General features: G+C 38.2%; 2 protein-coding genes across 6 annotated transcripts; one reads left to right on the top strand and one right to left on the bottom strand.

Moving 5' to 3' along the window:
- Positions 1-32961: 32961 nt before the first annotated feature.
- On the top strand, positions 32962-146927 carry WDR19 (WD repeat domain 19). 4 transcript variants are annotated; one of them, XM_058722816.1, is made up of 37 exons: positions 32962-33062; positions 35425-35516; positions 36047-36112; positions 38433-38558; positions 49963-50078; positions 53564-53679; positions 58707-58787; positions 60641-60753; positions 61274-61447; positions 70827-70897; positions 71357-71529; positions 71622-71736; positions 72591-72697; positions 73398-73520; positions 81148-81297; positions 86023-86170; positions 86299-86503; positions 88758-88917; positions 89118-89228; positions 91443-91552; positions 96244-96301; positions 99104-99244; positions 99325-99407; positions 99859-99942; positions 101137-101283; positions 101603-101727; positions 103711-103823; positions 105839-105907; positions 116086-116163; positions 117441-117537; positions 119167-119291; positions 122741-122822; positions 124511-124661; positions 125544-125667; positions 126252-126328; positions 126636-126760; positions 146392-146927. In XM_058722816.1, exons 1-36 carry the CDS (start codon positions 33057-33059, stop codon positions 126745-126747), a joined length of 4029 nt encoding a protein of 1342 aa, XP_058578799.1. In that variant the 5' UTR covers positions 32962-33056; the 3' UTR covers positions 126748-126760; positions 146392-146927. The 4 variants fall into 4 exon arrangements, with proteins under 4 accessions (XP_058578799.1, XP_058578798.1, XP_058578800.1 ...); XM_058722815.1 differs by lacking the exon at positions 146392-146927 and adding an exon at positions 143131-143415; XM_058722818.1 differs by lacking the exons at positions 32962-33062; positions 146392-146927 and adding exons at positions 33081-33142; positions 143131-143415.
- On the bottom strand, positions 141087-225593 carry RFC1 (replication factor C subunit 1). 2 transcript variants are annotated; one of them, XM_058722819.1, is made up of 25 exons: positions 225474-225593; positions 209936-210064; positions 196622-196697; positions 194672-194782; positions 178849-179081; positions 177697-177774; positions 173449-173526; positions 171936-172023; positions 170869-171152; positions 168344-168451; positions 166328-166507; positions 165059-165163; positions 162027-162426; positions 160350-160459; positions 158399-158513; positions 156775-156866; positions 156428-156565; positions 156192-156287; positions 155969-156067; positions 154473-154627; positions 154246-154363; positions 152242-152387; positions 148372-148585; positions 147052-147243; positions 141087-142236 (listed from the first exon to the last, which is right to left on the bottom strand). In XM_058722819.1, exons 1-25 carry the CDS (start codon positions 225474-225476, stop codon positions 142198-142200), a joined length of 3387 nt encoding a protein of 1128 aa, XP_058578802.1. In that variant the 5' UTR covers positions 225477-225593; the 3' UTR covers positions 141087-142197. The 2 variants fall into 2 exon arrangements, with proteins under 2 accessions (XP_058578802.1, XP_058578803.1); XM_058722820.1 differs by lacking the exon at positions 141087-142236 and adding an exon at positions 144135-146048.
- Positions 225594-230199: the final 4606 nt, after the last annotated feature.

Here is a 230199-nt window from a genome sequence, read left to right as displayed (position 1 = left end):
TGAACACTCACCATCCACTCTCTGATTTCCTGTGGCCCACAGTGGAGGCCAGACTCATGTTAAAGTAAAGGAACGGATTCTTCTCTCTGAGGGCTTTGCTTTCCTTTATGGGATTCATGCACAGTGCCTTTGATTTTTCCACCCTGATAGAGGGCCTCTCTAATGCAGTTTTGTATAGTTGACTCTTGAACAACACGGGGGTCAGGGGTGCCAACTCCCCACACAGTAAAAGATCTGTGTATAACTTTCGGCTCTCCCAAAACTTAACTACTGCTAGCCTACTGTTGACCAGAAGCCTTACCAGTAATGTAAACAGTTGATTTACAAATATTTTGTATTTTGTATGTGTTATATACTGTATTCTTACAATAAAGTGAGCTACAGAAAAGAAAGTGTTATTTAAAAGATCATAAGGAAGAGAAAATCCATGCACAGGGCTCTACTGTATTTATCAAAAAAAAATCCTCATATAAGTGGACCCATACTGTTCAAACCTGTATTGCTCAAGGGTCAACTGTACTCAGTAGGACCTGCTTTCTTGAATACTAATAAAGAGAACCGATTTCTTTTCTAGGGACAGAACACTTGCCAAAATATTCATTCTTCTTCTCCCAGTCTGGGGTGTTACAAACCTAGAGGAAAATATGGCTCTTTTTGTATCCATACAACATTGCTGCCTTGACTTTTACTATTAGTTTGTTCATTAGAGATATCTAGATGCTCTTTATTTTAACCTCAATTGGTGACACTTTATAAAAATAATATTTGTTAATAATTACTGAATGCTTATTATGAATTAAGAACCAAGTTTTTTGCATGCATTAATGCATTTGATCCTTACAACAACTTTATGAGGTAGGTTCTATTATTAGTCCCATTTTTACAGATGAGGAAACTGAGGCACAGAGGAGTTAACCCCAAGAGCATAAATAGCAAGATCATAAATAGCATTTATTTTATTTATTTTTAATTTTTTTAACGTTTATTTATTTTTGAGAGAAAGAGACATGGCATGAGTGGGGGAGGGGCAGAGAGAGCGAGGGAGACACAGAATCCAAAGAAGGCTCCAGGCTCCCAGCTGTCAGCACAGAGCAGGATGCAGGGCTCAAACTCACAAGCCGTGAGATCATGACCTGAGCTGAAGTCAGACGCTGAACCGACTGAGCCACCCAGGCGCCCCAGCATTTATTTTAATAAAAAGAATGTGAAGAAAGTTTATGCTTCTTAGAAGTAAAATTTATATCAGTCATACCCCTCTCAGAAAATTTTGGTTCTTTAGTCTCATGGGAAAATTTTGTTTAAATCTCTTACAGAATTTTACATACAATTTGCTTTAGGAAAGTAAATGCAAGAAAACGTGATATACACTTAACGTTTATAAATATTAGATAAATTGCATGGTATTTTGGATGACTGAAACATAAACAAATTTATCAAAAAAGGCTCTATTGCCAATAAATTAGATAACCTAGATGAAATGGACAAATTCTTAGAAACACACAAATTAACAAAACTGACTCAAGAAAGAATAAAAAAATCTGAACAGACCTATAACAAGTAAAGAGATTGAGTCAATAATCAAAAACTTCCAGCAAAGAAAGTACAGCAGCAGGTGAGTTCACTGGTGAATTCTACCAAACATTTTTTTTCTACAAAATATGTAAGGAGAAGTTAATGCTAATTCTTCTTAACTCTTCCAAAAAAAATTAAATTAAATTAAGATAAAAGGGGAGGAACACTTCCTTAATTATTCAGTAAGACCAGCTTTATCTTGATACCAAAGACAGATCGTACACCATGACAGACTAGTAATTATTGAAGGAATACAGGGATGTTTCAACATATGAAAATCAATCAATGTAATATATCACATTAATAGCATGAAGGAAGCAACAGCTAGAAGAAACTGGGACAATGACATGAAAATAATGGTCTTATTTAAAAAAAATAGAATGAAGGGGGAAGCATGATCATCTCAATTGATAAGAAAGGCATTTGACAAAATCCAACACTCTTTCCCAGTAAAAAACACTCAGCAAACTAGGAAGAGAATGGAATTTCCTCAACCTCTTAAAAGGCATTCATAAAAAACAAATAGTTAACAACATACTAAATGGTGAAAGATTGAAAACTATCTCAAGATCAAGAAAATGCCCACTCTCATCACTGCTAGTCATCATTGCACCAGAAGTTCTAACAAAAGAAATAAAAGGAATCCCAATTAGGAAGAAGTAAGCTTATCTCTATTTGCAGCTTACATGATCCTATATATTAAAAATTCCAAAGAATCCACACACACACACAAAACTATTTAGAGTTAATAAACAAATTCAGTAATGTTGCAGGATACGAGATCAACACACAAATGTCATTTGATATCTATACATTGGCAAAAAAAAAAATATCCAAAAAGGAAATTTTAAAAAATAATTCCATTTACAGTAGCATCACAAAGAATAAAATACTTGGTAATAAATTTAACCAAGGAAGTGCAAAGCTTGCACACTGAGAAGTACAAAACATTGCTGCAATAAAGATTTATTTAAGTGGAAAGACATCCCATGTTCATGGTTTGGAATACTTAATAAAGTTAAGATGGCAGTACTCTCCAAAGTAGAGTACAGATTCTATGCAATCCTTATCAAAAACCCAATGACGCTTTTTTGTAGAAATGGAAAAGCTAATCCTAAAATTCATATGGAATTGCAACCCAAAGGAGCCAAAACAATCTTTAAAAAGAATAAAGATAAAGGACTCACATATCCTGATTTCAAAATGTATTAAAAGCTACAGTGCTCAGGGGCGCCTGGGTGGTGCAGTCGGTTAAGCCTCCGACTTCAGCCAGGTCACGATCTCGCGGTCCGTGAGTTCGAGCCCCGCGTCAGGCTCTGGGCTGATGGCTCGGAGCCTGGAGCCTGTTTCCGATTCTGTGTCTCCCTCTCTCTCTGCCCCTCCCCCGTTCATGCTCTGTCTCTCTCTGTCCCAAAAATAAATAAAAAACGTTGAAAAAAAAAAAAAAGCTACAGTGCTCAAAACAGTGTGTACCGCTAGCATGAAATAGAAAGTCCAGAAATAAACTATCATCAATACACTTATGGTCAACTGATTTTCAAGGAGAGTGCCAAGACTATTCAATGAAGAAGGAATAATCTCTTCAAATGGTGCTGGAACAACAATATTCATGTGCAAAAGAATGAAGCTGGACATAAGAGTTAAAACCATAAAACTGAGAAGAAAACGTAGGCATAAATCTTCATGACCTGGGATTTGGCAATAGTTTCATATATATGTCACCAAAAGCACAAGGTAACAAAAGATAAATTGGACTTCACTAAAATTAAAAAGTTTCTATGCATCACAGGACACTATTAGGAAAGTGAAAAGACAACCCACAGAAAGTGAGAAAATATTTGCAAATCATGTCTATCAGGAAAATATAAAGAACCCCTACACTCAACAACAAAAGACAAACAACCCATTTAAAAATGGGCAAAGGATTTGAATAGACATTTCTCTGATGAAGGTATAAATTCATGGGCCAACAAGCCCAGGAATAGGTGTTCAACATCATTCATCATTAGAGAAGTGCAACCAAAACCATAATTAGATACCATTTCAAATCCACTAGGATGACTATAATTTTTAAAATAGAAAATAAGTGTTGGAGAGGATGTGGAGAAATGAGAACCTTTGTACATTGCTGGTGGGATGGTAAAATGGTACAGATATTATGGAAAACAGTGGTTTCTCAATAAATTAAACATAGAATTACCAGATGACCAATTCCACCCCTGGGTATATCCCCCCTCAAAAAAAAAACCCCTGAAAACAGGTGTTCAAACAAAAACTTGTACACAAATATTCATAGCAACATTATTCATAGTACCCAAAAGGTGGAAACATGTCCATCAGCTGATGAATAAATAGATTGTGGTACATAATATAATAGAATCTTTTTGAGCCATAAAAAGAAATGCACAGATACATACTACAACATGGATGAATCTTGAAAACGTTATGCTAAGTAAAATAAGCAAGACACAAAAGACCCCGTATTGTATGATTCCATTTATATGAAATATACAAAATAGGCAAATTCATAGAGATAGCCGGAATCTGAGAGGAAGAGGGAATAGGGGGTGGCTACTTAATGACTAAGAAATTTCCTTTCAGGGTGATGAAAATGTCCTGGAGCTAATAGTGATGGCTACAGAACATGGTAAAGAAATGTCACTTGTGAAAAATTTATGTATATATTACAACAATAAAAAAGCTTAGTATGTATGTTAGAAATTGTTATTTAAGGGGCGCCTGGGTGGCTCAGTACGTTAAGCGGCTGACTTCGGCGAAATGGCTCAAGTCATGATTTCGCGGTCCGTGAGTTCGAGCCCCGCGTCGGGCTCTGTGCTGACAGCTCAGAGCCTGGAGCCCGTTTCAGATTCTGTTTCTCCCTCTCTCTGACCCTCCCCCGTTCATGCTCTGTCTCTCTCTGTCTCAAAAATAAATAAACGTTAAAAAAAAAATTAAGGGGCGCCTGGGTGGCGCAGTCGGTTGAGCGTCCGACTTCAGCCAGGTCACGATCTCGCGGTCTGTGAGTTCGAGCCCCGCCTCAGGCTCTGGGCTGATGGCTCGGAGCCTGGAGCCTGTTTCCGATTCTGTGTCTCCCTCTCTCTCTGCCCCTCCCCCGTTCATGCTCTGTCTCTCTCTGTCCCAAAAATAAATAAAAAACGTTGAAAAAAAAAAAATTAAAAAAAAAAAAGAAATTGTTATTTAAATATCATAACACTTAGGCATTCTCTAGATATTATTGGGATTAAAATTTTGCACTGATATTCATCCCAAAGATATTTTTTCTAAATGTAATCTGCAAGTAAATGAATTTTTAAAGTCAGACAGTAACTTTAGATCATAACTCTAGTCTAAGAGTGAGAAACAATGGCAAACAGGAAATTTTGATTGGAAGCTCTTTCCCAATGCCTAGTACACAAACAGGCATTCCACAAATGTTTGCTAAAAGTCAAAGTAGGTACCTTTTCATAAATTCCATATAATGCTTAAAATAGTTGATAATATCTTAACTGTTATTGAGGAATAAACAGTAAAATGACATATCATTTTACTGTGACTGGATTATAAATTCCCATGTAATATTTTCATTCTATTTCATTCTATTTTCATTCTATTTCATTTTTTATTTGGAGTAAAAAATCAAATGAAAAAGTAAAGCCTACTTTTGGCATTTTCATCCTTCTCAATCTCAGATGTCTTCCATGATTTATAAAAATGAACCAAGGCCCCCACCAGAGATTGTGTCCTTACTCCTAAGACCTAAGAAAATACCATGTTTATTTTGTATCTTCTCCTGGGCCTGAGCAATTCTGGCATCTTGTGAATCTCTTGAAGAAATACAGTGTTGATTGATGTAGGTATTAGCATTACAACTAGTGTTTACTGCCACCCTATTTTCCTTCAACCCTGAGTAATTACTTCCTTTGGCTGAGATGTATCTAAAGAATGAAGACAAGGAAGCCTGGGAACCCTGTTCAGTGCCCTATATCTTTGCCCAAGCTGAGGTTGGTCCCATTTGGTGACATTTCTTTGTGGATAATAAACACACATGTAATCGAGATATTTTAAAACAGTTTTATATTGCTGAATGAATACTACTTGTACAATATGTGCCTAAAAAATAACTAACAGAAGTTGGGAAGGCAAACAATGACTCAATGACCATTTGGTTACACTGTGAGTGGTGGCATGCCCAAGGTATTAAAGGTATTAAATTGATCGTGACTACATTATGTTTCAAAACTAGTCAGATTATATTTTTCTGAGTGAATTCTACTCAGAAAGTCTATTCTCACTTTTGAAGATAGTTAAAAACACTCAAAACTGAGAAGTGGAATCAACTAAATTTTTAAAATAGTTTTCAGGGGCACCTGGGTGGCTCAGTCGGTTGAGCGCCGACTTCGGCTCAGGTCACGATCTCGCGGTCCGTGAGTTCGAGCCCCGCATCGGGCCCCTGTGCTGACAGCTCAGAGCCCGGAGCCTGTTTCAGATTCTGTGTCTCCCTCTCTCTGACCCTCCCCCATTCATGCTCTGTCTCTCTCTGTCTCAAAAATAAACGTTAAAAAAAAAATAGTTTTCAAAGGTGTGCATCTTTACAAATCTAAAATACATAATAAACTGAGCAATTCAAAAGAGACATAGATGGAGTAAATTTTGTGGAAGGAAAGATATCCTCACTTCGTGGTGACTGGAGCAATGAGGTTAGAGAGAAGCTGTCATTTAAAGAGCTAGCTGTATGTGTCAGTGACAAGAATAGCTGGGCTGTGTGAGAACTTCAAAGAAAGAAAATGCTAGGTAATAACCTTGGCAAAAGCTGACCTACTTACCTGTCTGATTCTGTATCACAAACTCAGCAAAGCTGCAGAGAAGGACTGGGAGTGGGGGTGGCAGGAGCTAATCCAATTGAGAATTCATTTATCTCAGAAACTTTCTAATCAATAAGGCATTGAGCAGAGCATTAGGGAGACCAAAATCTTATGCAATAATTGATCATGACACAAAGGAGGGGAGAGAATGTTAGTTCCTTAAGGGCCCATTCTGGGGTATATTTTTGTATCCCCTGCAGCCCTTAGCATTTTACTCATTGACATAATAGGCTCTTGCTCATTATTGGTTGAATATAGATATGGAATAGACTTGGTCTTTGAGGTCAGTCACTAAAGATGAGTTTATAGTAACACAGATTCTGAAACACAGAACAAAAATAATTTATGAGATTTCCGTGTTCACATATTGGAAGAGGGTTTTGAAATTAGAGAGGTGGAGAACACAAGCACAGAAATGACTAACCTGTTCAGGAAGGAAGGAGCAGCCCAGGCTGACTGCTGAATCAGATACATGCATAGGGGTGGAGGGAAATGTCGGCTCATTTACTGTATTATTCAAATTAAGAATAACAGTCATCATTTCTATCTGTACATGACTCCACAATAATATGAAGAAGCTCCAGACGGTTATAAATAACTACCAGGGATGCAGTCTACAGGTAGGCCTCCATTATATTCTGTCTACCTGCTCTTCCCTTCTGACCTTGTCCACATAGCCATATGGACCACTTACAGCTAAAATATATTAACTAAATCATCTGTTTTCTCTTCTCCCAGCAATATTACAACAATTACAATTTTCAAGTGTCATGGACATTTTACTCAATATTTGGGTGGTAGGGAAATTTTATATTTTCTCTGTTACATAAATCTTTCATAATAAGTAATAATCATTGCAAAGATTGTACTAGATGATTATTCTGGTCCCTTCTAGCTCCAGTATTCAATAATTAGGTTGAATATCAACTATCTCTTGATGTTCATATCCACCAGATATGACATCTTGGGATAATATCCCAGCCAGAACCCAGAATGCTATGGAGTTATCACCCCAGTGCCAGCATTGTCTAGTCTAGTGATTCTCAACCACAGCATCACACCAGGATTACTCGAGGAGCTTTAAAAGACCCTTAGTGCCTGAACTCTACCCCATATATGCCATCTCAGGATATCAGTTCCAGCCAGAACCTAGGTGATTCTAATGTGCAGCCACTGTAAAAAACCATTACCTAGGTCAATCTCTGTGTCACCGCTTACCAAAGTCTTCAAATCAAGGCCCTCTGAACTATAGTCTGAGTGTTTGTGTCCCTCCCAGAAGTCACGTGTTAAGAACCTGACCCCCCCCCCCCCCCGCAAAAGTTATGGTATTAGGAGGTGTAGCCCTTGGGAAGTGCTTAAGTAAAGAGGAGAGAAGCCCTCCTGGGTGGGATTAGTGTCTTCTAAAAGGGGCTCCAGAGAGATCCCTAGATCCTTCCGCCACATGAGGATATACCAAGAAGTTTGCAACCAAAAGAGGGCTTTCACTCAACCATGGGGCACCCTAATTTCAGACTTCCAGCCTCAAAACCGTAAGCAATAAATTTCTGCTGTTTATAAGGCACCCAGTCTGTGGTTGGTTGGTTTGGTTTTTTAGTAGCTAGAACAGACTATCACAGTGTTAAACCAAGAGCAAACTTTTCAAGCACCCTCAGGCTTTTAGGAGAGCCACTTATTCACATAATTATGAGATTGCAAATCATTCTTATCTGCTCAAGCTCTCCAAGGACCACTACAAGATAATATTTTGGTAGCTTTATTTAGCATGTGCAAAGTATACAATTTATTTTAGAACAATATGCCATTTAGAGGTTTTCACAATTTAGATGAGCTTTTCCCAAATTATACCAAATTAGTGAGGCTGTATAGTATTTTTGTAGAAGAAATGGAATATTTTTAACAAAGTTATTTAAGAAGATATTTGTAATGGTCTAAAATGAAAAGCATCTTTCAAAAACATGAACAACTCAGAACAGACTTCCGTTTCTGGGAATATGGTTGAGTGAATTATTTAGAAAAATCATCCTGCTTAAAACAATGAGAAATTCTGAATAAAATATATTTTCCCTTAAACCTTTGAAGAACAAATAAAGATTATGAAGACAAAAAGCTAAGTGAAAGGAGAGACCGAGAAAGGTGAGCTGAGCACTGAACCTCTTTTACTGAGGACATTCCCCAAATGGAGGAAATTTCCTTTTGGTTTTGTTGGTTTCCTAGGGTATAGGCTAAAAAAGTCAAAACCCAAGACATGCCCAAAGTGGAAAGACTCTAAGTCTATAAAGCTGGGACCTTAAAGTGCTACAGCTCAAGGAAAGTGACAAACCAAAATAACACCTACTTTGTTCCCTATTATCAGGAGAATGAGAAAAGAGAAATGAAAGAAAGAAAGAAAGAAAGAAAGAAAGAAAGAAGAAAAGGGAAAGGAAGAAAGAAAAAAGAGAGAAAGAAAGAAACTAAGTGACAGAAAGAAAAGGGAAAGGAAGAAAGAAAAGAAAGGAACAAAAGAAAGAAAAGAAAATGCCTTGGGATCTCTGAGAACAGGTGACCACAAGACACACACACACACACACACACACACACACACACACACCGCTGTAAAGTTGCAGCCAAAATTTACATTACAGGAGACATAAATAGTCCCATAGTCACTTAAAGAAGATCTTTCCACAAAGAAAACTCTAGGCCCAGATATTTTCACTGGGAATTTCTAACAGACAAGGAAGACTATCTTTCTGAAATGTATGTAAACAGAATAATATGTGCTTAGGAAATTAATGTCAGAAAAATGACATCAAAGAAATGCCCTATCTGCACATTTTCAGCAAAATATTTCTCTCATATGGCTTCAAGAATACTAAACTTTGTTAATTTCATTAAACTAATTCTGTAATTATTCAAAATATGGCAAAAGATATTTCTTCTCTAATTTTATTTAGTCTTCTATATTGTTCACAATGATTGCCATTAGAATAATCATGTTACATGATGTTTGAGCATTCACAAAAAATTGTAAAACCTACAAGTGACTAGTTAAGAGAACCAAAATTTCAACATCCATGACTGCATGATGGTGACAAGTTCTTTAACCACAATAGGACAATGACTTAATTAATATTAAACATTTTAATAGTCATTATTTTGAAATTATTCTCCATTGTTGATAATAAAAATTATTCAGCTCAATTTTTCTTTGTCTTATCCGGTAGAAATTTTAGATTATGGACTTCCTAATATTACATCAAACTATAAAAAATTATGCTGATTCATAGTTCTGGGTTGTCCACTGATACTATATAGTTAATGCTGTTTTGCACATTGCCATTTTTTTTTCAATTAATTACATTATGCTTTAAGATGAGCTAAAGGTATTTTTGTGCTTAATTATCTGCATATTTATAATAAATAAGCTGTGACTATAGAATCTCAGGGAGCCAAGTAGAACCATTCAATGAAGGCCCATGATAAAATATGGTAAGTACTACTGGAGTGAGGAGAATGTTTAAAATTAAAATTTTAGGGGCGCCTGGGTGGCGCAGTCGGTTGAGCGTCTGACTTCGGCTCAGGTCACGATCTCGCGGTCCGTGAGTTCGAGCCCCGCGTCAGGCTCTGGGCTGATGGCTCGGAGCCTGGAGCCTGTTTCCGATTCTGTGTCTCCCTCTCTCTCTGCCCCTCCCCCGTTCATGCTCTGTCTCTCTCTGTCCCAAAAAGTAAATAAAAAAAAAAAAAAAAAAAAAAAAAAAAAAAGTTAAAATTAAAATTTTACCTGTGGTAAAACTTTGCAACGTTCCACAAATGAGTACCTCTTTTGAAGACCAAAGATAGAGAAAAATGGCCAACTCAAGATTATACTTCAGCTTTCTACATCCAGACTATAAAGGCAGAGAAACTACAGATTGAAGGTCAACAAACTAGAGCCCACAGGGCAAATCTGTCTGCTGTTTGTTTGTGTAGGTGAAGTTTTATTAGAACACAGACGTACCTATTTGATTACATATTGCCTATGGCTGCTTTTGTGCTACAACAGCAAAGTTGAGTAGTTGTGACAAAAACCGTATCTTCTTCTTGACATTTGCAGAAAAAAATTTGCCAACCTGTGCGGAGGACCATTCTTCCGTCACCTAAGAGATAAGGCCTCAGAGAAGGTTTGGTATAAGGAACTACGTACTATAGCACAGGATTGGCTGATTATCACGGTCTGGGATTTGACTCTGCCCTACCTGCAAACTAGTAAATTAACCTGTTATTGTTTCACACATGCTGGCAGAAGACACTAAAGTCCTAGGGCAGAGACAAAGAACTAGATGACTCCAAGTACACAAACTAGTGTGACTCTCAGAGTTTGGGACAATTCTGCTGGCCCCCAAATCCCACAGGAGCTGGTGGGGAATCTGCTGAGTTTCAGAAATCCATTGCTTTTATTTATTTGTTTATTTTGAGAGAGAGAGAAAGGGAGAGCTCAAGCGGGGGAGGGGCAGAAGGAGAGAGAGACTATTAAGCAGGCTCCAGCCCCAACATGGAGCCTGACTCAGGGCTGGCTTTCACAAATTGTGAGATCATGACCTGAGCTGAAACCGAGAGCCGGTTGCTTAACCAACTGAGCCACCCAGACGCCCCTCCACTGCTTTTATAGCAAATGGTAGGCAACACTGCTCTTTGTCCCCAAGGTTTCATACTACACACAGCCCTGAGAAAAGGCCCAGGTTAACAGTAGTGAATAGAGACGCTCAGGCAATGCAGTAGATTGCTCTCCCCTTCCTCTTGCAATGTCTCCAGCATTTCACATTGTGCCAGCTGGAAAAGAAGAAAAAGGCCCATGTCTGTTTTCACAGAGCAGGTAATGAAGATTGGATATGAGTAGCCAAAAATTAAAAATTGGCACATAGGACTATCAGTGAAACCAGGCACATTGAATAAAGATATAGTCTGAAAATATAGAATAAGAGGAAGAGGGTGATTCAATTCATTTTAACAAATCTGTGTGTGTGTGTGTGTGTGTGTGATCCTACTGTGTGCTAAGAACTAAAACACATGGTCCCTCACACTTTAGTGACCGTAAGGAGCTCACAAGCTGGCGGGATACAGACAACTAACCAAAACTATGTCCCCGACAATCCATCACATCCACGATTCCCTTTAATACAAAAGGAGAAAAAGGAGGGAAACATTCTAGTAGAAGTGTATTGACAGATAATTCCAGTACAAGAAGATAAGTAGCAAATGGGATAAATTATGAACATTAGATGAATTCAGAGGAAGAAGTGTGATACCTAAAATAAGAAAATGAGAGTTCCTTCAATGGTTGGTGCACCTCAAATAAAATACATACATATCAAACAGATTATGGGCAAGTAAACATTTTCAGAAATTAGTTCAATTTAGTTTAGTAAACATTTGTTAAATATCTACAAGGTACAAGTTACAGAATGAAATAATTTTATGAACTGCCTGACATACCTTTATAATATTTTTTCTTACATTTTTTGGTTGCCTACTTACTGATCACCTCTTCATATGGCAACAATTTTCTCATATTTTCTATAGAAAGTATAGAAAGGTAGAAAGGTAATTCACTTTCCTCTAACACAATTGATCATAATTTGTTCTTTTATTATTTATACTTCACAAAACCTCTTTCAGCTTCACAATTCATCATCAGTCATGCCATGTAAACCTTTAGGATTGGGGAAGATTTACATCATGCTTCTTTCTTCCTTTTTCTTTTGAATGTCTATTTATTTTGAGAGGTGGGGAGGGGCAGAGAGAGAAGGAGAGAGAGAATCCCAAGCAGGCGCTGCACTGTAAGAGCAGAGCAGAGCCCAGTGCAGGGCTTGATCTCATGACCACGAGAACATGACCTGAGCCAAAATCAGGAGTCAGACGCTTCACCAACTGAGCCACCCAGGTGCCCTTCAAGTTTCTTTCTTGTATGAGCTATTTCTCCTCTACTTTCCCATACTTCTATGCTTTCCCTACTTTTGGACATATTTCTGTCATGATCCCACCACATGCCCTGCACCTTCATGTCCTGACCTAAGCCAGAACAGCTCCAAAACTTAAATATACGTGAAAGCAGGGAGCTGAAAACTGACCACTTGTTTTGGCAATGAGCAGTTTACATGAAGTAGAAGCAGCTGTGTCTTAGTAAATGTTTAACATCGAATCTCTATAGTGGGAAAAAAAAAAACAACCTCTGATTTGTAGCATTTGCCAATATCAATGGTGAAAATACTCCCACCAGGTAACGATTTCGAGCTACCAACATGACGTCACTAAATACAAAGTTGGGAAGAGATGGGCACAAGCAGGTCTCAGGCGCCAGTGTTGGGGACACCAGCACACCATTGAGGAGAGGGTCTAAGAGCCAGACTGCACCAGGTTGCATAGATAATGGAAAAGTGTGTGACTCGTTTCCCAGAGAGAAATGAGGAATCTAAGTGACATCTGATGGGACCGTAATTTCATTGATACACATCCCAAAAAGAATAACTTATTCTTATTTTTTAAAGCATCTGGAAAGAAATTTAATTTTTCCCTCTTACATCGAGCCATGGATGCTGTCAACAAAACAAACAAAAAACGATTGGTCTGCTGAAAATTGTTTCTTCTTTCCTTCAAGACATACAGCGGTGTTCTCATAGTTGCAGAAACATGCTGGGTTTGATCATTTCTCTCACAATTCCAAAGAGTGTTTTCCATCCCACCTCTCATACCAGCCAAACTGAGTTCATGCCTGCCTGCATCAGAAAGTGGTTGATCTCGGGGCACCTGGGTGGCTCGGTCGGTTAAGCATCCGACTTCGGCTCAGGTCATGATCTCGCGGTGCGTGAGTTCGAGCCCCGCGTCGGGCTCTGGGCTGACAGCTCAGAGCCTGGAGCCTGTTTCAGATTCTGTGTCTCCCTCTCTCTCTGCCCCTCCCCTGTTCATGCTCTGTCTCTCTCTCTTTCAAAAATAAATAAACGTTAAAAAAAAAAAAAAAAGAAAGTGGTTGATCTCATGCTACTGGCCCATGTTCCTAGGCACAAGAAAGCAATTCTGCATGACTTAAAGTCATGACTGCATGACTTAAAGCTGTGTAGCTAAACTAATTAAACCACAAACAAAAGATTTGAAGGCAATTTGCAAAAATATCAACATATCCAATAAATATATGCAAAGGTGCTCAACATTGTTAGTCATTAGATAAATGCAAGTTAAAATTATGGCATAGCATTCACGGTACAACACACTACAATAAATACAATTTTAATTTTTTTAATTAAAAAAATTTTTTTAATTTATTTATTTTTGAGAGATAGAGTACAAGCAGGAGAGGGGCAGAGAGAGAGGGAGACACAGAATCCAAAGCAGGCTTCAGGGTCTGAGCTGTCAGCACAGAGCCTGATGCGGGGCTTGAACCCACAAACCTCGAGATCATAACCTGAGCCGAAGTCAGACCCTTAACCGACTGAGCCACCCGGGCACTCCTAGAATAAATAAAATTTTAAAAGATTGGTCATACTGTGGGTTGGTGAGGACAGAGCAGTTAATTCTACATTGTCGGTGGAAGTCTAATACAACCACTTTGTAACAATGTTTGTCAGGACCTACTAATCCTAAATACAAAATCTACCCTACATTCCTACAATTCCACTCCAAAATATATACTAAACACATATAAGTGCTTATTTCTATCAAAATACATGAACAAGAATATTCATGGCAGTTTAATGTGCCCCACACCAGAAATGAATGTCCTAAATGTCCTAAAACAAAATGGATAAAGTGGTTTAGTGATACAATGAACTATTTACTTACCAGTAAAAAAGAACCAGCTACTAATCCACACAACATGGGCGTAGCATTCAGTGAAAGAAACAGAACACAAACATTTACATGCTGTATGCTTCTGAATGTTTCTACTTGAGTGAAATTCAAAAAGGGGTAACACTAATCCATGGCGATAGAGCTCAGAATGGTTAACTTTGAAGACGTAATGACTATAAGTGGACAAGAGGGTATCTTTTGAGGTGACGGGATGTTTGACGTCTTGATCTGGTAATGGTTAGGTGTATAAACATGAAAAAAAGGAAAATTAAAAGTGGTGCACCGGGGTGCCTTTGGCTCAGTCAGTTAAGCGTCGGATTTTGGCTCAGGTCGTGATCTCAAGGTTCATGGGTTCAGGCCCTGCATAGGGCTCTGTGCTGACAGCTCAGAGCCTGGAGCTTGCTTCAGCTTCTGTGTTCTCCCTCTCTCTATCCCTCCCCCACTTCTGCTCTCTCTCTCTCTTTCTCTCAAAAGTAGTAAACAGAAAAAATTTTTAAAGCATTTTCCTTCCCTAATAATGCAATTTAAAGCCATTAGGTGGAACATGGCAAGGATAGTATGTGCAGTAGTGTTGAGGGAAGACATGGTGGCCCAGTGTGGGGCACCCGAGCCTGAGCAGGGTGAGGGGGGTAACCACACAGCGGGGCAGCCTGGCACAAACTGTCAGAGCCTGAGGAGGGTAAGGGAAATACCCATGCCAGAGTTCAGCCTGGCATCGCAAAGTCAGAGGCTGAGCAGAGTGAAAAAGGTGTCTGTGAGGGACAACCTGGAAAGGAGGAGTTAGAGCCCACCAGGGAGGGGCTTGTGTCTGGGGACAGAGAGAGTGGGGGCAGGGTTGGAGAGTGGGTGCCTACAAAAGTGTGATACTGTGATTTATAAGAAACATCCATTCTTTTGTCTTCCTTCCAGTTTCTGGCACAGAGCTAAGTGATAAGAGCAACAAAGGTGTCTTTTGTTATGTTAATGAGGTGACTTTAGGAAAGCCCCTGAGGCGGGGGGGGGGGTGGGAGGGAGAGGGGAGGGACTGGTTGCTGGGGGAACCAACCAGGTGATTAGCTGGTTGGAGCTTTCAGTCCCACCCCCTGACCTAGATTGAATTCAGTCACCAGCGACTAATGATTTAATCAATCGTGCCTAAGCAACAAAGCTTTCCCTAAAAACCCCAAAAAGAACAGAGTTTGGAGAGTTTCTGGGTTGGTGAGTCTGTGGAAAATTGAGGAAATTGACAGCCAGGAGAGGGCATAGAAGCTCTGCACCTTTAAGGTAAGCTGCCCTACCCTGGGCATCATTTCCACCCGGCTCTTCCTGAGTTATATGTATATATATATATTTTAAGCTTATTTATTTTGAGAGAGAGAGCATGTGCGTGCACACAAGTCAGGGAGGGGCAGAAAGAGAGGAGAGAGAGAATCCTAAGCAGGCTCTCTGCTGTCAGCGTGAAGCTCAACTCTGGGCTCAATCTCAGGAGCTGCGAGATCATGACCCAAGCCAAAATCAAGAGTCGGACACTTAACCGCCTGGGCCACCCAGGCACCCCCTGAGTTATATCCTGTTAAACTGGTAAGTAAAATGTTTCTGTGAGCTGTTCTAGCAAATTAATCGAGCCCAAGGAGGGGGTGTTGGAAACTCCAATCTACAGCTAATTGGTCAGAAGCACAGATAACAACCTGGGCTAATGACTGCTGTCTGAATTAGGGAGATGGGGGCGGCAGTCTTGTGAGACTGAGCCTTTTTTTTTTTTTTTTTTTTTTTGGGACAGAGAGAGACAGAGCATGAACGGGGGAGGTGCAGAGAGAGGGAGACACAGAATCGGAAACAGGCTCCAGGCTCCGAGCCATCAGCCCAGAGCCTGACGCGGGGCTCGAACTCACAGACCGCGAGATCGTGACCTGGCTGAAGTCGGACGCTTAACCGACTGCGCCACCCAGGCGCCCCGAGACTGAGCCTTTAACCTGTGGGATCTGACACTATCTCCTTGGAATTGAGTTGAATTGTAGGATACTCAGCTGGTATTGGACAATTACTTGGTGGTGTGGGAAAAACCCACAGACATTGGGATTGGCCCCAGCATGGTTAAAGGGTATTAATCGAATTAGTAATTATATTAAGGATAATGAAACACAAGTTTCTCACTGTTGGAGAAGGGAGTTATAAATACAGAAAGGGTAAAAACTAGAATGAATCCTGATATTGAATCAGGATTGGATGCGTCAGTGTGAACTCACAGTTCAAGAAAGGAAGGAAGGAAGGAAGGAAGGAAGGAAGGAAGGAAGGAGACATATAAGACAAATATTCCCTAGCTCACTCTCTTTACAGAGACAGTCTGGAAATAGCAGTGATCACACCTTGTGCCCAGATCTTGGCTTCTAAATACCATCTTCTACTAAAAGGAATGAAAGATTCTTGGAGAATGCCTGGTTCCAGACCTAGGGCAAGAAAAATACAAGGCAAAACTAAAACACCTTATTGTGCCAGTAGACAAGGTTGTGCTCAAAGAATGTTGGGGACATGGCAAAGGGCATGGAAGGCAGCTTGGAGGGGCTTCTACTGACTAAACTGGGGGCTATGTAAAATAAATGGCAATAATGAACTATAACCCTTTGAATAAAATACAAACATGTACAGACATTTAAAAAAACACAAACTGGAAGCTTGATGAGGAACAAGACATTTAATAGTTTTAAAGTATCTCCCTCCAAAACATTGTTACAAAGGACAATGAGTAACTTTAAATTGAGAAGCCTGGCAGACACCATTTTAACCAAGAAACCAAAGCGATTATTATCAGTAATGGGACAAATGAAAATCTTATGCCACGTGAGAGGATGGAATGAAAAGAACACAGCATCACTTCTGTGATATTCCTGCCAAAGATGTATAACTTGAACCTAATCAGGGGAAAATATCAGACAAGCTAAACTGAGAGTCATTCTGCAAAATAAATAGCCTGGAATTTTCAAACGTGTTGAGGGTTGAAAGTTAAGGAAAGATTGAGCAGCTGTATCAGATTGAAGACTAAAGAAACAGGACAACTAAATGCAGTGCATGATCCTGGACTGAATTCTTTCACTATAAAAGAGACATTATAGAGACAGTTGTCAAATGTGAATGGTTCTGTGCATTAGGTGATAGTAATGTTTCCCTGTGAAGCTTCCTGATTTTTTATGTTTGTGTTGTGGTTTTGCACAGAAGTGTGTTTGTAGGAAATACAGAGTATTCTGAGATGATGGACCATCGTGCTGGCCAATGTGCTCTCAAACTGTTCCGAAAAAGTTGTTTCTGTGACTCTCCGATTGTTTCAAAAATAACAATAATTATTTAAAAAAATAATTAAAATAAATGATAAAAAATTTTTAAGTGTTTTTTAAATTTTTTTTAAAAATTATTTAAAAAAATAAAATAAATGATAAAAATTTTTAAATGATAAAAATTTTTTAATGTTTATTTATTTTTGAGAGAAAGACAGAGTGCAAGTCGGGGAGGAGCAGAGACAGAGGGAGATGAAGAATCTGAAGCAGGCTCCAGGCTCTGAGTTGTCAGCACAGAGCCCTATGCGGGGCTTGAACTCATGAACCTCAACATCATGACCTAAGCCAAAGTTGGGACGCTTAATTGACTGAGCCACACAGGCGCCCCTGAAATTCGATGAAAAAATTTTTAAAAGCCTCATTTTTCAGCTTGTTCTCTGTGTTCTAGGCCTCCTCCTTCCAGTTTTCCACAAAGTAAATTTCCTGCCTTCCTCAGATGCATAGGAAACATTAGCAGAATTGCAAATCATCTGAAAATAATTGATTGTTGAAAACTGCACATCTGATCCCAGATTTGCCAATGAAAGCTTCTCTGAAGATAATTCCATCAATATGAGATAGAGTTTATGAAAATGGCGATATTTGCGATATAGCAAATGAAGCATACAAAATTTGGTTTTCTATTCCTTTTAAGAAGTTCTTAGAAAATTGATCCCCTTTCCTGTGGAAGAGATAAGAGAAAGTGAATGAAGGCATGGAAGGAAATGCTGAAATCTCTGTAAATTAACATTTTTGTAAGTATAAGGTGATATTTACATTGAAATATCTTGCTAGTGATGAGCCAAGGGAAAAGCTTATTTAGAGGGAAAAGCTCATTTTTCAGATAGTTGTGATTTTTCAAGGCAAAGAAAGAGTAAAAAGGAGACAGGAATAAAAAGGCACAGAAAAAATTTTTAAGTTTAAACTTAAAGAAAAATCAAGAGATCCAGGAACAGGTTAATTTATGCTGAATATTTCTCTAGCCTGTCATCTACCTTGTCCCATTCCAAGTATGCCAATATCCCTGATCTAATATACTAAATACTCCATCTCCTTCCTTCTTTCTTCTTTTTTTTTTTAATGTTTATTTTTTGAGAGAGAGAGCGCGCGCGCGCATGCAAGCACGCGCGCGCCTGGGAGCGCACGTGTGGGGGGAGGGGCAGAGAGAGAAGGAGACAGAAACACAGAATTCCAAGGAGGCTCCAGGCTCTAAGCCATCAGCACAGAGCCCTACTTGGGGCTCAAACTCATGAAACATGAGATCATGACCTGAGCCCAAGCTGGATGCTTAACCGACTGAGCCACCCAAGCGCCCCTTCTCCTTCCTTATTTTTTAAGAGGGTATTGAAGCTAGCAGTGGCCATAGTTTGATTATAAGAAGATTTATAATACCGAAGTCAGTGGGCAAATAGAAACTATTGTTGTCTTCTTCAATAAATCTTTCTTTCAAAATATTGTTTTCATGGTTCCTTTAACCAAAGTACCTTACAAAAAATTATTTTTATCCCTGAGCCACTGACAACCGTCACTGCTGTTGTGTTATGTTCACGTGCTGTAAGACCACAACTCACACGGGATCAACTGCTTTCGGCAACACCTGATTCATTACAGAGGAAGTAGAAAAAAAAAAGTCCAAGTCACAAAACTTAAAATACAATTAATCCAGGGGCGCCTGGGTGGCTCAGTCGGTTGGGTGTCTGACTTCAGCTTAGGTCATGATCTCACAGTTCATGGGTTTGAGCCCTGTGTCGGGATCTGTGCTGACAGCTCAGAGCCTGGAGCCTGCTTCAGATTCCGTGTCTCCCTCTTTCTCTGCCCCTCCCCTGCTGGTGCTGTCTGTCTCTCTCTCTCAAAAATAAACAAAAAAAATTTTTTTAAATACAATTAATCCAAGAGCTATTATTTTAAGAAAGAATTTCCTTTCCTTTCTCTTCTCCCTTAAAAACTTCATTTGGGAAATTCATTATCTCTGAAAGTGAGTATTTTCCCCTCCTAAAAGGATATGCATGTTTTGGAAAATATTTGGCAGTTCCTTTCAAAACTAAAAATAGACTTACCATACTATGTAGCAGTGGTATTCTTAGGTATTTATCCCAGAGAAATGAAGAGTGATTTTCACACAGGAACTTGCATATGAATGTTCATCGAACTTTTTTCCTAATAGCCCCAAACTGGAAACCACCCAAATATCCTGCATTTGGTGAATGGTTAAACAAACTGAGAGACATCCACACCATGGAATACTACTCAGCAAAAAAACAAAACAAAACAAAAAAAGGAACAAGCTATTGATACATGCAACAACAACGTGGATGAACCTCCTAAAGGAAATTGTGCTGAGTGAAAAAAGGTAGAGCCAAAGGGTTACATGCCACATGGCTCCATTCATTTAAGATTCAAGAAGTAACACAATTATAGAGATGAGGAACAGATTAGTGGTTCCCAGTGGTTAGAGATGGTGGAGGAGGGGGTGAATGTGGCTCTAAGGGAATATTGCAAGAGAGTCTTGGGATAGTACAGTCGAATATCTTGGTTGCAGTGAGCTTTCAATCTACACACACACACACACACGCACACACATGCACACACACACGAGTGCCTGTGTAACTGGTGAAATCTGAATAAACTGTGGATCGTACCAATACCAACTTTTTGGCATTGATACTGCATCATAGTTGTGTAAGATGTGGGAGGCTGGGGGAAGAATATGTGGGAATTCCCTGCACATTTCTTTGCGCTCTCCTATAAATCTAGAATTATTTCAAAGTAAAAAGTAAAAGATGGTATGTACAAAAATTAAATCTTTACATTTAATGTGATTTTCTTGAAAATACAAAGACTAGCAGGGAAGCAGGGGAAGGAATTGCCAGTCATTAGGTAGGTATGGCAATTCACTTTCTATGAATCGCCATGGCAATGTGGCAACATTTCCTACGAATAGCATATTTTTACACATTAACCGGGAAGGGCAAAAAGTGTTCTATATTCAGGACTGAACTTAGGGTTTGAGAGGCCTAACATAACCCGAGTATGTTAAGGCCTTGACTCCGTGTTATACCTACTGTCCTCCTGAGGATAGAAAGAACCTAAGGTGGGTGTTGGGTCCCTGACCACTTCTGCCCTAAGTGTGTGATCTGTATGTTTATCACCAAATCTTGCACTTTGACGGTTAACATTACTTACCCGCCATTTTCACTCTTTCAGAAGGTTATTTCTCAAACAGTAACTTTTTCCTAGATTTCAAATATATCCCCTTGCTTGGCATTTTCAAATATCATAAGAGCATCTTTATATCTTTTCCAAGAAAAATTCACATTTCTGGTGTGTTTTCAAAAAAAAAAACACCTTAAAATCTGCAGTTACTTAAGACAATATTTATGTCTCTCAACCCTATTGCTCTGGTTTTTCCTATTCTCTCCTTATTTTCCTTAATTTCCTCCTCTCTCTTTGGCATGCTTCTTCTCTATCCTTTTAGAGAAAACAGTATCTTTAATCATTTACCCTTTGAGGATAGGGCCAAAAGTTTTGAAATCACTAATACTAATTATTAGGACAAGGAATACCCTTTGGTCCCTGCATACTCCTCATTAAAGACCTACACACTCAGGTGTAAAGAAATTCAAATATCCAGATACAGCATATTCCTAGATATACATAGAATATGGTAAGGAACAACTTCTACCTAAGGATATTTTTGAGACAAGCAAAACACCTGGATCACATGATTAATTAGATTCATTAATTGTTTTTATGACAAGCTTTAACCTAATTTTCCAAAAAGCTAGTTTTATCAGGAAACCCACATTCAATGTGAAGAGCTAATGTTTGTGCATAGCTTTTATTTAATTGAGGCAAAATTCATATAACACAAAATTAACTATTTTAAAGTGAACAACTAATTTAGTAGCATTTAGTACATTCATAATGTTGTGCAACCACCACTTCTGTCTAGTTCTAAAATATTTTCGTAAGCCCAAAAGGAAACCCCAGCCATCAAGACTTACCCCCTATTCCCTTTTCTCCCAGCTCCTGGCAACCACCAACTGAAATCTGTGTAGATTTATCTATCTGGATATTCCAAATAAAATCATATGACCTGTGACTATGTCAGGCTTCCATCACTTAACGTATTTTCAAGATTTACCCATGCTGTAGCATGAAATCTATCAAAACTTCGTTCCTTTTTTATGGCTGAATAATATTCCACTATATGGTCGTACTGCAATTTGTTTATTCATTTAGAAGCTTGGGTTATTTCCACCTTTTGGCTAACATGAATAGTGATGCTCTGAACATATGTGTACAAGCATTTGTTGGAGTTCCAGTTTTCAATTCTTTGGAGTACATACCTAGGAGTGAAATTGCTGGGTCATGTAGTAATTCTATGTTTAACTTTCTGAGGACCCATCAAACTGGTTTCCAAAGTGACAGAGTTCTTTTACATTTCTGAGCATAGGTTTGTTAAGAGAAGAAGCTATTTGCCTTCAGAAACAAAACCGGATTTCCATCTGCTTCCTTGCATTTGGCACAGTTTAGAATAAATCAGTGGTTCTCAATTCTGGCTGTATATCACAAAGAGTTTGAAAAAGAAAAAAAAAAGGAAAGCATGCAAGAAAGCTCCATCCAGGCTCCATCTCTAGAAATTCTGTTTCAATAAATCTGGGTTGAGCCTGAGCCACACCAAGTGACCCCCAGGTAATTCTAATGGCAGCCAAGATTGAGAACTACTTTTCTAAATGAATTCTGGGGAAGTAATGCAGAAATTTTCCCTTGGAGAATAGGAATCATTTGTCATGGGCTCAGAACTAACTTTGATTTTTTTTTAACTTTAATTTTTTAATTTCCTTGGCTATTTGATTCATAGCCATGTATCTGTACCTAGAATCATGCTTAGGAAAGAACTGGACAAAAATAACTGCCTTAATATGGAATATCCAATTTTATTTTAAGCTTACAATTAATCATTTTTAATAGCAGTTAATAATTTTAAATGGCATTAATATTTTTAGCTACTGATATTAGTTAGGAAACCAAAGGGAAATATGTTCAACTTAGGATCCCCAGATACTATTTTTGAATACGCTATCTTTCCCTAGTGTGCTTAACTAGACTTCCTTTCTCCATAATAGTGGCAGGAAATTATTTCTTCAAATGGCCATTTTAAAGACCAGAAGTCTAAAAGATAAGTTGGAGACAAAAATATAAGATGATCAAACAATACTGGAATTTACTGGAAATGTAATGTGTAATAAAGAACTCTATATCTTTATTTTTAAAACCTGAATTCTACCTAAATCTCCTATTCCTTTATCTGTATTTAGTATAAATGTCATTATTTCCCATTCCCAATCCCATATTCTCTCTCTCTTCATCTTGGAAACTCTCCCTTCTCTTTGTCTCTCTCTTTCTCTCTGTGGAAAAACATTTTTCTGATATTATAGCAAATTATGTTCATTTTAGTTCCGTATCCTTTTGACAAGTTTCCTGCGATCTTTCCTAGTTTTTACAGCAGATTCTGAAAATACTACTTTTTCATAATGCCATGCTTTTCCAAATAAATTAGAGGTTTCTGAAGACTGCTATAATAATAGCTATTTATTTATACTTAAATAAGCAATCAATTTAAAATTGTATAGCTGAAACAAAAATAGCTCTGTGCATTCTAGAATTACCCCTCTCACAGACTGTAAAATGGCTTGACTAACTCTTCAATGAATCTCTCCTGGATAAGTGGACATCAGATCCTTTCCCAGAGGGACAGGCTTAATCAAGTTCCCAACTCTTAAATTTTAGAGTGGGAAGCTGGATTTCCCTTCTTTCCCAAATATTCTTTTATAAGAGATTTTGCATTCAGGAAAGGACTCAAGCATTTGCAAAGGATACAAATATTTCCAGAAGACTACAACAAAAATATTTTTATTCATTTTCAAGTTCCATTGTAGATAAGAAAAATGAAGCTAATAATTATTGCTGCAATAGCCAATCATACTACATGCATAAATGTATCAAATTAACATGTACACCTTAAATCTATACAATGTTATATGTCAAATATATTTTGATAAAAAAAAGTGAAGCTAAGGAAGTTACGTGCATTATCCAAGTTACTAAGTGGTTATTCCTGGGTTCAAATTGCCTGGTCTGCATCTTCCACTGTCCTTCATTATCTCTCAACATCCCTTCTCCTCCCTACTGAAACCCTACCCATTCTGTCAGCCTAATGAGAAAAACAAGAATAACAAAAAATAGAAAACCAGGCGTTAATTAGGATCCCTGTTTCATAAAAAATAATAACCAAATGCTTCTTGCAACTTAAAAAGAATAAATTGAAATCTTTCAGAAGGCATGTACTAGGAAAAGTATTGTAGCTTTGCAAACTTAATCAGCATAAAAAAGAATACAGGCTGTTTGAGTCTAACATATGACAAAAAGTGAAGGAGAATTAGTAAATGATCTGGAGATCAGTGGCCTTGAAGAGCAGTCCACAGATGGGCATAATCAGCATCACCTGGGAAGATGTTAGAAATGCAAATTTTCTTTTAATTTTTTTAAAAAAAGAAATGCAAATTCTCCAGATGCACCCTAGACCTATTAAATCAGAGACTCTGGGGGTGGGGCCAAGCAATCTATTTCACCTCCCTCACCCTCCCACCAAGTGATTCTGAATTATCACACTGAATTTATCAGATACACACTAAAGTTACAGAAACAGTGATCTAAATGATTCAGACTCAAAAGCACCAGAAGAGAATTGAAGAATTGACATAACCTGGTATGGAGAAACTAAAACTCCACTTATTAGGATTGTATGCTTTTCTATTTTCAGTACTGAGCAGCCTAATAGGTGTGGTATATTTTTTACTTGACCTAAGTAAATGTGTTAAATACACACACCTACCATAATTATAAATACATAGTAAATAGGTATACGTAGTGGCAAAACCCAGAAGGAAATACACAAAAAAATAAATGTTGATAGTGGGATTCTATGTGTTTTTTTTCTCTTTTTAACTAATTTAATTTTATCTAAAATCAAATGAGGGTAGGTATTGTTATCCCCATTTAATTTTTTTTTAATTTTTTTTTTAACGTTTATTTATTTTTGAGACAGAGAGAGACAGAGCATGAATGGGGGAGGGTCAGAGAGAGGGAGACACAGAATCTGAAACAGGCTCCAGGCTCTGAGCTGTCAGCACAGAACCCGACACGGGGCTCGAACTCACAGACCGCGAGATCATGACCTGAGCCGAAGTCGGACCCTTAACTGACTGAGCCACCCAGGCGCCCCTGTTATCCCCATTTTAAACTTCAGAGCACACATTCAGAGGAGGTAATTTGCCCAAGGTTAAAACACTAGGGCTGCCTGGCTGGCTCAGTTGGTGGACCGTGCAACTCTTGATCTCCAGGATGTGAGTTCAAGCTCCATTTTATGTATAGAGATTACTGGAGAATAAAATCTTAAAAAAACAAAAAGACACACAAAAAAACTAGTAAATGTCATGAACTGTGTTTAAAGTGGGAATTTATGGCCATGTTCAATTTGCTATTTTACAGAATGCAGTCCTTAAAAGAGTCATATCATTTTATAATTGAAAAACATTTAAATATATAAACACATATGAGGACGCAATACACAAAAATTAAAATTTTGAAATATCCAAATGTGTTCAATATTCATATTTAAAGCTAAATATGCAATGACCATTACCAGCTTTGTTACATTACTAAGTTATTGCAATGTTAGAAAAATTATGTTCACAAGCCTGCATATGTTCTCAGCCAATTTATTGAAAACATACCAAAACTGACCACAGAGTTATGTAATTTTCACCAAACTTGAGATAAAAGTGAATATTAAAAATGAAAAACTTGGGGCGGGGGGGGGCAGCTAGGTGGCTCAACTGGTTGAGCGACTGACTTCCGCTCAGGTCATGATCTCATGGCTCCTGGATTCATGCCCCATATTGGGCTCTGTGCTGAGAGCTTGGAGCCTGGAGCCTGCTTCAGATTCTGTGTGTCTCTCTCTTTCTGCCCCTCCCCCACTTGCGCTCTCTCTCTCTCTCTCTCTCCCAAAAATAAATAAACATTAAAAAAAAACTAAAAAAACAACAAAACTGAGGCACCTGGGTGGCTCAGTTTGTTGAACATCCAATCCTTCAGCTCAGCTCAGGTCATGATCCCAAGGTCGTGGGATTGAGCCCCGTGTTGGGCTAGTTGCTGAGCGTGAGGCCTGCTTAAGATTCTCTGTCTCTCTGTCTCTCTCTCTGTCTCTCTCTCTCTCTGTCTCTCTCTCTCTCTGCCCCTCTCTCCCTGCTCATGTGCTCTCTCTCTAAAAAAGAAAAAAAAAGAAAGAAAAGCTAAGATAACATTACAGTTTTATAATACGGTGGAGAAAAGATAAATGGGTACAATATATCATGAAGTGCTAGCATTCTTAAAAGGCTTGAAGTAAGGTCCTTTGGCTGGACTAAGAATAGTTGAATGGGCAATATTAATCATCATAAAAATAGAATGAGTAAAGTCAGTGAAACTAAGAGAAGTATGCAAGTTACCAAGATCTTGTATGTGGGGGGAGAAGACCCCTCCCAAAAAAGAAAGACAAAATAAGGAGATTAATACAGAATATCTGCATTCTTGCCAACACCGGAATGGTGAGCCAAGAGCATATAGCAGCAGTTTGATCAAAATTGAATGATTTTTTTTTCCTGAAACTGAATTGAGTAACTGTAAGTTGCCCTGGCCAGAAGACTCCTTTATAATAAAAGTACATGTGGTATAGTAACCTCAACACTAAGTGGATGTCTGGAGAAGAGTTTGGGCCAGGTCTAGTGTAAAAGAAGATTCCCATTTGATACCATATGCAAAAATAAATACTATATATTAAAGACTTAAATGTAAAAAATTAGAATTAAAAAAATCATTCAAGAAAATCTATAAGCAAGGGAAAACTTCAAAACCAAGGCTAGAACAAAGTAGCTGTTTTTAAAATACTTCTTAACCATACAAGATTATGCAAAAGATCCCTTACAAATTGACAAAAAAAGACAACCCCACAAAATTAGTGAATATTGTTAAATAATGTGCAGAAGAGCACAGATGACCAACGGAAGAGTGAACTCATTAGCCCCCAGAGAAATACAAATTAAAATGACAGTGAATATCATGTAAAATGGTATCTCATTGTAGTTTTCATTTACATTTTCCTGATGACTAATGATGTTGAGCAACTTTGTATAGGTTTATTAGCCACTCATATGTCTTCTTTGGAGAAACGTCTGTTCAAATTATTTGCCCATTTTTAATGAAGTTATGTTTTTATCATTGAGTTGTAAGATTTCTTTACATATTTTAAATACAAGTCTCTTATCAAATATATGATCTGCAAATATTTTCTCCCAGTCTGTGGGTTGCCTTTTCACTTTCATGGTGGTGTCCTTTGAGGAACAAAAGTTTTGGTTTCTATGAAGTCCACAATTTTTTTTTTCTTTTGTCATTTGTGGTTTTGGTGTCATATCCAAGAAACAATTGCTTAAACCCAAGCAATGAATTCCTGTGTTTTCTTCTAAGAATATTATAGTTTTAACTATTGCATTTATGTCTTTTATTCATTTAATTTTTGTGTATTCTATGAGGTAGGGATCCAATTTTATTTTTTGCATGGATATCCAGTTGTCCCAACACCATTTGTTGAATTTAATTCTTTCCCCCGTTGAATTATCTTGACAACTTTGTTGAAAACCAGTTGGCTACAGACGCATGATTTTATTTCCAGTCTCTCGATTCTATTCCATTATCTATATAACTATCCTTATGCTAATAATACACTGTTTTGGTTTTGTAACTTTGCAGTAAGTTTTAATTTTTTTTTAATCTTTATTTACTTTTGAGAGAGAGAGACAGAGTGAGAGTAGGGGAGGATCAGAGATAGAGGGAGACACAGAATCCGAAGCAGACTCCAGGCTCCAAGCTGTCAGCACAGAGCCTGATGTGGGGCTCGAACCCACGAACCGTGAGATCATGACACCAGCCGAAGTCGGACGCTCAACCGACTGAGCCACCCAGGCTCCCCTGCAGTAAGTTTTAAAATAGAAAAATATGAGCCCTCCAAATTTGTTCTTCTTTTTCAAGATTATTTTGCATATTCTGGGGTCCTTGAATTTCCTTATGAATTTTGGGATCACCTTGTCAATTCACCTCAAAAAAGATAACTGGGATTTTAATAGAGATTTTATTGAATCTATACATTAATTTGGGGAGTATTGCCATCTTAAGAATACTAAGTCTCTGATCCATGAATGTGGTATGTATTCACATTTATTTTCTTCTTTAATTAAGCAGATTTTGTAGTTTCTAGTGTACAAATCTTGTACTTTTGTTAAATTTATGTATTTTATTTTAATGCTATTATACATAGATTTTTAAAAATGTTCACTTTTGGATTGTTCATTTCTCATATAGAAAAATGCAATTGAGGGACGCCTGGGTGGCTTGGTCGGTTAAGCATCCCACTTCGGCTCAGGTCATGATCTCGCGGTCTGTGAGTTCAAGCCCCGCGTCGGGCTCTGTGCTGACAGCTCAGAGCCTGGAGCCTGTTTCAGGTTCTGTGTCTCCCTCTTTCTCTGACCCTCCCCTGTTCATGCTCTGTCTCTCTCTGTCTCAAAGATAAATAAATGTTAAAACAAAATTTAAAAAAAAAGAAAAATGCAATTGACTTTTTGTGTGTTGATCTTGTATCCTGCAAGCTTGTTCAACTCATTTGTTTATTATAACGATTTTTGTGTATTCCTTGGAATTTTCTATGTACAAGGTAATGACATCTGCACAGTTTTACTTCTTCCTCTCCAATCTAGATGGTCTTTATTTCCTTTTCTTCAATAACTCCCCTGGCTAGAACCTTTAATACAATGGTAAGTACAAGTGGCAAGAGTGGATATCCTTTTTTCCCCCCTAAGCTTAGGGAGAAGGCATTCAGTCTTTCACCATTAAATACAATAGTAGTTATATGATTTTTTTTTATAGATGACCTTTCTCAGTTTGAGGAAATTACTTTACATTCCTACTTTATTGAGTATTTTTATCATGAATGAATGTTGAGTTTTAAGGGTTTGGGATTTTGTCAAGTATTTTTCTGTCTATTAATGTGATCATGCATTTCTGTCCTTTATTATGTTAATATTGCATGTTACATAAATTTATTTTCAGATATTGATTTATGCTTGCATTCCTTGGATAAATTTCACTTGGTTGTGATGTACATTCTTTTTTTAATATATTGCTGGATTTAATTTGCTGGTCACTTTCATTTTTGAAAAGATCTATTTTCTGAGTATAGAATTCTGTATGGACAGCTTTTTTCTTTCAGTCCTTTAGTATGTTGCTCCACTGTCTTCTGACTTGCAGGATGTCCAATAAGAAGTCTGCTCATTTTCTTATCTTTGCTTCTATGTGCATATATCTTCTTAATCTGGCTTTTTTTTTTATTAAAAAAAGTTTTTTAATGTTTATTTTTGAGACAAAGCATGAGTGGGGGAGGGGCAGACAGAGGGAGACACAGAATCTGAAACAGGCTCCAGGCTCTGAGCTGTCAGCACAGAGCCCTACGCAGGGCTCAAACTCAAGAACCGTGAGATCATGACCTGAGCTGAAGTCAGATGCTTAACCAACTGAGCCACCCAGGTGCACCCTTAATCTGGCTTCTTTTAAGAATTTCTTTCATCACATGTTTTAAATAATTTTTTAGTTTTTTTTTTTTTCATGTTTCTTATGCTTAGTGTTCATTGAGTTTTTGGATTGGTGGTTATCATTTTCATCAAATTTGGGGATTTTTTTCAACCTTTACTTTTTCAAATATTCTATTCTTACACCCCAGCTCCTTCTGGGACTCCAATTACACATAAATTAGGCTCTTGATGTTTTTTCACAATTCCATGATACTCTATATATCTCTCAGTGGTTGCCTTTGGGTTTTTTGGGGAGGTGGGGGTGCAGGAGGGCACAAGGGGATGTTTACGTTGCCATATCTTGAAGTTCACTAATCTTTGTTTCTGCTGGCATGGTTGGATCCATAAGTCACATGCCTAAACTCTTTAGCAATTCATTGTCCATACCTTTGGCCTTGTTTCCAGAAAATGCTATCTGGATAGGCTGAGAATTTTCCAAATAACCAAGTGCTGATTCTTTTGTGTTTGGCAGTTCACTCTCAACTTATCTCCATCCTCTCACGTTTTACCATAAGCAGCAAGGAAAAACTAGGCTGTGCCTTCAAACACCTTAGTTGTAAATCTCCTTAAATATGTAAGTTTATCACTTACAAGTTCTGCTTTCCACCCAACACAATAAAATTCAGCCAAATTATCTACCACTCTATAACAAGGATCAACTTTCCTCTAGCATCCAATAACATGTTCCTTACTTCCATCTGAGACCTCACCAGAAGCATCTTGACATTCCTATTTTCAGCAACATTCTGTTATGACAATCTATGTATTCTCTAAAAACCCCAGAAACTTCCTATTTGGTTCTCCTGTCTGAGCTTTCATCAGAAGTACCTTTAATGTCCACATTTCAGCCAACAATGACTTCAAAGCAATTTAGGTTTAATACCAAGTACCTCAAAATTCTACCAGCCTCTATTCATAAGCCATTTCTGCATTTTAAATATTTGTTACAGTAGCACACCACTTTCTGGTACCAATATCTGTATTAATTTCCTAGGGCTGCTGTAAAAAAATACCCCAAACTGTGTGGCTTAAAACAACAGAAATTATTGTCTCACAGTTCTGGAAGCCAGAAGTCCAACTTCCTTGGCATTCTTTGGGTGCAGCTGCATCATTCAATCTCAGCCTCTGTTGTCACATGGCATTCTCCCTGTGTGTCCTCCCTCTTCTGGTAAGTACATAAGTCATATTAAATTAGGGCCATGCTAATGGCATCTTAATTATATCTGCAAATACCCTATTTCCAAATGAGTCCATATTCACAAGTACTGGGAGTTGGGACTTCAACATATTTTTCTGAGGGACACAAACTTATCAACAAAACCAAAATTTATTTTTTGAAAAGGTCAACAAAATTGACATATTTAGCTAGGAAAAATGAGAAAACAGTCAAGTTGCTAAAACCAGGAATAAAAGAGGAGATGTCACTATTGACCTTCCAGAAATAAAGTAAAGGAATACTGTGAACAGTATGCCAACAAACTGGATAACTTAGATGAAAAGGACAAATTCCTAGAAAGACACAAATTATCAAAACTGACTCAAAAAGAAGTAGAAAATCTGATGAGACCTATGACAAGATATGGAACTTGTAACTAAAAAACAAATTCCCATAAAAAAAAAACCCAGTAAGCCTAATTACCTATCTTTAAGTTGATTTCTTTCAATTCTTCATATCCTTACTCTATCACTTTACATTAACTTCCTCTTCTGAGACAAACCCAATAGTCTAATAAATAATATCTACTTTGAATCTCTTGAAATGCTTTCCTCTGGTTTGTAGGACTCTACACTGAGTTTAATTTTTCTGCCCTAATTGTATTTCTCCTTATGTAGACTTCTCCTAAAGGGTGGCAGAATATGCTATTCGAAAATAAGCCACTTTGACATAAGGATTATTTTGAGCCAGAAGGTACCTAAAAAAAACAGCAGATGCAGGAGTATTCTAATCTTCTTCTTCTGAAAACAGGGCATTAAAAACTCCCATGTGAAAGATACCCTCCCTATACAAGAAGCAAAATAGCATCCTTATCAAGAAGCTGAAATTGAGAGTCTATACAAACAGGCCTTATTAAAATTACTTTTCTTTAGCCTCACCATATCGTTTAATTGCTTTCCCACAGTTGCCACGCTTTGTTCAACCTAATTTAAAAGTATGTATGTAGGTGTCATCATTTCTTTGGGTCTTTCCCTTAGAATGGCTCCCATGTCAGCTAACACATAAATTTGTAGTGTTAATTTATCTTAATAAATTAATTTCTGTTAATCTGTCTTAGGTCAGGTCTAGCTGAAAAAACCCTAAGAGGGTAGAGGTAAAATTTTGTCTTCCCTATGTTGCATCCACACGACTCCTGAAACAATGCTACGGGCACCAGTGACAGTCACAACAAAGTTTATTACAATAAAGAGGCAAGAGGCAAGGCCGACCGATCGGGACCAATACTCTCCCCGAACAGCCGGGGTACAGAGTTTTTATAACCGATCACATCCTTTTATCATCACTTGGGACCAGACAAAGAAACAGTTTCCAGATGAGTTAGAAACAGTTGCCTAATGAGGTGTTTACTTTAGACTTTCTGCCTCTAAGTTGCAACCAGTGGATCTCCTTGACCCTGCCTCTGATGCTCTTTTCTTTGAACTTTTGTTTCCTTAATTGGTGAAGCCTAATTTACAAGAGTATGAGGCGTAGTTTACCAGAGCAAAGCAAGGCTGTTATCTCTTAACCTTCAGTGTCCACACAAAGCTGTTATTTTTCAAGCTAAGCATTAGCCCTACACTACAATTTAACCCTTACACCTACATTTCTCAAACCTAAAAAGTCCCATTCACTCTTTTAGACGTTGCATGGCCAATTTCTGAACTTCTGCTTCTCTAACCTTTTTGTTTTTCAGTCACCTATTGACATCTTCATTTTAACGAATAGGTCTTGCACCTGAAACTAAAGGGAAACGTAAATTAAACAACACCCCCACGCCAGGGAACAGTACCCTACTTGAGAATGTAACACCCATCATTAGTTCTTTGAAATCATTTCCTTTCCTGCAGGTCAATAAGATTCCTACCTAATGATGAAAAGAAAAGGGTGGATTGTTCAGCACTTTCAGACATTTTGGCAAAAGAAGTACTTTCATATGCTAAATAATAACGCACAGATCTATGGTAGGGCATACTATTTGGAGAAAAGCTGCCAGGTCCAAAGTCTAAAGAAGCAATTAGTGCTCATTTTCTTGCCCAATTTAGTTGTCCTACTAACGCCTTGAAAAAAACCTACTTCTCACATCCTATTTCTTCTAGACCAGAAGCCTGGAAAGGAAAAAAAGATGACACACGAGCCCATCCAAGTCCTCTTTGCGCTGACTGTGTAAGAGTATTTGCCCCAAGAGCAAATTCCCGTTTTCCTTTCATCCAACATCCAGTGCCCTTTCGTTTTCTTGATTCTCGGCGCCCCGAGCCCGCCACCATGGGCATCTTACTAACCAGCAGACGAAATTTACGCAGGCGCCTTTCAGGGCTCACAGAACCCACCTCCCTCAAGCAAGTCCCCGGGATTCATCCAATCAGAGCTCAACCAGGAAATCATGTAGCCGCAAGACCTCCTGACGCGAGTCGGCCTACGTCCGCCAGAGTCACGTGATTCCAGTCCGCGCCTCCCGCCCTCCCCTGAGGAGGACCCCCACCAGGCACCGCCCTTCAGCTAGTGCTCGCTGATTGGTTACTGTTCCTGCGGTCTCCTGGGTGACGGGAACGCGTTAGCCCTCTTGGAGGAGGCCCGCTGCGCCTGCGCATTTGCCAGATCGCGCGGCCGCTCGAGCCTTGAGATGAAGGTAAATAACTTACAAACCCCCGGGGGTGGGGGCGGGAAGACGCGACCACTGGCTCTTAGCCCGCTGAGCGTCATTTTGAGGTTAGGAGCCTGTGCCCTCTCCCCCGTCCTAAATGCGTTAGAGGAGGGGGGAAGAGAGCCGGTGGCCCGGGGGGAGGAAAGCTGCAGCGAAGTTGAAGGAAGGAGGGAAAGGAAAGAAAACTGGAGAGGAGGAGAAGGCGGAGAGGGAGGCCTCATTTCTGGCACCGCGAACCGAGTTGAAGTGGTGCGGGCAGAGGGAAGGCGGGCATGGCCCGAAATGAGCAGATTGGATCAGAAGAGACTAGGAACTTCACACCGCGGAAAGAGCGGTCTGCGTTTGGGAGGTTGCGGTGAAATTGACTGGATTGGGTGTCACCAGCTGCTGCTTTTCCTGCAGCTGAGCCTCTAGCAAGCCGTACTCAGCGTCTTTAAAAGAGTGAAAAGCTTCCGAAAGAATAATGTCAAATTATATCGCCAGTGACTGATCTAATGTAGAAATCACTCAGTGGCTAATGTACATTATTCACGGAGAAAACTGCACTTGCACACGCAGGTCTCCCTCGAGAGCATCATCCTCTGCACGCACCGTTCCTAGGTTTGGGCTTCTAGTGAACCCTATTCCACGTCAGTGGCTACTGCCGATTCACCTATCCGCTTTACTACAGCGATAGTACAGCCCTGATCTGACAAGAAATGGATAGCTCAGTTTAAAAAGTAATTAAGTCGTAATGATTCCTCGTGGCTATTAGCGTGGAAATTGGAATTGACCGGTAATCATCACATTTCTAAAGCTTCACAATTCTAAAGCTTCACTTCACAATTTATGAAGTATCAGAAGGGAGAAGATATTATTTCTGGTTTACAGTTGAGAATTTTGTGCTTGAGGCAATTTGAGCTAGTTGTCTTAATTAAGCCCTGCAGCTAGTAAGTACAAAGCAAAACCTAAATTTGGTTTTCTTGTTGTGAAGCTAGCACTTTTCCTGTGTACTGTATATGGAGCATATATATATAGCTCCACTGAAGAAAAATAATCTGTAAGGTCACAACTAGAAGAGCGCGACCATGAAGCTAATGAAATTTAAGGATGCATCGCTTGAATAAAGGGGTTCTAGGTCATGTTGTCACAAAATTGCAAAAGATGCCTTTATGCTTTTTTTTTTCCTTCAAGGTGTTTTCCTGCTCCACAAAATGTGAATGCACCTTTGATTATAGAGGTTCACCTGTTTTCAATAGAGGTGGATTTCATCCACTTAACACACCAAATGCCTATTGATTGGTGTTTAATTTTGAGCATTGGATGAGTTTTGTGTAGCTACTAGCCTTACCAAGCCAGCTGTAGTATTTAAACTTCATATGCCTAGATATGGTCTATGATTTAACCTAATTATTTATAATTTAACCTAATATTAAAATCTAATTTTTTTCATTCAAGCTTATGTTCTTAATAGTTTTAGATCAATATTGTTTGATATAAATTTAATGTGAGCCAATGTAATTTAAAAATTTTAGTAGCCACATTAAAATGTTTTAAAAGAAACAGGTAAGATTAATTTAAATAATATACTTTATTTTATCTAGTATATCCAAAATATTGTTTCAATATGTAATCAATATAAAATATCAATGAGATAGTTCACATTTTTCATAGTCCTTGAAATGTGTATGTATTCTATATTTACAACATATCTAAATTCATACTACCTACATTTCAAGCCCTTAATAAAATTTCAAGTCCACCTGTGATTTGTGGCTTCCATATTGGATACCCCAGTTCTTGACTAAGTGAAAAGAAAGGCTTCTCAGCTGATACACTGTCCACCCAATAGCAAAATTAAGCACTTAATGATGAAGTAAGTATAACTAATGGGTAAAGGAAGAAAATAATTTTGAATGAAGGATAGACATTTGTATTTTTATCACGCTTTAGATTTTTTAAATGGTAGTTTTGTTAAGTTTAAAAACTCCATGCCATGCTAAACTCCACTTAGCTAATGATTATTAGCTAAATTCAAGTTTAAGTTATTTTACTCTTTAACATATAAAACATTAAAATTATAATTTTCATGAAATTAATATTCAAAACATTTAAAACCAAATTTTATAACTGCTTTCCTATGTGTACTAAGGTCCATACTTTAACAGCCAAAGTGTGGAAATTTTTTGATTGGTTGGTTGATCTGATTAGTCATTTTGTTTGTTATATTATTGACTTTTTCTGGATAAGTTCTAACAATAAGCCTTTACCATCCTGAATTCTACTGTTTCATGATCGTGTTTTGGTGTCTTTGACCAACCCTTAATTGTATGTTTTGAAAATATAAAAATTGCGTTTGCCTTTTTAGCGTGTTTTCTCACTGATAGAAAGGACTGGGCTTGGCACACCAATACAATTCACCTGGCAAAAAACATCAGGAAACTACCTTGCAGTAACAGGGTAAGAAATCAATGAATGCTTTAAGTAAATCATCCTGACTTCAGAGGCTTGTATGCCTGTATTACCACACCATTTGTTTAGTAGAAGTTCTTGTATGGTGGTTGTACAGTGGGAAAAGTAATACATTCATCTTCATTAACATCACAGTTTAGGGGCGCCTGGATGGCTCAGTTGGTTAAGCATCAGGCTTTTGGGTTTTGGCTCAGGTCATGATCTCACAGTTTGTGAGTTTGAGCCCGACTTTGGGCTCTGCACTGATGGTGGAGAGCCTGCTTGGGATTTTCTGTCTCTCCTCTCTCTCTCTCCTCCCCCTGCTCTCTCTCTCACTCTCTCTCTCAAAAATAAATAAATAAACCTAAAAAAAAATCACAGTTCATAAAATCTTTTCCCTGGTAATAACTTTGTAGGTACAAATTATGAAACTGTCATGAGAGATCACTGAAATCACTTGAATGGCAGCTTAATTTTTTTAATGTATATAAATAAAAAGAAACACTTAGATTATGTTTTTGTGTTCTAATTGCTTTTAGAGCTGATCATATTGTGAAAATCTTTGATCGCCATGGTCAGAAAAGAAGTGAAATTAACTTACCTGGGTAAGTACAGAGGTGGGTCAAAAACTTTTTCAAGCTTTGTTTCCTAAAAGATAAAAACAGTATTGCCTTAAAACTATAATCAAATAGAATTTTACCACATATATATAATCTGTATCTCCTCTTTTGCTTTTTTTATGGCAAAGAGATTTTTTTATACATAAGTTGTTAGTAAAACATGTAAACAGATAGAGTTGATATTTATAACCTCCATACATTCACAGGGAAGCCTTAAAGTATAATTATAAATGAGTCTATATGGAAGAATACTTATTTAATTATAAATAAGCCTGTGTGTGTGTGTATAGGCAGAGAAGATAAATCCACATCCCTATAGCATTTCACAAATTGTTGGAAAATAGTTACTTTCCACATACTTTTTAAATGACAAAGACATTCTGTTTTCAGGAAATCATTCTAGATTACACAAAATATAACTTAAGCATTTTTGATGATTTTTTGTAAATTACCTGTATTATTTTATTGATAGTCTCAATGGTTATTAAGGTGTGTAGAGTTCCTCATCTAAATGGTCTTATGCTGCCATGCTTTTTTTTTTTTTTTTAATTTTTTTAAATTTATTTTTGAGACAGAGAGAGACAGAGCATGAATGGGGGAGGGTCAGAGATAGAGGGAGACACAGAATCGGAAGCAGGCTCCAGGCTCTGAGCCATCAGCCCAGAGCCCGATGCGGGGCTCCAACTCACAGACCGCGAGATCGTGACCTGAGCTGAAGTCGGACACTCAACCGACTGAGCCACCCAGGCGCCCCGCTGCCATGCTTTTTATTTTTTTTTTTTTTATTTTTTTTTATTTATTTTTTTTTTTTCAACGTTTATTTTATTTTTTGGGACAGAGAGAGACAGAGCATGAACGGGGGAGGGACAGAGAGAGAGGGAGACACAGAATCGGAAACAGGCTCCAGGCTCTGAGCCATCAGCCCAGAGCCCGACGCGGGGCTCGAACTCACAGACCGTGAGATCGTGACCTGGCTGAAGTCGGACGCTTAACCGACTGCGCCACCCAGGCGCCCCGCTGCCATGCTTTTTAAATTCATGTCTGTTTTCTTTGGTTTACTGCCACCATCTTTGCAAAGGTTGTTTTACTTCCGTTGGTCTCTGACAGCCTTTCCCACCTCCTTCTCTGCCCCACTCACCTGATGCCACCATTTTGGTGTTTCCCATCGCCTCTTAACTGTTGCTTTTGTTTTCTATATTATGGAAAACAGAAGTCAAAATAGTTGTAATTATGTCTAAAAACAAAAAGGCACTTAGTAAGGACCTTCTTTGAGTAAATTGTATGGGGTTTTTGCATGATCTCTGTGACCTCTATTGGTTATATGTTAGCTATATATATTTTTTTTACCTCTGAATTATTTTGCTGTATTTATCATAGTTAAATTCAACTGACAGAGGATCTGCAGATAAATAAAATAGCTTTATGTATTGCCTTTGTTAGATGATTTTATCAAAAATTTGAAAGCTTCCCTCTTCCAAACTCCCCTAATCTCTGAAAATATTAGAGAAAATTAATTTTGAAGAATAAAGTGATTGAAATAATTGTCTTAACTATAAAACTGAGTATGGCTTAGCCGATATCCAAGAGCAGAGTCTCAAAATGAAAATCAGAGAAGAAAAAGTTAATTCTCAAGGAAGTTTTTGAATTATGATAAACACTTTGGAATAATTTTCAATTGTAACATTTTTAAAAAAGCATTTCCTATTTATAACTTTTGTCATTTTAATCAAATCACTCTAATTCTGTTATAATATAAAATGAAAATAACATTTCTTACCACTTCAAAATCCAGTTTTTCCATTATTTGCAATCCCACATCTACCCAACCTTGATCTGTTTTATACCCAATTTGTGTAGATATAACTTCATTTTTTATCAGTACCTTCTCTTTCTCTGTAAATCTGAAGTGACCTTTTGACATTTGGTCATACAAATTACCTCTTGATTCCAGATGTGATTTCTTTGTGGAGGTACTTGATGAGTTTGTCTTACCAAAAGGCCAGGTTCTTTATAGGATCTAAGAAAAATCTGCTAACTTACTATGTGTAATTATATTTAATGTAGTATATATAAATTATATTTAAAATAGAATTTAAATTCTTCCCATTCTCTCAATAACAACAAAAATTTTAACTTAGTGTAATCTAAGCAGTGAATAGTGAATTGTATTTCTCACTTTAGAAAGTTTATGACCTATTCAAAGTACATTGGTCTTGCTATAAATAAAAATCACAAATAGATTTTTAAATTTCTTTCCCTTGCTGTAAGAAAATGTATAGTGATATTTTGCTTTCTTTTTTAAAAGTAACTGTGTTGCTATGGATTGGGATAAAGATGGAGATATCCTAGCATTGATTGCAGAGAAATCTAGTTGCATTTATCTATGGGATGCCAACACAAATAAAACCAGCCAGTTAGACAGTGGCATGAGGTAAGAATAACTTTTTTATTTTAAATCTTCACTTAGAAATATGATTATTTGGAGGCACCTGGGTGTCCAACTCTTGGTTTCAGCTCAGATTATGATCTCATGGTTCATGGGTTTGAGCCCTATGTCAGGCTTTGTGCTGATGGCACAGAGCCTGCTTGAGATTCTGTCTCCCTCTCTCTGCTCTTCCCCAGCTCATGCACATGCATGCGCGTGCGCGCTCTCTCTCTCTCAAAATAAAAAAGAAAGAAATATGATTATTTGTAGGTTTGATACTAACAATACTTACTGCTATCATTATAAAAATGCATTTGTGAGTTATTATGAAAGAAAGTTCATTTATTTTTTATTGTTACATATAATTCTATTGATTTTGCCCAATTAGAGTAAAACTGTTATAATTGTAAAATATAAATAACTTCTTAAGAAGTTGCTTTCTATGGAACAGACTAAAATGTACAAAGATGAGACAAAATATCTGAAAAATCTGGAGATAGGATTGGCCGCAGGCATGGCTGGATCTAGGGGTTCTAGTGATGCAATCAAGACTCTAGCTCTTAGCTCTTCCTTTCTCTGTATTGACTTATTCTAAATCAGACTGTTTCCATGGCTACTGCCAGCTATTGACTTACATTATATCATTCACAGCAAGTTATGCCAAAGAGAAGAGCATATCCCATCACATCACCCTGTCCACTCAGTTACTCAAAAGGTCCCTGAGTAGGGTATACAGTGCCATGGGATTGAAAATCCCACCAGGTGAAGAGTGGGATGAAAGGTGGGACAGTTCCCAAATGGAAAATACATTTGGAAAACAGAATGAATTACAGGTCTCTGCTAAAATAGAAACCATTTTGACATATGGAAAAGCAAATTTTATTTACAACTGAAACTTGGTAGTTCAACCTTCAACAAGTTGCTTAACCTCTCTCTAAATCCCAAGTTCTTCTTTTATATGGAACGGGTATAGTAATAATATCTGCCTCATGGTGTCATGTGGCATGCAGGTAGGCCACACACACACTATAAGACTATAAATTTCCAATTTACCAAGGAATAATAATAACCCAGAGGAAGAAAGGTGGCCATGCAGAACAAGACCAAAGGTAACCTTAGCATAGTTTTCCTTTCCCTCAAAATTGACTCATGAGGTGTGCATTCACAGTTGATATTGTCTGCCCATTATAAAGTCTTAACATTTCTTGCTCTGTCCTTTTACACTTGGGGTATGCATCACTTTTCAAAAGATTTGAAGTACTTTCTGTTCTTCCATTCAAGAGAATATTTATAAACATCAAGTACTGGTTCTTGAACCAAATTCAGCATCAGTGAGACCACATTCTCTCCTGAAGAAAAAAGCATAATTTCCAGTGTTTCAGACTGGTGTATGTTCCTCTGCTGTCTATCTTCCCACAGATTCATTTCCTCATATCATCTCAGAGTTGTGAGGTTTAATTGTGTGTCATGCCTGGGCATGAAACCAAGAACTGAGTGAATGGTGGATGTTATTGTAATTATCATTAAGGTGGAACCAATTAAATATTAGTTATTATTTAATGTCTAAAGGTGCTATTTAGCTTGCTCACAATTCTTTCTGTTCATGTTTTCTAAAAAGCAGACTCCCAAAGAGGATTGAGTGTGTGAGATTTATTATAAGAAATAACTGTGGGGGAACCTTGAGGGGGCAGGTTAGAAGAGCCACCAGACCACAGTGCATATCTGACCCTTGTGAAGTGGAGAGGGAAGGAAGAAAGGTTAGGTAGAAATGTCTTAGACTGCAGCTCAGTTCTAAGAAAGGTCAGCTAGGCCTCTGGGGAGACTTTAAGCCAAAGTAACCCATCAGAGAAATCCTGTGTCTCCTGGGAATGGGCCTCAACAGTATCCGTGTCCACTCAGTTACTCTCTGGAAGTAGCCTGTGGGAGGGTGTGGGCCCCAGCAGATTGAGGTGATGGATTCCAGTGCCAAGCATCTGGGGACATTGGTCAGTTACACTTTCCATAGCTGGAGATCTGAGAGACATTCTCACAGCTGTCATGCCTGCTTAAACATTAAGAGAAACATGCATATTGATCTTTTAAAAATATATGCTTAATACACGAAACCCAGCAGCCTGGTATATTAGTACTTCTTACTAGAAGTAATTAAAGAAAACAATTTTAAGTTTATTTATTTTTTTAGAGAGAGAGACAGCATGAGCAGTGTAGGAATAGAGAGGGAGAGAGAGAATCCCAAGCAGGCTCCTCACTGTCAGTGCAGAGTCTGATTCAGGGCTCAAATTCACATACCCTGAGATCATGACCTGAACCAAAATCAAGAGTTGGATGCACAACCGACTGAGCCACCCAGGTGCCCCCAGAAGTAATTTTTTTAACTACACATTTACTACATCCTTCTATTGTTACAACTAACTTTTTATATACTTTAGGTGAACTTTTGTCTCCGAGGTATCAAATGTTCTTGAAACCAGTGTTATTTTCTGCAGTGAATGGCCTATCAGTGGTTTTCAAACTTTAGGTGCCTCAGAGTGCTTATTAAAACACAGATAGTTGGGCACCAGAGTTTCTCACTCAGTAGGTCTGGGGTAGGATCAGAGAAGTGGCATTTCTGAAGATCCCAGATGCTGCTGCTGGTCCTGTGATTGCATTTTCAGAACCACTTTTCTATACCCATTGTGATTTCTTTCCTCAATATATGGAAAGGAGTCTACTACTTTCCAAGGAGTCCTGATTCCATGTAGTAAAGAATTATATAAAAGTTCAACCAGTAGATCCTAGAATGTACATAAGAACTGGTGGTAGGCAAATGTGCTTTCTACCTCTTTCTAAGTGAGCTACCCTTGATAGTGACAGAGTTTGGAGAGACAGAGAATAACAGTGGAATAGGAGAACCCTAGGCTCACCTTGTTCCATGAATAGAACTAGATAACTATTAAAACATCCTATATACCCCAGAAATCGACCTGAAGACTGACAGAACAGACTCTACAACTAAAGGGAGACAAGAGGCCACATTGAAAAAGATAGGAAGTGTGGAGACATGGTTTAGTGGAGAAATGGATCCTGGCTGCTGTGAAGGGGAAGGAGCGTGGTCATGGAGAAGGGCAACTGAGAGAGGAGCATATAGGGGAATGCACAAGGAGAACATTTCCCCAAAGCCATTGGCTTGGAAAATGAGAAGGGCTGACTTTCATGAGTTCTTGCAACCAATGGGGCTTAAAGCCTGGAGTTTTGAAGGTCAACAGGCTTCACTAGGATAGAGCCTAGAGGGTACTGCCCTGCTCCTTGAGAGAAGGCAGGTAAACAACCTGGGGCATACAGCATGGCAACAGCAATCTGAAGAGAGACTGGGCCACAAAATTGGGAGATCATTTGCTCTTCTTAGAGCATGTCCCCAAGAGACAACATTCACAGAGATACATCTCCAGGAACAAAGGAGCTGGTCAGTGCCATTTCTCTCTCCACAGCATAAACACAGTCACCTGTGGAAGCAGTGCAGCATGGATACTGGCTGCCTAACTTATATTAAGCACCCCCTGTGCTCCAGTGGAACTGCTTTTCTCAGTCACACCTCAGTCCCAGTGTGGCAGGGCACTCCCCCAGAAGACCATCACAAACCTCTGCCCACACCGTGTCTCCTAAGCAGAGAGTGCTGCAGGGCCTCAGTTCTGGTGGAAGTAGTGACAGGTCTCATTTCACAAGCAGACTAAAACTTGCCACATCAGATCAGGGACCAAACATTGTGCATAGAAGTCAAGCAGAGCCCTGCAGATGACTCACTGAAGGATAGGGCAGCCAAAACACAACAGCACAGTGCATGCACACACACTGGAAGCACTCCCTGAAGCACCAGGCCCTGAGTGCTATGTGATGTCTTCTTTATAAGACCATTAGTTTCAGGAGCAGAAGACTTAACTGGCTTTAACAGCACACAAAAGAAGGCAGAGACTTAGAAAAAAATGAGACGACAAGGAATTTATCCCAAACAAAAGAACAAGATAAGGTCACGGCCAGAGATCTAAGTGAGATAGATATAAATAACATGCCTGATGGAGAATTTAAAGCAACAATCATAAGGATACTCACTGGGCTTGAGAAAAGAAGACATCAGTGAGACCCATCCCACAGAGACAAAAGAGTTAAAAAAAAAAAGAATCAGATGAAAAGTGTGATAAATGAGATTAGAAACACACTGGACAACAGTCTGGAAGACTGAGAGGGACAAATCAGTGACCTAGAAGACAAAGTAATGGAAAGTAATGAAGCTGAACAAAAGAAAGAAGAGTTATACAACATGATAATAGACTTGAGGAGCTCAGTGACTCCATCAGATATAATAACATTCCCATTATAGAAGTCCCAGAAGAAGAAAAGAGACAAAAGGGGGCAAAAAATGTATTTGAAGAAATAATGGCTGAAAATTTACCTAATCTGGGGAAGGAAACAGGCATCTAGATCCAGGGGCACAAAGAACTCCCATCAAAACCAACCAAAGCAGGCCTAATCCAAGACATACTGTAATTAAATTGCAAAATATAATGATAAAGAAAAGATATTAAAGGCAGCAAGACAAAAGTCCTTAACTTGCAAGGAAAAACCCATAAGGCTAGCAGAAGATTTTTCAACAGAAATTTGGCAAGCTAGAAGCGAGTGCATGATATCTTCAAAGTGCCGAACAGGAGGAGCACCTGGGTGGCTCTGTCGGGTAAGCATCCAACTTCAGCCCAGGTCATGATCTTGCAGTTCAGGAGTTCAAGCCCTGCATCAGGCTCTGTGCTGACAGCTGAGAGCCTGGAGCCTGCTTTGGATTCTGTGTTTTCTCTGCCCTCCCCCCACTTGCACTCTGTCTCTCTCTTTCAAAAATAAATAAACATAAAAATTAAAAAAAAAAAAAGTGCTAAGTGCTGAACAGGAAAAATCTACAGCCAAGAATACTCTGTCCAGCAAGTCTATCATTTAAAATAGAAGGAGAGATAGAAAATTTCCCAAATAAAACTAAAGGAGTTTGTGACAACTAAGCCAGCCCAGTGAGAAATATTAAAAGGACTCTTTGAATGGAAAGGAGAAACCAAAAGTGACAGTATAAAGACAGAAAACACAAAAACAGTAAAAATGAACATTTCTGTAAAAAAATCAGTCAAGGAACTCACAAAAAAAGGATATAAGATATAATACCATATACCTAAAACTTGGGGAGGAGAGGAGAAAAGAATGGGTTAAAATTTAATCAACCATCAACTTAATATAGACTGCTATTTGCAAAAGAGGTTTTATACAAACCTAATGGTAACAGTATATCAAATACCACTAATAAACATGCAAAGAATAAAGAAATCCAAATATATCACTAAAGAAAATCAGCAAAACATGAAAGAGGGAAAGACAAGAAAGAATCAGAAAAATCTCCAGAAACAATTACAAAACAAGTAATAAAATGACAATAACACAACTATCCTAAATTACTGTGAATGTAAATGGACTAAATGCTCCAATCAAAAGACATAGGATGTTATGGGGCACCTGGGTGGCTAAGTCAGGTAAGCATCCAACTCTTGATTTCAGCTCAAGTCATAATCTCACAGTTTGTGGGATCTAGCCCCACATCAGCCTCTATGTTAACAGCGTGGAGTGTACTTGGGATTCTTCTCTCCCTCTCTGCCCCTCCCCTGCTTGCATGTGTGCACTCTCTCAAAATAAACATTAAGAAAAAAAAGACATAGGATGTCAGAATGGATAAAAAAGCAAGACCCATCTATATGCTGCATATAAGAGACTCATTTTAGACCTCAACACATCTGCAGACTGCAAGTGAGGGGATGGAGAAACACTTATCATGCAAATGGGTGTCAAAAGAAAGAGTAGCAATACTTTTATCAGACAAACTAGACTTTATTTATAATTTTTTTAAATGTTTATTTTTGAGAAATAGAGCTACAGCATGAGTGGGGCTGGGGGTGGACAGAGAGAGGGAGAAACAGAATCCGAAGCAGACTCCAGGGTCTGAGCTGTCAGCAGAGAGCCCAATGCAGGGCTTGAATTCCTGAACCACGAGATCATGACCTGAGCTGAAGTCAGACACTTAACTAAGACACCCAGGCACCCCTAGGCAAACTAGACTTTAAAACAAAGAGTGTAACAAGAGACAAAGAAGGACCCTATATAATAATAAAGGGGACAATCCAATAAGATTTAACAATTATAAATATTTGTGCACCCAGCATGGGAGCACACAAATATATATAACAATTAATAGCAAATATAGAGGAACTAATCGATAATAATACAATAATAGTAGGGGACTTTAACACCCCACTTACATCAATGGATCATCAAAAAAATTTTTAATGTGAGGGAGGAAGACAGGGAATCTGAGTGGGCTCTGTGCTGCCAGTGCAAAGCCCGATGTAGGGCCCAAACCCATTAGCCCTAAGATCATAACCTGAGCCAAAGTGAGACACTCAGCCAACCTAGCCATCCAGGCACCCCAAAGGATAGATCATCTAAACAAAACATCAAAAAGGAAACAATGGCTTAGAATGACCAGATGGACTTAACAGATATATTCAGAATATTCCATCCTGAAATAGCAGAATACATATTCTTTCAAGTGCACATGGCACATTCTCCAGAATACAGAATATATTAGGTCACAAAATGGGCCTCAACATATACAAGAAGACTGAAGTCTTACCACGTACCTTTTCTGATCACAATGCTGTGAAACTAGAAGTCAGCACAAGAAAAAATTTGGAAAGACAACAAATACATGGAGATTAAATAACATGCTACTAAACAATGAATTGGTCAACCAGGAAATAAAAGAAATTAAAAAAGCACATGGAAACAAATCAAATTGGAAACAAAATGGTGTAAAACCTTTGGGATGCAGCAAAAGTGGTCCTAAGAGGAAAGTATATAATAATCCAGATGTACCTCAAGAAGCAAGAAAAACCTTAAATAACTTAACCTTACACCTAGCGGAAGCTAGAAAAAAGAACAATAAATGAAGCCTAAAGCCAGCATAAGGAAAGAAATAATAAAGATTAGAGCAGAAATAAATGATGTAGAAACTAAAAACAAAAACAACGGGGCGCCTGGGTGGCGCAGTCGGTTAGGCGTCCGACTTCAGCCAGGTCACGATCTCGCGGTCCGTGAGTTCGAGCCCCGCGTCAGGCTCTGGGCTGATGGCTCGGAGCCTGGAGCCTGTTTCCGATTCTGTGTCTCCCTCTCTCTCTGCCCCTCCCCCGTTCATGCTCTGTCTCTCTCTGTCCCAAAAATAAATAAAAAATGTTGAAAAAAAAAAAAATTTAAAAAAAAAAACAAAAACAAAAACAAAAACAGTGGAACAGAGCAATGAAAGCAAGAGCTGATTCTGTGAGAAAAATAAATAAAATTTATAAACCTTCAGCCAAAGTTACCAAAAAGAAAAGAAAAAGGGCCCAAATAAGTGAAATCACAAATGAGAGAGGGGAAATAACAACTAACACCACAGAAATACAAACAATTATAAGAGAATATTATGAAAAACTATATGCCATCAAATTGGACAAGCTAGAAGAAATGGTTAAATTGTTAGAAACATATAAATTACCAAAACTGAAACAGGAAGAAATAGAAAACTTGAACAAACTGATAACCAGCGAAGAAACTGAACCAGCAATTTAAAGATTCCCAACCAACAAAAGTCCAGGACCAGATGGCTTCACAGGCAAATTCTAGAAAGTATTTAAAGAGGACTTATGGCCTCGTCTTCTCAAACTATTTCAGAAAAATAGAAAAGGAAGGAAAACTTCTAAGTTCATTCTATGAGGCCAGCATTCTTTTGATACCAAAACCAGATAAAGATTCCACTAAAAAAGAGAACTATAGGCCAATATCCCTGATCAACACAGATGCAAAAATTCTCAATAAAATACTAGCTAACTGAATTCAACAAAACATTAAAAAAATTATTCACCATGATCAAGTGGGAACTATTCCTGGGTTGTAAGGATAGTATTTGCAAATCAATCAATATGATACATCACATCAATAAGAGAAGGGATACGAACCATATGGTTGTTTCAATAGATGCAGAAAAAGCATTTGAGAAAGAACAACATCCATTCATGATAAAAATGCTCAACAAAGTGGGCTTAGAGGAAACATACCTCATAATAAAGGCCACATATGAAAAACCCACAGCTAACATCCTCTTCCATGGGGAAAAACTGAGAGCCTTTCCCCCAAAAGTCGGGAGCAAGACAAGGATGTCCACTCCCAAACTTTTTTTTTAAATTTTTTCAATGTTTATGTTTGAGAGACAGAGACAGAACTTGAGTAGGAAAGGGGCAGAGAGGGAGGGAGACATAATCCAAAGCAGGCTCCAGGCTCTGAGCTGTCAGCACAGAGCCTGATGTGGGGCTCAAAACCACAAACTATGAGATCATGACCTGAGCTGAAGTGGACACTTAACCAACTGAGCCACCCAGGTGCCCCTACTCTCACTACTTTTATTCAACATACTACTGGAAATCCTAGTCACAAAAATCAGACAATAGAAAGAAATAAAAGGCATTTAAATCAATAAGGAAAGAGTAAATGTTCCATTATTTGCAGATGACAAGGTACTATGTGTAGAAAATCTGAAAGACTCCACCAAAAAATTGCTAGAAATGATACACAAATTCAGTAAAGTTGCCAGATATAAAATCAATGTACAGAAATCGGTCACATTTCTGTACACCAATAATGAAGCAGAAGAGAAATTAAGGAATCAATACCATTTACAATTGCACCAAAATCCTAGATACCTAGGAATAAACCTAAGGAAAGAGATGAAACACCTGTACTCTGGAAACTATAGAACACTTCAGAAAGACATTGAAAATGACACAAAGAAATGGAACATTCCATCCACATGGATTGGAAGAACAAATATTGTTAAAATGTCCATACTCCCCAAAGGAATCTACACATTTAATGCAATCTGTATCAAAATACCACCAACAATTTCACAGAGCTAGAACAAACAATCCTAAAATTCGTGTGGAACCACAAGAGACCCTGAATAGCCAACCTTGAAATAGAACAGCAAAGCTGGTGGCATCACAATTCTGGACTTCAAGCTATATTACAAAGCTGTAATCATCAAGACAGTATGGTGCTGGCACAAAAAAATACACATAGATCAATGGAACAGAATTGAAAACCCAGAAATGAACCCACGATTATATGATTAATTAATCTTCAACAAAGCAGGAAAAAATGCCCAGTGGGAAAAAGACAGTGTCTTCAACCAGTGGTGTTGGGAAAACTTGGATAGCAACATGCAAAAGAATGAAGCTTGACAACTTTCTTACACCACATGCAAAAATAAATTCAAAATGGATTAAAGACCTAAATGTGAGACCTGAAACCATAAGCATCCTAGAAGACAGCACAGGCAGTAACCTCTTTGACATCTGCTGCTGCACCTTTTTTTTTTTTAATTTGAGAGAGAGAGAGTGTGTGTGAGAGTGCATGGGGGAGGGGCAGAGGGAAAAGGAGAGAGAGAATCTTAAGCAGGCTCCACGCCCAGTACAGAGCCCAACATGGGGCTCAATCTCACAACCGTGAGATCACAACCTGAGTCCAAATCAAGAGTCAGATACTAGGGGCGCCTGGGTGGCTTGGTCAGTTAAGTGTCTGACTTCCACTCAGGTCATGATTTCATGGTCTGTGGGTTCGAGACCTGCATTGGGCTCTGTGCTGACAGCTCAGAGCCTGGAGCCTGCTTCAGATTCTGTGTCTCCCTCTCTCTCTGCCCCTCCCCAGCTGTGCTCTCTCCCTCTCAATCATAAATAAATAAACTTAAAAAAATATTTATAAAAAAAAAGAGTCGACACTTAACCAACTGACCCATCCAAGCACCCTGCAACTTCTTTCTTGATGTCTCCTGAGGGTAGGGAAACAAAACAAAAAATAAACTCTTGGGACTACATTAAAATAAAAAGCTTCTTCACAATGAAGGAAACAATCAACAAAACTAAAGGCAACTTATAGAATGGAAGAAGATATTTGCAAATGACATCCAATAAAGGGTTAATATCCAAAATATATAAAGCATTTATAAAATCCAACACCTAATAATCCAATGAAAAAATGGGCAGAAGACATACAGATGGCTGATAGACACATGAAAAGATGTTCAACGTCACTTATCAGGCAAATCAAAACTACAATGATACATCACCTCATACCTGTCAGAATGGCTAAAATAAAAAACAATAGATGTTGGTGAGGATGTGGAGAAATGGGAATTTTGGCGGGAAGGCAAACTGGTATAGCCACTGTGGAAAATAGTATGCAAGTTTCTCAAAAAGTTAAAAATAGAACTACCCTGTGATCCTTCAATCATACTACTCTAAGTATTTACCCAAAGAGTACAAAATCACTAAATCAAAAGGATATGTTCACCTTGATGTTTATAGCAACATTATCTACATTAGCCAAATTATGGAAACAGTGTTCCATTGATTGATGAATGGATGAAGAAGATGTGGTATATATGTATTTATGTATATACATAAACCCAACGGAATATTACTTAGCCATAAAAAAGAATGAAACCTTGCCATTTGCAGTGACATTGATGGAGCTAGAGAATATAATGCTAAGTGAAATAAGTCAGAGAAAGACAAATACCATATTATTTCATTCATATGTGGAATTTAAGAAACAAGCAAAACAAGAAAAGAGAGAGAGAGAGAGAGAGGCAAACCAAGAAACAAACTCTTAACTATAGAGAACAAACTGATTGTTACCAGAGGGGAGGTTCCTGGAGGGATGGGCAAAAGAGGTGATGGGGATTAAGGGGTGCAGTTGTCATGACGAGCACTGAGTCATGTATTCAAGTGTTGAATCACTATATTGCACACCTGAAACTAATATTATACTGTGGTTAACTAATTGGAATTTAAATAAAAACTTTAAAAAGTGACAGAGTTGGAAAATATATGTTTTATTTAAGGCGATGAATTGTTGATGATGTTTCCAGTTTTATATACAGTGTTATTGGACCTACTTTTTTGAAAGCATGAGGTGTTCTCATCCATTAAGATTTTTACCACATTTACAACTATCATTAGACTAATTAAACCATCTCATCATGAGTCATCTTAACAAAATTTGAGATTCCATCATGACTTATGTTTTTATTTATTACGTATTCGTAGGTCTGCACTGAATTTGTAGAGCTGACAGTAAGATCACCTTCTAGCATCTCCAAAATATCTTTAGCACTTAGTTTGTGTTCTAAAGCATTAAGTTGTAATTTTGTACTTCAGCTCCTAAGTAGATATTAAAATTATTCATGAAATACTTTTTAAAGGATCTGTTTGGAGGTTATGATTGTGAATTTTTTTTAGTAATTGATATTTTAATGTTATAGGGATCAAATGTCTTTCCTTCTTTGGTCAAAAATTGGAAGTTTCCTGGCTGTTGGAACTGTTAAAGGAAATTTGCTTATTTATAATCGTCAGACATCTCGAAAGATTCCTGTGCTGGGTAGGTTATAGCTGGAAACACTGCTAAATACTTGAGATGCTTTACATAAATGTAATATATTTTACTGCCTTAGACTTTTCTGATATTGCAAGGGAAATTGTGTAGTAGTGAGGCTCCCCTGGTCAAGCCTTATATCTTAGCTAAACTTCAAGATTCATCTACACTATCTCCTAAGAATTACCCAGGCTATATAGAATGAATGTCTCTCTAAGGTCCACATGTGCCTTTGGACACCAGGACATTAATAGGATGGCTTCCATTTGTCCCTTTCTCACCCAGATTGAGAACTGTGGACATGGAATAGCTCACGTTCATATCAACACATCAGTAGATGGACTAAAACATTTGGTGACTGTTTGGTGAGAATATAAATAGATATTAATTCTAACCTCTTACTCTCTCCAAACATCAAGTTAGCCTTTGTAGGCACTCAGAGTTACATTTGCCTCAGGGTATATGACTAGAGTGTGTCGGTCCTTGTTTGACATTCTTGGTTCAGGCTCTTTGATTCCCACAATCTCTGGTCACTTAGCATCTGCCTTCTGAATACCCAAGAAGAAACAGATCTATGCTTAACTATTGTAACATCATGCTGGTGAATGGTGAAACTAATAGGCTTAATTATACCCAGGTGGCCAGAAGAATTATAATTTACTGCTAAGGAAGAAATTATAATCTGGAGATAAGAGTGCCCACGGAATACTTGAGAAAGTACCTTTCAATTGAGGACACTTAATTATTTCATTTTTTTCACATATATGTCTATGTTTAATATTAATATTTTTAGTACTCCAGCTAAAAGGTAATGTTATTGATCCATTTGAAAAACTAAACAAACTATTTTGAGTTATAAAAAACAACTTTCACCATACAAATTGTCTATTTGACTTCAGTTAGGCATTTTTTGTATCCCAGTTCATCTGTAAGAATATCCTACCAATTAATTTACAGGCCCCAGAAATTTTGACACTTGATGTATAAGAAAATAATTCATCAAAGCATGATTATTTTGTGTCAGGCATTTGTCATATGTTCATGATTTTATATGTGATCTTCGTATTTAATATGAATACTGAGTCTGTTCTCAGTCATTTATTAACTGTGAAAAATGGGCCTAAGGAGATTCAAGTTAATTTTGTATCTTTAGCTAAATATATAATAGCTGCCTCTTTCAGAGTTGGCTATGATTTGTGACTGCCTTTTTTCCTTTTAAATAACTCACTTTCCTAAATCCAAGCTTTTCCACTCCAGGTAGCTGCCGCATGGTAGCATGATTTGTCAACATTTCACAGTAACTAAAATCTGTTACCACGTTTCATCTCACACTGATTTACTTCCTCAACTAGACTAGACACAGGCAGTTTTCTCACTGCATGGTTATATACATGAAATTCATTTACTAAAGTTTAATTATATGTTGCAAGCCTCTCAATAACATGGTTCAGACCCCAGTTACCATACTAGAGCATCTGTGAGTCAGTATTAATTACATAAGTCAGTACATGTAAAGTGCCCAGAACACTTTAAGTAGGCACATAAAACATGTTAACTGTTCTTGATGTTAAGGCCAACCTGAGTTCTGAGCACTGCAAGCAAAGAGGCCTTGAGGTGTACAGGAAGGAGGAGGGAGAGATGTTTTTCTCCCTTTCTCGGGTATAGAAAGGAGTTTTTCTTTGAGATTTCCCACCTCTCTTTGTGCACTCTTTTTTCCCTCCTAATGCCCATCCCTCTGGGACCAGTTCCAGTGTAGCACCCAAGTCCCTTAATTTCTAATCAGAAAACTCTACTACATCTCAGTGTCTTCTCTGAATGCCCCCTTCACTTTTGTGCTCTGGCCTCCTGGTTGGCAATGTCATCTGTATCCTGACGACTCCCATGTTTATCTCTTCCAATCTGTAGACTCCTATATCCAACTGCTTACTCAGCATCTCTGATGAGATATCTAATAAATTCTTCAAATTTAATATCTTTAAAACCCTTTGGACACACAGCTGTCCCTCTCACCATTGGTGACATCTCATCATTTTAGATCTTCAGGCTAACCCTTAGTCTTGACTCTTCCTCTTTCTCATACCCTCCATATCTAATTTGCCAGAAAATCTTACAGGATTATCTTCAGATATCTCCATAATCCAGCCTCTTCTCACCACCTGTCCTGTTCCGCTGTGTGTGAGCCTCAAACATCTTCCACGGAATTTCTGCAATCTCTTAACTTGTTTCCCTGCTTCAACTCTTGCCCCACTATCGAATATTCTCAACTAGGGGCCAGAGTGAGCCTTCTTCTCAGACCTTTCCAATGGTCTTCCATCTGACCCAGAGTCAAAGCCGGAGTCCTCACAATGGCCAGCCAAGGCCTGCATGACCTGGTGCTTGCAGACTCTCTGATTTCATCTCATCTTCTCACTTCCTCTGCTCCAGCCACACTGTCCTCCTTGCTGAGCCTCTAACATACCTGGCATACTCCTGCCTCAGATTGTACTCACTTAATAACTACTTACTTAGAACTTATTTCCTGCATAGGTACTGTATTAAGTTCTGTAAGGGGTGGAAAGAATGGTGTGGTCTCTGCTCTCAAAAGCAGCCAAAATAGCTAAACTTATATGGCACTTTCTTTATGCCTGGTACTCTTCTAAGTGCTTGAACTCATTTGATCCTCAGCTCTGTGAGATTGGCCCTACTGTTATCCCCAATTTATGGGTATGCGACTAAGGAATAGAAATGTTAAGTAGCTCACAGTAAGTGGTGGAGACAAGTTTCAAATCCAGGCAGTCTGGCTCCAGAGTATGTATACTTAACCATTCTATTTCTCATTGTAGAATTAATCTTTAGACTCAAGGATTTATGCTAGGACCTTCAATAAATCTCACAGTGTCAAGTATGTAATTCTCTGCCTCCCCAAATACAGTTTTTGCACTGGCTAGATTCCTCAGCAAAAAAGTTTCCTGATACATAGTGGTTCTATCTAATATCCCTTACTAGTTAAGTGACTCAGTTCTTAACACAAGTCTCACTAGGACACATTCAGATTTGCACCTCAGTATTATCACAAATCTAATGGCCCTCGAATTTTTCATGAATAGTCAAAAATGTGAATGTTGAATCTGTTTATACCAAGGGTCTACCACCCTGTAAAGCTGAGTATAGTAAAGATAACTCGAGTGCCGTGGGGTTTGCCTCTCTTAGAGACATCGTTACAGGGTTAGCTACATGGTAAGCAAACAAACTTATCAAGTAGCAGAATATCCACCTAAACAGTTAAAAAAAAAAAAAAAGCATTATTGCTCTTCTATGCTGTTATATTGATTTGTAACTTGGTAATAAACTTTTAAATAAGGTTGCTTAGACACTAACTGCTTTGATGAGCTTTAACATTCTTTGTTTAATATCCATGTCATATTACCTAAATGTTCAGATTAGACATCACAGATCTTTTAATTTTTTTTTGAGAAACCCATGTGTCTGTACAAAAATCATCTCTTTTTCAGGAAAACATACTAAGAGAATCACATGTGGATGTTGGAATGCAGAAAATCTGCTTGCTTTAGGTGGTGAAGATAAAATGATTACAGTTAGCAATCAGGAAGGTGACACGATAAGACAGGTAATACAGTAACATCCTTGGTCCAATATATTCAGAATTTCCCTGAAATGAAGTTTGTCTACCAAGCTAATCTGTACAATTTTTAAATCTCTACGTGAGATATGTATACAATAACTTCATATTCTAAACAACAAAAGCTTTTCTTTTTATGTATTAGTACACTTTTCTTCATAGGACTACTTTATCCAAATATTTTCCTTTGTACATTTTCCATTATCGAGTATTAGCATGGGTTATCGGCTCTGTGGTTATACTCCGTCTGTCCATTTGTGAGATAACCCTTACTTTATATATGTATGTTTATAATATAAATGTGAATAACTAAACTTGGATTCTGGTCTGCCTGATATGTTAATTTAACTTTAACTGATATGTTAAATTGCTTCCAAACTAACCCTAATTAAATTTTAAATTTAATTTTAGGATTAAAGTTTATCGCTGTTCAAATTTCACAATTGATTAGATCCTCAGTGGCTCCTCCTTAAGGGAATTTGTATTACCAAGAGCTACTACATAATCTCACCAGTGGGTAAATTATACTTTGGACCACTTGGCTTATGATTTAGTATTGCTGGGGCAATATTAACTAGCAAATTCTTTAAATGCCCACTAGGTATGTGGCACTGTGCTATGTACTTTAGAAGAAATATGAAATATGACCCTATGTTCTCTATTGCTACATAACAAATTGCTCTCAAAACCTAGCAGTTTAAAACAACAGTTTAAAACATTTATTGTTTTATAGTTTTTGTGGGTGAGCAATGCAGGTGCACCTAGCTGCATTAAGGTCTTAAGAGGCTGCATTTTATTGGTCAAGGTTGGAGTCTCATCTGAAGGCTTGACTGGGAAAAAAATCTGTTTCCACTCTCAGTCACATGGTTGTTGGCAAGAGTCCAGTTCCTTACAGGTAGTTAGGCTCAGAGCCTCAGTTCCTCTCTGCCCATTGATTAGAAACCTACTTAATTACCACGCCACATGGATCTCTCCATAGAGTGCCTCATAACATAGCAGGTGGTAATAGATTGTGAGCAGCCATTTGAAACTTAAGCCACAATCTCTTAATAAATAACCTGATCTCAAAATCATTTTTGCCATATTCTGTTATGTAGAAGTAAGTCCCTGGGTCCAGCCCACACTTCAAGGGGTAGGGATGGGGATTACACAAAGAAACCAGGAGGTGGGGATCATTGTGGATCATCTTAAAAGCTGCGAACCATAGGACCCTACTCTCAAGAAGACAGAACTAATTACGATAAAACACAGCCTTATGCGATTGCCAGTTTTGTGGTATAGCTTACAAGTCTTATATATGTGAGATGGAGGAGATCAAGGAAAGCTGAATTAGGAATCTTTAAAAGACAGATGATCTGAATAAATCAAGGTATAGGATGAACTTGTAACAGAGAGATCCAAAATTACAAGGGCTTCATTAAAAATAGACCTACCCTATGACCCAGCAATAGCACTGCTAGGAATTTATCCAAGGGATACAGGAGTACTGATGCATAGGGGCACTTGTACCCCAATGTTTATAGCAGCACTCTCAACAATAGCCAAACTATGGAAAGAGCCTAAATATCCATCAACTGATGAATGGATAAAGAAATTGTGGTTTATATACACAATGGAGTACTACGTGGCAATGAGAAAGAATGAAATATGGCCCTTTGTAGCAACGTGGATGGAACTAGAGAGTGTGATGCTAAGTGAAATAAGCCATACAGAGAAAGACAGATACCATATGCTTTCACTCTTATGTGCATCCTGAGAAACTCAACAGAAACCCATGGGGGAGGGGAAGGAAAAAAAAGTGGTTAGAGTGGGAGACAGCCAATGCATAAGAGACTCTTAAAAACTGAGAACAAACTGAGGGTTGATGGGGGGTGGGAGGGAGGGGAGGGTGGGTGATGGGTATTGAGGAGGGCACCTTTTGGGATGAGCACTGGGTGTTGTATGGAAACCAATTTGACAATAAATTTCATATATTGAAAAAAACCACAAAATTACAAGGGCTCTAAGAATATGGTAGTTTGGATGGTTTTTCTTCTTTCTCTTTCTCATATAACAGAGAGAGGTAGGCAGATCATCTCTGCATGTCTGCTTCACAAAGCTGTACATAGTCCCAGTTCCTTGCTTCCATCTTACTGCTCTGCTATTTGCTAGGATGTTTTGTCTTCATATGCATAGTTAATAGCACCAGATCTGTATTTCCACCCCAGGGAAGGGAAAAAGAGAAGTGGAGTGCAAGAAACATTTAAAGGACCTAGTCTGGAAGATGCATTTATTATTTCCATTCATATCACTAGAACCTAATCATATAGTCACGCCACACTGCTGCCAGGGAAGCTACAAACTTAGTCTCTGTAGATCATCGATTGTGTGCCCCACTGAAACTTGTTTTAGTGGATACCATAAGACATTTAGCAGTCTGCCATTCAACCCACGCAAAGCAGCATGAACAAAGATAAGAAGAAAAACTTGAAGCTTGTTTATGGCTTGTTCAAGATTGGCTTGACTGAAGATGTGGGCTTTGATTGAAAATTTATAGAAAATAAGGCTGAAGAAGAAAGTTGGTTCCTGTATCTGGAAAGCTCTGAAAGTTAAGCAGAAGTAACTCAACCATGTTGAGCAGAACCATAGCATGATTAAAGTGGTTCTTAAGAAAGATTAACTAGTGTAAAAGATATTTCCTAGAAACCTAAAATTTTGAGCATTCCATTTTGGTACCCTTTTGAATTAGAATGATAATACAGTTCAAATGCTTTAGCTCCACACTTTTGTATCCATATCAGACATCAACACTGAATGAAGACATGGTCTTACAATGTTTTGCTACATAGCATCCCAGGAAGTCACTATATTCAGCCATTATCTGCATACATTTCCCATTTCTGATCTTTAAGATATATGCTTCCAGAATTAGACATACTACTTAAGTTGTCCTGTGGTAAGCAAAGCATACATTAAAAGCATTGCTTTATTTGTTACTGTCTCTGAATTATTTTGACTTTACTATTCTGAAGATCACTCTAGTGTTACTTGTGTACATTTATTTTTATTTGTCCTATTAAGGGCTTGTCTTTTTCTTGAATCTGAAAATTGCTGTCTTTCATCAATTCTGGACAATTCTTAGTCATTATCTCTTGGGTATTACCTCTTGCTCTTTCTATTCTGTCCTTCTGCAGTGTCAGTTAGACATATGTAGGACCTCCTGTCTCTTTAACTCTCTTTCGTAATATCTTTTTGTCACTACAACTTCTGGATAATTTCATCAAATCTGTTCACTTACTCTTGAAATTTGGTCAAATTTGTTTTTTTATTTTAGTGATTCTTCTTTTCATTTTTAATAAATACTTTAGAGCAAAATAGGCATTAATAGGATTAAGAGGTCCAAATTTCCAGTTGCAAAAAAAATAAGTCATAGAGGTATGATATATAGCATAGGGAATATAGTCAGTAATATCATAATAATTTTGTATGGTGAGATAGTACTAGACTTATGGGGATAATTTTGTAAAGTATATAAATATTGAACTACTATGATGTGTACCTAGAAGTAATAGGATATTGTATGTCAAGTATACAGTTGATCCCTCAACAACATGGGTTTGAACGGTGCAGATTTACTTATATGTGGATTTTTTTTCAATAAATATAGTGCAGCACCATAAATGTATTTTCTCTTATGACTTTCTTTTTTTCTTTTTTTAAAGAGAGATAAAGTGAATGGGGAAGAGGGACAGAGGGAGAGAGAGAGAATCTCAAGCAGGCTCCATGCTCAGCATGAAGCCTGACGTGAGTCTCAATCCCACGACCCTGGGATCATGACCTGAGCTGAAATCAAGAGTCAGATGATCAACTGACTGAGCCACCCAGGCACCCCATGATTTTCTTAATAACGTTTTCTTTTCTCCAGTTTATTGTAAGAATACAGTATTTAATATACATAACATGCAAACCATGTATTAATTGTTTATGTTATTAGTAAGGCTTCCAGTCAGCAGTAGGCTATTAGTAGTTAAGTTTTGGGGAATCAACATTTTATGCTAGTTTTGAACTGTGCAGGGGCTCGGCTACCCTGACCTCCATGTTTTTCAAGGGTCAGCTGTATTTTTAATTAAAAAAGAAAAGTACTTTGTAGTTCTCTTAAAAATCTGACAGGATTTTTTTTTTTTTAAGTCTCTTGTCAGGGTGCCTAGGTGGCCCAGTTGGTTGAGCATCTGACTCTTAATTTCAGTTCAGGTCGTGATCCCAGAGTTGTGGGATCAAGCCTTGCATCAAGCTCTACACAGAGCATTGGAGCCTGCTTACGATGCTATCCCTCTCCCTCTGCCCCTCTCCACCACTCTCTCTCTCTCTAAAATTATAAAGAAAAAGTCTCTTGTCATACTTATGAGTCTTTTTATGTGTTTAGTCATTTTAAAGCATTACTTTATGATCTCTCTCTGAGAATTCTGTTATTTTTAGATCTGCTGACTTTTGCTCTTGATGCATTATTTCTTTGTGACTTTTCTCATTTTGAATTGTGAGCTCATCTTCAGCAGGACTTGTCTGTGGAAATTTTTTTGCAGCTTTGGAAGAGGCTTTGGATTTGCTTTTGATAAACACTCCAAGGAGTTTCTAGACCACTCAAAGTATAAATTTGAACTTCAGATCATAATGAGGATAGGAAGGAACGTTTGATTTGAAAAGAATGTTTTCAGCATTTCTTCTGACTCAAAGCTCAGCCCAAATCAAATGGGCTTCTTTATTATCTCCTTACCAACTGCTCTGGATAGTTGCACACATACTTTGGTTTATGGTTTGATCTTTGCTTATTGTCCCTGGAAATTTTCCTTACCTTCTTTCAAGCTTAATGTATCTATTTGATAAGATATGTGTTCCATTTCATCCAGAATTTCTAGAGGTTTATCACGGTGGGATTTTCAGGTATAACAGAAGTGAAAGCAAGTTACCTGTTCAATTAATATTCAGAATGAATTTAAGTGTTGCATTTGTTCATAGTGATAACATTTCTATCCCTGCAGACATCAGTGAGATCAGAGCCTAGCGACATGCAGTTTTCCATGATGAAGACTGATGATCGAATGTCTGCTGCTGAAAGCACAGTAAGAATGCTAAACCAGGGCACTGGGGGGGCTCAGTCGGTTTAGTGTCCAACTTCAGCTCAGGTCATGATCTCGCAGTTCGTGGTTTCAAGCCCCACACCAGGCTCTATACTGACAGATCAGAGCCTGGAGCCTGCTTTGGATTCTGTGTCTCCTCTCTGCCCCTCCCCCACTTGTGTGCACGCAGTCTCTCTTTCTTTCTCTCTCTCTCTCTTTTTCAAAAATAATGTTAAAAAAAATTTTTTAAGGAATTCTAAGTCAAATCCATGCCCAAGTTATTTTGATACTTTTGTAGACTATATTTTCTCCTTTTCTAGGATGGATCAGAATGTATAGTGATAAATAAATTATGGTCTGTCATTTATTAAATCAGTGTAAGCTCCAGTCTCTTAGGCATGTAAGTTGCTTTTGCTGCTGCTGGCAACATCTAGCTACCTGGTGTCACAGCAGATGAAGGCATCTTCCTGATGCAGTGGGTGTTGCTCTTCCGATTCTTGTGGTAGTAAAAACAGGGAGGGCGCCTTCCCAAATAGAAGTCTTGATTTCTATATCATTTTTTTTTCATGCTATTGGAGATGGTGAACAGAGCTCTGGAAATTGTACTTTTTATTTTGTTAATAGCTTAGATGCATTTTCCCTGCCACAATTTAATATTCTGAAATCCAGATGATTTTCACAATTAATACAAATATATTTAAATTAAATGATCCCATTTCTTAAAAAGCTATTTAATTGATAGTGACTTATAATTGGTAGAATCAAGGAAATATACCAGTGTTTCTCTTTTTATATAAATCCATCACTCTTAATGAGCCCAAATAAGTAATACACTCCTTCCCATCCCTCACACAGGTTAACCCTACACTGAAAATTACAATCAAATATTGACTGTGTGAGTAATGGAGGGACACTAGTCTAGCTACATTGACCAGTGACCTGCAGGTGATGGAAAGAATGATGATATAAAAAATTGAGCTCAATCACCCACACAATGTGGCTCAAAATCAGAATGTCCTCTTAGGATGGAAAACTCTCTATACTCTGGATATGAATTCAGTTTCAGTGGAACTTTGTCAGACTTACAGTCCTGTATTGCACAGAACTCTAATGAGAGGTGTAGAGAATTTTAAAAAGTTAGCCCACCCAAGGGCACCTGGGTGGCTCAGTTGGTTAAGCATCCAACTTTGGCTCAGGTCATGATCTCACAGCTCGTGAGTTCAAGCTCCATGTCAGGCTCTGTGCTGACATCTTGGAGCCTGGAGCCTGCTTCAGATTCTGTGTCTCCCTCTCTCTCAGCCCCTCTGCTGCTCGCTTTCTCTCTCCCCCTCAAAAATAAATAATAAAACATTAAAAAAAAATTTTTTAGGGGCGCCTGGGTGGCTCCGTCAGTTAGGCATCCAACTTCGGCTCAGGTCATGATCTCACAGTTTGTGAGTTTGAGCCCCGTGTCAGGCTCTGTGCTGACAGCTCAGAGCCTGGAACCTGCTTCAGATTCTATGTCTCCCTCTGCCCCTCCCCTGCTCACGCTCTCTCTCTCTCTCTCTCTCAATAATAAATAAAGGCTAAAAAAAAATTTTCTTTTTTAATTTTTTTAAATAAAATAAAGTAACACCCAGCTATTTTAATGTACTTTTCAAAGGGTATGTTGGATGTGTGTAAAGCCAAGGACCCTTCCCAGACTATATATTGCAACGTATTTTTTTAAATCACGTTGTTATCTTATTAGTTACAACATTTAATGTAAACCTGGCTCATTGTTTGCATAAATTAGATTTAGCTATTTGAATTTCCTTTTTGGTCTTCACGAAGTACTGAGTAATTCATTTGCACGATCTCTTAATCTTTTCTGGCAGATCAGTGTGGTGGTTGGCAAGAAAACTTTGTTTCTTTATAATCTGAATGAACCAGATAGTCCAATTGATCTGGAATTTCAGCAGCGCTATGGTAACATTGTCTGCTATAGGTGGTATGTAAAAAAAGCTTATTACCAAAAGATATCCGTGTGTTTTTCCTTACTAATATATTTCATTTTTGACCTTAGCATTTTCACTTCTATATGTAACATTTTCTGGATTGTAAACTATGATTTAATATGTGAAACTTGGGGTACCTGGGTGGTTCAGTCAATTAAGTGGCCGACTTCGGCCCAGATCACAATCTCATGGTTCATGAGTTTGAGCCCCACAACAGTCTCTGTGCTGACAGCTCAGAGCCTGGAGCCTGCTTTGGATTCTATGTCTCCTCCTCTCTCTGTCCCTCTCCCACTCATACTCACTCACTCTCTCTCTCTCTCTCTCTCTCTCTCTCTTTCTCTGTCAGAAATAAACATTAAAAAAAAATTAAATATGTGAAACTACCTAGCATATTACATGGCCCTTGATAAATTGGATTCTGTAGTTCTTTAGTTTTAAGGCACTTGCTTATTTACTTTATTGCAAATGATAGTTAATCATCCTTTTAATGTATTGTTGCCTTTGTTGCTATAGGTATGGTGATGGCTACATCATGATTGGCTTTTCACGTGGAATTTTTGTGGTCATCTCCACTCATATTAGAGAGATTGGGCAAGAGATATTTCAGGCTCGTGACCACAAAGATAGTCTAACCAGTATTGCAGTATCACAGACGCTTAATAAAGCTGCTACATGTGGTGATACCTGGTAAGTTATATTCACATTTTCCCAGGAAAGCTTATGTAAGGAATATTGAAGATATTCAACAAGACTTTGATGGCTAATATGACTCTATCCACCATACTTTCTTGCACTCCTAAAACCTGTTTGCAATTGAAAATTTCTAAGACTGCTTCTGCTGTTAACACTCAGGGCAAAACCTAAAATAAATACTAGATGTAAGCTAAATACAACACCTAAAATTGAGTATGCTTGAAAATCCATCTTAAAATAGGTAATTCCAGGTAATATGAAGTAAGCACATTCCATCTGTCTCTCTCACTGAATACAGCTATAAACCCTGGGCAGACCTTTGTAGCAACGTGGATGGAACTGGAGAGTGTTATGCTAAGTGAAATAAGCCATACAGAGAAAGACAGATACCCTATGCTTTCACTCTTGTGTGGATCCTGAGAAACTTAACAGAAACCCATGGGTGAGGGGAAGAAAAAAAAAAAGAGGTTAGAGTGGGAAAGAGCCAAAGCATAAGAGACTCTTAAAAACTGAGAACAAACTGTGGGTTGATGGGGGGTGGGAGGGAGGGGAGGGTGGGGGATGGGTATTGAGGAGGGCACCTTTTGGGATGAGCACTGGGTGTTGTATGGAAACGAATTTGACAATAAATTTCATATATTGAAGAAAAAAAAAAAAAAAAAACCTGGGCAGAATGCATGGAGCAGCTATTTAAGGACTTTAAAAAGTAAATAGTAGGCATATTGAAGAAGACCAGAATTTGAAGTACCACTGAACCAGTAATGAGTCTCCCATTCGTCTTCCAATCTCTCAGGACTGAAGGCAGCCAAAATCCGGAAATAGAAACCAGAACTTAAATGAGAGAGCTCTGAGAGAAGTCTCTGGTTCTGGCTCAAGTTGCAGGAAAGAGAACTCCTCTTACGCTCAGAGACAGTTGGGGAAATTTCCCAGTTTCCTTTCTTTGTCTTTCTTTCTTCTTTCATGCCCTGGCCACCAAGCAACCTGCAGTGGCAGCAACAGCTCCGGCAAGAAGGACCCTCAGATGCCTACATCTCTGACAGAGGGTAACCTTCCTCCAGTTACAGGGGCTGTGGTCCCAGGAAAGTGGGGTAAACCCTGCTGCTTACTTTTCTCCCTGCCCTCCCACTGCTTGGTGGCAGGTATGGGTACAGTTGTGGGAAGGACGAGACCCTGAGGGTAACTAGAGCCTGAACTTTACTGCTGGAAGACCAACAAAGGGAGCCCCAGGGAATCAGAACATACCAGGGAGATCCTAAAGAGGGAGGAGCTCTGGAAAGCAAGCATCTAAAGATATTTATGAGCTCCTAGGTTCACTCCTGAGCTATACATGTGTATCTCATCCTAAACATACCAAAGACTTTGAGAACTGAACTAAAAGGTCATAATGCAAGTCCTCTGGGCCACAGAGTGGGCCATACAGGAACATATCCGAATATGACTGCAAAGCCTTTGAAAATGGAACTGATGTTGAAACCACAACCCACAAAAGGCTGGTTGATACTCGTGGCCTGAACCCAACTGGGTTGGTTGCCTGCTTTGGGAAAAAAAAAAAAAAATTAGCCTTCTCTATGGGACTTAGACAAGGTGCAAGAGTCTCAAACGTAATATTCAGAATGTCCAAAATAGAACCCAAAGTTGCCTGACATACAAAGAATCAAGAAAGTTTCAACTGGCTTGGAAAAGGCAGTCAAAAGATGCCAGTGCCAAGAGGATGGAGGTAAAGGTAGCAGCTTTATAAAAATTGTCCAAGTAAGTCCAAAAAAACCTAGCTCAGATAACATCATAAACTGCTAAAAACTAAAGACAAAAAAACAGCTAAAGAACAGCATTTTAAATGACAGTGGATTTCTCACCATAAGTCATGGAGGCCAGAAGGAAGCATCACAGCTTCCTAAAGGGCTGAGAGAAAAGAACAGTCAGCTGAAATTCATTACCCAGTGAAAATAATCTGTCAGTAACGAAGTGAAATGGGAACATTCTCAGGTGAGGAAAAATGAAGAGAATTTATTGCTAGCAGGCCTGCTCTAGAAGAATTGCTGAAGGAAGTTCTTCAGATGGGACAGAACAGATGACAGCAGAGGATTCAGAACATCAAGAATGAAGGAAGAACGACAGAAATGGTAAATACAATAGATCATTTTTTTTGAGACCTTTAACATACGTGCTGTTGAAAGCAAAATTATCATATTGTCTGATAGTATGTTCAGCATATTAAGATGCAGTACATAAGACAACCCCAACATAAAGGGAAGAGGTTAAAGTTATATGGGATTTCTACATTATTTGAAGTGATGAAATACTGATTCTAAAGAGACTGTGAAATTAAATATGTATGTTATAATCTAGAGCAACCACTAAAAAACAGAGATATATACAAAAACACAATAGGTAAATTAAAATGGAATACTGAAAAATGTTCAAATCTAAAAGTGGCAAGAAAGGACAAACAGGAACAAAGGGACAAACAAAATAAAACAGTAGATTTACGTTCACACAGATCAATTAGCTATGTTAAACGTGTAAATGACAATGCTATTAGACATAGACTATTAGAATTCTTAAAGGACCCTATTATATGTTGTAACTCCCTTCAATATAATCATGTAATGAAATAACCAGGTAAAAGTGAAAGGATGGAAAAAGATCATCCAAGTGATAACCAAAAGAAAGCTAGGTGTCTGTCTGGGTATCAAACAAAGAGCAAAGAAAATTACAGGGATGGGGAGAGAGACTGCATATTGATTAGATATAACAATGCTCAATGAGCACGCACCTAGCAACAGAGCCTCAAAATAGATGAAGTAAAAACTGGCAGAATTAAAAGGAGAAATAGACAACAATAATAGTTGAAGTCCTCAGGGTCCCACTTTCAGTAATGCATGGAACAATTAGAAGTTCAACAAGGAATTAAAAGTATCAAATTGACACTTATTAAGTAGAGCACAGAGTGTCAGATCATGAGCTGCCGTTCAACAATACACAACAAGAAGAACTGAAATGGAGAAATTCACTATTCACAGGTCCAGGAGGAAATACCTGGCCTGTCTCACAGAGAGTTCAAGGTACAGTTCAGACAAAAAGAGACAACCAGGGGCATGTGCTGTTAATAGGGTTCATGGAAAAAATAGCATTCATGAATAAACTGCTTTAGGGTTCCCAGGCTAAGTCCAAATTGGTCAACTCTAACCAAAAGAGTGGGGTAAGCCCCAGAGATCTTATCCTAGGGGAACATAAGGCACACAGGTGGTAGGAGGCAGGGGAGACTGTTGATCACAAGGGTTTTTGGGGAAGTCACATCCAGAACTTACATTTGCTTGTGACTCTGGGCTGCTACCTAGGGCATGCACTTATAAGAAGGAGGGAGGGGTGTCATTTTAAGGCCATTTGGCCAAACAGAATGGGTGCTGAGGCAGCAGCACCATGGAGTAGCTTAGCTAAACTCTTCATAGATTTGGACAGCACAGTAAACCAACTAGACTTAACATACATCTGTTGGACATTACACCAACAATGGAATATATGTTTTTTCTATGCACCCATGGAACATGCACCAAGATAGTCCATATCCTGGACCATGAAACCTCAACAAATTTATTTTTATTTTGTTTTAGAGAGTGAGAGCAAGAGAGTGGGTGGGGGAGCGGGTGGAGGTGGAGACAATCTCTAGCACGCTCCATGCTTAGCAGAGTCTGACATAGGGCTCAATCCCATTACCCTGGGATCCTGACCTGAGCTGAAATCAAGAGTTGACCACTCAACCAACTGAGCCACCCTGGTGCCCACAAAACCTCAAGAAATTTAAATTGAAGTCCTACAAAATGTGTTCCTTGGCTATAATATAACCACACTTGAAATGAATAATAGAAAAACAACAGGAACTTCTATGAACACTTGGAAATTAACCTACTCCAAATAAATCATGAGTATATCCTAGAGAAAATTTAAAAATACATAGAACTGAAATCTCTAATCAATAATCTAAATTCCTACTTGAAGAAACTAGAAAAAGAAGATCAAACAAAAGGCAAAGCAGAAGGAATAAAATAATAAAGAGCAGAAACTGATGACATTGAAAATAGAATTGGAAAAAACAAAAAGGTGTTTTTTTTAAAAAATGATAAAAAATTGATCAGCTTCTAGCAAGAATGACAAATAAAGACACAAATCACCAATATCAAGAATGAAACGGGAATATCGCTACAGATCTGGAAGCCATTAAAAGGCTAATAAAGGAATACTACAACTTCAGAACTATAGAGGAATACTACAGACAACTCGGAAATTTGACAAATTAGAAGACTGGAAAAATCCTTCAAAAACCACTACCAAAACTCAACCCAGATGAAACAGATAATCTGAATTAGTCCTGTAACTTTTAAAGAAATTGAATAATTTAAGCCTCCTGAAAAATCTCCAGGTTCAGATGGTTTTGCTGGAGGATTCTACCAAATTCTTTTTAAAAAAGAATTAACACCAATTTTACAAAATCTCCTCAGAAAATAAAAGAGGAGGGAACACTTCTCACCTTGTTTTATAAGGCCTTACACCAAAATCAAACTATACAAAGAAAAAGAAAGAGAGGAAAAAGAAAGAAAGAAAGGAAGAAAAGAAAGAAAGAAAAAGAAAACTAGAGACCAATCTCTCATGAACTTGGACAAAAAATCTTCAACAAAATTTAACAAACTGAAGTCAGCAATATATAAAAAGAATTATACTTCATGACCAAGTGGGATGTATTCCAAGTATGCAAGCCTTATCGACATTCATAATTCAATGAAGTTACTATATCTGCAGCTGAAGAAAAACCATACGATCACATCAGTTGACACACAAAAATATTTCATAAGATCTAACACCCATTCATGATAAGAATTCTCAGTAAGTTAGGGATGGGGGGGAATTACCTCAGCTTGGTAAAGAATGTCTACTAAAAAGCCTAACATCATCTTTCATGGTGAAAGACTGAGTGCTTGCCTCCTGAGATTGGGAACAAGGCAAGGCTCTCCACTCCCACTACTCTAATGCAACCTAATATTAGAAGTTCTAGCCACTGCAGTTTAAGACAAGAAAAAGAAATAAGCTACATCCAGATTGAAAAGAGAAAAGTAAAACCATCTCTGTTTGCAGATGAAATGATTGCGTATGTAGAAAATCTCAAGGAGTACAGACAAGGAATGCCTAGAACTAATGAGTGAGCGCTGCATGGCTGCAGGATGCAAGATCAATGCACAAAAATCAGTCGCATTTCTATATACTGACAACAAACCTATGGAAACCAAATTAAAAATATGTCCTTTTTACTCCAAAGAAAATGAAGTACTTAGATCTACACTTAACAAAGCATGTACAGGGTCTATGTGCTGAAAATTCCAATATGATGCTGGAAGAAATCAAGAGACCCAAAGAAATGGAGAAACACATTGTTCATAGGTCAGAAGACTGAACATAGTGAAAGTATCAGTTCTCTCCAAATTAATCTGTAGATTTAATGAAATTCATATGAGAATCCCAAGGTGTTTTTTTTTGTAGATATAGACAAGTTTATGCTAAAACACAGTTAATCCTTGAGCAACAGATGTTTGAACTGCTTGGATCTACTTATGTGCAGATTTATTTTTCAGTTTTTTTTTTTTTTTTTTTTTTTGAGAGAGAGAAAAAATGGAAGGGGAGGGAGGGAGGGAGGGAGGGAGGGAGGGAGGGAGAGAGAGAGAGAGAGAGAGAGAGAGAGAGAGAGAGAGAATATCCCAAGCAGGTTCCTCACTGACAGTGCAGGTAGGTCTTGAACCCCCACGAACGATGAGATCGTGAGCTGAGCTGAAGTCAAGAGCTGGACACTCAACCAACTGAACCACTGAGGCACCCCTACATGCAGATTTTTAAAAATACATACAGTACTGTAAATGTATTTTATCTTTAAGATTTTCTTAATAACATTTTCTTTTCTCTAGCTTACATTATTGTAAGAATACAGTATATAATGCATATGACATACAAAATATGTGTTAATAGACTGTTTATATTATCGATAGGGCTTCCAGTCAACAGTAGGCTATTTAACTTTTGGGGGAGTCAAACGTTATATGCCAATTTTCAACTGTGCAGGGTTTGGCACCCCCAACCCCCATGTTGTTTAAGAACCAATTGTATATATGCAAAATCACAGGTCCTAAAATAGCTAAAAGCAATCTTTAAAAAAAAACAAGGGGCACCTGGATGGCTCAGTTGGTTAAGTGTCCAACTTCAGCTCAGGTCATGATCTCATGGTTCGTGAGTTCAAGCCCCACATAAGGCTCTGCACTGACAGTTTGGAGCCTGGAGCCTGGAGCCTGCTTTGGATTCTCTCCCTCTCTCTGCCCTTCCCCCACTCATGCTCTGTGTGTGTGTGTCTCTCTCTGTCTCTCAAAGATAAATCAACATTAAAAAAATTTTTTTTGAAGAGAACAATCAAATGAGAGGAATCATCTTACCTAGTATTAAAGCTCACTTTATAGCTGCAGTAATCAAGACCATGTGGTATGGTCAGAGGGAAAGACACATAGATCAATGGAACAGCATAGAGAAGCCAGAAATAAACCCACACAAATATACACAACTGATTCTTGGCAAAAGTAGAAAATTAAATAGAATTAAAATTGCCTTTCCAAGAAATGGTGCCCAAGCAACTGGATATCCATACGGAAAAAACCCGGAAAACAAACTTCACACCTTAATCAAAAGTTAATTCAGTGGGTCATGGATTTAAATTTAAAATGCAAAACTGTAGCATTTTTAGATAAAAACAGGGAATCTTCTAGGTCTAGGTCTAGGCAAAGAGTTCTTGGTTTTAAAACCAAAAACATGATCTGTGTAAGGAAATATTGGAAAATTAGACTTGCTCAAAACTAAAAAAATTTTATCCCATGAAAGATTCTGTTAAGAGAATGAAAGATAAACAGCACAATGAGAAAGAATATTCACAAACCACGTATCCAACAAAGGACTAGTATCTAGAATGCATAAGGGGCCCTCTCAAAACTCAAAAGTAAAAAACCAAACAATCCAATTAGAAAATCAGCAAAAGACATACATTTCAGCAAAGAAGATATATAGATGGTAAACACATGGAAAGATATTTGACATCATTAGCCATTCCAGAAATGCAAATTCAGACCACAATGAGATATTACTATGCATCTATTAGAATGGCTACAATTAAAAATAGTTATAACATCAAGTGCTGGGAAGGATGAGGAGAAGCTAAATCACTCAAACCTTGCTGGTAGGAGTGTAAAATGGTACAGCTACATTGGAAAACAGTTTCGCAGTTTCTTTCTTTTTTTAAAAAATTTTATTCATTTTTGAGAGAAAGAGAGCATGGGTGGGGGTGGTGCAGAGAGAGGAGGACAGAGGATCTGAAGCAGCCTCTACACGAACAGAGCCCAATGCAGGGCTTGAACCCACGAACCATGAGATCACGACCTGAGCTGATGTCAAACGCTCAACCCAGTGAGCCACCCAGCTGCCCTAGTTTGGCAGTTTCTTAAGACAACAACAACAAAAACTGAACATGCACTTACCGTGTGACCCAGGAATTTCACTCCTGGCCATTTTTCTGAGGCACATGAAAATTTATATTCACAGAAAAACCTGAATATGAATGTTTATAGCAGCTTTATTTGTAATAGTCAAAAACTAGAAACCATCCAGATGTCCTTCAGTGGGTGAGTGGTTAAACTAGTACATCCACATCATGGAATAGTACTCAGCCATAAAAAGGAACACACTATTGATACACACAACAACTGATGTGAACCTCCAGAGAAGTACGCTGAATGAAAAGTGCCATTCCCAAAATGTCACATACTGTGTGATTCCATTTATGTAATCCTGTTGAAATGATAAAGTTATAGAAATGGAGAACAGATTAGTGGTGACCAGGGCTTAGGAATGCATCTGGAGTGGAGAGGAAGGAGGTTAAGTGCATATATAAAAGGGCAACACAAGGATCCTTGTTGTGATTGAACTATTCTATATCCTGACTGTGGTCCTGGATCTCAGCAATCTCGCATGTGATAAAATCGCATGGAACGAAATACAAACACATGCATACGTACACATGCACACACAAAATGAATACAGGTAAAACCTGGGACATCTGAAAGAGGTTATATCAATGTCATTATTTGACTATACTATTATCCTGTAGATTTTCAAGATATTAACATGTAAGGAAAGGTGGAGGGTATAGACAATCTCTGTATATACAATCTCCATATTCTCTCTTACAACTGCATGTGGATCTACAATTATATCAAAATAAAAAGTTAAATGAAAACAAGGAAGTGGGGCGCCTGGGTGGCACAGTCGGTTAAGCGTCCGACTTCAGCCAGGTCACGATCTCGCGGTCCGTGAGTTTGAGCCCCGCGTCAGGCTCTGGGCTGATGGCTCGGAGCCTGGAGCCTGTTTCCGATTCTGTGTCTCCCTCTCTCTGCACCTCCCCTGTTCATGCTCTGTCTCTCTCTGTCCCAAAAATAAATAAAAAACGTTGAAAAAAAAAAAAAAAAAAAAAGAAAACAAGGAAGTAATATATATAAAGGGAAAACCCTAGAAGGGCGGAAGGGAGGAGAGAGGAAAGGAGACAAAGAGGAAAGAAATCTTACAACCATTGTGTCCTAACACTGTGCTATGCAACTTTCATTGGCATGAACTGACCTATCTTCTCTGTAACCCTATGAAGTAATATGCCTGCAGTTTTTCATTAGTATTTTTTTAATGTTTATTTATCTTTGAGAGAGAGAGAGAGTGGGGGAGGGGCAGAGAGAGAGAGAGACACACACACACACAGAATCCGAAGCAGGCTCCAAGCTCCAAGCTGTCAGCACAGAGCCCAATGCGGGGCTTGAACTCACGAACTGCAAGATCACGAGAACCACCCAGGTGCCCAATATGCCTGCAGTTTTTCAGAGCTTTCAACCTATGCCTTGTGATTCCAGATAAATGGTCTTTCTGTTATACCTCATTTGTCTTTGTATGAAAGAACTCAGGGTGGTCGGAGGAGCACACAGATAAGAGAAACCTTTTACTTCTTAAATAATTAATGCTGCTCAGAAGAAAGTTTTCCTACACAAAGTTTTCTTCAGGGCAACTTAAACCTCCTTGTTCCTAAAACTATAGATCAGAGAATGCAGCCGGGCACAACCACCACCCCACAAAGAAAAATTTTCTAAGATAAAATGTAATTATAGAAATTCTATTTTCTTACCTTGACCCAAATGATTATCCTATACAGGCCCCTTTGGAAAACACTGACCTGTTCTGTAGCCTACACTTTTTCATGAACTGAAACAATTTTGCTTAACACTTATATTTATATACATATTTTTTCATTTTTCAGCATTAAAATTCATGACTTGGCAGAATTAAAAGATATGTATGCTATAATCAACCTGGATGATGAAAATAAAGGTACTGGTTTTTCTGAAGCAGAGTGACATTTTATTGCAATGACAGAGTAGTGTGTTTACTATTATATGATTTGCATTCATTGTGGGAGGAATAAAATTAGCACCCTTCATTAGAGTTTGCTAAAATAACCCTAACTCTAACCTTCATTAGGTTTCCCTAAAAGAACCTACTCCTCTACAAAGCTGTAAATCCACGTTCATCTAAAGATTTATAGTGAGTTTAATCCCAATTTCAGTTATAAAATCTCAATTCTGACATATTTTCTCTTTGAGCCACTACTGAATGAATCAATGCTCATGCTCACATGCCTGTCCATAGTGAAGTTTTAGTCTGTATAGACCATTAAAGAAAACACTTGAAGATTTTTTTTTTGTCTCTGTAGTTTAAATGAAAATATTCGTTTGCCCGCAACAGTATTATTTGTTCTTGACTACTCCTTTATTCTGTCACTTACTTCAGGGTTGGGCACGTTATCCTGGACAGATGATGGCCAGTTGCTGGCATTGTCTACCCAGAGGGGCTCACTGCACGTCTTCCTGACCAAGCTTCCCATCCTCGGGGGTGCCTGCAGCACAAGGATTGCGTATCTCACCTCTCTCCTTGAAGTCACCGTGGCCAACCCTGTAGAAGGAGTATGAAAATAGTGTTACTTTGATTCTATTTATCAGTAAAACCAAAACGGTTGTAGCAGTTGACTTGTTACTCTTACTCTTCTGTGTTCTAGGAGCTGCCAATCACAGTGTCTGTTGATGTGGAACCCAACTTTGTAGCCGTAGGGCTCTATCACCTGGCCGTGGGAATGAATAATCGAGCTTGGTTTTATGTCCTTGGAGAAAATGGCAAGTATCAATCCAGTTGTCGTTTTCTTAACCAGCATGTAATTTGTTATTATTTGGGAAATGCTGAAAGTTTCTTTTGAGACCAGGTCTTTCACTCTTTGTCTTCAGATGCCTCTTTCTTAGCTTAAATGGTTGTATGAGTCCTCTAAAAACTTGGCATAATTTTTGGAAGGATTTTATCCTTTACCTTTGCAATGAACACAGCATTGGTATAGTGGGCAGAGTATGACCTTTAGAATTAGGCCCCGAGTTCAAATTCCCCTTCTGCTCCTTGTAGCTGGGTGACTGTAGACAAATTATCTACCCCTCTGAGCCTTGTTTTGGAAGGCTTTGTCTGGAAAATGAGGATTCTTCTACTTGTAAGGGGTCATGAGCAAAACTAAATGAAGTAACGTGTGATCCACCTTTGCACAATGACTTTCTTGGGCACTTTCTTGGGTAGACTAGTGGTTGGGTCCCTTCCCTCTCCTTTTATCCATGAAGTAATGACCATTAGCACCTGAAGGAAGCTTTGCTTTTTCTTCTCCCCTTTGGAGGTCAGATCTCCCTCAGGAGTAGAGTCAGCCTGAGAATTATCCCCCAATAGAGTACGCCATTAAGCTTATTGTCACGAAAGTGTAATTTTTCATTGTTTTATGTGTGATTTTATTTTCTCTTACTTGGTTTCACATGCACCACTATGGAATTCCTGAAGGCAAATCTATATGACAACTAAGATTGTCTTTAGAACAGCCAAAATACAAATTTTTGGTTCAGAATGCCCTTAAAAACACACATGTCAAAATTATTTGCAAATCTTTATGTAATTTTATTTATATATTAATGTGTGTGTGTGTGTGTGTTTATTGCTATAGCTGTTAAAAAATTGAAAGATGTGGAATATCTGGGGACGGTATCCAGTGTTTGCCTTCATTCTGACTATGCTGCTGCACTTTTTGAAGGCAAAGTCCAGTTGCACTTGGTAAGTATAATTTTGATGTCCCAGAGCCCTCAGGACTAGTGATGACTCAGTTTAAATGATGATGATGATCAGCCTAATGTCATATTATCAAGAACTTTCGTCAGAAAGCTAGAAAGCCAGGTGTGCATAAGGGACTAACAGAATTCTTTACCCCTTCTGCATGAGATGTTCAGTTGACTTTCCTGCTCTGTTTCCAAGAAACCCAACAAAATATCCACTGTGCTACTCACAACACTGCCGCAGCAAAATAGATCCTGTTGGTAGACTGCATCTAGTGGGAAATTAAAAACTGATGGGCACGTTACATGCCTGGTCTTCCTGGAATGAATTGACTTCTGTATTTGGGCATGTTGCTAGGGGAGATCCTTGAAACGAAGCCTATTGTTCAAAAGACATTGGGTCCCAAAATGTGGTCGCTAAACAAGGGCCTCTCTTACATCTATTTCATGCCTCTTTGCTTCTGGGAAACCAAAGAGAGTAGCTATTACCACTGCAGGGCCTGCTGCAAAAACCATTCCCCCTAAAAGGGGTTGTTTAATGCTGCCCTGCCAGGTGGTTCCTGTCTGATGTCTTTCTCAGTAGACATTCAGTAGTCTGAACGTTTAATCGAACTCAGGAAGACCCTCTCCTATCTCCCTAGATTGTTACAGGCCAGGTTTAGTCAAATACACCTATAAGCTATTATTCTTTTGTATTTTAGATAGAAAGTGAAATCCTGGATGCTCAAGAAGAACGTGAGACTCGACTCTTCCCGGCAGTGGATGATAAGTGCCGTATTTTATGCCATGCCTTAACTGGTGATTTCCTCATCTATGGTACAGATGTACGTAGTGGCTTCTTTGATACAGAACATAGGGGAATTTTTAATTGTTATTTTGTAATATGCATGTATATTGTATACGTTACATTATATTGTTATATACAGTAGATAGACACATACAGCAAATAGGTGTCATGATTTGCTATCAAGGTGCTTTTGTGATTATAAGCAATTCTGATGGCAGAGTAAAAAGAGCAGACTTTGGAGCCTGGAAAGTCTGGGCTCATATGCCAGTTCTATTACTTGCTAGGTGGTACTTAACCCCTCCAAGCCTCAGTTTCCTTATCTGGATCCTTTAAGGATTTAATGTGGTGATGAACATAAGACACCTCATTCCACTTTAGATCTTCACTGCCTACATTTAGTAGGCATTTAATAAATAGTACAATTAATTGTGTATTGAGAATCCCACTTTAACCGTCTCGTCTTTTGAACCACCAGTACCCTACTCCTCTAAATATTACATTAGTCATATGGACATAAAACATAGTAATAGCACTTTATATTTGTACAAATATAGGTTTCAAAGATTTTTCAAAACCTATCATATCTGTAATCTTGTTCAATCTCTAAAATAATTTAGTAAAGGTGGTAGGAAGGGCAGTTTTCCACATTAATTAGAAAAGCAATTCACTGTTTTAAATGTTTCATTTTCTCACATTGAACTGTTCTTTAAAAAAGAGCATGTCTTAAAACACACTATTGCCGTAAGGGAGACTTTAAGTTTGACCTAAAATGATCAGTCTTTTTAGTAATATACACCAGTAGGGTAGGCCTCATGTGTCAGATAAAGTGGCAAGGGAAATGGTAAATAATAGTAAATATAATACATTTGTATGATACATGACAGTTTATAAAGCCCCGATCTCACTTATTTTATCTCATTAGTTTTCTAAAATAAGCAGAGAAGTTTTAGAGATGAGGACACTGAACTTTAAGAGGTTAGTAAGTTTGTGATAGACGTGGAACGTGAACAGTATCTCCTGATGTAAAATCCACTCTTTCCACTATGCCACACGGCATTCAGAAGTAAGAATTCAGGGTGTGGTGGTCTGACATTAAGTCAGCATTTATCTCAATCTTTCTTGAGTGATTCTGACTACGTCATGTTTTTTAAAGTTTTATCGAGGTATGATTGATAGACAACAAGCTGCACTATTTAAAGGCTACAATTTGAGGGGAGCCTGGCTGGTCTAGTCGGTTAAGCGTCCAACTTCTGCTCAGGTCATGACCTCGCGGTTCATGAGTTTGAGCCCCGCATTGGTCTCCGTGCTGACAGCTCAGAGCCTGGAGCCTGTTTCAGATTCTGTGTCTCCCTCTCTCACTGCCCCTTCCCCACTCATACTCTCTCTCTTCTGTCTCTCTCTGTCTCAAAAATGAATTAAAACATTAAAATTTTTAAAGCACAATTTGGTAAGTTTTGACCTGTATATACCTGTGAAACACCATCAACTCAGTCAAACTAGTGAACACATCCATCACCCCCAAAAGTTTTCTCACACCCCTTTATGATTCTTCCTTCTTGTCCCACCACATTGATTGCTGTCTGTCACTATAAATGAGTTTCTGTTTTCTAGTTTTATGTAAATGGAATCATACAGTATGTACTCCTTTCTATCTGCCTTCTTTTATTTAGTACCATTATTTCGAGATTCATTTCCTACTGTGTGTGTCAATTGTTGATTCCTTTTTCTTGCTGGAGTGGTATTTCATAGTATGCATTTATTATAATTGGCTTAATCAAGAACCTAAGGATGGATATTGGGGCTGTTTCTAGTTTGGGGTTGTTTCCAGCCTGGATTGTTTCCAGTATGGGGTCTTCACAAATAAAGCTGCTATAAACATTCATGTTCAAGTCTTTGCATGGACACATGCTTTCTTTTCTCTTCCATAAATACCTAAGAAGTAGAATGGCTACATTATATGGCATGTGTGTGTTTAAGTTTTTAAGAAACTGACAGTCTGTTCTGTAAATTGATTGTACCATTTTACATTCCCATCAACAGTATGTGAGTATTCCAATTCCTCTACATCCTCACTGACATTTGACATGGTCAGTCTTTTTAATTTTAGCCACTCTTAAGTGTATCTTAAGTGAAATCTCATTGTGATTTTAATTTGCATTTCTCTAATGGATTAATGTGGAGCATCTTTTCATGTGCTTGTTTGCTTTCTGTGTATCTTTGGTGAAATGTCTGTTCAAATTTCTTTGGCTATTTCCTAATTGGGTTGTGTTCTTATTATTGATTTTTGAGAGTTGTTTTTTTTTATATATATTCTGGATTTAAGTCCTTTATCAGATATATACTTTGCAAGTGTTTTCTCTCATTGCATGAGTTGTCTTTTCTTTTCTTTCTCTTACCAGTGTCTTTCAAAGAGAAAAGTGTTTTGATTTTGATGAAGTCCAACATGAATTTTTTTTTTTTTATACATTGTGCTTTTGGTGTCCTGAGTAATCTTTGCCTAACCCAAGGTCATAAGGTTTTTCTACTATGTTTTCTTCTGTAAGTTTTATAGCTTTATGTTTTATATTTAGTTCTGCGATCCATTTTGAATTAATTTTTGTTTATACTGTAAGGTATAGTATAGATCAAAGTTCATTTTTTGTTTATAGATATTCCAATTGTTCCAGCACCATTTGTTGAAAAGACTGTCCTTCCTCCACTGAATCATCTTTGTGCTTTTGTCACAAATCAGTTGTCCCATAGGGGCGCCTGGGTGGCTCAGTCGGTTAAGTGGCCAACTTCAGCTCAGGTCATGATCTCATAGTTGGTGAGTTCAAGCCCTGCATCAGGGTCTGTGCTGACAGCTCAGAGCCTGGAGCCTGTTTCCGATTCTGTGTCTCACTTGCTTTCTGCCCCTCCCACACCTCTCTCTCAAAAATAATAAATAAACATTTTTAAAAAATCAATTATCCATAAATAAGTGGGTCTTTTTCTGGAATTGCTCATTCCATTGATCTGTGTGTCTATAAGAGTATCATGCTGTTTTAATTGCTGTAAATTTATAATAAGTCCTAAAATCAGGTAGTGTTAGCCCTCCAACTTTGTGTTTCTTTTTCAAAGTTGTTTTGGCTATTTTCAGTACTTTGCATCACCATTTGAATTTTATGATAAGCTTATTAATTTTTACAAAAAGGCTGCTGGGAATTTTAATGGTATCATGTTGAACTTACAGATCAGTTGCCATCTTAAACTCTACTCACCAATGAGCAAGGTATATATTTCCATTTATTTAGGTTTTCTTTATCTTAGTGTTTTCAAGTTTTCTGTGTACCAATACCCCTTTTATCAGATTAATACCTATGTATTTCATATTTTTGTATTTTAGCATTTTTCATTTTTTAATACATAGTATTACATTTTAATTTTTAATTTCTGAATGTTCATTGGTAGCATATAGAAGTGCAACTGATTTTTGTGTATTATTCCTGTATACTGCAGCCTGGCTAGATTCACTTAGTAGTTCTAGTAGTTTTTTGTAAATTCCACTGGATTTTCTATACAGATGATCATGTCATCTCTGAGTAAAGGTAGTTTTACTTCTTTTCCACTCTGGATGCCTTTTTTTCCAATTCATTGTCGAATAGGAATGGTAGGAGTGGTATCTTCATCTTGTTCTTGACCATGACGTATGATTTTAGCTACAGATCTTTTGTAGATGCCTGTTAACAGGTTGTATGTATACTACAAAACCTAAAAACCACTAAAATAACAAAGTTGTAGCTAAGAAGTCAACAAATTAGATAAAATCAAATAATAAAAAATACACAATTATATTGAACCCATTAAGCTATCCTAGCATTGGTGCTCTTCAAATAATTTTGTTATTTTTTCTTTTTTTCATATTGGATGGTTTCTACTGCTGTATTTCAAGGTCATTAGCCTTTTCTTCTGTAGTGTCTAATCTGTCATTAGTCTCATCCAATGTATTTTTCAATTCACATGTGGTATTTTCATCTGTAGAAGATATGTTTCTTTTTTTTAGTCTTCCATGTCTCCACTTAACTTTTTAAACATGAAATATAGTTTTAAAACATTTCATGTTTTAATGACCTTATCTGCTAATTCTAATATCTGTGTCAGGTTTTATTGATTAATTACTCTATTATGGTTCATGTGTTTCTATGTTTTTGCATACCTGGTAATTTTACCTTTTGGGGTGCTAGATATTTTTGTATTTCTAAAAATATTCTTGAACTTTGCTCTGGGATGCAGTTAATTGACTTAGAAACAGTTTGGCCCTTTTGAGTCTTGGTTTTATAATTTCTTAAGCAGATGTGAAACAGTGCTCGGTCTATAACTAATTATTTCTCACTTTTGATCTTTCTGTATTCTGTACCCAGTGCCCTGTGAGCTATGATCTTTTTTTTTCCAATCTGACTATTGGAAACAGTCACTATTCCCAGTTCTGTTCCCTCTAATCCCTTTGGATGGTTCTTTCCATGGCCTTGTAGTTTTTTCACATGCATGCAGTCATTGCTACCAGCTGAGGACTCACGGTGGACCCCCTGCAGCTCTCCAAGCTTCTTTGTGTCTTGTCCTCTGCCCTGCAAAGTCCAGCCACCTGTGCTCCCTGGACTCTCAGTTCCATCTCCTTAACTCAGGGAGCCCTGCCCTGCCTGCATCCTCCTCCCTTTGCCATGCCTTGAAAACTTGCAAAGCAAAAGCTGGAGCAATCATAGGGCTCACCTGGTTTGCTTCCAAAATCTCAGGCATCACTGTTCTTTGTTGCCTCGTTCCAATATGTTGACAATTGTTTTTTCATGATTTTGTCTGTTCTTTTTGGTTGTTTGGGTGGGAAAGTTAAATCCAGTTTGTTACTCTGTCTTGGCCTGAATAGAAGTCCAAGATGTTATGTGTTTTTATTTTAATTAAACTTTTTATTTTGAGATCATTGTAGATTCACAGGCAGTTGTAGGAAACAATACAAAGAGATCCCATCCAAGAAACAAAACAGGGAGATCCAATATACTCTTTTCCTAGTTTCCCCCAATGGTAACATATATTATAACCAGGATATTAACATTGATAGTCAAGATACAGAATAATTCTATCACCAGGAGGATCCATGTCTATTTTATAGATACATCCACTTCCCTTCTGCTTTCACCCCCATCTTAATCCCTGGTAACAAAGTTACAGTTGACCTTGAACAACAGGAGTTTGAACTGTACAGGTCTACTTATATGTGGATTTTTTTTTCAATAAATTCAGTATAGTACTGTAAATGCATTTTTTCTTAAGGTTTTTGTAATATGTTCTCTAGCTTTATTGGAAGAATTCAGTATATAAGACATTTAACATACAAAATATGTGTTAATCAACTGTTGTGTTATTGGTAAGGCTTCCAGTCAACAGTAGGCTATTAGTAATTTTGGGGGGAAGTCAAAAGTTATACGTGGATTTTTGACTATGGGGGTGGTCAGTACCCATAACCCCTGTGTTGTTCAAGGGTCAACTGTAATCTGTTCTCCATTTCTATAATTTGTCATTTGATTCATTTGAGTCATTGTGTGCATCAATAATTTTTTTCCTTTTTATTGCTGAGTAGCATTCTATGATATGGATGTACCAGTTTGTTTAAGGATTCACCAACTGAAGGACATCTGGATTAGTTCCAGTTTTTGAATATTGCAAATAAAGCTTCTGTAAGCATTCACATACAGTTTTTTATGTGAATAAGTTTTCACTTCTGAGTAAATGCGAAGTTAACACTCACATCCACTGTAATGGCTATAATCAAAAAGTCGGATAATAACAAGTGTTGGGAGAGATGGAGAGGAATTCGAACTCTTATACACTGCTGGTGGGGATGTAAAATGGTGCAGCTGCTTGGGAAAATACTCTGGCAGTTCTGTAAGAGATTAAACAGAGTTATCTTATGACCCAGGAATTGTACTCCTGTGTATATACCCAAGAGAAATGAAGATATATGTCCACATAAAACTTGTATACCAATGTTCATAGCAACATTATTTATAATAATCAAAAGATGGAAACAACCCAAATGTCCATCAACTGATAAATGAACATATGGCTTATCCCTACAATGGAATGTTATTTGGCAATAAAAAGGAATAAAATACTGATACCTACTACAAAGTAGATGAACCTAGAAAACATCCTGTTTGGGGCGCCTGGGTGGCGCAGTCGGTTAAGCGTCCGACTTCAGCCAGGTCACGATCTCGCGGTCCGTGGGTTCGAGCCCCGCGTCAGGCTCTGGGCTGATGGCTCGGAGCCCTGGAGCCTGCTTCCGGTTCTGTGTCTCCCTCTCTCTCTGCCCCTCCCCCGTTCATGCTCTGTCTCTCTCTGTCCCAAAAATAAATTAAAAACGTTGAAAAAAAAATTTTTTAAAAAAGAAAACATCCTGTTTAAGTAAAAGAAAGCAGTCACAAAAGACCACATATTGTATGATACTGTGTATATGACATGTCCAGAATAGACAAATCTAGTGATAGAAAGTAGATTAGCGGTTATCTAAGACTGTGGGGAGAGTGGGATGGGGTTGGGGAAAATGAGAAAGATTACTAAATGGAGTTTCTTTTTGAAACGATGAATTGTTTTAAAATGAATTGTGATCAAGCATTATACAACTCTGTAAATTATGCTAAAAACCATGGAGCTCTACATTTTAAGTGGGTGAATTACATGGTATATGAGTTATACCTCAATATGCTACTATTTAAAATAAAGTACACACGTTTTAAAAAAAGGAAAAGGATCAATTAGGAGTATCTGGGTGGGTCTATCTTTATTCCGTTCCAGTGACCTATGTGTCTGTCCACTCACCAATACTACACAGTCTTGGTTACTGCAGGTAAAAAAAAAAACCAAAAAAACCCAAAAAACTTGCAACTGATTAAACTGATTTTCCTACTTTATTCTTTTTTTATTCAAAATTGCTTTAGCTATTATAGTTCTTCTGCCATTTTCATATAAATTTTAGAATAATCTTGTTTATATCTACAAAACATCTTGATTTTTATTGGAATTCTGGTAAAGCTGTATATAAGTTGGGGAGAATTAACATGTTTATAATGTTCTTCCAATCCATGAACATAGTATACCTCTCCATTTATTTAGATCTTTTTTGATTCTTTCATCAGTGTTTTATAGTTTTTAGCATACAAATCCTGTGCACATTTTGTTAAATTTATACATAAATATTTCGGGTTTTTTTTTGAGAGATTGTAAATGATAATATATTTCTAAATTTTGGTATCTACAGTTCATCGCTAATATATAAAAATACAATTGATTGCATCAGGTGGTTTGTTTTTATTTTAAATTTAACTTTCTAATTTGTCTACCAACAGCAAAATATTTTAAAATAACATGGTTTGAAAGTTATTCTTAAACTGTAAGGATATTTCTTATAATTATAGTGGAAACATCTGAAAATCAGTTATGCTTTAATATCACTGAGAATGTTAGAACTAATTGTTGAATTAAATGCACATTCTCATTTACTGTCTTGGGTCTGTACCTTTACATATAGTAAACAATTGTTGTAGACTCTTCCTACATTAAAATATGGTATATTTTCTCTTAAAATTAGGAAGTATGTTTAAGTGCCAAAAGTATTTTTTTGACAACCTTTATATTTCTATGACTGGATTTTTTTTTAGACTGGTGTCATTCAGTATTTCTACATTGAAGACTGGCAATTTGTTAATGATTATCGACACCCTGTCAGTGTGAAAAAGATTTTTCCTGACCCAAATGGGACCAGATTAGTTTTCATTGATGAAAAAAGTGATGGATTTGTCTACTGTCCGGTAAGTCTGGAAGATTTTTTAAGTATATACAAAGAAAAGTGTGGGGTTTTTTTTCATTTGTATGCATTTTATTTTCAATATTTTAGGAATATCACTTTTATAAGTTACATAAGCATATAATTTTCATATGGTCATTGTTCAGTTTGAGTCAATATTATACTAATGTTTAAAATGAGTTCATTAAGACAGTTGATTAAAAGACAGAGATTACTTCTTTTTTGAGGATTTGGTGAAATCTAAAATTATCTGCAACTGATACTTTCTAGGGAGAAAATTTAGACTATTGACTTAATTCCTTCACGATTATTAGTATATTAAGATTTTCTACTTCTTCTGGAGTTAATTTTGTGATTATTTCTTTATGTTTCATACTCCTTTTCTTTAGTGGTGGAAATAGTTCACAGTATTTTTTTTTGTCTTTTTTTTTAATTTATATATAATTTAAACCCAAGTTGGTTAACATATAGAGTAATAATGATTTCAGGAATAGAATTTAGGGATTTATCACTTACATATAACACCCAGTGTTTTTAATATATATTATATATAAAATCATTTTCTCTTACGCAGTTCAAAGATGATAGTACTTTGTTACCATGTTTGTAATCTATTTCTACAACTATACATCAAGAAAACTTTTTCTGGGGCTTGTGGCTGGCTCAGTCAGTGGAGCACACAACTCTCCAGCTCAGGGTTGTAAATTCAAGCCCCACATTGGGCGTAGAGATTACTTCAAAATAAAATCTTAAAAAACAAATGAAACACTTTGTCCAATATTCTGCAGTTTTTCATAGTGTCAGTACCAGAAAGATTTTTTGTAATGGAAAAATAATTATATCCTATACCACTTTAACCTGATTTACTGCACAATATTACAATATATCTTCGTGTACATGACCTTTCTTTCCAGTTGTGCAATAAGGTTCAAAGGGCAGGGACTCCTTTCCACCCACCTTACTTGATTTTCCTCTTGCCTTAAAGATTCTGAACACAAAGAAAAGGCATTTTTTTCATAATTAAAAACAGATGGACCCTTTTTAGATCAGTTACTCTGCTTTTTACACATCCTTAACTTTTTTGGGAATAGATTAGCAAAAGAAAATGTGATTTTACATCTTTTACTTGGATTTTTCATTTCCCTTTGATATCCAGTTAACGATTTAGTATGTCCTTGGTCACAGTCCACACAGCCTACAGCTGTTCTCAGACATGTCTTAATAGCCATTCCCCTGGTGCCTTCCTCCACCTCAGTAGCCACTCGGTGAAGACCACTTTGCCCTCCCTGGATACTTCACTAGATGCTGAGACTTCCTGCCTTCTCCTTCTTTTCCTTTCCTTTCTGCCTGTCTTTCTCTTTCTTTAATTTTTTTCTTTTTTTCTCTTCTTTCTTTGATAAATAGAACAGGTTTCCACAGGAGTGCTTGCATTATTTAAGCAAAATTCCTAACGTGCCAGTTCTTACTCAACCCATTCCTCTCCCAGTCACAAAACCAATGAGGGAAAATGACATAAATAGAAAGATAACCTTGAGTTCTTTCTACTTGATAAGGAAATTCATCCTGTACAGATCTCCCTTCTGTAACAGGGCACTCGTTCGAACTGCCTTGCTTCCCCATGTGGGTTCCCCGTGGGAGGAAACTGCTGCTGAGAGCACCTAGAGGGTAGGCGGGCAAATCAGGGATCTGACAGGAGCTGGAGGCAGAATGGGGTTTGGCTGCTAGGGAAAGGCTGAAGAGTAAGAGTCAGAAAGAGCTGATGCATTTTTCTTTCTCCTTTTACAGTTTTCCTTTCCTTGATAATTTTTGTTAAAGAGGTTGCATGGCCTTTCTCGTGGAGTTGGTTTGAGGTTTCAGTGAGTTGATTTTTCCAAACCCGTGACTGGGCACTTGGTAGCCATTTAGCAGGTGTTCGTTAAAGCCCTGCCTCTTTATTGCTTTACCACCCTTCAACCCCTCAAGTTCCAGAATTATCTCACTTGTTGCTGCCCATTCCAACTCCTGTTTCCAACTCTAACTTGCAGCCCAGCTAAGCGTTAAGAAAAAAGTCCTGATAAAACAAAATCCACACAAAAGACTGACTGTATGAGAGCACAGGCTCTCCCACTCTGACCTGTGGGTGGGTATTTGCTTTTATCCAAATTAAGATCTCACTGCTAGGGTAACAGTTACGTGGTTGGGCACAATATCTGAGGGGAGTGTAGTGCCCACAGGAGCGAATTCCTCTTTTAAATAACACCAGACGATCTTCCACAAGTAAGGCCAGTGTGGCAGGGAAGGGAAAGGAAGGCTTGTGGTGTGGGCCTTCCCCTGCCACCACCTAGGGCACAGGAGGAGGCTGCGCGGAGGCCCCTGGACTCCAGACCAGGTTGCTGTGCGTTTGATTTGATTTGAGCACTCGGCCTGTCATAGTGTGCTGCTGCCATGCAGCTCACTTCTCTACTCAACTTCAGTGAATTTGAGAGAAATACTGCTCCTGCGGTGTGCATACATGAGACTAAGAAACAATTCAGACCATCGCTCTTCCTCTTTAAAGTTCTTACATTTACCTGTAGGTTCCCTTCGTATGTATATTCATTCAACCGATTTTTCCTCACTGTGTGCATGGTGAGGAAGTGACTTATGTTGTACAATAGAAGTGGGAGAGATGACATTTTTCTTACTAATGAATGCCCTAATAAAACAGCCTTGTCCCCCCATCACTCTCTGGAAGCCCGTGAAGGGTGACTTGTGATATATTACGGAAAATTCGCAAATACGTTGCCCTTGAGAGAGGTGGTAGAATGCAGTATTTAAGTGTATGGACCTTAAAGACAGACAGACAGACCTGGAGTTAAGATTAGTAATAATAACAACGAATATTTTTGTGCAGAATACTCCTTACATATATCAGTTATCTCTTAATCTTAATAGCAACCCCAGATATATTCCCATTTTTTAAGTAAACTTTATGCCCAACATGGGGCTCTAACTCATAACCCCAAGATCAAGAGTTGCATGCCCTACTGACTGAGCCAGCCAGGCTTCTTGGTAAATACTCATATTATTGGCCATTTTACAGGTGAAGAAACTAAGGCACAGAAAAGATAAGTAACGGGGCACCTGGGTGGCTCAGTCAGTTAGGCGTCCAGCTTCAATTCAGGTCACGATTTCATGGTTTGTGAGTTCAAGCCCTGCATCGGCCTCTGTGCTGTCAGTTCAGAGCCTGGAGCCTGCTTCACATTCTGTGTCTCCCTCTCTCTGCCCCTCCCCCACTCACACTCTGTCTCTCAAAAAATGAATAAATGTTAAGAAAAATGTTTTTTAAATTAAAAAAAGAAAAAGAAAAGACAAGGAACTTGCCCAAGGTCACACAGTCATAAAATGCTATATGTGATATGAGCCCAGAGTGGCTTCCTCCAGAGCTCTCACTTTAATTGGATTCCCAGTTTCACCGTTTATAAAATGGGTACAGTTCTAGTACCTACTTTGTAGGTTGCTATGTAAAAACTAAATGGGATGATGTGCATAAAGCTTGTAGTACAGTGTCTGCCGTGTAATAAGCACTCAACAAATGTTTACCCTTTAAAAAAATTTCTACCACCAGTCCAGTGGCCCTGGTGTGCACATCCGCACAAACCAAGCATCAGTGTAACATAGCGGTTAGAAGCATAGACTGGAGCCAGACTGCCTGCTGGGTCCAAATCCTGACCTTTCAACTTACTAGCCGTGTGACTTCGGACAAATTCCTTGGTGCCTGAGTTTCTCCATCGGCAAAATGGGCATAATAATGCCTATCTTGTACAGTGTGAGGTTAGAATTAAATGAGGTTACGTACATATAAGTAATTAGCACAGTACCTGGTAAGTAGCGCTATTTGATAGGAATATAATTAGAACTACAATTTTAAATTTTTGATTAGGTAATTTTTTTAAGAAGATAAAAAGAAACAGGTGAAATTCATGTTAATATGTTTAACCCAATATTATTATATCAGTATGTAATCAATATAAAGTACTGAGACGTTTTACCCTCTTGTCCATCCTAGCTCCTTGAGACCTATTGGATAGTTTACACTTACACACATCTCAATTCAGACTACACACGTTTCAATGTTCAAATAGCTGCATGTGGATGTTACACAGTGGCTACTATGTTAGACAGCCAGCTCTATAGTATTGGTTATTATCTGCAAGAATCTTCTATTTCATTCTGACTCCGAGAGGAAAATAGGGTAGAGAGGAGGTGGGTATTTCTCAGTTTCACATTCAGGATATTATATAAGCCTGTCTGCCAAGGCCAATAGCTTATATCACTAACAGTACATTTTCAATTTATTGCAATGCATTATGGAGAAGTTTTTTGAAACAAAACAGACCCAGTGGAATTTATTTAATTTTCAAATATGTATGAGTTAATTTGTTCTATATACCAGGGATTGAAAATTTTCCAAACACCAGTGTGTTCATAGTTTAAATTTCTTTTGTCTTGAGCAGCTTCAATTTTTTTTTTCTTTAAGCTGAAGCTTTGTGTCCAGACTTATAGTTTTTCCCGAGTTCAACAAGTTTTAGGCCAAGCCAGATCTAGTACAAGAATCGGGAAAGGAACTTTCCTTCCTGTTACGGTTGGAGTGTTGTTGGGTTGAATGCGTTGGGAAAACTATGCCAACCACGGCTGCAGACAGGCTCCTACCAAGGCAAGTGATAACAAAGTACATGCTTGGGGCAAATCTGTAAATCCTATTTTGTAGGTCAATGACGCTACCTATGAGATTCCAGATTTTTCACCAACCATTAAAGGTGTCCTTTGGGAAAACTGGCCAATGGATAAAGGTGTATTTATTGCTTACGATGATGATAAGGTGTACACCTACGTCTTTCACAAGGACACGATACAAGGTACTTAATCACCTTTTTGTACAATTGTTGTTAAATAAATTTCAGTGACAGTGAAATTAAAACCTTCCTTTCTGGTTTTTGTGCTGAGTATTCGCTTTTAGCATTAAGATGTCCATTTTAAAATACAGGATCCAAGGTGATTTTGGCTGGAGGCACCAAAGTTCCCTTCTCGCATAAACCTTTGCTGTTATATAATGGAGAGCTGACCTGCCAGACACAGAGTGGAAAAATAAACAACATCTACCTTAGCACCCACAAGTTCCTCGACAGTTTAAAAGATGTGGGTCCTGATGAACTGAGGCAGATGCTGACAAAGACTTTAATGCTAAAAAGGTAGGGCTCCAAACACTTCTCTGGAGCTTCTCATTTGCTTTTGTGATTTTAAAGGCCAAATCCTATTGAAAGAGATAGGCATAATAGTATTTACTTTGTTTACTTTACAGGATTGTTGTGAGGCTCAGATAAGATAATGGGTGTGAGAATATGTGTAAATTCTAAAGGAAGTCCTGTTGTACTAAGCCCTTTAGAACGGAGAGGTTTCTCATCACCCAAATAGTAGTTATTGTGAAATTCTAATAAACCTCATTATTTCAGCAGTATCTTAATGTCATCATAAGAAGTTTGGTTTTGCCTAGCTCGTAATTTTTTTTTTTTAATCTGACTTTTCCTGTTACCTCTTTGGGCTTTTTTGAGTCTTCCTTTGTGGTTCTGACCATCTCTTAAATGTTGCTGTTCCTCAGCGTCCCATGATCTCCCTCTTCTCTTCTCTAATCATTTTTCCTGAATGAACCTCCTCTACTTACATGGCTTCAACAACATTCATAAGAGGCTGACTCCAAAATGTGCATCTTTTGCTTAAACCTGTATTTCCCACTGCCTACCAGTTGTGTTTTTGGGAGTCCACGAGCTCCTCAAACTTTCTCTGTTTAAAACAACTCATCTTGCCCGTCCTCTTCTTTTCGCCCGGTCCTTATCACGTGTGCACCTGTCCCAACACACACACCTACACCTGCATACACGCATACACCAGACCCTTTTCTCCCCCACCCCCATACTCTCCCACTAACTCGCACCCTCACTTGGAATAATATATGATGTCACCACTTCCCGACTGCTCTTTCTGTGATAGCCTCATGACAGTCTCCTCTATTCTCCACACACTTTTGAAAATCTGAATCTGATGCTCTCACTCTCCTGCTGGAGATCCTTCCCATTGCCTTGAGAAAGAAATCCCTACTCCTCAGGGACCTCAGCATGACGTACCGGACACTTGATGATTTAATGCCAGCCTTAGCTGTCCGCATTCTTCCACTCTCTGTTCTGCCAGCTGCTTGAATCTGATGTTTTTCATGATTCTTTGCCTTGGCACATACAGCTTCTCTTCCTGGAACACCCTTCTCCTAAGTCTGTATGCAGGAACTCCTTATTCTCCACATTCAACAGAGCCCTCTCCTGCTCCAGGATGCATTCCCTGCAGCCCCGTAACCTCTGGCAGGCTGGTTGGGGGCCTTTCTGGTGGATTGCCGCAGGGCAGTATACGCAGTGGTTTAGAGTACTTCCCCCCTACCCCCACTGCTGTGTGACAGGCTAGTCTTGTGAGGTTTCTGAGCTTCACTTTTCCTCATCTGTAAAGAAGAAATAGTAATATTCCTTAGTGGAGAGGGCTGTTAGAGTAATCTAGTGAGAGAGTTTAGGCAAAGCATTTAGCACAGATTCACATATTACAAGCCCTCAATGACCTGTGTCATACTGTGTCAGAGTCGTCTGTTGACTTACCTGTCTCTTCCACCTTCCCCAATTATGACGGCCTAAAAAACAGTGACTGTGGGCATGATCTTTGTATCTTGGTTCCAAGCGCAGTTTCTGGCACAGAACAGGTGCTCAGTAAACGTGTGTTGGCTGGGAAAATGCATGGGTGAACAGATGGATGGATAGATATAATATATTCGTTAATGCAGGGGTCCCACAAAAAGTTCAACTGGCATTTATGGTCATGTTTTGACCAGAAGTCAGCGACCTTTCTTGTTATGGGCCAAATGGTAAACATTTCAGGCTTTAAAAGCCATGGGGTCTCTGTCACATCTACTCAAGTCAGCCGTTGTAGCACAAGAGCAGCCAAGACAATCCATAAAAAATGGACCGAGCAGCCTTGTTCCACTCAGACTTGGGTCACAGCAGCAGACAGCTGACTGTAGGCCATAGTTTGCTGAGCCTCTGTTGTAAACTTCCAAATATGTAGGAGTAGAGAGAGTACTGTTATTAGTCTCATGTGAGAAGAGAAATAATTTTCATCTCTGTGTGAAATAAACCCAAAAATAAACAAACAAAAAGAGTTAGTTGCTAATGAGGGAGGGTGGTTACACAGCATAGAGTCAGATTAGTAAAAGAAGTTCAAGAAAAAGCATTTATCTGTATAATAAAGGAAGACAAGTTTATGTAGTTTTTGATAACTTGGAAATGATGATTACAGATGAAGAAATGGTTTGCAAATTTATCTGAGATGTGACATTATATTATATATACCCTGAGCATTGCCAGTTAGGGGACGAGTAGAGCTCCCTGATTAAATCCTGTGCTCAAATGCTAGGTTTTCTGACGCTTGGGAAATATGCAAGATTCTGAATGATCACGCTGCCTGGAATGAGCTGGCCGGAGCTTGTCTCCATCACATGGAAGTGGAGTTCGCAATCCGTGTCTATCGGACAATCAGAAATGTTGGCATAGTGATGTCCTTGGAACAGATAAAGGTAAACAACATCTCATGAGAATTATTAGTTAGTATTTAAGTGGTATTTATTCAGTCATTTTAAGCTTCTGAAGTTAATCGTACCTAACTCATCAACAAGTTAGTCGATAGACCATTACCACTTCCTACTAAGCAAAGGCTTTAAAAAAAAAAAAAAAGAAATTCTTTATTTGTTCTCATTAAAACTGCTTTTATTTGTAGGGAATAGAAGACTACAATCTTCTGGCAGGACATCTGGCCATGTTTACTAATGATTTCAACCTGGCCCAGGACCTGTACCTGGCATCCAGCTGTCCCATTGCTGCCCTGGAGGTATGGTGGCAAATAAGGATGGGAAGAACACGCAAAGGGGATCCCCTTTTGTGTAGTTAAAATTTCTCAGCACCAGATACCACACACCTTCTCCTTCCTAGAATTTAGACATTTCGGCTTTAAGAACCCCTAAGTATTCATTAATTTCAAAACTACTTTCATTCTGTGTTCTATGGAGCCATAAAAGGCATGTTATTTTAACATTACCAAATAATTTAAAGTCTGTGTCCAAAGAGAACAGATTATTAAATTTATAAAAATGTACACAAATGAAAACAGTCACCATGTATCTAGAGCTCACCTGGTGCCAGGCACTTTTCTAAGCACTTGACATATTTTTACTCCTTTAACCCTCCCAACAATCCCAGCCGTTAGTTACCTTCTCTATTTCCCAAGTGGGGAAACTGAGAGATAAGATAAGATAAGATAAGATAAGATAAGATAAGATAAGATAAAAAATGGAGTTGCTGTTAGAACATGAACTCTAGGGTCAGATGTGTCTGGGTTCAAATCCCAGCTCTGTGTAATGTTCTACAAGTTATTTAATCTTTCTGTGCCCTAGGTCCCATTTTTTAAAATTAGGGGTCACAATATCTAGCCTGTAGGGTTACTGTAAAGATTTCAAAATGAGACTAGATCTCTGGAACAGTGCCTGACCAATAGTAAGGACACAAAGTGGTAGCTGTTGTCATTGTTAACGTTATCCTACCTCACGCCAGCATTTCCATAACTACTTAGAGGAGGGGTTTTGAAAACGCACTTGCTGTTTTACAACTTCACTTTTTCAAATTGTTCTACAGAAAATTTTCATAATTTTAAGTGAACTAAATTTAAAACTGTTAGATAATTTTACAATATCATTTGTGATAATGGGGGACACCCTGAGAAAATTTCAAAATTTGGACTGATAGGCACTGAAGTAGGAATATAGTTCACTCTTATGTGGATCCTAAGAAACTTAACAGAAGACCATGGGGGAGGGGAAGAAAAAAAAAAAGTGAGAGAGGGAAGGAGCCAAACCATAAGAGACTCTTACAAACTGAGAACAATCTGAGGGTTGATGGGGGTGGGAGGGAGGGAAGGGTGGGTGAGGGGTATTGAGGAGGGCACCTGTTGGGATGAGTACTGGGTGTTGTATGGAAACCAAATTGACAATAAATTTCATATTAAAGAAAAAAAGGAATATAGTTGTGATATGAGGGCAAAAATGCCACCTTAGCCCTTCTGCATTTAGTTGTGGACTCTTGTTGTGTGCTACGGGATTTGTAAAGGATTTGAAGTGATGACTGACTTCCCAGTGGAGAGGGGTGATTAACCTGTCGTTCCTTTAACCTCACTTCGAAGGCTGAGGAGTTAGCTGGGTAAGAGGTCAGAGGCACAGCCCTACTGCCTAGCAGTAGGTATATACTGGCATATACTAGTATATATACTAGTATAGTATACTGCTAGGTACTAGCAGTATAATTTGCTATACTAGCCTCTCTTTGCCTCAGTTTCTGGATTTCTAAAATAAGTACAATAAAAGTTCCTTGCAAAAGGCTTGCTAAGGAAAAGTAAATAAGTTAATGCCCTCAACTAGCACCTGGCAAAGAAGAGCACTTGAAAAATGTTAGCTATTATTCATTCCTTACAAAATGTGAATAAAGTGAGGAGTAAACTCTAAAAGATTCTTTAATAATTAGTTTATGTTTGGAATTATGTGCCAGATGCAGATAAAAGATCACAGGAGCCAGGAAGAAAGACAGGTTCACATTTTATATTTATGTTTGCTATTATTCATGTTGTGAAATAGCTTCAGATTTTCTCAGAAAGTAACATCAATTCCTATAGTAAAGTGTTTCTCATTTTTTAAATTATCTCCCCTCTAACTAGAAAATTAATCTTGATTGGGTTAATTTTTATTTAATTTTTCCCAATTGATAAAAATTAAATACTAAAGAGTAGTATTTTGTTAGGGAAGACTGAATTTTGGAGGACCACATACCATCATAATAGTAAGATGTTTTTGCTCCCCAAGACCAATTATTACCCCCTTGGGAGCTCTACCACTCCCACTGAGGCTGTATGCTATAATAATACATTATCCTTACCAAGATCAAGTTCCGCTTTTTAAACAAAAAGCTTTTCCAATCACTTCTAGTAAAACTAGCATTGTATGGTGACTGTGCATAATAATGTGTTCATTTGAAATTAAGGTCTTTCTCTTCCCAACAGATGAGAAGAGATTTACAGCATTGGGACAGTGCCCTGCAACTGGCCAAGCGGTTAGCCCCAGACCAGATACCATTTATATCAAAAGAATATGCTATTCAGCTTGAATTCACGTAAGTCCTTATCTTTACGTTTTTCAGTCAGTAGCTAGCTACTGAATATCTTCAATTCCAAACTGCCATTAATTAGAAGGCCTTCCACTGATTTAATAATTGCTAATGGGGACAGGAGGGAAGCTGTATTAATTGTACTTCCAAAAAATGTTTTTTCTAACGAAGTCTTGTCCAGGCCTTTATCCACTTTCATTTTCAGGATCAAAATTTAAGTTTGGGTCTAAGCCTTTCCTACACTTAGAGGCTAAATATTGTTTTGAATCACATTTGGCCAAAAACAGTTATACATAGCATCAAGGTGATGTGCTGCTTTTCATAGCCTATGTTCATGATCTTGACCTCTTTGAACACTTCAAGGATTTGCAGTGTAATTTCAGGTCATGTGGAAAAATACCAGAATTGGGGCACCTGGGTGGCTCAGTCAGTTGAGCATCCAACTTCGGCTCAGGTCATGATCTCACTGCTTGTGAGTTCAAGCTCCACGTCAGGCTCTCTGCTGACAGCTCAGAGCCTGGAGCCTGCTTCAGATTCTGTGTCTCCCTCTCTCTCTCTGCCCCTCCCCCGCTTCATGCTCTGTCTCCCTTTCCTTCAAAAATAAACATAAAAAAAATTTTTTTTAAATAAAGTGTTCAAAATTTCAACTTAGCATCGCCTAACTGGGCTTGCGCAAAGAAAACCTGAGGCTTCTGATGAAGAAATTGTTACCCCTGTTGTCAAGAAACATCCTAGCTGTGTTGACATTTCCACTTAGAATGAGCACTGGGTGTTATATGGGAACCAATTTGACAATAAATTATATTTTAAAAAAAGGAAAGAAAGGAAAAAAGTAAAAAATGAAATGAAATGAAATGAAATAAAATACAAAAAGAAATTTCCACTTAGAAACATTGCTGACCACACAGCCTGGGCTGTCCAGAACAACGTTCTCAATCAGCAGAACAATTTGTCTTCCAAAAAATCCCTGGTGCACTAACATGTGAGGAAACTGGGTGAACTGGGTGAGGCCTAGAGAGTTGGATGACCTGCCTAAACTGATATGGTAAAGCTCAGGCAGAACTCAAATAATGCCATTTTTAGAGCTGATTGATTTATTCTGGAGGCGATGTTTTCTCAGAGGAAGATGGATCTCCAAGTGAGTTTTAGCCAAACATCACTGATTCATTCTCTCCCAAATAATAAAAACAAGGTAATAAATAGGTCTTCTGGATATGCAGACCCATGTTAGCATCAGTTATGGGAGTATTATTATTTATATTATGTGTAATACTTTTTGTCTCAGTAAGAACCAGGGCCCCCAGTACTGTAATCCGAAGCATGTTCCTTATTTTCTACCCTGATCCTTTCAATACATATTCTACTTATAAATATTGGGCCTTTGGAAAATACATTCATTTTTACGGTCACATGATTGTCATTAATGCCCTAAAGGCGATAATCAAAAGCAGTCTATTCAGAAGACATGAACAGACATTTCTCCAAAGAAGACATACAGATGGCCAACAGACACATACATGAAAAGGTGCTCAGCGTCAGACATCATCAGGGAAATGTAAATCAAAGCCACAGTCATCTCACACTTGTCAGAATGGCTAAAACCAACAAGTGTTGGCAAGGATGTAGAGAAAAAAGAACCTTCGTGCATTGTTGATGGGAATGCAAACTGGTACAGCCACTGTGCAAAACGGTATCGAGTTTCCTCAAGAAGTTAAAAATAGGAATACCCTATGATCCAGCAATTCCACTTCTGGGTACTTACCGAAAGAATATGAAAACACTAATTCGAGAAGATATGTATCCCTATGTTTATTGCAGCATTATTTACAGTAGCTAAGATATGGAAGCAACCCAAGGTCCACCGATAGATGAATGGATAAGGAAGATGTGGCATATATATACAATAGAATATTATTCAGCCATACAAAAGAATGAAATCTTGCCATTTACAACAACATGATTGGAGTTAGTATGATGCTAAGTGAAATAAGTCAGAGGAAAATATATGATTTCATTCATATATGGAATTTAAGAAACAAGTGGGAAAAAAAAAAGACAAACAAAAAACAGACTCTTAATTATAGAGAACAAATAGATGATTACCAGAGGGGAGGTGGATGAGGGCATGGGTGAAATAGGTGAAAGGGATTAAGAATACACTTATGAGCACCGAGTTGTATATAGAATTGGTGAATCACTATCTGAAACAAATGTAACACTGTATGTTATATACTGGAATTAATTTTTTTTTTTAAAGTATCCCATAAAGAGTAATCTCTTTGACATGAGCCATAGGAACATTTTTCTAGGTATGTCTCCTTTGACAAGGAAAACAAAAGCGAAATTACACTATTAGGTCTACACCAAAAAGAAAAAGCCTTTGCAGAGTGAAGGAAACCATCAACAAAACTAAAAGACAACCTATGGAATGGGAGAGGATATTTGCAAATGACATATCTGATACAGGGTTGATATCCAAAATATACAAAGAACTTCTATAACTTAACACCGAAAAAACACAAATAATCCAGTTAAAAAATGGGCAGGAGACATGAATAGATATTTTTTCAAAGAAGACATACAGATGGCCAACAGACACATGAAAAGATACTCAACATTACTCATCATCAGAGAAATGCAAATCAAAACCACAATCAGATATCATCTCACACCTGTCAGAATGGCTAAAATCAAAAGCACAAGAAACAAGTGTTGGTGAGGATGTGGAGAAAAAGGAATCCTCTTATACCGTTGGTAGGAATGCAAACTGGTGCAGCCACTCTGGAAAACAGCGTGGAGGGTCCTCAAAAAATTAAAAATAGAACTACCCTATGACCCAGCAATTTCACTACTAGGTATTTATCCAAAGGATACAAAAATACTGATTTGAAGGGGCACATGCACCCCAGTGTTTATAGCAGCACTATTAACAGTAGCCAAATTATGGAAAGAGCCCAGATGTCTGTCCATCGACCGATGAACAGATAAAGAAGATGTGGTATACATATACATATGTATATGTTTACATATACAATCAGCCATCAAAAAGAATGAGATCTTGCCATTTGCAATGTAGATAGATGGAACTAAAATGTATTATGCTACGTGAAATAAGTCAGAGAAAGACAAACACCATAAGATTTCACTCATGTGGAATTTAAGAAACAAAACAGATGAACATAGAGGAAGGGAAGGAAAAATAAAATAAGATAAAAACAAAAAGGGAGGCAAACCATAAGAGACCTTTCACTAGGGAGAACAAACTGAGGGTTGCTGGAGGAAAGATGGGCGGGAGATGGGCTAGATGGGTGTTAAAGAGGGCACTTGTGATGAGCACTGGGTGTTGTATGTTATGAATCACTAAATTCTACTCTTGAAACCAATTCTATACTATATGTTAACTAACTCAAATAAAATCTTGGAAGAAAAAAAAATAGATTACCATATGATCCAGTAATCCCACTACTAATGATTTATCCCCCAGAAACTGAAAACACAAATTCACAAAGATATCTACAACCCTACATTTACTGTAGCATTATGTACTGTAGCCAAAATATGGACGCAACCCAAGTGTCCATTGATAGATGAATGGATAAGGAAGATGTGGTATATATACACAGTGGGATATTACTTGGCCATAAAAAAGAATGCAGTCTTGTCATTTGCAGTATCACAGATAAATCTAGAAGGTATAATGCTAAGTGAAGTAAGTCAGAGAAGGACAAACACTATGTGATTTTACTCATTTGTGGAATTTCAGAAACAAAACAAATGAAAAAAAAGACCAAAAAACATAATCTTAAAAATAGAGAACAAACCGATGGTTGCCAGAGAGAAGGTAGGTGGGAGATAGGTAAAGAGGATTAAGAGTACACTTATTGTGGATGCCTGGGTGGCTCAGTCAGTTGAATGTCCGACACTTGATTTTGGCTCAGGTTATGATCCCAGAATCATGAGATTGAGCCCCAGGTCGGGCTCCACAGGCTGAGCATGGAACCCGCTTAAGATTCTCTTCCTCTGTGCCTCTCCCCCGCTTGCATGCATGCTGTCTCTCTCTCCCTCAAATAAAAATTAAAAAAAAAAATAGAGTACACTTATCATGATGAACACTGAGGAATGTATAGAATTGTTGAATCATTGTACACCTGAAACTAATATAACACTGTATGTAATAATTTTTTTTAAAAAACAAAGGATGCCTGTAAAAGTGGCCCATAAAATTTAATGTCCCTCCCCAAAATGCTTAAAATACTACAAAGTAATAAGTATCTTACAATCTAACATAATCCAGCTTTATAATTATTTTTATTTCTTTAAAATTTTTTTGTAATGTCTATTTTAGAGAGAGAGAGAGAACGAGTGGGGGAGGGGCAGAGAGCGAGGGAGACACAGGATCCCAAGCAGGCTCCAGGCTCTAAGCTGTCAGCACAGATGTGGGGCTCAAACTCACAAGTCGTGAGGTTATGACCTGAGCCAAAGTTGGACACTTAACTGACTGAGCCACCCAGGCACCCCTATAATTATTTCTAAAGCAGCAAAATAATAATGAACTGCACTTGAAAAAAATGCTTATATGTTGTATATCCCATCTTATGTGAGCCCAAGCAACTCAGTGACAAAGATTTCTTTTAAATCTTGTATATGTAAATGAGATACTTAAATATGTATTAAAATTCACTCTAATTTTTTTTCAGGGGTGATTATGTAAATGCTTTGGCTCATTATGAGAAAGGAATAACGGGTGATCATAAGGTAAACTTGAATAAAGATATGTATAATTATCTTTAGGTTTGTTAGTTTCATTTAAAAAGCCATGGTCTAAATTGCATTTTATTTATTAGTAGGTGAGCTCTTTTTCAGTTTATTAACAACTTTGCAAGGATATAGTTAAATCATTTTAAAACACTTCAGATCTAAAGATGACAATATTTTTTATCACTCTGAAAAAGATGTTTTCCTTTGTATCTTAAATATGAGCTTCTCGTTAATGTTCAGAGTAAAATTTTTATCCTTTCCCACTTACAGGCTAACTATGATTTTCATGAGGCTTTGCCTTTTACTCTTAAAAAATTTCAATAACTACAGTGTACCCCCAGTCCATAAAAGTCTGTTCTGCCATTTCATCTCTCATGCTGTATCTTTTATGATGATCCTGGAAATCATGTACTTTATGCACTATTCCAGCCCATTCTCCCATCCCAGGGTTTTAGCTCAAGAAGCTAAATTTTGCAATAAAAATTGATGTTTTTAGGTGAGGTCTTGTAAAGATTGAAAATCTTTTTATTTCCTATTTTATAGCTAGAATTTTTATTACAGAAGTTAATACAGTTTCACTGTAGTCCATTTAAAAAATCACCACAGTATAACATGACAAGTGAGAGTCTACCAATCTCTCCTCTATCCACACACCTCAGTGGTAACCACTGTTAACAGTTTTATATATTTCCACCCAGAATCTCTTGTAAGCATACAAATACGAATGTAATGTGGACTTTCACTAAATATGAAATCATTCAGTTTTACAGGGGTGCCTGGGGTGGCTCAGTTGGTTAAGAGCTGACTTTGGCTCAGGTCACGATCTCATGGTTCATGAGTTCAAGCCCTGCGTCAGGCTCCATGCTGACAGCTCAGAGCCTGGAGCCTCCTTCGGATTCTGTCTCCCTCTCTCTCTGCCCCTCCCCGACTTGTGCTATCTCTATCATTCATAAATAAATAAACTAAAAAAAAAATTGTTTTAATGCTTTAAAAAAAAATCATTTCCTTTCAGCAAAGATTAACTGAAATCCGTTCTGGGATAAACAGCATTCTGTTTTCTTCATGGTCTTTCAAGTCAGTACATTCGAATCTATGTTAATCTTATAAGAGCTTCTAATAGTCTATTGTTTAGATATAGCATGGTCTTTATATCCACTCCCTTATTGAATCATAATTGTTTTTGGTTTTTTACTATCAAAATACTGCAATGAATATTCTACCTAGTGTACATGTATCTTTACCTAAGATCGTATTTCTGAAGGATATTATTCTTATAAGGGGATTTCTACGTCATAAAATATATGCTTTTAATTTTTTATATTGCTAAGTTGCTTTCCAGAAAATATAGCAATTCAGGGGCGCCTGGGTGGCGCAGTCGGTTAAGCGTCCGACTTCAGCCAGGTCACGATCTCGCGGTCCGTGAGTTCGAGCCCCGCGTCAGGCTCTGGGCTGATGGCTCGGAGCCTGGAGCCTGTTTCCGATTCTGTGTCTCCCTCTCTCTCTGCCCCTCCCCTGTTCATGCTCTGTCTCTCTCTGTCCAAAAATAAATAAAAAACGTTGAAAAAAAAAATTTTTTAAAAAAAAGAAAATATAGCAATTCATATAGCTGTAGGTCATCTGAGAAAGTGTCCATTTTCCCCCACAGTTTCAACAACATTGAATGTTAATCATTTTATCTCATCTATCAATTTTATGAGCCAAAAACAAAGGTCTTTTGTGTGTGTTTATCAGTGAAGCTGAGCATGTTTTATTTATTGGCCAATTATATGTTTTTTAATGAATTGCCTGATCATATCCTTTGCCTTGCATAACTCTTGAGTTTTTGATATTTTCTTTGGCTACATACATTTTAAGGTTTTTAAAAAAATTTTTTTATGTTCTGTTTATTTTTGAGACAGAAAGAAAGCATGAGCAGGGGAGGGGCAGAGAGAGAGGGAGACAGAGTTTGAAACAGGCTCCAGGCTCTGAGCTGTCAGCACAGAGCCCAACATAGGGCTCGAATTCATGAACCACGAGATTATGACCTGAGCTGAAGTTGGACGCTTAACCTAATGAGCCACCCAGGTGCCCCTTAAGTTTTTTTTTTTTTTTTATCTGTGTATTTGAATATAGTAACCACTAGCCACACGTTGCTATTTAAATGATTGAAAATTAAATAAAATTTAAAATTCAGTGTCTTTGTCACGCTGGCCATATTTCAAGTGCCCAGTAGCCATTTATGACTATTAGCCACCATGTTGGACCAGGCAGATATAGAAGATTTCCATCATCGCAGAATGTTCCACCAGCCATGCTATTTTACATAAAATACAATAGGACGTTATATTTTATTACATAGATTCGTTCCCTGAACAGTTCTTTAGTTATCTTTAATGAATTAAACAATTTTACATAAAGTTTTTAATGTTTAATCGTGTCTAGTAGAGAAATCTTCCATTTGATAAATGGCTTTTTCCTTAATTTTGTTCATAGCATTTATGCTGTGTATCCAGCATATTACTTCTTAAATAAAATTTTATATCAAGAAGACATACAGAGATACACAAAGCATTATGACAAGGGTAGTAAGAATTTGTTGTTAAGCATAAAAGGTGTAAACTTCTAAAGAAAAATATATAACTTTGTAACAGAAGATTAAAAAAAAAAAAAAGGACTCAGTGTTACTTCATAATCTTGAGATTTTCCTGAAAAGACTAGTGAAAGTAACCTTTGGGCTCATTTTAGATTTAAATCAATTGTTTGGCTGAAATACATCAATTTAACTTAGGGTCTGATGTGTTATTTGCCTTATAATTCCAGGAACATGATGAAGTGTGTTTGGCTGGAGTGGCCCAGATGTCTATAAGAATGGGAGACATACGCCGAGGGGTTAACCAAGCCCTAAAGCATCCCAGCAGGGTCCTTAAAAGAGACTGTGGAGCCATATTGGAGAACATGAAGGTACCCTTTTCTAGGCATAAATATTCATGCAGACTCATACGTAATAAATTCAGTGTTTTAATAATCTCATATTGTTTTAGCAATTTTCAGAAGCAGCCCAACTGTATGAAAAAGGTCTCTATTATGATAAAGCAGCATCTGTTTACATCCGCTGTAAGAATTGGTAAGCATTTGCTAAGTTTGTTCTGAGCAAGTGTGGAAATGAATGGGTCCCGGAAGTCTCCCCACTTGTTTCCTTATCTGTACACCCTGTTCTCCCTATCTAGGTCTTCCCTCTATCTCCTTTTTTCTTCTTGGATGAGTTCATATTAATAGTTTGTTCCCCAAAGAACAACACATCCTGTTGGTTCGGAAATCCCTGATCAGACAAATTACTAGGGAAAAGAGCCCTGTTGCCCCCAAACTGTTAATGAACGAACCTTCATTGTCCCTTGGAGGGGTAGGGCAGGGGTGTGGCATCAGAAGGAAAAGCAGTTACATCTGCTTTTACCTATAGGAGCCAAGATTTCAAAGATCATGATAACTTTTTTGAATCCTAAAAACTAACACTTGATTGTGGAGAGTGACTTTGGAAGTGAATATAGTGCTGATACTCTCTGAAATCTACATTCTAGGGCAAAAGTTGGGGAGCTTCTGCCTCGTGTTTCTTCTCCAAAGATTCACTTGCAGTATGCCAAAGCTAAGGAAGCAGATGGAAGGTTTGTACAGTTTCTCAAATTCATGCAAGTTTAAAGCAATATATAAGTTTGATAAATTAACCATCAATCCTTGCAACTTCTAAGAAAGGCAGAGTGGAGAAAGAAAACATCTTTACCCTTTGCCTGGCCTTAAGTGCCAAACTATTACATTTTTCCCATATTTTAAATACCTCAAGTAAACCTTGGTGTATTCAATATAGGCTACTATCTCTTTTTATTTGAGAGTTAAATACTAAAAGGTGATATTTTGATATAATATGGCATGAAAATAAAGTGATGGTCATTTTATTAAGAAGGATAACTTACAGATGCCGAGGAAAAGAACAGTGAAGAAATACGAATTCCACACTGATGACTGCACAGTTTAAGCTGCAAAACAGCGTCAAGATATCACAATGGATAGTTAATATCCTAAATAATATCTTCTGTCCTTCTGCAACTGGATAGAAGAAACTCAAAGACAAGGAGTCTCAGAGGAGGAAACACAATTATGAAATTGTATCTCATACAAACATGAAAAAGCTCTACCTCACTAATAATAATTAAAGCAACAGTATGTTATTTCAACCTCTCCTATCGTGAGATTTTAAATAACCATACTATCAAAATGCACTTATTATGCATGACTGACTCGTTCTGTATAATTTCCGTAGCCTTTGGAAAGTTATTTGGCAAAATACATTAAGAGACTTTTAAAGGTCAGTACCCTCTACTTTTAGAAAAGCAACCTTAGGAAATAGAGATACACACTAAATGTCTTGTTGAAATGGAAAGAGCTGGAAAGCTAATGCAGACTGAAGACAAGTCTTGAGCTCCATCTAGAGGTTGACACGCAAAGATTTTATAGATCACTCTTACTGAAATATTCTGTTATTTTCTGTTTTCTAAAATAAGCTTATATTACTATTATAATCTTCCCAATCAAAAAAAAAGGAAAGTGTAAAAAATTCTATATATATTGTTCAGATGAAAAAATTCAATTCAATATTAATATTTTACTGTTAGTTTATCAGACCTCTAAAAAAGAACACATTTTAGGGAGATGATTCCTTGTATTCATCCTAATGAAGAATAAAGAAGTACAAGAAAAATAAGCAACCGCCATCAATAAAAAAAATTGCCTCCTGTATTGACATTTCCCCCCCAAATGTGACAGTGTTAAGGAAGCTTATCTGAACTAAGTATTTCTTATAGATACAAAGAAGCCGTTGTGGCTTATGAGAATGCAAAACAGTGGAACAGTGTAATCCGCATCTATCTGGATCACCTCAACAATCCTGAAAAGGCTGTCAGTATTGTCAGAGAGACCCAGTCTCTGGATGGAGCCAAAATGGTAGCCAGGTAACGGAATGCATTATTTTTGGACTTCCAAAAACTAGCCTGGAAAGAAAGCCCCACTTACCTTGATCAAAGAAATAAATTCAAAGGGAATATTCTTTATAATTTTTTTTGTTAGATCTGAGTGTTTAAATTCAAAGTCTATTTGTTGTGGTTAGTGTAGGAGAGAATGTTTTTCAAATACAAGCATATAGTATAAAACTGCAGTTTGCATTTTTTATGCATTTTTTAAGACGGTTTCTCATAGTTGCAAAAAGATTTCATTTTGTAAATGACAAACTTATTTTAAATGAGCCAAGCTGATTAAAATACTTTGTTTTAGGTTTTTCCTACAGTTAGGTGACTACGGGTCTGCCATCCAGTTTCTTGTTATGTCCAAATGTAATAATGAAGCTTTCACCCTGGCTCAGCAGCACAACCAAATGGAAATCTATGCAGACATTATTGGTAAATACCATTGTTTTCCCTAATTTCTCTTACAGATTTGTATCCTAGAAATACTTGACCCTTAGGACCTAATTATCAACTTGGTATAGCCCACAAGCACATGCACACACACCATTTATACAGAGACGCATACATATTGATGTGTTAGATTTCAAGATTCCTACTATCTGACAGGTGAGATGGAATTATAAGACCGTTTTCAAAAATTAAGATTTTGGGGTGACTATTAAAAGAAGCCAGATTTCCCAAATTCTGCTGTTTGCCAACCAGTGGTAAAACAAGGTTCCAAAATGAAGGTAATAAAAAATGCAGAGGAATTTTTGAAAAAATAGTTTCATAAGTTTTTTAAATTGAGTTAAAAATTAAGATTATATGATTCTACTTTGATGAAGAGTGATATACACAAGACGTGGTTTTTCAGAAGAAAGTCCAAAAGAGGATTTTATATTCTGAGAACATGTGCTTTTAGGTTTTCTTCCCTTATGTGCAATTTTCTTAGAAACTACTGAAATAATTTTCAGATTTTGATTTTATGGGCCATACATAACATTATTTTTGGTGGTATTTTATTTTGTTTTATTTTATTTTCCCAATATACATAGCACAAGTTTACCATTTTAACCATTTTTAAATGTACAGTTCAGTCATATTAACAGTGTCATACAGCCGTCAGTCACCACCATCCATCCCCAGAACTTTGAATCATCCTGAACTAAAGCTCTGTACTCATTACACAGTATGTCCCCATTCCCCGCCCCCCACCGCCCCTGGCAACCACTGTTGTACTTTCTACAAATCTACATAAATTTGACTACTCATAGTATGTCATATAAATGGAATCCTGAAGTACTTGCCTTTTTGTGTTTTGTTTTTTAAAATTTACGAAATGACTGTAAGAATTGATGATAGGATTTATGAGAAAATTTTTATTTCAGTTTCAAGGAAACAAAAATAGGTAAAAGCATCTTCTCATATCTTAGAAAGTCATCCAGATAATTGGAGAAAATAAGGAGCTAAAGGAAAAAAGGAAATACAAATACAAGCGATATTAGAGTTATTAATTTTTAATTCGACAGGTAACATTTCTTAACATTACAAATCACTATACCACTAACCCATTTAAGTTTTTCTCATTTCATAAGGATGTGGCTTATCCTGCATCACTCACACACGCGCGCGTGCGCGCGCACCCCCCCCCCCCCCCCCACACACACACACGCAGGCACGTACGCACCCACACACTTTTGTCCACCTTTCTTTACCCTCTTCTATTACAAACTCCCTATCTGCCTTGGGCTGGAGGCCCAGGGCTGTTGTGACACTTTGGTATTGTAACAGGACTCCAATACCCATGGGTAAATGTAAACAATGAGTTGGAACTCCTGCAGAGTTGAGGTCCTTCTTCCACTGTGCTTAACATATTTAAGCTTCAAACCAAAAGAAAAATAGTAATAAAAGAAAAAGAGTAATTATCTTTAAATGGCAGCTATCAGCCACTTGAATATCATTTTCCTTCCTTGTCTGGCAAATGCAGACAATTGTCGAAACCAGGCCTTGCTGAGAAAGGCGGATAGATTACGTTTGTATTATGGTTGACTTCTGATTGTTCTTAGACTCTCGGCAGAATGCGATTGCGATTTGTAGTCATAGTTGTTCCTGTTGTTTTAGGAAATGAGATTGAGACTCTTAAAGAATGATAAAAGTCACCAAGGGTGATGTCTGACCATAGCCTACATTCTCACAAGGCTCATAATTTTCTCTCCTGATTCCTGTTGAGGGTGAAAAGAAAATGGAACAGAGCTGGTATTTGGGGGAATGATGGTGGATCTGTTTTGTGATGAAAACAAACACTGATAATAACACTGATATTTACAGTTACAAATTTTTAATCACCTATTTTTAGATCACCTGTATTTGGATCTTATTTTTAAGTTAGCAATAAAATTTTGCTCAGATATTTTACTCCGTGAACTTCTGTTGTAGGTTCTGAAGGTACTACTAATGAAGACTATCAAAGCATCGCCTTATATTTTGAAGGAGAAAAAAGACATTTTCAGGCTGGAAAATTCTTCTTGCTGTGTGGCCAATATTCACGAGTTAGTATTTCCTGAGAAAATATACATTGGACTCCACAGGAATGCTAATAAGATTCTTTCTTTATTTTTTTAAGTAATCTCTATGCCCAATGTGGGGCTCAAACTCAAGAGTCCGAGATCAAGAGTCGTATGCTCTACTGACAGACAGCCAGATGCCCCAGCAATATTTTAAAATTATATTATTGCTTTCAGACACCCAGACCTGAAATATCAAAGTTAACTTTAAATCATTCTCTCTCTCCCACAGCCAATCACATTCTTCCCCTGTAATATCTCTGACATTGTCCCTTTTCATTCTAACTATCATCAACTTAATCCAAACCTGGGTCACTTCACTTATTATATTATTACAATATTATTCCTATTTTCTAGTTTCTGTTCCTATAACTCATCCTTCATTTTATTCCCCAAACAGTACTTACTTTCACTGCTACAGGGCCCCTAAAGCAGGAGTTATGGCATTCAAGCAAGGGATATAACTCAGTGAAGCTGTGTGTTCATTGTGTTCATTGGGTGTTCACTGGGGACTACCGGGTGCCACCTGTTTGGTCTGAGGGAAACATCTTCTACTTACCTCCAGAAAATTGTTGCCCTTCAGGAGTTGGGCCCATGTGGGCTAGATCATAGGACTTTTCATGAGAAATAGAATTCTAGGTCTCCCAATTTTAAAACATGGGCCCACATATTTGTAGAATACCTCGCCTGCCAAAGAAACATGTCTGTGTGTGAACTCAGCCTTCTGGCTACCTATTTACTGTTTCTGGCCACTTAAAGTCCAGATTCCTTAGCTGGCATTCAAGAGAATTCCCACAGATTGACCAACCAGCTCCTGCACTTCCCAACCTGGCATCCAGCTGTTTCCATTAAGAAACATCCCATGGGGTGCCTGGGTGGCTCAGTCGGTTAAGCGTCCAACTTCAGCTCAGGTCATGATCTCACACTTCATGAGTTCGAGCCCCACGTCAGGCTCTGTGCCTACAGCTCAGGGCCTGGAGCCTGCTTCAGATTCTGTGTCTCCCTCTTGATCTCTTCCCCTCCCCCACTCATCCTCTGTCTCTCTCTGTCTCAAAAATAAATTAAAAAAAACATTAAAAAAAACATTAAAAAAAAAAAAGAAACATTCCTGCTAGCCTTTTCCCATTCCTGTTCTCCTCTAGATCTCTCTCTGCCCTCTTTCCTACCTACCACAGACCTGTTCATCTTCAGGTCCTTTTTCCTTCATGGTACCTTCAGATCACCCCCCTGTTTAATCAACTTTTCTTCCTTAGAGCACCAATGAAAACAAATGGTCATACTGCCCATTGTCTCTTAAACTTTTATTATAACCTTAAATTTCTTCATAGGTGTAGTGTTTAGGAAGTAGACAATTACGATTTAAAATAATTGGTTCCTTATAAATATCACATTACACAGATCTCCCCAATTAGGTTGTGTATAATACAACAAGAAGGGCTGTGTCATATCCTTCCTGGTATGCTCCATAGTCTCCTATACATAGTAGCAGGTTGGCAATAAATATTTGTTGAACGAATAAATGAATGAAAATGATTATATCTTCATAATGAAAGAGGACTTATTTTTCACTCTCATCAGAAGTCAGAACTAAATTCTTCAGAGGGTTAACTGGATCCTTCCATTTTTAAAATTCTACTCAGCCTTTTTGGTTTTTTTTTTTAAGTTTATTTTTGAGAGAGAGAGGGAGAAAAAGAGGGAGAGCAAGTGTGGGAGGGGCAGAGAGAGAGAATACGCTGTCAGCACAGAACTCGAGGTAGGGCTTGATCTCATGAACCATGAGATTGTGACCTGAGCTGAAATCAAGCATCCAGCACTTAACTGACTGAGCCATCCAGGTGTCCCTCAGCCTTTTAGGTGTATATATTAAGACCCAGACTGTGCAAGCCCTGGTTGAGAGGTGGACACTTGCATAAACTGTAATTACTTTGTGTGAAAACTTTGTTTTTCCCAATGTGAAAGCAGTCTGAAAGTTTTTAATTGCTATACATTTCTCATTTCAGGCACTTAAACATTTCCTGAAATGTCCGAGCCCAGAAGAGAATGCAGCAATAGAAATGGCGATTGAAACTGTAAGTGAGCTCTGTAATAAGACTTTTGAGAATGCTGATATTTTGAAAAACATTTTGAAGAAATTTCCAAACATACAGAAGTAGACCAAATATTGTAACCAACTCATCTGACTTGTACCCATCATCTGACTTCAACAGCTGTCAGCATATGAGCAATCTTATTTTTTCTGTACCCCCACCTCTTTCCCTGTGTTATTTTATCTTTTTTTTTTTAATTTTTTTTTAACGTTTATTTATTTTTGAGACAGAGAGAGACAGAGCATGAATGGGGGAGGGGCAGAGAGAGAGGGAGGCACAGAATCAGAAGCAGGCTCCAGGCTCTGGGCCATCAGCCCAGAGCCCGACGCGGGGCTCGAACTCACAGACCGTGAGATCGTGACCTGAGCTGAAGTCGGATGCTTAACTGACTGAGCCACCCAGGCGCCCCTCCCTGTGTTATTTTAAAGCAAATCACAGACATCATGTCATTTCATTTATGGGTACAAAGTCTATCTATAAAAGAAAATAACCTTTGGGTTTTCTTTTAGGTATAACTTGCATGTAGTAAAGTGCACAAATCCTAAGTATGTAACTCTTTTTCTCATATATTGCACTGACGTAACCCCTACTGAGATCAAGATATAGAACATTTCCAGCTCCCAGAGGCTCTTATGATGTCTCATAGTCACTGGCCAAGGGTAACCACAGCCAGGGGTAACCACAATTCTGACTTCTGTCCTTATAGATTGGTTTTATCTGTCTATGTGTTTCATATAAATGGAATTGTACATATGTACTATTTTGTGTCCAGTTCCTTCGAATCAACATATAGTCTATTAATGCATGTGTATTACTACATGCATTACTACATGCAGATGGTTCATTCTTACTCATTGCTGTGTAGTATTCTACCCGATGGCTATACCACAATTTATTTACCTATTACTCTGTTAATGGACATTTGGGTTGTCTCCACTTCAAGCATATTATGAGTAAAGTTGTTCATATCTTTTGATGGACATAACACTCTGCCTTATTGGGTGTATATCCAGGAGTAGAATTGTTAGGTCATAAGATACACATATTTTGGCAATAGTTGTATCAATTTACACTCTACCAGCAGTATGAAAGAATTTAGTCGCTCTCTTTACTAACACCAATCTATGTCATTATGACTACTGATAGAGGTGTAGTGGTATCTCATTATGGTCTCAATTCATTTTTCTAAAGACTAATGATATTGAGCACCTTTTCATATGTATATTGGCCTTTTGGATATCCTCTTTTCTACTATTTAAATCTTTTTTCTAATTTTTAATTGTATCATCTCATCTTATTCTTACTGATTTGTAAGACTTTTTATAATTTCTAGATACAAGTCTTTCCATTATATATATATATATATATATATATATATATATATATATATATATATTATCTCTCCAACTGTGGCTTGCCTTTTTATTCTTCAGTAGTGTCTTTTTTTTTTTAAGTTTATTTACTTTGAGAGAGAAGGAGCACAAGCTGGGGAGAGGCAGAGAGAAGGAGAGAGAGAATCTCAAGCAGGCTGTATGTGGTCCATGCTCAGGGGCTCAGACCCACAAAACTGAGATCATGACCTGAGTTGAAACCAAGAGTTGGACGCTTAACCGACCGAGCCACCCAGGTGCTCCATCTTCGGTAGTGTCTTGATGGAAAGAAATTCTTAAGTTTTAATGAAGTCCAACTTACGAATCTTTTTTTTTTTTTTATGGTTAGTGTTTTTTAATCCTATTTAAGAAATCTTTTCCTATTGCATGGTCATTAAGCTATTTCTCTTATGTTTTCTTCTAGGTATTTGATTGTTTTAGCATTCTTATTTAGTCCTATGCCCATCCTGAATTAACTTTTGTGTATGGTGTGAGGTAGGAATTAGGAATCTTTTCTTCCCCAAATGGATATCCAGTTGATCCAGCACCATTTATCAAAATACCATTTTGCCCCCACTGAATTACCATACAGCATTTGCCATAGATGAAATTGACCAAATATATGTGAGTCTAGTTTTGGATTCTGTATTCTCTTCCATTGATTTGTCTTGCCTGTAACAATACCACACTGTATTACATGTATTCTTTATTATAATCTACTTCCTGTCGCTGTGGATTTGCCTATTCTAGACATTTCATATAAGTGGATCCATACAATATGTGACTTTTGTGTCTGGCATCTTTCTTTCAGAAGGTTTTCAGCGTTCAGCTGTGCTGTAGCGTGTACTAATACTTCATTCCTTTTTATGGCTAAAGATTCTGTTGTATGACTCTACCACACTGTATTTATTCAACAGTTAATACACATTTGGTTTGTTTCTACTTTCAAGCTTTTATGAATAATGCTGTTAACATTTGTGTGCAATGTTATATACATTGTATATACTCTCTTGAGTGTATATCTAGGAATTTCTAGGCCATATGTTAGCTCTATGTTTAACATTTTGAGGAATTGTCCAACTGTTTCCCAAAGCAGCTAAACCATTTTACATTACAAACAGCAATGTGTGAGCATTGCAGTTTCACCAACAATCATTTCTTGTCATTGTTGAACATCTAGTTCAAATTTCCCCATCTCCTGTATTTCCCACTAGCTGGCAATTAAATCTAGATACTTAATCAGACATAGATTTGGTGTTTTTAGATGGTGCTAAGTACGTCCTCTTTCATGACATCAGTAGGCTCATGTCTTAATAAGCTCAGGCTGCCGCAACAACATACCACAGACTAAGTGGCTTAAACAACAGAAATTGATTTCTCACAGTTCTGGAGGCTGAGAAGGCTAAGATCAAGGGGCCAGCCAATTTGTTCCCGGTGAGAGCTCTCCTCTGGGCATGTAGATGGCTACCTTCTTGCTGTATCCTCACGTGGCCTTTATGGGGTGTGTTCAGGTGAGGAGAGATCTCTCTCCCTTCCTTTTGTTGTAACACCACTGATCCCATCATAAGGTCCCTACCCTCATGACCTCATCTAACCCTAATTACTCCCAAAGGCCCCATATTCAAATATCACCTCATTTGTATTCAAATACAAATATGTAGGGCTTCAACATATGAATTTTGGGGGAACATAAATATTCAGTCCATAACAGCCCATCATTTTTGTCATCTCTGTTTTTATGGTGTTAAGATTATTAGATATTAGAATGGTCAGCCTTATCCCTCCATTATGACATTTCCCATCAACCTTTCACCTAATGATTTCAGCACCCATTAATGTTTATTACCTGGATCCATTATTTTATTAGGGGTTGCAAAATGGCAATGTTTGTCATTCCTTCTATTCCATACCAACTATTTTGTTACTGTGAGATAAAGGAAAAATAGAGTAAATACTTGATTCTTTTCCCCTCTGCTTACTAGTTTTAAGACTAATGAGTTGCAGGGAACCTGGGTGGCTCAGTTGGTTGAGCATCTGACTCTTGATTTTGGCTTACATCACGATCTCAGGGTCGTCAGATTGGGCCCCCGCATCAGGCTCCACACTGGGCATGGAGCCTGCTTAATATTCTCTCTCTACCCTTGCCCCCAATTTGTGCTCTCTCTCTCTCTTGAAAAAAAAAAAAAAAAAAGAATAATGAGTTGGTTTCCTGCCATCCTCCAAAGGTGACCTCTAGAGATGCTTTTGTTTTTACTATCATTATGAACTCATAGATTTTTAGTATATTTGATTTCAGTCCATTACATCCAGTCGATGTTTTTTATGCCCAAATGTGTCTTTAACTATTACTGCATTTTGACACAATCCTATTAATCTTTGATAGATTCCTTGCCCTCAGGTACATGATATTATTGACTCCATTTCTTTTTTTTGATTATATAAGTTTCAGTTGTACAGCTTTATAATTCAAAATCCATATATACTACAAGGTGATCACCATCATAAACCTAGTTACCATCCATCACCATATAGTTGACTCCCTTCACCACTTAACTTATCCCCCAGCCTCCTTCCCCTCTGGTAAACACCAGTCTGTTCTCTGTATCTGTGAGTTGGTTTTGCTTTTATTTTGTTTTAGATTCTACATATGAATGAAATTAGACAGCATCTGTCTTTGTCTGACTTATTTCACTTAGCATAATACCCTCAAGGTCCATCCATGTTGTCACATTTGGCAAGATTTCATTATTTTTTTAAGGCTGAGTAGTATTCCGTTGTGTGTGTGTGTGTTCCACATCTTTATTCATTCATACTATGAATGGACACTTGTTTTCATATCTTGGCTCTTGTAAATGCTGCAATGAACATACAGGCACATATATATCTTGGGGTGTTAGTGCTTTTATATTCTTTGGATAAATACCAAGAAGTGGAATGACTAGGGCATATGGTAGTTCTATTCTTAACTTTTTGAGGAATCTGCATACTGTTTTCCATAGGGAAATCAGTAAATTTTCAGGGAAATCAGGGAAATTTTATTTTTTTTTTTATTTTTATTTTTTTTTTAATTTTTATTTTTTTTTGGGACAGAGAGAGACAGAGCATGAACAGGGGAGGGGCAGAGAGAGAGGGAGACACAGAATCGGAAACAGGCTCCAGGCTCCGAGCTGTCAGCACAGAGCCTGACGCGGGGCTCGAACTCACGGACCGCGAGATCGTGACCTGGCTGAAGTCGGCCGCTTAACCGACTGCGCCACCCAGGCGCCCCGAAATCAGGGAAATTTTAAATCCTACCAACAGTGTACAAGGGATCCCTTTTCTCCACATCTTCTCCAACATTTGTTATCTTGTCTTTTTGATAACAGCCATTCTTACAGGTGTTATGTGATATCTTATTGTGGTTTTAGTTTGCATTTTCCTAATAATGAGTGATGTTCAGCATCTTTTCAAATGCCTGTTGGCTATTTGTATGCCTTCTTTGGAGAAATGTCTTTTCACATCCTCTGCCCATTTTTTAATCAGGTTAGTTTTGTTGTTGAGTTGTATGAGGATTTTTAAACTTTTTTTAAAAATGTTTATTTATATTTGAGACAGAGAGAGATAGAGAGCATGCGTGAGCAGGGGAAGGGCAGAGAGAGGGAGACACCGAATCCGAAGCAGGCTCCAGGCTCTGAGCTGTCAGCACAGTACAGTACCTGATATACGGGGCTCAAACCCACAAACTGAGATCATGACCTAAGCCGATTTCAGGTGCTCAACCAGCTGAGTCACCCTGGCGCCCCCATATGAAGATTTTTTTGAATATATTTTGGATATTAACCCTTTATTGGGTATATAGTTTCCACATATCTTCTCTCATTTCAGTAGGTTGCCTTTTTGTTTTGATGTCAGTTTCCTTTGCTGTGCAACTTTTAGTTTGATGTAATTCCATTTGTTTACTTTTGTTTTTGTTTGCCTTGCCTTTGGAGTCAGATCCATAAAGACATCACTAAGACCAAAGTCAAGGAGCTTACCTCCTATGTTTTCTTCTAGAGTTTTATGGCCTCAGGTCTGACATTCAAGTCTTTAATACATTTTAATTTTTTGTGTATGGAGTTAAAAAGTGGTCTAGTTTCATTCTTTTCAATGTGGCTTTCCACTTTTTCCAATACCACTTACTAAAGACTGTCCTGTCTTCATTGTTTTTGCTTTTGTCATAGATAAATTGTCCCTATATATGTGGATTTACTTCTGGCCTATCTACTGTGTTCCATTAACCTGTGTGTCTGTCTTTGTACCAATACCATACTGTTTTGATTACTGTAGCTTTGTAGTATAATTTGAAATCAGAGAGCATGATACCTGCAGGCAGCTTTGTTATTCTATCTCAACACTGCTTTGGCTATTCAAGATCTTTTCTAGCTTCATACAAATTTTACAATTATTTGTTCTAGTTTTATGAAGTATGCTGTTGAAATTTTGACAGGTATTACTTTGAGTCTGTATAGTGCTTTGGGTAATAGAGACATTTTAAGAGTATTCTTCTAATTCATGAGCACAGAGTATCTTTCCATTTATCTGTGTCATCTTCAGTGTCTTTCATCAGGGTCTTGTGGTTTTCGGTACACAGGTCTTTCACCTCCTTGGTTAAATTTACTGCTAGGTATTTTATTCTTTTTGATGCAATTGTAAATGGGATTGTTTTCTTAATTTCTTTTTCTGATGTTTCACTATTAGTGTACAGAAATGCAACAAATTTTTGCATGTTGATTTTGTATCCTACAATATTTAGTTATCAGTTCTAATAGTTTTTTGGTGGATTCCTTGGGGTTTTCTATATATAGTAACATATCATCTCCAAATAGTGACAATTTAACTTCTTCCTTTCCAATTTAGATGCCTTTTATTTCTTTTTCTTGCCTAATTGCTGTGGCCAAATTCCATTTCTTGCCCCAGACCTGGAATCAGTCATTTCTCTAAGAAGGTCTAGTTCCTTTCAGCGAGAAATTGTTTTAGAGACCATAATTTGGGTGCTAGCAATATTCTATTTCTAAGCGTTTTCAGTAAAAGTATTGGCATTTTTTATTATGGCATAAAAATTAGTATTTTCTAAAAGTACCTGAATTTTAAGCTGGAGTGAAATTAGTAAAGTATGAAAATTATTCTCTGGCCATCCACAAAAGGCCATTTTATTTCATTATGAAAATAGTTTCATTCTCTGATTTTGTCTGCATATCCACATTTTCTAAGGCATATTTCCTCCAGAAAGCCAGACTCAACGCTGCCAGCAACTCTCAAGAATACATTTCCCACCCTTCCTGCTAAAGATGGACTGGAATTCTGGCCCCAAATGCTTAAGTCCAGAAGGGCTCTGAATTGGTTAGTTCAGGTATCCATTACAAGATTAAACAACTGGTGGCCACAAGGATGGAATAATCTGCTTGGGCAAATTAGGTTAAATTCCAACCCCTAGACATTACACCTCTATTGTCATGGGGAATAGGGTCCTCTGAGGAATGGAAGTGTCAATGGAATACCATGGTTGAAATGAAAGTAGGAGCATTTCTCAGAAAAGTTAAAGGAATCGGTATCAGACAAAAGTATAGATGTCCCTTGCAGCTATCAAATTTTTCTCCTTTTATGAGTATTCTTTAATCCTCCCACAGCTACTTCTAGGTGTTGTGCTATATATTTCATTATAATAAATTTTACTAAGTTCAGGGACATGTGGCCTATAAAACCAACATATTGGTGTTTATTATCCATTACTAGGATAACTTCATTCATTCAGACAAGTGCATTCTGCACTTCACTACCAGAGAATTTTCCTGAAGTCCAGTTTTAAATCCTTTTATTCTCTAGCTGCATTGCCTCCCAGTTGCCTCATAATTTGTTCCCAATCTATTCTTCATGAACCACAGAAGCTTAGGTACCCCTGCAGGTGATCTTGTCTAACCTCTTCATTTTATTGGTGAGGAAACAAGAGGTCCCATAGGATGATATGACTTAACCTAAAGCCACCCAAATAGAAAGTAACAGAACTATGACTAAGTCTTCTTTCCAACCAAATTGCCTGTTACACTCCTCTATGTCAGTAGCCTATGCTACACTAACCTGGCCACTTCTACCCGAGTAATTCAGGGCTCCCCTTCCTGTGTTCCTTCATTCTTGTGGTCCCCTACACCAAGGCCACCCACCCTCCTACACCTCTGCCTTTCATACTCCCACGCAACATGCAAGACCCACTTCACACGCAAGCCTTTTGTGAACTATCCTCTGGATGAAATTTCACCGTCCTTAGACTCTTCTCTAAGTACTTTGAACATCACCTACCACTACAGTTATCTCCCTTCAGATTAATAGCTCCTCAAGGTCAAGGACCCATTTCTTCATAGAGTGTTTGGCACATTATGGGCACTCAATAAATATTTGCTTAGTTGAACACATGTTGATTCCCAGCTTAGTGAACACACTATATGGATGATATAAGTTTCCTTTCAACCCTTCATTCCTTTCTTTCCTTTCCACCTTGAGACACCCCCCCCCCATTTGAATTTCTTATAATCTGTGCACTCTTACTTGCTGACCCATAATTGAGAATATCTTGAAAATGTTCACAATTTACCAACCCCCACCCTACCCCATCCTCTACCCCTTAAGGTTCTGAAATGCATTCTTGGTGCATGTGTGTGTGTGTGTTGGTGTGTGTATAGTACAGCCCTACTTGAGAATCATTACCTGAATGAACCCATGATATGGATGAGAAAGATGGGTCATCACAGGATCTTTTAACTGTGTTGGGGGCCTTCCTTCTTCTTTGCAGTCAGCTTCTGCCTTCACCACTCTGTAAACCTTCTCTAAAAGGTCCCCACTGCTAAATATAAAAGTCTCTTCTTCTCAGTCTTCACTCCATGTTATGGGAGAATTTTGCACTATCATTACTGCATCTTTCTTAGGACTCCCTTAGAACACTGCTTTTCCCATTACTTCTCAAATGGTCCCTTCTCAGCCTCTTTCACCGACTCCTCTACTCCAGTATGTAAGTATTCCTCAGCATTCTGTCTCCATCCTTCTTTAATTTTTTTAAAAAATTTTTCAATGTTTTCTTTATTTTTGAGAGAGAGTGCAAGCAAGGGAGGGGCAGAGAGAAAGAGAGGGAGACACAGAATCTGAACTGGGCTCCATCCAGGCTCTGAGCTGTCAGCACAGAGCTCAGTGCAGGGCTCAAACTCACAAACCATGAGATCATGACTTTAGCCAAAGTCGGACACTTAACCGACTGAGCCACCCAGGCACCCCCCTTCTTTTAATTCTTGACAGCCACATTTATTCCTTACTGGCTCCCTTTTCCATCCTAACATTTTGGGTGTGTTCAACCCTCTGAAGCTCATATTTAACTGGGCGTCCTGTATTTTTATTTGCTATGTCCAGCAACATCAGATAGCACTGCTTAACATCAGTCCAAGCCCTTTATGGGTATTAACTTATTTAATCCTTAAGACAATACGGTGAGTTAGGTATTTTTTTTATCCTCATTGGGGTCCCAAGAGTAACCAGGTGATCTTTTGACCTCAGGCAGGCTGACCCCAGAGCCCTTGCTTTACCATGTCTCCATACTGGCGCATTCACCCAAAACCATCCACAAGAGCCATCGAGATGATAAGCTGTACAGGATTTCTCTTCCTTATAGCATCGCTTCCTTACAGCAGTGGCAAAAGCAGAGGCAACAGATTTGTAAAGGCTTAGCTTTCTTGCACTGACGACTACCACAGTGAGTGAAGTGTGCAGAAATTCTGCAGCCCCAAGGGCCTCTCCACCCCACACGTTCACCACAGTCTCTTCTGCACAAGGAACTTCCAAACTTTTATCTTTTTCCCTCAAGCATAGCAAGCTAGGCCACATGTTGCTCTGTCCCTCGTAACGGTTTCCTTCTTTTTCTGGTGGCTCTTTGCACTGTATCATTAATACAAGCACAGCACTGCCCTCTTCAGTGTTCGTTCCCTTTGGTGGAGCTCCAGTTGCATTGTTGGCTCACCCCTATTTTACAGACACAAGACTCTTAAGCCTCCTCGTCAGTAATTATCCCTACTAAAACACATTTCCATCCTCCAATATCGTACGTAATTTTTCCTGATCAACACCACACATCAGTGGGACTCGATGCGTTTCCTTGGGGAGCAGTGGAGACGCAGTACTTGGTACTGTGTGCTTGCAGAAGGCCTAGTTCCTGCACTCAAGACCTTATTCTCTACGTGCCATGTTCACCTTGAGAAAGTTTTTACTGAAACATCCAAAAAGTATATTCTGTGTGTGTGGGGGGGGGGGGGGAGAGGGGGGAATGGTCTTTTGATACAGCAACTGAGAAAAGCTGTAGCTTTTAAGGATAGACTTTTGGGGCGCCTGGGTGGCGCAGTCGGTTAAGCGTCCGACTTCAGCCAGGTCACGATCTCGCGGTCCGTGAGTTCGAGCCCCGCGTCGGGCTCTGGGCTGATGGCTCGGAGCCTGGAGCCTGTTTCCGATTCTGTGTCTCCCTCTCTCTCTGCCCCTCCCCCGTTCGTGCTCTGTCTCTCTCTGTCCCAAAAATAAATAAAAAACGTTGAAAAAAAAAAAATTTAAGGATAGACTTTTATTAATGGAGACTCTACAAATAAATGAAGAAAGACCCTAAATTTATATCATGTCAGGACTTGACTATAGCCATTTGTACGATTTTTTAATTCTATTTCCTCAGCACAAGGTTTTCTGCCCCTCCTCCCCTTCCTTTCTAATTTTAAGATGCTCAATTTACTGTTTCTTTCTCTTCCTAAACAGGTTGGTCAGGCCAAAGATGAACTGCTGACCAGTCAGCTGATAGACCACCTTATGGGAGAGAGTGATGGCATGCCTAAGGTACTAGAAATGTTGTCTTCTCTTGGGTTCTAAGTATTTTAGTTACCATTTGACTTTCTTCTGCCCTGTTTTTACCTATTATGGGTTCTGCATCATGGACTTGTAAAGTTTTCTCTCTGAATATAATCTTCTAGACAGTCCCTGCATTTTAGAGGATATTGGGTATATTCACCCTTTGAAATTGGCATTGTCCCCTGTGAAACAGCCACAATCCTCTAGATAACAATTCACACCACCCACAACTTTCCTCAAATGTTAAAGAGTTTTATTTATTCTGGGAACTTTGAAAACTATTATTAGAACTATGAGCATTAATCCCTAAAAATCAGTATACTTTGTTCATATTTCAAAAATTGTGTTAATAACAATCATATTTAGTGTAAAAGTAACTCACTATAAAGTAGAAATAAATCATTAAGAACATATTTTCTAAGTATGTGACTCTTGGGAGTTCATTCAGACATTGGTCTTCTCACAGTCCTGATGGGGACAGTCCCCTTTGAGAACACCCCCGAGTTTGTTCTTCCCTTTTGTTTTGATGTCTGAGGTGATCTTCTTGTGAAGGAAGTCAAGTTACTGATTTGGAGAGAAGGTGCCAGAATGTCATAGCTGGAGAGGATGGTCGCAGTCCTGATCCCTGAGTCCATAGACAGAAACGGGAGACCCAGGGAAGCTAAGTTAACCTACCAAAGGGCACAGGCCCTTAAACTGTTCCAAACCACCTCACCTCATGTCCACTTATTCTAGTAATCAGGAAAACAGTGTCAGGTATATAAAATTGTCTATATGTGAAGAGAACGGGAACAGAAAATAATCAAAGGCCAGCGTTCTTATGGGCCAGAGAAATTTATATAGGTGTAAAAACTTCTAAGTTTTTGCAAAGTTGATATAAGAATACATTTTGCTATTGCACACAGGAGATAACTCTGTGGAGTAGCATTAGGAACACAGACTCTGAAGCCTGATCACTGTGGCTCAAATCCAGACTCTGGAGAGGTCCTGTTGTGTGTGTTTCTCATCAGTGCAATTAGTTTATAACCATGCCTTCTTCCCAGGAAGAGCATGAGGATTTAAACACATTAATATTTCTCAAGTACTTAGACTATTACCTGGCACATATTAAACTATGAATAAATTCGTGATAAAAAAATAAATTCTTTATTCAGTGGACTTTTTTAAACAATATCAAAAGTGGATTCCAACTAAAATGAAAAATTTTAGGTGTTTGTCCCCCTGGCTACTGAAGAGTGATGTTTCTCTAATGGTTTGTATGTCAGGATGCCAAGTACCTGTTCCGCTTGTACATGGCCCTGAAACAGTACCGAGAAGCTGCCCGGACTGCCATCATCATTGCCAGAGAAGAGCAGTCTGCAGGTACGTCCCTGACATTCACGTTTGTCTTGTAGTCAAGTAGTAGAATCAAGCTCCAAGCTCTTTTCGAAATGCCCCAGAAAAAGTAGCCCTTTTCTAATCTAGGTTTGCTTTGAACCCAGAAGATGAGGAGAATGACCATTTCTGGGTTTCAGAGAAGTACAATAATTGACCAGCACAGGGGGATCTAGGTAACCACTAACGCCTTCTCTCGGTAGTGCTATTTCCTCTTCTCATGGCCTCGCAGCTCTTGTCTCCGGGACAGTGCCCTCTCCCCTCTCCAGCCCAGTGCCCCTCTCGTACACTTCGCCACACCTTCTTTCCATGCCACGTATTTGACTTTAACAATATGAAAGAGATTGGAAAGTGGAAGATGGTGTGATGTTATTATTGACCTAGTTCTTAATAGTACGCAGGGACCATTTATAGAGCCTCCATAAGGCTTCTCTTCCCTTGCATGCTCTCTAAATGTTTATTGACTAAGTCAGAGAATTAGTCTCGTATCTTCACTAGTTTCTGCAAGCTGATTCTTCTAGATGTTCAGAAATATGGAACACAATTTTGGCAAATACAAAATGGAATGAGTCACTGCTTTACTCCGTTTACGTTGATCTAGCACCCACTGCGAGATACACGATTCAGAGGACTGTGCCACAGTCCCGCCCTCAGGGAGTCCTGATTTGGTGGAAGAGAGTTGTTATAAAGGATGATAAGTGCCAGAATAGAACAGAAATCCACTAAAAGGGCACCGGGAGAGGGATCCACCTCACCTGAGGGTTGGGGGTGTTGTAGGGAGTTGGAAGATGGAGAGGAGAGAAGGCAACAGAAGTTTCAGCTGAGTTTTGAAAGGCTGAGATGGCAGAAGATGAAGGAGAAAGGCATATGCAGGGAGAGCAGCAGCAGCGAAGGAGGACACAGACTCAGAGGAGCAAGGGACTCCTGGGCACCTATTGTGGTGGGGGGAGGCAGGAGGGGAGGGCAGAGGTAGGGTTAGGAAGGTAGGAGGAGGCAGATCCTGAAGGGCTCAGGACCTTGGCTCAGGAGTTTGCACGTGATCCCTAAGGCCTTTGGAGGGTTTTACGTTGGAGTGTGACTTGAGCTTTGACAAGATCACTCAGACTTCTCAGAATAGAGGCAGAAGCAGCACAGAGGAACACCCAATAGGACACGGCTGCGGAGAGATGGCGAGAGGCATTACAGCAGGCCTGGGACCAGGCTGGATTTGGGAGACCTAGAAGGTGACTCGGAACTTGATCACCATCTGCTTTCAGGGCAGGTGGAGCCCTGAGGAAGAGGGAGGGGTCTAGGATGACACCATTTGCTCCCTGAGGGACTGGTTGGGTATTAGCACCATCAATTACCACAGGAAAAACTAAGCTACTTTATGTAAGAAATTATAAAGATATTGCTAATAACAAAATCTACTTGTAAAATGAGGGCCCACATTGTGATGAGCACCGGGTGATGTATGGAAGTGCTGAATCACTGTATTTTCACCTGATACTATTACCCTGTGTATGAACTCACTGGAATTTGAATAAAAACTTTAAGAAATAAAATAAAATGAGGGCCCACAGAAAGTCCTCAGATTTCATCCTTTGCAATAATGCCATCTTGCCGCCTTTTTCCAAGGAAACTATCGGAATGCACACGACGTTCTCTTCAGTATGTATGCAGAACTTAAATCCCAGAAGATCAAAATTCCCTCTGAGATGGCCACCAACCTCATGATTCTGCACAGTTATATCCTCGTGAAGGTGAGGCCTTACAGTGACTTGGGACATAATCTGCCAAGTGAGTTTATCACGCGAAGGATTTTTTTTATGGGCACCCCTCCATTGGATGAGCGTGATTTTCTAGATCTCTATGTTGTTAAGTGAAAAAAAGCAACATAGAATAATTGTACAATATGCTGCCTTTTGTGTACAAGAGGGAAAAAAATAAGAATGAATAAATATTCATTGCAAGTCAAATGAGAAATATACTCAGAAGTCTAGCTAGCAAAAGTAATTTCCTAAAGGGAACAAGACATGGGACAGAGGGGGCCTGGTACCATCCCAATCAGGCGATAAAAGGGAGCATATCTTTCTCCGTGTACGTTGTTTTACCTTGTTTTGATTTTGAAGCACATAAATGTATTACCTGGCCAAAAAAAAAAAAAAAAGACATTTTTGTTCAACCAGAGCTTCTATTAATTCTAAGATCGTGGATTTTATACAATTCCACGATTTTTAATACTATTTAGTTTTCATCTGAATATAAAAATAATACATATTCACTGAGAAAATTTAGAGAGTGTAGAAAAGTATAATGAAAAATTTACCCTTTGAGCCCATCACCATACATAACACCTGTTAGCCCAGTGCTGTATACGCCCTCCATACTTCTATGAAGACATGTGTGCACGTTTTTTTTACATTGGTATTTATGTCCAGTTGTCTGTTCTGTTTTTTCAATTAGTAATTTAAAAAAAAATTTTTTTTTAACGTTTATTTATTTTTGAGACAGAGAGAGACAGAGCATGAATGGGGGAGGGGCAGAGAGAGAGGGAAACACAGAATCGGAAGCAGGCTTCAGGCTCTGAGCCATCAGCCCAGAGCCCGACGTGGGGCTCGAACTCACGGACCGCGAGATCGTGACCTGAGCTGAAGTCGGACGCTTAACCGACTGAGCCACCCAGGCACCCCACAATTAGTAATTTTTAATAAAAAACAAACTACAGCACGCAAACCTCAAATACTTGTGTGTACAGTTTTCTTAAATATTATATGTGTGTGTATCCACACACACATAAACATATCTTTGTAAAGATACAGACAGAATCCAACCTACGTATTTTAGCAGATTTTCATTTATATCAGAATATACCTTCCCATATTAATGTTAAATTGGCATTCAGGCCAGTCCACAAGAGCTTATTTAATTTTGACAGTACCTAGGATCACAGTAGTCATATTATGAATGACTTAGATCCCAATTATCTATAACAGCAGTGTCCAGCAGAACTTTCTACAGTGTTAGAAGTGTAGCATATCTGTGCTGCCCCACGTGGCACCCACTAGCCTGGCTGTGGGGCACCTTAAATACAGCTGGTGTAACTGATAAACTCATTTTTTTTCCTTTACATAATTTTAATTTTAGGGGCACCTGGCTGGCTCATTTGGAAAAGCATGTGACTCTGATCTCAGGGTCATGAATTTGAGCCCCACAGGTGTAGAGATGACTTACAATTTTCATTTTAAAATTTAAACAGCCACACGTGGCTAGTGGCTACCATGTTAGGCCACACAGTTCTGTAACACTGATTTTAAGGGAAAAATTAGAATTCCAGCTTGCAACCCCTGAGAGTACATTTCCCTCCAGAGCAGCAGGAAGATCCGTTCTCTCATGTGGAAAAGAGTAGAAAGGGAGAAGGGAGGTCTCTCTCAGCTTCAGACCTGAGTGGCAGTGCCAATGTGCTGGGGGCACAGAATCCAGCAAGATGGAACTTTTGGGATCAGGGGGAGGATAGAAAGAGCTGGTGGGGGGCACCTGGGTGGCTCAGCCAGTTAAGCGTCCAAGTTCAGCTCAGGTCATGATCTCACAGTTTGTGAGTTGAAGCCCTGCGTCAGGCTCTGTGCTGACAGCTTGGAGCCTGGAACCTGCTTTGGATTCTGTGTCTCCCTCTCTTTCTTCTCCTCCCCTGCTTGTGCTGTCTCTGTCTCTCTCAACAATAAGCATTAAAAAAAAAAAAAAAAAAGCTGGTAGAAGATGGGAAGCAAAAGTTAAGGAATCCTTATATAAGAAGCACCCTAAGTGATAGGGATGGTTCTCAAGTCTTTTTTTTTCCTCTGGCATTAAGGGCTGTCCTGTCACTTACATAGGACCAGACACCCTCTTCCCTCCCACTGCGGGGCCCCTGTGACTCTTCCCCTTTGCTGTAATGTTTGCCTCTTTCACAAGCACCAAACATTCCCAAGATTTTTAACTGTGATATCAGAAGTGAAACTGTTAACCTTTCCAAGTAAGAACAAGTTCATGTGAAAATGTCAGCACCATCTTTGACACCAAGGACTGAAAAGAGCCATCCACATTTCAGGGGATATCAAGACAGCTTTGGTGGATGTTTCCTCTCAGAGGTGGGACAGGGACTCTGGCTGAGGGACAGCCTGGGAACTCTGGGTCTGGATGACTGGGCTGGGAAGTCTGAGGCACAGAGAGTCAACAGAGGACAAACAGCAGGGGACTCCCTACCCTTTAGATTCAGTTAACAGAAGGCTGCAGTGCTCAGTAAATTCTACTATCATTCATTTGCTTAGACTGGATGCCTGGGAGTTACTCTAAACTTGCCCTGCACATTCTCACCAGTTCTGCCTCCTATTCAGTCTGTTTCCCTCACCCCGCACCCCCCACCCCTGTCAGCTGCCCCACCTTGCCTGGATGATGCAGCAACGTTGTGGCCTGGTCCTGTGGACTCTCCAGCTTCCTCTCATCTTTTTTTTTTTTTTTTTTTTTTAATTTTTTTTTTTTTAACGTTTATTTTTCAGACAGAGAGACACAGCATGAACGGGGGAGGGGCAGAGAGAGAGGGAAACACAGAATCAGAAGCAGGCTCCAGGCTCTGAGCCATCAGCCCAGAGCCCGACGCAGGGCTCGAACCCGCGGACCGCGAGATCGTGACCTGAGCCGAAGTCGGATGCTTAACCAACTGAGCCACCCAGGCGCCCCAGCTTCCTCTCATCTTAAGCATCACAGACCCTGCTCGTACTTAGTACTTACCCAATCTCAGGCCCCTCCAGCCATTGCTGCCCCTTTCCCACACGACAGGCAGCGCCCTTTTCCTTTAACAACTCATCCCCTTTCAGCCTGACAGACTCGGCCTTCAGGTCTCACGACCGCTTGGCAAAGTTGGTATCATTAGCCCTCCAAAAATGGCCAGGAAGAGATGGATCAGGGATTTGAACTCATGTCACATGGTCTAAGACAAAGTAGAGAACAGAGAACAGAGCACAGAGTAGAGGTAAGGCCAGTGAGGCCATGGTGCCAGGCAGCAGCCGCTGGAAGAATAAAGGAGAAATTCCAAGTGCCATAAGCCAAGTAAGGCTGCAAGGATCATGGAACGACCCTGTTCAGGGTCATAATCAAGGAGGGATTATTTTATTTGGGGCAATAAAGCATGAATTAGGCTGAATCAAAATCTCTAAGAAAAGTGAAACATGTATTTCAGATTCATGTTAAAAATGGAGATCATATGAAAGGGGCACGTATGCTTATTCGGGTGGCCAACAACATCAGCAAGTTTCCGTCACGTGAGTACTATCTGAGAAGAGCTTGTTACCTGCACTTCTGCATTCGTGTGGCACTGTGAGATCTATAGTCACTAACTCTGCAGCCACTATAGTAGAACGGTATGCCAAGACCACCTCCAGGTTTGGCAATTCACTAGGACTCACACAACTTGGCACATCGTAGTGCCGAAGGCTACGATTTATTTCAGCAAAAGAATACAAAACCAAATTGGCAAAGGGAAAAGACACATGGGGCAGAGTCTGGAGGAGCACAGGTGCAAGCTTCCAAGGGTCCCTTCCAAATGGAGTCACACAGGACACACTCGACTCCTCCAGGAATCAGTTGTGTGACAGCACACGTGAAATGGGGTCTCCCAGAGGAGACTCAGTGCCCAGGGGTTGTACGGGGGCCTGGTCACATCAGCACCTCCCGCTTGGTATGTACTGAATTTCCAGACTCCCAGAGAGCAGGTGTTCAGCATAAACCACATTGTTTGTACCAAGAGTTTAGGCAGTGAGCCACTCTTATCAGTTCTGGAAATGGCAGAAACTCCTCCAAAATCCAAGTCCCACATGCCAGCCAAGATCAAGCAGATCTTTCTAAGGATAATAACCTCAAAACTACACACATGGGTACTATTATTATTTTCCCTATTTTACAGAGAAGCTAATGGAGGCAAAAGAAGTCAAGTAACACTTGCCCGAGATCACACTACTAGCTAATAAGTCTGACTCTCTTCTCAACCATGATAGGCCATGCCCTCTACAAAAGGTCCCATTATCCCATATGATGTATCATTATAACATTCTTCAGTTAATAGACTTTCCCACATTCTACGACAGGGCAACACAATTTTTCTGTAAAGGGCTAAACGTCTAGGCCTCGTGGGCCAAACGGTCTCTGTCACAACTACTGTTTCTACGTAAACCGTACATGAGCATGGTTGTGCTCCAAAAGAACTTTACATTTTTGGACATGGACATTTGAACCACATATAACTTTCATATGTCACAAAATATTCTTTTGATTTTTTTCAACCATCGAAAAATGTAAAAGTCATTCTTAGCTCATGAGTCGTACAAAAACAGAGGGCCAGATTTGGCTCACAGGTCATACTTCACCAACCCCTGTTCTCTAAATATATTCTTTTCTGTTACATGAAAAAAACTTTAAAATAACCATATACCATGCTGGCAAACGGTGTAACAGGATACATACTCTCACGACTGCTGGTGGGAATGGACATTGGTATATGCCTTTCTAGAGAGCAGTTTGGCAATTTGTGCTAAGAGTGTTTTTTAAAAGGTCATGCTCTTTGATCCATTAATTCACCTTCTGGGTATCCGTCCTGGAGAAACAGATGCATGGAGAGAGGTTAGTGCATAACATTATTAATCTCCCTTACCATGCATCGGCAGTCCTGTCAAATGCAAAACCTTATCTCACCGGTAACGGGAGGATACATACAGATGACCTCAAGCAAGTGCCGGTCCAAGTGTTCCATGGCAAAACACAGTATAATCACAGGAAGGACATTTTGATAAGCAGTGACTTCACTGCTGTGTCCTGTCCTCGTTTAACAGGTCACACATCTGGTTCTTTGCCAGAAAACGCACATTTAGAGAGGTGTGATCCTGTTTTCCTCCTGAACAGGGACAGAGTCATGACGGTAGGAGCACTGTGCTTTCTGCTCTCGCTTGTTTTGCAGACATTGTGCCCATCCTGACATCTACTGTGATCGAGTGCCACAGAGCAGGCCTGAAGAACTCTGCTTTCAGCTTCGCAGCTATGTTGATGAGGCCCGAGTACCGCCACAAAATAGATGCCAAGTACAAAAAGAAGATTGAGGCTATGGTCCGGTAGGCAATGACAGCTCTTTCTATCTAATCACACTTCACAAATGCGTTTGTTAGAATACAGCTGCTAGTGTGCAGGCTCGGTAAGAGAATGGATGGGGGGCAGCAATCAGGACTGTATTCAGCTACCAGCAGCAGAAAACCCGACAATGGCTTGAACAAGTCAGGATTTCTTTGACTCCTACACAAAGCATCACAGTCCAGGGCTGGTGCTGCTGGGTCCTGATGCCAGCAAGGACAGATCCCTCTGCCTTCCAGCTTTGCCATCCAGAGCATATAGAATTTCTCTCCTCATGAAGAGGCAGGTGGGGAGAAAACGTAGGGGCACATTTGCCCTGACATTTTGGTGCCACGCCTGGGCACTAGCTTTGAAGAGATGCTAGTTAAGATTTCTCTACAGCTATGAGGTCTGATATGGTAACTGCTAGCCACGTGTGGCTATTTAAATTAAAATTAAATTTGAAATTTAGTTCCTCACATCACCCATATTTCAAGCGCTCAGAAGCTTCATGTGACTCATGACTACCATATTGGAGAGCACAAGATTAGAACACTGCCGTTGTCACAAGGAAGTTCTGTTGCACAGCCTTAGACAGTCTTTACCACTTGAGTATACAAAAGGGAGAGACAGAGGAGAAAAAGCAAGCTTACGCCTCAGTGACCCTAGAAGAGAGGACACAGCAAGACCCACCCATGTTTTCTGCCATTTACTGTGCCGTGAACTCTAACTCCTGCATGTGGCCCATATACTGTTACGGTCTGACCAATCTTAATTCCTCTTCCCCCTTCCTGAGCTAGAGTGCAGGCTGATGCTGAGCTTCTCTCTAGTTTCAGATTCTGACTGTGAAGAAGTAGGCCTGTTAAACACATGATTCTTTCTCACAGGAGACCTGATACATCCGAGACAGAAGAGGCCACAACCCCATGTCCCTTCTGCGAATTTCTTCTCCCAGAGTGTGAACTCCTGTGTCCTGGATGCAAAAATAACATCCCATATTGCATTGTAACAGTAAGTTTCTTTTTAACATATATTCACAATCCATCTGAATACTTGCTGTGTAAGAAAAAACACACTTGGGAATCAGATGGTCCTGGCTTAAGGCCTTTTTCTGCCACTTTATTGGCTATATAACCTTGTGCAGTTTGCTTTACCTTCCTGGGCCCAACCCTAACAATGCGTGCCTAGTGAGATAAACTGCAGGTTGAGGACAGAACATGAAGTCCTAGGACACTACCTTGGCATACTGTAGCACTGCATAAGTGGTGGTTTTTAGTATTAATTTTCATATTAAGACCTATTAGAAAAATTTAAATACAGATTATTTGTTAATCACTAGGCTAATATAAGCTTTATTTTAGAGGAAAATAAATTTAGGTAATGATGTCACAAAATTGAACACCCTTCTATGAATGTGAGAAATGAAATCTGGCTTCAGTCTGTTTGACGCCATCTCTTTATAGTCAATCACCTACGTGAAATACCAATTTCATAATTTAGAGGTCTGGCTTTTAACTTGAATACGTGTATTGTAACTGAATGATGGCAGGAATTTTTTAAATGATGAATTTTACTTTTAAATGTACTCTTTCCAGGGTCGCCATATGTTGAAGGATGACTGGACTGTGTGCCCACATTGCGACTTCCCTGCCCTGTACTCAGAATTTAAGATGTAAGTGTGCATTGTTTCATTCCGCCACACGGATGAGGCCTTTGATTCAACCACTCTTTTATTCTGAGGTCTCCTTATTCATGTTCCTAAAGACCCAAGTTGTCTTCTTGGAAGAACTTTCTAAATGACCTTTGTGAACATTATCCTTAAAGGGGACCTTGCGTGAGGACTGAATATTCCTAATTCTTAAACTGCATGATGAACATGACTAAGGAGGTGTAGACAGGAATAGCTGTTTTTCACGTTAGAATATCCCAAAGATAAAGGGATGTATTTAATTTTACTCTGCCTTTCCCTCCCCAAACAGCATGTTAAATACTGAAAGCACATGTCCTATGTGTTCAGAAAAACTAAACTTTGCTCAACTAAAAAAAATCTTGGACTGTACCCAGTACCTGCGAACAGAGGTAGAGCAGTGAGTCGCGCGTGCAGGTAAGTGCCAGACAATTCACTCGTTTCCCAGGGCATGAGGGTCCACAGAGTAGACACGGCTTTACAGTTTGTATTGGCAACACCTCCTTTTTGTGCATCATGTAACTTGTCAGATTTGAAGAATCTACAACAAACCTTTGGTGTGCTTAAAAAATGCTAAAACGCAGGTTGTACGGTCTCCATGGTGACAAAGGCTATTTAGCCAACCAGCATCATGGATTTCAACTATGCTGTATTTTATCAAACCACATGTTCTTTTTAATCAGTCTGTTAAAACCAGAGCCAGCTTATGAACAATGGAGTTTTTTTAAGTTCTGAATATATTCTAAAGGTTTTGGCTTCCACAGATTTGAAAAATCGCTTCTTTCCAAGTCTCATTTTTGCCACATGGAAGCTATACATACCCTTTCCATTTGAATTCCACTGGCAAGAATTTACTCATGGCCACAAATACTTCAAAGGGAGGCAGGGAAATGTGGTGTCTGCCTGGGAAGCCAAAAGCCCCGCCCGCCCAAACCCGGGTGTCTCGTTGAAAGGAAAAAGTAAGATCGGTTCCTGACATGGTATCTACCCTCACTTGGTTAAAATGGAACTCTGCGTTTTCTCACTACCTGCCTCCACAGTCGCCTTTCCTCAGTAAATAGCAGCTCTATTCAACTAGCCGGTCAGGACGGAAACCCAGACGTTATTGGACTCCTCTTATCCTCGCCCCTTCCCCCAGTCCATGGGCAAGTCCTCTCGTCCACCTGCAGTGTATCAAGTTCCCTTCACAAACCCTCTGGGAACTTTCTACTACACCTGCAAAAACAGCCTCCGCCTCCCCCTCCCGCTCACTGTGCTGCAGCCCTGCTAGTCTTTGCACAGCACCTGAGAAGTCTTGCATTCCCACCAGTGGCACACAAAGGCTTGTCTGCCTTTTTGTTTTTAATGTCCCAGTGGGTATAAAGTGGTATCTCATCGTGGTTCTGATTTCATTTCCCTAATGACTAAAGATATGGAGCATCTTTTCATGGGCTTTCTGGCCATTTTTGTACCTTTGGAGAACTGTCTATTCAAGTCCTCTGCCCATTTTTTAACCTAGTAATTTATCTTTTTGTTGGGTTATAAGAATTCGTTTTTTTATTATTTTTTTGAGAGAGAGACAGACACAGAGACAGAGAGCGAGCAGGGGAGGGTCAGAGAGAGAGGAGGGGAGAGAATCCCAAGCAGGTTCCACACTGTGAGTGCAGAGCCTGATGCGGGCCTCCAACTCACGAACCGTGAGATCATGACCTGAGCTGAAATTCAAGAGTCGGCCCCTTAACCAATTGAGCTACCCAGGCGCCCCAAGTTATAAGAATTCTTAATAGACCCTAGATACAAGTGTTTTACTAGATAAATCATTTGCAAATATCCTCTTCCATTCTGTGGAAGTATTTTTTACTTTCTTGATAGTATCCTTTGATGTAAAAATTTTTATTTTGACGAAGTCCAGTTTATCTTTTTTTCTGTCTTTAGTTATATATGCTATATGCACTTTTGGTGTCATATCTAAGAAAATATTTACAGCTGTTTCGCTCTAAGAGTTTTATAGTTGTTGCTCTTACGTTTATATTTTTGATCCATTTAATTTTTGTGTACTGTGTTAAGTTAGGGATTCAACTTCCTTCTTTTGCCATGTACATGTCCCAGGACCTTTTGCTGAAAACTATTCTTCCCCATTGTTCCTGGGTTGTCTTTTAGTTATTGAGTTGTAAAACTTCTTTATTTGCATTTCCTAGATACAAATCTGTGAGATATATTTTGCAAATATTTTCTTTCTGTGGCTTCCCAACTCATTTCCTTAATGGTGTCTTTTAATGAGATTTTAATTATAATTTATACATTTTAAAATTTTATGGTTATTGTGTCCTGTCTAAAAAAATATTTGTCTACTAACAAGTCATGAGCATATTCTGATAGGTTTTCTTCTAGAAGTTCTAGGTCTATGACCCATGTTGAAATTATTTTTGTTTATATGTGAGAGGAGGATTGAGATTCCCCCCATCCTGCAGCTCCCTCAAGCAGATATACAGTCTTCCAACACGATTTGTTGAAAAATCTTTCCTTTCCCCGTTGAATTGCTTGGGTGCCTTTGTTGAAAACCAATGAGGTTTTAAGTGTAGATGTTTCTGGACTGGACCCTCTCTTCTTTTCCATTGATGTATTTGTCCCCTATTTTAATACTCCATTGTTTTGGTTACTGTGACTTTATGACACATCTTAAAGTCCGGTACTTAAAGATCCTCCAGCACTGTTACTTTTTCCAAGATTGTTTTGACTACTCTTTTTTTTTTTTTTAATGAAATTTGTCAAATTGGTTTCCATACAACACTCAATGCTCATCCCAACAGGTGCCTTCCTCAATGCCCATCACCCACTTTCCCCTCCCCCTCACCCCCATCAACCCTCAGTTCTCAGTATGAAGAGTCTCTTATGGTTTGCCTCCTTCCCTCTCAGTAACTTTTTTCCCCCTTCCCCTCCTCCGTGGTCTTCTGCTGAGTTTCTCAGAATCCACATATAAGTGAAAACATACGGTATCTGTCTTCCTCTGCCTGACTTATTTCACTTGCATAACACTCTCCAGTTCCATCCATGTTGCTACAAATGGCCAGATTTCATTCTTTCTCATTGCCAAGTAGCATTCCATTGTATATATAAACCACATCTCCTTTATCCATATTCAGTTGATGGACATTTAGACTCTTTCCATAATTTGGCTATTGTTGAAAGTGCTGCTATAAACATTGGAGTACAAGTGCCCCTATGCATCAGCACTCCTGTATCCCTTAGGTAAATTCCTAGCAGTGCTATTCCTGGGTCATAGGGTAGATCTATTTTTAATTTTTTGAGGAACCTCCACACTGTTTTCCAGAGCGGCTGCACCAGTTTGCATTCCCACCAACAGTGCAAGAGGGTTCCCGTTTCTCCACATCCTCTCCAGCATCTATAGTCTCCTGATTTGTTCATTTTAGCCACTCTGACTGGCGTGAGGTGGTATCTCAGTGTGGTTTTGATTTGTATTTCCCTGATGAGGAGCGACATTGAGCATCTTTTCATGTGCCTGATGGCCATCTGGATGTCTTCTTTAGAGAAGTGTCTATTCATGTCTTCTGCCCATTTCTTCACTGGATTATTTGTTTTTCGGGTGTGGAGTTTGATGAATTCTTTATAGATTTTGGATACTAGCCCTTTGTCCGATATGTCATTTGCAAATATCTTTTCCCATTCCATCAGTTGCCTTTTAGTTTTGTTGATTGTTTCCTTTGCAGTGCAGAAGGTTTTTATCTTGTTGAGGTCCCAATAGATCATTTTTGCTTTTAATTCCCTTGCCTTTGGAGATGTGTCAAGTAAGAAACTGCTGCAGCTGAGGTCAGAGAGGCTTTTTTCCTGCTTTCTCCTCTAGGGTTTGATGGTTTCCTGTCTCACATTCAGGTCCTTCATCCATTTTGGGTTTATTTTTGTGAATGATGTAAGAAAGTGTAAGAATTCTTCTGCATTTTGTTGTCCAGTTCTCCCAGCACCATTTGTTAAAGACACTGTCTTTTTTCCATCAGATATTCTTTCCTGCTTTGTCAAAGATTAGTTGGCCATACATTTGTGGGTCCAATTCTGGAGTCTCTATTCTATTCCACTGGTCTATGTGTCTGTTTTTGTGCCAATACCATGCTGTCTTCATGATTACAGCTTTGTTGTAGAGGCTAAAATCAAGGATTGCGATGCCTCCACTTTGGTTTTCTTCTTCAATATTACTTTGGCTACTCGGGGTCTTTTGTGGTTCCATACAAATTTTAGGATTGCTTATTCTAGCTTCAAGAAGAATGCTGGTGCAATTTTGATTGGGATTGCATTGAATGTGTAGATTGCTTTGAGTAGTATTGACATTTTAACAATATTTATTCTTCTAATCCATGAGCACAGAATGTTTTTCCATTTCTTTATATCTTCTTCAATTTCCTTCATAACTTTCTATAGTTTTCAGCATACAGATCTTTTACATCTTTGGTTAGGTTTATTCCTAGGTATTTTATGCTTCTTGGTGCAATTGTGAATGGGATCAGTTTCTTTGTCTTTTTGTTGCTTCATTGTTAGTGTATGAGAATGCAACTGATTTCTGTACGTTGATTTTGTATCCTGCGACTTTGCTGAATTCATGCATCAATTCTAGCAGACTTTTGGTGGAGTCTGTTGGATTTTCCATGTATAATATCATGTCATCTGCAAAAAGTGAAAGCTTGACTTCATCTTTGCCAATTTTGATGCCTTTGATTTCCTTTTGTTGTCTGATTGCTGATGCTAGCACTTCCAACACTATGTTAAACAACAGCGGTGAGAGTGGACATCCCTGTCGTGTTCCTGATCTCAGGGGGAAAGCTCTCAGTTTTTCTCCATTGAGGACAGTATTAGCTGTGGGCTTTTCATGAATGGCTTTCATGATGTTTAAGTATGTTCCTTCTATCTCAACTTTCTCGAGGGTCTTTATTAAGAAAGGATGCTGAATTTTGTTGAACGCTTTTTCTGCATTGATTGACAGCATCATATGGTTCTTATATTTTCTTTTATTAATGTGATGTATCACATTGATGGATTTGCGAATGTCGAACCAGCCCTGCAGCCCAGGAATGAATCCCACTTGATCATGGTGAATAATTTTTTTTATATGCTGTTGAATTTGATTTGCTAGTATCTTGTTGAAAATTTTTGCATCCATATTCATCAGGGATATTGGCCTGTAGTTGTCTTTTTTGCTGGGTCTCTGTCTGGTTTGGGAATGAAAGTGATGCTGGCTTCATAGAATGAGTCTGGAAGTTTTCCTTCCCTTTCTATTTTTTGGAACAGCTTGAGAAGGATAGGTATTATCTCTGCTTTAAATGTCTGGTACAATTCCCCAGGGAAGCCATCTGGTCCTGGACTCTTATTTGTTGGGAGATTTTTGATAACTGATTCAATTTCTTCACTGGTGATGGGTCTGTTCAAACTTCTATTTCTTCCTGAGAGTTTTGGAAGTGTGTGGGTACTTAGGAATTTGTCCATTTCTTCCAGGTTGTCCAGCTTGTTGCCATATAATTTTTTTATAGTATATCCTGATAATTGTTTGTATTTCTGAGGGATTGGTTGTAATAATTCCATTTTCATTCATGATTTTATCTATTTGGGTCCTCTCCCTTTTTTTTTTTTTTTTTTTAATGTTTATTTTTGAGAGAGACAGAGAGCGGGGGAGGGGCACAAAGAGAGAGGGAGGCACAGAATCCGAAGCAGGCTCCAAGCTCTCAGCACAGAGCCTGACGAAGGGCTCGAAACCACTAACAGGAGATCATGACCTGAGCCAAAGTCAGACACCCAACAAAGTGAGCCACCCAGGCGCCCCGGGTCCTCTCCCTTTTCTTTTTTTTTTTTTTTTTTTTTTTCCCTTTTCTTTTTGAGAAGCTTGGCTACAGGTTTATCAATTTTATTTTTTCAAAAAAAAAAAAAAAAACAACTCTTGGTTTCATTGATCTGCTCTACTGTTTTTTTAGATTCTATATTGTTTATTTCTGTTCTGATCTTTATTATTTCTCTTCTGCTGGGTTTGGGGTGCCTTTGCTGTTCTGTTTCCTTTAGGTGTGCTGTTAGATTTTGTATTTGGGATCTCCTTGTTTCTTGAGATAGGCCTGGATTGCAGTGTATTTTCCTCTCAGGACTGCCTTCCCTGGATCCCAAAGCGTTTGGATTGTTGTATTTTCATTTTCATTTGTTTCCATATATTTTTTAACTTCTTCTCTAATTTCCTGGTTGACCCACTCATTCTTTAGTAGGGTGTTCTTTAACCTCCATGCTTTTGGAGGTTTTCCAGACTTTTTCCTGTGGTTGATTTCAAGTTTCATAGCATTGTGGTCTGAAACTGTGCATGGTATGATCTCAATTCTTTCATACTTATGAAGGGCTGTTTTGTGACCCACTATGTGATCTGTCTTGGAGAATGTTCCATGTGCACTCGAGAAGAAAGTATATTCTGTTGCTTTGGGATGCAGAGTTCTAAATATATCTGTCAAGTCCATCTGATCCAATTTATCATTCAGGGCCCTTGTTTCTTTATTGATCCTGTGTCTAGATGATGTTTCCATTGCTGTAAGTGGAGTATTAAAGTCTCCTGCAATTACCACATTCTTATCAATAAGGTTGCTTATGTTTGTGATTGTTTTATATATTTGGGGGCTCCCGTATTTGGTGCATAGACATTTATAATTGTTAGCTCTTCCTGATGGATAGACCCTGTAGTTATTATATAATGCCCTTTTCATCTCTTGTTACAGCCTTTAATTTAAAGTCTAGTTTGTCTGATGGAAGTATGGCTATTCCAGCTTTCTTTTGACTTCCAGTAGCATGACAGTTCTCCATCCCCTCAGTTTCAATCTGAAGGTGTCCTCAGATCTCAAATGAGTCTCTTGTAGACAGCAAATAGATGGGTCTTGGTTTTTTATCCATTCTGATACCCAATGTCTTTTGGTTGGAGCATTTAGTCCATTGATATTCAGTGTTATTATTGAAAGATAGGGGTTTAGAGTCATTATGATGTCTATAGGTTTCATGCTTGTAGTGGTGCCTCTGGTACTTTGTGGTCCTTGCAACATTTCACTCACAGAGTCCCCCTTAGGATCTCTTGTAGGGCTGGTTTAGTGGTGATGAATTCCTTCAGTTTTTGTTCGTTTGGGAAAACCTTTATCTCTCCTTCTATTCTGAATGATAGGCTTGCTGGATAAAGGATTCTCAGCTGCATGTTTCCTGTTCATCACATTGAAGATTTCCTGCCATTCCTTTCTGGACTGCCAAGTTTCAGTAGATAGGTCTGCTACTACCCTTATGTGTCTACCTTTGTATGTTAAGGCCTGTTTATCCCTAGCTGCTTTCAGAATTCTCTCTTTATCCTTGTATATTGCCAGTTTCACTATGATATGTCGTGCAGAAGATCGATTCAAATTACATCTGAAGGGAGTTCTCTGTGCCTCTTGGATTTCAATGCCTGTTTCCTTCCCCAGATCAGGGAAGTTTTCAGCTATGATTTGTTAAAGTCCACCTTCAGCCCCTTTCTCTCTCTCTTCTTCTTCTTCTGGAATTCCTATGATACGAATATTGTTCCGTTTGATTGCATCACTCAGTTCTCTACTTCTCCCCTCGTACTCCTGGATTTTTTAATCTTTTTCTCAGCTTCTTCTTTCTTCCATAATTTTATCTTCTATTTCACCTATTCTCTCTTCTGCCTCTTCAATCCATGCTGTAGCCACCTCCATTTTATTTTGCACCTCATTTATACCATTTTTTAATTCATCATGACTATTTTTTAGTCTCTTGATCTCTGTAGCAATATTCTCTGCTGTCCTCTATGCTTTTTTCAAGTCCAGCGATCAATTTTATGACTATTATTCTAAATTCTTGTTCCATTATATTGCTTAAATCGGTTTTGGTCAATTTGTTAGCTGTTGCTACTTCCTGGAATTTCTTTTGAGGAATTTCTTTCTGTTTCACCATTTTGGCTAGTTTTCTGTCCCTTATGCATTTTAAAAGCTTGCCGTATGCTCTGCACCTACCAGCACTGCTATATTAAAGGAGGGTCATACACGGTCCAGGGCCTGGCCCTTCAGGAAGTGTTTTTTCGGGGATTGTTACTTGCTCTCTGTTGTTGTGACTTTGGTTATTTTATTACACTACTCGTAGGAATATTTTGGACCCTCCACCAGATGTGCTTTGATTTGTTCCTTGGAATAGCCCGGGTTGTCTCTGTGTCTCAGGACCCTGTGCTTTCCAGAGGGGTTCCCCTTCCTGCTTTATCTTCCCTCCACTCATGTGATCCAAAGGGGTCTACACTGAATGATACTCATGCCACCATCCAGTCTTGAAGTTCCTCTGAAACGCCAATTCCTTCTCAAAGTGCATCTAAACTAGAATCACCTGAAATACTAGTTAATGTGCAGATGCCCAAGCTAATCAGACTAAATCAGAAACTCTGGGAGCTGGAATGTGGCATCTGTATTTTCAAAAGACTCCCAAAAGGCTGCAATCACAAAGTTGAGAATCATGTTTTAGCACATTCCTGTGATCTCTCATCAACCATGTGCTTTTTGTTATACTGTCATGTGTCAAATTCAAACTCAAAATTATATACTTGCATGGGACAGAAACTTTGAAAATTACACTACTTCTTTGCCAGTGAATCCTGGTTAGACTGTCTTTAGAAGACAGCAGAGGAGAAGGGAAGACAGAGGAGGGAGAAGTCACATGCTCCTTTCTGTCTGCTGGTTCCTGCCAGTTTTATCCTCAGTGATCTTTTTTTTTTCTTTTAAGTAGGTTTCACACCCAGCTTGGAGCCCAACTCAGGGCTTGAACTCACAAGCCTTGCTTAACCGAGCTACCCAGGTGCCCCTTGACTACTCTTAATCCTTTCCATCTCTCTATAAAATTTTAGAGTCAGCTTGTCAAATTCTGTTTTTAAAGCATGTTCAAATTATAATTAAGATTTGTTTCATTTTCTGTTGCTGCATATTATCACAAATTTGGCATCTTAAAACAACATAATTATGTCACAAGTTTTTTGAGAAATAATTGACATCACTTGTTTTAGGTGTACAACATAATGGTTATATATATAGAAATGATTGCCATAGTAAGTTAACATCCATCACCACACAGTAACTTCCAAATATCCAACATAGTTAACTCCAGTTACCATGCTATACATTACATCCCCAGCACTTATTTATAACTGGAGGCTTGTACCTTTTGACCACTTTCATCTATCCCACCCACTCCCCACCCCAGGCGTCTGGCAACCAACAAACTGTTCTCTGTTATGTAGGAGTTCAGTGTTTTTATACATATAAGTGAGACCATACAGGATTTGTCTTTCTCTAATTTCACTTGGCATAGTGAAGGCCCACCCATGTTGTTGTGAATGGCAATATTTTCTTTTATGGCTGAATAACATTTCTGTGTGTGCACACACACAGGACTTTCTTTCTCCAGTGTCATTTTCTTTATCCAATATAGATGGACACTTAGGTTGTTTCCATATCTTGGCCATTGTAAATAATGCTGAAATGAACACAGGGGTGTAGATATCTTTTCAAGATAGTGATCTGTTCAGATAAATACCCAGCAGTGGAATAGCTGGACCATATGGTAGTTCTGTTTTTAATTTTTTGAGGAACCTCTATATTGTTTTCCACAGTTGTTGCACTGGTTTACCTTCCCACCAACAGTGCACAATGGCTCCTTTCTCTCCACGTCCTTGCCAACAACTGTGATTTGTCATTTTATAATAGCCATTCTGACAGGTGTGAGGTGATATATCATTGTGGTTTTGGTTTGTATTTCCCTGAAGATCAGTGATGTGTAGCAGCATCCTTTAACATACCTATTGACCATTTGTTGTATCTTGTTTGGAAAATTTTCTATTCAGATCCTTTGACCATTTTTAATTGGATTTTTTCCCAATTGAATAGTAGGAGTTCTTTATATTAACCCCTTATCAGATGTATGATTTGCAAATTTCTATGTTGCCTTTTCATTTTGTTGGTTTCCTTTGCTGTATACAAGTTTTTTAGTTCAGTGTAGTCTCACCTGTTTATATCTGCTTTCCTGCCTTCCTGCATCTATTTTTAGGGTCAAATCCAAAAAATCATTACCAAGACTCATATCAAGGAGCTTACCCCCTATATTTCCTTCTAGGAGTTTTATGCTTTCAGGTATTATGTTCAAATTTTTAATTCAGTTTGAGTTGATTTTTGTATATGGTGTGAGCAAGTAATCCAGTTTTCTCACCGCCATTTATTAAAGAGCCACTCCTTTCCCCATTATATATTCTTTCTTTGTCCTAAATTAACTGACCAATGTGACTGTTTTTATGCCAATACCATACTGTTTTGCTTATTATAACTGTGTAATATAGTTTAAGGAATTATGGTGCCTCCAGCTGTGTTCTTCTTTCTCAAGATTACTTTGGCTACTCAGGGTCTTTTGTGGTTCCATACAAATGTTAGGACTGTTTGTTCTATTTCTGTGAAAAATATTGGAGACTGATAGACATTGCATTGAATCTGTAGATTGTTTTGGGTAGTATGGAAACTTTAACAATTTTAATTCTTACAATCTGTGAGCACAGTATCTACTTATGTGTCCTTGATTTCTTTCATCAATGTCTTACAGTATTCAATGTACAGGTATCTCACTTCCTTGGTTATATTTATTCATAAGTATTTCATTCTTTTTTATGCAATTGTAAATGGATTGTTTTCTTAATCTCTGATAGTTCATCATTAGTGTATAGAAATGCAACTGATTTTTGTATATTGGTTTTGTATCCTGCAACTTCACTGAACTCATTTATTAGCTCTAACACTTTAGTGGTCATTAGGGTTTTCTATATATAGTATCACATCTTCTGCAAATAGTAACACTTTGGTTTGCTTTCCAATTTGGCTGCCTTGTATTTCTTTTTCTTGCCTAATTCCTCTGTGTAGGACTTCTAGTACTATGTTTAATAAAAGTGACAAGAATATGCATCCTTATTTTCTTCATGATCTTAGAGGAAAAATCTTTATAAGTTTGTAACCACCAAGGATGATGATAGCTGTGGGCTTGTCCTATATTATGTTGAGGTATATTTCCTCTATAACCACTTGGTATAAACTTTTATCATCAATGGAGGTTGAATATTGTCAAAATGCTTTCTCTGTATCTACTGAGATGATCATATGATTTGTATTCTTGATTTTCTTAATGTGGTGTTATCACACTGATTAGTTTGTAGATGAACTATCCATGTATCCCTAGAATAAAATCCCTCCTGATCATACATTTAACATACTTTTAACATATTATTGAGGCCAGTTTGCTAATAGATTGCTTAGGGTTTTTGTATTCTACGTTCATCAGGCATATTGGCCTGTAATTGCCTTTATTGTGGTATCCTTGTCTGGTTTTGATATCTGAGTAATGCTGGCCATATAAAATGAGTTTGGAAATGTTCCCTCTTCTTTGATTTTTTGGAAGAGTTTTAGAATGACTGGTGTGAATGCTTTAAATGTTAGACAGAATTCACCAGTGAAGCGATCTGGCCTTGGACTTTTGTTTGCTAGGAGGCTTTTTGATTACAGATTCAATCTCCTTTCTAGTAATTGGTCTGTTCAGATTTTGTTTCTTCATGATTCAGTCTTGTAAGAAAGATTCTATGTTTCTAGGATTATATCTATTTCTTTTCTAGTTTGCTTCATTTGTTGGTGTATAATAGTTCCCATTATTCTTTTATATTTATCAGTTGTAATATCTCCTCTATTTGAGTCCTCTCTTTTTCTCTTGGTGAGTCTAGCTAAAGGTTTGTCTATTTTCTTTAACCAGCTTAGTTTTATTGCTCTTTTTTACTCTTTTTAGTCCCTATCTCAGCTTTGGGCTTAGCTTGTTCTTTTCTAGTTCCCCAAGATGTAAAGTTAGGTTGTTTAACTTGGGATCTTTCTTGTTCTTGACATAGGTATTTATTGCTATCAGCTTCCCTCTTAGAACTGCTTTTGCTGCATCCCATAAGTTTTGGTATATTATCTTTCCATTTTCATTTGTCTCCGGGTATTTTTTTTTTCTTTTGATTTCTTCCATGACCCACTTGGTTGTTCCATAGCATGTTGTTGAATCTCCACATATTTTTTAATTCTCCATTTTTTTTCTTATAAATGACTTCCAGTTCCATACTGTTTTGGTTAGAAAAAACGCTTGATATGATGTCAGTCTTTTTAAACTTATTGACTTGTTTTTGTGGCCTAACCTACGATCGATCATTCCTGGAGAATGTTTCATATGTGCTTAAAAATGTCTATTCTGGGGTGCCTGGGTAGTTCAGTCGGTTGAGCATCTGACTTCAGCTCAGGTCATGACCTCATGGTTCATGAGTTTAAGCCCCACATCGGGCTCTCTGCTGTCAGTGCAGAGCCTGCTTTGGATCCCCTGTCTCCCCGCTCTCACTCTCTCTGCTCCTCACCCATGTTGTGTCTCTCTCAAAAATAAACATTAAAAAAAAGAATGTCTATTCTTCTTGGAGGGAATATTCTGTAAAGGTCTGGTAAGTGCAATGTTTACTTACTGATTTTCTGTCTGGATGATCTAGTTAGGGGATGAAGTCCCCTACTCTTACTATATTGCTAATTCTCTTAGATCTGTGAATTTTGCTTTAGATCTTTATTTTTTTTTACTTCTTTAATGTTTATTTTGAGAAAGAGAGCAAGCGAGCGCGCACATAAGGCAGGAATAGAGAGAATCCCAAGTAGGCTCTGTGTTGATAGCATGTACTGTGAGATCATGACCTGAGCCAATAAAAGGTATCAGTTGCTTAACCGACTGAGCCAACCAGGCACTCCTATTCTTTTTTTTTAATGAATAAATGAATATCATTTATTTTTGAGACAGACTGAGCAGGGGAGGGGCAGAGAGAAAGGGAGACAGAATCCCAAGCAGACTCCGTGTTGTCAGCACAGAGCCCAACACAGGACTCAAACTCACAAACTGAGATCACGACCCAAGCCAAAATCAAGAGTCAGATGCTTAAGTGAGCCACCCAGCTGCCCCTTGCTTTATATCTTTAGATGTTCCTATGGTAAGCCCATACCTACAAATGTTATATCCACTTTTGGGTTGACATTTTTATCATTATATAATGACCTTCTTTGTCTCTTATTATAGTCTTTTATTATCTGATATAAATAAAGTTATTCCAGTTTTCTTTTTGTTTCCATTAGCCTGGAATATCTTCTTCCATTCCTTCGCTTTCGGTCTGCTTCTGTCCTTAAAACTGAGTAAGTCTCTTGTTAGCAGCAAGACAAATGGATATTACTTATTTAATCCAGTCAGCCACTCTTTTGATCAGAGAATTTAGTCGATTTACATTTAATGTATTGATAGATATGGACGTACTGACATTTTTATTGTTTTCTGGCTGTTTTGTAACTCTTTTGTTCCTTCTTCTCTTTGTGATTTAATTGTTTTCTATAGTGGTATGCTTAGATTCTTTTTATCTTTTGTGTATGTACTATGGACATTTCTTTGTGGATACCATGAGGCTTACATAAAACTGGTCTATTTTATGTTTATAACAAGTTCAAACACATTCTAAGGCTCTACATTTTTACTCTCCCCACCCCCCATTCTATTTTTAATGTCACAGTTTACATCTTTGCAAGTTGGGTGTCCATTATTGTCATTATAGTTATTTTTACTACTTTAGTAAGCGATTAACCCACCACCATATTACAACATAAGATTATTCTGAATTTATATATTAACCTTTAAGCATTCATATTTACACTTTTATATGCTTTCCTCTTATTAATCAGCACTTTCAGGGGTGCCTGGGTGGTTCAGGCGGTTAAGTGTCCAACTTGATTTCAGCTCAGGTCCTGATCTCATAGTTCATGGGTTCAAGACTCGCACCAAGCTCTGCACTGATAGCTCGAAGCCTGTTTGGGATTCTCTCTCTCTCACTCACTCTCTCTCTCTCTCTCACACACACACACACACACACACACAGAATAAATGATTTTTTAATCAGCACTTTCAGCGTAAAGAAGCCCCTTTATTAACATTTCTTGTAAGGCTGGTCTAGTGGTGATGAACTCCTTTAGTTTCTCCTTGTCTGGAAAATGGTCTCTCACTCTTAAATAGAACAAACTGAGGGTTGATGGGGGGTGGGGGAAAGAGGAAAGTGGGTGATGGGCACTGAAGGGCACTTGTTGGGATGAGCACTAGGTGTTGTATGTATGCCAATTTGACAATAAAGTATATTAAAAAGAAAAAGAAAAAACGGTCTTTCAGTTCTGAAGGACAGTATTGCCAGGTAGAGTATTCTTTGTTGCATTGCTTTTCTTTCAGCAGTTTGAATATATCATGCCACTGTCTCCAGGTCTGCAAAGGTTCTACTAAAAAAATTGCTGATGGTATTATGGGTTCCCTTTTGTGTAACAAGTTGTTTCTCTCCTTTAGCTTTTGGCAATTTAATTATATGTCTTGGTGTCTCTTTGGGTTCATCTTGTTTGAAACTCTGAGTTTCCTAGAACTGAATGTCTATTTCTTTCTCCAAGTTAGGGAAATTTTCACCCTCTTTCTCTTCTCTTTTAGGACCCTTAGATTATCAATATTGGTTGGCTTCATGTTATCACATAAATCCCTTAAGCTAAGCTATAATCACTTTCATTCTTTTATCTTTTTGCTGTGATTAGATGAGTTTCATTGACCTATCCTCAAGTTCACTGATCCTTTCTGTTCATTTAGTCTGTCATTGAACCTTTCTACTATAGTCTTCAAGTCTGTGATTTGTTTGGTACTTTTTTCACTTTGTTCATGAATTATCTTTATGACCATTATTGTAAACTATCACATAAATCACTTAATGGAGATCAAGCAAAATCTCCATTTTGTTAAGATCTTTTTGTGAGGTTTTATCTCTTTTTTTGTTTGGAACATATTACTGTGTCTTCATTTTCACTGACTCTGTTTTGGTTGCTATGCATTAGCTAAAAGAGCCACCTCTCCCAGTCTTGAAGGAGTGGCCTCATGTAGGAAAGGAGCCTAATTATTCACCACTGCCCTGGCTCTACCATCTTTGTTTTTAGTGGCTCCCAGTAGTTGAGGGTATGCCAAGACCTGTCAGTATCCCACAGTGGGGAATGTCACTCGGAACCTAGATGCTAGCCTCCGGAGAGTGTTGCAGTTGGCCCGTAAGTATGTGTTAAATTAGAAGCCTGTCCCTCAGGCCAAAGCTTTTAAGATAGCAGGCCTTTTGCACAGAGAGACTGGGTGCATTTCAGTCTGCTGCCTCTGTGCTGGGCCATGGGGGATTAGCCACAGTGGGTCCATGTGATCTTATTTTGGACTGTTTTCTTGTTTGCTATGTCCTTATAGATCTCGTGGATACAAGTCTCATTGCCTATTAAAGCTAGAGGTTTTGGAGGCCCATCTCTAGTGTGGAAGTCTTAAAAGTGAGGGCACCAAACATGGGTCCAAACCCTTCACTCCTCAGGGAAAAGCTGGGAGTTGTGAGTTGCCTCCTGGTTGTGTGTCATCATGCTGGGGATGGAATTTAATGTCAAGATTTTCTGACCCTCTCCTACCCAGTTTGATGTGGGTTTTTTTCTTATTCACCTGATATGCAGGAATCAGTTTCTTTCAGACGACTTGTTCCATATGCAGCTGTACATTCACTGTGTCTGTGGGAAAAGACATGCCTATCAGTAGGATAGATATGGCTTAGCAGAGTCTTCTGTTCAGGGTCTCACAAGGCTGCAACTGGTTGGAGCTGCAATCTCATGTAAGGCTCAGTGTCTTTGTCCAGCCTGTTTGTTGGTGGGATTCCATCCTTTACCTTCAGAGTACTGAGGTCCTCAGATCCTATAAGCAGCCCTCAGTTTTTATGCTTTCAGTCCAGCATTAAAGAGTCTCTTCTGAGCCTGTGAAGTTCAAGGGTTTACATGGAGTTTATAAGCAGATTTAGGGGGCAATACTCTTTTCAGGATATTCTCCCTCACATTTCAGTAGTTCTGGCAGGCCCAAACTCTGTTCTCTTAACTCAACTCTACAAGCTAGTAAGACGATGACTTTATGGTTGTCTCATGGACTTAACCTCAGGTGCAAAGGCATATAAAGATGAATTTTACCCAGTAGCCTTCTCTTCTTTCAAGAGTTGGCATCTTTCCAATTTCTACCAGCTTTTGGTTGGTTGCTCTCCAGTGCCTTTGAATAGTCTGTCCCAGGTTTGTAACTATTATCTGGAAGAAGATAATCTGCAATTCTGCCAAAGTAGGATGTTGCTTATGTTTTTAATAATCCTACATAGACTCTCTCCAGACACTATCCATGGATTAAAGCAGAGCCTTAGACCATGGTTCGTAAATACTTGCAGATATGCTTTAGTAAGTTATGATTATGCACCATCTTTTAAAAAAGTCACTATAAATGTCTTATCATACAATAAATATTGGTTGAAGCAGCAACTTCATGGACTCCTTTTAGACGAGGAACCATTAACAACTATTTCGTTTCAGGAAAATCTTCACAGATTGCTGAGCACTTTCCTTGCATTTCCCCACTCTTCTGAGTAAAGTGGCTGTTATTAGCACCCTCACTTTGTAATAACAGTTCGACAGCTTGCACGTACAATTTTTAGTCAAGGCCAAGATTTAAACTCAATACGGATTATAGACCAGAGGCTTCTAACTTGAATATGGTCATCTTGCTCCACATTCCAGAAATGAGCAAAAACTTCTTTGGTATAGCTTTATTACTACATACCACAGTTACCTGAAATGCTTCTAAAGACATGTGGGGTTTTTTATCTTTTCTAGATATAATGTTCCTGAAAAGATAGCACTTTTCTACAGGAGGCTGTGTGGTTGCTGGATACAGAAAAAAGAAAGACTCTCCAGGTCACAGACATTGTACAATTGCCATTGTACAGTGGCAAAACAGTGACATATAACCTTGATGTTTATCATAGTTCCTCTTCAAAGTCTTACATATTCTATGCTCTGCACTGTTAATAGTAACCTATGACATAACTGTAAATATTCAACTTTTTGATAACTTTTATATTTTGAAATATTTCCTTTAAAATAAAATTGTTGACTAGATATTTGTAATGTTTTCCTGGATTAAAGGGAGAAAGGAAGACAGCTTTGCAGAACATCATGAAGTGTGGGCAGCACAGATATTAACAGTTAAAAGTTTGAACTAAGCTTAAGCCTATTTAGCAGAATCAGTCTCACAATAAAAACACCAATTTAAAAGAATCAAACTATAAACCATAAGCTTTTATCTCCTGAGTCATTATACCACATACTGTAGAATTCCTTTCACAAAATTAAATCACTGGACTTCTCCTGAAGATATATTCAAAATCTTCCCCGTTATCACACACACCCCATATTTTTCCTACAACAGTATATCCTTCCTTGCCACCCAAGGCTAATGTCACCAAAGTCTAAGCAGCTGGCAGAAATGAGTCATGTAGCCTCACTTTGTCTCAGATGATAGGATTTTACAGTATAGGCGCCAGCATCCTGAGCATTACAAAGGTACCCAGTGGCACCTATGAGCCTATGGTAGACCCCATAGGGGTGTCAGTGATGTTTTATTGCATCCAAGTATCCACATGCATGATGCCTCCAACGTTTTGATCTGTTCTTGCTCCCACAAAGGCTGGCCAGAGAATGGGCCAAGTAAAGCCAATGTTTTACTAAGTGATACAAGTTATTATCATTAAACCCACTATCATCCCCTTGTTTTCCCATTATCACTGGAAGGATGTTGTAAAGTTAGTTAGAAGAATAAGAGCCATAGGCACCTGGGATCTGTGAGAGTAAAGCACATTATATTTGGGGAGTTATGAGCCTTAAACATTCACTAATAAGCATAATTACACCAGAACTTATTCAGGAAGACACTACTCCTCGTACATAAATCACTGTTCCTTGTTAATAAGTTCAAGAGGCTGAATAATGGACTGCCAAAACTTAACAGGATGAAGGATAAAGCACAGTAGTTTGTTATAGCTTCCAAAATGGCCAAGCCTCAATGGATCTCAAAAGAAGCATGCAGTTTGCTGCAAAGATGTGTGGCATCAAGTAGCTCCAGCAGATCCATGTTGCCATCTCATATTTTAAAGAGCGTATTTACAATCTCTAATTCTAAAAAAAAAAGTAATCTTATACACTGATTATGCCAATCATAGAGCACTTAGAATTAATAACAAAATCATAATAAACAAGGGAAGGACACTATTCTTTTTTCTGGCTGCAAGGAGAATATACTCCCTTTCCTGGGGAGGAAAGAACAAGTAGGCAGACAAAAAGCACTAGAAATGGAAGAATATGCGTAAGAAAGCCATGCTCACCCCACAAGTAAGGTGAGGCAGTCGTCAATCAAGGATATCTTCACTGAAGCGCAAATTTCAAGCTGGGCTTTAACAAAGAGAGGAGCAAGGCTTAAGGCAATGTTTTATTCCCATAATGAATTTAGTCTACATGAAAAACATTTTTAAATACACTTTAAATGTCTCAAGAACTTTGTTTCACCTCCCAAACAGACTGTCAATTATTTAAGGGAGGAAATAGTATCCTAATTTTATAATTCTCTTAGCACATAACTCTGAGCATTTACTGACAAAATTTTTTAAATGACAAAATTTAGACAACTAAATTCCAGGCTAGTTCCACAGCCTCAGAGCTCCTCAACAAATACAGTTACAGGTACAATCTAAAACTCTAGTCCAGTCTGTGGAGTCTGTCATAGGGCAGAACCAGATCTCCCAAAGTAAACAAAAATCAGGGTTCATTTTGTCCCAAGCCAGAGTGAGATTACCTTAGACCCTACTGGTGTGAACCTGATGAGTTGAGACTCTAGAAGGATAAAAATGTGGCAATCCTTTTGCAGCCCCCCCATATCTTCTAGTAATACCAAAGAGGCCTCTCCATGACATGCTATTCACAAACAGAGAGATGGCTGGCACTTAAAGAGGTAATCGAGTTGGGAAGTAATTGCCAAAGTTCTATTTCACATAGCTGGTTAGTGAGAAATATAGTTAGCTTCTTACCCAATGATTTGCAAACTAATAAAGTAATATACCAACATACTATTTTACTGTACACAATGACATTCTTAAGAATTTGTACATGTATCAGGTGGAACATTTTTATTTCTCATTTATATTCTGTAAGATATTTGACAATGTACAAAGAATACCCAGTTCTAGGTGGTGACTGTTTTGTATTACGATTTATTTACAAAATTTCACCACATAATAGTAACTACCTTTTTAAAAAAAAATCAGCATTGGTCCTATAAAGGCCATTAGGATAAATTCTTAAGCCTACAGAAGTTGCCTTAGTACCAATGTTTCCAGGCATATTATTGTTAACTAAAATCTGACTCCAAAGCCCACATATAGTTGACAGGGGGCAGTGGAGGACCCAAGCAATCCTATCAACCTCTATAAGAGGTGTATGTTAGCCTACTGGTTACATCCTTCTAGCAGTACCACCATTTATTTGTAATGGGACCACCAAGCTGCCCCATTATGCTAAAATATGGTTCCTTTGGGGAAAAAACAAGGCATTCTCTAGACAAGCTAGACTGGTCAACAGGGTGAGTAAAAAGTGGCTGTCAGTAGTGAAAAACAGTTTCATTTCTTTGAACTTTTTCCTTTTCCTTTTCTGGACTCCTTATCTTTTTCTGATTTTGAAGGCTTTGAAGATTTTGTCTTTTTCTGTTGGGAGGGAAGAATGCACAAAATAGTTAATAGCTGTATTCATGAGGAAATGAAATACGTTAATTTCTACAATAAAGCAAATCTTTACCTGCAGCTTAGTAAGAAGAAAGAGTGTAAACATCTTCCATTACTGCTACCCCTGACGAGCTTACTTCCAAGAAATGGCTAGCTGAAGCCCTCAACTACTGAAAAGCTATTTAGAATCTAGAACTAAGACATGTTACCCAGGCATGCAATTTCTTGGATTTGGCACATAGGTATATTTAGGAAAGACAAAATGAGCAGGCAATACAAATAGGATAACGTTTTAATGAAGAATTTCCTTTTCTTTCGGTTTCAGATTAGAGATCTAAACACGTTCAGTTTGACAAGGGGAGAGAGGGAGACAACCTCTTATGTCTACACAAGACTAGAGAACTACACCGGAGAAGGCCACCTTCCTATTCCTGCATATACAAACCAGAAATGAGGGACAAGAATGACACACACTAAGGACAAAAAAGAACACAGACTACATTCCTTTGTCTTAGCCAATGGTAAACAGTGGGCTGATGCCATAAATGATTTTAATCTTTTCTAGCACAAGGATGTTTTATTCTGAGGAAAATTCTATAGGCAGTTCAATGGCTACTGCAAAACACAAAAAAACAGAAGGGAGAGATGGTTTCATTGAAAATGTTTTTCTTGATTAATCTGTAAAAATCTGTCTCTAGGGTAAAGCACACACCAATGGCCAAATAAAAAATGGTATTTTTTCTAACAGGGCATATGATGATCAGATCAATATGATGGCCTATTTTCTTGCTATCTGGCTCTTACACTATTATAAATAGCTGACTGTTTACAAGAATAAAATCTACACCTTCTCCACCCTCACTCAGTGTAATGAATACAAGAACTTAAATAGGCCCTGAATAATAAGAAGGCAAGTTATACACAAGAAAAGATAAACTACTAAGGGACTATGATGGCATTTGCTGTCTGAAGCTTAAAACGTTACCTTGATCATTGCATCAGTTTCCATAGAATCTTGGTCTTTCTCATCAGCTTGAGAGTCATCTTCATTTAACTCTTCACTGTATTCAGAATCCAGTGATGCGCCTGTGCTGTGTCTGGGTGTCTTCACTGCCTGGAGTGAATATGGAGTAAGGTGGACTTCCTTATTGTAGGTTCTTGTGAACGCTGCTTTCACCTATAGGAAAAGAACCGAGGGAGTTGGTTAATGATCTAAGTGCCAAACAACCTTTCAAATAGTTTTGCAAGACTCTGCAAGACCCCTGAAGTATTCTGCAAAATATTTATGCAAGTTCATGTAAGTATATGTATATACATTTTTCTATAAAGAAGTCCCATATTTTTCATGACATTCTTAATAGAGCCTATGACTCAAAAAAATAAGAACCAGTATTTGGGAACATTAGGCAGAGAAAAGAAAAAACTGTAACTCATCATTTTTGCCTATTCAGTGCATTCCACAGTTCTACAAAGTGAGAAGCAGTGAATCAAATCAAAAAAGACTTACAATAAAGTACAAGTTAAAGTTGGTCTTTAATTACCACAAAATACATAAATTACCATGACAGTGGTTACTTCAAAATACTAGGTAACTTGAAGTCTTAACTTGAAGCTTCTAAACATGACTGTAGAATTACTCCTTGAATTCAAACAATGGAGATCTCTTGTGAGAATTAACTCATAACCATAAAGTCAGATCAAAATTCTGGAGAAGGCAAGCCACACGGAATAAATAGGTCTTTTACAACGGCACCAAGAAACTGACACAAGTGTGTAAGGTACTGGATATTACAAATTCATGTTATGTCACTTTGGTTTTTTCATGCTCATTATACAAAAAAAAAAAAAAAATAGGGGATACATTATTACATAACAGATTGTCCAACTATGATAAATACTAAATTCATACATTAGGCAGACTGAGAAAAAGTATAAAAATCCTCAGTCCATAAACACTTGCTTCTTTTCATAATGTATTACCACCATCTTATTTACTTTCCCAGGCTTATCTACACCCCCCCCCATAAGGAATATATTTAGATTTGCCTCTGAGATTTCATGTTTTACTTTTCCACTCAGCATAAAGCAATGACAAAACTACAAACTACAAGGTCAAATCCAGAAGTCCATTCTTAATAGTGCACGCAAACAGTATCTTTGGAAAGCATAGGCCATAAGAAGCAAAAGACATTTAAGAAGAAAAAAAATTAAACCTTTTTAAAGTACCTACAACATCTCTGAAATAGTCCTAGTACAAGCCTGGTAATCACAAAGTGATGGAAAACGAGTGGGTTACACAATTTACCTTGGGATCCAACTTGGAGAAGAGACTAGGTTTGCCTCCCCAGCTGCTAATTTCCATAATATTCTCAAAGTCTTCTTTCATCAAGTAGTATGTGTCCATAAGAGCAATAACATCCTGTACTCCTTCTACCCCTTGGGAGATCAAGGGCTGTACAAGTGCATCCCTTATATGTGACAGATAATCCATGTTTACAGTCCTTTTGCTGGAATAAGTTCTTAAACCAAAACAAAAGAGATACCTATAGTCAATGGCAAACCACCACCAACTCAAGTCATAATGTGCTGGATAGAGTTTAATCCACTTTTAAAAATGCCCAATGTAATGTCTACTATTTACCAGCCGGTATAGGGAAAGCCTAGCACTACACCATCAGGGTAATGGATACACACCAGTGTGCTCAAAGGGAATTTACTACTTATCTCGAATCAGTGAATGAAAAACAAACATAGGTTCTACTTCCAATCTACTCTTTTTTTTTTTTTTTTTGTTTTTTTATTTATTTTTGGGACAGAGAGAGACAGAGCATGAACGGGGGAGGGGCAGAGAGAGAGGGAGACACAGAATCGGAAACAGGCTCCAGGCTCCGAGCCATCAGCCCAGAGCCTGACGCGGGGCTCGAACTCACGGACCGCGAGATCGTGACCTGGCTGAAGTCGGACGCTTAACCGACTGCGCCACCCAGGCGCCCCGACTTCCAATCTACTCTTAAGGCCTAGGCAACAAAAACATTTCTATGTACTCCTTATAGCCAAAGATTACTCATTCCCAGTTCCAAATCTTAAATGCATCAGTAAAAGGCAGTGAGATTTCCTACCTCAAGTGCCACTGTTACTTCCTATATGAGGGTCTGTAGCACCTTTTGATCTCTGATTATAACATGCAAAATTACATATGAATGTTTCTCTCATATTTCCTTGTACTGTACTATTACTCTGAAATCCTTAGTTCTAGAGCAGGGTTTTCCCCAGGCTAAGAAAACTGCAGAAAACATCCCTATAGAATCACAAGGTGGTCCACACTGGTGAGGGGAAGGCTTTGGGAGAAAGTCTCTGATTTGCTGAGAACTACAATGTTATCATGAAATGACAGTTTCTCTCTCTCAAATACTGTCACTCACTCAAATACTGTCACTCAAAGACAGAAAATAGCTCAACAAAACAAAATCTAAATCTAAATCTTTCCAAGCCAGCTACCACCATCATCAAACCAGACAATTATACGTATGCATACTTCAAACAACAAACCTCAAAAGCTGCTGGGCTTCAGAACCCATAAAAATTTTAAAATTACTAATGGGTCCTGCTCTTGCTTTCAGGTAAACTGGGTCTGAATCACAAGAATCCACAGTTTTCTTGATCAGAAATCTAGAACCCTGTCCCACGAGAGCTTTACTACCTAGGCAAAGAATCCCAAAAATTCCTATTTTTTTTTTAAGTTTATTTATTTATTTTGAGAGAAAGGGAGGGGGCAGAGAAAGGGAATCCCAACCTGGCTCTGTGCTGTCAGAATGGAGCCTGATGTGGGGCTCAGTCTCACGAACCGTGAAATCATGACCTGAGCCGAAATCAAGAGTTGGACACTCAACCAACGGAGCCATCCAGGCGCCCCCAAAAACTCTTATTTTAAATTCACCCATTTCCTCTAGATTCAGTCTTCCATAACCAGGCACACTAGTTAGCTGAAGACAAGTATGAGCCCATAAGCTCCAGTGCCTAAGAAAATCATGAAACCTTTTCCAAAAGTATTTTCTTATATTTGTTACAGTACTGTTACCTTCTACTAGAAATCACAGAAATAACTCTAGAAAAGTCTAAAGGTATCATTTAATGTTCCTAAATCAAGGGTTCATAAACTCAGAAGTCTGTAATTCCCCTAACATTATTTGTACGTTAGTGCAGTTTGGGGGTAAGAAAGACCAAAGAGCTTTCAGATTCTCAAAGGCATGTATAACCCCAATAAGAACTAATAATAAAATTGCACTTCCATTTTTAAAGAGAAACTGAGATCTATAAAAGTTCAATGACTTAACCAAGGTAAATAGAAAGGTCCTAATTTACTTTAAAAATGCACTGTAGATGTCCTTTGATGATAACAATGTCCTGTATATGATTCATGAAGAAACATTTATTGAGCAATTTTATCTGCTGGATGGGTAGGCCTCAGTTCCTACCACCAGAAATATTTGGTCTAATGGGAGAAGGGGACAAAAAACACAGCCATAAAACAAAATGGAAGTCCAGTGCTCACCATCTACATGAATATGGTGAGGGCATCAAAGACGGACACCCCCAGGGTACAGGGATGCATCACCTTTAAAAAGCAGAGTGCAGGGAGTAGGAAAAGAGCTGACAGCTGGGCCCCTCACTTGATCAATGAGAAGAGCAGTAGGGAAAACAGGACTCTCCAGTTTCTAGAGGCCGCTGACATCCCTTGGCTCATGGTCCAGTCCCTCTTCCCATCTTCAAAGCCAGCAATGTATCATCTTAAAAATGTCTTTTCTCTCTGACTTGACACTGCTCCATTTCTTTTTTCTTTTGTAAAGACCTTTGTAATTACATTGGACCTGCCCAGATAATTGAGGACAAACTTCCCACCTTTTTTTTTGTTTATTTATTTTTGAGAGAAAGAGTGAGCAAGGGAGGGATGGGAGGGGGAATCCCAAGCAGGCCCCGCATTGCCAGTGCAGAGCCCAATGCTCTGACCTGAGCCAAAATCAAGAGTTGGATGCTCAACCTACTGAGCCACCCAGGTGCCCTGACAAATTTCCCATCTTAAGGGAAGAATAAATTTATATTATTCTAAAGCATTAAGTTTTGGTAATCTGTTATAGCAGAAATAGAAACTAATACAAGAGTGGCAAATAAAAGACCCATGCCAAGGCTATGAAGAGGGAACACAGAATTTTACAAAACCAGAAGAAAGGAACTATTTCAGCTCAACTTCAAACAAAAGTTAAGAGTGGACCAATATTGGGGCACCTGGGTGCTTAGTCAATTGGGCGTTCCAATCTTGATTTCAGCTCGGGTCCTGATCTTACAATTCCTGAGTTCAAGCTCCATATGGGGCTCTGTGCTGACAGTGCAGACTGCTTGGGATTCTCTCTCTCCGCCCCTCCCCTGCTCCTGTTCTCTCTCTCTCTCTCTCTCAAAATAAATAAACTTACAAAAAAAAGTGGACCCATGTTAATATTCCCTCCAGAGATCAGAGAGAGAAATAAGATTGCTCAAGTGGTTCTTCATGGTTACAAATGAATTCCTAAGGTTCACTTAATATTTGTGCACCTGCACATTTTCCAAGTTTCTAAACTTTAACAAAACAAATAACAAGAATTTTTGAACTTCATTAAACTTCTCCAAACACATTTGTTTTCAGTCATCTGCATGTCTGCCTCCTGTTGTTATATGCTAAACTGTGTCCCCTCTCCTAAATGACCAGGTCAGTTTCCTACTAGGGAGGTAAAAACTAGTTCATTTATTTAAATAGTCCCCTTTTTCCTATGAAGTTATTTGGGAGCTGAGACATTACGTATGCCTACTAGTAATAGGCATAGTCAGTAATAAATAGTAGCACTACCTCAGATTTACAGAGCTTTAAAATTTATCTTAAAGTTATGGCACATTTACCATCTGGGTTTAAATTCCAAAGTATCCTTTTAAGTGATAAAACAATTGTTATACTGATTATAGATAATAAAACTCAGGTCCACAAACTGTAAGGAACTTATCCAGGATCATTTATCTAGTTGCAGCAAAATAAACTAAATAAACTAAATCAAGTAAATTGAGCACAAATCTTGTGCTTATGTTGTCCTAAATGTGCACACTGATAACACATGGCATAATCATGGAGACATGGAGTAACAGCACTTACCTGAGACCCATGTGCTGTGCTAGGTCCTGTACAATACGATCGTGTTTGCCGGCAGATGAGTGCTTCCCCAACCAGCTTGGGAAGGTAGGAAACTGGGTCATGTACCCCCTCATTAACTCTCCAGGAAGAACACTGGCATAAATGGCCTGAAAAAAAAAAAGTACAGTCCAAAATCTGATTCAGTACAGAGCTTCCTACACAGCTGCCAGCTTCCAAGGAGTCTCTGGCAAATGAAGCAACGCTGTCCCAGGTACCTAATTCCAGGGCATCACACCCTTCCCCTCTGCCTCTCATCTGTTGGTATGGCAAACTTCTCCCAGAGAAAACAACAGATCGGTCCAAAACCCGTTATGGTCCTCAGAGAGACCATCTTGCCAGTTCATTCAGGCTTCTCAACCACTGATCCCAACATACCAGTTACTTCATTGTGTCAATGTCACAGGAAAGACTTTTAAGAGGAATAGGATTACCTTTAACATAAACTACTGATAGCACAGGTGAATCAAGACATGGAAAACTGAATAGAGTATCAAGTAAATTGAGAAAAGATTTTTAAAACGGTATCCTTGAATATCTTCTAGATCCAGGACTCATACTTTTTAAAGTTGGAATTATACATAAATTTTGTATCCTGCTTTATTCTAGTAATAGACTCTCATAAGCATTTTTTCATATTAAACAATCTTTATAAATAATTTTAAGGACTACATTTAATGTTCCATCAAGAGTATTTACCATAATTAATCATTCTCCTATTGCCAGACATGGAGATTTTCTCCAATTTCTTACGCTATCAAAACTAATGTAATATTTTTGAACATTAAGCTTTTCCTGTGTTTCAAATTATTTCTTTAGGATAAAATCTTGAAGGTACAATTATTAGTTTAAAAAATGAACACTTTGGGGCACCCGGGTGGCTCAGTCAGTTAAGTGTCTGACTCTTGATTTTGGCTCACGTCATGAACTCACAGTTCATGAAATGGAGTCTGGAGTCAGGCTTCACACTATTAGGGTGGATTTTCCCTCCCTCTGCCCCGCCCCACCTCTCTTTCTACTCCTCCCTCTGCTCATGCTCTCTCAAAATAAATGAACTTTTAAAAAAAATGAACACTTTTAAAACATAAGAGAAGGGATTCTTTATATCCAGAATGAATATTGTTTTATTATTGTTTTCAGATAATGTGTAGGTTGAATTAAGACAAGAGTAAGCCTTCCGGAAGTCCCTTATCACTCAGGCCAATAATACAGTACAAATATGCAAAGCTCAAGAACAAATAACACTCTTAATTATGACAGTCTGCAAAATTCTGTTTTGAGTAGAAGCTACCAACCCAGATAACGTACTGAATATAAAACTGCCTCTTGAGCAATGATGAAGAAAATCAGAATTCACATATCAGAGGCCCCTGGGTGGCTCAGTCAGTTGAGCGTCCAACTTCAGCTCAGGTCATGATCTCATGGTTCATGAGTTTGAGCCCCGCATCTGGCTCACTGCTGTCAGTGCAGAGCCCACTTCAGCTTCTCTGTCCCCATCTGTCTCTGCCCCTCCCCCACCTGCACCCTCTCAAAAATAAACGTTAAAAAAAAAAAAAGAATTCACATATCAGAAAAGTGGCTGCTGACCTGCTCTGGCTATCCTACTTTAAGTAGGAGCTACTTAGCAACCATCTGGGAGAGCCAAGAATGACAAAAAAGAAATGGGATTCTTAGGGTAAAACAGAGCAAGTAACACTTTTGACTAACATCTTATTTATGACCAGAATCTAATGTTCCTATTTCTACAGGTCCATTTACATAAAAACATTTTGAAACACTGAAAAATAGGGCAATTTTTAAGAAATAGACAATAGTGACCACAGAGTGTTTTAATCTCTAACAGACTGTATTTTTGCCATAAGAGCCATAATGTTTATCTGGTATTTCAAGTAGCTACAAGAGCTAAAAGCTATTTTGTTCTCTTTAAGTAAAGCAGAGTCTGCATTTTAAGGACAGCCCTATGCTTACCTGCGTGGGCAGAAGACTCCAGTTTTGCTTACTCCGGATCTGACGGTCCACTAGGTCACCATCACATATGCTATCTGCTGCTCTGCTTAAAAGCATCAAGTGCTTTTTCATGTCACCCCTGCAGAAATAAACCAGTCTGGATTACAGCACTGTCCATACCTCAGACCCCTCTCTCCCAGGTATCTGGAGGATACAAATTCTACCCCTCACTAGCTCTGAACACTCACCCTGCAGCTACAGGCTTCACATGTACGTAGTTCTCCTGGACAAAGAGGGGTGCTATTGAATAATCATGAAAAAAGAGATCTGACTTGTCCATAAGCGACATATGAGCAGTCTCCTCTCCAGCTGCAAACACTTTCCGGGCAACATCAAATGGGCCCTAAAAAAAGGGAGGGACACACCTAGCAAAATGGCCAATGTCTAAAATACTGACAACATTAAATGCTGGCAAAGATGTGGAGCAACAGGAACTCTCATTTACTGCTGGTAGGGGTGCAAAATGGTGCAGTCATGTGTAAGACAGACTGTCAATCTTTCTGCAACAGTGAATATACTCTTAGTATACCATCCAGCACTTGTGCTCCTTGGTATTCACCCAAATGAATTAAAAACATACTACACAAAAAAACCTGCATGGATCTTTACATCAGCTTTATTCATAACTAAAAATTTGGAGGCAATCCAGATGTCTTTCAGTAAGTGAATAAACTATGACACATACAGACACTGGAATACTGGAATATTATTCAGCACAAAAATAAGGCCATGAAAAGATATGGAGAAACCTTAAATGCATGTTACTAATTCAAAGAAGCCAATCTGATAAGATTATATACTGTATGATTCCAACTATATGACATTCTGAAAATGATGAAACTACAGAGACAATAACAAGATTAGTGGCTGTCAGGGGTTCAGGGAAGGGATGGATGAACAGGCAGAGTATAGAGTATTTTTACGACAGTGACAGTATTCTGTGTGATACTACAATGGTGGATACAAGTATGATACATTTGTCAAAAGCCATGGAATATACATCAAAAGTGAAAGAACCGTAATGTAAACTATGGACTTTGGGCAATTAACGATGTACCAGTACATGTTCAGCTATAACAAAGGTACCACTCTGGTGGGGCATATTGCCAGTGGGAGAGGTGGTATGAGCCTGAGGGCAGGGAATATAAGGGAAGTCTCTGTACCGTGCGCTAAATTTTGCTATGAACCGTTTAAAACTGCTCCTAAAAAAGTTTATTGATGAAAAAAAAGAGGGAGAGAGGGGGTTAAAAACACTGCTTAATCATTGCTCTAGCTGTAATAATAAATTCTGACTACTGACTACATGAAATAGAATACTTGATACAGACTTCTAGTTTCAGAGAGGGTATTAAATTAGAAACCATTTGAAACAGATTATTCTGAACAGTTCCAAAACTTCAAAACATGAAATCTATACATAAGGGACCCTGAAAAGGCCATCTTATAACTACTGAAGCATGAGTATAATTTAAAACTTCCATTTCTCATAATTTACAATATATACTAGCAGCCCTTGAGGAAAAATTCATCTGAATTGGAAACATTTTAGCTGTCTTTCTTATTGTAAATATCAATAGATTCTATAGGTGTGTCAAGGAACTATAATAACTATTAAGTTAATGTAAGCAGCAGAAGAAATGCTTTAGCATGAGAAAAGTACTTAAGAAATGGAAACTTATCTTACCAGTTTGATATCCTTTTTCGCTCTATGAGAATCAGCCTTGGCCTGGTCATAGGTTAGTGCCTTACTTCGTGCACACCACATACTCAGATTGTGTAAAACCTAAAAGAAATCAGAAATAAGACACGGTCAAAGTGAGAAAATAATGCTACTCCTCCTCCCTGAAAAGTTGAAGGCATTAATTCAAAAGAATCAGCAACTGTTACATAATATATATTTAATTTACCTGTCTGATATCTTGATTGGCTCCCAAAATTATTTCATTCATAGCTGGAGGGGGGATCTTTAAACCCTCTTTAAATGCAATAGACATCATAGCACCCTGAAATTTACAAAGGGGAATCTTAAATGATTTTAACTCATATAATCAAACATTTTTTAAATATTTATCAGGTATTTTTAAAAACTGACCAAAAAATAAGAAGGATAGTGTGATGGGGGAAAAAATTCCCATCATCGTACCTTAATCTGTTCAACTCGAGGTCTTTGAAAACGAAGATCAAAACAATAATGAACCAAAGAACGAATCTTGGGATGATTTCTATCATTGCACATACAAATAATGGGAATTTTTGTATGTTTTATCAAACCAATTAATTCCTGAAAGGCAAATTTACAACATAAAATAATTATTTAAAAAAACAAAATACTATACACAATGTATATATTTTAGGTTTTGAAAACCTCCTTGGCACCACCCTTTAATTATCACAGCATAATTAGTTCTTTAAATATTAAAAAAAAAAAAAAAAAAAACAACTAAAAATCAACAGTAAAATCAAACTGCAAAAATACATGATTTTCATTACCTGAATTCCTCCCCTGTCCTCATTGCCTGCCATGCCATCTACTTCATCCATGATGACAGCATGTTTCATGCTTACTGAATGGGCACCTCCACCTGACCCATGTTGAGAAGCAATGAAATGGGACAAAAAAATAGCAATTGTTCAAATGCTGCTGCTTTATAAAAACCATGTAAAACATTTCAAACTGGTAATATAGGTCCATGGTACAAAATGCAAGAGGCACAAGCATATGCAAATGAAAAGAAATTCTCCCTCTACCTTTGCCCGCTAGGGTGTCCCTATATATATTAAAAACATGTGTGCATAAAAATATACATCTTGGTTTTATCATTCAATATGTTTTAGTGATCTGTTTCTTATCTGTAGATACAGAACACCTCTTTTTTTTTTTTAAGTTTACTTATTTCAAGAGAGAAAGCATGTGCACGTACCAGCAGGGAAGGGGCAGAGAGAGACAGAGACAGAGAGAGAGAGAGAGAGAGGAGAAAGAGAGAATCCCTAGCAGACTCCACGCTTAGCGCAAAGCCTGAAGGGGGCTCGATCTCAAGACTGCGAGATCACAAACTGAGAAAATATCACGTCAGATGCTCAACTGACTGAGCGACCCAGGGGCCCCTAGAACACCTTATTTTTTAAGGCTGTTTAATAATATCCTACTTTACACACGTATCATAATTAATTGCTATCTATTGATAAAATATGAAGATGCTGCCAACCTTTTGCTATTATAAATCATACTAAATGAATATTCTCACATATCATTTTGCATATACATATACATATATATACATACATATATATGTGTATATGTATGTATGTATATATAACACAACTGCTAAATTCCAAGAATTAGAAATTCTAGGCTAAAGGGTCTGTGTAATACAACTTTGAGAAATACTGCCAGACTACTCTCCAGAGTAGTACATATTAACACTCCCACCAGCCATGTAGAAGAGTGATGTTTCCTGAGCAAATCCTTTTTAATAATGATTTTCTACCAATGAAAGTACCAAGAATTCAGGTGACCATGCAATATCCACCACTGGTTCTAAATATGCACTATTTAGACTGTAATTTGAGCATCTTATTTTTCTCATAACTCTGGCCATACCAGACCACCAACTACAGCCTGAAACACAGTGGCACCTTCACAGTTTCTTCTCCTCTGCTATTATCTTTGCCTATATGACCTCTTCCACCACAAAGGATCCTCTCTCATCCTTCAAGGCCTGTCAAACAAGTGTCACCCTTATCCTGGTAGCTCTCCTCAATGCCCCAAACAGAATCACTTCTGCATCTACAGGACTCTATCTATTACCTCACTCGTCACACTGTATTACAGTTATTTATTTACTCTTTCTTCACAAGATTCACCTGTGAATCCTCTAAAAATTATGTGCAAAATGCGCAAGCAAGTCCATATATGTATTTTAATACATTCTCAGAAACCGCTAAAACCTGGGGGAATATAAGAGAAACTGTTGTCCTATAGAAGTTCCACCATTAGCCCCAGGAGTTAAGCACGGTGCCTGGCACACAGTTATGTTCAATACTGGTTACTAAACATTGAAATGAACTTGTTTTCCTTACATAACCAAAGAAAACAGTTCAAATACCCACATACTTGAATAAAAGCCCGTGATGCTGGTATTATTCAGTGATTCAGCAATAATCTCCTTCAAACTGTTCTTACTCCGAGTGTCACTTGCATTCAGTTCCACGTAGCTATATCCTAATTCCTAATCAAAATATGGAAACTGTTACTATCACAATGCAAATTATTAACCCTTCCCCCCCAAAAAACAAGGCAATGAATGAAGAGGATAGAAAAATGACATAAGGAACCATGGCTAAAAAAGATGAAGACAATGAGATTATAGCATGCCTCACAATACTGAGATTATATATATAATACATATATACACATATACACACACATACATACACATACGCATCACACATACACAAAACACAAGTTTGGTCTTAAAACTTCAGCTGATAAATCACTAATCTAGAAGCATATACTTGAACAAGCAATATTACTAGGTTTGCTTCTTCAAATCCTATAAAGAATTAAATATACCCATCCCAAGATTTTATAGTATCAGATACAGAATCAAAGAAACCAAAAATCATTCTTGACTCTTCAAGATAAAGTTAAAGCATTCATTATCAAACCATTCCAATATAAAATCTTTCCAAGCTGTGAAAAATCAAGTTATTCTGACTCATTTCCCAAAACTGATTCTACTGATAAGCATTACGATATGCTTTAATTCAATTCCCCTCCAAAATAATATAATAATAAGGGAGAAAAGAGTCATGCTCACAATTGTAAGACTAGGAAAAAAATTTTTGGTTTTTTTTAATGTTTATAATAGAATAGAAAATATGTACTTGTTATACCAGCTAAATATTTATGATCTGGTCCATAAAACAAAGACACAACAAAACCACCAGCTTATAGGATAAGGGTTGGGAAATGCAGTAATAAATTTAAAACAAGTTTACTATCCCTCATTTTATCATTCTGATACCACTTCACGTATGACCTCACACCATTCTGATACAGGAACTCTGGTTTGCTCTAGTGTCTCCTCATCTCACTGTCTAGATCTGGCAGCCATACAGGGAGGAGCTAAGGCAGGCTCCCACGGCAGTGAAGGATCAGACTAGCTGTACTGTGGCACCAGCCTCCACTGTAAGCCCATTTCATTTGTCACATGAGCATGGTAAGAAAACACATATTCATACAGAGAATTCTTACAAGAGTAAGTAAAATATCTTTATCCATCAGAGTCTATAAGACCTATTTATATTACCCAAAAGATAATGTACCTAAGGGCTTAGCACATTGCCTGGCACACAGGTAAATATTCCTATTATTATAATTACCAATATTAAGAAAAAGGATGAAAATGAAAAATATCCCCAGAATCAAAATAAATTCTTTTTTTTTTTTTTAATTGTTAACATTTATTTTTGAGAGAGAAAGAAAGAGCACAAGACGGGGAGAGGCAGAGAAAGAGGGAAACACAGAATCCGAAGCAGGCTACAGGTTCTGAGCTGTCAGCACAGAACCCGACACAGGGCTCGAACTCACAAACTGTGAGATAATGACCTGAGCCGAAGTCGGACACTTAACCGACTGAGCCACCTAGGTGCCTCCCCAAAGTAAATTCTAAAGGTTTAATTTTGGCAAAATATATACATAGGTTAAATATATACAGGTTGGGGCGCCTGGGTGGCGCAGTCGGTTAAGTGTCCGACTTCAGCCAGGACACGATCTCACGTTCCGTGAGTTCGAGCCCCGCGTCAGGCTCTGGGCTGATGGCTCGGAGCCTGGAGCCTGCTTCCGATTCTGTGTCTCCCTCTCTCTCTGCCCCTCCCCCGTTCATGCTCTGTCTCTCTCTGTCCCAAAAATAAAAAAAAATAAAAATAAAAAAAATAAAATAAAATATATACAGGTTAAAATACATATACCACGGACATGCTAACACCCATGTGTATGTATCTCCTACACATGCTCATTTCTGGGTTAGCTTTCCAACTGCACTCCAGGACAGGACACTCACCTGACAAACCAGAGACGCTGTGGTTGTCTTGCCCACACCTGGAGGGCCAGAGAGCAGTGCTGCTTTGAAACTAGAGCCATCATCTTTGCCAGCAAACTTACCAAACTTTGCTGCCAGGAAAAAAGAAGTTCCAGAGAGTTAACTTCTATTAATTACCCAGGAGAAATTCAGGAATGGCAGGAATCATTCCTTGTGTATAAACTTAGCATCAAGAGCAGTCCTCCAGTTTACCTCTAAATTTACAAAATACTTTCTACAAACGATAAACGTTTCCAGGCATTTAGTGAAGCTCTACTCCCTACCTCACTTACACCCAAAATAAAACACTAAAACTAATGAACTCTGAAATTCTGATTTGAAACCATAATTTTATGAGTTTCCTTTCCTACAAAAAGCACAGGTCAAGGAGCAGAGTACCTGGGTCCCAATCCAAACTCTAGCTATCCTAACTCCACTGCTTACCAACTGAGAAAAGTGATTTAATCCCTCTGGGCCTATTCCCTCCTTTGTAAAATGAGGGTAACATTCTTTTTGATCACAAAAAGAATGAACTGAAGATGGTGTGTCTGCAACTATCCTGCACAGTTTGACTCTTGAGCATTCTTCTCCCCTTATCGCACAGGTGCCTGACTCATCAAGAGCGCTCAGTACCCACACAATGACTGAGAGAGAGATGGTTACAGGCATGGGAAAAGAGACTATAGTTCACCTGAAGCCTTATTAAGTCTTTTCCAGGCACACAAAGCACTATATCCCCTTTTAAGGTAGATTTTATGTGGTTTCAGAAAGGGAAAAAGAGTCAAATATAACCATGTATCCTTACAATTACATCATCCAACCGTCATAAATAAGCTGACAACAACAGCCAATGTCTAGTGACCACCTGCACACTGATAAGCCAGTCACCACCCTGGGAATTCACCGTACTGCTCACTAAATTTTGCCTTCTTATTTCTCACACAGTATCCTCCAGGGCTGCGCGTGACGCTCAGAAAAACACTACTAACATTTGTGATCTCAAATCTCAGTTTCAAGAATACCCTAGACATTAAATACAGACCGTGACTGTTCATTTTCCATGACAAAGACATGGTGAACAAGTACAGAAACCAGAGCTCAGGCCTACTAAAAGCAAATGTGCTGCTGGGATTTTTAGGCTGCTGACTCCATCAGTGTGCCTCAGCTGTTTATTTGCACCTTTCTCCCCCAACTCTCCTTAGCACTTTCCATGGCCTCACTCTCACGTGTCTTCAGAATTGGTCCCTGTGTTCTCTCCCACCCAACACTCCTACCTCCCTTCACTAGCTAACTCCTCTTTGGTTTCCAACTCTTTGCTTAGCTATCCCTTCTTCCAGGGATGGGAGCACACATCCGCATCCCTGACCACATACCTCCATGCCCCTAGCACCCTATACTTACCCCTGTAACAGTACTTAGCACAAAATATCTTAACTGCTGGTTCACATATGTCTGTGACTGACTGAGCTCCTTGAAGGGGACTGATTTGTTCACAACAGCACCTCTGGGGTCTAGTATAGCACCTGGACTCAGAGCAGACTTTCAATAAACGTTTGCTGAGAGATGAATGAACCAACTAGTATACTTTCTCAAATATGTGCAACTGAGCAATTACATGGTGACAGACACACACAAAAATGAATGAAGCTGTAAAATCACCGCGTTTCTTATCTTCAGATGGACTCTTGTGCCAGTTTTGGAGCCAGCGTAGGAGTTTGTTGGCACAGCTCTGGTCACCTTGCTGTCCGATTATGGTCTTGAGTGAGGTTGGCTTATATTTATCCACCCAGAGCAAATTTTCCACTTTGTTTTCACTGCAGTCATCAGCCAAATTCCTAGCCCGGCTGTCAACATTTGTCTCCTCAGCCACCTGCTCCTCGAAGTCCAGGGATCTCCAAATCGCACTTGTTTCCTTTTTTATTGACTTCATAGAGCTGCCCCTTTTGGGAGTCAGTCTGCTTTTTTTAGATTCTGATTCCTTCTTAGTTGGGCTAATTTTTCTTTTTCCTTGGTCAGTTTTTTGGGGTGTTCTTTCCAATTTGCACTTTTCTTTCTTCATCTTAAAAATTGGGAAAGTGAGGAAAAAAGAAACCTGATAAGATATACAGAATATCTATCCTGCTAAATGTACTTTACAGGGCAATCTGGGATAACCAAGTGAGCTACCCAACCTGGGTCTGGTTTTTCACCATGAACCCTGCTGTTGTGGAAATCACCACCTTCCAAATTTTAGCAAAATTAACAACACACAGACCAAAAAGCACCCAAGTGCAAATTTTTAAGTGAGAGCATAATAGTTTGCAAATAGTAAGTATTCCAAAATCAGTCTGAAATCCAAGGTGAAAGATTAAGAAATTTTTGTACCAGTTTTCTAACCAGTTAAAAGTTAACGCCTCCACAAAAACCTGTACACTAATATTCACAGCAGCCATTTATGTAATTATATATTATATATGAATTATATAATTATGTTATTATTACAGCCAAAAAATAGAAACCCAAAATGGCCAACAACTGATGAATGAATAAAATGTGGTATATCCACACAATGTAATATTAATCACCACAAAAAAGGGAATAAAGTCTTGACACATGCACTTCAATGCAGCTGAACCTTAAAAACATACTGAGTGAAGACGTCAGAAACAAAAGGCCACAAATTGCATGTTTCCCTTCATATAAAATGTCCAGAATAGGAAAATCCATGGAAACAAAAAATTGAATAGTGGACACGGGGCTTCTTTTTGGAACAATGAAAATGTTCTAGAATTAGATACTGGTGATGGTTGTACAATCTTGTGAGTATACTAAAAATCTGACATACATTTTAAAAGGGTGAATTTTATGATGTGAAGGTCTCAAAAACAAGAAAAATAGTGCCTCTTTGCCAGTAACTGGATGCTGAAATTAGGAGGTAAATGTTTGAAGAGAAACAGGATATTATCCAAGTATTAAAGTTCTCTCCAAGATATTTTACAAAGGGAAAAACAGTCACTTTACTAGTGGAGATACCTGTCAGAAACCACCTTAACCAAGGTTAACAGCATCAGTAATAAGACATATTGACATCTACATCTAATACGATGCACTGAGAAGGACAAAATATCACTTCTGCAGTATTCCTGCCAAAAAATGCATAACCTCAATCTAATCAAAAGACATCAGAAAACCCAAACTGAGAGACATTCTACAAAACAACTAACTAGTACTCATTAAAAGTCTCAAGGCCAGGGGCGCCTGGGTGGCTTGGTCGGTTGAGCGTCCGACTTCGGCTCAGGTCATGATCTCACAGCCCGTGGGTTCGAGCCCCGCGTCGGGCTCTGTGCTGACAGCTCAGAGCCTGGAGCCTGCTTCGGATTCTGTGTCTCCCTCTCTCTCTGCCCCTCCCCTGTTCATGCTCTGTCCCTCTCTGTCTCAAAAGTAAATAAACGTTAAAAAAAAAAAAAATCTTAAAAAAAAAAAAAAAAGTCTCAAGGCCACAAAAAGGCAAGGAAAAGGCTGAGGAACTGTCACAGATTGGAGGTGATGAAGACACCCCAACAAAATGCAGTGTGGGATCCTAGAATAGAAAAAGGACAATTGAGGGAAAACGTGAAGTTTGAATAACACACGTACTCTTAGTTAACACTATGGTATCTGTTAATTTCCTGGCTTTGATAACTTCTATGGTTATGTAAGTTGGTAACATCAGGGGACACTGGGTGAAGGGCCAATCCAAATCATTTCCCATGACTGTTCTAACTGGAGTAAGTGGGAAGACAACCTCACCACCTGGGTGACAGAGCTGAGGACATTAAACCTGGACTTCTGGTACCTTTGCATCCTATACATGGAAAAGACCTGAACAGAGTGGAAATGAATGAAGATAATACTGGGAGAAGCAGAGAAGAAAACTGAAAGAGTTCTAAAAGCACTGTGGTCTCCAGATCCATAGTTCCGACATCAGACCCAGCCAGCCCATAATTTAGTTATGTGAGCCAACGTGTTTTTCCTTTTTGCTAAAACTAATATGGGCTTCTGTCACAAATGAAAAAGTGCTAATAAGTTCTAAATGAAAATGAACTGAAAGTGCTGATACCTATAACATATCCCTTAACGAACTCTTAAAAGCATTAAACATTTGCACAAAGTCACCGAAAGAATATGGAAAATATGGAAAGTTTAGTTAAGCAGATATGGTTAAGTGCAATACACTGCTCTCACTCTCCTTATATTTCTTTAAGGAAAGGTAAGAGGTGCCTGGGTGGCTCGGTCAGTTAAGCATCCTACTCTTGATTTCAGCTCAGGTCATGATCTCATGCTTCATGGGATCAAGCCCCAATCGGGCTCCATGCTGACAGTGTGGGGCCTGCTTGGGATTCTCTCTCTCCCCTTCTCTCCGCCCCTCCACAGCTCGTGCTGGTGTGCACGGACTCACACTCTCTCTCTCTCTCTCTCTCTCTCTCTCTCTCAAAATAAATAAACATTCAAAGGGAGGGAGGGAGGGAAAGAAGGAGGAAAGGAAATACACCAAAGAAGACAGCCTAAAGCAGAATCCCCGCTCAGAAGGAAATAAGGTAGGTTCATCTGTGGTAGAGGGCAAAGTTAATCTTTTCGGCAACAGGCCTGTAGCCACTCACAAAATGTCTCTATGAAATAGGAAAATTGTTAAATGAACCAACTTAAATAAATCAAGTTCATTTTATACAAACCTCAGCTTCAACTGCAATTTCATACTTGGACTTCTTGCCTGGCATAGTCCGAATCAGATTCAATAGGCCATCTTCATCAATAATATTTGTCCCCAAAGCTGCTGCCTATTGATTAAAAATACAAATCATTAAAACTGTATCCTAACCATTACTTTCTGTTAAAGAAAAAATGATTCTAGGATCTGCTCATAGGTGAAAAACTACATTTATAAATTAGAAAAACTGGAATATTTTTTAAAAACATATTCATGAAAAAGTACCATTAAAAAGAGAAAATAACAGATACATCCCCTAAGAGTGACAGGTTGGCAACAGAGGTGACGCACTACCCCTTTCTGGACTGTTTTACCTTTCCTTCTACCTAGGAAGGGCAAAGCCACTAGGGCCTCCCAGGATGGGCTTGTCCAAAGTCTGTTTTTCCCCCAATCTTCCCTATTTAAAAAACTCTGATGTGTCCATCTCCAAGTGATGAATTATGATTGAAGAATCAGAAAAGTCCTCATCCTCCCCAAACTCCCTTATAAGCTAATAATAGCCATGTGACAGCTCTGGGGAATGAGACTTAGAGGGAATTCTACAAGAGGTGTTTAGGGGAAACTCGTATAAGGCCAATCACAGTTAGGGCAACATCTTGCCACTGCTCCCTTTTTCCTGACTTAAACGTGGACTTGAATGCCTAGAGGTACAGCTTCTTTGCAACACATGGCAACATCGCAAAGACTAAAGCTAACACAGTAAGTAAGGATGACAGAGGTGGAAAAAGGAACTAGTCTAGCTCTATCACTGAGCTGCTGGACCATCCCCAGCAAGCACCTACCTCTGGGATTCTTGTTAGGTAAAGAAATGAGCAGCCATTTGTCAAAACCACACTTAACAGGTATAATTCCTTCGAGCTAAATATAATTTTCCCCAACATAAAAAGAGTTTTCAATAAAACTTAAGATGGAGTGTACAGTGGCATATATAGGAATATTTAGGACTAAAAGAAAAAGAAAACTGTATTTGCTTCTATCTTTGAAAAAGATCTAAACTAGAATACTACACTAAGAAAATCAACTACACAGGAACTGTGCCTTTGGAAAACCAAAATCCTGAAGTTGAAGCCAAGAACACTTCTTGGAGAAGAAATAATGTAGGGATGAAATTACTTTTACATTTTTTTTCTTTATTTAACTCTGTGTAGAAAGGGCACTACTACAAATGGTCACAGTGAGAGCCTGCCAATGGAAGCAGGCTATTTGTCTGTGTTGAGAAGACGGCCGTACCCACCTTATCACTCTTGGACTGTCCACTATCACGACCCATGACAAGGTAGTTTGTTTTCTTACTGACATTTCCTGTTACTTTTCCCCCGTAACGCTCAATTAAAGACTTGGCCTCATCTCGTTCAATGGACTCCAGCACTCCTGTGATTACAAATGTAAGGCCTTCCAAGCAATTTTCAGCTCCCTAAAAACCAAAATGTTCAAGCAGAGAGGAAATTACATGGTAGCCTTCCAAAGAAATATTTGGCATCAAAACTGTAGGAAGTTGATTTTTCTCATTTGACATCATAAATAATCTCAGCATGAAAAATTTGCAGGAAATTCGCAGCAAATAAGCAGAACCTGAGATTAAATCCTGAGAAACTCTTATGTAGGCTAGCATTTAATAAACTTACAAAACAAGCCATGAAAAATATACATCCAATACAGTTAGCAAAGCTTATTAAAATTATCCATTCATACCACTCTCATGGTTTTCTAAATATTTAAACCACTAGTTTACTTGCAAAACCTCAAGTAAACAACTAGATGCAATCCACCTATAGAATTTATTATTGTTAAGAAAGGAAAGATTGGATTCTTAAAAAGTTAAACAAGTTTGAGCTCCTTCTCGCCTGTTTACTGTACAATAGTAAATCTAACAGCCTGCAATTAACTTAAAGGCAAGATCATATGATCTCTTGATTAAAAAGATAACTTGATATACAAAAGACACTGGCCAAAGAGAACTGGGAGGAGGAGACATTTAGTCTTAACTGGAACTATCTATAGTTAATAGATTTTTTAAATTTTTTGTAATGGTTCAATAAAATGATACAACCAAGCAAAATGAAAATTATGTAAACGATTCTAAGTTACTCATTACCCTTTGAATAGAGAATCGAGATCAACATAGACTTAAAACATGCCTAAAAGAAAGATGCTAAACAAAATTCAACGACTACCAAATACAAGTTCAATCCTTCACTATCCTGATGAAGAATCTTTGGAGGGTGGCGGGGGAAAAAGCTATGAATCTTCTTGGAGAGAAAAGGTCTGATTAACAACATCTCCAGGTCTCTTCAAGCCCTATGATTCTAGGATTAAAATCATCTTGCGAACACTAAAGTATTTAAATTCTTTTCAATAAATTCAAAATGACCCTAGTGAAGTCCACATGTAAGCCCCTGACCCACACCACAATCACCTGTCCTGTGGCTCTGAATATACTATCACTTAGCCAAACTCAGCACTTCTAGCCTCCCAACCAACCTCTTACACTCTAGAACACTTACTGCGGGACCAGCAAGCTGCCCAATATCCTCAACCACTACTCCAATATCCCTCCACCACCTTGCCTTGACAGAGTCCCCTAAGGACTCCACTTTGACTAAAGTCCTCTCAAGCAGAGGTTTGCTTAAAGTCTTTCTCATACCACATGCAGGAGGCAAGGTTGACGTCTTCCTCTATCCTCTTACACAACCCACCAGCCCCTGAAAGTTTACCCTCTCCTCTTCTTTATTAGTGGAACTACTAATCCCCATTTGTGATCTGAATCCCCTCCCGTTCTACCTTCTCAGAAATCTCACACTACATTTGATTATCCTTCTCTTTCTGGTATAGCTTCCCTCACTCCCTTTCTGGTGGCTCCATATTATCAGTGAAAAACATTAGTCTTGTGAGTACCATATTCCTCAAAACTCAGCCCCTGTAGGTTTATGGGTTACTTAAAGGAAAACTTTTCTAAGTAGTATCAAGCAGTAGTTCATAATGTGAATAAATATACCTAATTCACAATGATGGTGACTAAGGCTTTTCTGTTAATTTTTTTTTAAGATATTTTTTAAGTAATCTCTACACCTAACATGGGGCTCAAGCTCCACAACCCTGAGAGCAAGAGTCACACGGTCTACCAGCTGAGTCAGCCAGGCGCTCCTCTGTTTTTAATTATCAGTTTTCTGCTGCTGTAAAAATACTGAATACGTGCATGGACCCATGGGCCAGAGGCCCTGACGGAAAGGCATGCCCTCTCAGAACTCACCTTTGGTATTTCTTTGGAGCCCAAAGCTTTGGGACCTTCTCGATTTAAGTAGCTTCGATAAGCTTGATAATTAGTGCGTCTCTTTTCAGAATCTTCAGGACTTATAGACTTCAGGAAGGAGGGGAAAAAAACTGAATAAAGTCATGCAACATTCAGATGAAATGAGTATGTACCCAAAAACATATGTATCAATAAGTACACATTAAGTCACTTCTGTGTTTGGTCCCGAGATGAACATTTTTGGCTACACAGGTACTCCCCACTTAGACACGCCTGGCTTATAAGCATCCCTGCATCAGCTCTTCTTAAACCTTTTGACGCTCTAGAGGAACATACCACGAGTGCAGATTAGGTACACAAGCCAAGTTGCTAGCCCCAAGCAAAGAAACAAAAAAAGGTGGACTTTATTTCAAAAATTCACATGAGTTTCGAGTTCTTTTCCATCATATAGCCATGCATATTTTAATATAAAAATTAATTTTTCCCCAAGTACACTTCATCACACAAGAAGATATCCCATGTTTATCCTATAGCTTTGCACACCCCTAAAACAGCCTAAATGGTCCTATACCTCTGAGTTTATGAGCACTACAGGCTGAGCATTGACGGCTTCATAATACCCAGCTGGTTCAAACAACAGGCAAGCTTTACTCCAAAAATTTGACACATTCTATACACCTCCACTCTCCCTTCCAGGTTTAATCTCTCCCATTCTGTTCTCTCAGGAGATCTTACTGTAGGTCTATCTCAGAAAATCCTAGGGAAACTTTTCAAACTATATATCCCTAGATATACTCCAAGTTTGGCTTGGGGTATGGCTGGGGCATGTGTATTTGGGGAGAAAAACATCCTAGATAATTCTGACTTGAGAACCACTGCAAAAATGGTTTCATGCTTTTTCCACTTCCTATTTTACATTTTTTTAAAAGACATCTCAAATCCCTTTGAGAATAGACCAAATATTATCTCTATGCAAATAAATGATTTTAATCAATAAAATAAGTTGCTTTGGTTCTAAGTTAAGTAAGCCATTAGAGGCTGGTCCTAGACTCTAACCCTACTTTTTAACAGCGGTTCTTAAAAACTGGTGTGCATTCATATCCATCTTAGGAGCTTATTAAAATACACTTGCCCAGACCACCAAACCATATTTTTAACAAGCTTCACAGGAGAGTCCAATGCACACCAAAATGGGAAAATTATTCATTTATAACATTAATTCTACGAAAAACGCCAATTCTGAATTATACACAACTTTATAAAGTAACTGTGAAGCACAGTCATTTATGAAGTTGAAATTATCTGACCAAGGTAGACTGAATTTATTAAACTCTCTGATATTCCCAAAGCTGCTAACATAAAATTTCTGAGTCATTTCTATTCCAACTTTGAAAAGTAAGGTGAAAAGTAGCAATAACATTTAAAGATTTCTTCTCCTTTAATAAAAATAGACCAATCTCTATAAAATGAACATGTTTAGTATGCCTGAAGAAAAACATTCATCCACCAGATAAGTACTTAAGTTTAGTAAAGAAAAATCAGAGACCAAAATGTTAATTGCTCCCTTAAGCATATTTACAAGCACTGACCACAAACAAAAGCATCTAGAAATCACCATTTCACTGTTCTACACTAAAAAATAATGGTGATGAGCAGTTAAAATAGACAATATTCTGCTTTTAATTCTAAGTACCTAAGAGGCTTGAAGGAATAGTGGTTTCTCATTATGAATCTAAGGTGGTTCCAAATTACAGATTCTAAGAAACCATTCAATTCTCAAATATATACGAAAACAAAAGACAATTTTTGAAAACCATTTTGCATTATTTCATTGTTTTTTTGCCTTTGCAAATGAATTCACTATCTCAACACTGTTATACAAGAGCAAAAAGAAGTACACTCAGGGCAAATCCCAATTATTTTAATAATAATAGCAAAAACAGCAGTTATGTACTAAGCACGGTTCCAAGTGGTTTTATATATTAAGTCAGGTACTATTATTATCCCTATTTTACAAATGAGGAAAGAAAGAAGAGAGAGAGGAAATAACCAGACCAAGGTGACACATCTGCTCAATGGCAAAGCTGTATGATCTGAAAATGGCTCCAGAGTCCTTTCTGAGAGCCACTATGTTGTTATACTGGTTTTGTTTTTGTTTTTGTTTTGCCTCAGAGGACCTGAGTTTAAAGCTGGCTCTGGTGCTTACTAGTTGAATGATCCTGGAAAAGTTACTTAATTCTTTCATCAGCCTGTTTCCTCATCATTAAAAACTGAATAATAAAAGTAATTAGGGTTGTTGTGAAGATTACCTGAGATACCACATGTATTAGTGTAATATCTAATACACTTTAACACTCAATATTGGCTAATTCAGCTGTATTAATAAGCTATATTCTGCAATAGCATCTAAGTAAGATATCTTAAACATATTATAATGACTTAAAAAGCTAAAAATAAGACTTGAAAACAGTCAAACCCAGACCAACACATAGCCCCCAAAAGATATACTTTTAGAAAATTTCTACCTCTTTTTTAGCTGGAGAACTTTTGGATTTCTTAGGAGTTTTTGTCTGTCCTTTCAATTCAATGGCATTTTCTTTTCTTTTTGAAGCCATAGGCTCTGTTTCTTTATAAGAACTCTCTCCTTTTTTTTTCAAAAGGGCCAACTTGGAACTGGCTTTTGGAGAAGTTTCCCCTATTTTGTGAGGTGAGGACTTCAAATGTTGCTGAGATCCTTTCAAACTTTCACATTTACTTTGCTTCTTAGGACTACAGTTCTTTCTGTCATCTGAAAATTGTTCTGTTTTTGCTAGAAAGAAAGCAAAGATTATGACTTTTGTTTTTGGAAAAATGACACCCAAATCAGGATTTTTTTTCATTTTTCAACTCAATAATATTAGCACACAATGTCATATGGTGATTTCATAACATTTACATTAAGAATTTAGTTCTTTATACAGAGTATTTATTCTTAGAAGTTTAACATTTGTACATTTTTATATAAACAATTCAAATTAAAGGGTCTGTCTGTCCTTTTAAATATAAACGACTCTACTTCAAATGATATGGTTAAACTACATCGAAGGACATGCCCTTTATTCCACAGATAAACTTCAATGATCTGAAATTTACACAGAATTTCAGAGTAGAAATGTCACATGAAAATTCTGTGTTTGTAACATAGTCTGAAAGCCCCAAACCCTGTGATTTCAAGACTAAAAGGTACTATATGAATGAATTTACTTATAGGATTAAGACCATCTATACTAGCAGACAGATTATCAGCTTGAAACATCTAGTTCTTTGCCATCAGATACTGAACTCCACATGTTGCACTACACTTGGAAATTAACATTAATGTGAGACTAAGAACTGAAATACATCTTTTACAACAATCATAGAATAGACATTTAATACCAGCTAATATCCAAATATAGCTTTAAAGTATCTAAGAACATGCTTCAATAGTCCTATGAAATAATGTCTACCTAACAATACAAGGCAATTATTGAATAGAACGTTTAAACAGATTATCATGAATTTTCTTCTGTAAAGATAAATGTTCCAGCTTACTTTTTCCTGCTAATATTACCTTTATGAGGAGATTTATGTTTTTCTGCTTTACTTAAATTGGCTTGGACAGATGACAATGTTTCTCTTTCTTCTGGGTCCTTTCGAGCCTAAGAAAATTTAAAGTGTCAAATGTGACAAATAACAGGAAAACTACTACCACAAAATATGTTATGAAAATTGACCAAAGTTAATTAAGTTTTGGGGCGCCTGGGTGGCGCAGTCGGTTAAGCGTCCGACTTCAGCCAGGTCACGATCTCGCGGTCCGTGAGTTCGAGCCCCGCGTCAGGCTCTGGGCTGATGGCCCGGAGCCTGGAGCCTGTTTCCGATTCTGTGTCTCCCTCTCTCTCTCTGCCCCTCCCCCGTTCATGCTCTGTCTCTCTCTGTCCCAAAAATAAATAAAAAAAAAACGTTGAAAAAAAAAAAAAAAATCAAAGTTAATTAAGTTTTGATTGTAAGATTAAGGGCCAACTTCCAAGAAGATAATACAATAAATTTCCATTCCTTCATCCCCAAAATCTCTAGGAAAAATGATGCATTTTTTTCTTATGTTTAATTTTACACATGAGGAAACTGATGAAAGGTTATAAAAAATGTATCTACAAAAAAATTATCACAGTTGATCCCAACTTGTAAGAATCAAAGACTTGCTTCTGCTTCTTTCACCTCAATTCTCAATTTGTTTGTGTTAGGTAACTAAAAACTAAAATCTAAACCCAAAAGACTAAATTAAAGAAACAATCCAGAGCTCAAAAGAAGACAGCGCTTTCCCAAAAGAAAAAATAAAATCCACTCTCTCCACTGCTCCCTCAAAATTCCATTTTACAAAGAGGTCACAAACTAGGATACATAATGCAATATTTTTTTTAATAATTATAATTTGAATGCTTTAAGGTGGAGTAAGGTTTTTTAAATGACAAACTCCCCTCCATTTCTTATTATTTTATACCTGCCTGCTGTTAAAATCTTTTAAAATAGTCAAACATTGATACTGACAATATTAACAGAATATGATTCAATGGAAACAAGGCTAATTTTTTGGAGAGCAAGTGCTTAAAAAAAAAACACTGATGCTTTTAAATATTCCCAAAAATATACTCATTATTATCTGAGACTAGGACTAATACAGATCTTAAAATTAGCTAATTAGAAATAGTAAAATTGTGCTCCCAAAAAGACAGTAGTTAACATTTGAGTTATTAAACTTAAGTTCCTTAGCAACATCTGTAAGTGCTATTCTCTGAACAAGTACATAAGAATCCATCTGTGAGAGAGACTGTAAGTAAAAGTTGTAATTCATTATTTTGTAAAGAACGGTTCTGGTTGGCTTTGGCTCAATCAACCTTCCTTGAGCAAGAATATGTTTCTCAATGAGCTTCCTCAAAATATTCTTATAAATTAAAATAATTTAGCTTATTTCTAGAAGTTACTCATGGTTGGTTGTATGTCCAGAGCCTCGAATACACAGGTATGAAAGGGACCACTGATCTGCAGTGTATATTCAGAGTGCAAACAAAAGCTGGCTCACACACCACCTTTTTGGTCTTTGGTTCTTCATCCAACATGGCTAACGTTCTGGCAAACTCTTCATCTTCGTGCAGCTGTCGCTCCAGCTGTAAAAAGTGTCAACACAATGAGTTGCTTTTTTCTTTCTGTAAATGAAAGTTTTTAAATGTTTCATACATGATACTTCAAAGTGGAAAAAACACTTTCCAGAAATTACAATATTTTTCCACTTAATATTCAGTATCACAGATTTGTTTTGTTAAGCCAAATTAGATTTCAGAATACTTATTTCTAGTTTTGCAGGTAAAATAGACAAGTTGAGCATATTTTTAAAGTCTCACAAAGTTGAAAGTCTATGGTTTTTTTAAATACAACACTTACAGATCTCTTATTCTATTTTTTTTTTTTAAGTTTATTTTGAGAGTGAGAGAGTGAGAGAGTGAGAGAGAGAGAGAGAGAGAGTGTAAAAGCGGAACAGGGCCAGAGAGAGAGGGAGAGAGACAGAATCCCAAGCAGCTCCGCAATGACAGCATGGAGCCCAACACGGGGCTGGAACTCATGAACTGTTCGATCATGACCTGAACCGAAAGAGTCAGACACTTAATCAAATGAGCCACCCAGACACCCGCAGGTCTCTTATTTTTATTTACTCTGAATTCTACTAACAGCTCTGAAAACAATCTCATCCATACAGAAAAACAATAGACTGGAGGGCACAAACAAAAAAGTGAATCTAAAAAATAAAGAAAATTATGTATTTTCTTTGTATACAATACTATTATATACAAGTGTAACTATCACTTATAATCATCAAACTTCAATTTTCAATTACTAATTCAGATGTATCTCTTCTGACTTTTGAAAATTTATTTCATCATCCTAACATGCTAAAGTAATAGACAGCATGTAGAATAAAGATACTCTACTTGCCTTGTTGTTATTTCCAGTATTTTCATTTGCAGAAAAATGGAACTCTTCCAGAAAAGAATGTGTAGCAGTGGAATACATTTCTCATTTATAATTTTTTATTTTTATTTATTTTTGTTTTTTGAGAGACAGTGTGAGTAGAGGAGGGGCAGAGGAGAGGGGGAGAGAGAATTCCAAGCAGGCTCCACACCCAGCATGGAGCCCGATCCCATGACCACGAGACCATGACCTAAGCCAAAATCAAGAGTTGGACACTTAACTGACTTGAGCCATCCAGGTGCCCCTATATTTCTCATTTATAAACTAACTGGTTTTACGACCCAGTTTAACAATAAAATAGTTTAATGTAATATCAAACAAAAGCCTCCTTGTATCATTCAAAGGATGGAACCTCCAAATCTACTCAATCCAAAAGAAAAGGCTTTGAAATTGGCAGAAGCCTGATGAGAACACAGTAACCAAGCCTTTTGTTTATAAAATGAACTAATTCAAGCTACACAGAACTGTAAGCAAGCCAGACAGATGCACATCAATACGTTCTGTTACCAAATATTTACTTACTATAACTGAACTAAACATTTAATTGCTAAAAACAATATGAAAAATCTTCATCATAGAAAAGTGCTTCAAATTCTAAACCTCCAGTTGCAGGCATTTCTGGTTGAACTCTACCATTTTCCCCAAATTTCACACTCTATAGTATGCTTCTAGTAAAGAGGATTTGAGAAGCCAGAACAGAAGAAATGAAAATACTCCCATTAGAAATTCATCAGCGGGGGGGGGGGGGGGGGGGGGGGCAACTGGGTGACTCAGTCATTTAAGCATCTGACTCTCGATTTCAGCTAAGGGCATGATCCCGCAGTGGTGAGACAGAACCCCACGTGGAGCCCCATGTCAGGCTCCGTGCTAGGAGTGGAGCCTGCTTAAGATTCTCTCTCCTTCTCCCCCTCCCCAGCTCACGCACAGACAAGTAAATTACCCAAGTAAGGTTCTAAAAGAATGTGACAGCAATGGGAAACCAGGGGCACTGTGATACAAAGTACCAAAGCCAGTTTGGAAAGGATGGGGTAGGCCTCCAGTATTTGAGACAAGAAGCCATATACCTAAAAATTACTTCACAGTTTTAATGAAACCATTTGTGCTACCTTCAGTCATCGGGATTATCTGCTTACAGTCTATGTAATTCAATGTAATCAAATAAGATGGAAAAGATTTTGAAAACACAAACTCTGTGTAACTGCCAAATTAATAAAATGTGATCAGATATATTTCAGAAAACTGAAATACTGTTCTCTCACAACAATATTTAACAAGAGCTTTTTCTATGCCAAGCACTAAAATGAACACTGATGTCACAAAAGCGGAATGAAACTAAACAGCCCTGGTGTATGGGCTTAGAGCCTACAATAAGAAGGCACATAAATAACAATTATAATAAATGTTATTAGTAGCTACAATGGGGTGCAACACAGTATATAGGAGGGGTTTCTAATGTAGTTAAGAGAGTATAATAAAATGACACTTAAGCTAATAAACAGGAAGGGGGTTCAGGCATTAGGTATCAAGGTCTGGAGCCTTTGAGAGAGATGAACACTCTTCTTTGAAATATTTTCTTTGTTTAGCTTCCAGAAAATAACAAGCTTTCTTGATTTTCCTACTTCACTTTCTTAAATCCCCTTTGTTTAGATCATCCTCCTTCTCTTCCTGACCTCTAAATTTTAACAGTACCCTAGAGTTCAAACCTGAGACTTCTTTTCTGTTTACATTCTCTACCCATGATCTTATCTGGTTACACTGGTTTCAAACACCATTCAAATGCTAATGATCCAAGTATACATCTTCAGTTTAGACCTTTCCCCTGATCTCCAGATTCTTCTATCCAAACGCCTACTCTGCATTTCCATGTGGAAGCCTATTAGGCATCTCAAATTTAACACGTCCAAAACAAAATTCTTTATTTCTCTGTACCAGTGTTCATCTTAATAAATATCACCATTCATCCAGTTACTCAAGCCAAAAAACAAGGGAATCCTCTTTGCATCTTCTCTTTCCCCCACACCTTACACGCAATCTGTCAGCAACAACTGAAAGGTTGCACCTTCAAAGCACATAAAGATTTCATGACCACTTCTCACTACCCCTGGTACAAGCCAACTTCTCTCACCTACTCAACCATAAGAGTCTCCAAACTAATCTTTTGTTCTTGCTCCACCATGGATTATTAGCCTCCCAGCAGCCAAAATAATTTTCTTTTAAGATCCATCAAATCATGTCACTTCTGTATTCAACACTCCAATGGCTTCTAATCTCACAGAGACTAAAATCCAAAATCCTTACCATTTCTTTTGGTAGGTTCCAAAGACTTGTCATGACTTACAGGATTTCCAAATGTATCAAACTCAAATGTTTCCACCTCAAGAAAACTACTTGCTTTTCTCTGTTTAGAAATCTTCCCCCAGGTAGTCAGTCCCATGCCTCACCATTATCACTTCATTTTGTTCCCCAATGTCACTTCCTCAGAGGGGCCTTCCTAACCCCTCTATTTAAATAGAACACTCATAATCCCACTAATCACCCCAAAACTATCTATCCTTTTACTTTTCTTCACAGCAGTTATAATGATAGGACATTTTTTTTTTAACTGCAGTATCCTTAACACTTAGAACTGTGCCATGCACTCAGTATGAGCTCAATAAATACTTGTTGAATGAATATAAAAAGTTTACAGCTCACGAGAGCCCTCTGAACTGGAACAGATTTAGGGGTCATCACCATATACATAGTACTTTTAGCCACAAGAGTGGATGAAATTGCCCATAGTGAAAAGGAAAAAGATATGACCAAATTAAATTATTTTAACTATACTAAAGGAGGCTTCCACTCAAAGAAATCTAATAATAAGTCTTTAAATAATTATCCCCTACTCTCATCATTTATCTTTTACATAAATTTAGAATTTTAGGGGTGCTTGGGTGGCTCAGTTGGTTAAGCATCTGACTCTTGGTTTCGGCTCAGGTCATGATCTCACAGTTTGTGAGTTGGAGCCCCCCCATCAGGCTCTGGGCTGACAGTGTGGGGGACCTGCTTGGGATACTCTCTCTCCCTCTCTCTGCCCTTCCCCTATTCACTCTCTCTGTCTCTCTCTCAAAAATAAAAATACACTTTTTAAAAAATTTTTTAAATAAATTTATATTTTTATATATTAGATTTTAACTTATTTTACACATAACTCTTACAATGAGAGTCAATTCAAAATTAAACTAGAACAATCCTGATCATTTGGCCTGAGTACACTAAACAGCAAGGCACAACATCAGGTTGTTAATGATACCTAAACAAAATGTCAATACCTCTGCATCCTCATCAAGTTGCAATTGCTTGGCGATGGCTTCATCATTTAATCTGGAATCATCCACATTTTGTGAAGGCTATATTTCAAAGATAATCAAGCAAGATCAGATAAACCTTAAGTTAAAAATAAAGTACTTTTTCTCGACTGTAGCTAGTTAAATACACCAATGAGCAATAAATTTATCAGTTATAAAATAGTCTCAATGCACACCAGCCAGAAGATTATGTTCATAGCTACTCCCTGACCACATGCAATTTCCTAATGAGCAAATATCCTACAAACAGATGGTTCTCACTTAATTCTACTGTAAGGTTCAAAAGAAGTAACCCCCAAAACCTGCAGACTAACATCTTGGCTTCAGACATAGTCCAGAACATTGGCAAACCAGTATGTGTGACTGGTTACATTTGTCCTACAGAGGCACTAATGCAATCAACAAACACACATCATTTGGCAGGCTTTAACTCAGGAGACTATCTTCACTGTAATTTATGTGTATTTGTTTCCTAAATGTTCAGAAGAAAATGATTCCAACATCAGTCAAAGTAGAAAGATCAAAAGTATAACATAGGTAAGCTCTGTTTATAAGTTATATACTTACGACCTCACTTGGGAACAAACTTACTGTCCAATTTTGTCTGGCTGAAAGTCAAAGGCAAAGTGAGTTTGCATTCTCTCTCTCTCTCTTTTTAATGTTTATTTATTTACTCTTGAGAGAGAGAGAGAGAGAGAGAGACTAAGCAGGGAAGGGGCACAGAGAGAGAGACAGAGAGAGAGAATCCCAATGCAGGGCTCGATTTCACGAAGCATGAGATTATGACCTGAGCCAAGATCCAGAGTTGGAAGCTTAACCAATTGAGCCACCCAAATGCCCCAAGTTTGCATTCTGAGTATTTAAATTCTAAGCATTTCAATTTATTCCTATGATTTAAATGATCTTTTCCCACTTTCATATACAAAAAAATAAATGTGTAATATGCTAACTTCCTTATCCTCTAAAATGATGGCAGTATGTTTTATCCATAATCACAGGAAAATTATTTTCATTAAGAAAATATGCTGATCAACTTACAACATCCAAATTTCTTTTATTAGTAACAATAAATGGGGACAAATCCTGAATATTCTTGCTTGAATGCAGAACACTCACCTCTTTTCTTTTGCTTGCTACCATCTTCTTATCTGATCGTTGGACACTTCCGGTTCCAAAATAATCAAGCACTGATGTGGGGGTAAGTTTTATTGGTGATAAAGGCTTATTCTTGGTCTTAGTGTTTTCTTCATTCTTTTTCTTATTCGATGCTCCAAGATAACTATTTGTAGATCTTCCATTCTCTTTTGATTTAGAGGCTGCCTTCTTACACACAAAGTCATCTTCTTCATCTTAAATGGAATATAACCAAACATTACTTAATAAAACATTGCTTCTAATTATATAAAACAACCACTTCCACCAGCTTTATAAAAACTACTCTAGAGCTATGGAAGGCAATGATTTGTTTCTTCCTATCTCCTAAATTCAACAGTCATCCTTACATTTACCACTGCCAAATATGTATTAAACCATTTCCACCAGTTACCACCCCAGAGGACACAAATAGATTTATTTACTCATGTTTTCAACAAATATTTACAGAGTATCCATTATGTGCTGGCACTGAGGACACCTACAGTGAATAAAATATTCACTGTATTTATACAGTGAATTAAAAAGACAAAATCCCTGCCTTCATGGAGCTTGGAGTCTAGAAGAGGAAACAGATATACAAGTAAACATATGCTGTCAAATTATAATTGCTATAAAGAAAAAGTAAAACAGGATGAAACAATTCAAGAGCAATGAGGGGGGTGCTCTTTCAGATATGGTCATCAGGGAAAGCCTCTTTGATAGGCAACATTCAAACAGAGTCTGGAAATGAAGATACCTCAGGCAATGAAAACTCAAGAGCAAAAGGCTTAAAGTGAGTGAGCTTGAAGGTCACTATGACTGCAGCATAATGAAGGGGATACATCACTAGAGTTTCAGTGAGAGAGGGAGGGGTCAAATCATGTGGGATCATGGAAAGAATGTTAGGTTCTATTTCAGAATGAGAATCCACTGGAGAATTTTCAGCAGAGTAGTGAGTGATCCAACTTAAGTCTTATCCTTTGGAGAACACACCATCAAGCGGAAAAAACAAATGCAGGAAGACCATTTTGGAAGCTACGGTTGTTCCAGAAGAAATGGTGATGCCTTGAACTAGTGTTATTTGCAGAGGTAATAAGAAGTCGTCAGGGTCTACCTCTATACTGAAGGTGGACTGTCTAGCAATATCTAGCCATTCATATAAGACTTTAAATACTTTTTTTGGTTATGTTTTATCTTTCTTTTAAAAAGTTCTCATTAAACATCTAGTTTAAAAGTCTTTCTAAGCTTTCTAATCTTTCTAAAATGCTTAGATACAACAATGTACCTCAGAAAGGCCTAAAAGACGTGGGGTTTTTTTTTGGTTCAGTGATTCACAAGATAAAAAGCTCTTTTCATTGACCATTACCAATAACAAAAGAAATCCAATAGAAAAATCTAACAGGCAATTGTGAAGACCAGGTCACTGTGTGGGTGGGAGAGTTCACTTTATAAGTCTGATGTGCAAGGCCACATATGAGTGAGTCACATCCTCTCAAGTACTCCCTCATTCAACCAAGAGCATTTGCCATGCACTGTGCTATTCCTACGTGGTTGCCACCTCAAAGAGGAACGTACCCACAATATGTAAAAAAAATCAAAAAGGATTAAAGGCTTACTTTCTAATTATTGTTTAAAGTTTATTATTTATTTTGAGAGAGAAACAGAGAGCACACGCATGCCAACAAACAGAGGAAGGGCAGAGACAGAGAGGGACAGAGAGAATCCCAAAGAGGCTCTGCACTGTTGGCACAGAGCCCAACATGGGGCTCAATCTTAGGAACCATGAGACCATGACCTGGGCCATGATCATGAGCTGAGCTGAGATCAAGAGTCAGATGGTTAACCAACTGAGCCATCGGGTGCCCTACTTTCTAATTATTATATTTATACTAAAATGAAACTACAGAGGTGCCTGGGTGGCTCAGTCAGTTAAGCGTCCAACTTTGGATCAGATCACAGTTCCAGCCTGGCATCGGGCTTTGTGCTGACAGCTCACAGCCGCCCACCGCAGATTCTGTTGTCTGTCTGTCCCTCTCCCACTCACACTCTGTCCCTCTCTCAAAATATAGACATTTAAAAAAAAAAAAAAAAAAAAAAGTAACCCACCACTTAAAGCAAATTCTCTACAAATGAATTGTTCACTATAAATTTCCAAAGAATTTACATTTCACACTACCCTCCAAGGGCCTGTATAATCATGAATAAATTTATAAAATGGCTCCATACTCCTCGCCACCAACAACTGGACCAGGAGTGGGCACTTGATCAAGATGGGGGCCAATCTTACCCTTGATCAGTTTGCTAAACTGACATATTTACACTAAAGTGTTAAGGTTCATTCCTGCATTCAGAGAGAGACAATAGCTTAACAAATTGCATTTTGCTTACAATAACCTACGTTTTTCACGATAAGCAGGTTTTAACCTGCAAGCAAAAGATTTTAATTAAAGCATACTTGTTTTGTTTATCCTCAACTGTAGTCAATCTACCTTCAAGCTTAAAATTTTCATTTGTAAACCTTTCTAAGCACATCCAAGGCTTTATATACTTAGATTTCAGTTTAACCATTGTTAACAAGAGTCAGCCAGCTGACCAGGTTCAGTCACTCACGTATCTGTTCTCCCCACCTGACAATCGGACCTTGTCTGCCACTGCCAGATGTGGGAAAAGGTGTCTGATTCAGATGGTTTTGCAAAGGAGAGGTGTCATTATCACCATTCCACTAAAGTACAACAGCCATGATAATCACCCATAATAGTCCTGATAACCACTAAGAATGTAATTTGAAACTCTTTTCTTTTTCTCTAAGATAACAACGTAATGAATTGTTATATTACAGAAACCCAAATAATATTTTATAATTTAGGGGTGCCTGGATGGCTCAGTTGGTTCAGTGTCCAACTTCGGCTCAGGTGATGATCTCACGGTTCATGAGTTCAAGCCCCGCATTGGGCTCTGTGCTGACAGCTCAGAGCCTGGAGCCTGCTTCAGATCCTGTGTCTCCCTCTCTCTCTCTGCCTCTCCCTGGCTCAAGTTCTGTCTCTCTCTCTGTCTCAAAAATAAACATTAAAAATAATAATAATAATATTTTACAATTTATAGCTGGTTTATTTTAAACCCCTAGATTCAGTTAAGCTGTAGCATAACCAAACCAGTGGCATTCAACAAACTATTCTACTTAGCAGTCAAAAAATATTATGCAAATTATGCAAAGTGCCCTTAAAAGAAGATTCAAAACAAGACCAACACTGCTGATACCCTGGCTTTAATTTAATAAAAATAACCACAACACTGGAACCTACAAAGTGTAGACAACCAATACATCTCCCTTAGAGAGTAAGTGCAAAATTAAAAACATATTGTTTTTATAATATGTATATATAAGTGTATATAAGACTTCTAACCTCATCTGAGAGCTTATTAAATTTTATAATTTTCACTTGGTGAAATTTTCACTTTAAGTTCAACAGCTGTATTTCTGGGCACGAGGGATTACCTTAATGAAGAAAGAACAAAATTACACTGTCTCTGCAAAATGATAGTCCTCTACTAGATTCCCCTTTCCCCACTTTAAAAATGCCAAAAGCAGTAACATTCCATTTCCACTACACCCAGCCATGCTAATAAGCAGCATAACAGAAAATCCCAGAATTAAATGGACCATGTCAATCACTGTTCTTCTGTTACAGTTCTTCCCTAATTACTCAAGAACTTCCTCACTATCTAAAATGTTGTATTTGTCTTTAAGAACTCACTTCAGACAAGATCAATCACTGCTATTTGGTATAGCCCCAGAAAGGGAAACAATGGTATTGTAGATACTTGCAATCCCTAGTTTAACCCTTTCTCCAGCAATCTCATAAATATTTACAGCTAACAGGTTAACTTGAAATTTAGTGAGATCAAAAATTTCTAAGATTATCACATTAAAAAGACTGTTAGCAAAGGGTGTAAGGAAATGGGACTTTCACATACATAACAAGCAATGGTAGTAAGTTGTTTAAAATCTATAGAAGACGGTTTTGCAATATGTACCAAATCCTTACATATGTATACCCATTAATTGGACCCAGTAATTCCACTTCTATGAATTTAGCCTTCAATAAAACAAATGTCTTCAAGCTATAGATCCAGAATGTACTATACCCAAACACAGACATAATTTTTTAAATATTTTCATAATTTCTGAATAAAAATGTAATTACACATGGATGTTTTAAAAAATATATGGAGGGCTCCTGAGTAGTTTAGTCGGTTGAGCATCTGACTCTTGATTTCAGCTCAGGTCACAATCCCAAGATTGTGGGATAGAGCTCTGTGTTGGGCTCTGAGACTGCTTAAGTCTCTCCCTCTCTCTGTCTGTCTCTCTGTCTCTGTCTCTCTCTCTCCCCGCCTCTCGCCCCCTCCTTCACTATCTCTCTAAACTTAAAAAAAAAAAAAAAAATTTAAAGCTAGAAGTGTTCTGAATAAAATTTCAAGTATTTTATATCGTACTAGCTAAAACTGCATACAAGGCCCCTTTTTCTGTACTAACCACAAAATAAATAGCTCTCCATAGGAGAAATTCTAGTGAAATACAGTCACGAAAAGAGAAAAAAGACTGGCTTGCCTGATTTGACACTTACTTAGTACTCCATGATTTATGCACTTCCCAATAATATTCCTTACAGTTATGGGAAAAGCTAACACCAAAAAAAAAATAAACTCATGATCCTAAGCATAGGGGTATTTCCTATAAACACAGAGGATCATCAAGGAGAATACAGAAAAAAAATATGGTGTTCTATAAACTAATAGGCATATCTGAAAGCATTCTGTCATCTTACCTTGATAAAGGCAGAAAACCTGCAGAAAGCAGCAGTGCTATGTCTTTGTACTAGGACTTCTGAACTAGTTGTCTTAAAACTCCTATAGCCTTTAGTATTTCAAAGGCTACACCAATACATTATTGAAAATGAAGGCAAAAGAGGCCAAAGATGAAAACAATGCCATCAGATGCTTGCAGAAGACAGTCATTTTAACAGGTGTTGCTGTGACCAACCTCATGTAAAATAAATATTTTACAATCCTACACAGTGTGCAGAAATGAAACATTCCAAATAAAGTTATCATTGTTTCTCTTTTTTAACATTTGTTCTGATTTTTTAACAAGCCTAAATTTGTTCTTGCATTGTCAGAAGCCAAAGGCAAACTGTGTTCTCTTCTCCCCAGGAACGTATAATACGATAATGATAAACAGATCTAAGTCCAATTTCTTAGACCTAGTTGAAAATCATGGGCAATTGAACACTCAGAATCTCCCTCCAAGATATCTGTCTCCTTATAAAAACACCATTTATTTTTATTTATATACAACACAACCTCAAAAGTATTAACAATCACCAAGTAAACTAGCATTATCCAACATACAGCAGAGGAATTGCCTGGGAGAGAAGATTGCTTTGCCACTCTGAGTTAGATGCATTCATTTGTTTAGAAAGGGTAACAAATCAGAGAAAGAAAATAATGTGCAGGTCTACACAGAAACCTATTTATAAGCCAAGAAGGAAAAATATCTAATTATGGAGTTCATCCTGCTGAGACCTGGGGATTCTGATTTTCCTTCCTTCAGTCTGGAATACACAGAAACCAAATTAATGGAGATCATGCTAGACAGATCTGGTTATAGAGATTAAAAATTATTTGGTAACAACTAGCCAAAAACTGAAAAGGGAATCCGAGTTTTTAGAGCCTTTTTCTACCAAGTTCTTTTTCAATACTTTCCTTGAGTCAAAAACCCAAACTGTCATTTTGGTTTTGGAAGTAGAGAAAAGTTCAGAAGCATGCCAAGTCTTCAATATTTGTTAATTAAATGGATGGAAGAGAAACTAAACACACCATCTTTGCACCATTTATGTGGTGAATCAGACATTCTGTACTTCAGTATAATTAAATAAAACCTCTGTAACTGCTCATCTTTAATCAAGAAATTAAGAGAACACATGATTTGATTCATTACCAACAAATCCTCTTAGACTCAGACTGTTATATTTTTTAAATAAACCCATTTTATCATTTGTGAGGTGTAGTGAGGTGAGTAATGACAAACAAGAAAAAATGTACTGGCTTGTACTGTGATGTCATCCACCACACAGTGCCGAGTCCCTACCACAGCAGCAAAAACCGTCCATGGAAAGTCACAGCTGGTTTCAGTTACTAAGAAAACAGAACACAGGAGAAGAAAGTGGAAAATTTTACCACTTACTCTCCTTCTATCGCCACTGGATCTCACAAAAAAAGAAAACTGGGTGGAAGGAGGCTTGGACAGTAGGACACAGGTACAACACCCACAACTTCTTACAATTTTCAGGTATGAAACATGCAATACAAGGAAACCTGATTGGCCACAAAGAGTAAAGGGAGCAGTTCAGCAACACAAACCCCACTTCCATTCATATTCCACTTCCCCACACGTGGGAGGAGGTAACAATGCTGTCTCAGTATTAATGCCAAATATAAACCACCTGTATATTACTTCATTAGTATTTAGTTATTATTTTCCTAATATAGTACTACTTCCTTGGCATTCTGGAATACAATCCTGTGTCTCTCATGGTTTCACCAGTGCCTGATAGCAAAATATGGGTTACAAGAACAAACAACAGTCTGTTCATTTTTTTTAATGTTTATTTGAAAGAGAGACAGAGAACACGAGCAGGGGAGGCGCAGAGAGAGATGGAGAGAGAATCCCAAGCAGGCTCTGTGCTATCAGCACAGAGCCTGACATGGGGCTTGAACCCATGAACCATGAGATCATGGCCTGAGCTGAAACCAAGAGTCGATCGCCAAATGGGCTAAGCCACCCAGGCGCCCCAGTCTGTTTATTTTCAAAGATATTTCAGAATCTCAATAATCATTCCAGATACTCCAGTGCTCCATATGCCACTTAATTCTTTTCAAGTCTCATAATACACACTATTAAAATAGGACTGAAGAACTACGAGGCAAAAAAGATTGCAAGAAAGCATCCAGCTCTTATAAAGATGTTTCAGTTAATGTGAATCTGAAAATAAAATTGCCAAAGCAATATCAATAGCCTTTGAATCATCTATAAAATGGAAGAAATCGCTAAAGATTAAAGATGAGAAATGGAGGGGCGCCTGGGTGGCGCAGTCGGTTAAGCGTCCGACTTCAGCCAGGTCACGATCTCACGGTCCGTGAGTTCGAGCCCCGCGTCGGGCTCTGGGCTGATGGCTCCGAGCCTGGAGCCTGTTTCCGATTCTGTGTCTCCCTCTCTCTCTGCCCCTCCCCCGTTCATGCTCTGTCTCTCTCTGTCCCAAAAATAAATAAAAAACGTTGAAAAAAAAATTAAAAAAAAAAAAAAAAAAAAAAAGATGAGAAATGGAACCCAAATTGCCAAAAAGAGAAAGGCACATTTCCAACCATAGAACTGTAGAAGAGGAAAGGTCTGGTGACAGTTCTGTGCAACAGTATCAAGAGGAAGACAAAAGGAATATTCAACAGAAGAAGATGGAGATCCCCAGAAACAAACAATGCTGACCTAAGCGCTTATTTATTCTATTAAGTTACAGGACTAACAGATGAAATAAATCTAGAAACAAGGGATATCTCGAGTTCAGCAAAACATTCACCAATTTCTCTTCTGATTGGGTAAACCAAGGTTTCCAACATCTACAGTATTAACATTTTGAGCCAAATAACCCTTTTGAAGAGAGCTCTCCTGCACCCTATACAAGATGAAGAAATACAACATAGGTAACAGTGGTTATTAAGATCTACAAGTAATTCATGAGAAACAGAAGAGCTATATCCAAGGTGCTGATAACAGATCATGTCATTTTGGAAAAGGTTTCTTTACCTGTCTCTTAATACAAAACAAATTTAGGGGCGCGTGGGTGGCTCAGTTAGGCATCTGACTCTTCATTTCGGCTCAGGTCCTGATCTCACAGTTTCATGGGTTTGAGCCCCGCACGGGGTTCTGTACTGGCAGCGCAAAGCCTGCTTGGGATTCTCTCTCTCCCTCTCTCTCTCCGCCTCTCCCCAACTCACGTTGTCTCTGTCTCTCTCAAACTAAACTTCAAAAAATGAATAATTTTACCAATGATTCAGAAAGAAATATAAAGATATGTTTATCAAATTTGTAGAAGGTATGAAATCACAGGATATGAAAAAACAAGTAGATGAGGGACATGCAAAGAACTACCACATTCTTCCACAGTGAAACTTTGTGTAACCTTAGATTGAAAACTGCCTCTGAAAAGTCATCTCTCCTATTAGGTAGATTTGAAGATCAAATGAGGTGAATATGAAATATAAGCCATATAATGAATAATGCTATTCCATGAGGTCAGCAAAAGTGTTTTGAAAAAAAATCTATAGTAGTATACAAGATAAAATTTATTTTATCATTCTGGTAGAATTCTTCCTGCCTTGCACTCTGGACACAAGTCTTGTTTCAAATAAAGTAAGAAACTCCTATGTAAAAGATGCTGTAAGCAAGAAAATATGAGCTACAACAGTAGGCAGTATTAAGCTGGTATAAATCTGTAAAAGTTTTTAAGTTGGATTTTTTAAATTTTCTCTTTAATAAGTATGAAAGTAATGAATAATGCATATGAAATAGCACTATTGATTTCTAAGCTTCCACATTATTCTCTCTTTCTGGTATACATAATACCTAAATCTCCACGTTAAACTCTTCTAAAACCTTTCACATTTATCTCAAATTTCTCTCTCTAGGAAACGTTTCCCAAACCTCCAAAATAGAAGTTACCTCTCCCATGCCTGAATATCCTCAGGAGACATTTTTATTGCTGTTAATTTTTTCCTTATGTAATTTTTATATAAAAGACTTATCTCCCCAATGAACTCTACACCCTTGAAGACTACATTTTATTCTTTTATCTACTTCATAGATTATCCAGTACACTATTATGTACATACAGGATATTTGTTGAATAAATTAGTGAGGATTTAATATTGTTAAATATTGTTAAATAAATGACTGAATCAGGTTACAAAAGCCTGGAATCTAATAAGGTAAAAATGTAAGAGTTTATTTCAGAAAGAAATCTAATATAGGTAAGTGTTAAGTCCCCCTTTTGGAACCTGAAAACTGGAAAACACCTGACGGAACAGCAGCATTTGTTCAAAAAAATATATTATTAGTGGTGCTTTTATCCAGAAGATTAATAAAAGTCAAAAGGAAACTAAAAATGCTGCTGGTAGGGGTGCAGTGGGAGCCTTCATAAGAGCACTGGGCCCAGAAACAGAAAGTGGAAGCCCCATGTACTCTTCATAATATAGGCAGCTAAACTACATTCTTAAAATGAACCTCAAGAAATACTCCCCTCTTTTAAGTGATCACATTCCTCATTGTGAATGGTTCATTTATTATTAAATATATTACATTACAATGAAGCACAAACAAGTACACACATCAATAATCTAATATCCAAAATAAAAGCATGAGAAAAATTAAACGCATACTATTAAATTCCATGTAGAAGTTTAAAAGATGAGCTAGGAATCTTTCTGTATCGAGACAAAGAGGTAGAAAATGAGGAAGGGACAAGGAGGAAGACAAGGAGAGGAAGGAAGGAAGGAAGGAAGGAAGGAAGGAAGGAAGGAAGGAAGGAAGGAAGGAAGGAAGGAAGGAAGGAAGGAAAAGAGGGAGCCAAAGACATTGTTATGAAAAAGCAAGCTACAGAATTTTATAATAAAATGCCACTCAAATAAATACAAGTGTGTATATATGTACACGTGGGTGTGTGTATATATATTTTATTTATATAGCTATATAAGGCAAAAGGGACAGATGAGAGAATGAAACATTGTCATCTGAATTGTTTACTTCTCTTTCAGTGAGAATGTGTTAATGTTTTACTCAGATAATTTAAAATAATATTAATCTAAATACTTTACTCATCCTCCAAAATGATAAATTTAGTTTCTTTATAGAGTCTTAGTGCACAAATCAAAATTAATTTTTGAACAAGTATAACCAAAGAAATGTAACACACAGTTCTTAGTTCTTAGTTTCCTCTCACTTCAAGGAAATTTTCTATCTCAACCGCTTTGGTTTCCCTGAAAACGTCTAAGAAAAGTACTCTATCCTTACATAATCTATTCCCATTTGTCTGGTAAACAAAACTATTATGTCTCTAAAAATCAGCAAAAGAGAATATTACACACAGAGCAGTATTTTCTGCTACTATTTTCCCAAGTCACAGGTCGCCAATATTACATGGTAAACTGGAGAACATTACATTCCCTATTTTTTCCCACTTAACATCTCCCAAATAATTATAACCTCAAGAGCACAGTCTCTGGAATTATGTGCTCAATTAAAACTACCAGTCATAAACAACTTTCAAGACAGGAAAAAACCCCCATCATTTTCAGCCAAACAGCAGCTCCTGATGAAACTGCATAATAAAAGGTCATCTTTGCCAAACAAAACTCAAGGTCTCTCACTTCATTAAACAGCTAAAAGTAAATATATTTACCCAGTACAACAAGTATTTGGGTTTTTACCAACTTACAAGAACATTTTACTAGAGTCAGTGGTTAGCTATGAAGGTATTTATAAGCCATTTTTTTCCTTTTCCTGTAATTTGGGAGGTTGATGTAATCAAACTACTTTAAAAATCAACAGAAGACATATTGAATCAAAATGATGATGAAAAATACATCATGGAGCTAGACGATAAGCCTAAAGATCTGTAAAACAATACAGCCTAAAGAAATGTATAATAATGTAAGTAAAAGCACTTGAATGAAGCAGGTTATTTTCTAAATTAAGGCTACTTCCTAAATGTTTTCTCATTGTTTATATAGCCCTGGGCAACCAGAATAAAATGTGAGCTACATATGTAGTTTTAAACTTCTCATAACCATATTTTAAAAAAGTGAAAAGAAACAAGTGAAATTAACTTTAATATATTTTATTTAACCCAAATAACCACATTTAAAGAAAGTGGAAAAGAAATAAGTGAAATTAAATTTAATGATATACTGTATTCAACTCAATATATCCAAATTATCATTTCAACATATGATCAATACTAAAAAATTATTAATGAGACAATTTACTTCTTTTTGTACCAAGTCTTCAAATCTGTACATACACTTACAACCACTCTCAGTTGGGCCAGTCACATTTCAAGTGCTCAACAGCTACAAGTAAATAGTAGTTACCATACTGACAGTGTATATCCACAACATTAAGTGGATCAGATACAATTTCTAAATTTCTGAAGCACAGTTACATAATCAACAGAAAGTCCTAAGTACTTAAGCAAAAGCAAAATGTTTTTATTTTTTAGCATAGTCTTTAAAGGCAGATGTAAGGATAAAATAAAGTTAAAAATGTAAGAATAAACAGTTAATACTTATTGACCATTTACTATACGCCCAACCCTGTTTTAAATGCTTTTCTTTTTTTTTTTTTTTTTAATTTATTTATTTATTTATTTATTTATTTTTTAATATATGAAATTTACTGTCAAATTGGTTTCCATACAACACCCAGTGCTCATCCCAAAAGGTGCCCTCCTCAATACCCATCACCCACCCTGCCCTCCCTCCCACCCCCCTTAAATGCTTTTCAAGCATTGTGTCATTTGATCATCACAAAGGCCTCTGCTGTGGGTACTAGTAATAGCCCCAACCCCCAAATGAGGAAACTAAGACACCAGGAAGGTAAATGAACGTCATCTCAGGCAATCTGATTTAAGAGTTTCTGCTCCTAAACACCACAAATGCTATACTGCAAGAAAAACACCAAACAAAAATTGGTATATGAAAGATAAAATAAGGAATAATGAAGCAAAAATTGTTTCTTTTGTTATTAACAGATTTTTAAAATTAAATCATTGTCATATAATCCTTTTCCACAAGAAGTTCCAATCCCCAAATAAACAATACAATTTTAGGTTAATCTTATACTTGCAATATAAACATTTACATTTATAATGTGAATATTTATTCATAACCTGGTACTGAACAACTGTAGTTTTAACTTTAAAAAAAGTAAAGAATAATTTTTAAAAATATTTTAAGGTGATGAATTTCCCAGTTTATTAATTTCAAGAAGCTGCACTTTTCTTAAAACCCATTATATTCCTGATTTTATTATGGACTTCGTTTTAACAGTTCATTCTCTTATAAAAGGAAGAAAAAGGGATTATTTCCTTCCCATGAACCTGTAATTTCAAAGAATAAAAAAATATGAGAAGACAAAACAGGCAAGAAAAGAACTTGCTTTTTCCTATGTCTTAATTCTAAAAAAAACAAAACAAAACAGAATACTACGTAATAAATACTGAACATCCTATTAGATGGGTACATCACACCCCAAATTTCCAACTAAAATAAGGGGACAATGTTTACTTTCACACATACATGCCACCAGCAGAATAACAGAAACATGGATAATGCTCATTAAAATTTCAGATAAACTGCTGGATATCTCTTCAGAAAATAACATTTGAAAATACCTGGCCTGAAATAAATGATCCCATGTTAAAGAAAATCTGTGATCAGAGCTTAAATTGTCTGACCCTTCTGTGTACCTAAAATCACAAGATAAGGATAGCCAACTGATCCACAGTTGAAGGCCACGGCTGTCTGCACACTAACTTTGACGTTTCCAGGGTGTCACTGGAAAGCTCGATCACACCACCTTTGGTTACATAATAAACCTATCACCATAAGTTTCTAGTATCCCTCCCACATATTCAAAACTTCACAAAGGTGGCCAGATCTCAGAGGGGGATCTCTTAATAGAAGAGTGCATTTGCACAATGTGCCTAAGCAGATATTTAGCAATAGAACAAAAAGGTTAGAGTCAGTCGGCCTCTGACGTAATGAAGAACTATCTCAGCTTACCAAAAAGTTTACAGAAAATACATTCATGTTATCTACACTTTGTTTTTGATCATTTGAATAACAATCAAATGTCTCTGAGAACCTATACGAAGCTATTTTTATATGCTTCAGGCACTGGGTCTGGCCCTTTCCTATGCACCATCCCAGTAAATCTCTCCAACAAGCCTATTCAAGTAGTGTCTCTACTTTATAGACCATGAGACTCAAACAGCTGTTAGATGGCAACCGAGGATGGACCCTCAGGCAGGGCTTCTGACCTTCCAGGCTAAGATTCGTTCTACAACACAAGGACTTTCTTTCCTGTTTCATTCCCAACTTACTGAACAATTTATCTACCATGAGTACCCACATACTTTCAAGTAACAGCCCATACAAATAAGAAAAATTTTATTGTTACTCGTATCTTCAAAAACCTTGACCTTTATCTGCAAATTCCAGTAACATTAAAATCTTAGAGGTGAATTGTAGATCTCAATAAAGCTGTTATTGGAAAAAAAAAAAAAAAATGGGGGGTGGGGAGAGTGCGCCTGGCCGGTTCAGTAGGTAGAGCGTGTGACACTTGATCTCAGGGTTGTGAGTTCAAGCCCCATGTTGGGATACCAAAAAATTTTTTAAAAACAAACAAGTCTTTAGCATGGTAATGACATCAACTCTCCAATTATCCTAATAATACTACCAAAGATAATCCAAAAACCTAATCTGTAACTCATTTCTCAAAAATGTTTATAAATCAGTCCCTTATATTGCTAACTTAAGTCTCTCATTACTTCACCCCTAGGAAATGCCTTGACTTCCCTAATTATGGTTTCTATACTCTCTATCCCACCCTGAACATTAGCAATCTAGCAATCACTCTTTTCTTTTTTTTTATTAGGTTTCATGCACAGTGCAGAGCCCAACACAGGGCTTGAACTCACGACCCTGAGATCAAGACCTGAGCTGAGACAGAGGGTCGGACACTCAACCAATGGAGCCACCCAGGCGCCCCTTTAATATTTTAAGTAATCTCTATATCCAACATAGGACTCAAACTCACAACCCCAAGACCAAGAGTTGCACACTCTACCCACTGAGCCAGCCAGGCACCCCTCTAGCAATCACTCTTAAATACTATTCTCATCATTCCACAACTCTCTTCAAGAATTTTAATGGTTCCCTTTCCCTGCTATGTTAAGTCTAAATCCATCTGCCTAGCTTTCAAGGTCTTCTCTAATCCTACCTCCCACTATTCCTCCTCATATGGGCAGTCTCTTCTGTGCCCTACGAACATACCAAGCCTTGTGCTGGATGCTGTGCTTTAAATAATCCCACCCCCTAAGCTGACATTCTTCCCTCCACCGCCTGCTCATCCTTCAAGTGCCAGATCAAATCTTACCCTTCGAGCCCTCTGCCTGACTACTGCTTATTGCTACCTCAAGCGACTACTACAGTACTTCGGAATCTGGTCATCTTTTGTACCTCCAGCACCTAGTTTCTGGGATGTAAAAAACACTCAATAAATGTCTGTTGAATATAAACTGTAATATGCTGTGCCAAAGTAATTATGTGGCTTTTACCGTCTCTTCAAACCAGGTGTGTTCACTTCACTAGCAATTCAAGTAGCACAGTGCTAAAAATAATGGTTTCAGAGGTTTTCTTCAATATAAACAAATCAACAACCTATGAGATGCTTTCATGGTTCCTTCAAGTATTTCTACATAGGAACCAATTCAACAGGCTCTGTGAATTTGAAGATTAATACATCTAACCTTTTATTCCTGTTACAGTCTCCTCTAGGAATTAACAATGCCACAACCAAAATTACTTTACAGGGTGCATGAGTGGCTCAGTAGGTTAAGCATCTGACTTCAGCTCAGGTCATAATCTCACGGTTCATGGTCAATTGAGCCCTGCTTCAGGTGAGCCCCACTTCTCTCTGTCTCTCTCTCTCTGCCCCTCTCAAAAAAAAAGGGGGGGGGGGGTTGGGGAGAGGAAAAAAAAGAAAATCCTCACAGCAATTTAAAAAAAAATGACTTTACAACAAACACATCTGAGATTTTTCCCTAAGATGATAATTCAGAGTTCCTCACCAAAAAGGAATACTATCTATAAAACAATCATTTATACTATTTTACCATTTTAAGATTAGTGTACAATTATTTATAAATGGCTTTTGCTTTCTAACCACTCAAAACAGAACAAATAAATTTAAGTATAAAAACAATCATCTATTAAAAAGCTAATGCTAATAAAATCTTTACTGTCACAAGAAAATACAAGGAATTCAGGTCACGTCTGTGCTAGATCACAGATCACAAATATGAATAATTGTTATATACTTAGATTATTATGACTTTAGCATGCAAAGTAAAAGAACTTAAATAAAAAAGTTTTAAAATACACCAATAATATTTTTAATTTTTTTTCCTTAACGTTTATTTATTACTGAGAGACAGAGAGAGACAGAGCATGAGCATGGGAGGCGCAGAGAGAGGAGACACAGAATCTGAAGCAGGCTCCAGGCTCTGAGCCGTCAGCATAGAGCCCAACGCAGGGCTCGAACTCACAAAGCGTGAGATCATGACCTGAGCTGAAGTCGGACACTCAACCGACTGAGCCACCCAGGCGCCCCTAAAATACACCAATAATATTTTAACATAGGATTCAAGATAGAGCTTCAACTTACTCAATATAGAACACCTAAAAAATTCCAAGGCCAATTCCCCTGTAACTAACCCTTACAATGGCCCTTAACCCACAGAAAATGCCAAAGATGATTACAGCCTTTCCCTGATAAATATAAATCAACAAAGCAAAAAACGCAGCAGAAATTCAATTCAAAGTGAAGGAGGTTCATCCAGACACCAATGAGTAGCTCAAGAACATAACACACACTACTCTTCTCTCAAACATTAAACATACTCAGTACACTTACCTGTTTCTGAAATGTATGTAACAGGATCCTGGCGTAGAATTTTACCAGGTTTAGGTTTTTCTGGTTGCTTTTTGGCATTTTTTACCTGCACTGTCTCCTCGGATTCTGAATCTGTACATGAGAAGCAAATGAAACAAAACTCTCAAGAGAAAAAATAAAATACAGTGTGTTCTTAAAATGATCATTGTTAACAAATTCCTCAAGGCCCATTTTGAGGCAAATCCCTTTTATGAATTCTCACAGGTTACTTCTACACAGTGTTAAGCCTTGGTCTTACTTTTCTATTGTCACTGTAACAAATCACCACAAATTTAATGGCTTAAAACAACATAAACATAGTATCTTATAGTTCTGAAGGTTAGAAACCCCATATGGGTCTCACTGGGCTAACATCAAAGTGCCAGCAGGGCTATGACCCTTTTCTGGATACTCTAGGGAAAAATCCATTTCCCTGTCTTTTCCAGTTTCTAGTGACTGCTAACATTCCTTAGCTTCTGGCTCCCTTCCTCCATCTCCAAAGCAAGGAACATCAGGCAAAATCCTTCTCATGCTGCATCTTTCTGGTTCTCTATTTTCCATGGTCAGTCTCTGTCTCTCTCTCTCTCTGTCTCTCTCTCTCTCTCTCTCTCTCTCCCCCTTTCCTCCCTCTTCCTTGTGAATACAGTGGGCCCATCCCCAGATAATTCAGGATCATCTCCCTATTTTAAGGTCACCTGATTATCAACCTTAATGCTACCTATAACTTTAGTTTCCCTTTTGCCATGTAACCTAACATATTCACAAGTTGTAGGAATTAGCGCATGGACATCTTTGGGAGCCATTAGTCTACCACAACCTAATCACCCAGGACGCTTAAATACAAATCAAGACAAAGTGGTACAAAAATAGAAGTTTCATAAACTTTAGGATCCTTCCTTTTCCTCTGCACCATGCATTTATAAATCCTGTTTCATACTAAAACTGTATCAAACAACTAAATTTTCAATTTCCCAAAAGATAGAAACTCCTGGGGAGTGGGAATGTGTACTTATTTCAAATTCCATACTGTATACAGCAGTAAAGACATAGAATAAACATTGAAGCTCTTTTAGAATTGAGTCAGAATTTTTGCTGTTATTGTCAAATCCTGACAATCTATGCATACTTCCTTAGAGGTTGCATTATTAAGAATTCACACCAGATGGATCTTCTCCGCAAAAGCAACACCTAAAACTTTTTGAATTCTATCATTATTTTAACAGATCATAAAAGGCATACATAAAAATACAACATTCCCCATCTTAAAAGTACAGTATATTCAAATATTTTATATTGTGATTGTTCCATTTTAAATCCAACAAAAAAGGACCAGATCAAAAGCACAAAAATTAAAATTTAGATCTTTGTTTCCAGAGCAATATTCTAAGGCACTATTTTTCAAATTCAGTCTCCAAGAAGCTCAGCTGAAAGAGAAGTTAGTATGAATATTTTTAAAAATAAATATGTCAGGGGCACCTGGGTGGCTCAGTCAGTTGAGTGTCCGACTCTTGATTTCAGCACAGGTCATGATCTCACAGTTTGGGAAGCAGAGCCCCACATCGAGCCCTACAGTGTCAGACCCTTGCAGCATGTGATTCTCTCTCTGCCTCTCTCTCTCAAAATAAATAAATACACTTTATAAGTAAACTTACTTGATAAATAAATGTCATGTTCAAAGTGAGTTTGAAACATGCTATGTATACTGTATACCCCTCTGAACAAACATACTTAACACATTAATATATTGTGGCTCTGTTAAGTTCTACAGTACAATAAAACTGTTTTCAACTTTATTGGAGCATAGAGTCTTCTCACAGGACCTATTATAACAACAGAGAGAGCTGTGTGTCTCAGAACATCAGTTGGGAAAACACTGTTCTAAGGGATATAAAATAATTTTAAAACTTTAAGGCTCCACAGAAGAAATATTACCTGAATCATAGATGATCCTCTTTTTCTTGTGTGGTTGCTTCTGTTTAGAATCATCTTCTTTACAAGAACTATTTACCTGTAAACATCACAGTATAATTAGAATGCAAAACTTATATAAACTCATTGTGTTTTCTCGTTAGACCTGAACTCAGTAATTTTGCCCCCAAGGAGACATTTTTGCTTATTATAAGTGGGGGGCAGGAGAAAGGGGTTACTGGCACCTACCGAGTAGACCAGGGATGCTACTAAACGCCCTAACAACGCACAAGATAGTCCTCCACAACAAAGAATTACACAGCCCAAAATGTCATTAATGCCATAATTAGACTAAACAATTAGCCAAACCCACCATCAAAAAGACAAGAGAGAATAAATGCTGGCGAAGATGTGGAGAAAAAGGAACCGTTGTGCACTGTCGGTGGGACTGTAAAATAGTACAGCCGCTATCGAAAACAGTATGGAGGTTCCTCAAAAATTTTTGTCTAAAAACTACCATATGACCCAGCAATTTTACCTCTGAAAATATATCCAAAGAAACAAAAACACTAACTCCAAAAGATATCTGCACCCCCATGTTCACAGAAGCGTTATTTATAATAGCCAAGACATGGAAACAACCTAAGTGACCATCAAAGTAGGAAAGGATAAAATTGTGATACACATAAAAAAAGAGGAAACCCTACCATTTGCAACAACATGAATGAACCTTGAAGGCATGCTAATTGAAATAATTCAAACAGAGAAAGACAAATACTGTATGATCTCACCTATATGTGGACTCTAAAACAAGCAAAAAACATACCAAACTCAGAAAAAGATACCAGACTTGTGGTTACCAGAAGCAGGGAGCGAGGGGAGGTACAAGTGGAGGAAGGTGATCAAAAGGTACAAACTTCTGAGGAGCCCTGGTGGCTCAGTCGGGGTGAGCATCTGGCTCTTGATTTCAGCTCAGATCATGACCTCACAGTACATGGGTTTGAGCCCCGCAGTGGGCTCCACACTGACAGTGTTGGAGGGAGTTCTCTCTCTCCACCCCTCCCTGCTCTCTCTCTCAAAATAAACTTAAAAAAAAAAAAAGTACAAACTTCTACTTATAAGTACTGGACATGCAATATACAACAGGAAGAATATAATGAACACTGTTATTTGATACATAGGAAACTTGTTAAGAGGGCAGATCTAAAAGTTGTCATCACAGAAAAAAATTTTTTTTCTTTTTTTACTTTATCTATATGAGATCCCGGATATTAACTAAACCTGTGGTAATCATTTCACAGCATATGTAAGTCAAACCATCATGCTGTATACCTCAAACTTCTACAGCTCAGATGTTAATTATTTCTTAATAAAACTGAAAAAAAAAGAAAAAAACCAACTGTATCAGATGGGAAAAAAATGAATTATAGAAAAGGCTGTATTATTATTCAGCTCCACTTTCAACACTAAATTACATATAACAAAGAGTAAAAGAATGTCAGATATTAAAAGGCAAATGCTTACTGAAAATGAAAGAGACAAAGGTTAAGGAGTTACGGGCTGTCCACTACCCACTGCCTGTTAGAAAACTATATATAACCGGGGTACCTGGGTAGCTCAGTCGGTTAAGTGTCCAACTTCAGCTCAGGTCATAATCTCACAGTTTGTGAGTTCAAGCCCCACATCGGGCTCTGTGCTGACAGCTTGGAGCCTGGAGCCTGCTTTGGATTCTGTGTCTCCCTCTCTCTCTGCCCCTCCATCCCCCTCTCAAAAAATAAACATTAAAAAAAAATTTTTTTTAAAGAATACTATATATAACCAAGGCAAAAGATATTATTTATATTTTGTAGTTATACATTATATTTCTAACATATTCAGATTTTCCCAAAAAAATCAAGAAACCAGACAGCAAAAGAAACTATAACCAATCATAAGGGAGAAATATGTTTCTAGAGGCACCTGACTGCTTCAGTCCATACAGTATGTGACTCTTGATCTCAGGGTTGTGGGTTCAAGACCCACGCTGGTTGTAGAGATTACTTAAAAATAAAATCTTTAAAAAAAGAAAAAAGAAATATGCTTCTACTCATTACAATAAAACTTGAAAAATATAAGAACAATTGAATAGCTTGCAAGAAAATGAGATAAATGAACTGGAGCACAGAGTTAAAAAGAACTACAGTAACTCAAAAGTTAGAGAAGAGGGTACCCCACAAGGGAGAGAGCCACAGAAGGAGAGTCTCAAATTCTGCCAATAAACTTAGCCCAGATCTCTCCTGCACTCCACATGAATGGAACAACTCGTAGTGCCAGCTAAGGATAAAAGAACTGAACAAAGATTTCATCTGCTGCCCATCACAGGAGACACAAGAGTTTAGGCTCTGAGTGCAGGCAAGTTAACTGCCTGCTAAACCAAATGAATTAACACTCTTTGGAGGAATGTAACAGAATCCAAATTTCCTGCACTACATAACTAGACTATCCAACATAAATCCAAAATAACCAGACACACACACACAAAATACAAAATGTAACCTGTGATGCTTTATTTTTTATCTGTAAACTTGACTGGGCCACAAAGTGCCCAAGTATTACATCAAATATTATTCTGAGTGTTTCTATGAAGGTGTTTTTGGATGAATTTAACATTAACTATCCAAGGATAGCAGGCTTGAGACTGTAATCACACTACTGGCTCTCCTGGTTCACAGGGGTTCAGACTCACACTTAAACTATACTACAGCTATCATGAATCTCCAGCTTCCCAACTGTAGGTCTAGGGACTTGTCAGACGCTGTAATCACATGCATGAATTCTTTAAAATAAATATCTTTGTAGATTCTATTTCTCTGGAGAATTCTGACTATACAGATTTTGTTACCATGAAATAAAGTGGTGCAGTAAAAAATACCTAAAACATGGAAGTGGATTTGGAACTGGGTTATGGTGAAGGCTGGAAAAGTACATGCTTTAAAAAAGCCTAGGACTTCTGGTCCAAGATGGCAATGCAGAAAGACTCTGAACTCACCTCCACAGAACATACCAAATCTATATCTATTTATAGAGCAATTCCTCCTGAAGAACTGAGGGCTGACTGAACAGCTTCTGCACAACAAAAGATGGAGAGACCACAAGAGAATGTTAAGAGAAACAGAAACAAAAACTGCTGAATGAAAGGAACCCTTACCCTGTCACTGCAAACTACATTGAGGAGGGATATACTGAGGGACCATAAGCAGATTTGTCCCCTGGGGCACAGAAAAAAGGCCAAAATTTATTTATTTATTTATTTATTTATTTATTTATTTATTTATTTATTCATTCATTCATTCATTCATTCATTTTTGAGACAGAGAGAGACAGAGCATGAACGGGGGAGGGTCAGAGAGAGGGAGATACAGAATCTGAAACAGGCTCCAGGCTCTGAGCTGTCAGCACAGAGCCCGACGTGGGGCTCGAACTCATGGACCACGATATCATGACCTGAGCCGAAGTCGGCTGCTTAACCGACTGAGCCACCCAGGTGCCCCAGAAAAAAGGCCAAAATTTAAAAGGGCAACTAGATTATAAAAGATCCAGCCCTAGAACTCCACCAAATGGTGGGGGAGCTGCTGGAACTCTCTCCAGGTCAGAGGGGCCAAGGTTTACATTCTCCCTTCACCTTGATGGCATGGACTGAAGCAGGGTTCAGGTGCCCTAGCCAGCCTATCACCTCAGTAAGCCCCAGGCTCTTGTCCACACCAGCCCCAGACATCCCACCTATGTGACCCCAGTGCAATACACACCACAATATCCTTGGTCAATTCCCACTATAGCTCTGTCTTGCCAAGGTGACACAGGCACAAAACACCCCAAAACACTCCAGGCCCATACTACTTCGGCTCCAACTTGCCAGGACACCCCCAATACAGAGCTCCCCAAGAACTCCTGGCACGTGCCTGTTTTGGATCCAGATGATTCACCAAGGGACCCACTACATGCAGTGCCTTGTGACCACCCAGCCCATTCCTGCTTTGGATCTAGACAACTCACCAGGATTCCCCTATACAGAGTGTCCAGGACCATCCAGCCCCCTCTCAAGTCAGCTCCAGCCACCTCACCAGGGCACTCCCACACAAAGCACCCCAGGACACCTTCATGTGCACACACTTCAGCTTCAGCTGTCCTCAGCACAGAGATCCCTTAGACCACCCTAGCCCATGCCCACTTCAGCTTCAACTGTGCACCCTGTGCACAAAGAGCCCTGGGACCACCCAGTTTACACCTACTTTAGCTTCAGCAGTCCTGCCAGGGTGTCATCTGCGCAGAGCAGGGAACCCTAGGACCTCCAGCTTGCACCCACTTCAACTTTAGCTGCTCCATCAGGGCACCATCTGTGCAGACAGCCCTAAAACCACCCCAGTCCACACCCACTTCAGCTCAGGCCATCCCACCCGGGTACCCCAGCACAGAGTTCCCCAAGACCACCAGGCACAACTTCAGCCAGCCAGCCAAAGTCACCAGACACATGCAGTCTACACAGGAGATGGCCATACACAAGACCATTCCTTCAAGGTTAAGAGAAGTATCTGTTCTACCTAATTCATGGAAATAAACACAGAAAGTCTGGCAAAATGAGAAGACAGAGAAATATGTTTTAAATGAAACAACAAGACAAAACCTCAGAAAAAGAACTAAATGCAATAGAGATAACCAAGCTATCTGCTAACCATTTCAAAGTAAGAAATAAATAAATAAATAGATAGATAAATAAATTTAAAGTAATGATCACAGAGATGCTCACCAACTGGAGAGAAGCACAGATGAATTCAATGAGAACCTCAACAAAGAGAAAATATTAAAAAGGACCACAGTTGAAGAATACAATAAAGGAAATTAAAAATACACTAGAAGTAATCAACAGTAGATTAAAGAATGCAAAAAACAGATCAGTGACCTGGAAGACAAGCTAATGGTAAGCACCCAAACAGAACAGCAAAAAGGAAAAAGAATTAAAAAAAAAAAAAAAAAAAAAAAGACACAGAATAGGTTACGGATCTCTTGGAAAACATCAAGTGAACAAAAATTTGCATTTAGGGGTCCCAGAAGAAAAGAGAGACAAAGGGTGAGAAAACTTACTTGAAGAAATAAGAACGGAAAACCTCCCCCAACTGGTGAAGAAAACAAATATCCAACTTCAGGGAGCACAGAGAGGTCCAAACAAGATAAACCCAAGGAGTTCCACACCACAGCACATTAATATGTAAAATGTCAAAGATTAAAGATAAAGAATTTTAAAAGCAACAAGACAGAAGCAAATAATTACTTACAAGGGAAACCCCATAAGGCTATCAGCTGATTTTTTAGCAGAAGGGATGGCAAGATATATTCAAACTGCTGAATAAAAAAAAAAAACCTACAACCGAGAATACTCTACCCGGCAAAGTTATTCAGAATTGAAGGTGAGCTAAAGAGTTTCCCAAACTAAAGTTAAAGGATTTCATCACCACTTAACCAGCCTTACAAGAAATATTAAAGGGCCTCTTGAGGTGGAAAAGAAAGGCTGTATTTAGAAGAAAATTATGAAAGGAAAAAAATTTCATGAGTAAAAGCAAACACAGTAAAGGTAGTAGGGCAACCATTTATAAAGCTAGTATAAAGGTTAAAAGACATAGTAGTAAAATCAACTATATTTTTTAAATTAGAGGTGTCTGGATGGCCCAGTCAGTTGAGTGTCTAACTCTTGATTTCAGCTCTGGTCATGATCCCAGGGTCATGGGATCAAGCCCTGCACTGGGCTCTGCACTGAGTATGGAACCTACTTAAAGATTCTCATTCTCTCTCTCTCTGCCACTCTACCCCGCTTGCTCTCTATCTCTCTCAAATAAAACAAATTGGTTAAGGGGACTCACATGATAAAAAGATGTAAAATATGAAAACATATACACAAAATGTGGGATGGGAGAGTAAAAATGAAGTTCTTTTATAATGTGTTCAATCTCAAGTGACCATCAATTTAATACAGAATATCATATACCTGGATATTACATAGGAACCTCATGATAACCACAAGGCAAAAACATGAAATAGATATACAAAAATTAAGAGAAAGAAAGCCAAGCACAACACTAAAGAAAGTTATCAATCACAAGAAAGCAAGAAAGGAACAGAGAAGAACTACGAAACCAACCAAAAATCAGTGAACAGAAAGGTAGTAAGTACATACCTATCAATAATTAAATGTAAAAGGTCAAAATGCTCCAATCAAAAGACAGAGGGTGATAGAATGGATAAAAAAACAAGACCCACCTATATTCTACCTATAAGAGACTCACGTCAGACCTAAAGACACATACAAACTGAAAGTAAAGATATGGAAAAAGATATTCTGTTCAAATGGAAACTAAAAAAAAAATCCAGGGTAGCAATACCTGTATCAGACAAAATAGACTTAACAACAAAGATTATAACAAGAAACAAAACATGGCATTACATACTGATAATGGCATCAATTCAACAAGAGGATATAACAATTGTAAATATCTATACACCCAACATTAAAGTACCTAAATACATAATACAAAGATTAACATACGTAAAGGAAGAAATCGACAGTGATACAACAACAGTAGGGAACTTTAACACCCCATTTCATCCAGACAGAAAATCAATAAGGAAACAGCTTTTGAATGACACATCAGAACAGACCAACTTAACAGATATATACAGAACATTCCATCCAAAAACGACAGAATACACATTCTTTCCAACTGCACGTGGAACATTCTCCATGGCAGATGACATGTTAGTCCACATAATAAGTCTCAATAAATTTAAGAAAACTGAAATCTTATCAAGCATCTTTTCCAACCATAACAGTACAAAACTAGAAATCAATTACAAGAAAAAAAAAATGGGGGCGCCTGGGTGGCGCAGTCGGTTAAGCGTCCGACTTCAGCCAGGTCACGATCTCGCGCTCCGTGAGTTCGAGCCCCGCGTCAGGCTCTGGGCCGATGGCTCGGAGCCTGGAGCCTGTTTCCGATTCTGTGTCTCCCTCTCTCTCTGCCCCTCCCCCGTTCATGCTCTGTCTCTCTCTGTCCCAAAAATAAAATTAAAAAAAAAAAAAAAAATGGAAAAAACACAAACACGTGGAGGTTAAACAACATGCTATTAAACAACTGATTGGTCAATGATGAAATCAAAGAAGAAATTTAAAAATATATGTATTAGTACAAGAAGTTCTAGCCATAGCAATCAGACAAGAAAAAGAAAAGGGCTCCAAATTGGTAAAGAAGTAAACTATCACTATTTGCAAATGACAGGATACTATTCATAGAAAACCTTAACTCCACCAGAAAAAAACATTAGAATAAATTAATTCAGTAGCCTCAGGATACAAAATTAATATACAGAAACCTGTTTTGTTTCTATATACTAATAACAAAGTATCAGAAATAGAAATTAAGGAGTGCCTGGGTGGTTCAGTTGGTTGAGCGTCTGACTTAGGCTCAGGCACTTAGGCTCAGGCTGTGATCTCATGGTTTGTGAGCTCGAGCCCCACATCAGGCTCTCTGCTGTCAGTGTGGAGCCCGCTTCAGATCCTCTGTCCCCCTCTCTCTCTCTGAACCTCCCCAGCTCACACTCTTTCTCTCAAAAATACATAGAAACATTTAAAAAAAATAGAAATTAAAGAAACAATTCCACTTACAATAGCACCAAAAACAATAAAATACTTAGAAACAAATTTAGTCAAGAAGGTGAAAGATCTGTACTCTAAAAACTATGACATATTGATGAACAAAACTGAAGATGTCACAAATGAAAAGATAGTCCATGCTCATGGATTGTACGAATATTGTTACAACATCCATACTACCCAAAGCAATCTACAGATTCAATGCAATCCCTATCAAAATACCAACAGTAATTTTCACAGAACTAGAACAAAAAATACTAAAATTTGTATGGAACCATTAAAGACCCCAAATAGCCAAAGCAATCTTGAAAAAGATTGCAACATTTTTCTAGATGTCATTTCGGCAAGGGAAACAAAAGCAAAATTAACTATTGAGACTACACCAAAATAGAAAGCTTTTGCACAGCAATGGAAAGCATTAATAAAATGAAGAGGCAACCTACTGAATAAGAGAAGATATTTGCAAATTATATGTCCAATAAGGGGTTAACATCCAAAGTATATAAAGAACTTATACAACTCAACACCAAAAAACCCCAAATAATCTAATGGGCAGAGAAAGTGGGCAGAAAACCCAAAAAGAAATTTTTGCAAAGACATTCAGTTGACCAATAGACACATGAAAAGATGCTCAACATCACTAATCAGCAGGGCAAATCAAACCACAATAAAATATCAGATTACACCTGTCAGAATGGCTAGAATCAAAAGACAAGAAACAAGAGTTGGTGAATATGTAGAGGGAAAAAAACACTCAATGCATTGTTGGTGGGAATGCAAGCTGGTGCAGCCACTGTGGAAAACAGTACGGAGGTTCCTTAAAACATTAAAAAATAGAAATAGAATATAAAATACAAAAATACATATATATATAAATATGATCCAGTAATTCCACTTCTGAGTATTTACCAAAGAAAACAAAAACACTAATTCAAAAAGATATATACACCCCTACACAGCCAAGATATGATAGCAACCTAAATGTCCATCAAGAGATAGATAAAGATGTGAGATACATACACACGCACACTAAAATATTACTCAGCCATGGGGCACCTGGATGGTTTAGCTGGTTGGGTGTCTGACTTGATTTCGGCTCAGATCATGATCTCTCGCTATAAGCACAGAACATGCTTGGGATTCTCTCTCTCCCTCTCTCTGCACTCATGCTCTCTCTTTCTCTCTCAAAAATAAATAAACTTAAAAAAAAAGTTCTAGGGGCGCCTGGGTGGCTCAGTCAGTTAAGCGGCCGACTTCCACTCAGGTCATGATCTCACGGTTCGTGAGTTCAAGCCCCGCGTTGCATTCTGTGCTGACAGCCTAGAGCCTGCTTCAGATTCTGTGTCTCCCTCTCTCTCTTCACCTCCCCTGTTCGCACTCTGTTTCTGTCTCTCAAAAGTAAATAAATGTTTTAAAAAAAATTTATTTAAAAAAGAAAACCCTTCTAGGGGCACTTGGGGGTGACTCAGTCGGTGAAGTGCCTGACTCTTGGTTTCGGCTCAGGTCATGATCTCACTCGTGAGTGAGATCTCACTCCGTGCTGACAGTGCAGAGCCTGCTTGGGATTCTCTCTCTCTCCCTGCCCCTCCCCTGCTTGTGCGCACGCTCTCTCTCTCACTCAAAATAAATAAATAAACTTAAAAAAAAGTTCTGGGGCACCTGGATGGTTCAGTCAGATAAGTGTCTGCCTCCTGATTTCAGCTCAGGTCATGATCTCACGGTTGCATGACCAAGCATCACATTGCACTCTGTACTGACAATGCCGAGCCCACTCGGGATTCTCTCTCTCCCTCTCTCTCTCTGCTCCTCCCCTGCTCATGCTCGCTTGCTCACTCGCTCTCAAAATAAATAAAGATTTTAAAAAATAACAAAATAAAAGGTTTTATTATAAAAATAAATAAATAATAACATAACAAAATATTACTCAACCATAAAAAAAAAAAAAAGGAGATCTTGCCATATGTCACACCTGGAGAGTATTACACTAAGTGAAATAAGTCAGACAGCAGAAAACAAATACCATATGATTTCACTTATAAGTGGAATCTGAAAAACAAAACGAATGAACAAAGCAGAAACAGATCCATAAATACTGAGAACTGGTGGTTGCCAGAGGGAAGGGGGTTGAAGGCATGGGTAAGTAGGGGTGAAAGGGTAAGAGGTACAGGCTTCCAGTTATGAAATGAATCAATCATGGGGATGAAAGGTATAGATTAGGGAATACAGTCAATAGTATTTTAATAGTGCTGTATAGGACCTACACTTGTGAGCATAGCATAACACAGAGTTGCTGAATCACTACGTTGCACACCTGAAACTAATGTAATACTATTTGTCAACCATACTTCAATAAACAAAATAACAAATAAAAAGAAAAATTTTGTAAAATGTAGACTCCTGTGAAGGGACTGTTAGCAATAATAGGGATGTTAAATGCAACTTCAACAAGGTCTCAAGGAGAAAAAATAAGAGCTATGGGGAAAGCTTCTATAATCTTAGAGGATATACACATCATAAATCGAATGCTGGTAAATATGAACATTAAAGACCATTCTGGTGAGGTTTCAGACAGAATCAAGGAACAGATTGTTGGAAACTGGAGAAACGGCAATCCTTGTTATAAAATGGCAAAGAACTTGGCTACATTGTGTTTTAGTGAAAGATAGAACTTGTGAACAATGAAACTATTTAGCTGAAGAGATTCCGAATCCTCTACAGTAAAATGCAAGAGGAGAGAAATGAACTGAATTGTTAAGCAAAAAGGAACCAGAACTTAAAGCTTCGGAAAATACTCAACCTATGTTGCAAAAAATGAGAACACATGTGCTGAAAAGAACACCAAAAGTGTGGCTGGACTATCACTCAATAAAGAGATAATGAGATTTCACAAGCAAAAACCATGCTAGTTTGAAATGAGACAAAATGAAGGAAGGCTGTCAGACTTCTTGATTCTACGGGAAGGACAGTAGAGCTATTCAGCTGCAAACCTGCACCATTCTCTAAGAAAAGAAGAGATCATGAAGGTGATTCAGAGATCAGGCTGCCTTACTTGTTGTTTCAACAGATCAGCAGCCTCCATCCAGAAGCCTTGGGACTGGGACGACTGCCCCAGTGGGTCCAGAAGGCAGGATATCAAGCTAAAGATTTTCTCAAGCTTTAAGATCTAATAGAATTTGCTTTGCTAGGTTTTGGCCTTGCTAGGTTTTGGACTTGCTTGGGACCCATCCCCCCTTTCTTCCATCTGATTTCTCCCTTTTGAAATGGGAATGTCTATTCCATGCCTATCCCACCACTGTATTTTGGAAACACATACTTGTCTGGTTTCCCAGGTCCACAGCTAAAGAGGAATTTTCTCAGGAGAAATCATACCTTGAGTCTCACCCTATCTGGTTTAAATGGTATTTAGATAAGACTCTGGACTTGACAGTTGGTACTGTAATGAGTTAAGACTTTTAGGGGCTGTCAGGATGAAATGAATGTAATTTGCATTGTGAGAAGAACATGAATTTGGGGGACCATTGGCAAAATGTTTGGGCTGAATGCTTGTATCCCTCCTAATTCATATGTTGAGCCCCTATGTCCTCATTGTTGCTGTATTTGGAGACAGAAGTCTCTAAGGAATTATGGTTAAATGAGGTCATAAAGGATGGGGCCCTGATCTGACAAGCTTTATGTCCTTGAAGAGACACCAGAGGCCTCACTCACACATGTATGTACACACACTCACTAGCGCACGTGCTCTCTCTCTCTACCTCTCTCTCCCTCGATGTGCTCGCACCAAGAAAACGTTATGTGAGGACACAGCAAGAAGGTAGCTATCTACAATCCAGAAAGAGAGTTCTTGCCAAGAACTGAATTGGCTGGAACCTTAACCATAGACTTCTAGCCCCCAGAACTGTAAGAAAATAAATTTCAGTTTAAGCCATCCAGTCTATGTATTTTGCTATAGTAGCCCAAACTGACTAATACTTGAGCCAAAGACTTAAGAGAAAAGGCATTTAACAGAGACCAATCCTAATATGTTAGAATTAGCCAACAAGTTTAAAGTACCTATTATAACCACATTCAAGAACATAAATAAATAAAAACTATGAAAAAGAAACAATCAGAAATTCTAGAATTGAAAAATACAATATTTAAAATAACATATTCACTACATAGGCTTAACAGCAAACTGGAGAGGGAAGAAGAGTCAATGAACCTGAAGACAGTAACAAAGAAATTATATAATCTGAAGTATAGGGAAAAAAAAAAAAAGAATAAAAATGAACAAATCTCCACGAGCTGTGAGGCAATATCAAAATTCTAATATGTGTATAATTGGAATCCCAGAAGAGGACAAAGAGAATAAGGCAGAAATATATTTGAACAAATAATGGCAGAAATTTCCCAAATTTGATGAGATTTATACATTTAAGAAACTCAGAAACCATAAACAGGATACACGCAAGAAAACCACACCCAGGCACACCACAGTCAAAGCTGAAGACCAAAGATAAAAATCTGTAACGCAGCATGAGAAAAACAATACATAACATACAAAAGAAAACAATATGAATGACTGCTAACATCTTTCCAGAAAAAAATAGAGACCAAAGGACAATGGAACATTTTAAAGTGCTGAAACAAAAAACTGTCAATCCAAAATTCTATATCCAGCAAAAATATCCTTCAAGAATGAAGACAAAATAAAGACATTATTAAATAAACAAAAACTTACAGGCACCTGGGTGGCTCAGTCAGTTAAGCAACCAACTCTTGATTTTGGCTCAAGTCATGATCTCAAGGTTCATAAGATTGAGCCCCACTTCAGGCTCTGCACTGTAAGTGCAGATTCTGTCTCCCTCTCTCTCCCCTTCCCCTGCTTGTGTGCATGCATGCTCTCTCTCTCTCTCAAAATAAATAAACTGTTAAATAAATAAATAAAAACTTGGGCAATGTGTTACCAAAGACCTACACTACAAGAAATGGCAAAGAAAATTCTTCAGGTATAAAGACAATGATATGAGACAGAAATTAAGAAATTCTTATCTTCAATAAGAAATGAAAAGTACCAGAAATGGCAAATGTGGGTAAATATAAAAGATCAATTTTTTTCCTCTTAATTTCTTTAAAATACATGTCTGTTTGGAGCAAAAATTATCACACTGAATGTGGAGTATTAACACATGTAGCTATAATACATATGATAGTTAAAACATAAAAGATGGTGGTAAATAGACCTGTAGAGTTACAAAACTCTCATATCTTACACAAAGTGGAACAATATTAACTCAGACACACTATTGTAGCCATCACCTGCTTTCTACAGTGACAATGTACCTTAACTTCTCTGAGGCCCAAGGAAGACAAGGAAAGAATAAAGCTTTCCTCCAAAGTTTTCCTTCACCAGAAGTCCAACACCTTTCACTTGGGGCTCATGTCTTTAAGAATAAACTTTGGTCTTAAAATACAAAGTTTTAACAACTGAAAAGGGTTCCATCTCTCCTATAGGAAAACAAGCAATGAATGCAGGAAGCTGTATTAATTAGAAATATACTTGTCTTCTTTCTCTGCAAAATGAGTTGAAATCTATATTCATTTCAGACTCGCATAATATCAAGTCTAGGAACTGAGTTTATTTAACTTTTTATACAATTCAATACGGTATCTGGAAAACTGACCTTGATTTCCTTTATTCCTTTCTTTGCTTTTAAAGTTTCTTCAGCAGACTTTGTCTTCTCATTCTTCTTCACTGTGTCAGTCACAAGTTTCTTTCCACTTGGTATAACCCCAAAGAATTTCCGAATATCCTAAAAGCAAAAATGGACATGCATAAACAAACATTAACGGCACAAAATGTGAATTTCACTTGCAAACGGGGACACCTGCACACAAACTGGTTTGCCCTCAGCAATTTCTTCACAGTGCAATAACTCCACCATGAGCAGCAGTGTTCTTTTCACGTGCAAAAGTTTACTGATAAAATTACCTGGGTTAAGAACCCTTCGCCTAATGAAAAATAGTTATTAATTCTCAGAATTTGGCAAAAGCAGGACAAAAATGAGCAATGAACTTGTTCTTAACAACAGCATAATTACTAAAGAGGCAAGTCATATGCGCATATTCATCCCACCTCCCCAGGCACAGTGAGAGAGAAGACAAATGTTGAAGAGTACAATCCTTGCCCATGGCATTTATACTCCAGTTTGAAAGAAGGATACCTTTCACAACTCTGATCATTTAAGGCTTAATAACTTAAAACTTAATCACTTAATAACTAAAAACCTTGAAGTTACTCTTCTTTATAGGATTTTTCCAAATTCTGAAGTAAATATTTTATGCTTATTACAATATTCTCTTTAATTGCTCTATCCCTTTGTGTTAAGCTGAAATCAAATTAATCATAATGAAACATTTACAATGTAATTTACAATTAAAATCACTCACTTTTATCTTTTGCATACATATTCTTCCCTACCCTTTTAGATTTTAGCTTTGAACACGGGACGGTGTAGAGAACAGGAATAGATCTTGGAATCAGAAAGCCTCAGTATGAATCTCTACTCCACTGCTTTTTATGTGTGACCTTGGGCAGGTTACTTTAATCTGATTTCTCATCAGTAAAGTGGGACTAATACTACCTACACTTTATGAGGATAATTAATGTTGGCTCAGTAAAAAGCTTCCCTTTCCCTCATTTATGAACTATTATTCCTTCATATCACTGAAACGTCTCTACTTACAATTATCTCTGCTCCCAGGCAAGGATATAAGGAACACAAAATAATGAGATCTGAATAAGGATCTGAATTCCTAAGAACTGGGTTCAAGAGCCAAGTGTTCTCCTCTTCCTATCTTATGTTCCTGAGTTTTCAATCCTTTTAACCTGTTCCCTGTTCCTCTCTTTATTGTGGTGAGCAAAATGCCTGTTGAAAGTACTTTGCCGGGGCACCTGGGAGGTTCAGTCAGTTGAGCATTGACTCTTGATTTCAGCTCAGGTCATGATCTCAGGGTCACGGGATCAAGCCCCACTTTGGGCTCAGCACTGAGCATGGAGACTGCTTAAGATTCTCTCTGTCTCTGTCTCTGTCTCTCTCCCTCTCTGACCCTCTCCCCCACTCGTGTGCTCGCTCGCTCTCTCTCTCTCTCAAATACAAAAAAATTCTTAAAGGTACTTTGTGAGGTGTAAGAAAGTTAACAATTCTTTCCTAGAACCTGGCAGTAAATATCATACTCTTAAAATGTCACAAATCCCAAATAAGCATGTTATGCACACACAAAAATAGCTTTGTGTCTAAGCAAATAAACAAAGCAGATAAATGAGGTACACAGACACTAAATTTCTTTTAAAAGATTATAGACCTCTCTGATTTTATGTTCTCTTTTGTAACCTGCTTAACACAGAAAAGTCACAAATCCATCCTAATAAAATCTAAGTCTAAAAAATATTGTTTACAGAATAAATACTTCACCTATGAGGCTAAGACATTTGTGTCAAGTGCTAAATAAAGAAAAATAGGCAATAAAGAAAGGCACAGTCTTCCATATAACTTACAAAAAACTGGGTTTGCGGTTGACAACTATTTACTTTATTGCTTCTGGAGGAAATGACAGTTTCACACCAGAGTTTCACTTTTAAAATTACCAACTGATTTTTCATTCAAATGGTGGTGACAGTTTGCACGCATGCATGCACCCTTACACACAGCACAACACATGTACCATGGAAATACCAAAACTGAATATTAATAATCAGGTTAAAGTCACTGCTGGTTTTCAAACTGTATTAGGCACACAAACGCTTACAACCACAAAAGAAAACAAAATATAATTCAGGAAATGGAATGGTTGGTTATGTTAAGGCTCTCTGACTTTTGTGTTTCATACTCAGCATTGTTACTTTTCCTTCCTAACTAATCCTTTCTATTCACATCCCCTTTCTCTTCCTTTTCTTTATTCTACCCTACTCTCTCACTCCCCACACCCTTATACTCTGATGGCAGAAGAACAGTCAAATAACAACATTCTGATCTATCCCAATGCACACTGAAAATCTAAACTTTTGGAAAAGAATTTTCATCACAAGGAAAGCCAATTAACTCACACCTTTTAGGATTATCTCCAATGTGAACAGCCATCTTGTATATAAACATCTAAAAGACAAGGGTCACTAATTTGGCCTTAGAGAGTGACTTCACTTTACCCTTCAATTAACATTCCCTAGTCTAGTACTCCCAGTTTTCAAACATTTCATGAAATGGCGAACAAGTCTAGTGGCTAATCATACTCCCAAATAATAGATCTAAACATCACTCTTGGGGCACCTGGGTGGCTTAGTCAGTTAAGCACCCAACTTTGGCTCAGGTCACAATCTCCGGGTTTGAGAGTTCAAGCCCCACATCAGGCTCTGTGCTGGCAGCTCAGAGCCTGGGGTCTGCTCCTGATTCTGTCTCTCCCTCTCTCTCTTTGCCCCTCCCCCACTTGCACTGTCTCTCTCTTTCTCAAAAATAAACATTAAAAAAAATGTTTTAATTTAAACACCATTCTTGAATGCACAAAATAATTATTCCTGAGTATATGAGTAGAAGAGGGAACCGATCTTAATTTACTTTTATAATCTTGGCAAAGGGAAAGTCTTCTAAGTATAACATCAAGCCTAGAAACCATCCATAAAGGAAGACAGATCTGACTACATAACAAGAAAAGATGCCATAAACAAAAGTTAAAATACAAGTAACTAACTTGAAAATATCTACAATATATGGTGTATATATAGGGTCCCTACAAACCAATAAGATAGCTGAGTAGAAAAATGAATTAAAGCTACTAGTAAGCAAATTATAAAAAATGCAAATAATCAACAAATAATAAGAGATGTTCAACTTCACAAACAATAAACAAATAAATTGAAGCTGGATTATTTTTCTCTAAATGTTAAAAGACTGATAATGCCCAGATTTGTCAAGGATATGGGGGAACAGATGCTCACAAACTATTCTGCTGTAAAAGTAAAAACTGGTATACTGGAGGACAAAAACTCATCTTGAAGACAATCAGCAATACTTGTCACAATTTTAAATGTGCATATCCATTGTCACAGGAAGTCCATTTCTAAAAGAAATGATAAAAGAAATAACATTATTTTTATTTGGGGAGACCAAAAAAAAGTAATTAACTCTTCTTATTTTCTTCTTCAACAGTTACTAGTTGAACAAGTAATTCAGGTCAAATAAGGCAAAAACTTGGGCAAAAATCACATCAAAGTTAAAACAAATTTTAGCACAGATAGCTAATAATAACAAGTTTATGTGCTTTTACTTACAGCTACTGGACACAGATTTCTCTCTCTCGATTCTGTGAGGTATATAAGGCAAACAGAATATCTCTGTTTTATAGATAAGTGGAATTAAGACAGACAAAGGCTTTCTATCCGTTTTGCCATTTAGTACCGGACACTTGGGATGAATTACATAACTTCTCTGCCTCTCAGTTTCCTCACGTTACCACCTGCCTCATAAAATTCCTGTGGGGATTAAGGTGGCACACCAAAAACCTCCACCACGGAACCTGGTCCTCCAAATCCCTTTCAGTTTTCCACTTGACCATGACTGCCCCTTCATAGTTTTCCTACAACTCTAAGGATCTATGCAAAGTAGCCATACCCCACAATTAGCAGTATGGCATTTCCCTTCTCATTCCTGACAAGTATGTATGCTTAGAGGCGGGCACTGTGCCAGGGACTTAGAACACAAACAGGAAAATGCCCTCATGAAGCTACCTGGGAGTGAAATTAGTATATAAAGAATTAAATACAGGGGCGCCTGGGTGGCTTGGTCGGTTAAGCGTCCAACTTCGGCTCACGTCATGATCTCACGGTCCGTGAGTTCGAGCCCCGCGTCGGGCTCTGTGCTGGCAGCTCGGAGCCTGTTTCGGATTCTGTGTCTCCCTCTCTGCCCCTCCCCTGTTCATGCTCTGTCTCTCTCTGTCTCAAAAATAAATGAACATTAAAAAAAATTTTTTTTTAAATAAAATTAAAAAAAAAAAGAATTAAATACAAAAGAGTGCTAAGACAGAGCTTCTCACAAAACTAGAAGACAGGAACAACTAACACAGACACCTTTCCAAAAGAAGCAACACCTGAATTAAGTCCTAAGATGATTAAATGAGATTTTTTTTTTAAGTAACCTGTACCCCCAACGTGGGGCTTGAACTCACAACCCCAAGACCGAGAGTCACATGCTGTACCGACTGAGCCAGCCAGACTATACTTTTGATAGTCATATAAATCTGAGTTTGAAGGCACTGCTGTTAAGTTCCATAGAGCAGGCCTAGCTCACCACTCTATCTCAAGCACAGGGCCAGCACTTGAGATAATGCTGGATGAATGCAATGGAGCACTGGCTGGCTCAGTCAGTAGAGCTTTTGAGTTCAAGCCCCACACTGGGAGTGATTACTTAATAATAAAAGCTTTAAAACTATACGTATCGGTTGAACACATGAGCAGTTATTTCTAAGGTCACTGACCTTTACATCTGGGCTCCCTCCAAAAGACAGGTTCTTGATTATGTAAAATGAAACTCATGGTAGATGTGTTTTTAAAAAATTGAGTATTAACATAATCTTTAATTGAGATTAATTTTTTGCTATGACTTTACCTATTGCTTTTGACTTTAAGAAATTTTAAGTGGGTATTAAATTAACACTTATTGTGTATTAATTCTGAAATAAATTATTAAAGTTGACCTATAATTAACCCTTGAAATATGGTACTCTCTTGTCATATTATAATATTGTGGCTACAAAAAACAAAATAGTTTCACTCTTTCTACAATATTTCCTCTTCAAATTTGTTTTCGCCAAACTAATTATCTTTTAGAAATCATATATATCTCTACATATAATCAATGTTAATGATACAGCAAAGTCTAGCACTGGCCTCAAGAAATTCTAAGATACCAGTGAGTAAAAAACAAGTGTGATCTGAAAAATTTTTAAATAATCACAGGTTCTATCCAGGAAGAATTTTAAGAACCTGCATCAAATTCCTCTTTATTCCTTCATTCATTTATTCCTTCAACAAATATTCACTGAGAGCCTTCTATGAACCACGAACTCTTCTCGGTGCTTGGAATAAACAAAACAGACAAAAGTCTCTGTTTCTGTGGAGGTTTCATTCTACTTTTCTATTCTTGGTCTTTCTGTCTTTAGAAAATAAAGCAAAACACAGGAAATAAAGAACAGACAATATAAAGCACAGAAAGGGAAAAGAAAGAGAGAACATATGATTATGGAAGTATCTGCCTCTCCTACTTGCCCTGGAATCTGCTCAGTCTACCTAAGAGGCTGCTCCCAAGAAGTGAAAACACCCAATTCTATTCTTGGTTGTGTTGAGGAAGATGTGTGAAATTCTGAAGCCATAATTAAGTGTAATCACATGAGTCCGAGACTACTCTTTCAATGAAATACTGTACTACAGAAAGTTTTCAGGTGTATCTGATCCAAAAGTACTAACCAACACCGGCAAAATTAAACAGAAAATGGAAATTAATTAATTTAGATTTTTAAAAAATAAATTCTCCTTCAAACATGCATAATTGGAATAACTGAAACATTTAAAACTCTTTATGCCTGATCTAATGATTTATTTAAACATTTTGACATTTTCACCACGGTTAATGTAGTCTGATTATGGTTTTTATTCATCCAGAAGTCAACTTTTTACAGCTGACTTCTGATCTAAAAAATCAAATTTATACTATTTCAATGAAGACTGAAATTAAGTTCAAATCGAAAACAGACCTACCAACCTAAATGTCCACTGACAGATGAACAAAGACCACATGGGGTTTACACACACACACACACACATATATATGTATTATAATTATATATATATATATATTATAATAAATATATTATATATGTAATAAAATACATATATATATATTATTCAGCCATAAAAATAATGAGATCTTGCCATTTATGACAACATGGATGGACCTAGGGGGTATTATGCTAAGTAAAATTAAGTCAGACAGAAAGAAAAATACCACATGATTTCATTTATATGTGAAATCTAAAAAACAAACAAAAAGCACAAAAAGACCATAAATACTGAGAACTGGTGGTTGCCAAAGGGAAGGAGGTTGAAGAGATAGGCAAAATGTACAAAGGGAAGTGGGAGATATAGGCTTCTAGTTATGAAACGAATAAGTCACAGGGACAAAAAGGTACAGCATACAGAATACAGTCAATGATATTGCAATAGCATTTTATGGTGACACATGACAGCTAAGCGTGTGGTGAGCACAGCATATAGAGTTGTCAATTCACTATTTTCTACACCTGAAATGAATGTGTGTCAACTATACTTCAATTTAAAAAACAAATAATTGGGGGGGCATCTGGGTGACTCTTGATTTCAGCTCAGGTCATGCTCTTACGGTTTGTGGGATCAAGCCCCACACTGGGCTCTGCACTGACAGTGCAGAGGCTGCTCAGGATTCTCTGCCTCTCCCTTGCTCGCTCTCTCTCTCTCTCTCTCTCTGTCTCTCTCAAAATAAATAAATAAATAAACTTTTTTTAAAAATAATAAATAATTGTGGGGCACCTGGATGGCTCAGTAGTTGAGCAACCAACTCGTGATTTCAGCTCAGGTCATAATCCTGGGATCCTGGGATCAAGCTCCATGTTGGGCTTTGTGCTGATCATGGAGCCTGCTTGATATTCTTTCTCTCCCCCTCTGCTTCTCTCCCCCTCACTCGTGCTCTCTCAAAGCTAAAAATAAAAGCATTAAAAAAATATATAGGGACACCTGGGTAGCTCAGTCAGTTAAGCATCCAACTCTTGATTTAGCTCAGGTCATGATCTCACAGGCTTGTGGGATCAAGCCCCACGTTGGGCTCTGCACTGACAACATAGAGCCTGCTTGGAATTCTCTCTCTCCCTCTCTGTCTCTGCCCCTCTCGCACTCCTGCTCTCTCTCTGTCAAAAATAACTAACTACACATTAAATAAATAAATAAACAAACAAACAAATAAATAAATATTAAAGAAAATAAAAAATAATTTTAAAAAAATAGACCTACCACATAATAAATACTGTATTTCTCTAGGCTATATTACTTATTGTCATTAAATGTTCAATAGATTAGAGGGGCGCCTGGCTGGCTCAGTCGGAAGAGCGTGCAACTTTTTTTTTTTTTTATGTTTATTTTTCGGAGAGAAAGAGAGAGAGAGAGAACAAGCAGGGGAGAGGCAGAGAGAGAGGGAGACGCAGAATCTGAAAAAGGCTCCAGGCTCCGTGCTGTCAGCACAGAGCCCAACACAGGTCTAGAACTCATGAGATCATGACCTGAGCCAAAGTCAGACACTTAACCAATCAAGCCACCCAGGCACCCCAGCATGTGACTCTTGATCTCAGGGTTGTAGACTCAAGCCCCATGTTGTGTGTAAAGATTACTTAAATAAACTTTAACAAAAATGTTCGATAGATTAAAGTAGAAAGGGCTAGAAAAGATGTTTTCGTACCAGTAAATTTTCTATTCTAGTTAATTTCTCTTTTATTGGAAATAAAGTTTATTTGTACTTCATCAAATACTTATTAAAAATGTACCATGTGGGGCGCCTGGGTGGCACAGTCGGTTAAGCGTCCGACTTCAGCCAGGTCACGATCTCGCGGTCCGTGAGTTCGAGCCCCGCGTCAGGCTCTGGGCTGATGGCTCGGAGCCTGGAGCCTGTTTCCGATTCTGTGTCTCCCTCTCTCTCTGCCCCTCCCCCGTTCATGCTCTGTCTCTCTCTGTCCCAAAAATAAATAAAAAACGTTGAAAAAAAAAAAAAAAGTACCATGTGCCAGGCACTGTACAGCAGTTCCCTATCCTTGTGGCTCCTGTCCCTGCAAAACTTATACGCTAGTACAAGATGCTGTCAGTAACAGGTTGCCTATCTATTAATATCCAAAACATGTGCCAAGTAAACAGAGGCGTGTTCTTTTCACTAAACACACCAGGGTTTTGTTTTGTTTTTTACACTTTTGTGGATCTGACAAAAGCTATGATTATTTTCCACAGAAATATGCAAAAACACACTATAATAAAAATTTATCCCTGGTTCCTGGCACAGAGCTCCTAAAAACCTTGGAATTTCCTAAGTGACAGAAGTGTCTTCTGTTATTTACAATCAGTCCTTTGGATCACACCTAAGTTTATACTAATGAGGCAACGTAGGATGGAAACTGGTCACTAGAAAGGCCAAGAATGGGAACTCTCAGCCCCACTCCTAGTTCTACAGGGAGAAGAGGTGGACTGAAGATTAGATTATAAAGACTCTTGAATAAGCAAGGTTCGATGTTTGAAGAGCTTCTGGGTTGGTCAACATATCAAGTTGCTAGGAGGGTGGCATACGCAAAGACAGCACGGAAGCTCTGTACCCTCCAACCCCCCATATCTTACCCTACAAACCTTCTCCTTCCCTTTAGCTGTTCCTGAGTTGTAGCCACATAATAAACCGGTAAATATAAGTAAAATGTTTCCCTGAGTTCTGTGAGCCACCATAGCAAATTATCAAACCTGAGGAGGAGGTCCTGAAAAGCCCTGACTTAGAGCCAGTCAGTCAGAAGTATAGGTGGACTAGGGCTTGTAACTGGTTTCTGAAGTGGGAGCCACTTTGTGGGACTGAGCCCCTTAACTTATGCAGTCTGCACTAAATCTGAATAGTGTTGGAAGTAAACTGAACTGTAGGACACCTAGTTAGTACCAAGAGAACTAGAGAACTGACTGATGGCAAAAAACACCCCACACATACAAAACTTTGCATGTAATCTAAAATTCAGGGGTTTTCCCTGAAACCTACTAATGGTTCTCCATGAATCCGAAATCAAAAACTTCTGATCCACATACACTCAAGCTAACTCACATCCATCTCAATCTCCGTACCAAGTATATACACACTGATACCTCCTAAATCTCTCCTCAATCTCTCCACCCCACACCTCCCCTAAGTTCCATATCACGTAGCCAATAGTCTGCCGATACATCTCTGTCCAAATGCCCCAAAGATACCTCCAATCCATAATGTCCAAAACTAAGCTCGTATTTCTGTGGGACTTGCTTCTCTCCCTTTATTCCCCACCTCAATGCATGGCACCACCATTCACCCAAAACAGAAACCTGGGTACTGTTTTTCCTCCTCACTCTGACTCTCCACCTATTCATCATATGTTTCAAATATTATTGTCCCCTTCCCTCTTTTTCTTTTGCCAATGCCCAGAGTCAAGGCATCATTTATTTACTTCTTTAATAAACCCTTAAATAGGACTTGCTCTGTGCCAAGCAATAATTTAAGCACTTTAAAAATATTTACTCATTTAATCCTCATAACAACCCTATGACTTTTTTAACTTCAACTCCAGAATTAAAAAAATTGAGAATGCCAACAAGATATTCTCTAGTAAAAGTTTTGAAATCTAAGATGCTCTTAAACGTAAGCAAAAAAAGACTTCTTGCATTTTCTACCTTAAGGTGTAACTAACAATTCTACAACACTATTAGAGAGAAGCATCACCTAGTAGGCAGCCCAAATGTAATTTTAACATACATAAGCCAAGACAAAATACCCAACTTTGCCAAGTACTCAAAAAAAAAAAAAAAAAAAAACCTTGCATTTTTAGAGTCCTTTACCTGTACCAAGAAGTTTCCAACTTGGTTCATTATATAAATCCACTAGTAGAGTTAGAGATGAAAAAAATTTTTGCAGTAAATACTCCTAAACCCATACAGAAGTAAGCTTTCACTGACCTCTAGCTTTAGAAGGTCAAAGTACAAAAGCCACTATATATTTACTTTGAAGTATGATCAAAAAACTTCAAGTTACTTTTTTCCACTGCTGATGAGCTCAACCAACAAACAAGTTATATTTGCCTATCAAAAATGCAAAAAGAAAACAAATTATGTCACTCTGTTCACTTATCTTTGAAAGGTACAGGATTTTATGCAAAGTAAGTATGGCAGTGCTCTGTAGAGTAATTGCCACAATGTATCTTGGCTTCACTTCTCTACTTTGAAAGTAACAAAGAGGGGCGCCTGGGTGGCTCAGTCGGTTGGGCGGCCGACTTCGGCTCAGGTCATGATCTTGCGGTCCGTGAGTTCTAGTCCCGCGTCGGGCTCTGTGCTGACAGCTCAGAGCCTGGAGCCTGCTTCATATTCTGTGTCTCCCTCTCTCTGACCCTCCCCTGTTCATGCTCTGTCTCTCCCTGTCTCGAAAATAAATAAACGTTAAAAAAAAAAATTTTTTTTAAAGAAAGTAACAAAGAAATATAAATATTTCTGGTTAATATTTTTAAGTCAACCACCAAATCCACAAGAAGAAACTGATTATCAGCAAACTTCACAAAACCTGTCCAAATATAAGAATCTTTTATCCTGAAAAACACTAATATACAAATTATATATTTGACTAATATACACAATGATTTAACTGGTAGCACAGGAGAGACAAGCTGTGGAATAAAGTATTTAAAACTATATTAAGGTCTTACACTTTGAAAGCAAAAAGTTGTTAGAATGCTTTCCCTGAGATCAGGAAAAAGATGCAACCACTCCCATCACTTCTAGTCAACACTTGTGAAGGTTCCAGCAAAAGCATTTAGGCAATAAAAAGAGAGACAGAGATAAAAGGCACCTAGATTGGACAGGATGAAGTAAAACTATCTCTATTTACAGATGAAATGATCTTATATAGAAAAAAATCCTAAGGAATGCACGAAAAAAACTATTAAAACTACTACATGAGTTCAGCAAGGTTGCAGAATACAGATCAATATACAAAAGTTTCTACACTTTTGCAATGAACAATCCAAAATTGAAATTAAGAAAACAATTCCATTTACAATATCATCAAAAAGAACAAAATACTTAGAAGTAAACCTAATAATAGTGTAAAACCTATACTCTGAAAACTATAAAACATTGTTTAAAGAAATTAAAGATGTAAACAAATGAAAAGATAGTCCATGTTCATGGATCAGAAGACATTCTATTGTTAAGAGGGCAATACTCCCCCAAATGATCCACAGATTCAACATCATCACTATCAAATCCCAGCTGGCTTCTTTGCTGATTCTAAAATTCATGTGGAAAGTCAAGGGACCCAGAACACACAAAACAATCTTGAAAAATAACAAAGTTGAAGAACTCATACTTCCTGATTTCAAAACTTACCACAAAGGGGGGGGGGGGGGGGGCAGGCAGGGACTTACCACAAAACTACAGTAAAAATGACAGTGTGTTACTGGCACTAAGATAGGTAGATAGATAGATAGATAGATAGATAGATAGATAGAGGAAAAGTACAGAGAATTAAAAAAAAAAATCCTCACACTTATGGTCACTTGATTCTTAACTAGAGAGCCAAGATAATTCAATGGGAAAAGAAATGTCTGCAAATGGTGCAGGAACAACTATCCACATGCAAAAGAATAAACATGAACCCCTACTTCACACCCTATACAAAAAATTAACACAGGACGCCTGGGTGGCTCAGTTAGTTGAGCATCTGACTCTTGATTTCAGCTCAGGTCATAATCTCGGGGTCATAGGATGGAGCCCCACATCCAGCTCCGTGCTGAGCATGGAACCTGCTTAAGATTCTCTCTTTCTCTCCCTCTATACCCCTCTCTCCCTCCTGCTCACTCTCTCTCTAAAATAAAAAATAAAATTTAAAAATTAACTCAAAATGGATCAAGGTTAAAGGTGAGAGGTAAAACTTTTAGAAGAAGATAGGCATAAATCTTCATGACCTTGGATTAGGCAATGGTTTCTTAGATACAACACCAAAAGCTCTGAGGAAGTGATGACTGAGGCTTGAGTAATAAGAAAAAGGCAGACACGTGAGGAAGGATGTGAACAAGGAGATGAAATAGCAAGAACAAGAGCAGAGACAGAACCAGCCTAATACACTCAAAAGACAGAGAGATAAGAGAGGTAGGTAGGGGCCTTATAGGTCAACTACTACTACATATGGCAAAAACTACACTATAATAGGGTGACAGCACTAGTCCAGGGGGAGCACTCATATAGTAAAACTCAATGCAAAAGGTATCCCCTAAAATGGAGCATGAAGCAACTCAGATGTATTTAGACATGACAGCTCTTCTAACAGGCTATACTCTAGGTCTCATGTGTGTTTAATTCAACCTTATGCATATGTTCAATAAATTATACCAGCCAACAAATTACATATGCTGATTTCTTAAAAATGGCATCTCAGGTTTCATTCACATTTTGAGCATGTTATTAAATTCTTATAGCAACCAAATTGTTTACATGACTTCTTTTCTATTCTTTTTATCTTTAATTTTGTTTCAATTCCTTTAATAGACATTATGTTCACTTGGTTAAAAATTCAAGAGTAAAAAAGTCTGCTTCTGATCCTGCCTCTCAGACACATATTTCCCATCTTCAGAGGTAGCAAATGTTATCAGTTCCTTGTGTATCCTTTCACACTTCAAATAAAAGTGTGTATATTCTTTTCTCTCTTTCTCTGCATAAAGTGAAACTTTACATACTGTCCTACACCCTTGTTTTTTAACTAAATTATCTTGACAGCTGTTTTATATCAGGGCATAAAGTTTTCTCTTTTTTAATGCTTACGGAGTATTGGATTTTGTAGATATAGTATTTTACCCCTTTATTGATAACTTCAGTTAGAAAATATTTAAGAAAAAAAAAAATGTAGCCCCCAGGGTAAGAGTTGTAAACGTCTATGGAAGGGCTTCAGAAGATATGCAAATTCTCTTAAATGTTGTATACATGCCCATATGTATTTCTGTGGGCAGAAAATTTGCATACCACTCACCACATTATCAAAGGGAACTGTGACCCAAAGTTAAAAACTACTGTATTACAATATAACTTGTGCCTAGGTGTTCAATAAATCTACACTGAACAGAATTTTAGTCTGGGGTTTTGCTAACTGTTGTACTAGAGACAGAAAGACTAAATTAAATACCAATGCAATCCAAAATTCTTATCTATGTTATAGAACCTTTCCCTTCAGCAAAGAGCAAAACTGACCCATCTGACCCCTACTTCTTTTCTTAGAAGAGCTTTGTTTTTCATCTGCATGCGAACAAAAGTACTAAGATAGAAAAGAACCAAAACTTAAAGTCCTTGAATGATCAAAAGTTGACTATATAAACCATTGTTCACTGTAACTGACAACATCAGAGGCATCTTTGATACCCTTAAACTATGCAATGTTCCAGAGTCCTTCCTAATAAAATTAGATCATTGGTAGTCACATAGTAGTATACCTCCACATGCTAGGTGCCACAAAAAAAGCTTTACAGGGGCGCCTGGGTGGCTCAGTCGGTTGAGCGTCCGACTTCAGCTCAGGTCACGACCTCACGGTTGCTCAGAGCCTGGAGCCTGCTTCCGATTCTGTGTCTCCCTCTCTCTCTGCCCCTCCCCCATTCATGCTCTGTCTCTCTCTGTCTCAAAAATAAATAAACATTAAAAAAATTAAAAAAAAAAAAAAGCTTTACACAGATTACCCTGTTTAATCCTCAAGCTAATCACTTAAGACAGCTATATTTTGCCCCTTTTTACAATTAAGAAAAACACAAGCTTAGGGGCGCCTGGGTGGCTCAGTCGGTTAAGTGTCCGACTTCAGCTCAGGTCATGATCTCGCACTCCGTGAGTTCAAGCCCCGCATCGGGCTCTGTGCTGACAGCTCAGAGCCTGGAGCCTGTTTCGGATTCTGTGTCTCCCTCTCTCTCTGGCCCTCTCCTGTTCATGCTCTGACTCTCTCTGTCTCAAAAATAAATAAATGTTAAAAAAAATTAAAAAAAAAAAAAAAAAAAAAAGAAAAACACAAGCTTAAAAAAGTTAAAGTTAAGCTATTTACTTAAACCAAATAAAATCCACCACCACAAAACTACCAAATGGCAGAGCAAGACTAAATTATCGCCTTATTCTTAACCTTCAAGACTCCAAATGTCATCAACTTTCCACAATACTATAGTGCCTTAAGTCCAATATGTAATTATAATCATTTTAGGGAGGCAGTATAACGTAGTGGTCAGAAAAACCGAGGTTCTTACTCTAGTTCAACCACTTATTAGTTGTATGACAAACTGTTTAAACTCTAAAAGCCTCCTTCACCATCCGTAAAACTAGATTGCTGAGAGGTTTAAGTGAGAAAAGGTATATAAAACAAACAGCTTACACACTGATATTTGGTGCAAGGTGGCTATTATTTTATCCCTTTTTTATGAGAAAAAAACATTAAGGGCTGCAAGGTTTCCCAATGTAGCATAAAAATTTTCCCTCCAGGATGCTGGTGTTGTAATAAGGTAAAAAATAGTTGAAAAAATTACGTCTGATTATAAAGTAGATTCTGGCTTAATAGATCATCATAAATTGTCCTTTAAATATTTCAAACACATATCTGTATCTATTTCCATACCAGCATGAACGTCTGTTTTAATACCTGCATAATCATTTCACGCTCAACTGATATGCTTTATGCACAATTATACAGAGGTGTGTTTTTATAAGATTATTTTTAACATCAGGTGATAAGCGATGACAGCTGTCAGATATATTGTATCTGTCTTTACCTCCAGTGTTGTTAGGGTTTGGGGTTTTTTTCCCCCTGGTAAACCGTGTTATCCCTTTGGCTTCTACCAATTCATTTAAACAAAATAAAGCATCCTCCCTAAGCCTTCGGTCTCAAACGGCTCTGTGATGAGCGTTTCGTGGCGCTATTAATGACGAAAGTTCAAGGCCTAACACAACTTACAAAAAAGGAAAGTTTGTTACATTTTTCTCCGCCTTGAACGAGGGCTTGAAATCAATGCTTTAAGCAGGACGCAAAGAGAGGTTTCGGGCAACGCCAAACAGGAAAACAACTTTATCGCCAAGCCCCCAAATCACCTTCTTTACTCTCTTCCTTCCTCCCTTCCCCCAAGAGTAAAAAAAAGTGAAACTGCGGCGCGGCACCAAAGGCATGAGCGCAGCCTGCTGCCGAGAGCAGAAACCCCGCGGTCCCAGGAAAGCTGTGCGACCAGTGCCAGATTTTTGGCCCCTTCCGTGCCTTCGCTCCCCTCCGGAGCCCCGCACCGCCGTCCTTCCCCACCCTGCATTCCAAAAGTGCCCGGTCCACACCCAGCCTGCAAACTCTCCCGAGCCCCCGAGTCGCACAGCCTCCCCCAGGGACTCACCATCGCAGCCCACGGACTACGGCGCGGGCGGGCAGGCCGGTGGGCTGGGGAATCCGTTACCGGGACTCGGGATCCATTCGCGCCAACAACTTCTCCCGCGAAGTGGAAGGTGGTGGGGGCCGCGGCGCCCGGTGATGACGTCAGAAGGCGCGCAGCTTCACTTTGGCCCTGGCGGGAGGCGGGAGGTGCGACGTCGGCCCAGGTGACGCCCCGCAGGCCCGCGGGCCGCTGCCATCGCGAGGAGGTACGGGACCGGGGTCCGCGCGCAGGTTTGCGCCTTGGGCTTTTGGTGGGAGCCCTCAAATGGAGCTTCCGAGGTTGATGTACTAAGGCGGGCAAACCGGGTTTCTCCCAATTACACGTCTCTAGGGTGCACTGCCTTACACCAGCTTTCAGGTGTTTCAATTACCACCAGCGATGAAGATAAACATTTCAGATGTTGGTTTTGCACATTACATTTTAATATCTATTCTGAAACAAGAATTTCACCGGAGAGTAGTTATCCCGATTTTTTTTTAATGTTTGACCCACCGAATTGGAGTTTCTGCCTGCTAAGTGGAAACCCACAGTTTGAAAACCGAGCCAAAAGACCATTTTAAATGTTTATTTTTGATAGAGAAAGCACGAACAGGGGAGAGGCAGAATGAGACAGAATCCCAAGCAGGCTCCACCCTGTCAGTGCAGAGCCCAACACTGACTCAAACTCACTAACCCAGAGATAATGACCTGAGCAGAAATCAAGAGTCGGACGCTTAACCCACTGATCCACCCAGGCCCCCTAAAGGACAGTTTCATACTGTGTAATTCCAGAACAGAAAAGACTGGTAAAATCATCTAGTCATCAACACCCACTCCACTTTATAAGTGAAAAATATAAGCCCAAACAAGCTAAAGGGTCCACAGAAGGCTCTAGGGCGTCTAAATTCCCAAACCTGCACTAAGTTCATCAGAGCAGTTGTGTGTGTGAGACCAAGGCATAAACAAGGTGCATCACAGAAAAACAATGATCCCAAAAGCTTTGGGGTAATCAAGTTTCATATTAATAGATAAGCAACTGAATTGTGGAGTAGAATGCGACATTTGCATACAATTTTAAGAGAAAACACGGGACTCTAAGGAGTTTAGTGGAGAGAGCAGTATCTCCAGGTTTGGCCCTAGACTTTCAGATCTTTACCCACCCATCCTCCCCTTCAGGTCTTGCATTTTATCACACCAATATCTCTACAAGGAAAGATAGCAAAGCCTCTGGAATACAACAGAGGTTAAAGGTGGAGAGCCTGTATTTATCAAATGCCAATGTAATATGTGCCAGGCATGCAGCTATGGACTATCCTAGTTCAGCTCATCTAATAGCCGCTGTGACACTAGCTACTATTATTCTCCCCAATTTACAAAGGAGTAAACTATTACTCCTGAACAGAGAGAGCCCTGTTGCGTCAGACCATCTGCAGCCAGTATGGTAGGGTTCCCAGCCCCACCACATGCTATGGGCAAGATACTATGCCTCAGTTTCTTCATGCATAAAATAAGGATGATAGTAGTACTTCATAGGGTTATTATAGAACATTACTCTTGGCTTAAGATAATAATATTTTTGTCAGCTATTACCATTATTGTTACACAAGGCTAGGTATTATCAAGGGAGATAGATATAAAAATGAACTTATGCACTCCCTAATTTTTTTAATGTTTATTTTTGAAAGAGAGTGAGAGAGAGAGAGAGAGAGAGAGAGAGAACAAGTGGGGGAGGGGCAGAGAGAGAGGACAGAGCATCCAAAGCAGGCTCCTCACTGACAGCAGAGGGCACAATGCTGGGCTCAAACTCACGAACCATGAGATCGTGACGTGAGCCTAAGTTGGACACTTAGCCGACTGAGCCATGCAGGCGCCCCTTGCACTCCATAATTTTGCTTAGGGAAATACTTGATAGGGGAGGAGGGGTGTCATTAGAAACTGAAAAATCAATGAAAACTATGAACCTGCTCTCCATAAAAATGTACACAGCAGGGCGATCACAAATTTTGCTTATAGTCTCAGAGGATGTAAACCAATTCACAATGTCCATTGTGTTGCAAATAAGTAAATAAGATACATATTCAAAGTTTTACATATCTTTTATATAACTTCTAATTTTTGTATTTCTTTTTTAGCATTTGAAGCCTTCCCTGAATTTAGCTGAGACTTAAGTCAGAAGCCTGTAACTTCCAGAAAGATACTGAATTTGTTGGATTGTTTTCTTTAGGAACATTTACTTGGAAATATTCTATCTCAGAAATGTACCAGATTAAAAATGACTGCATATGCTTTGATACTGCTCCCCTCACCTGAGCTAACCTGTGTCTGATTTGACAGTTCCAGACATAAGCTTTAAGAGGACTAGCACCTCCTACCTTGCTCTACTGGACCCTTGAGCTCCCATGTAAAGCAAGAGAAGGGGCCAGCTGAACCCAGGATTACAGCCATCTCCACTCGGTACCAGGCTTGTAAGTGAAGCCATCTCGGACCCACCATACCAGCTGCCGGTGAAATTCTAAATGACCCCAACCAACACTATTAGAGCAGAAAAATCACCTAGTCAAAACTTGCCTAAATTCCCTGACAGTAGTGTGAGTGTAATAAAATAATTGTTCTTTTAAGGTGGTAACTTTTGGGGTAGTTTGTTGTGAAATGATAAGTAACCGGAACAGAAATATTGTAAAGAAACCAAAACGGAACCATGAATAAACATGAACAGAATATTCATGCTTATTTTCTCTGCTGGGGTGGTTTTTACCCATGCATCATTCAACAGATACTTATTGACCATCTACTGTGTGTCAGCACTTTTTTATGTGCTTGCTGGGAACCCACAGTAAATAAGACAGACAGCCCCAGCTTTCCTGAAGTTTATATCTTTGAGGAAAAGAGAAAAATAAATAAGTAGACAAAAATAAAGTCTGTATTTTCAGAGAAGAGTAAGTGCTATACAGAAAATGAAGCAGGCTTATGAGATAGAGGGTACCTGGGGAGGAGGGTGTGGAAGTATTGTAAATAAGTGATCTAAGAAGGAGACATTGAGCTGGGATGTGGGATGTGACTGGTGCAGAATTCAGTGGAAGTGATAAGACATTAATTTGGGCAGAGGTGAAAGGAGAGATCCTCTAGAACCTTAGGCTCCAGCAAAAACTTTTAATTTTATTCTAAGTGTAATGGGAAGGCTTTATAAGATTTTAAGCCATGAGATTACTATGATCCCATCATTCTTACACTTGGTATTTTATAACAAAAAAGAAAAAGATTACTATGTGTTTTAGGGCAAAATATGATACCCATTTGTTTTCCATGGAAGAGAAATCTAAAGAGTGCTAAAAAGATTACCAAATATAGGGGTGCCTGGGTGGCTCAGTCCGTTGAGCATCTGACTTCGGCTCAAGTCATGATCTCACGGTTTGTGAGTTTGAGCCCCGTTTCGGGCTCTGTGCTGACAGCCCAGAGTCAGGAGCCTCTTCAGATTCTGTGTCTTTCTCACTCTCTCTGCCCCTCCCCCACTCACATTCTGTCTCTCTCTGTCTCTCAAAAATAAATAAACATTAAAAAAAAAAAAAAAGTACTTCCATCAAAGGTTTTTCCTCATGCTATCTTTAGTTATTAGTTCAGATCTTCTTTGTGTAACTATTTCTCAAACCAGCTGATGAATAAATAAGACTAATAATTCATTCCAGAATGGCATTGGTAACAGATAATACAGCGATTGGATAAGCAGTGCAGTTTCCAGAATTAAGGGCATCTATTAAAAGCCTAAAATATTTTTAAAGACTTTTAAATAATCATTTGAGACCTAACACAGAGAAGACATATCTTTCTTTTTTTTTTTAATTTTTTTTTCAACGTTTTTTTTTTGTTTTTTTTTGGGGGGGGACAGAGAGAGACAGAGCATGAACGGGGGAGGGGCAGAGAGAGAGGGAGACACAGAATCGGAAACAGGCTCCAGGCTCCGAGCCATCAGCCCAGAGCCTGACGCGGGGCTCGAACTCACGGACCGCGAGATCGTGACCTGGCTGAAGTCGGACGCTTAACCAACTGCGCCACCCAGGCGCCCCGAGAAGACATATCTTTAAGGGATATATTGTATATTGGATCTGATTACCCAATGCTCACTGGCCTTGTTCATCCTTAAAAGAAAGGGTTTCAGGGAAAGTTTGTCAACAAAGCCAATTTTGTGTGAAAGTCAAGGATCTCCTTCCCTCCCCAACTTAGGGATATATCTCTAATGGAAGAATTATTTCCATTCATTGAAGAACCCTTTACCACAGAAGTTAGAATATTGACATTAACATCTTTATTGGTACGTTTCTAAACTTGTGAATAGTTGGATTATGCATATAATAATTGGCTGTCTTTCCATAACATATACAGAGAGTTAAATCATTGTCCTCCTAAAATGACTAAAAGCTTGGCATTAGCTAAAAAGTACATAATTTGAATTTTGGTCATCCTTTATAATCTAACTACTACCATGTATAAGTAGAAAACAACTGTTCAATGTAAATTTTCAGTGTTAATACAACTGCGTTAGTTAACTTATCTATATTATGGAAATAACTCTTTACTTGAAGTCTCTTTAAAATCCTTTTCAGTCCTCTTTAAAATCCTGTCCCAGTAACAATAATTACATTGTCTTTCACATAGACTTTTATAAGTCAACAGAAACCAATCGAATTTTCGCTGTGCAACAACAAATGTGACT

This window comes from Neofelis nebulosa, chromosome 3 (genome assembly GCF_028018385.1).
Source record: "Neofelis nebulosa isolate mNeoNeb1 chromosome 3, mNeoNeb1.pri, whole genome shotgun sequence".
Taxonomy (NCBI): domain Eukaryota; kingdom Metazoa; phylum Chordata; class Mammalia; order Carnivora; family Felidae; genus Neofelis; species Neofelis nebulosa.
Note: the sequence above shows the minus strand (reverse complement) of the source record. Positions and strands in the feature narration are given on the sequence as shown.

Excerpts from the sequence above, each read along its gene's own strand:
- WDR19 (XM_058722816.1), top strand. Across the intron at positions 86,171-86,298 it reads TCACAAGGACACGATACAAG|GATCCAAGGTGATTTTGGCT; the intron begins GTACTTAATCAC and ends TTTAAAATACAG. Across the intron at positions 89,229-91,442 it reads GTCCCATTGCTGCCCTGGAG|ATGAGAAGAGATTTACAGCA; the intron begins GTATGGTGGCAA and ends TCTTCCCAACAG.
- RFC1 (XM_058722820.1), bottom strand. Across the intron at positions 162,427-165,058 it reads AAATTGCAGTTGAAGCTGAG|ATGAAGAAAGAAAAGTGCAA; the intron begins GTTTGTATAAAA and ends CCAATTTTTAAG. Across the intron at positions 147,244-148,371 it reads TCTCCAAGTTGGATCCCAAG|GTGAAAGCAGCGTTCACAAG; the intron begins GTAAATTGTGTA and ends CTTTTCCTATAG.